Genomic DNA, 226711 nt, shown 5'->3' with positions numbered 1-226711 from the left:
TTTTTATTACCCTATATTGTTTATGAAATTCAGCAAAACATTTAGGTGTTTGCGAATATACAATCACTATTATAACTGAATTAGAGGAAATTATATAATTGTTAGGGCATCTGCATATGGTTCTTGTTACCTGACAACAAACTAATTGTTCTACATAAAAATAAATGCAATACTATTCATTGATGTGTTTCATTAGGAAACAGTAGTTGAATAAGGGATAGTTTTAATTTTTATAACGTATTACAATGAAAACAGTAAAATTTAATATTGATACATAAATTGTTATTCAACTCTCTGAAACACTTATTTTCCTAATGAATTCCCTGTAAGCAGTATTATGGGACATCATTATTGTCCTTCCAAAGGTTGTTTTAAAAGAGTGGTTGCAAACAGAACAGGCTTCCAAAGGAAGCATTGCTTGAAGACCTTTTGAAATGAAGCTGAAACATAGATTGTGCCAGTAAAAACACAGTTTGAATACTGAACACCTCTCTTTGGGAAAGAATTAATGCAAGTTGACATCACATGTGCCGTTCTGAATATCATTTCACGAAGCATCTGACAAAGCAGGTCAAACAAGAGCTAAAGAGATGACAGGATGGCCCTTAGCACCATGTACAGCAAGAAAAAAATCCATTTAGAAATAATTCCCTCATAAATTTTTTGAAATTAAATTCAGTGGACTGAACAAATCAACCTTTTTTTTTTGTAAAAGGTAACTTATCACTTAAAATTTGTTATACACACATTTGTTAAACATTTATTGAGCTTTTCCTGAGTATTAAAGTTGGATGTGAGATGTAAAATTCTGTAATTAGAACAGATTATAAAATAATTTCTTAACTTGTAAGTGTTGCAAAGATGCCAAGCATACATACGTTTAAAATGTTTCATTAAAGCAATCACATATTAGAATTCCGGCAGACCATTAATTTCCCTTCCATGTGTCTTTATTTTATATGAGAAAAGAGGGAAATTTTCTTGGTAACAAAATTTGATAATCTTGATAACTTCCTAATTATCAAGAATATTATCTTGGTGCAGTCACCATGGAAAACAGTATGGAGGTTCCTCAAGGAAGTAAAAATAGAACTACCGTACCATATAATTTCACTTCTATGCAGAATCTAAGAAACAAAATGAACAAACATTACAAAACTCAGATACAGAGAACAAATTGGTGGTTGCCACAGTGAAGAGGTGTTGGTGGGGGGCAAAATGGATGAAGGGGGTCAAGAGGTACAAACTTCTAGCTATAAATAAGCCTTGGGGATGTAATGGAGATCATGGTGAATAGTGTTAATATAGCATGGCATATCTTAAAGTGGCTCAGAGAGTACATCTTAAGAGTTCTTATTGCAAGAAAAAAATGTAACTTTGTGATGATGTGATGGATGGTAGCTCACCTGGTGGGGATATTTCACAGTGTATATAAATATCGAATCATTATTTGCACACCTGAAACTAACTGTATGAACCAATTATACCTCAATTTAAAAAAACCCTCCAGATCCACTCTCTCAGTTTGGATATTAGGTGTTGGCTAAACCCTTTACCTGGGAGATCCCACTTCTCATTCTCTGTCTGTAGCCCTGTAACCATTAAGGTACTTATTTTCCATCTCTGAATTTCTTCTCTGCAAAATAGACAATTCCAGGAGTTTTTTTTTATGCATTAATTAATGATGAAAGCACAACATTGAATTCATGTCCTATTAATATAGCACTAAAGCAGATCAATAAAAAGCATAGAAAATTTAGATGAATATTAAATGTTTAAAGAAATCTTGCCCAGGAGCACTTGGGTGGCTCAATCAGTTAAGCATCTGACTTTAGCGCAGGTCATGATCTCATGATTCATGGGTTTGAGCCCCACTTCGGGCTCTTTGCTGTGCTGTGCGTCTGAGCCTGGAGCTTGCTTTGGATTCTGTGTATCCCTCTCTCTCTGCCCATCCCATGCTCGTGCCCTGTCTCTCTCTCTCTCTCTCTCTCTCTCTCTCAAAAATAAATAAACATTGGGGCACCTGATGCTCTGTTGGTTAAGCGTCCGATTTTGGCTCAGGTCATGATCTCACAGTTTGTTGAGTTCGAACCCTGCATCAGGCTCTGTGCTGACAGCTCAGAGCCTGGATCCTGCTTTGTATTCTGTGTCTCCCTCTCTCTGTCCCTCCCCTGCTCATGCTCTGTCTCTCTTTCTCTCAAAAATTAATAAAAGCATAAAAAGAAAATAAAAAATAAACATTAAAAAAGAAAGGAAATCCTACTCATGGTATAAAAGAAATGTATTTCCTGATTTCCTTAGGAAGTTGTGCTCATTCTTTTGTGGTATGTTGGGTTCTGTTAAGTCACTCTGGCACTCCCACACCAACCCAGCCAGTGGGCCTGGCCTAGGTGCCAGGTTTGGCCTCAGCCAATGCACAGGCTGACCTGTGTTAATGACCGATTAACACAATGTGGCCATGAAAAGATGGACCAAATTAACCAGACTTCATCCCATGGGAGTTTCAAGTGTGAAACATCCAAATAAAATGATTAGGACTGAAATCTGAAGCTGAAAAGATGAAGAAAAGAAGATGAAAGAGAAGCTTTGGGGTAACCAGAGCTCCTGAGAAGAGGAGTGGCCCTGAGAGAAAGACCAGATTCTGAAGCTTTCAGTTCCCAATGGCCGGCCCATCAGCCAGTTGGTAGGTGAACACCTTGACTCAAAAGAGCCACACTAAAACCACCAGCTAGCTGCTGGAGACGGGACCATATACTGAGAGAGGCCTCAGAGGAATTGTTCCAGGATTGGTGTCAGCCATGAAGAGCAAACAACCAGCATGCTTCAAAGTACGCTACTGATGTGTAAAAGTCCGTTGTCTACAGCTTAGGAAAGAATGTTCAAGAATGTGATGGTGAATGATGGGCGCTTTCTTCCCTTGAGCCAGGAGAGCTTCTTAGAACTGCAAAAACACTCTTTAGTCAACACATTATCAAAACATTTACGGACGTTGTTATGTTGCTAATGTTCACATCTAACTAATCTATGTCTCACTCCTTTTCTATTGATGGGAAAGGTGACAGATAAACCCATTTTTAAGTATGCCATATGGCACGTTAAATAGCAAACAGATTTTGGAACATGACTAAGAGGACTTTATGCATGTTTGAATTGAACAAAAAGATTGACATTATTAGGAAACAAAGCACCTGCGAGAGGAAGAAAGTTTCATTTATACAAATAGCATCTTTTAGTCAAAGTCTCATAAAAACAACCCTAAATCAAACTCTTCTTCTGATGAACCGTCATGTAAAAATAAAAATTATCTTGCTTTTGCTTATCTGTCTGGCATTAACGAATCTCCAGAGTACTTCAGTAGTTTATAGAAGCTATTTTAGGAATTATAAAGGGGTAACACATTACTTAATTACATATTCTCTAGGTATAGATTTTACAAGTGTTAGCATGCCCTGGAGCATAGGAGTGGTTACTCCTGGGCACCTGAGTGGCTCAGTCAGTTAAGCGTCTGACTTCAGCTCAGGTCATGATCTCATGGTCTGCGAATTCAAGCCCCACATCAGGCTCTGTGCCCACAGCTGAGAGCCTGGAGACTGCTTCGGATTCTGTGTCTCCCTCTCTCTCTGCCCCTCCCCCACTTGCACTCTGTCTCCCTCTCTCTCAAAAATAAAATAAAAACATTTAAAAAATTAAAAAAAAAAAAAAAAAGGAGGGGTTACTCCTACACATGTTCATCAAGTACTTTCGACAGGCCAGGCACTGGGAAAGCAGTGAACAGACATGGTCCCTGCCTTCATGGAGTTTATAGATCAGAGAGGTCAAGCATTTAACTAACAAAACCAGGTGTATATTTACTTACATACTGAGGTGTCATGAAAGCCAAGTGAGAGAACATTTTGAGAAGGAGAGGAGGGCAAACAGTGTCCAAAGATACCAGATGTCACATAAAATTAAGGGCCAAAAAGTGCCCGTAAGGTTAAGCAACAGAACATGGTTGGTGCCATTGGCCTGAGCTATTTCAGGGGACTGGTGAGGGCAAATGGCTGACTGTATTGAAAAAGGACTAGGAAGGGAGCACCTGGTTGGCTCAGTTAGAAGAGCAAGTGACTCTTAATCTCAGGGTTGTGAGTTTGAGCCCCATGTTGGGTATAGAGATTACTGAAATAAACAAACAAACAAACAAACAAAAAACCGGGGCACCTGGGTGGTTCAGTCGATTGAGCATCTTGATTTCGGCTCAGGTCATGATCCCAGGGTCATGGTATTGAGCCCCGCATCAGGCTCCATGCTGAGTGTGGATCGTGCTTTAGATTCTCTCTCTCTCTACCCACCCCTCATCCCTCTCCCAAGTGCTCTCTCTCTCTCAAAAAAAAAAAAAAAAAAAAAAGAAAGAGAGAAAGAAAGAAGAAAGAAGTGAAAGAGAAAGAAAGAAAGAAATAGAAAAAGAAAGAAAGAAAAGAAAGAGAAAAAGAAAACCAAAAAGGACTAGGAAGTAAGGAGTTGAAGATATGGAACACAGACTCTTATTATCTAGGAGCAGTTTCCTACTCAGGTACAAAAGGTATCAGTTTGGAAGCTTTCAGCTGCAAGTATGAAAATAGCCCACGAACAGCAGTTTAAGCAATCAATTGTTTTAATAAATCGCATAGTGAGAAGTTTGTTTTTGCACAGTAAGAAGATGAGAGGCAGGCTCAATGACACCATTAGATATCTCAGTTCTCTTTATTTCATTATGTCAAATCCTCTTCCCCCTAAAAATGCTGTTTTAGGCTAAATCATTTGTTGTTGCAGTTATCGGTGTTTTGATCATCTATCTACTTCAAATTGGTGCAATTTTATTACTTATCTTTTTAAACATTGTGTTCCACATGGAAACTAATTTAGAGAAGCTCCAGTTACATACACTACTGGCCCTTACCACTAACAGATTTAGCTGTGTGTGCTCATTCCAAGAGTAAGTTCTTTACTGCTGGAATTGTTCAAGCTTACTTCACGCACAGGTTGGGTCTTCATTCCCTGTGGACCTGGTTATCCCACGCTGAAACAGTTGAATGCTTGTAAATACAAAGCAGCAGAAGTTGAGTTTTTTCAATTCTGTTATTCCATGTGATCACTGAGGGTTTCCATTGATGTTTATTATGAAACAGAGGGCAAATTGTGAGGCACAATATCGTGTTGAGTGAGTGCAGATTTTAGTTCACACATGAAATACTTTAGTGGTTTTGAATACTATCTTTAAAATTCAAATTTCTTCTTTTTAAACTGTTAATGGTTAAAGTTAAAGACAGAACTAACAAAATATAGGGGCGCCTGGGGGGCTCAGTCCATTACGCGTCCGACTTCAGCTCAGGTCATGATCTCGCAGTCTGTGAGTTTGAGCCCTGCATTGGACTTTGTGCTGACAGCTCAGAGCCTGGAGCCTGCTTCAGATTCTGTGTCTTCCTCTTTCTCTGCCCCTCTCCTGCTCCTGCTCCGTCTCTCTCTGTCAAAAATAAATAAACATTAAAAAACTAAAAAAAAAAAAGAAAATATAATCATCAGTGGCATAGTTTATTAGTTACCTATGTTGTGACTTCTCAGTAACTTATTAGTTACTGGACAAATTATTTACATAAAATATTATTGTGTCAGACTCTAATCAAAGCAGCAATACATAAAAGTTGTGGATAAGGTAATTAACCATACAGTAACAAAATCTCAGGAAATGGTCATTTATTCAGAATAAACAATCCAATTTCAAAGAACGTCAGGAGAAACAACAAAAGGTATTGGTCATACATTGCTGGAAGAAATCAGCCAAGCAGTATTTGAGTGCCTTGATCTTTTTCACCAATGATTGGGCTCTTGTTTTAAAGCTGCAGATCAAATAATGTCAAACTTTATTATCGTTCATCTGTTTGCTCTGATTTTAGCAGATGAAGAAAAACCATGTATAATACTTATATATATAATAGAATAGAAATATAATAATATATAATATATATAAAAGAAATGTGTGATGAATTTTCTGAAGATAGTTTAGTGGAAAATGTATAATATATATAATATATATAATAGAAATGTATGACGAATTTTCTGCTGAAAATATTTTAGTAGAAAATTTTCAATTGCAGGGATATTTGAAAACCAGTATAGTTGTCCCCAAAGAAACAGAGATAGTCCTGCCATTTCTGGAGTTTGCTGTGAAAGGGGATTTTTATGAATCTCTGTCAAACTTATTATGTTAAAGTCTTTTCCTAATTATTTGTACGTCTGTTGCTCATGTAAAACAAATGTTTGAAATTTAAAACCTTAAAATATGTCCTTCAATCAACTATGTGCAGAGTTAACTGGACAAATATGGTTATACTGTCGATTAAACATTAATATATGAAGAAGATTAATTTCAGTGAAGTCACTGCAAAGTGTAAGGCTTAAAAACAGAAAAGGTGACTTTATTATTCATAGATAGCAACCAGTTTATTATAACAGACCAATATGTTGGTGTAAATACTTTCTTTTTTCAGGGGCATCTGGGTGGCTCAGTCGTTTAGGCATTTGACCCTTGACTTCGGCTCATGTCGTGATCTCACAGTTCGGTTCTTGAGTTTGTTCCCCTCACCCGGCTCTGTGCTGACAGCGCGGAGCTTGCTTGGCATTCTGTCTCTCTCTCTCTCTGCCCCTCCCCTGCTGGCTCTCTATCTCTCTCTCAAAATAAATAAAACTAAACTTGAAAAAAATACTTCCCATGGGGGCACCTGGGTGGCTCAGTTGGTTGGGTATCCAACTTCGGTTCAGGCCATGATCTCATGGCTCGTGAGTTTGAGCTCCGTGTTGGATTCTGTGCTGACAGCTCAGAGCCTGGAGCCTACTTCACACTCTGTGTCTCTCTCTCTCTCTGCCCCTGCCCCGCTCGTTGCTCTTTTTCTGTCTCTCAAAAATAAATAAACATTAAAAAAGGAAGAAAAAAACAACTTTCCTTTTCCAAAAATACATTAATATAATTTAAAAATATTAACTCCTTGCTTTACTATAATATTTACTTAACTTCTATTTTTCCTATTACTTTTATTGGCATGATGCAAAGTTTAATAGAAAATTCTCACTCTGCGTTTCTTTTCTGGTTAGTTTTTGTCTTATTTCATGATTATTACTAAAAAATAATTGTGTCATATAAAAAGAGGCAGGGTTTTTAAATTATTATTATTATTATTTTAATTTTTTAATGTTTATTTTTGAGAGAGAGTACAAGCAGGAGAGGGTCAGAGAAAAAGACACAGAATTCAAAGCAGGGTCCAGGCTCTGGGGTGTCAGCACAGAGCCCGACGCGGGGCTCGAACTCACAAACTGTGTGAGATCATGACCTGAGCCAAAGTTGGACGCCTAACCGGTTGAGCCACCCAGTCGCCCCTTCTATTATTTTTTTAATGTTTATTTACTTTTGAGAGAGAGAGAGAGAGAGTGAGTAAGAGAGATGCCAGAGAGAGAGGGAGAGGGCTGCCAGTGCAGAGCCCCACACATGGCTTGAACTCATGAAACTGCACAGTCATGACCTGAACCCAAACTAAGAGTCGGACGCTCAACCAACTGAGCCACCCAGGTGCCCCAGAAAAACTTTTAATATTTAAATTGTATTTATGTATGTATAAACTATCTCTGGAAGGGTAACACTAATATTCCTGGAGAGGGATTGAAACCTACTTCTCACTATATGCCCTTTTAATTTAACGTATGAAAAATGATACGTGTTTCACTTAAAAAATTAATATAGGCCTATAAATTAGCTCCATTTTCTAATCTAGTAAGAGTAGGTTCTTGTTTTTTTGTTGCTGTTGTCACACAACATGACTTTTTAATTTTTGAAGTGTTCACATTGGTTTGAAGTATTTAAGCATGGTTAGAAAGTACTGGTTTAGAACTACTTAATAAATTGATATGCAGTGTTCAGTACAGAAAAAGTGAATGCAATTCACTTGTTGTATACAGTAAATATTGTGCAAACATTAAGTCCCAGGCTGTATGAAAGGTAGAGGGAAGGAAAGAAGAAATGAGATAAAATGCAATACCAACATCCTGTGTAGTGGTTACATGGGTGTTCACTTTGTGAGAATTCACTGACCTGTATACACTTTAGTGTGCTGTCTTGGTATTTTTTTTAAAGATTAAAAAAAAAATAATCTCTACACCCAACGTGGGGCTCCAACACACAACCCCAAAGTCAAAAGTTGCATGCTTTACTGACTGAACCAGCCAGGCACCCCTTAGTGTTATGCACAAAAAAATGCTATGCCAAAATCTTTTTTTAGGAGTGGCACTATTTTCCACTGTCTACTTTCATCTAGTTGGTTTTGAGGAGATAAGAAGTGATAAGCAATGGTAAAGATGAAGGAATCAAGAGAGTTTCAATGTGAGTTGGCTATAGCTGTTCTTATCTAGACTATCAATTTCAGAAATCTGGAGCCATATATATATATATATACATATATATATATAATTTATAAAATTTATAAAATATATAATTTTATATATATATATGTATATATATATATATAAAATTATACTAGACCTAAGAGAAATCTTTCTTCTTTTTAAAATCTGACCCTTTTTCTTTCAATACATGTACATATATTAACACACCAAACAAAACCAACAATGAACAGAGGAGGCTTCTTATATGTAATTAGCTTCCTACATGCTTGATGATTCTTATTACAGTGATAGTAGTTAGCACTGATAATAGTTAATATAACTTATAAATGTAAGTACTGGTGACTAGAAGAAGGGTGAAGACATATTAAAAACAGTCATCTGCTGGGTGCCTGGGTGGTTCAGTCGGTTGGGCATCTGACTTCGGCTCGGGTAATGATCTCCTGGTTCATGGGTTCGGCCCCGTGTCGGGCTCTGTGCTGACATCTTGGAGCCTGGAGCCTGCTTTGGATTCTGTGTCTCCCTCTCTCTCTGCCCCTAACCCACTTACACTCTGTCTCTCTCAAAAATAAATTAAAAATTAAAAAAACTTAAAAAAAAGAAAAAACAGTCATCTGTAAGTCTGGTATATGACCTTACAGGCCTTCAAGAAGACCATCTCCCCCTCAATTAGATATGGTAGAAACAAAGTCATTCTAGATCAGTTTCCAAAACTAAATGTATTGCGAACATTATTTTTTATTTGAGACAGAGAGAGAGAGAGAGAGCGCACATGAGTGGGGAAGAGGGACAGAGGGAGGGAGAGAGAGAGAGAGAGAAAGAGAGAATCCTAAGCAGGCTCCATGCCTATGACCCTGGGATCATGACCTGAGCCAAAAGCAAGAGTCAGACACTCAAATGACTGAGCCACCCAGGCACCCCAAAGAGCTGACATCTAAAATAACAAAGTTTGGATATTCTTTCTGTTGTTCAAGTCTATCTCCTTCTGGACTATGTGGGGTATGAGGAGGCATTGAGTAATACCAGCCACGGTTTACCACATTTAGTTAGTGAATTTCAGGTTTTCTATCTGAAGAAAGACTTCTTGGCATTCTTATCTCTACCTCAACCGTTACACATTTAGAGATAAAGTGTTTAGAAATGTTTAACCTTTGTATACAATGTTTATCATATTCAAAGATACTAAAATGAAACGGGTTGAAAGAAGGATCAAAACATAGGTATCCTGACTTCTCAGCATACCTTGTAGCCAGTTAGTACCATGCCAAGAAACTGGGGTCTGTAAACTGGAGAAATCAAGAGGCATGGCAAGAGCTTCTGTGTGACTTTCTTACTTCATGACCTTGGAGCTTTACAAACATGTTCATTGGGGAACATTTGTGCTTAGCACTCTGTTCTCAAAATGGATTTTACTTTTTGTTTAAATGTAAATTATGTTATTACCATTAATAATATTATTAGAAATAGATAATATATGTATAGAGTTAAAAATTTATAAGGCATAAAGGATATGTGGTGAAAAGTTAGTGTTTCTCCTTTTCTGCAACCTGTGTACCCAAGGACAATCAAAATTATTATTTCTTCTGTTTCCTTGAGATACTCTATCAATGCATAAGCATCTCTCTCTCAATATATGAAAATACATGAATTTAGATACATATGCGCATCTATACATATATTTTTAAATGAAGGTGTACAAAGCATAATGTTTTTTTGCCTTTTAAAAATTAATGATATATCTTAGAGATTATTCCATATCATCCTTTTGAATGACTGCTTGGTATCCCATAATCAATTTGACCAAGCCTTCTTATTTGCCTTTTTTTTTTTTTAAATTTTTTTAACGTTTTTTTATTTTTGAGACAGAGAGAGACAGAGCATAAACGGGGGAGGGTCAGAGAGAGGGAGACACAGAATCTGAAACAGGCTCCGGGCTCTGAGCTGTCAGCACAGAGCCAGAAGCGGGACTTGAACTCACGGACCAGGAGATCATGACCTGAGCCGAAGTCGGCCGCTTAACCGACTGAGCCACCCAGGCGCCCCCTTATTTGCCTTTTTCTAATAAAAGTAAAATTAAAATCACTATCTTCATGCATATGATATTTCTCACATTGGGTGTATCTGAAGGATAAATCCCTATAACTGGAATTGCTGAATTAAAGTGTATGTGCATTTTGAGAGATATGCAAGTAGATATTGTCCTCTTAGAGGTTATGCCAAATTTCACTTTTGTGATGAATGCATTAGAGGGTTTGTTTCTTTTTTTTTTTAATTTTTTTTTTAATGTTTATTTATTTTTGAGACAGAGAGAGACAGAGCATGAACGGGGGAGGAGCAGAGAGAGAGGGAGACACAGAATCGGAAGCAGGCTCCAGGCTCTGAGCCATCAGCCCAGAGCCCGAAGCGGGGCTCGAACTCACGGACCGCGAGATGGTGACCTGAGCTGAAGTCGGACGCTCAACCGACTGAGCCACCCACGCGCCCCAAGGGTTTGTTTCTTTATACCACACCCAAAGCAGTGAGTTACCACTAGTACCAGTGCCTTATTATTGAAGTTCCAATTTGTATTTTTCCTCTTGAGCGAGGTTGAACATCTATTCATTTATTTAATGACCGCTTTTATTTCCTTTTCTATAAGCTATTGTTATGTTTCTATATTTTGCCCATTTAAAAATTGATTGTTGGTCTTTTTCTTATTGACTTGAGGAGTTAAGAGATTTAACTATGGGTTAAATAGGTTTTGTGTGGGATGGAATGCAAACCAGGTATTATGTATACTATCTTTTCTATGTAAAAAACATAGCCCAAGTTCCAAGTTCTCCACCTACCCCCAAATTAACTTTTATACCCATTGCTGAGTTGGGAGCTGCCTTTATTTCAGTCCTAATTTTTGCTTCTTCTAACTGATTGGAATGGCTTTTATCAATATGATTATATACTGGAAACACTCTTAAAAATCAATAATTAAACTCACACAAACAGTAAAATAATTCAGTATTTGGCAGAATATAAATTACCTTGCAGTAACCTTCATGTCCACAAATAATAACCAGTTAAAGGAGATAATGGTACAGAAAGCACCATTTCAATAGCAACAGAGAAGATAAAATACTTAGGAATAAATTTAACAAGCAAAGCACAAAACTGGTATGTGGACAATTTTTAAGACTTCTACAAGACACAAAAATAGACTTAATAAATGGAAGATAACCTTTATTTTTAGATATGGCAACTTAATATTATAAATATTTCAGTTGTTCCTAATTTAACTTATAAATTTAATGCACTTCCAATAAAAATACCAACAAATTAAAAACATTTAAAAAAACTATTTATTTATTTTTGAGAGAGAGAGAGAGAGACAGAGTGCAAGTGGGGGAGGAGCAGAGAGAGAGGGAGACAAAGAATCTGAAGCAGGCCCCAGGCTCTGAGCTGTCAGCACAGAACCCAACACAGGGCTCAGACTCACGAATCACAAGATCATGATCTGAGCCGAAGTCAGATGCTCAACTGACTGAGCCACCCAGGCGCCCCCCAGCAAAATTTTTTTTAATGGAACTGGACATGTTGATGTTAAAGTTCATATGACAAAATAAGCATACAGGAATAACAAGGAAAACAGTAAAAATTAAGTTATGAGTCACTATTCCTATCATACATTAAAACATATTGAAAAGCCTCTGTAACTGAAACAGTGTGGTACTGTTATCTGGACAGGAAACCAAGAAATAGACTCAAGTATATGAGAAAATTAAGCTTATAATAAATGTGGCATCTCATAGCAGTGGGGCAAAGATGGACTGCCTTTTTAAAAATATTTTTTCAATGTTTATTTTGAGAGAGAGCAAGAGACAGATTGCAAGCAGGGGAGGAGCAGAAAGAGAGAGGGAGACACAGAATCTGAAGCAGTCTCCAGTCTCTGAGCTGTCAGCACAGAGACTGATGTGGGGCTCAAACCCATGGACTGGGAGATCATGACCTGACCCGAAGGCAGCTTAACCAACTGAGCCACCCAGCTGCCCCAAGATGGACTTCTTTATTTTCTTTATGAACGGTGCTAGGATAACTGGGTAAGCATTTGGAAAAAGATAAAATTAGATCCATATTTCACACCATACACAGAAATAAATCCTAATGGATGAGGGATCTAAATGTGAAAAGTGAAGCCATACAAAAACTAGAAGAAAACATGGGTGAATTTAACTTTGGTATAAGGAAAGTCTAACCATGACTCAAAATCCAGATGCAATACAAAAAGAATTGATAAATTTGACTACATTAAAAAAAATGACGTTGGCATATCAAAAAACACCATAACAAAATATTTGACAGTTGGCAAACTGGGAGAAAATATTTGTGATACATATCATAGTATCATACTCTCTCAAAATGCACATACACTTTAATTCAGCAATTCCAGTTATAGGGATTTATCCTTCAGATAGACCCAATGTGAGAAATATCATATGCATGAAGATAGTTAAAGAGGTAACATCTCTAATATATAAAGAACTCTTAAAATTGAGGGGAAAAGGGGTGCTTGGGTGGCTCAGTTGGTTAAGCATGTGACTTGATTTGGCTCAGGTCATGGTCTCATGGTTTGTGAGTTTGAGCCCTTTGTCAGGCTCTGTGCTCGCGGCACCGAACCTGCTTGGGATTCTCTCTCTCTCTGCCCCTCCCCCTCTCGAGTTCTCTCCCTCTCTCTCTCAAAAGAAACAAGTAAACTTAAATGAAAATTGAGAAAAAGACTGAACCTAGTCAAAAATGACACAATTCACAAAAATGATGTAAAAATGGCTCTTCAACATCTCAAAAGATGTTTAAACTTACTCATAAATATGAAACCAAAAACTATCCTAAGATACCATTTCTCATATCAGATGGCAAAAAATTTAAAGTATAGCACTTTAATGGCTGCTAACAATGAAAACTGGTACTACCCATATATATATATGTGTATATATATATATATATATATATATATACACACACACATATGGGGGAAAGCAGAATTGGAGGTATTGACTATAAACTCATGGTTTTATATCTGTACGTATGTGTCAATATGGTGTATATATACACTTATGTATGTGTGTGTGTGTGAATACATACATCTAGTTCCTATCTTTGTCTGATGAGAGATCCTAGAACTAATGACAGCCCAGAGGCAACCAGCATACCTATAACACAGACACTGGTTTCTAGATGTCATCCTCCACTAAAAGGAATCACAGTTCCTAGGAGAAATGTTAATTCCACAGTTAGGGAAGGAAAAATACAAGATGAATCTAGAATATCTCTTTGCACCAAAAAGTAAGAGAGTGCTCAGAGGTTAAAGAGGATATGCCAAAAGGACACAAGAGCTAGAATGAAGGGGCTCCCATTGGCTAAATCAGAGGAAATCGGAGGATTGAAATAATTATAGTAAAGTATTATAGCACAGTGATTAAAACAAGAAGCCATGATTTCGTAGTAATTTAAATAAGCAAATTAATGAGGGAGAAGGCAAACTTGGCAACTACTAAATATAGAAGGATGATGGAATTAGAAAATCACCGTTCAGCAACCATCCTAATAATAATAGATCAAAGCAAGAAGTATCACTGGGCACTAAAACTAATAAGCAAAACTTTTAGAAATAACAAAATATAAACATATTCTCAAAGTATCTCCCCATAAAATAATGATCAGTGAAATATTAACTTTACAGCAGAGAAATGGCTACCTTAACAAAGTGATCAGGGCGCCTGGGTGGCTCAGTCGGTTAAGCGGCCGACTTCGGCTCAGGTCATGATCTCGCGGTCCGTGAGTTCGAGCCCCGTGTCAGGCTCTGTGCTGACAGCACAGAGCCTGGAGCCTGTTTCAGATTCTGTGTCTCCCTCTCTCTGACCCTCCCCCGTTCATGTTTTGTCTCTCTCTGTCTCAAAAATAAATAAACGTTAAAAAAAAATTTTTTTTAAAAAAACAAAGTGATCAAATAAGACATCAACATCATGTCCTTCTTAATATGAAGGAACAAGAAGATATATCACTGTTAGGATATTTTTGCACAAACCCATCACCTGAGTCTAATCATCAGGAAACATCAGACAAACTCCAACTGAGAGACTTCATAATCACCAACCTTTACTGCATATTATGTGTTCAATACATAGACAGAAAATCGAATTAGCTCTTTTTGATTAACTCATTTGCACATTTCCAGAGCATGATTAGCATAGGTTTTTATTTGAAAATGCAGGCTATGAGAAATCTCAGTGCAAGTTTAGCTAGTTTCTGGAGCAGGTGGTCAATGGAGGGACTGTTTCTGCAGATTAGCAGCCATGTTTGGTCAATTTGATTTCTATCAGGAAGGGTAGAGAGAAACAGTTATGGGGAAGACATGCAAGGGTCATAGTGGAGAATTCTCAAGCCTTTAACATCTTGCAGGGTCTTTAAAGGATTTTCAAGTCTTCACATAAGAGTCAAACAGCAATTAAAAATATTCTTTTGAATTTAATGCTAAATTTAAATTTTTTCCTAAGTTTCATTGACTCCACTAGAGATGAAAGTGGATGTGACAAACTAATCCACTTCATGCAAAGTAAAATAATTACATGCAAGAGGAACACAATCCATGTGTTAAAGGATAATTTAAAAAAAATTTTTAATTAATTTTTTTAATGTTTATTTATTACAGAGAGAAGAGAGACACAGAGTGTGAGCAGGGGAGGGGTAGAGAGAGGGGGAGACACAGAATCTGAAGCAGGCTCCAGCCTGAGCTGTCAGTACAGAGCCCGAGGCTGGGCTCCAACTAATCAGCCTTGAGATCATGACCTGAGCGGAAGTCAGACGCTCAACCGACTGAGCCACCCAGGCACCCCTAAAGGATAATTTTTAAAAAAGATAAAATCATGACTCTTGTACAAATATAAAAAAGAATACATGTTGAAGATTTTATTTTATTTCGTTCACTAATGAGGAAACTGGTAAGGTGTTAAAACGAATTCAAAGGACAATCTCAAGGATCAGATCAGGAATATTACAATAAATGCGCAAGTGGAGGCTGAACTGCTTTCATCCATGGTGGTTGGTGAGGATTGCCACTCCGCTGGACAGAATTCATCTGCATATGTATAAAGAATTGGTTTCCATTGCTATCAGTTATCCACAACTTAAAAAGCTGTGAAATAATTCCCATGGAATCAGACTCAGATAACCTGAAGGGATACAGTGCATAATTTCCCCCATATAACTATAAATAGTTATAGTCTATCTCCAGACATGGAACAGGCAGAAAGTTTTGGATGGCAATGTACTAATCATAAGGCTAACTTCCCAATTCAATGAGCATGTGATTAAGGGTATTTTTTCCTTCCATCCACAGATGATTTCGGGCAAATAAGATACTTTACTTCTTTGGTTCACTAGTTGAGTGTCAGGAAGCCAGCCATGAAGGGGCTTCTACCTAGACAAACTAATGAGCTACTCAATGGTCACAGGACACTCCAAACAATCCTCAGGCAGCCTCAGTAAAACTGCACCTTCAAAAGGGCACCTTGCAATCGGAGTGTGTATTTGGCTCCTTTCTGGGTAGTGAGGAGGAAGTGGCTTCACAGGCGTATACTATTCAAAATGAATCTGAAACATCACCTAGAGCTCTACCTCTCCAACGACTTCTCACTTGCACAAGGCTGAGGTCTTTTGCCGGAAATAATTCCCCTACGACCTTTAAAACATCACACAGCTCAGGATCTGAGTTCGGGTTAGGCTCAACCAACTAAAAGCTTCTTTATTGGGGGGAGTGAGAGAAGAAAGGTGCGTTAACTAAATTTCCAGTTGCCGAGGTTGTTGCGAAATTTAACGAAAGACTTTGTAAACTGCGAAGAGTTACTAAAAAGAACAAATCTGCTCCTCTTTGAGGATGCTACGATGCAATCGTGGCTCCTATCAAGTGACTTTCCACGGAGCTGAGCTGCGGGAGCCCCGAGTGCTTCTCCGCTGGCTCCTCCCCCGTCACACCGGCCCGGGATCGGCGGGGGCTCGGGCGCCGGGTCTTTCCAGCCCGCAGTCGGCCGCGGGTGAAATCCCTTGCGGAGGCGGGGCAGGCCCCGGCCGCCCAGTTCCTGATTCTATAACCGGTGTCTGAGGCTGGCGGCGCCACAGGCTCGGGGACCGTGGGCCGCGAAGGATGGGCCGGCGCGGCGCTGCGAGCCTGCCCCGAGGCCCCAGCCCGCGGCGGCCGCTCCTCCCCGGCGTCCTCCCCTTGCTGCTGCGGCTGTTACTGCTGCCGTCCCGGCCGGGCGCAGGAGCCGGGGCCGACCGGCCGCCGCATCTCGTCTTCGTGTTGGCGGACGACCTGGGCTGGAACGACGTGAGCTTCCACGGCTCGAATATCCGCACGCCGCACCTGGACGAGCTGGCAGCCGGCGGGGTGCTCCTGGACAACTACTACACGCAACCGCTGTGCACGCCATCGCGGAGCCAGCTGCTCACCGGCCGCTACCAGGTACGCAGCGCCCCCGGCGGCCCGCCAACCCTGCGCCGGCGCGGGGCTCCGCCCCTCCGGGAGCTGCCGCTATGCCTTCCTGCCCCAGCGCGCCAGACGGCCCCCGCAGCCTCTTGGAAGTGGGCCGGGAGGCCGGGGTGGGCGCTGGCTAGCCGGGGTCAGCTCCCCGAGCAGCGTCCAAGCGAGGGGACTGCTCACCCTGGCGGCGCCTTCTCCGCTTCTCCCAGGCCCGCAGGCCGCCGCGGCCTCTGCGCATGCCCGCTCCAAGGCCACCCGCAGCCCCGGCACCCCACCTCCTCCGGGGCTTTTTCTGTCTTCCGTTTTCTAAAGGTCGAGGTGAAAGGGTGTCTGGCGTCTGGCGGAATGCTAGTTGCTGGGCCTGCGAGCCGGAAGCCGGTAGGCCGAAGGGTCAGAGTAGACTCTGCGGAGAGGTCCTGAAGAGGGCCGATGGAGAGGGAGCGGGCTGGGCTCCCCCGAGTGGAGCAGTGAGAGGAGGGGAGCGGGAAAGCAGTGGCTGGGTGATGGGTTAAAGGAAAAGTGCCTGCAGTGGATGCGATTCTGCTCCTTGTGAACGCTGCGGTCCTAGGTTAGGCCTGTCACCAGCGATTCATTTTTCCAAGTTCTCAGCACGATGAACCTACGCAGATTGATTTTTCTTGGGCTGCTGATAATTCCTTTCTAATTTAACTTGTGTTCAATGCCTCTGAGCATCTTTCTCTATTTATCATTAAAGTATAATTGACATATACTATCCTGTTAGTTTCAGGTGTACATGATAGTAATTCGATATTTTTATACATTATGAAATAATCCTCACAGTCTAGCTACCATTTGTCACCATACAAAATTAGGACAGTGTTATATTGGCTGTATTCCCAATGCTGTGCATTATATCTCCGTGACTTACTTATTTTATATCTAGAAGTTTGTACCTCTGAATCCTCTTCACCTTTTTTGCCTTCCTTCCAGCCCTTCTCCCTTTGGTAACCAACTGTTTCCTGTATCTATGAATCTGTTCCTGTTTCATTTTGTTTGTTCATTGTTTGGTTTTTTAGTATTCCACATATAAGTGAAATCGTATGGTATTTGTCTCTCTGTGACTTATTTCACTTAGCATTATACCTTCTAGGTCCATCCATGTGACAATGGTAAGATTTCATTCTTTTTTATGGCTGAGTAGTATTCCATTGTATATATACTACATCTAATTTATCATTTCATCCATGAATGGACACTTAAGTTGCTTCCGTATGTTGGCTATTGTGAAGAATTCTGCAAAGATCATAGGGGTGCACAGATCGCCTCAGATTGGCTTACCATTTTCCTTAAAAATTTTGAAGTTTATTTTTTTTGAGAGAGAGAGCAAGCAAGCAAGTGCACATGAGCACACAAGCAGGGGAGGGGCAGAGAGAGCATTCCAAGCAGGCTCTGTCCTGTTAGTGCAGAGCCTGAGGCAGGGCTTGAGCCCACAAACCATGAGATCATGACCTGAGCCAAAATCAAGAGTCTGATACTTAACTGACTGAGCCACCCAGGCACCCCTGGCTGGCCATTTTCTTTGGGTAACTACCCAGAAGTGGAATTTCTGGGTTGTGTGATACCTCTATTTTTAATTTTTTGAGGAGCTTTTGTACTATTTTCCATAGTGGCTGCATCAATGTACCTGATTACCAAAAGTGCAGGAGGGTTCCCTTTTCTCTGCATCCTTACCAACACTTGTTATTTCTTGTTCTCTTCATACTAGCCAGTCTGAAGGTGTAAAGTGATATCTGACATTATCTCTTTAAAAGCTTTTCTTTAAAAACTTCTATGTAGTTAACAGAGATATTATACTTATAGAGTGTGCACATATGTTAAATAACTAAGAATATCAAGAAGATTTGCCTGGTGCTTTACTGTTTTTAAAGTTAATTCTTGAAATAGCCCATGAGGTAGCTATAACTTCCAATCCCCCTTTACAGATGAGGAAGTAAACTTGTAGAAGTTTGATAGTGTGTTAAGAATCACACAGCTAGAGGGACTCCTGGATGGCTCAGTTGGTTAAGGTCTGACTTTGGCTCTGGTCATGATCTCATGATTCGGGAGTTCGAGCCCCACATTGCTGGGCCTGCTTGGGATTCTCTCTCTCCTCTCTCTCTGCCCTGCCCCACTCTTTCATTCTCTCTCTCTCTCTCTTTCTCCCTCTCAAAATAAATAACCTTAAAAAAAAAAAAGAAATACACAGCTAGAAAGTATTTAAATTGGGTCTGTGCCTCTCCTGTATCCATTAGTCCTCTCAGGCCTATAAAATTATATCCTATTTGCTTAATCTGAATAAGATTGATGATTTTATAAGATCCTGATGTGATTATGACTATATTAAATACAATAAATGGTTACCATTTGAGAACACCAGCATACCTCCTTATATACGGACTGTTTATTCAACAAGCATATTTTGAGTCCTTACCATGCAAGTCATGGGATATGCTTGAAACTTCCCCTCTTAAGTCTATGTGCATGTAGCCTTTCAGATCAACTCTAGCCTCATGTTGTCCTGAGATCAAGAGAAGGGAGGGTTTATTTGCAATAACGATTTCCACAGTGATCTGAAGACTTGTAGAAACAGAAAAGATATAGACTACAGGCCCGACAAGTAGCTGTAGCCAGGGTTTGCAATGGAGATAAAGGATGGTTGGGGCGCCTGGGTGGCGCAGTCGGTTGAGCGTCCGACTTCAGCCAGGTCACGATCTCGCGGTCCGTGAGTTCGAGCCCCGCGTCAGGCTCTGGGCTGATGGCTCAGAGCCTGGAGCCTGTTTCCGATTCTGTCTCCCTCTCTCTCTGCCCCTCCCCCGTTCATGCTCTGTCTCTCTCTGTCCCAAAATAAAAAAAAAAAAAAAAAAAAAAAAAACGTTAGGATGGTTGCCTTCACCATCAACCGTAAGTCCTTTCCATAGGTCTGGCTTGGGCTGCAAGGTATAATCAGGAAGCTCTGCTCTAAGGCAGATCTTATCCTAGACAGTTTGTAGTAAAGGAATGTTTGTGTAAAGAAGAAAGGAGAGAAGGCAAGGTCTGCCCAGAATAGTTCTGCATTTGCTGTGAAATAAGAGAACTGAACTCAAATTGCAGAAGAATGGGAGGGCCATTCATTTCTCTAACTTCCTCTCTTCCAACAGTCTTGAACAGGAAAGCAAATACCATACTTCAAAAAACTTGTTCATATAGGGGCACCTGGGTGGCTCAGTCGGCTAAGCGTCAGACTTTAGCTCAGGTCGTGTTCTCGTGGTCTGTGGGTTTGAGCCCCGAGTTGGGCTCTGTGCTGACAGCGTGGAGTCTGGAGCCCGCTTCTGATTCTGTGTCTCCTGCTCTCTCTGCCCCTCCTCTGCTCATGCTCTGCCTCTCTCACTCTCAAAAATGAATAAATGTTAAAAAATGAAAATAAAAACAAAACTTGTTCATATAATTGACTGCTTTTGTCCCCTAACATCCTCCTCCACCAGTCACCACTGTCTGTCTTGGAGGAAAAAAAGTGCATAGAGTACCCTGTGGTTACGATGTGAAGGAAGGGTAGAAGCTGTGTACTCCAAAATAGTTTAGAGCCCACTCAGTGTAGCAAGCTAGCTTCCCCAGTGGACTTTTTTGCTTGACTTTTCTCCCGTTTTATTCTGGGTTCAGGAGACCCAATGACAAATTACTTCAGATTAGCAAGCATCCTTTTTTAAAGGAGACAACATTGGGGCACCTGGGTGGCTCAGTCAGTTGGACTCTTGATTTTGGCGCAGGTCATGATCTCTCAGTGGGTGAGTTCAAGTCCCCATATTGGGTTCTGTGCTGACAGTGTGTAGCCCCTTGGGATTCTCTCTCTCTCTACCTCTCTTTCTGCACCTCTCCTGCTTGCACGCGCGTGCTCTCTCTCTCTCTTTCTCTGTTTCAAAATAAATAAATAAACTTAAAAAAATAAATAAAGGAGCCAACCTTTTGGGAACTAAGGAGCCTTATTGCTCTTAGACACAATATACTGATACCATTCTGAGCACTTTACATTAATTCATTTAATTGTCTCACAGTCCGATGAGGTGGCTACTACTTTTATCCCTATTTGATAACAAGGAAGACAAGGCTGTTTATTTATTTTTGAGAGAGAGAGAGAGAGAGAGAGAGAACAGAGCCGGAGCGGGGGAGGGGCAGAGAGAGAGGGAGACACAGAATCCAAAGCAGGCTCCAGGCTCTGAGCTGTCAGCACAGAGCCCGACATAGGACTCGAACCCACGAACTGTGAGATCATGACCTGAACTGAAGTCGGATGCTTAACCGACTCAGCCACCCAGGCGCCCCTTTAACTTCTTTCAATAATGTTTTATAGTTTTCAGCTTACAAGTGTTGGAGTTGTTTGGTTATACCTATTCCTAAGTTTTTATTCATTTTGATATCATTATAAATAGAGTTGTTTTCTTAATTTCATTTTCAACTGTTCATTTCTAGTGTTTGGAATGCAACTGATGTTTGGTCTGTAGCCTGCAACCTTGCTGAACTTAACTAGTTCTGAAAGCGTGCGTGTGTGATATTTAGGATTTTTATATACACGATGCTGTCATTTGCAAATAGAAATAGTTTTGCTTTTTCCTTTCCAATCTGAATGCTTTTCATTTCGTTTTCTTGCCTAATTGCCCCGACTAGAAACTCCAGTACAATGTTGACTAGAAGTGGCAAGAGTGGACATCCTTTTCTTATTTGCGATCTGAGAGGAAAGCTTTCAGTCTATCACCATTTAATATGATGCATTCGTTCATTCTTTCATCCAACAAATATCTGTTGAGCAGCTATTTATGCCAGGCATTGTGCTATACTCTGGGGATCTCCTGGTGCTTATAGTCTGTTGGAGGTGAGATGAGGAGATGAAATAAATATATAAACAAATGAGTAAGCGAGGTGAATTTATTTTATTTCTTTATTTTTAAAGTTTATTTTGAAAGAGGGAGTGCGAGCAGGGGAGGGGCAGAGACTGAGGGAGAGAGAGAAAATCCCAAGCAGGCTCCACACTGTCAGCGCAGAGTCCAATGCAGGGCTTGAATCACGAACCGGGAGATCATGACCTGAGCAGAGATCAGGAGTCAGGCGCTTAACTGACTGAGCCATCCAGGTGCCCCACTGGGTGACTTGAAATGGCCTGGTAATAAATGTAGAGAAGAAAATAAAGTAGGTCAAGTGTAAGTTGCTCAGGAAATTATCTCCACGCAGGTGTTGGGGACAGAGGCCAGAATGGAGAGGAATGAACCATTCAAAGATCCTGGGAAAGAGAATTTAACACAGTGGGAGGGACAGCCAGTTAAGGCTCAAGGCTGCAGTGAGTTCTTTTTAAGGGGACGAGGCCTTTGTGATCGGAACTCAGTGTAGGTGGGTATGAAAAGCACGGTAGGAGCTCACAGAGGGAGGCAGGGTCTCCCTGTGCTAATGCTGCCTGCTCAGGATAAAATATTAAATTTCAACTTACTCAGGTTTTCATAACGATGTTACATTGAAGGCTACTGTATATTAAAGCATATTTCTTTTTGTTTTAATTAAAAAATGTTTGTTTATTTTTGAGAGAGAGAGCACTCCAAAGTCAGGGGGCAGGCAGAGAGATAGGGGGACAAAGGATCCAAAGGGGATTCTGCACTGACAACAGTGAGCCTGACACGGGGCTCAAACTCATGAACCATGAAATCATGACCTGAGCTGAAGTCGGATGCTCAACTGACTGAGCCACTCAGGCGCCCCTATTAAAGCATATTTCTAATCTAACAGTGTTATAAGTAAATATATTTTAAGGAGCCACAATAAAGTGCTATGTGGCATTCTTTGTATACATGTTAGTCCAGTTAGAATTAAATTTTTTATCCTACTTCGCCTTTTTAAAGTAAGCTTATTTTTCATACAGAGAAAGACAGATACCATATGTTTTCACTCTTATGTGGATCCTGAGAAATTTAACAGAAACCCATGGGGGAGGGGAAGGAAAAAAAAAAAAGAGGTTAGAGTGGGAGAGAGCCAAAGCATAAGAGACTCTTAAAAACTGAGAACAAACTGAGGGTTGATGGGGGGTGGGAGGGAGGGGAGGGTGGGTGATGGGTATTGAGGAGGGCACCTTTTGGGATGAGCGCTGGGTGTTGTATGGAAACCAATTTGACAATAAACTTCATATATTGAAAAAAAAATAAAGTAAGCTTATTTTAAAAATTGTCTTTGGGAAATATATTCCAGGTTTCAAATATAAGACATTTAAATAGAGCTACGTGTAAAAAAAAAAAAACCAAAAAACAAAAAAAAACTTTCTGTCTTGTACTCTCAGCCTTCCTTTCTGTAGGGAGCCCCTATTTGTTATTTATTATTTATTAGTTTCTTAGTATCCTTCAGAGGCACGTTGTGCATAGAATGAAATAGATTTTATATTCATTTTCCCCTTGGTTGAAATCTCAAGACTGAAATATTAATTTAAAAATCCTAGGGCACCTGGATGGCTCAGTTGGTTAAGTGTCCAACTTCGGCTCAGGTCATGATCTCACAGTTCATGGGCTTGAACTGTCAGCACAGAGCCTGGAGCCTGCTTCAGATTCTGTGTCTCCTTCTCTCTCTGCCCCTACCCCCCTCAAAAATAAACATTAAAAATTTTTAAAAATATATTTAAAAATCCTTTAGAGGGTGGGAGGATAGGACATATTGTTTAAGGGTACAAACTTGCAACAAGAGGTAAATAAGACCTAGAAATCTAATTGTACAGTATCGTCAACCTAGTCAACAATACTGTATTAAAATAATCAAATTTGCAGGGCGCCTGGGTGGCTCAGTCGGTAAGTGTCTGACTTCAGCTCAGGTCATGATCTCACAGTTCTTGAGGTCAAGCCCCGCATCGGGCTCTGTGCTGACAGCTCAGAGGCTGGAGCCTGCTTCGGATTCTGTGTCTCCCTCTCTCTCTGCTCCTACCCCACTCACACTCTGTCTCTCTCTCAAAAATAAATAGTTAACAAAAATTAAAAAAATAATAAAAAAATAAAAATAAATAAAATCATCAAATTTGCTAAGAGACTAGAACTTCATGATTCCAACCACTAAAAAGAACATGGTAGACGTGTTAATTATTGCTACAATGGCAATGATATCACAGTGTATAAATGCGGCACACCTTAAAATTACAGAGTTATATGTCAGATATATTTCAATACAAATACGTAATCAAGGTATTTGTAAAAGTGACCAGATAAAAATGCATCAGCTTTTCTAATAGAATTTGTATAGTGCTTTTTAGTTCAAAAGAAGACTTGAAAATGCTGAGTTTCTGGGGCGCCTGGGTGGCTCAGTTGGTTGGGTGTCCGACTTCAGCTCAGGTCATGATCTCACAGTCCATGAGTTCGAGTCCCCCGTCTGGCTCTGTGCTGACAGCTCGGAGTCTGGATGGAGCCTGCTTCGGATCTGTGTCTTCCTCTGTCTCTCTGCCCCCCACCCCCACTCGCACTCTGTCTCTCTCTCTCAGAAATAAATAAACATTTAAAAAAAAATAAAAAAAAGAAAATGCTGAATTTCTTTATTCTTACACACTGACTCTATTCAATATGAAATATTCGTTTTACCTTTGCACTCTTAGTACACATTTTAAATGTGGTGGTTTGTTCTCTGTTGTGACTTCTCGGTAGGATTGTCCTGCTTGGTCCTGGCCTAGAGAAGCACTCAGTGTTGAATGTGAATGTGAAATGAACGAATGTGCTAAGAACTTAAACACCTGAGCATTTCCTGTGAGAGTGCACGATCTTCCCTGCTTCTGGTATGGTTGGTCTGCCATTTCTAGTGCCCCCGCTTCCTTTTTAAGAATCTAAAAAGATTAAAGGGTAACTAAAGTCGTAGGCCTTAGTAGGAGCACTTCCTTCTAGGAAAAAATAAATAAATAAGAAAAGTAACTTTGGTCCTCAATTGGGAACATACTTACCTTGGGAACTGAGGGGGCCACTCCATTAAATCTCTGTAACCTTGGCAGAGAATAGAAGCAATGAAAGATGACTTCAAGGTTTTACTCTTAAGGGACCCAAGTCACATTTTTCTTAATCATGCTGATAAACGGACAGGACATCTCAGGGCTTTTCACTCACCCCTGAAGCAGGGCCTTGGACAGGAAATGTAGGACGGAGGCTGTGCAGGAGCATTGTGGGTGATTGTTGACTTTTGCTTTGAGTTTGCTTTAAGTTGCTGAGACCCATGGCTGCAGGTAGAATAGGGCACTGCATACTGGCATGGGAAGAGGAAGGGGTTCTGCCTGAGGATGCCCTCTCCTCCCTGCCTCTTTTCCTGCCTACCCATTCTTTATCATCTTGCCTACCCAGCATCCTGCCTACCCATTCTTTATCATCCCCCACCTGCTTGCCTCTCAGTGGACTCTTGTCCCTGTTTGCCTCTCCCTGGGCTCTAAGACTAGAAGTAGGGCAAAGAGGAGTGAAGAGCTAGAAGTAGGTGGAGTGACTGGGGAAGGAAGGAGGTCACAACTTGGGAGGGTTAACAGGACCCTCTGGAAATGGCCTCCAAGGAGCGAGAGGTAAGAGGAGCATACGGTACGAGGGCCATAGGTGCCTCTGAAGAGAAAGCACTTATGAGCCTGTATTCTTGTGCTTCCTTAGGGGGAGAAACATAGGATGCTTTAGCTCCATAGTGACAAATAAGATGGCCCCCTACTAAAGCACATCATGGCTATAATGCAGGGAGCCACGGATGACCTGATCTCATGGATCTTTTGTTTTTGCTAAAGCCAGGTGTCTCTCCTAAGCCTAGCCAGAGCCAAGAGGCGTTTTCCCAGAAGGGTAGAGGCACCTGGAGGCCATATTCTGGACGTTTGAAGATGTTTTAAAGAAACAGTTCCGTATTTTACATGTTTTACTTCCCACGTAATTGGAAATGAGGCAATAAGGAAATAAGTTTGGGGCTCAGTGGAGTATGACCCATTGACTTACGGGATGTTTTTGCTGATTGATTTTTGAGGTTTGTTATTTCAAGAATCACCTTAAGTGTAAGTTATTACTGTCTGGTGATTCTCTTTGTTTTTGTTTCTTTAATCTTATCATTTTGCTAAAAATTTCTTTTCCTCCATATTTTCCTACCTTCTCATTGTGAGCTTTTGGTTGGCTTTATAATTTAAACAGAGGAAGGCACTGAAACAGTTTTTGCCTTGTTTATTTTTACAAACAACATCCCTTTGTGGGTTTAGTCAGAGATTTGCACTCTTTGCTAATCACCACCAAAATAAATAGACCCTTAAAACTGTCAGTGACACCAGCCAGTTCTGCAGCCCGAGTTCTGGAGGACCAGGCCAGATGGCAAAGTCAGGCCCCTAACACACATAATGTGTGTTCTGTAGCTCTTGGCTTCAACAGCATGGGCAGCTGACTGCATTTTAGAAAGCTTAAGGGGGGAGGGAGCCGATTCTCCAGGATCCATTTGTTCTGTGGGGCAGCTCCAGGAATAAACCCTAAGGCGGCATGAGTGGTACTTGACCGTGGTTAAAACCTGTGGTGTACTGACTCAGACACAGGCTGGAAATTCTGAACTCCTGGCTGGCCACCAGCATGTTCTGTGATTGTGTTCCTGTCAGGAAGCGTCCCTCTTAGCTCTCTGGTGCATAAAGGGGAGGGTGGAGTTGCTCGTTTTTCTGAATTTTCAAGTACTGTAGCAGTACTTGAAATTCTGTAGCAGAATTTTCAAGTACTGTGTACAAATACTTGGGTACAGTGAGAGTATGAGTTCATCTTGCACAGGTCAGATAGGACAGAATCTTCCTTCCATTCAACAGGATGTTATCTCAACACTAATTACGTTAGGGGAGAAACAGCATTCATTGCCATACTGGTAGCAGTGGTTCACATAGCCTCTGGGAGAGTTTATTATCAGTTTGGTGGAAATATTGTGCTCTGAGCTTCCAGATCAGAGATAATAGAGTTCCTGGACCTCTTAAAGGGAGGATAAGTGAGAGGTTCTGATGTGGGAGCCGCCCTCCTCCCTCCCCCTTTAAGTTCATGACATTCCACTGATAGTTCCTTCCATGTCTACACAGGACAGAATAACTCACTGGATCAAATACCTTTTTATATGCAACAAAATACACACACAAGGATTTTCATCACTTACCTCATGGAAGGAATCTAGAGACAAGCCAGGTCCTTTACTGATTATATAGACCCTTTGCCTTTGTGCAGGGAATCCTTGATGGTCCAGCAAAATCTTAGGAGAAGCTGTTTTTGGAAGAGGATTTGGTTTAATGAAGAATGGATAGCCACACATGGTAGGTGTAGAGTAACTCCTTTGGATTCTCATGTATTATCCATATAACCCTCTCCATCTGTAATGCTCTCTGAACACTGAAGATGGGTGCTAGGATGGAATTGTTTTACGTACTGTTGTGTTTACAAGGGGACACTTCTTTTTCTCTTGATTCCTATTGGTGCCCTGTTATCAGCCTGCCCCGTGATGCATGGTGTGGATCTGTAGTCCTGTGCTCTGTTGGAACCAGTTCCACATTGGCCTGTTTACTGCTTCTCTACACATTACAGCTTCCTTACTTCCAATAGTGTTTGAACAGACTAAAAACATGTTTTTGGCTGTCATCCAGAGTTTGGCTTCCACTTCCCCAGTAATGCCATAAAAATGCTCTGTCAAATAAATTCTCGGGAATTGAAGAGAACCAATTCTCTGCTCCATATGATTGTAGATAATAGAAACAGGCTTCAGCTGACCACCTGGCTTGATGCCCATGGGCTAGGAAAACCGAATCACACAGCATCCCTTGGCAGTGCTTTATAGCTATCAGAGTTAATTCTCTGCATGCGATGGATGAGCTTTCCACTTAAAGAAATCTGCACATAGCATTTATCTCCAATGAGTCTTTTGAATCCCATAAAATAATTACCTTTACTTTTCCTGCACCAGGGCCAATTCGTGTATATTATAAAATTTTTGAACCTAGGGTTTATTTTCTGTCGAGTAAATTTCAAGTGTTAACCATGGACAGTCTTTCTATGATTTGGGGTGTGTGTGTGTGTGTGTGTGTGTGTGTGTGTGTGTTTTGAGAGCAGTGTTTCTTGTTTCCTGCCTGGATATTGTAACATCCTTATTATTCAGGATCCCAGCTGGAAGGAGCTGGCATAGCCAAATTAGGATATTTAGGGAAGTTTACTTATAAGGGGACTGTTTTCAAGAGTGTGAATTGGGGGAAGGGGACCCCAAGTAAAAGTGTATAACCCAGTAGAAATGTTACTAGCCCTGGACCGGAGGGGAAGGAAGGAAAGAACCTAGAGACAGAGAGTGTCATGTAGAGAAGGCTGCCTTCAGGATGGCCTGCACAGAACTGGCCTGGTCTGGCAGTAAAGAACCACTTATCTCTTCTCTCCCTGTAATTTCGTGTCAGGGCTCCCCCTTGGCTGAACCCACTTAGAAGCCAGAAGGTGCAGAGTTCTTTGATTTGGTTCCCATAGGTCAGCTTCCCCAGGGCAGAGAGCAGGACAGAAGGCAGAATGTGGATTCAGAAAGCAAGTGGAAGGCATCTGGCACATATCCCAGTGGAGGTGTCCAGTGATTTCTAGGAAAGGCATAGAAATCTTAATAGAAAACTTAAACTCACTTTTATTTTTAAATAGTTTTAGCGATGTGTGATTGACATACAGTAAACCACATACTTAAAGTATAGAATTTGATTAAGTTTTGATATGTATCTACTTATCACCACAATCAAGAGAGTGAATGTATCCATCACCTTAAAAAGCAATCCGTTTTAATTTCACCTTAAAGATATTTTATATGGTTCTTTTAAAAGTGTATGGAAAGAGGGGCACCTGGGTGGCTTAGTCGGTTAAGCGTCTGACTTTGGCTCGGGTCACGATCTCACGGTCCGTGAGTTCGAGCCCCGCATTGGGTTCTGTGCTGACAGCTCAGAGCCTGGAGCCTGCTTCGGATTCTGTGTCTCCCTCTCCCTCTCTGCCCCTCCCTGGCTCGCACTGTCTCTCTCTCAAAAATAAATAAAACATTAAAAAAAACTTTAAAAGGGTATGGAAAGAGGAGTGCCTTGGTAGCTCAGTGTTAAGCGTCCGACTTCGGCTCAGGTCATGATCTTGCAGTCCATAGATTCGAACCCCGATGTCGGGCTTCGTGCTGACAGCTCAGAGTCTGGAGCCTGCTTCGGATTCTGTGTCTGTCTCTTGCTCCCCTCCCCTGCTCATGCTCTGTCTCCCTCTCAAAAACAGATAAAAATATTTTTAAAAAAGGGTATGGAAAGATAGCAGGAAATGAAGCAATGGCAGGTGCAACTCAAAAAACATCAGTTCTGGAAAGAGACCCAAAAATGAAATGCAAAACAGTGTCAAAGCTTGCGAGAAAGCTTTTTTCAATAGTAGCTTATAATAAATGAGAAAAAAAAGATTGTGAGTGTGAATTTTTTTTTTGGCTTCTACTTTGTATCCGTTTATTGCCATGTATTTAAAATAAGATAAAAATAATATGAGATAAAAATCTTTCTGGTCTGTGTAGTCAGTATTTGAATCTGAGAAAATCAGTGATTAATCAGTATTCAGTAGTGCCAATAAAACTGCGGATGTGAAGTTTCAGTGTACATTTTATCTGTTATTCACATGACCACAACATGCTTCTGGGGCAGGTCCAGGCTCAGGTGCGTATTCTCTATTATGCCACCCCATCTCTCAAGAAAGCGAATTGAAATGTAGTGGAGAAGGCATGAAATGTTATTGATAACAGGGGCACCTGTGTGGCTCAGTCGGTTAAGCATCTGACTTCGGCTCAGGTCATGATCTCACGGTTCATCAGTTCGAGCCCCACATCGGACTCTGTGCTGACAGCTCAGAGCCTGGAGCCTGCTTCAGATTCTGTGTCTTCTTCTCTCTGCTCCTCACCCATTTGTGCTCTTTCTCTCTCTGTCTCTCAAAAGTAAATAAAAGTTAAAAAAAAATTTTAAAAGAAATGTTATTGATAACAAAGCTTACGGTTATTACTGTCGCAGTTGAATGCTTAATATGCCCTTGGTGATAGAGCTGAGATGGGATTTAATTCCCTGAGCTTTATGCATTCTGCTTTAAATTATAAAAGCCAGTAAATCATTTGCAAACACATTTTTGCCATTTATTAATAGTTGCTTGCTACCCACCTGACAGCTGATGGAGCCCAGAGAGTTATGGCTTGGGTTGAGAACTGGCACTCTCAACCTTCTGTGCCCCCAGAGACCCATTTATGCTAGGGAAATCAGGAGTGGCTCACCTTTTCTAGGGAAAGCTTGTGTCCAGTGCAGAGTTGAATGGGAGACCCCAGCCCCATTTCATATAAAGGAAAGTACCTCCCTGGCTAAGCTAGGAGCAGGAGAAGGGGTGTGAGTTTTGGTGGAAGGGAGGAGCCGGGCAGGGCAGAGCCCCCAGGGACTCCAGTCATGCCCCAGCAGGGGGCGCAGTGGCACTTATCAGCATAGGAACTGTGACGGGCCACAATGCTTCCATGCTGGCCTTTGGATTCTTCTAGCAAGTTCAGGACTCAGGGTCTTTGCATTTTTTATCTCTTATGCCTAGATGATTCTTGCCTCAGCTTTTTCCAAGGCTCTGTCACTCTCGCCCTTGATTCAGATTACTGCTCAAATGTCTCCTTTTGAAGTTTCTTTTGCCACCCTCTCTAAAGAATCATCTCTGTCACCAGTGACCACTATTGGACATTATACATCACTTCTCAACCTTTTTGGTCTTAGGACCTCTGCATCTGCTTAAAAATTATTATGGAACCTAAAGAGCTTATGTTAGGTGGCTTACACCTTTCAAAATTCACCATATCAGAAATTAAAATGGAAGTTTAAAAATATTTTTGTTCACTGAAAAACAGCAATAATAATTCCATTATATGTTAACATAAATAACTTGTGTAAAGTACCTATATTATCCCAAACAAGATAATTGCAAGAAGAGTGATATTGTTATATATTTTTGTATGTGTCTTTTATTAATAGAAGATAGCTTATTACAATCTGTCATTGTTTTGGTAAAAGTTTATGAAGAAGATCTAGCCTTACAAAGGTGGTTGGAAAAGGAAGGGTAATTTTAATAGCCTTTTCATGTAATTGTGGATATTCTGTTTTAATATCACACCAAGACTCAATACGTGATCATTTCTTAACAGCTGATTATTGTGTGGTCCTTGAACCCTGGGCGTAATAGTGTGAGCTGCTCTTAACTTATAGGTCAGATGGCTGCTTTTTTTTTCCCTTTCTTTTTTACATTTTTTAAATGTTTATTCATTTTTTGAGAGAAAGGGAGAGACAGACAGGGAGAGATAAAGTGTGAGCAGGGGAGGGGCAGAGAGTGAGCAAGATACAGAATCTGAAGCAGGCTCCAGACTGCAAGCTGTCAGCACAGAGCCTGATGTGGGGCTCAAACTCATGAACTATGAGATGACCTGAGCCAAAGTTGGATGCTTAACCAACTGAGCCACCCAGGTGCCCTGGCTACTTTCTTTTTTTTTCTTAAGAAAAGGTTGGTCACTGACATTTGAAATTATCGTTTCCATAAAAGTAGAATAAGACATGCAAGTCATTATTTTCATTATATTTTCAAATAACCCTTAAAAAAGCAATCACCTAATCTCGAAAGATTACAGAAGCTCCTTCTAAACCAAACACCAATTTCTCATGTGCCCAAAAATTAGAACGCTTTTTCCTTGGTAGGTTCACACTTCATATTATGGTTACTTTTTTTGAGGTGGGAAGTGAAATGTTAGGTTAATGACTTCTAACATAATTCCTTGATAAATATTTATTGAAATATCTAATGTTTGTTATAGTGCTTTTATTCGTTTTTTCCAATCCTGTTTATATGTTCACTACCTTATTTGAATAAGTGAGTAAAGAACCATGCAGAAATATCCTTGAGCTGGTACAGGAATTGAGTTAAACATTCAGGTCTACAGATATGTGCAGTACGTTAGGCATCCACTTTATCTACTTGTTCAGAATGTTTCAACATCATCGATCTATAATTTCGTGTTTATCTCTTTAAGATCCACACAGGTTTACAACACCAAATAATCTGGCCCTGTCAGCCCAGCTGCGTCCCTCTGGATGAAAAACTCCTGCCCCAGCTTCTAAAAGAAGCAGGCTACACTACCCATATGGTCGGAAAATGGCACCTGGGAATGTACCGGAAAGAATGTCTTCCAACCCGCCGAGGATTTGATACTTACTTTGGTAATGGAAATGCACATGTTTCTTTTACAACCTAGACTAGCTGCAGCCATCTCATAAAACACACCCAAGTGTAATCACATAGCTGGAAACTTGAACACAGAATGAATCATTCAGCATTGCCGTGGGGCAACTTTCTAATGCCACCTCCAGAAACCTGGCTCTCTGCTCAGCTTGTGGTGGGCAGCAGTCCACAGGGAGGCACTTACCTTTGCCAGAGTATTAAATGCCATGTTGGGGCCTTGAAAGAGTTTGCTACGTCCACATCTGAGACCACTGTACTCTAGAGAACCTTATTACCAAAAGGGGATACACTTGCTTTTTAAAAAAATTCCAGGGGTGCTTGGGTGCCTCAGTTAAGCATCCGACTTCGGCTCTGCTTATGATCTCACGGTTTGTGAGTTCGAGCCCCACATCAGGCTCAGTGCTGACAGCTCAGAGCCTGGAGCCTGCTTCGGATTATATGTCTCCCTCTCTTTCTGCCCATCTCCCACTCACGCTCTGTTTCGCTCTCTCAAAAATAAATAAGCATTAAAAATAATTAAAAATAAAACAATTCCGGGCAAAACCCAACACAAGAATATTTCCTTTACAAAGTTTCACACTATCTTTTTCTCTCCATGGGCTGTCCCAAAGATTTTTTTTGTGGAGACTGTGGAGGAGACTTCATTGGCATCCTTCTACCCTTCTGTGAGGTCTGTTTTTGAAATCACTAGATTGGGGAAGACCAATCAAAAAAATAAATAACAAATGGTAATAGGAAGGTTAATAAGAAATCAGAAGTATTTTATGGACTGGATAGCTGTATAAAAATGTGAAACCCAAAGTTAGTTTTAAAACTCACCCTCTTTTAACCTGTTACAAGCTGTGTCTTAATTAACAGCCTATTAATCTTACCAGTGGCTATGTATCTTTCTGACGAGTTCTTTTCATCTCGTGCTGTCTGGCGGTTTAGCTACGTACTTCTCTCATTTGTCTCTTCGTTTATTTACAATCTATCACATCCAAAAAGGAACACACTGAACATAAAAAGTTTAAAAATAAATAGAATAGGGATGCTTGGGTGCCTCAGTAAGTTGAGTGTCTGACTCTTGATTTCGGCTCAGGTCATGATCTCACTGTCTTGGGATCGAGCCCCGTGTCAGGCTCCATGCTGAGTGTGAACTTGCTTGGGATTCTCCTTCTCTCCTTCTGCCCCTCTCCCCTGCTCATGTTCTCTCTCTCTCTCTTTCTAAAATAAGTTTAAAAATAAAATAAAATAAAATAAAATAAAATAAAATAAAATAAAATAAAATAAAATAAAATAAAAAAATAAAATAAAATAAAAATGAGGGTGAGTAGAAAAAGATGGAATCGCAGCATGTCACCAACTCACAAAAAACCTTCCTGGCTGTAGGTGAACTTCACACTGAACTCTGCAACTTTAGATTTCTTATGTCTAAAAAAAAAAGGAGATGGTTGTAAGAGTCGCATTATTTATAAGATAAATGGAAGCCAGATGTTCAGGAAGAGTAAAGCATTTTCTGGCTCTTAGACCTGAGAAATTTCTCCTTTGGGAAAAGGTGAGGTGGACAACATCTTCAAAAACAGCATTTTAGTAATATAGTGGTGGTTTTCTTGTACGTGTGTCTTGAAACATTCCTTTTTATTCAAGATAGGGCAAGAGTGCCAACCGTGCATTTCGATGATTATACAGAGCCCAAACAATGCAGTCGAAGCACACAGCTCTGTTGTGCCGTGTTGAATCTGGGGTTAAAGTTGCGATGCAGGGATATCAGGCATGAGGCCATATGCACCTTGCTCCCATACAGGTTCTCTAGACATTGCTAATTAATCATGGCATTCTTCCTTGATGAAGCTGGATATATCCTCAGCATCCTGAAATAACGGTTAAAGTCAGACTTGGGTGTCAGACCTCTGTCATTTTGGAAATTCTAGAGGAAGAAACAGCCTGTATATCCTTTGACAATTTTTACTCAGGCCTTTGCTGAAAGATGGGTTAATACCTATACTCTGGCAAGAGAAAGGACTACAGGTTTTTAATTTTTTTTTTACTAAAAGCCAAGTCATGTATTTAAAAATTCAATTGGACAGAAGAAAATCATATCCTTTTATGAGAATTGAGAAGCCTGAGGATTCAGATGAACAAATAGCCCACATTCATATGGATTTGTAGATAGGAGGGTTTAATGACTATACAGTTGTTATCAGTGTTATGACTTCGATGTTAAGTTAAAAAACTAGTGAGATAATTGTGGGGCTGGTTGCACAACTCTGAATACCTTAAAAACCATTGAATTGTAAACTTTAAATGCATGACTTAGATGATATATGAATCATATCTCAATAAAACTGTTAAATAAAAAAGTCAGAGGGTTAGTTGTTCAAAATATATTTTCTGGGGCATCTGGGTGGCTACATCAGTTAAGTGTCGGACTCTTGATTTTGGCTCAGGTCATGATTTCGTAGTTTGTAGGTTTGAGCCCCATATTGGGTTCTGCGCTGACAGCGTGGAGCCTGCTTGGGATTCTCTGTCTCCTTCTCTCTCTGCCCCTCCCTGCTCACATTCTCTCTTCTCTCTCAAAAATAAATAAATATAAAGAAAAGTATTTTCTGATTTTTCCCAAAAAAGCATAGGTTGCCATCTTCTTTAGGCTCAGCATGTAAGTTCAAATCTGTGAATCACTGTTGTGATAAAAGCTGTATGTGATTGTCACATGGTTGTTGGGTATCAGTCTGGCCAAGTATGTAAATAAATAGTTCTATTCCTGGAAACATCCTATTTGTAATATCTTTTTAATATTTATAGTTCATACATCTTTTAATCAAATATATGCTATGCTTATATTCTCCCAAGTAATAGAAAACATTTAACGTTTACACAGAAATAACCTGAAGTGATTTCCTCAAGCTCTAATACCCAGGAGTTATTAAAAATCTCAGCTAGAACCCCAGTTTCCTGACCTCTCTAATCATCCATATAAGGGCTAAAATTTCTTCTGTGGATACATTTCTTTCTCTACTATATATTAATTAACAAACGCATTGGATTTCCCTTTCTCTTACATACATCAGGAGAAAAGATTACTATTTAAAAGGTGTTCTTAACACCGAAGGTATTCATTGTATTCAGGACTTTGAATTTATTGAATCATGGAAAAGGAGGAAATTAATTAAAAATGAATTCATTTTTTAATGTAAACTGTGTAAGGCTTTTGATTGTGATTATAGAGAATGTTCAGGACTGGGGAAAGGGCTAGACCAATTTTATCAACCTCATTTTAAGGTTAATAAGCATTGTTTGTTAGGAGATGGCTCAGAGCTTATTTCTTTTTAATGGTTGTATTGAAGTGTATTTCACACACCATATAATTCACCCAACTAAAACGTGTGCAATTTATTGATTTTTAATAAATTCACAGGTGGTGCCACTGTCATTCAATCCAATTGCAGAATATTTTCATCACCCCAAACAGAAACCCCATCCCTATTAGCAGTCACTCCCCATTTTCCCCCACCAGCCCTAGGCAACTGCCGACACACTTTTTGCGTCTATAGATTTGCCTATTCTGGACATTTCATGTAAATGGAATCATACCATATGCATGATTTTAATATTTTAGGAAAATAGAGAACATTTTCAGAAACAGCGATTCATTGAGAAAACCCATTTCTTTTCATGTTTAAATCCAAATTGTGAGATAGGCAGTTGGTACCATTCAAGTTTGGGGCAAAACTGAGATTGCCGTAGGTAGAAAAATCTACTTTCTTGCACCACATTAATTTGATCTTTTGGCTCTGTTAAATTATGTCTAGAGCTTCTGTTTGGAAAGGTTTGTATCATTCACCAGTGGGTGTCAGCATCTGACTAAAGATGATTCTGCCTAGAGCTGCTTCTATAAATAACCTTGAAGCCAGTCTCCCAAGGTCAATATCAACATTATTTGAATCCTGTGTTCATTTATGTGATCACCTCAGAGTACAAATTTGTAAGAAATCACATTAACCGTATGCTATTTTTGCCGTTAGATGGCTTTAAAAGATTAAGATTTTGTCACCTTTACTGAATTTGAGAGTTACATGACAGAGCCTTATGTTCTGAAGACTTGCCTGAAGAATGGTTTTGATTTTTTTTTTTATAACATTTTAATGCCTCCTGCTAACACATATAGAGATGTTAAGAAGTGGTGCTCTGATTAACCTTGTCATTTGATTAGCCTTGTCATGGGTAATCAATTGCACTAGGCAATTAAAGGCTGAAACATTAGTTTGTTTAACAAGTTTTATGCTATGCTGACTACTTTCATCTCCCATTCTTGTTGTAGGATATCTCTTAGGTAGTGAAGATTACTATTCCCATGAGCGCTGTGCATTAATTGACAGTCTGAATGTCACACGATGTGCTCTTGATTTTCGAGATGGCGAAGAGGTTGCAACAGGATATAAAAATATGTATTCGACAAACATATTTACTGAAAGAGCTACAGCCCTCATAACTAGCCATCCACCCGAGAAGGTAAGTCTTGCTTCTTTGTTAATATCAAAATTGTGTTTAAGGTAGCATCTCTTCAGGTGAATATAGGAAAAGGCTGCTTGTTTAGGAAAAAAATCCGTTCTAGGGATTTTTCAAATTTTGGAGTATATTGGAATCAGCTCGGGAAAGCTTGATAAAAATAGAAATTCCTAGAGCCCATCTCTAAGAGACTCATTCTTTGGGTCTGGGGAAAATCTGTACATCAGCATTTAAAAAAAATTTTTTTTTTCAACGTTTATTTATTTTTGGGACAGAGAGAGACAGAGCATGAACAGGGGAGGGGCAGAGAGAGAGGGAGACACAGAATCGGAAACAGGCTCCAGGCTCTGAGCCATCAGCCCAGAGCCCGACGCGGGGCTCGAACTCACGGACCGCGAGATCGTGACCTGGCTGAAGTCGGACGCTTAACCGACTGCGCCACCCAGGCGCCCCTGTACATCAGCATTTTAAAGAAACTCATCAAGGGTAATTCTGATGCCAAATGGGTCCCCAGATCACACTTTGAGGAATACTGTGTCTACAGTGTTTTAGTAGAAATATAGTTTTATTATTTTGGTGTATTTTGTGCATGTGCTATAAGCAATTAGTACATTGACTTTTTTTTTAATTTTTTTTTAACGTTTATTTATTTTTGAGACAGAGAGAGACAGAGCATGAACAGGGGAGGGGCAGAGAGAGAGGGAGACACAGAATCTGAAACAGGCTCCAGGCTCTGAGCTGTCAGCACAGAGCCCGACGCGGGGCTCGAACTCACGGACCGTGAGATCATGACCTGAGTCGAAGTCGGACGCTTAACCGACCAAGCCACCCAGGCGCCCCGACATTGACTTTTTTTAAGTGATAGGCTTGTGTACAAAGATGAGGCTATATTATGGCAAATTTCCTGTTACGAGATCAACAGGCTTTAGGTTCAGGGCAAGTCCTCTTAACTTTGTATTTTAGGTATTTTAGATATTTTGCATTCCTATGTTAATTTTAGAATGAGCTGGTCAATTTCTACCAAAAAGTTCCTGCTTGGATTTGGATTTCATTGAATCTGTAGACCAACTTCACGAGAATGAGTATCTTAACAACATTAAATCTTTCATTCCCTAAACATGGTATACTGATGAGCCTGGTTTTTACATTTAATACACTGAAGTCACTGTGTATGTCACATAATAGAATCTTTTGATTTATTTAAAGGTAAAAATAGAAGAGAGTCAGAATTGCCTTAAAAACAATTTTTGTTGTTGTTGTTGTTGTTGTTAATCTAGAGTTAGCTTCAGAAGCTAAATTCTCTGAATATACCTTTAAAATTGGGTCACATGTTCGTGTTGTCAGATACTGGGCCCAAAATGTGGCTTCATTAAGAATTGCATTAGGACACTGATGAAATTAGTCCTTCAATAAGACCCTGACGTAGCAAATTCCAGAATGTGCAGTATTATCTGGTGCTTCCAATTTTCTCCAGTTTTCCTCTTTGGCAACTGAATGTCCTCAGGGTAGATCACAATTTGGATTTCATTTTATATACCTGTTCAGATGTGGTACTTGGTCACTGACTCCCTTTTTGACATAGTTTCTTCTTGGCTATACCTTTACCTATTCTAAGTGTTGGGGGTCTTACCTGGTATCTCTCCTCAGTTTTGCCCTGCTTGGGCTTTTTATCACTCTTACATGCTGACCAGCTTGGAGTGGCTGTGCTAGCTATGGAACATGTAGGATCAGAACATTTGCTCCAATATGTGGACATATGTGAGTCCTAAATCTAGATCTGAACCAATATTCAGAGATGTGGAAAGATAACTGCTAGGTAATTGGCTTAGGTTCTCAGTTTTCCTCTGTATGCTTGGTGTTTTATTTTTTTTATTTATTTATTAAAAAAAAATTTTTTAACATTTATTTATTATTGAGAGACAGAGACAGAGTATGAGCATGGAAAGGACAGAGGGAGAGGAGGAGACACAGAATCTGAAGCAGGCTCCAGGCTCCAAGCTGCCAGCACAGAGCCCGACTCGGGGCTCAAACTCACAGACCGCGAGATCATTACCTGAGCCGAAGTCTGACGCTTAACCGACTGAGCCACACAGGCGCCCCTGCTTGGTGTTTTATAGATAGTGCTAAAAACCCAAACAATAAGATAAAGTCTTAAGGGAATTATGGTTCTTACCTTGCCCTTTGAGGTAGGCACTGTTTTACAGATATAGGCAAACAAGTTAAGTTAACTTGTTCAAGGTCACAGAGCTACTGAGAGTCAGAATCAGAATTGAAACCCGCACTGACTCCAGAGCTAAATGCATTCAACAGTCTTCCCTAGTTCACAGCTAATATCCAAGATCAAAGAATATTAACTCAACTGTGTGATTCAGCTTGGTGATTCCAGTCTTGACAGTATATTGGGCTCATCTGGAAAGGTTGTAATAAACCCCAGTAACAAATATTGTGATTTATTGGCGGTGGGGGGGGGTGTACCACTGGCATTTAATTACCCCTCTGCTCCCACCTCCCACCAGTGATTCTGATGTGCAGTCACAATAATTGATTCCCTTCAAACACAGAGGGGCAAGCTCAAGCCAGCTGCCTTTTACAGGCTTACAATATAACACTGCCTTAAGAATGCAACCACTATAATATGCCTACAGCAAAAATTAGTTCCCATTAGGCAACAATGGAGTATTCTCTCACAGTGCCCCTAACATTAAGCGGATAAGAGGAAGCAGCTGGGTGAAATAGTTCCTTGTGGGTGGCCTGCCTTATCTGGTGTGGTGTGGAAAGCACAGGAACTGAGGGAAATGAGGCCCGAAGAGCTCACAAGCTATCCAAACTTGTGTTATTAATATAGTGCTGCTCAGAGGTAGCATTACGGAAATTACCAGATGAGAGAATGCTCATTTTCCTACAGTGTCTGAAATATTCTGAAGCAGTGTCCAGGATTCCCAACATCCTCAAGATGAAGTTTCAAGCATGGACATAAATGAATGAAATAGTCAATACTGAGTGACAGTCCCAGAATGTTTGAGACAGCTAATGTGGATGTTTACATTTTCAATTCTCAGTAAAATGATGAATCACATAGTTCCAGGAGCTGTGCTTTTCATCATTTTATCCCAATGGTGAATCTAATTCTGTGCCAGTTTCTTAGGTGTTATATATAGACTGCAACATAGGCCACTTGTCCTAAGGTGGAAATCATTAAAGAAATACACATGAAGTATCCACAAGCCATCTTAAAAATGTGCCTATTTTAAAGAGCACTTGAGGGGAAAAGAGCATATGGAGCTGCTTTGTCACAGAAACACAGTTGGTGCTGGTTTCAGGGAGAGACTGCTAATAACCACTGCACATGTGTTGGGAAGGAATGTCTTTTTTTCTACAGGGTCATTCCTTTAGTACTAACACTGCAGTGTAAAAGTAACATGTCTATAAACTATCTTTCAGTTAAAAATAGCCCCCCTCAACACTTTGCAGAATAAAAATAAAAGTTTTCTCATAAATCTAACCTACTAGAAGCTTCTTAAAGCAAATGTGAATTTCTAGTGGTAGACACTTTTCCATGACACAAGTTGGACAGAAGTGTCTTAATTTGAAAGTCAACAATAGAATAACAATTGAAAAAAATTTTTTAACCTTTATTTATTTTTGAGAGAGAGAGAAACAGAACCTGAGAACGGGAGGGCGGAGAGAGAGACACACACACAGGATCGGGAGCAGGCTCCAGGCTCCGAGCTGTCAGAACAGAGCCCGATGTGGGGCTCGAACTCATGAGCTGTAAGATCGTGACCTGAGCCAAAGTCTGATGCTCAACTGACTGAACCACCCAGGAGCCCCAATAGAATAACAATTTACAAGTGCATCATATTTTTTAAAATTTGTACTTTAGATTAGGAAAATCTAAAGAAATGAAAGTGAGGCTTTCTTCTTCACTGAAATCAGGTTTCTTAGCATGGTGAGGATATTTGGAGTATATATCTTAGGAGTCGTATGGCATAATAAGAAAGGGAAAAGAACCCTCAGCATCTTATCAACATGCTAATAACTTTAGGTAATAATGTCATACTTTTATGTAATACTTAAACATTTGGTCATGATTCACATCTAGGATTTCGTTTTATATTCTTTTTTTTTCATTAAAAAAAATTTTTTTTAACGTTTTATTTATTTTTGAGACAGAGAGAGACAGAGCATGAACGGGGAAGGGGCAGAGAGAGAGGGAGACACAGAATCAGAAGCAGGCTCCAGGCTCTGAGCCATCAGCCCAGAGCCTGACGCGGGGCTCAAACTCACGGACCGCGAGATCGTGACCTGAGCCGAAGTCGGACGCTTAACCGACTGAGCCACCCAGGCGCCCCTTGTTTTATATTCTTAAGAAGCCTGAAAGGGTTATAGTTAGGGTTGGTGTAAAGGTGACAGCTGTAACTGGCTTGGTCGGAGCAGAGATCAGGACCCAAGAAAGAGCAAGGGAGAGATCAAAACTCAGCTCCAGGACTACAGTGCTTTGAATCATGTCTTTAAGGTCAGAATGGGCCCATGGGTCTCCAAAGGCCCAGGCATGATGAGAACTCAAGTCAGTAGATGGCACAGTAAAACTGAGGCCATCCCCAGGATGGCAACTGCTTGCTTTAGGCTATCAGTGAGCTCAGCCCACATAGGCAGGTATGGGGAAATTGACTATGTCTGTTCACTGCCAGGGGTCTTCGAACAAGCGGCTGCAGGCAGGGTCCTGATTGTGATTGGACAGCCCTAGAGCCCTAGTTAATTATCTTTTCCACTAGGCTGTTGTGTAGTACAAAGAAGAGTACTCTATGAATTTTTTTTTTTCATTTAAAAATAGTATTGAAATGTTACGCACCTAGCCTTTTGGGGGAATGAATTGTTTCATGGATAAAGTTCACCTTGTGAGCACTGAAACTTTTTTTTTTGAATGTTTACAACATTGGCTGGAACTACGCTCAATTGTGTTGCATCTGGCCTCACCTTATTAAAGGAGTGGCCCTCTACACCATTTTGCCTCCTCCTGGTGAACCAGAGACATGTTGATGTGTGTGTATGTCTGCCCATACACTGTATGGCCCTAGATTACTGCTGGTGAAATGGGGGAAAAAAAAAGAGAACTTACTTTGTTCGAGGAACACTTTTATCTATACTTGTAAGTGATTAGGATGTGGTTGGCAGGTAGTGTGAGGTCTTTGCCTGGCCTGTGACAGTCACAGGCCTCATCCTCAGAGGAGGTTTTTTACTCCCTCTTCTTAGCTTATGCTCCTTCTGTTTGAACTAACAGAAGCCTGACCACTGGAAAAATGGGGGAATTGCTGCCGTTTCATGACTTTGAGCCCTCAACGGTGATGGTCATATCTTTAGCCCCCTAAGGAATAATTGTGGGAAAGATTTTCAGGTAATGTTTTGCTGTGAGTAGAATGTGAGTAGAATGATTTCCATACTGAATATTTATAAGACTAATGATGGTCCAAGAATCATTACTTCCGCCCCCTGATGTGTTCTTAAGAACTCTTCCCTACCACCCTCCCTGGCTGTCACTTCTAGAGGTCACTTGCTGGCTGGGGATAACCTGCCCCCTGTCCTTTTTCCTTCCCAATGTGGATGGGTTGCCATGTTGCTGGTAACGACCTGATCGAGAGCATGGTCTCCTTGAGCAGTGAGCCCCTTCTCTCATTTCTCCAGCCCTGCCCAGAGAATCTAGACCAGGGTCACAAACTCTGGTGTTTACAGGGGCCAGGCTGCTAATCTGAATAAGTGAAGCCACTCAGAACAGTGGGGAGGCTGTAGAAATTGGAGCGCACTTGGGAGTAGGGCCTCTATTTCACGCTCCAGCCATTTGTTACCAGATGGAGCGTGGGCATGGAGTTGTTGGAGTTCTGATTTTTCAAGGAAATTTTTTTAAAAACCACAGAGTTTTATGTGATATTTCCTGATTTTAAAAACTTTATGTGGGCTGCAAATTGTTGTAGTCTTCCAATTTTAATCCTGTTCTCATCCAGACCATGGCTGATGGCTGGGGTTGGTCTGATCTAATGCTAAAGACCCAGACAGCTTTTCCAACAGCAGACCCTCATACCACACTGTGAGGTCATCGATGTCCCTGCACATCTGTTCTCCTCCAGACGTCTCAGCCCAGGCTCCTTCCTCACCACCTGGGCAGGGCATGTCCCGGGGTTCCCTTCACTGTGGTCTGGGAGAACTCAGAAGTTTCGGTGTATGTGTGGCTGGAGTAGAAAGTGTGCGTATTGAGGGGGAGTGGAGGCAGAGCTCAAGCAGTGTCAAAGATTTGAACGTTGGCCTTTGGAGTTGCAATTTGGAATGTTTTTCCATAGAAGTAATGTACAAATGAAGCATAGGTTGCACATTATCATAGGCATCCTTTCACTACCTCACTTCCTTCGTTAAATAGGTCTTAATGTGATGATTTCAGTATTTAACAGCTGTTTTTAACATTTTGACTTCGGGGAAAAGGTGTTTCTAAGTTCCAAGTATCTGAACTAAAAAATTTGGGTGTCTTTTTGAGTTCCATATGTGTATATTTCTTAGGCTATCCAGTAAGTTGTATAATATAGAATTTTTTAAAATTTATCAACAGTAATGAAGAATGAAATATGAGCCCCCCTCCCAGTCTGCTTTGTAACTTTTCCCCATTCATTTATGAGATTGAAATGCCTCAAATACTTTAACAGAATTGTATTATTATTCTTGGGTTGAACAGTTGTTGTCTCTTTGAGTGTTTTCAACTCATCAAGGAATTCTGTAGGAGCACAAAGAAGAGAGTGCTTGCAGAAAGGTTTATTAAAAAAGGAGAGGCTGACCTAGAATACCGCTAATGTCAAATGCTATAAATTGGTGTAAAAGGTAAACTAGAATGAGTGTATCACACTCCTTAGTTTCCAGGAATTAAATTGGCTGTATGTTTGCTCTTAGATCAAAGACTAGCCAGGAATGGTGTTCACTTGTTTTCTCCTATGAAAAATCCTGAGCTCTCTCTTAAAAGGTGGGAACTTGTTTACTGGCTAAAGCAAAAAGCTAACGCATCTATTGATACATCTCTGCACCATAATAGTGGAGATTCCAATAGGAAATTGCTCTGCAATTAATATGAACATGGACAAATCATATAACCTTTCTGAGCCTCAAGTTAACGTATCTGTGAAATGGGTGTAACATAGGCTGGATTTGAGTATTACATGAGACAGAATATGTAAATCAGTATCATAATGTCTAGCACATATACAACATTTCATATATAGTTGTTATTATTGGTATTATTATTATTTGTTTAGATCAGAGTCTTCTAGGTCATTTTAGAACTCAAGCTTTTGTTTTGAATTTTTTGTCTTGTGTCTTTTGTTGCATTTTTAACATCTTTATTGATGTTAATATTTCACATACCATAAAATTCACCCAATTAAAGTATACACTTCAATAGTAAATTCACAGAGATGTGCAAACATCATGACAATCTGAAGTTAAAACATTTTCATCATTCCAAAAAGAAACCTCATACCTATTAGCAATCACTCCCCATTCCTCTCCCCCCACCCCCACTCCCTACAGCTCCTGGCATCTTTTGAGTATCTTTTCAGGTGCTTATTGGCCATTTGCATGTCTTCTTTGAAGAAATGTCCATTCATTTTTTTGCCCATCTTCTAATAGGTTAATTGTCTTTTATTATTGAGTTGTAAGAGTTTTCTGTATATTCGGGGTACAAATCCTTTATCAGATGTATGATTTACAAATATTTTCAAGCCATTCTGTGGGTTGTCTTAATATTACTTTTATTGACTGATAAATCTGGACTTCTGTCTCTGTATTTAATGTTTCCATGCCCTCTCAACTGATTTGCACAAACTTTCTTTCCAGCCTCTGTTTCTCTACCTTGCTCTTCAGTCTGTCCACGAACCCCTTCAGGTCCCTGAGGAGTACCTGAAACCCTACGACTTTATCCAAGATAAGAATAGGCATTACTATGCAGGAATGGTGTCTCTTATGGATGAAGCAGTGGGAAATGTCACAGCAGCCTTAAAAAGCCACGGGCTCTGGAACAACACGGTGTTCATCTTCTCCACAGGTAAGGCTGTCAATAGGAAAATCATCTCTTGGCAAAGCCGAGGACATGGTGTTCGATAAATGGAATGAAGACAAATTGGAGCATTTAGCGGTACCTTATTAAAATAAATGTTAACTGCAAGAACGGAGACATGATAATAATGGGTAGAAAAATGGGTCTAAGGAAAGAATTATGGGTCTTCCCCCTCTTCCTTCACATGTCAAAATATTCTGGGAGAATGCTTGAAAGCAAGCTCTCACCACCTGAGTAAGTATGAGCGGACATCACTCATATGCAGGGCAGCTGGGTACTGGATTCCTGGAGTGGCTTGTTCTCAGGCGGTCTCTCCAGCCTGGGCATCCTCTGTGAATAGAACTTCTGACAAGAGCAGTTCTGTATCAGTGTAGAGACAGATTGTGACATTAAGAAGACAGATTAGAAATGGAGCCATTTAAATCTAGGCTAGAGTTTCCAAGTATGGATTTTTTTTTTTGTATTAAGATTGTTTTCTGACAATAAAATTCATACATGTTGATTGCAGGAAAAAAAAAGGTTTTTGAAAATAGTTTTCATTATGGCAGTGCCTTTCTGATTCCTCATCTGTTATATATGTGATTTTTCCTCCCTTTTGTTAGACATGGTTTTCTAAAATTTCCCTACAATGTGCTATTGTAATAGAACTTGGTTTGTCCATCATGCTGAGTACTCAGAGAGCACTTTGTATCTGAAAGTGAAGGTGCTTTTTTTATGGGAAGTTTTCTTGTATTATTTATTTCAGAATTTTTTGGCCCTTCAGCCTACCTTTCTCCTATTCTTTCTTTATAAAACTCCTGTTATTTCGATATTGGATCAATACTCTAATTTTCTTAGTTTTTTTTTCTCTGCTATTTTCTTTATTTTTCTTCTACTTTTTGGGAAATTTCCTTATCATTATTTTGTAACCTTTTCTATTAAATGCGTTGCAACGACCACATTTTTTAAATCATTAAGAACTCTTTCTTATTTTCTGATAATTCCTGTTTTATAAAGTTCTGTTTTTACTTTATATGTAATAATTTCCTTCACCAAAGCCTATGCTTTTAACTATTCATTTTTTTAATTATTTTTTTTTAATATATGAAATTTATTGTCAGATTGGTTTCCATACAACACCCAGTGCTCATCCCAAAAGGTGCCCTCCTCAATACCCATCACCCACCCTCCCCTCCCTCCCACCCCCCATCAACCCTCAGTTTGTTCTCAGTTTTTAACAGTCTCTTATGTTTTGGCTCTCTCCCACTCTAACCTCTTTTTTTTTTTTTTTTCCTTCCTTTCCCCCATGGGTTTTATGTAGGTGTGAGTGTGTATGTAGATATGTGTATAAACCTACATATACTTGTATATGCATATATATGTGAACCCATACATATATTTTTAAGTTTGCTTGTACTCCCACCATTACATCTCTTCCTTCTAAGGTCATTTGTATCTTTTTTGGGCTGTCTTTCACGAAAGAGGCTTTCTCGAATCCCTGGTGATCCTTGGCTGAAACCTAAAAATTTGATTGGAAACTCCCAAGGGTGAGGACAGGACTTGTATTCTGGTGATTTTTTACTGTACAGTGACTATGTGAGGTGTGCAAAGTGACATGTTGAGGAATTAATCTGGGTATTCTATTCGCAGTTTGTTTTTTTTTTACAGTTTTTTTAAAGAGCAGTTTTGTATTGCTTTTTTTTTTTTAAAATCAGAGATTCCACCTTTTTTTTTTTTTACGTTTTTATTTATTTTTGAGACAGACAGAGCATGAACAGGGGAGGGTCAGAGAGAGAGGGAGACACAGAATCTGAAACAGGCTCCAGGCTCTGAGCTGTCAGCACAGAGCCCGATGCGGGGCTCGAACTCACGGACTGCGAGATCATGACCTGAGCCGAAGTCGGACGCCCAACCGACTGAGCCACCCACGTGCCCGAGTTTTGTATTGCTTTTAACTAGGCATTGGTATTGAATCTGGCATTTATTAAGGGCTTACTGTGTGTAGGACAGAGTTCAAAGTGCTTTATATGAGTTAGCTCAGTTAATCCTTACAATAGTTCTCTGGGGACTGTTATTATTCCATCATGCTGATGTGAGAACTGAAGCACAGAGAGGCCAAGTAACCTCCCCAAGGCCACACGGCCAGGCAGAGCCAGGCAGCAACCTTTTTGGCTCCAGTGCAGGCTCCTGCCTCTGAGATGATGCAGATGATGACCTGGATGTTCTTATTGGACCTCATGATATAGCAGATCTTTCCCCATGGTTTGTTGCAGTATTGATCCATTGAGGAAGCTGGGCATGGCCAGGAGTAGTGTTGTTCAGTTGCTTTAGTGCTATACAAATAGTACTCTCATTTTCTAAGTATGCCCTCCTGTGAAAAGGGTTGACCATAGGATAACATGTGTCGCCCCCTCAACCCCCCAAATTTACCCTTTTCAGAAAAAGGGGAGACATCTTATACTTGAGAGTGTTCTCAGTTTACTTTATTTTGAACAGCCTGGTAAAGCACTTTAATCAGCTCTGGAATTGAATGCTTATGGAGGTCACTAGAAAGAATCAATAAAAAAAGGAGGCCAAGGCATTTAATACCATTTAGTAATTATTCCCGGGAAATGACCTCACACTTGTAAGAACTGAAAGTTATAAGTTTATAAAACAAGCTTTTGTTGTAGAGATCTTAATTATACAATTTAAGGATAAATGATTTCTTGACATGAAAATATATATGGATTAATGTTATCATATGTAGAGAGAAAAGTGCTCAGACAGAAGTTTTCCTCTGGAAAACTTAAATATCTCACAGTGGCTCCTATGACAATGGATATTGCTGTCAAGTATTCATGGGAAGAGGTGTAATAATATTTTTTCATGATATGTGGCAGTTGGAAAAAGCAGTATTTGAAGATCTTTTATTATATGATTTCAAATGTGTTTACATAATTAAATTTTAAATAGTTGATCATTTCATAAACACCCACAACGTATTACTTATTCAAGTTGCCAAAAAAATTTTTTTGAAGCTTTGTGATGAAATAATGGGGATTACCTTATAATAAGGCTGCTTTATATTTTAACACTGTGGTATGTTAATGGATGAATTGATCTGGGGTCGTCTTTGCTTTTGGGGGCTAAATCCAATGTGATCATGTGTATATAAATTTTTATTAGACTGCTGAATTCAGTTTGCTAGGGTTTTATTTAGGACTTTTATATCAATTCAGAAGTGAAAGTGGGGTTGGTGGCTTCTTCTCTACCCTGTCAGTTTTGTTGTCTCAGTTGTGCTCACTTCACAAAATAATTTGGATGGTTTTTCATTTATTTTTTTTTTTTTTAAAGCTCTGGAACAGTTTACAGATTGTTTGAAAGATCTCTCTGGTTCAGCTGGTCCCTGGAACCTTTTTTGGAGGATTTTTTTTTTTTTAATTTTCTCCATAGTTTAAATTTTTTGCTGAATTACATGTAGGTGTAGGTCTTTAAAATATTTAAAAATTAATTTTGCTTGAAATATATGAGCCCTTTGATCTGCATGCTGGGATTATTTTTCACTCTGGAAGTTTTCCTTGTGCATATTTTAGCTTATTGCTTTTGTTCTGCTCGATTTATTTGTCAAAAAATAGCTTCAATTAATATGTTGAATCACTGATTCAGCTTTTTTGTCATTATTTTCAGTTTTCTGTCCCTTTTCTCAGTCTTCTGGATCTCTCCTGCAAACACCAGTTAGACATTGTTGCATCTCGGCTTCTGTTCTTTAGATTCCCCAATGTTGATTATTATTGGTTGTGTTTTTAGTTTCCTGTGGTCCTTTCTTTGCCTCAGTCAGTTCCCTTTTCTTCAAAGCTCATTAGTAATAATAATGACTACTGTTTGTTAAGTATTTACTGTATGCTCAGGCCCTGTTCTAGAGCCTTCCCTCTACTTTCTCATCGTTGGTCATGTTGTTAGCATTAAAGCTCAAAGCGACCTCGCAAAGTAGGTTTCTTTATCCCCATTTTGTAAGTGAAGAAACCAAAATTTAAAGTGGGTAAGTGATTTGTCCAAAGCTACTCTTATGGTCTGAATGTGTCTACCCAGAATTCACATGTGATGGTTAGAAGGTGGGCCTTTGGGAGGTGGTTGGGTTACAAGGAAGGGTAGAGACCTCATGAATGGGATTTGTACTTTTATAAAAGCCACCCCAGAGAGGTCCCTAGCCTCTTCCTCCATGTGGAGACACAGCAAGAGGAAACCAGCTGTGAACCAGCAAGAGGGCCTTCACTAGGTGACCACACTGGTGCCTTGATCTTGGTCTTTCCAGCCTCCAGAACTGTGAGAAGGATATTTCTGTTGTTTATAAGCCACCTGGTCTGTGGTATTTTGTTAGAGCAGCCTGAGTGGATTCAGAGGACCACACGTCTAACAAATGGAAGAGCCAGAATTTAAGCGCAGATCTACTTGACGTCAGCACCTATTGGCCGGAATTGATTAGGCTTTTGCGTCACATCTTCTTTTCCTTTTAGCTCATCCGATTGTCCCTTGTCTCTACATTTGGCTTTCTACATTTCTGTTCATAGAACCTATGCTTCTCCTGAATCTTCCTGGATAGACCTTGGCTAAACTCTTCATTTTCACTGTAAATCATTATCAGCTATATATTCTTCCTCTGAGTATAAGCAGTGAAGAATCTTTCCACACAGAGTACGTGGCCATCTCTTGGCCTCGGGTCACTGTTTCTTGGTTAATTCCTTCTCAAGCCTATAGTTTGAGGTCAGTGGCCTTTAGGCATTGAGTAAACCTGAATGATGTACTTGACATTTCCCTCTCTTTGGCCACCTGGTTCTTGGACAGCTAAAAGAACCCCAGCTTGCACAGCCGGGACTTTTTCTATCTCCACACCTTCAGGACTTTACTTCAGGGGCATTTCCCAGGGTACAGTGTGCCCCACTGTCAGACGCTTTTCTTCTCCTACTCATTGTTTTCTGGGACATGTGACCTGTAACTGCATATGAGAAAGGGAGGAAGTAATAATTCTCTGATCACATAAAAAATTAGTGCGGTCCCCTCCCAGGCTGCCTTCCTGCCTCTTTTCAGGTAGGTGGACTGGCTCTGTGTCATGAGGCAAACAGGGTTTGCCAGCCCTCGTGTCTTCAGCCCGGCTTCTTTGGCCTTACTGATTGTGGAAATGTCTCTGAGATTCTCTTGGGTACAACAGGTTGTCAGTCAGTCCTGGTTTCTCACATTGTGAGAAGTTTTCATCTTATTCTAACTCATCACAACATGCTATTACTCCTCGTATTCTGTGTCTGTTATTTTAGTAGGATATCATTTAAGAGAAGCCGTGCTAGTGGCTGATAGGAAGATACCATTTTAACCTGAGCTTCTATCACCATGCTGATCTTTATAGTTGCTAAACTCCAGGAATCTTCACCGAAGTCTGACCCGGAGTAAAATGAGCTAAAATTAGAGTCAACTCTGGAGGGACTAGATCATGAGTTAAAACTAGGGAAACTGATTCTAAAGCCTTGAAGAGAAAGCGGTGATGGATCTTAACATCTTCATGCAACTATTATATATTTATATTAACTCTTAACAGAATAACCAGTTTCACTTACATATTGATGAGAGTTTGACTATAAGGAGAAACCTTACTGCACTTCTTCCTCTGGAGACTTTTTCTGTGTTCACTGACAGTTTCATTGCCTGAAGTAAAATTTAATAATGTGCTATAATAATGTGATTAAAACCCAAGGAAACAGGGCCTGAGTCTGGCTGATTTTAGAGTGGTGATTCATTTCTTCCAGATTTCCCACTTGACTTTGCTTAGCACTGCCCTACTTTGTAGGCATCAAAATACTGGGTGCGTCCAAACAAATAAATGTTGAATCCGTTAGTATAAGAAATCCTGAAATAGGGGTGCCTGGGTGGTGCAGTTGGTTAAGCATCTGACTCGTGATCTTGGCTCAGGTCATGATCTCATGGTTTGTGAGTTCAAGCGCCACATTGGGCTCTGCGCTGACAGCTCAAAGCCTGGAGCCTGCTTCCGATTCTGTGTCTCCTTCTATCTCTGTCCCTCCCCCACTTGTGCTCTGTCTCTGTCTGTCTCTCAAAAATAAATAGATGTAAAAAAAATTTTTTTTTAAATAAAAAAAGAAAAATCTTAGAGCAGACTAGGTACAGGGCAGGTGTCAAGAAGGAGACAGATAGGGAGAGACCAAAACAGAGAGAGAGAGAGAGACAGAGAGAGAGTGAGAGAGAGAGCATTGATAAAAGGGAAGGGGTGTCTGGGTGGCTCAGTTGGTTAAGCGTCCAACTCTTTTTTTTTTTTTTTTTTTAACGTTTATTTATTTTTGGGACAGAGAGAGACAGAGCATGAACGGGGGAGGGGCAGAGAGAGAGGGAGACACAGAATCGGAAACAGGCTCCAGGCTCTGAGCCATCAGCCCCAGAGCCTGACGCGGGGCTCGAACTCACGGACCGCAAGATCGTGACCTGGCTGAAGTCGGACGCTTAACCGACTGCGCCACCCAGGCGCCCCAACGTCCAACTCTTGATCTTGGCTCAGGTCATGATCTCATGGTTGGTGAGTTCAAGCCCCACATTGGGCTCTGCTGATGGTGTAGAGCCTGTTTGGGATTCTGTCTTTCCTTCTCTCTGCCCCTCCCCTACTTGTGTGCTCTTGCTCTCTCTCTCTCTCTCAAAGTAAAGAAATAAACTTAAAAAAAAACCACTGACATAAACTAGCTTCATTTAGTGAAAGAGAGAGGCAAAGGCATATGTTTTTTAGGTTTAGATGTTTGGGAAAGCTAACTTTTTTTTCTTAAATCTCCTTTTATAATCTGAGGGTGATCCACAAGGCTTCTCATTCTTTATTATCGTTATCAGAACACTTGAGGTGGTTGTTCTTAGTTTGCCACCTGGGGACCACCTGAAGCAGTGGGGAGTTTGTTAAAAAATGCAATCTCTGAGGACATGGGTGCACGACATTGTGACTGTACTAAAATGTTGCTGAAATGGATACTTTATTTTAAGAAGAAAACATCTTAAAAAAAATTTTTTTAATGTTTATTTATTTTTGAGAGCCTGAGAGAGACAGAGACAGAGGTAGAGTGTGATCAGGGGAGGGGCAGGGAGAGAGGGAGACACAGAATCCGAAGCAGGCTCTAGGCTCCGAGCTGTCAGCACAGAGCTCGACGTGGAACTTGAACTCCCGAGCCGGGAGATCATGACCTTTGCTGAAGTCGGACGCTTAACTGACTAAGCCACGCAGGCACTCCTGGACACTTTATTTTATTTTTTTTCCTTACCTACACATATTTTTAAACAATTTTTCAAAGTTTATTTTGAGAGAGAGACAGAGAGAGCGAGAGGGAGGCACAGAGAGAGAGGGAGACAGAGAATCCCAAGCAGGCTCTGTGTTGTCAGCGCAGAGCCTGATTCAATGCTTGAACTCATGAAATGTGAGATCATGACCTGAGCTGAAACCAAGAGTTGGTCACTCAACCAACTGAGCCACCCAGGTGCACAATGGCCCCATGCCCTTACTACATATAATTACAACCTTGATAGATTAATGCCACTCTTTTTACAATGTGTGATTATTCTTGCTGTTAACAAAACTGCTTGTCTCATTACAAACATAATACTCTGTTATCTTTGTACAAAGATGACCCTTCGAATCCCTCTCTGATAGGATATGATCAGGTTTCCTGCCAGTTAGTTACGTAGACTGTAGCCTCAGTTACATTATCTAGTGAATGCAGGTTGGCTGATCATTCATTTATTCACTCCGTCTCTTATTGTAGATAGAAAGATAAACAGGATGTAATGCCAGGCCTTGAGAAGCTCAGTCTAGCAAGGCAGACAAGCAAATGTATCATCATGATGCAGTGGAAGTGTGTTTTGATGCAGCCACAGTATTGTGTGTACAATGTAGGAGTGCCGACCAGAGCCAGGGATCTGGGAAGGCTTTCTGAGATTTAAAGGTTGGGAATGAGTTGGCCTGATAAAGAGTGTGCAGGTGGGAAAGGGATTGGACAGCATACTCAGCTCTGAAAGAGAAACAGGAAGAAGGGCAGAGAGGAGAGAGCAGTTCTGTAGGAGGTTCAGTGGGGCTAGAGCCCAGAGTGCAGGATGGAGAATGGCCAGGGGTGAGGCTGGAAAGCATGGCAGGAGAGTCCGTGCATCTGCAGGAAGGAATCCCGAAGGTACGTTGAAAGCTGCAGGGAGGCATTGACAGGTTTGAGGCAGAGTCAGATTTTCGTTTTAAGATTGATGTGGAGCATAGTTGGAGGCAGGCATACCTTTTAGGAGGCTGTGACAGTGAAGGAGGTTGGAGGATTAGGAGGTGCTGAAGAAAGGCAGGGGAAATTGATGGTGATGAAAGGGCAGATTGAAGAAATACGCAGGAGAGTTTGGACCAGTTATCTTAAGAGTTCTTGTTACTGGGAGAGTCGATCGTTCTGTCATTCTGTGTTTTCAGACCTTTTGTCAGCGTCGGCAACAGCCTTGGATGGAGACATCCCTTCTGTTGGCAGTGGGATGCATTTGCAGAGAGCTGGGGGAGTGGCCAGAGAGCCCACGTGGTCCCCATAGCAGTAGGTCTGTGGGTCACTTGAGACTGGGCTGGGGCTCTGCAACAGTGGTTAGAAATGTGCAGAGACGGTTGTGGTTGTCACCATGACTTGAAGGTGAAGTCGTCTGAAGGACAGGCCCCTGCGGTGCCGAGGCCAGCCACGCATGGTGGAGAAGTGTCCTGACACAGGCGTCAGCAGTGCCACCATCGAGGAACACTGCCGGGAGCCCGTTCAACAGAATGTTTCTACTTGAACAGTGCAATGTATTACAGAGCCTCAACTTTTAACATTTATTACCTGAGCTTTCACAAAATTCTATGGAATTTAGTATCTTAAACAGAGCAGTAAAGAATCTTAACGAATTCCCGTAAATCTCATGTCATCCTCAAATATTGAATATTCTTAGAGACTGGTACTGGCAAATGGAGGACTCCTTCACAGTTCAAACGCGCTTATGCAGTTGGCACACTTATAAATATTATAGAAAGTCTGTGCCAGGAATAAAGCCATCTGACTGCTAGCATACCAATCTCACTAGGTTCTTTGAACACTTAAATCCATTTCTGACAAAGCGAAGGAAAACCTGCTGAGGGGATAAGTCATACAGTGTGTCCACTCTGTCTTTCTCTTTGTAATTCTTTTTTTTTTAATTTTTTTAATGTTTATTTATTTCTGAGACACAGACAGACCATGAGTGAGGAGGGGCAGAGAGAGGGAGACACAGAGCCTGACGCGGGGCTCGAACCCACAAACCGTGAGATCATGACCTGAGCCGAAATTGGTCGCTCAACTGACTGAGCCACCCAGGCGCCCCTTTCTCTTTGTAATTATACCTTTATTGAACACATCTCCCACGGAGGGAAATAAGAACACATGGTTCAAAACTATGAGACTAGCATGATCTTTTCCCCAGCCAGAAGTCATTAATCCATTATACCTCTTTAGACTTGATATGTTAATGTCCATGTTCAAAGCGTGTTGGATCACCTGAAAGTATTATTAACAACAGTAATAATCATATAGATTTGTTGATTATTTTATTGAGAGAAAAATGATAACCAATACGTTTTAAAATTTATTTTTTTAACGTTTATTTATTTTTGGGACAGAGAGAGACAGAGCATGAACGGGGGAGGGGCAGAGAGAGAGGGAGACACAGAATCCGAAGCAGGCTCCAGGCTCTGAGCCATCAGCCCAGAGCCTGATGTGGGGCTTGCACTCATGGACCGTGAGATGGTGACCTGAGCTGAAGTCGGACACTTAACCGACTGAGCCACCCAGGTGCCCCAACCAATACGTTTTAAAGTCCCCCAGAACGATCTTGTGTTTGTATTCTCTGTGACAAACCATTAAACCCATAAGCTCAGAGTCTAAGGCAAAGATGCTTTTTATTCCCTAAGTTTATTGGATAGATATTCAAAGTTTTATTATACTGCTTATTATATGCTATAATATAATACTGTATTATTGACATTTGAGCTTTTTAGCTTGAAAAACATGAAGTAATCTTTATTTTTATACTTACAAAATGTTTTTTAAGTTTATTTATTTATTTTGAGAGAGGGAGAGAGAGCCAGCAAGCGTGCACAAGTGGGGGAGGGGTAGAGAGAAGGAGAGACAGAATCCCAAGCAGGCTCCGCACATCACTGCAGGGCCTGATGTGGGGCTCAAACTCACAAACCGTGAGATCATGATCTGAGCCAAGATTAAGAGTTGGAAGGCTAACCAGTTGCACCACCCAGGTGCCCCTATTTTCGTACTTCTACGAGAAGCTTTCTTGCCCTGAGTTTATGAGTAATGGAAGATGCATAGTGAACTGAGCATATTTATTGACTAAACTGCAAGAAGCTTTCCAATTGGTTTGGATTTACTTTCTCCTTATTTTTTTCATTCCATTTTTGGAGGCCACGTTTAAGATGGATCCATTTCTTATATTATACTCCTCTCCAAACTCGTTGGAGGCAAAACTCCCCGGGAAGGGGAGAGGAGTGTTAAGTGGACAGGCAGCTCTGGAGGATAAAGCAAGGTGAAAGCAGGCTCTGTATGGAAACAGTCATGTGGGAACCACAGTCAGCAGGAGGAAGGGGCTGATATACAGTCAGGTCACCGCAAGCTGTGGAGACAAATGCACAGCAGGCAGCTGGAGGGTGAAAGAGGGGACGGAATGGTTTAGGAATGATTAGTTTATGAATCCCCAGAAAGTAGATTGTATTTCTTTTCTTTTTTTTTTTTTTAAGTTTTTTTTTTTTTAATGTTTATTTTTTGAGAGAGAGACAGAGCAGAAGTCGGGAGAGGGGCAGAGAGAGAGGGAGACACAGAATCTGAAGCAGGCTCTGGGATCTGAGCTGCCAGCACAGAGCCTGACACAGGGCTCGAACCCACAGACTATGAGATCACTACCTGAGTGGAAGTCAGACGCTTAACTGACCAAGCCACCCAGGCACCCCTAAAGTAGATTGCATTTCACATATTTTTGGTCTAGAATTTTTTTTTAACCGATGTCAGTAATAATAGATGGAAGATACAAATTTAGGTTTCAGAGGCGGGCCAATAATTTCAGTTGAAAAACAAAAGCTGTGTAAGTTTTATATTTCGCATCTTCCAGAATGTAAACGTGGGGGTTTACTCTGGAGGAGTTTAAGAAAACAACAACAACCAAAAGGAACGTGGCTAACTTTTCACTGCTAAAGAGCGCAGTCTGATTCTTCCCCATTTTACTCTGCACGTGTGGGGTCTTCCGGGAGGCGGTGGAAACTGCTATGCGTGCATGTGGACTGTATTTGAAAAGAGGCATTTACTCAAAATATGGGGAGCTCCGGGGCTTTTGCCTGTGCTCTGTCTCAGTTCCTCCCCACTCTGGCTTTATACAGTGACGGCTGTGCTTCTCTAACTTGGTCTGAGGGCCTTTCTTAGCTGAGGACAGTCTCTTGTCTTTCCTTCCCGGGGTTATGGAGACTTGCTTGTCTGCCAGGGCCTGGGAACCGGGGCCCAAGCTCTCTCTGTGTGGGAGATGGCCCCGCTGTGCTTGGCCTCAGACAGGCTGCATGGCCTCTGCTTTCAGAAGCATGAGATCCTCCTGCCAGGCCTAAAAACAATAATAAAAACATATTCGAACAAACCTCAATCGCCTCTCTTGCTGACTTTGGCAGTTAGGTACAAAGCACCAACAAAGCGTGGTATACAGAAATTCTGCCTTCCAGGTTTGTTCCCTTCTTACAGAACGACCCTTAACCTTGTGGGGCTCTTTTTTCATGTTTTCTTAATGAGAAAATATTTCAGAGATTATTGGCACCACAGGTTTATTTCTTTCTGGCAGTTTTCACTCTTAACCAACTGTAATCTCTGGGATCTCTTCTCTATTTTTCTCTCACAGTATGGGCCACATCTAATCAACCTCCTCTAAGATGACTGTTTCAAGTACAGTGATTTTTTTTTTTTTTATCATTTCCATCCCAGAGCACTTTCCTACTTGTGTGGATTTTTTAAAAAATAAAGATTGTCTCAAAAATTTGAACATGCCTTAAAAATGACATCCATGCCTATAGAGACTACCAAAAAAAAAAAAAAAAAGCTGGACCTCTGTCCTCAAACACTTTGTGATCTGGTAACATATTCTGACAGACAGACACACACACAAATCAGTCAAAAGTGTAACAGAAAAGGGGGTGAGGGGGAGAAGGGGGTACTGTGTTTGGACTGAGAATACCAGCTTTGTGGAGCCACTTTAAAATCCCACTTTGGTGTCGTATTTGATGTTAGAAAGTGCTTCTCAGATCTGCAGGTAATAGAACAGGCTGCATGGGGGGGCGGGGGGGGGGGCGGGGGGTTGGCATTGACAGTCCCATCTCCAGGAGTGCCCTATGTTCAGTACACAGAGTTCACCTTGGTGAACTCCCTGAAGGAGTGGCATGAGTCATGCGTGTGGCAGATTGTGGTCATCAGCAGGTCGACCAGGTGGAGAGATCAGGTTGCTCTTTCGTTACCAGAATTAGTCAATTAGAAAGCATGATGACTATTTTTCATTTGAGACAATGTACTGGTCCTGGAGATAATGTACTGGAGACCTGAAGGTAAGATATGGTCTCTCTCTCTCTCTATTTTGTTTGATGTGAGCACGAGCAGGGAAGGCACAAAGAGAGAGGGAGATGTAGAATCTGAAGCAGGCTTGGAGCTGTCAGCAGAGCTTGACGCGGGGCCCGAACCTGTGAACCTTGAGATGGTGACCTGAACCAAAGTTGGATGGTTAACTGACTGAGCCACCCAGATGCCCCAAGATATGGTCTCTCTTAAAGAACACCTACTGCGATGGGAATGGTCTTTAATTCAGATTGCCCAGGGATTGGGAATGGGGAGGGGGTCAGGCACCTATATGGTTTCAAAAAGCCCTTTCACACGTCCGCAGCTCTGACACATCTCCTAGAAGGACTTGTGTTTATTCTGCGGCCTCCAGGCTGAAAATCACTTCGTGTAGAAGAAATACGTAGCCTGTGAGTGGTCAGGAGGAGGACAACAAGTATGTGGAGCCACTAGTCCAGCTCAGTATCTAGCGTGGAACTCATGAAATGCTTGCAGGTGGAGACGTGTGCATACATTCTAGATATAACAGCACAGGCCATCTTTCTAGGTCATGTGGGTAGAACAGATAGATGAAGCTTGGAGGAGTAAGCCTCTGGATGGCAGGGGCGGGGTGTGTGTGTGTGTGTGTGTGTGTGTGTCAGGAGTGGCTTCATAGAAGAAATGGGATAAGAATTAAACTGTGCTTGAATGATCAGGGAGTTATCAGTAGGTGAATGGAAAGAGTGGGAAGGACATTCTGGGCACGGAGAGGCATGAGCAGACATGCAGGAAGAGGGGCGCCAAGATGTGTTGTAGGCTCGGTGACTAGGCCAGCCCAGGCTTACCATTGGTGTCCAAAGGGGTACGTAAAAACCATAGTGTAACAGGAAATATCTTCTTGAAATGTTAATTTTGCTTGTGTGTATGGAAGAAAAAATAAGCAACTTAATTGGTTAATAATTTAGAACACTTATTGAAACAAATAAGGGCAAATTTTGGAACAGAATACAATTTATGGATCTTTTAAAGTCCAAAATCTCAGGTTTCTACTCGTTTCTCCTGATCCTTTAATGGAAGAATTAAAAATTCTGTAAAGAACCAACTCCATTCATCCCCCCCCCCCCAATATTGCCCAGTAATCCTTACTTAGAGCTTGAAGCAGGAGCTGGGGTTCCTCTTGAGTCATGTGGGAGGTGGGGCCACCCGGCTGAGGGTTCTGCTTAGCTGTTGAGAATGCCAGCTGGAGGCCCGGGCTCTCTGACACTGCATATCCGATGTGATGGCAACTCTTGATGGTGGTTAGCGCTAAGGGGGAGGGGAACCCTATAGGATTTGCCTCTGTCCCACACAACAGACATGAAATATCTCTGTGCTTAGGTCAGGGCGTGGAGTCTGCACTCTTGCTGAGAACGCAGGGAGGCTTGGCTGCCTTGGTCTCCTAGGATAATAGATGGAATGAAAGGTCTTCAGAGGCACTTCCTGAGTCTTTGGTTTTCTTTTCTTCCTCACCTGCTGGTCCTAAGCCCTACCACATTCCAGTCTCTGCTTCTTTAGCCCCTCTGGCTCCCTGTGCTCCCCAGGCCTATGCCCCCATGCTAGTCCTTTGTTTTCAGTATGTTTGAGTTGTGAATCATTAGATAACTTAGATTGATCACGAGTTCTGCTTTTGCTAGGCAAAGGGCACCCCTCCCTTCCAAAGCTGTCTCTGGCTTTTCCCAGCTTTGAGAAAAGACCATATGTAGCCTGTCCAAGCTAGAATAGCGTCAGAGGCTAACCAGAGGCAGACTTGTTGGTGGATGAAAGAGCCTCTGGACCTGTGTTTACCATTTTTCTTTTAATTTCCATGTTTTCTGGCATCCATTGTTAGGAGATTTTCTTTAATACCAAACTCTGCCCAGGGTTATAAACATCTTTCTTGTATCATGGTCATCTACTCACAAGTTCAAGGGATTAAGAAAAGTCAAGAAGCCTTCAGTTAATCCAGCACTCAATAGTGCACTGGCTTTCATTATTCGGGAGTCTAGATCTGTGCTGTCCAGCTGGTGGTCACTAGCCACAGGTGGCTATTGTGCCTGTAAAGTGTGGCTAATTTGAATTGAGATGTGCTGTTAAGTGTAAAATACCAAATTTCAAAGACTTGGTAACAAAAGGTTGTAAAATAATGTATTTTGTATATTGATGACATGTTGAAATGATAATATTTTTGATATATTGAGTTGAATAAAATACTTACTAAAATTAATTTTAACTGTTTCTTTTTAAAATGTGGCCACTAGAAAATGTTTGCCTATGTGGCTCAGATTATATTTCCATTGGACAGTGCCACTCTAGACAGTAGCTTCGTAATTATAGCAACTCCTACCTCTTGGGAGTATCCCAGGGATTGTTTATTGAAGGTCTTCTCTCTTAATGATCCGGCAAAGATGGGAAAGCACAGAGTAGACTGTCAGGTTCTACAAAGCAGGAGCTGGGGTCATTGTGCTAAGAAGACTCATCAACTGACTTTGAAGGAAATTCAGTAACAGTTTTGAGCATTGACAGCATCACTGAAATAAGGGTATTGCCTCCCAGTGACGCCTCTGAAAGAGATAACTTGGTCGCATAATCTGGGGTTGGAATGTTAAAAAGAAAAAAAGAAAGAAGGTAGTTTCATTACTTGAAGTGTATACGTCGAGTGAGTTCAGCATGCAGAAGGGCACTGGGGCAAGAACATTGATCATATCTATTGTTATTTCATAAATGCAGAATGCAACATGACTGAGGTAGGAGGGAAAGAAAGGCTTTCCAACTATAGGGAAAACCCAAACTATCTTTGTTTGCTATGATATGATAGCACTTACTCCTCAGCGTCGGAAGAAGTATCGTTACAACACACAACAAACAGGATTGTGGGGATCCTGGATCAACATGTCCATATTGCATAAATATTTTCCCTGAAATTTTCATCATTTGTATTTATATAGATCAAAGATACTCTCAAGACTGCTGTATCCATTTCCAGCAATCTTTTTTGAGATGATAAAGTTTATTTTGGACAAGTTCCCTATTAGTAAAGTATTTCTCCATAAAATGGAAATAATCTTTTCCTGAAAAGAAGCCTTTTTAAAAAAAGATTTTGTCATATTTTTGTAGAGCATTTTAGGTCGGCAGCAAAATTGAGAGGGAGGTACAGAAATTTCCCATATACCGCCTACCCCTGTACTTGCGTAGCCTCCCCCATTACTAACGTCGTCCGTCAGGGTGCTGTTGTTTCTAAGGTCTTTAAAAATATCCTTTGTTGTAGAGCTGTGCTATCTTCTCTAACTCTCTGAGGTAGATTAGAAGTAATCATCACCTTTTTGTAAATAGAGACATAATCACAGAGAGGTCATTTGTTGAGAAGCACAAGTGACGAGTAACTAAAATGGTTTGAAAATGTAGATCTTTTGCTTTCCACTCCAGCTACTGTATTCACCGTATCACATGGCTCTGTGAGTACAAAAGCATCTTTTGTTCACGGTAGAGCATGCTGTTCTGAAAAGTTTGGAGGTGTGTCTCATTTTTAGGAGTACTCCTTTTTGTTAAATTCTACACTGTGCTTTGTTTAATATTACAGTTATTTATAAAATGTTCAGAGAGCTAAGAGAGGTAAGGAAGAATTGAGGTCTCGATGTTGGTATTATTCCCTTCCTCCCAATAGTGATAAAAAGGACTTAGGCATCCTTGCCAGCTTCTTGGAGGCAAAGTTGGTGGGAACCTTCATTATCACATTCTCTCTGCTTTGTCAGCTCATATTCTTAAGGAATTCAGTCAGACTTCTTGCAGTGTATGACTGAAAACCAATGGCATTTATTTCCTCTGCAGGAATTTATTTACTTTTTTTCCTTGGGTGTCTGTCTCTTTGTTGATAATATTTTCCCAAGTCTTGAAGCACTAATTGGTTTTGGAGCTTCAGCAAGATCACTTGTTACACTGAATGCAGACACCGTGTTCCTGTGGATTTGTGCACAGTCTGTGTAACCATCAACGAGGGATCCTGCTGGGAATTGTAAAGGAGAAAGAAATGATGGATTATGTTAAAAAAATGCTCCAACTCTAAGGGTTCAGAAAGGAGCAGACATAAACGGCCTCTTCCTGGGAGACCCCAGCCAGGCAGCCAGTGTTGGCTTTCTTAAGTAAGTCAGGACTTGAATACGTTAATGTGTACGTAGAACCGTGAAAGTATGTTTGCAAGGTCCGTAATAATGATCAGTGCATCCTTGTCCCTCTCATGTATGTACACAATATGTGAAGAGTAAGAAGTAAGAAACATATTTGGAAAAGAAGAGTCGGGGCGCCTGGGTGGCGCAGTCGGTTAGGCGTCCGACTTCAGCCAGGTCACGATCTCGCGGTCCGTGAGTTCGAGCCCCGCGTCGGGCTCTGGGCTGATGGCTCAGAGCCTGGAGCCTGTTTCCGATTCTGTGTCTCCCTCTCTCTCTGCCCCTCCCCCGTTCATGCTCTGTCTCTCTCTGTCCCAAAAATAAATAAACGTTGGAAAAGAAGAGTCATTTTAAATATTGGTATTATGGGACAATGCTTTGCTTTGTTTTTTAACTTTATTTTTTAAAATATTTATCTGGTTTTGAGAGAGCTAGAGACAGAGTGCAAGCAGGGAGGGGCAGGGAGAGGGAGACACCGAATCTGAAGCAGACTCCGAGCTGTCAGCACAGAGCTGACTCAGGGCTCAAACTCATGAACCGTGAGATCATGACCTGAGCCAAAGTTGGACGCTTAACCGACTGAGCCACCCAGGCGCCCCAATGGGACAATGCTTTGCTTTTAAAGTTACATGCTGTTATCTCAACTCCTATTCAGTCTGTTTTCTGAAGCACAATCTACTTCTTCCCCCTTGTTCTCTTTTACCATTCTTGGCATTGGGCGTCCATCTCTCACCATTGGAAGTTAGTAATGGCTCTTGATTTTCTCCTGACTCAAAGAACACACTAGAAATTGAGATTACATTTTAACTTCTGAAGGCTGCCCAAGTCACATGCCAGACAGAGTCCAGCTTCAGTCAATGCAGAATTCCCTGGAAAATTAATCTACTTGACATGCTGGGGACAAGGGGAGGATAGAAAACCAGTTCCGGGTAAGGCTAGGAATAGAGGGCTGAGCTGGATATAGGACCTGCTCCAGAAGGTTGATGGCAAGGCTGGTCTATAAAGGCCCAGAATACCTAGCAAGTTTGAGACCCATCTTGAAGAGACAGTAGTTAAGACGGAGCCAGGGCTCTGTAATCAGACAAACCTGAGCTCAGATTCTCATTCTACCACTTACTAACTGGGTGACTTTAGATAAATTTCTGAGCATCAGTTTGCTTATGTGCAAATGGGGATAAAGCTTACTCACAGGACTACTGTGAGAATTAAAATAAAATTCATGTAAAGTATCTGATATCAGGCCTCGTGTAGGTGGGAATTTAATAATTACAGCTGTTATTACTACCATCACTATTTGTACGTTCGCCGTTTCGCATCGTTGAGGACACCAAAGCAGTAATCTCCAGACAATATGTTGTGCTATAAATATTATATTGTATTCAGGTTTCAAAGGTCCAGATTGCAGCAGGACCCCATTAAGCTGTGCTGCATGAGCAGAACCCTGTACCTGCTGAAAGAGGAGGTTCCCAGGGCTGGGTAGGCTGTGGGATGGGACCTTGTTTTCAGGAAAGTGGAATGCACATTTGGAAACGAGGCAGAAGCCCACATATAACACTGCAGTTGGAGGTGATGTAAGGGCTAGAAGAGCTATATACACTCCGATATGAAGCTCTCAACAACCAGGACAGGCAAATGCTGATGGCCCAAGAGTCCATTTCTAAATATCACTGAAGTTCTTAAACCACTGAATGGCAGTACTCTGGTTTTAAGCCTTTCCCTGAATGCGAGGTAGGTATGTGATTCTCCACTTTTTAGATGAAGAGATGGGCCTAAGGGACCATGATCCATAGTTAAAAGCAAAGCAATTGCCTCCTATGGCTGTAGGCTTTTATTTAGAAACCACAATTATTCAGACAGTCTCTGTCATCCACACCTCAATGCATCATGGTGGCTCCTCATAGCCCCATGTCTTGCTCCAGCAGCTGCTCTGGTGACCAGTTCAGGGTAGGCTTTGGTGAGCTTCTCACAGGGCTACCACTGTGTCCTGCCCTGACCCCACATGTTGTCCAACACTGAGAGGCTTATGTGTACATACCCAGATGTGCTGAAGTTGATGCCCATGGGGCCATGCTTACTCATTGGGAGCCAGTGCATAAATGTCTTCCCTCTAACCCCCCTGCCCCCCAGAGTGACAGTTATGAGATGAATTGCATCAGGATTCTCACAGGGGACCAGTGAGATTGAGCATGAGTCACCTGTGGCAGTGGCCAGCTTGATAACACAACAGTGTGTGGCTTTCTCTCATTCCCTGTTCAACAACTCCTGTCTCTCACTCCTGCTCCCTGGGATCATTTCCAAAATAAACCTCTTGCACGCAAGTTGCTGGTTTTGGCTCAAGCACAGTGTCAGAAAGCATTTATTCATAGCCCCATGTTCATACTGGCTTCCACTGTCTTCACCCAGTCATAGCATGTTGAAGTTAGAAAGGCTAAGAGCCTCATGTTATACATCGAGAAACTGAGCCCCAAATAGGTTAAGTTACGTTCTGTGGTCACACAGCTGGATCGAGGCAGATGTGGGAGTAGGCCTCTGTTCGGATTTTTTTGGTTAATGATTTTTCTTTTGAGACTGTCACTCATTCTGTTTCTTCTGGTTATGTGCTAGTTCTCAAGTCATTTGGGCTTCTAATAGAAAGACAATTAGTGATGACAAAATTTGGCCAAGGAAACACTGATGCCACTTGGTTTTTGGATACTTGACAGGCCATGGAAAGTTGAATTTAATGAGGTTGAATTTAATGAAAGGAGAGAAGGGCAAAGTTGTATAATGAAGAGAATATGAGGTACATGGGGGATGGGTGGAATAGGCAAAGGGGATTAAGAGTACACTTATCTTGATGCACACTAAGAAATGTATAGAATTGTTGAATTATTAGTATTATATGGATCACCTGAAACTAATATAGCATTTTGTTAATTATACTTCAATTAAAAAATTTAAAACAAATGGGGTGCCTGGGTGGCTTAGGCAGTTGAGCTTCTGACTCTTGATTTCAGCTCAGGTCATTATCCCAGGGTCATGGGATTGAGCCCCTTGTCAGGCTCTGCATTGAATGTAGAGTCTGCTTGAGATTCTCCCTCCCTCTCTGTCTCTCAGCCCATCTTCCCCTGCTTGTGCACTCTCTCCCTCTAAAAAAAAATCAAAACAACAAAAGAGGAGAGATTATAATGATGGACCATGCAGTGTGAACTAGGTAAGGAGGGAAATTTAGGACTTGGTGGAGGGTTGTTAAGATGTGGTATAAAGGTGGTGTGATTGAAGGATTGTATATCCTGAGAGTGGCTGAAGAATTGTTGTAGTGATCAATGTCGTCCGATAGAAACATAATGCAAACCAGAAGTGTGAGTCACATCCGTATTTTAAATTGCTACATTTCAGGGGCGCCTGTGTAGCACAGTCAGTTAAGCGTCTGACTCTTGATCTCGGCTCAGGTTATGATCTCACGGTTTGTGAGTTTGAACTCCACATTAGGCTCTGTGCTGATGGTGCAGAGCCTGCTTGGGATTCTGTCTCTCTTCTTTCTGCCCCTCCCCAGCTTGTGCTCGCTCTTGCTCTCTCTCTCTCTCTCTCAAAATTAAATTGCTACATTCAAAAAACCTAAAAAGAAATAGGTAAATTTAATTTTAGTAGTATATTTTATCAACCTGATGATATAGCCAAAATATTATCACTTCAATATGTAATAAAAATAAAAAATTATCAGTGGGTTATTTTACAATCTTTTTCAAGAGTACAGTAAGTCTAGCGTGTATTTTATACTTGCAACATGTCTCAATTCACACTAGCCACATTTGAAGTGCTCAATAGCCACATGTGCCTAATGGCTACCATTTGTTTTTTCCCCAGCTTGTTTGAGATGTCATTATCATATAACATTGTGTAAATTTAAGGTGTACAACATGATGATTTGATACTTGTATATATTGCAGAATGGTTAATGGTAAGGTTAGTTAACACATCTGTTACCTTATGTAGTTACCTGTGTGTGTGTGTGTGTGTGTGTGTGTGTGGTAAGAACATAAAAGCTTTACTCTCTTAGCAATTTTCATGGATTCAATACTGTATTATTGATCACCATGCTACACATTAGGTCCTTAGAACTTATTCATCTTATACCCGGAAGTTTGTACCCTTTGATCACCTTCACTCATTGCCCCACCCCCAGCCCTGGCAGCCACCAGTCTACTTATTATGATTTCTTTGTTTATAGATTTCACATGCATGTGGGATCATACAGTATTTGTCTTTTTCTGACTTGTTTCACTTACATACTGCCCTCAAGTTTCAAACACGTTGTCACAGATGGCAGGATTTCCTTCTTTTTTATGGCCTTTTTTCTTTCTTTTTCATTATATGTGTGTATCTAGACATACATACATATGTACGTACACATACGTGTACATATATGTATATGTATACATGTGTACACACACATATATATACACATACGTATACATATATATATATTCTTTACTAGCACTACATTTTCTTTATCCATTTATCCATCAGTGGACACTTAGGTTGTTTCCATGTCTTGGCTTCTGTAAATAATTCTACAGTGAACATGGGGATGAAGATGACTTTCAAAATAGTAATTTCATTTCCTTTGGCTATATACCCAGAGGTGATATTACTGGATTACATGATAATTCTATTTTTAATTTTTGAGGATCCTCCATAGTGACTATATCAGTTTACATTCCCACCAAGAGTACATTAGGGCTCCCTTTTCTCCGCGTCCTTGCCAGCACTTACTTCTTGTCTTTTCGGTAATAGTCATTCTAATGGCTGTGAGGCGATAACTCAATGTGGTGTTATTTCTTTTTTTTTTTTTTAAGTTTTTTTTTAATGTTTATTTATTTTTGAGACAGAGGGAGACAGAGTGCAAGTGGGGGAGGGGCAGGGAGAGAGGGAGACACAGAATCTGAAACAGGCTGCAGGCTCTGAGCTGTCAGCCCAGAGCCTGATGCAGGGCTTGAACCCACAAACCGTGAGATCATGACCTGAGCCGAAGTCGGATGCTTAACCGACTGAGCCACCCAGGCGCCCCTGTGGTGTTTTTTCAAAAAAAAATTTTTTTTAAGTTTATTTATTTTTTGAGAGACATAGAGAGAGAGAGAGAGAGCACAAGTTGGGGAGGGGCAGAGAGAGAAGGAGACACAGAATCTGAAGCAGGCTCCAGGCTCCAAGCTGTCAACACAGAGCCCGATGTGGGGCTCGAACTCACAAACCATGAGATCATGACCTGAGCCGAAGTCGGACACTTAACCGACGGAGCCACCCAGGCGCCCTTCCATGTAGTTTTAATTCGCATTTCCCTGTTGATTAGTGATGTTGAGCACCTTTTTGTGTACCCATTGGTTATTTGTATATCTTCCTTGGAAAAATGTCTATTCACTCAAATCTTTTGCCCATTTTATTTTATTTTTGCCATCAGATATATAGAAATATTATATATTCAGAGAGATATATGTATCTGAGTTCATATATATATATCTGAATATATAATACTTATTTGAATTTTTTTGAATATATAATATTAACATCAGATATATGGTTTGCAAATATTTTCTTCTATTCTGTAGGCTGCCTTTGAATTTTACTGATTGTTTCTTTTGCTGTGCAGGAGCTTTTTAGTTTGTTGTAGTCTCACTTGTTTCTTTTTGTTTTTGTTGCTTGTGCTTTCAGTGTCGTATCCAAAACATTATTGCCAAGACCGATGCCAATGAGCTTTCCCCCCATGTTTTCTTCTAGGAGTTTCATGGTTTCAGGTCTTACATTTAAGTCTTTAGTCCATGTCGAGTTAATTTTTGTGAGTGCTGTAAGATAGGGGTCCAGTTTTATTCTTTTACATATGAATATCTAATTTTCCAGTGGTTACCGTTTTGAACAGCTCAGTTCTACAGCAAGTGAACTGAGAAGATGGTCGGTGGTCACTGGAGAGTGTGATGCTTGAAATTAAGATTGTGGAGGGTTTACAAATATTTGTAACTGCAAGGTCCAGAGTATGACTCTGGGAGTGAGTTGCTATAGCAGGGTAGAAGGGAAGATCATGGAAGGAGGGGAGATCAGGTCGCTGAGAGCCCAGGTTTTTGGAAAGATCATCTGTATTGATATTGAAATTGTCAGTGGTTTGCAGAAAGTGATAGGAATAGTACTGGAGAGAGTGATAGGATGCTAGGTGTCGTAATTTTCGAGGAACATGGCAGGCGTGATCCAGAAGTCTATAAATACCTGCAGTAAAACAATTTAGTCCGTGGAACAGTCTGAGTGCATGAGCTTCCATCTGGGGGGAAAGGCGTGGCGATTAGAGAGAAGGGTGGGAAAAAGTTAGGAAGGGCAGTGATTAATGAACCATGAGGCTGCAGAGGAAGCAGTGTCCTTAGGGGAGAGCCAGGGGCTCCAGGAAGAAGGACTTTTGTTGATAGTGCTCTGCAAGGCACAGAAGCAGAGGGGAAGGGTTCAGGAGCTGGAAAGAGTTGGGCTTTGCAGTCAGATCCCCAGATGTGCAGGACTCTTTGGAAATGAGAATCTAGGCGCTGAGGGATGATCCTCCCCCGGTGGTTTTGGAGGTATGGGACCCTGCTGCTCACTCAGCCTCCTCACCAACTCATGTACTTGCTCAGGTGCCCACTCAGGCACTGCCCATGGCCAGCAGGTACTGCCTCTGAGACCTAAGTTCACAATGTATCTTTGGACCCCTCACTTCCATATTGCCTTCTGTTTGAGACATGTTCTGATTACTGCACAGTGATCTTATTCCAGATAAATGGCTTTACCCAGAGTCTATTTTTTAAATAATAATTTATTTTATTTTCTGAACACATGATGCATTGAGTACAAAGTTTTCAAATGTCCAAAAGTTTTTAACTGAAAAGTAGGTCCACCTGCCCCCCACTATGCTCCAGCCTCTCGGTTTCTTTTCCCAGAGAATACCACTGTTAACCAGTTCTAGAATTCATTTGTACTAGGTGGCACCTCTGATCCTATTCCCTCCTTCTGCCTCCTGAGATGTGAAGGAGAACTTTCTCTGAAGATGTATTCAACATTCTCCAGGACACTGTCTTGCTAAGCAGGAGTCTGCGTGCTAAGAAGCGACTCTAGATCGGCCAGTTCTCCAAGTTGCCTTCTTGGAAAGCCCTTGCTTTCTGGACTCCAACAGCTACATATAACCCCAAATCTCTGTAATGCTTTTAGTGGTGAGAAAACTCCTTATTCCTTCATCTATCCAACAAATATTCTTTCAGTGATTCCTCAGTGCAAGGCTCCATGCTAAGCGCATAGAAGCGAAGCAAATTTGACCAAACTCCCCCAGGTATGTGGACCGTTCCCTAACCCTGCCTGAAGCCCAGGCCAAGGTAGCTCTTAGCAGTGGCAGTCTCTGCTTATACAGGAATGCAAACGTGCTGACATTTGTGACAAGTAGACATTGTATAGCCTAAGGGCTGTGTGGTCCCCGCAGTGTGCCCTGTCCTGACTACTCTCCACTCTGGGCTGTGATAGGCTCACTGGCACCTCAGGATGCACCCTAACTGCTGAAGTTGTAGCAGAAATTCCCAAGAGAGGGGCGCCTGGGTGGCGCAGTCGGTTAAGCGTCCGACTTCAGCCAGGTCATGATCTCGCGGTCCGTGAGTTCGAGCCCCGCGTCAGGCTCTGGGCTGATGGCTCAGAGCCTGGAGCCTGTTTCTGATTCTGTGTCTCCCTCTCTCTCTGCCCCTCCCCCGTTCATGTTCTGTCTCTCTCTGTCCCCAAAAAAATAAATAAACGTTGAAAAAAAAAATTAAAAAAAAAAAAATTCCCAAGAGAGCTGTCAGGTATCATTATCCCCACCCCACGTCGCTTTCCTTCTCCCAGACTGGAGAATGGGGTTCCTAGTTTCTTGTATTGAAATTGTGCCCATATAGACATTGCACTCTTAAGAAAAATCTCAAAGTTAACTTGACTGTTGTTTCTCTTCTGCTACTGAACTGCAGCACTTGATATTGGTGTCACGCAAAAGGTAAAGGGTTAATTTGGGTAACCAAATTAGGCTTCCTAGCCTAGCCAAGGAGTAAAACAAAACAAAAAAAAAAGTGCTTTAGCATTTCACGCTTCTATGAAAACCCAATTAGCACCCTTTTATGGTTGTAATTTCCAATTCCTTTTCTGAGCTGAGAAAAAAATGTTTTTGCTAATTAGATAATTATTTGGTAGTGACCTTTCGATTAAAAAAATGCTTTGGATCTAAAAATGCTTGGAGAAGAATTACTTTATTTAATAAATTATTATTCTAACATTTTTTTTTTTTTAAATTAGACATTAAGGGGGCGCCTGGGTGGCGCAGTCGGTTAAGCGTCCGACTTCAGCCAGGTCACGATCTCGCGGTCCGTGAGTTCGAGCCCCGCGTCGGGCTCTGGGCTGATGGCTCAGAGCCTGGAGCCTGTTTCCGATTCTGTGTCTCCCTCTCTCTCTGCCCCTCCCCCGTTCATGCTCTGTCTCTCTCTGTCGCAAAAATAAATAAACGTTGAAAAAAAAAAAAAAAAGAAATGTTTAAAAAAAAATTAGACATTAAGAAAAGGTTAAATTAAAGATTCAGGTTAAATTAAAGATTAAAATTTTCACACTAAACCACACAAGACATACTATATTGGATTGAAAGTTCTTCAACTGTGTGTGTATGTGTGTACATGAAATTGAGATTGGGTGTTTTGGACCCCAAAATGTATAAGCCTAATTAATGTAAGATGTTAAACATAGGAGAAACTGAGTGTGGAGTATACAGGAACCCTGTGTATTATATTTGCAACTTTCTGTACACTTAAAACTATTCTAGGGGCGCCTGGGTGGCTCAGTCAGTTAAGCGTCCGACTTCAGCTCAGGTCACGATCTCGCAGTCTGTGAGTTCAAGCCCCGCGTCGGGCTCTGTGCTGACAGCTCAGAGACTGGAGCCTGTTTCAGATTTTGTGTCCCCCTCTCTCTCTGACCCTCCCCTGTTCATGCTCTGTCTCTCTCTGTCTCAAAAATATATAAACGTTAAAAAAAATTTTTTAAATAAAAAAAAAAAAACTATTCTAAAATAAAATGTCTTAGGTATACATGAAAGACCCTTAAAAATCAAATTCGATGCATTCTACTTTAAACTAAATGGGAACATCCCTGAAAAGTGTCTGTATGTGTAATTCCACTTAAAAACAAAACAAAACAAAGCAAAAAACAAACTTCATTTTAAAAATTGACCATGTGTTGCCTCTGTAAGGCTTCTGGCTACAGCTAATGGAAGTATTAAGAATGGTAGTTTTAGTAACATTAAAGTACCATCAGAATTTCCTGATGTGCAAATATGTTAGCTATGGAATGGCATTTCATGTATTTAGTTGCTACATAGAGGAGACACTTTTCCTAAGAGAAACAATAAATTACTGTTTACTAATAAATCTACTCTATACCTGACTCAAAGTTACAGTTAAAAACTATGAATAATTGTCTTTAGGGCTATCTCATGATGTGAGTGAGATGGGCCAACATGAGGAAGTGTGCTAACAGTTGGGATTGTGCCTGTCTCTTGGTTTGCTGCATTATAAGTCTCTACAAAATTAACTGATTTTGGCCAAATTTGATTAAAGAGTTTTGTTCAGTTTTCCTCAATTCCCCTTGAACCTGTGGTTTGATTTACCACCTTGAAACATAACCGCATTCAAACACATGTGAACATGTATCCTATCATATAATAAATTTCAGTGAAATTAATTTAAGTAAATAAATGGATGGGGTACAGATAAGGGAAAAGTGATGATAATCACACAAGTTCCTTCGTGGTTTACTGCTAGATATCACTTAGCTTAGGTTTTCTTGACAACGGAAAATTATCAGGAATATAGTTGATAGAGTCTTTAATTTAAAAGAAGCTTTGACACAATGTACCCTATAATCCTAATATTCTATTAGAGAAGGCCTTTGAACTTGAGTTCCTTTGTTGAGCATTCTCTTCTCTTGCTCTTCGCAAGGCCGCTGATGCCTTGTTATTTTAAGTAACAGCTCACAAGTCAGCCCCTCATCTGATGTTGCCCCTCCCTGCCCCCCTCACTGTGTGTCACATCACAGTGTTTGGTTTTCTTCGTAGCACTTATCACAGTGAGAATTATCTCTCTGGTTGTTTTGGCTGTACTTGTTTGTCATCTGTCTTCCTCATCAGAATTAAGCTCCACGGGATCTGGGACCTTGTCGTCTTATTTGTCACAGTGTCCCCTGTGCTTGGAACACTGGCACACAGTAGGTTGATATTTTAATGTTTGATAGCGCAAAACATATGTATAGGCATAAATGCATTTATAGTTCCCCTCTTCCATGAATGAATAACTACCTCTAGTTACTAAGTTCTTTCCTAATTCCTTGCTCTGTTTCTGATTTCCTTGGACACTGACATTGCTTTTAGGGCATGATACATGATATAATTCAATAGGAAAATTATAAATCTCAAGGAGAAAACTTGGCATTAAGGTAACATTTCATCTGCAGAACAAATCAATGTTTTAGCTTCTTTCTTTTGGTTTTCATCAGTAAAAGAAGGATGACTTTGGGGATGGGAAGGAAACATAGGTAGTCTTGAGGGGAGGAGTCATTAGAGTCATTATCTCAGTGACCTCTTGTTCTACCTGAATATTCCTAGAAGACAGGCAAATTTAGTATTTGACCACATTAACCCAGAAATTGGGTCATGTCTGCTCTTAGCTTTAGATAAAGAAAGCTTGTCCATGTGCCCGGGTCTATGTTCTTTGCTCTGGAGTAGAACAGGCCAGGGAGGCCCTTTCTCTTTTTCTCAATAATCATGGCACCTTGACATACCTTGGCCTCCACCTGTCTTAGAACCTTCATGGGAAGCCCTCACAGACCTGCTGAGAGCCTTAAAAGAAAATGTAGGATAGTGTGATTATTGTTAACTGTTTACCCATGAGATGTTCATACATTTCTGGAATATTTTAAATTTTATGGAAGTCGTGCCTTACTTGCTGCACGTTAACTCATCTAAAACTTTAGTAATTTTACCATGAATCATTCATAATAGAGGATATTTGTAGTAATGCTAATCTCAAAGTGTAAATGAAGTTACAAAGGTTACATAAGGACTGTAGTACATAAGTAAACACCATTTAGATCTGACAGATGTCAGGCTTCATTTTACCTTCTATTTCACATCCTCTCCCTCCTTTTATTTTTTTCCCCCCAATTAATATAGTCTTTGGGTTGAATAGGAAGCTATTTAACCTTCCCTGTTTCTGCCTCTCGGGCATCTTTTCTCTTAGTGTGTAGTTAGCTCGCCTCAGACAGACTTGAGAGTTTTATTAATCACGATCCTCAGTGTAGAAATTCTTGAAATCACCAGTTTCCTTTTAGTTACAGTATCAGTACAGCTCAGAAAAGCCCTTTATGCCATGACTGATGGAGTTCAAAAAAGGAAGCCGAGGGCCTAGGTAGGCCACCCAGATAAATTGTTTCAGCTGAGGTGGTAGCAGTAGTTAGTTGGTCAAGTAATGAATGATCAGATAAAAGTATCCAGGAAACGAATGGGCAACCGAAACCAATATGTGGTTGCACATTAATAGGGAAGACCGGATCTTTGGACATAAGGGAATGTTTCTGCCAGAATTGAATTAGGCCTCTTCTAGTCAAAACTACACAAGTAAGGAATGAAAAGCAGCTCAGGAGCTGAAGAAAATAGTCTATTGGTTGGCAAATTACCTGGAAAATTAACAGGAACGTTTCATATCCATAAGAAGATATTCAGGGGAACTGGGTGGCTCAGTTGGTTGAGCATCTGACTCTCGATTTCTGCTCAGGTCACGATCCCAGGGTTTTGGAATTGAGTCCCGTGCTGGGCTCGTGCCAAGTGTGGCGCCTGCTTAAAATTCTCTGTCTCCCTCTGTTCCTCTCCCCTGCTTGTGTGCATGCTTTCTCTCTCTCAAATTAAAAAAACAAAGAAGAAGAAAATGTTCATGAAGTATAATGAATATAAAGTATCTTGGTGCCATGTGGCTTCAAGTATTTGTGGGTCACGCCATTGTGGTATATGGACCATCCTGTTCCAACAAAATGTGGTGGTAAAGGTTGCTGGAGACACTGAGGGCTTCTTTCATTTTATAGTTTTGAAATAATTTGGCTCTAAAATATTACTTTTCTCACTAAAAAAGTACTCCCTAGTTCATTTCTTTCTTTTTTATAAATTAACATTTAAAATAATATTTTCTAACCTTTGGATTACCAGAGCAGTTATTATACAATAAGCCACACTTATTTTGAATTTTAATATCAACTTTTGAAAGAAATCTGTAGTATCTTCATTAATTTTTAAAAAACACTTTAGTCATTCTTCTTTTTTAAATTAATCAATTAATTAATTAATTAATATTATTGCTTTTTAATTTAAATCCAATTAGTTAGCATATGGTATAATAATGATTTCAGGACTAGACTTTAGTGATTCATCGCTTACATACAGCACCCAGTGCTCATCACAGCTTAATGCCCATAACCCATTTCCCACTCCCCCCCATCCACTTCCCTCCAGCAACCCTCAGTTTGTTCTCTGTATTTAAGAGTCTCTTATGGTTTGCCTCCCTCTGTATTTTTATCTTATTTCTGCTTCCTTTCCTCTATGTTCATCTGTTTTGTATCTTAAATTACACATATGAGTGAAGTCATATGATATTTGTCTTTCCCTGGCTGACCTTAGTCATGCTTCTGATAAAAAAAATAATACATGATCATGATAGAAAACTAGAAAACTACTGAACGATATAAAGAGAAAAATCTAAATTATTCATTATATTCAAGGTAAATACTTAACTTTCTATGGTAAATATTTCTCTAACATTAAAAATACTTCAAAACCATAATTTTTAATAGTAGCAGTCATTTTCAGAAATCATGACCTGGGTGACTACAGCTAGAAAAGAGGTTTTTTGTCCTTTGGCTACCAATTTGGGTCCCTCTGATATTTCGGCATAAACACACAGTGGCGGGGAATAATTGTGGTGTATCTAACATGGCAAGTATGTAAACACACACGTGCAATGCTAAGTCTATGTTGAAGTGTGGATCAAGAGGCTCTAACTCACTGTTGTAAAATAAACTGATAAGAACCATGACATTTTTGTCTGATCATAGCGTGAGCAACTTGAGAATAAAATAAAATAGATTCCATCATACAATAGGATAGGAAAAATACTAACTCCACTCCAAACAGCTGCTTTTGCCATGACTCAGCTTACTCTATGATACCGAAAGTGAATTACAACTACATTTTAAAAGCCCAGCTCCCATCGTGTTAGTGGCTGGTAGGAAAAGGTCTGGTGAAGGAGGCACTGCCCTGGCTGACCGGGAAATATTCCTGGAGGATCCCATTGACTCACTGAGGCCTGTCCCCCATGCTCAGCATGTTTTTAATAAGCATGAAAAAAAAGCTTTCAAGTGATCAAAACGATAACTGATTCTTCTCTCTAATGCCTTGAATATTCATTCTTTCAGCAAAGCTTCTTTAAAAATAATTTCTGACTGTATGTTTGCTTTTTTATCAAGAAGTGGGAATGAATAGCGGTATTGCGGATTGGTCCCAAGAGAGACAAGTTCCAATAAAATGTAAGTGCCTTAGTCAGGTATTTGGAGCAACTCCTGTCTGACCTCTTTTCCCTATCACAAGTTCAAAATATACCTTCTTCTCTCTGGCCGTGTGATGTTGCATTGCCTGATTGAGTGAAATGTTGCTATTGCAATAATTTGGATCAGTGCAGTGCTTCCTGACACACCTGCTGTGTTGGTAAACCCGAAACCATCATGGCAAATATGTTTATTTGCTTTTCCCTGAAATGTGCTGTCCCTTTTCTACCTCCTGCAGATAAAAGCCGACAGGTCCTTTTCCTGCCAGCCAAAAACGGTGATGGGAACCAGTTGGAAGATACAGCCTTTAAAATGTATTTTTAATTCATTTTGAATCCCACAAAGTAGGCTGAGTCACAGACAAGCTGTGGGCCTCACCAAATCACTCTGTGACTTCACCTTCCCTCTGGCAAACCTCTCTAAGTGCCCTGTGGTGATATCGCTCTTGGAGTGTCCAGAGTGAGCTTGCTTGCGAGAAGTTCACCTGTGAGCTGTTAGGGCTTCCAGACAGCATCGCCACAGTCCATTTTACCTCTTTTTCCTTATTCTAAAAATTCATATGTCTCATGTACTACAAGAACGGTATTAGCCAACCTCACCGTGGCCATGTGGGTTATAGATGGTGAAGGCCTGGTCACATCACCCCTCGTAGGCTCAGAATTGCTGAAAGCTTGTGTTGACTCCTCAGTTTTTAAAACAGATACTTTGAATGAAGCCATTGAAATCTCCAAGATGACCATTGACCTTACTGTTGGGTACTGAGATCTCTATTTTAGATTCTCCCCAATCACCTCCTTTTTCTGTCTTTTAATACCATTGCATTCAAATAACATGATAGAGATGGAGATGGGCTTCAGGGTACGAAGTTTAATTGTGGCTTTGCTTCCAACTAGCTGTGTAGCTTCTCACATGTTATTTAATCTTTCTTAACCTTGTCATCTTCAAGTTGATTTCTAAGATACCATTTGAGATTCTGTAGTCCAATCATGGAAATTCAAATACCCTTTTCTTCTAGTCAGGTTCACAGTCTTCTCTGTATTTTCAAGTCACCTAGAAGGCCCCCTCCAAAGATTTGGATTCCCAAGTGGTTCTGCAGAGTAGTCAGGATGAAAAACACTGGCATTGTATAGACCAAGAGACTCATTATTATAAAACCTCCTTTGCCATATTTTTTTCATCCTTAAGAACAATCTTGCCTTTCAGAAAGTAACTGCCTTTATCATTTAATCCTCACAAAAGTTAAGGGTCAGCCATTTTCTCTTTGTGTGACTTTTTATGAATACTTGGCATTGATTCACGTACCCATTTGTATTCTTGCTTATTTTTCCACTCTCACTATTCAACCACACTTGACCAGTGATCCCAAAGAACACTAAAAGATACCGAGTAAAATTGGTTGACTTTAATGTGTCGGCCCTCACATCTCTCCCTGGAACAATGGTTCTCAAAGCATGGGCCTGGATCATTACCTGGGAACTTGTTAGAAATGCAGATTTTCAGGCCCCTGCTTGAACCAGAAGTTTTAGAGGTGGGACCCAGCAACAAACCTAGGAGATTCTGATACGTGCTATTGTTTAAGAGCTGTCTTAGAGAGATTTTAAATTTTCAGATCATTGGATTTTTAAATGTGGAGCTTGAACTCGAGACTGTGACATCATGATCTGAGCCGAAATAAGAGTCAGACGCTTAATTGACTGAGCCACCCAGGCGCCCCAAGTGTGCTCAGATATTTTTGAAGCAATCATTGTCCAAACTTAGAAAATAGAAAGAATAGTACATAAATAGAAACAGAAAGGATATTGCCTTTCTAAAGGGTATAGTTCCCTGCCTTCTCATCTTTTACCCTTTAGAAGTTTTTATATTCTTTTCTACTCTTACAAAACCTATCCAGGTGGTTGGGTATCTGACTCTTAATTTTGACTGAGGTCATGATTTCATGGCAGTGGGATTGAACCCCACATCAGGTATGGAGCCTGCTTAAGATTCTCCCTGTTTCTCTGCCTCTCTCTCATTCACTCTCTCTCTCTTTAAAAAAGGAAACCTATCCATGTCTCTCTGCCTTTTTGCATTCTGAAATTTTAGTCTTAAAACCTACTCTATTATGACGGAAATTTTGATAATCAATCTTTTGTGAAATATGATGGAGTAGTACATGGAACAGTGAATAATAAAATATTTAATTTCTACTTTTTCATTTGTATATTTTTTAATGGAAACTTCCAAATGGGATTCTTCTTCCTTTAGAACATAGACAAAGATTATTTAAATCCGCCTGGATGGCTCAGTTGGTTGAGCATTTGACTCTTGATTTCCACTCAGGTCATGATCTCATGGTTCGTGGGATTGAGCCCTGCATCAGTCAGGCTATGTGCTGGCAGTGTGGAACCTGCTTAGGATTCTCTCTCTCTCTCTCTCTCTCTCTCTGTCTCCCTCTCTCTCTGCCATTCCCCTGCACTCTCTTTCTCTCTCAAAATAAATAAATATTTAAAAAAAAATTTGATGGGGCGCCTGGGTGGCTCAGTCAGTTAAGCGTCCAACTTCGGCTCAGGTCATGATCTCATGGTTCATGAGTTCAAGCCCTGCATAGGCCTCTGTGCCGACAGCTCAGAGCCTGGAGCCTGCTTTGGATTCTGTGTCTCCCTCTCTCTCTGTTCCTCCCCCCACTCACACACTCTCTCTCTTTCTCTCAAAAATAAATAAACATTAAAAAAAACCTTTTTGATAAAGTTATCCCCAACCAAATAGAATTGTTCTATAATAGACCCAAAGGTTATTCTTATCAGAGGGACAGTTTTATGAAATTGAGCACTTGCGGAAAGGAAGGCGTGAGCTTGAACTAGCATTCCGAATTGAATGATGGAGGAGGATAAGGGTATTTCCCGAAGCAGAAGCAGACTTAGAGCCTAGGTTTCGGTGCTTCCAATTCAGCATTCTCTGCACAAAAATGGCACTGCCTCTAGGACTATACAGTTTACCTAATTGGTTGGATTTTTGTCAAGAGCTTGATCCAAGTGCGGTTTTTTGTTGTTGTTTTAATATATAAAGCATTTGCAAGTTCTTTCAAGGGCAGCACATAGCTTTATTTAACTCCCTCCAGCCCTCTCTCACCTCTGTCAAGTTGTACCAGGAAATTCAAGGTCTAGCCAGAGGCCCCCAAAGAGTTAAAAAGACAGCCAGCCTGCAGAGCAGAAGAAACTGATGTCAAAAACAGATGTTCCTGTGCAGGCTTTGCTGGATTCATAAGTCAGGATGAAGCCAGCGTGTACGCACGCACGTCAGAAAAAACTCTTGGCCGGTGTTGTGGAGAAATGAAGTGTTGTCCCCTCATCTGCAATTCCTCTTCAGCCCCCGCTGCCTGGGAGTTGTGCAAAGGGCTCCCGGGAGACTGGTGGCCCTGACACTTGAACCATCAACTCCGAACGCCCTCGAATCCCTTGTTTTCATTGTTGGTGTTCTGCCGAGCTGCCCGCACAGCCCCTGCCCGTTTTCATTGGCCTCGGGGATTGTTATTGGAGTGGCTGACAGCTGTCTGCCAGGCTGTCTGAAGCTGCCTTCCTGTGCTCCCCACCGCTGCCCAACTTCACAGCACTATTGTTCCTGTTGGGCCTTTTTCTTAAAATCTTTCCCAGCTGTATCCTGATATGGTAAACCACTTAAATTAGCTCCAGATTGCTCTGTTTATTTTGTGTTAGATAAGCGACAAAATACAGTCCCAGCAGCCTGCCCAGGAGGAGGGTGGAAGTGGGGGGATGGGGAGCAGGGGACACCAGCAAGGTCTTTTACAAAAGACAGAGTTCCCAGACAAAACCGGGAAACGGCGTGGATACGAAACAGTCGCTCGTCTTGCCGTTTGCACGTGACCATGACGGGCTGGCCAAGCAATAACTTTGGGTCTGAGCACACCTCATTCCAGAAAAGAAAATCAAGCCCCTGGCGTGAAGTCACACAAGAAGGAAGCTAATTTCCATTATTGGAAATGGATGCAGTATCTCTACTAACCACAGGTCTGGTTGCCCTGCCAGCTGTCCAGGTACTACGCCCGATGCCCTGATCGTGACAGGAATCCCTTCTTTTAAATTGCCCTTCTGTTTTGCAGTGCATGGTAGCCGACGGGCTCAAAACTAGCTGAAGTTTACCAGCTTCCCTATATGCTCAGCGTTGGCAAATGTTCTCTTGCCTGCTGTAATTTAAAGCGAGAAGTCCAAAGACGTTGAGTCACCAGCATAGGTATTTTCCACACAGCTGCAAGTGAAAATTCACAGTGAACTTGGCCCCCATTTGCTCCTGTGGGCCGTCTGTGCAGCTGCTCCCTCCATAGTCTCTCCTTCCCTGTGCTCGTCTGCTCACAGGGGCTCTCATGCAAAGCCTTTCTGAATACCTCTCAACAAATATTTTCGAATACAATAGATACTATCCTCGAATGAAGATACTGCCTTTGTGATTGTAGGAATAAGCCCAAATAAAATATGAAAAGGAAACTTCCGAATGCTTCAAATGCACTGAAGCACACAAACAATGCCAGCGACCCGCTGAGTTACAACAGTTATTGAAAATTTTGTCTGTGGGTAACTCAAGACTCCCCGGGAAAGATCCCATGACTCACTCCGACGTGACTGGGCCTTCATCCTCACCCTGAACCAGAGTTCTGGAAACCCTTTCTACCAAGTTGAGAGGAGGGGAGGGAAGAACAGGGTCAGGAGTAATAAAATGTCCTTAGAAACTGCCTTTTAGTTTCCTTTGGGGCACATAAACTCAGTGTGTAATAAAAAGGTACAAAACCAACTTTGGAAGAATAATTACCCTGTCAAGCCCCCTTTGCCTCTGGTGGAATGTGCCTTTTCTTCACCAAATTCTAGCATGGGATTGAAGGGCCTCCAGAGTCACCTGCTCTAATTACCCAGTTCTCCTCTCTCTCTCTTTCTTGGTGTCCTTTTTTTGTCCTAATTATGGACAGTTTTGTATTTTGCACATGGATGACCTATCCCTTGAGAGTAGGGACTGTGTATTGACCCTTTGTTGTCTTTTCTCACAATGCTGACAACAGTCATGGATACTTTGCAGGTGCTTAACTAAGGCCTTCAAAATAATTGTTTTCTTTATGCTTACCTAAGATGCGGTGACATTCATTCTGCTTCTGTATTACCCCAGGCAAACAATAAAACAGTAAAAACATCATCAACAACAACAACAACAACAACCACAAGGTCCCCATCACAAGTTTCATTGGCCCATTCACATTAAGGTGTTGCACATTCCCTTAGGGGCACCTCGGTGGCTCAGTTGGTTAAGTGTCCAACTTCGGCTCAGGTCATGATATCACAGTTCATGAGTTTGAGCCCCGCATCAGGCTCTGTACTGATAGCTCAGAGCCTGGAACTTGCTTCAGATTCTGTATTTTCGTCTCTCTCTGCCCCTCCACTGTTCATGCTCTGTCTCTCTCTCAAAGATAAATTTTAAAACATTAATTTTTTTTTTAATATTGCATATACCCTTCCAGTGATGGGCAGGATAGAGTAAGCCAACCAAAGCCTTACTTTCTCAGGGACAGCACCTGGAACTCTAGAAACTACAGAAAGTGACTCTCTGGGGCAATGAAAAACAAACAATAGCAAGGCAATGGTGAATGGGAATGAAGTCAAAGCTTTATCAATCCTTTGTGCTATGCGTGAGTTTTGTGGGGTTTGTTTTCTCTCCTCAGCCTTGCAGCTTTGACCCAAGGCCTGATGGAAGTCTAGAACAATGCAATAGGCACTGGCAGAAGAATCTTTAGGTGAAACCCTCTATTTCTAAACAGTGGTTTGGGAAAGGAGTCCTTTGCTGGAGAATATAGGGGAATTATTATTTTGTTCCTTTTTTTCCTCCTTTGACTCTACCCAAAGGCCAACCCAAGTTGAGGATCTGCATTTACTTTTGTGTTGGGGGGTTGGACACCTGAAATTCCCAAAAGAAAATTCTTTGTAACCAGAGGACCAGGGAAAAGGAGCCCCCTTTGTCCAAAAAGTGTGGGAGAATCTCATTGTTTTATCTCTCTTTTTTATTTTGCTGCTTTGCTCCCAAAGGCAGCCTGAGTTGTATGGAAGCACATGACAGAATAAGGGACTAAAACCTGGGAGAAACATGTCTTTCTGGCCAGAGGAACAAGAAAAAGGGGACCCCTGGAGGCTAGAAAGTGTGTGGGGAATCTCAGAGAGGATAGAGGTGGAGAAGCTGGGATCCCCCGGTTCTGTGTAAGCCCCAGGCTCACCTCTAAGTGGTGCATGTGCCACACAGACCCAAAGAAGCAAAGCAAAGTTTCAAGAACTTAACTGCAATGTAAACCACTACCCAAGTCCCACACTAACTCCTGAATGTGGTGCATATTGGGTAAACACAAACAGTACAGCAAAGCCTTTGAAAACTAAACCACTGTTCACAGAAGGTGAGACAAAACTTGCAATCTGAATCTAACTGGATTGGTTGTCTGCTAAAACAAAGAAACATCAACATCCTTGAGAAGATTTTAATAGGACCTAGAGTCTCACAACTTGGTATGCCCAGGGAACAATCCAGAATTACTCATCCTACAAAGAACCAGGAGAATGTGACCAATACTCAAGGGAAAAGACTGTCAAGAGATGCAGCTCTGGGATCACCCAGATGTTGAAGTTGTCAGATTAAAATTTTAATGTAGCAATTATAACCATTCTCCATGAGATGCAGTTGAACACTCTTAGAATGCATGGAAAGGTAAAGTTCTCAGCAGAAGAAAGCAAGCATGCAAGCAAGCAAGCCAAGATGGAATTTTAGAACTAAAAAATATAATATCTGAAATTAAAATTAGCACTGTGGGCCCAGTAGCAGAATAGTAGAGGCAAGGGTCAGTGGACTTCAAGACAGATTAATAGACATTATATAATCTAAAAGACAGAAAAAAGAAAAAAAATTGAACCAGCTGTAGGGACCTGTAGAACAATATTAAAAGAGCTAACATTTATGTCATTGGAGTCCCAAGGAGAGGAGAAATATTATTGCCGAGAAAAAACATATGAAGGAATAATGTCTGAAAACTTCACAAATTTAATGAGGTCTACATGTGTAGATTCAAGGAGCTCAGTAAAATCCAATCAGGATAAACCCAAAGAAAGCTACGCTCACATTGTAATCAAAATGCTGAAAACCAAAGATGAAGGAAAAAACATCTTGAAAGCAGCAATCTCAATGGTGGGGATTTAACCTAGAGAAATGAAAACATGGTTATACAAAAACCTGTACCCACATGTTTACAGCAGCCTTATGAATAACCACTAAAGAAAACCCAGAGAAAACCCAGATTTCCTTCAGCTGGTGAACAGATAAGCAAAACTGTGGCCTACCTCTGCAGTGGATGGCTGTGCCACGCGGCAGCATAATGAGCCACGGATACATGTGCTAATGTGCATGTATCTCAGATGCATTGTGCTGCATGAGAGAAGCCAGACTCCAGAAGTTTCACACTGTTTGATTCTTTTTATATGGCCTTCTGGAAAAAAGCAGAACTTTAAAGATGGAGAAGCCATCACCAGTTGCCAGGCCTTAAGGGTGGAGTGGAGGGTTTGATTACAAAGGAGCAGCACAAGGGAGTGATTCTGGGATGACAGGGTTGTTCCGTGATTATGGCGCTGGTTATATGACTCCATTTGTCAAAATTCATAAAACTCCGTACCAAAGCAAGTGACTTTTACTGTATGTAAATCAGAAAATAAAAAATAAAAGAAATCACTAGCATACCATTTCATATCTGCTAGGGTTAATGTATCTTCGTGACTGCATGAAGTATGGAAAAGATTCATGTAATCTCTTAAGTATTTTGAAGTCATTTTACACTTGATTCCACATTAAACTTGCAGGAAACTAAAAATGGAATAAACAATGAAGCAGTCTCTTTGGGTACATAGGAGGAGCTGTCCAAAAAAGAATTTGGTGCCTCACATGCCAGGCAGATGTTTTATAGGGTCAGTTTACCACAAAAGGCCCTGATGAACAACTGAGGTCTGTAAAAGAGACACCTTGATTCCGGAAGAGATCTACTGGTTTTAAAAGAAGCCAAGTCAGTCTGGACTGGAGAAAACAAGAGCAAAGCCTTTGACATATCTTGGAAGCTCTGGGTTTTGATAATTGGGGTGGTATTGAGAATGCCCTCTCTGGAAGCATCACATCTGTTGTACTGAGCTCTCCCTCACTTGTGGTTCTAAAATATACATGGAGTAGGCTGGTTTGGACTATTTCCATGAAGCAGATTGTATACATTCCTGTAACACCAGGAAGAGTTTTCCTGAATGTAGAATTTTTTCTTTAGCCTACCTCTCATCCAAAGGGCAAAACGTGCAGGATGGATGTTTAATAGGAATGAGATCCCACTAGCTGAGCAGAGTGTCACTTTCCCCCTCTGCTTATTCTGCCTTTGAATTTTTATCATCACTTTGCATCCTTTTGCACCATCATGGGTCTGATCACTTTTGATACACAAATGTACAGCTATTGGCTTTAAGAAACCTCTTCCCCAATTACAAAAAGATTCTCTTATGCCTTTCTATAATATTTTATGCCTTTAGCTTTTACATTTAGGTCTTTGATCTGTCTTTTTCCCCCTATACAAGTTTATTTTGTTAAGATATAAGACACATTATCATAAATTCACCCTTTTAAAATGTACAATTCAGTGGTTTTTAATATATTCACACAGTTGTGTGTGAATATTCACCATTAATTTCTTGTCACCCACTCCTCCGCAAAATCCTGTGTCCATTAGCGTCAACCCTTCCTTCCAGCCCACGGCAACCACTAATCTACTTTCTGTCTCCATAGATTTGGAATGTCTCTTCTGGACATTTCATGTAAGTGGAACCATACAATATGTGGCCTTTTGTATCTATCTAGCTTCTTTCATTAGCACACTGTTTTCCATATTGTAGCTTGTATCCGTATTTCATTCCTTTTTATTATTGAATAATACTCCTTTTTTTTGCTGTACATCCCTGAAAATATATCACATTCTCTTTACTCTTTCATCAATTAGTGGACATTGGGTGTTTCCACTTTTGGGGCCTATGATGAGTAATGCTGCTGTGAACATTCATACACAAGTTTTTGTGTGGACATATGTTTTCATTTCTCTTAAGTATACACCTAGGAATGGGATTTCTCAGTTATGTAGTAACCCTATGTTCAACTTTTTGAGGAACTGCCAAACCATCTCCAAATCAGCAAAACCATGTTATAGTCCCACCAGCAATGTTTGAGGGTTCCAATTTCTCTGCATCCTCTCCAACACTTGTCATTGTCTGTCTTTTTAATTACAACCATCCTAGTGAATGTGAAGTGGTATCTCCTTGTGGTTTTGATTTGTAGCTTTCTGATGACTAATGATACTGAACATTTTTTCCTGTGCTCATCTTATTTGGAGAAATATCTGTTCAAATCTTTTGCCTACATTTTAAATGTTTTGTTTTATTGCCTTTTTTTTTTTTACTATTGCATTGTAATATCCATTAGAAAAAAAATTTTTAGTACTTATTTCTTTTTGAGAGAGAGAGAGAGAGAGAGAGTGCAAGCGGTGGGGGGAGGGCGTAGGCAGAGAGAGAGAGAGAGAGAGAGAGAGAGAGAGAGAGAATCCAAAGCAAGCTTCAGGCTCTGAGCTGTCAGCACAGAGTCCAATGTGGGGCTCGAACCCACCAACTGAGAGATCATGACCTGAGCTGAAGTCACACGCCCACTGTCTGAGCCACCCAGGTGCCATTTTTACACCCAGGTGTAATATCCATTTTTATTTCTTATGTATGCTGTGAATTGGGATTTGTCAGGATTTGTTGTTGTTGTTGTTGTTTTTCTTATAGGTATACAGTTACTCTAAAAATCATTTGTTGGAAACACATTTTTCTCAATTGGCTTGTTTTGCTAAGTATCAAACAATCATTTTTTAAAAAAAATTTTTACTGTTTATTTATTTTTGAGAGAGAGAAAGAGCGTGCAAGTGGCGGAGGAGCAGAGAGAGAGGGAGACACAGAATCTGAAGCAGGCTCTAGGCTTCATCAGCATAGAGCCTGATGAGGGTCTCAAAATCAGGAGCTGAGCCATGAGCTCATGACCTGAGTCGAAGTCTGATGTTTAACCGACTGAGCCACCCAGGCATCCCTCAAATGATCATTTAAATGTGGTTCTTTTACCAGGCTCCTCTTCTTGTACCATGCTGTCTTGATTACTATAGCTTTACATAGTAAGTCTTGAAGTTGGCTAGTGTAATTCTTTCAACTTTGTTCTTCTATTTGAAACTTGCTTGCAGTCCTAGAATAAACATCACCTGATCATCATGATGGTGGTAGGTGAAGTAATGGTCCCCTTTCTTCCTCCGAAGATATACACATTGTAGAGCCGTGAACCAATGAATATGTTTTGGACAAAGGAGAATTAAGGTTGCAGACTGAATTAAGATTTCCAGTTAGCTGACCTTAAAATGGAGAGATTATCTTGTAGGACCTAATATGATCACTGAGATTTTTAAATGTAGAAGAGAGGGGCGCCTGGGTAGCTCAGTCAATTAAGCATTTGACTTTTGATTTCGGCTGAAGTCATGATCTCATGGTTCATGGGATCAAGCCCCACATCAGACTCTGCTGACAGTGCAGAGGCTGCATGGGATTTTTTCTCTCTCTCTCTCCCTTTGCCCCTCTCCCACCTCCTCTCTCCCTCGCTAAATAAATAAACATTTTTTGAAAATAAATAAATGTGGAAGAGAGAAACAAAGAGGAGGACAAAGTAATGCAATGAGAGAAAGACTCAACCAGCTATTACTGGATTTGAAGGTGGAGGAAGAAGGTCTTGAGCCCAGGAATTCCAGTGGCTTCCAGAAACTGGAAAAAAGCAAAGAAACAGGTTCTTCCCTAGAGCCTCCAAAATTGAATGCAAGCCTCCCAACACTTTGGTTTTTTCCCAATGAGACTTGCATCAGACTTTTAACCTATAGAACAAAAAGATGGTAAATCTGTGGTGTTTAAGCTCTTAAGTTTGTGGTAATTTTTCATAGCATTGATAGAAAACTAACACAATGATGTATTATAATTTTTGTGTATAGCTGGATTTGATTTACTAAAATTTTGTTAAGGATTTTTGCACCTCTGTCCACTGTAGTTTTCTTTCTTTTCTTCTTCTTTCTCTTCTTCTTCTTCTTCTCCTCCTCCTCCTCCTCCTCCTCCCCCTCCCCCTCCTCCTCCTCCTCCTCCTCATCCTCCTCCTCCTTCTTCTCCTTCTTCTCCTTCTTCTCCTTCTTCTCTTTCTTCTCTTTCTCCTTCTCCTTCTCCTTCTTTTTCATAATGTCTTTGGGTTTGGAATCAGAGTAATACTGCATTCAATGAGGGATGCGTTCTGGAAGAGTTTGTGTAGAACTAGTAATATTTCTCCCTAAGTGCTTGATAGAATTTACCAGTGAAGCCACTGAAGCCTAGAGTTTTCTTTATGGGAAGTTTTTTAACTACACATTTCAATTTCCTGAATAGATACAGAGCTACGTAGGCTATCTGTTTTTGAGTATACTTTAGATTTTTGAGAACTTAATTGCTAAAAAAAAAATGGTTGAAACTTGGTTGATTTCCTTTTTCAAAGAAAGAGGCCTTCTTTCACCAGCTTTTTGAATATTTATAGTGCAATTTAATATATTTTAGATCTAAAATATTTATTTTGAGGTTTTATTGTGAGATTGCATAAACATAAGTACAAATATACTGTGTATTGGCAGTGAGACATAGTAAGTCTGTGAGTCCTTCTTCACCAGGAAATCTGATTCCCATTTAGCTTCCCATGCACTTAAGCCACTCACCTGGGGCGCGAACATGCCAGCGTCTGTGATACGTAAGTTTATATTGTAAATCGGTTGACGTTCTGATGTATATATCATCTGTAATAGTTTTGCTCCTGAGAGGTGGAGCCTCTCTCCGTGAGCTGGCAGAATTATTTATGAGCTTGCAGGGCTTTAGGCCAGATCCCCAACCATGGTAAATTTACAAAGTAACGAATGTCATCTGACAAGCCTCTTGACAGAGAGGCCACAATTTATCCCTGGCTATATGTCCCAACTTGCCATTGTGTAGGGCAGTGGTTCCTCCTGGAAACATTTTGGAAATTTGGTGGGCTGCTGCTAGCACTCAGTGGGCAGAGGCCCAGACGCAATGCCCCTAATAACCCCGTGCAGTGAGGAGCTTCCCTGAGTCTTAGATGCTCACGGATATCCGACTGCTTTGTCATAAAGATTAAAGAACATGCTTCGGGTTTTCTGAGTTTAGAACCAAGTCTAGTTTTACATATAAGCACAAGGCACTTTTTGTGTGGTTTTAGATCCACTTAATATCCCAATTTTTATTTTAGCATTCATACCTACCCTCTTTGATTTTTCTGTGCCTCTAGTATAGAATGGTCTCCTTTAAGCCGAAAGTTATTAATATACAGCACATGGAATTATCTAATCACTTTGCTGTATCTTCTAGGACTGAGCCTGCACATTTTCAGGTGAAACACATGCTAATATATTATCAATTACCTATTCTCCTTTATATTACATTTAGAGTTGTTTTACAAAGTAGGTGGTTAAGTATAATATTGTGTTTGAATCCCATTACAGTACAGTATAGGAAGAACTATAAAATTTTAACTATAAAAAGGGGGTTTGGGGCTTGAAAGGCTTGAGAACCATGATATAGAAGCAAGCTTTCTTTTCTCCCCTATTTCAAAACTTCCCCAGTTATTATAGTTGCTATTCGATTAAAAGGTACAATCTGTGAGTGAGTCCACAGATGGGTCATGTGTTACCACATCCACAAGAAACACAAAACAAGTACAACAATAAAAATGGATTCACCTTCTCTTTCGCCTGCAGAATAACCTAATATGACTATTTTATCCACCAAACACAGTGCACCCAGCCGTAATGCTCACACGTGTGTGCAGCGATCACAGATCTGTCCACAAACTTTGCCATGCAAGAAGTGTAACTTGCTTCATCTTTCCCTGCAGAAGTGAACGTAACACTGCTCGCTGGGGTTGCAGTCCTGCTGGGTGGAGGAAACCTGGGGTCAGTCAGTTCAGATCATCAGTTCAAGGTCGTTTTGTCTCATCCCTGGCTGCCCTCCAGGGAACCAGTACATTGCAGCCGAGGAGATTGTCTGGTCCACGGTCACTTTCTACAGAAACCCCCTTCATACGGGGCCTTTTCATGTCGTCCATCCATCTAGATCGTGCTGCAACCCCCTGGCCTGCAGAGACTCAGACCATCTCTTGCCCCATCTGTGCTCTTCTCCACAGCAAATGAACAGCCGTCCATCACTGGGGCTGTAACCTCTTCTACATTGTGGTGTGAGGGCCTCGGAGCCTACGTTGTTCTCTGTTGCAGCCACACCACACTGGGCACAGGAAAATGCAAGGAGCCTTGCTGTCCCCTTCTTCTTACTTTAGTCTCAGAGTGGTCTCTGCAGAGACCATCTCCAGCAATTTGCACCTTTCTAATTTGCAGATTCTAGCCTGCTCTGAAATTAGGAAGCCAGACACCATTCATAAAATTAGAATCGTGTCTAAGACTAAACTGGCCCTGCATTAGGGTCTGATTGCAGGGACTTGTTGATGCCTATTATGGTGATTCAGGGGCATGTGTTCTGATTTATTTGTTTGATTTTGTTTTTTCATCCTGTGTTCATGGCTGTTGAGAAGACCTTGAGTGTCCCAGTTATTGGACCCCTTCTTTCCTTCCTCCCTCCCTCCCTCCCTCCCTTCCTCCCTCCCTCCCTCCTTCCCTTCCTCCCTTCCTCCCTCCTTCCCTCCCTCCCTCCCTCCCTTCCTCCCTCCTTCCCTCCCTCCCTCCCTCCCTCCCTCCCTCCCTTCCTCCCTTCCTTCCTTCCTGCTAATTTTTAAATTTGAGTGTAGTTGACATGCAGTGTTACATTAGTTTCAGGTGTACAACATAGTTATTCATCATCTCCATATGTTATGCTATACTCACCACTGGTGTAGGTCCCATTTGTCACAAAACATCACTATGACGGTACTGTTGACTATATTTCCTGCCTTTTATGCCCATGACTTTTTCATTCCATAACTGGAAGCCTATGTCTCCCACTCCCCTTGACCCATTGTACTCATCCTTCCATCCCAGCCTCGTGATAGCAACCAGTTTCCTCTCTGTATTTATGGGTCTGATGCCACTTTTTGTTTATTTGTTGTTTGTTTTTAGATTGTGCATATGAGTGAAATCACATCGTATTTGTCTTTCTCAGAACTCTCTCTTTCCACATCCCTTTGTCTCCTGGTGAAATGCCTTCATTTAACCTCTTGCTTCTCATTAAGCACAGGGACCTCACTGCTTCCCACACTTCCTCTTCTCCAGCCGGCTTCCCTTCTGAGCACCTGCTCGGAATGTCCAGTGTTATTTGATTTCTCCTCACTCTCACTGTGTACCCCGTCAGAAGGGGTTCTGCCACCTGTATGATCAGGAGGACTGATCAGTCTGAGGACTCACAGTTTGTTTTACTTTGGCTTTGGAACAAGTGTCATCTGCAAATCCAAGGGAATCTTGTTCTTGTATCTTTATTAAGTATGCATTCAATATTTGAATTATTTGTTAATTCTCGTAACAGACTTTGTAATATCTAGGTATATTAAGTTATTTTTGTTTCTGACATTAAATGTTTCACTCTTACCTTGTTCTTCAAAGAGAATTGTGTTGATCAGTGTCCTCATGAGTTGTTTGTCTCTCTTCCGTAAGTGGACACCCATACCTCAGTGAGTTGCTTTAGCACTGAACAAACCTCAGAAAAGAGCGTTGGGCAAACAGGATCACCGGGTCACTCAGTTTGTTTTATTGTGTTTTTTGGGTAACCCTAAAAGCCTATCTTACTATCTCTGAAGTAGACATCCAAGAAAATGTTGCTTCTGCATCAAAGGTAAATTCAGAACATTTAACTTGTATCATATATTTGGAAACATAAAGACAAAGTAAAGTAGTTGATGCTTGCCCAAAAAGAATATTTTAGCCTTCTCTGGCATAATTCTCTCTGAAAAATCATTGACCTCAATTCCCATCTTTTCATGTCATACGAGGAATTAATGTACTTATTATTTCACAATACTTCTACTTTTTTCTGTCTGCTGCTGTTATTTTCACTTCTCTCTTATTCTCAAACTTGCCAGACTCTGAAGCACTTCTGTGATGCTTTTTCATCTATTACTTCTGAATTAGCATTACTGATGGATAAACAGATACCTAGTTTAAAAAAAAAAAAATCTGCCTTAAAGGAGTTTCAGGTCTGGAAAGGGAGCTGAATAATTTATGAGTAAACCATGTTTCTCCCTCAAGCTGCCAAATAACTTTAGTTTGCCCTGATATTCATAACTTCATTAGTTAAAAGTATCAAGCATTCTTTCAAGATCAAACTGAAGGGAAAACAAGGAAGGCTTTAATTTAAAAAAGGGATAGAACAAACATGTACTTTTGCTGGTCCCCAAATACTGTAGACATTGGGCTCCTGTGCTACTTGATAGGGATCAGGAATATGGAGCCCAAATCCATGCCTCCCGAATGGGAGTAACAACATTCTGTACTTACTTTTAAGGACCACTAAGATCTGTGACTACCTACACTTTAAATTATAGAAAAAGTTCAGATGTTTGCCTACCATATATAATAAATTAGGACACTGTTTTCCAGTTTCCAGTTCCATTTCAGCATGTCTTTCTTTCTTTCTTTCTTTCTTTCTTTCTTTCTTTCTTTCTTTCTTTCTGGAGTGAGTGAGTGAGTGAATTGGCTCGAACTCACAACCCTGAGATCGAGAGTTGCATGCTCCACCGACTGATCCAGCCAGGTGCGCCCCCCCCCCGCCCCTCCCGCCATTATAACTTTTAGAGACCAAATGTTTCAACTCTTTCAACAGACTTTTGAGTCTTCTCATCCTTAAATTTTATTTTATTTTTTTTTTTTAATTTTTTTTCCACGTTTATTTATTTTTGGGACAGAGAGAGACAGAGCATGAACGGGGGAGGGGCAGAGAGAGAGGGAGACACAGAATCGGAAACAGGCTCCAGGCTCTGAGCCATCAGCCCAGAGCCTGACGCGGGGCTCGAACTCACGGACCGCGAGATCGTGACCTGGCCGAAGTCGGACGCTTAACCGACTGCGCCACCCAGGCGCCCCTCATCCTTAAATTTTAAAGGAGAGATAAAATCCCATTGGCGTCTCATCATTATAAGCAATGACATTAGCCCCATGGAAAGGAAGAAATCTTTTACTATCACCCTGGATCATCTTCCTTTTAATCCTCATTTATTCCTGATTTTGCCTTTCCCTGCATCTCTATCCCTTTGTCTTCAGCCCTTTTGGAGACTGCATCAGTTATTTGCGGTCTGGTTGCCAGGCCCATTCCAGCAGCATCTTCCCAATGCTAGTTCAGCAGGAGCGCTCCCGTTGCTGGTGCTTTCATCCAGATGTAAGTCAGACTGTGTCTGGCTGGGACTGAGCTCACAGAATTGATCTGCCCTGAGTGCTGCAAACCATTTGAAACCCCTACAAATATTCAAGTGAATGACTGAATAAAGCTTCAGTTTCTGACATTTTATTTGAATCACAGGCTATGGCCATTGTTCCTGTTTCCTTGATAATTGATATGCTTTATTTAGACTCCTAGAAACAGGAAGGTGTCAGCTGGCTCTGTCCCCAAAATAACAGAAAAATCCCTCAAATGCATTGTGTTTTTATGACTCTCAAGAAATTACCTACAGAGAAGAGAATGTAATTGAGAAGGGCTCTGTGCATAAAATCTTTCCTTGTTAATGAAAGCATGGGGTTTTAGAGTGCACTTGTAATACCTAAATCTAGTATGAGTGTAATAAATACCTAGATAGGAGGCTTTTCTGCTATTTGATGCTGCTGCTGGTTGTGATTACCATCAGTGAAGATGGTTAATATTTATTGAGCACTACTTTTGTGCCAGGCTCTATATTAAGATAGGCATTATTGTTATCCTCACTTGACGAATGAGGAAATTAGACGGCGAGCAATCTCTCCAAACTTACAGCACTTAACTCCAATTCTTTGAATCCATTTCAATGAACTAAGAAATGTGGCAGTGGGGATGATAGAGAAAAACGCTGACAGTCGGAAGCCAGCTAGACACGTTTTTGTTTATATCTAGTCATCATTCAGCTCAAGTTTTCCTTACGTTCTGGCAACAGAGTGTTCTTAAGAGTATAGTTAACTTAATCTGTAATTAAGGAGAAGCCTTGATGCAGAGCACACTACGATCCAATGTGTAACTGAGTAAGGCCCTGGAGCCTCCTTTTCTCAGTTGCTGGGCTCCCCCTCTCTGATGCTGCTCAGCCCTGTCCTGTCATTCTGGTTTCAGCTCCTCTGAGAGGCCCATGAATGAAGAGATCACATCTCTTTTTCTACTCACTCCATGAGATAGCAAGCCTTGTCTGTCTTCCTGGCTCCCATTTCCCCAAAGCTGGAATGGTCCTTGGTACATGGTGAGCACTCCCAAAAGATTTGTTAAGGGGGTAAGCGGGGACTCTCTTCCTGGCCAGGACCGCGCTCCCTCAAATGCTTTCAAACAATCCCCTTTGACTTCAGTGTGGCTGATCAGGGGCCACATCGGACAAACTATTCCAGTATTGTGAGTTTGATTTGCTTAAATTCTCAAGGGTACCAGGAGGCACCCCCCCCACCCCAAATATCCTATTAAATAAGCAGCATCTTTGTACACAACGGTTTCTTAAAAGTCAAGATCATGGAATGGCTAGATGACGGCTCAGAAAACACTATCCAATAAGCAAAGTAAACTTTTAGTGCCTTCAGTCTCAATATTTAGTGGCCCTTTCTCCATTTGTTTATTTGTTCCTTACTCTGCACCCCACCCCCATTCTTGAGCCCTTCTCTTCAGTGGGTCCTATGCTAGGTCCTGGGAATGCAAAGATGAATGAGACATTGTCCTTGTCCTTGGGAGGCAGAGTTCTGGAAGATGAACCCATGTACAACTAATTAACAATATATAGCGAACAACTAATTAACAAGATATAGAGATAAGTGTGATAGGAAAGGTGTATATAAAGTGCAGATGTACAGAGACACTGTCTAGGCAGGGGGGTGGTGGGGAGCAGTATATGAAAAGTTAACAGAAGATGTGACATTTATCCTGAGAATTAAAATTTAAGTCAGGCAGGAAAGAAGAGGGAGAGCATTTTAGGGAGAGGAACCAACATGTACAAAGGCAAAATGAGCACGAAAGGGCATGACATACCCTAACAACAGGGCAAAGTTAGTTCTCTGTGAATGAAGCACAGGGCACTTTTTCTTTTTTGTAAGATTTTATTATTTTTTTTTAAGTGTATTTATTTATTTTGCGAGAGAGTATGTGTGTGAGTGAGCAGGGGAGGTGCAGAGAGAGGAGAGAAAGAGAATCCCAAGCAGGCTCTGTACTGTAACTGCAGAGCCCATCGTGGGGCTTGAATCCATGAACCATGAGATCATGACCTGAGCCAAAGCCAAGAATCAGACGCTTAACTGACTGAGCCACCAAGGCTCCCTAAGATTTTATTTTTAAATAATTTCTATGCCCAGTATGGGACTTGAACCTATAGCCTGGCGATCAAGAACCGCATGCTCCACTGACTGAGCCAGCCACGTGCCCCAGCACAGGGCACTTTCTTTGGGAAGGGCAGGAGTTGATGCCCAATAAGTAGATTGGGGCCAGATGTAAAGGATTCTATATGTGGGCTGAAGTTTGAACTTTTTCCTGATTAGAAACCAATTAGAGGTCTTTAGACATGAACATGGCTTGATTGGGTTGGGGTTTCACAGTGATACCTCTGACAACAAAGTGAAACAATCTGTAAGTCACCCCCATTCCAGGTGGGAGGAGTGCCAGACCCGAGGCTCTGGGATAGATGGGGGTGAATGGTTTTGAAATCTATTTGAAAGATAGACTTGGCAGAAGGGAATGCACATTCAGTCAGAAATTGATGTACAGGGCTGCCTGGGTGGCTCAGTTGGTTGAGTGTCCAACTTATGCTCAGGTCATGATCTCGTGGTTGGTGAGTTTGAGCCCCACATGGGGCTTGCTGCTCTCTGCCTGTTAGCACAGAGCCTGCTTCAAATCCTCTGTCCCCCTCTCTCTCTGCCCCTCCTCCACTTACACTCTGGAAAACTAAATAAAAAACATGAAGAAAAAAAAAAAGAAATTGAATGTAGAACAAGAGGAACAGAGAAGAACATTAAATTGTAAATTCAGTGTCAGATAGGTATTTTCTCCAAGATCTTTTCATAGGAGAAAATTGAGTTTCCTTGATCCTCTAGATGACTTCAAAGACATATATTAACCCTCCAATTTGCATTTTAGTTAAAAAGTTTTGAAAAAAAATAGGCTAAAAAAAATCAACCATCAGCAAGCAGTCCTCTTTTTCAGAAAAGGAGGTGTGTTGGTATTTCTTGGTATTTGAAGTCATGTTGTCTACTCATTTGTCACAGTTACATTGCTGGCCCTGTTCAGAGGAAAGTCCAGGCCCTTTGAGGCTGTTGGAGCTTTTCTTGCTTTTTCTTTTAGGATCCCTGAGTCAGAGTGAGGAGGATGTCTTGGATAAGTCCAGGTTGGGGGCAGTGAGATGGAAATATACTGATATTCAGGGCAGCCTTCCACAGCCAAGCCACAGCATTATACTGTTTGGGAGTCGTCCTAAAAAGTAATGTTGTTGTCATGGTTCCATCTTAACTTTTATCAGCTGGGTAAGGATGAGACTTCATGGTCATATACTTAATGCTTTGGCTCAGATCTTTGGCTAATCAATGTTTTTCCATGACCTTTTGACAGTTATTTTTGTTCAGTAAGGAATAATAAAGTGAAATTTACCATCTGTATACGACGACATTTATTTTTGACATTTCTTTTCTAGACAGCAAAGTGTTTATAATTAGGTTTTCCCTCTGCCAAAAACATTGCGGAAAAACTATTTCCCTGAAAAAAAAAAATTCAGAGCTTCCTTTACTAGTTGGAATCATCTTATATTGATTTGGAAGATTTTTTGTAAGTCAGGAAATGAAACAAAATTTTCTCTTGAAAATTCTTAGCAAGAACAAAAGGTAATTTCTGCCCAAAAGAAAATTAGGACAGAAGGTGAAAAGAACCATGTTTGAAATGGTGATGGTGGGGCACCTGGGTGGCTCAGTTGGTTAAACATCCCATTTCGACTCAGGTCATGATCTCACGGCTTATGGGTTCGAGCCCCGCATTGGGCTCTGTGCTGACAGCTTAGAGCCTGGAACCTGCTTTGGATTCTGTGTCTCCCTCTCTCTCTGCCCTCCCCTGCTCACTCCCTCTCTCTCTCTCTTTCAAAAATAAAAAGAAAGGAAAAAGAAAATAAATGGTGATGGTTCCATTGTCTTTTTCAGTTTTAATTTGTCAGATTTAAGTGAGCAATATTGGAAACCTTATTTCAAATGAGCTTATCGTATTCTTTTCTTTTTAAGGCTCATTTTCCATTTATTTATTTTTTTAAAATATAATTTATTGTCAAACTGGTTTCCATACAACACCCAGTGCTCATCCCAACAAGTGCCCTCCTCAGTGCCCATCACCCACTTTCCCTGTCCCCCACCTCTGAGCTTATTGTATTCTTGCTGCAACTGTGATCAGTTTTTTTTTTAAGTTTATTCATTCATTTTGAGAGAGAGAGAGCACATGTGAGCAGGGGAGGGACAGAGAGAGAGGGAGAGAGAGAATCCCAAGCAGTGTCCACCCTCAGTGTGGAACCTGACGAGGGGCTTGATCTCATCACCACGAGATCATGGCCTGAGCTGATACCAAGAATCGAATGCTTAACTGACCGAGCCACCCAGGCGCCCCTGTGATCAGGTTTTATGTCCAACTTCTTGAAATACCCAGGAGACTGTGCTAGAACTGATGCACAACGCTATTTCTGAAGAGCCCAACTGTGGATTCTACCCCTTAGCTGATAAGTGGCAGCCTTCAGGCAGGTGTCACCTGCAGAGATGCAGACCCCTGGCAAAGCCCAATCGCCCTCTTTATGCTGCCACTTGTGCTGTTGGCTCGGTGATAGGGGAGTCCGAGAGACATTGCAGTATGCCAGTTGACAGTGCTTTCTCTCTAGAGTGCTCTTGAAAACATGACTGATAACAGATGATAGAATCCCTTACCGTTGCTGATGGGAAGAACGGCCCAGTGAGCAGTGGCAAAAACAGTCCTACTCACTGCATCAGCACCCTCCCCTGCTAAGATGTAGAAACCCCTTCCAGCTCCCACAGTAGCCACAGTGGCCAAATTCTCTTTTACAGCACAGAGTATTTTCCTTTTGGAGTCAGACCTGCTCCTAGCGTCAGATCGCAGCCCCAGCCCCCCTCCTCCTCATCTCCATGTGCATTTCCTCCACCATCATCATCCAGTATTTTTGTATTGAGCACTGACAAGTGTGTGGAACTGGAAGAGATTATATGATCTCTCAAAGGAGTGAATCTATTTAAAATACAGACAACAGGCATCTGCTCCAAGCCCTGAGCCAGTATCGTTTATGGCAGTCTAGACAACAGAGGGAAATAATAGTGCCAGCTCAGCCATTCTTGACCTCAGGGCACAGAGTGTAAACGTTTCTTTCCAGTGTATTTTTGTATAACACGAACAGTGCCTCCTTTTAAGTTTTGAAACGTTGGTTTTGGGTGACATACTCTGTGAGGTATAAGCAATACAGAGGAATTCCCTCTGTCAAAAGATGGCGACTTCTTGCTGGGAATATACAGGTTTGCTCACGGGAAATAGAAAGTGTATTGAATAAACTGGCTTGGGTGACTGTTTGGGCCTTGACTTTTTGTCAAGAAGAGATGTAAGGTTTTAGGAAAGGTTCTTTTAAGTCTGTGATAGCAAACGATAAGACTAATTGTCACCCACCCATGTGCTGCAGAATTGTTATCTTCATGTAGTCTAGCTCCAGACTCTTCTCCCTCCCTTCGCAAAGCACACAGAAGATCCGGGGACCTAGTGTGTTAAGGATGAGCAGAAGCATCCTTAGAGGCAGAACCTTGAATTTCTTACCAGCAACAAAGGTTCCTCTAAAGGGAACTATAACCGCCTTGAGATACCATCACCTTCTGCTATATCAAGAGGAAGAGTATACACTTTGCTGAGATTTACTCTGCTTGTGGTTCTCCTAGGGAAGTGAAGCTTTATGTGGCCCGTAGGCATAAAACTCACTCTAGCCCAGGGACGTCAGGAACATGACGCTCTGAGGGCAGAAGGTACCTGGGGAGTCACGCAGACCTTGTTTGAAGCCTAGCTTTGCCACTTTTTAGCTATTTGGACTTGTCAAACTCCTTTTTTTTTTTTTTAACAACAAAATGGTTAATACTAGACTGAGTTGTTATAAATTATATTAGCTACCATTTATTGAACACTTAGGTTGTGCCAGGTACTCAGCCAAGCAGTGATCATAAGTGGTGTCATTTAATTTTCATCATAGTACCCGAGGTAGGAATCATCAGTTCCACCTTACATATAAAGAAACCGAGGTAGGTGTTGCCCTGAGTCGCACAGCTACTGAGTGGTTAGCATGAGGCTTCGATTCCAGGCCGATCAGACTTTAGATTCTTTAAGAGACCATGTAAAATTAAAGTGGTGCCTGTTGCATAGTAGGTGCTTAACAAATGTTAGTTCTTTTTCCTTCCCTGTGTTTCCTGTGGCTTTGATCTTGATTTCTGCGTTAGATTTTTACATCACAGAGCGGGTCTGTCATACTGCCCTCATGTGGCTCCTTTGGATAACAGTGGTTTTCTAAAAAAAGATTTAATCGAAGTGTAATATGTATGCAAATAAGGGTTATTTCAAATGTGTCTCTAGAGTCACCTAAATGTATGGATACTTTTCGAGGTAGTGATGATTCTCCAAACTCACTGTAAAAGCAATATCTCTCTTTTTCCCTACGGTCCAACTTAATTTCTAACTGAGCTGCAACCAGCTGGTAAGATACTTAATTTCAGTCACTCTCATAACTTCTCCTCTGGCTTCAACTTCAGTTGTTTTGGAAGAATACCTTCTTCCCTGGACACAGTGCATGACGAAGCTTTGTCTTGCCATCCTGTCAAGAAAGGAGGAACTTTACTTGCAATTATTTTTTCCACCCAACTGCTCTGTTTAGAGACGTTGAGCCCACTGGAGAAATTTTCAACTTTCACACTTAAAAAAGAGTTCATATCACTAGGGAGTAGAAGTTTAATTCATTTACCAGTGTAAATGTTAGAAAGTTTTTCCAGGTGAGTAAAATGAAAAGGTCTTCTGTCCCCACTCGGTAGGACTAAGTGAAATTTCACTCAGAAGTTTCTTTTTTAAATTTTATTTTATTTTAGAGAGGGGGGGGGAGGTGGGCAGAGGGAGAAAGAATCTTAAGAAGGCTCCACACTCAGCAAGGAGCCCAATGAGGGACTCAGTCCCACAACCCTAGGGTCATGACCTGAGCTGAAATCCAGAGTCAGACACTAAATCAGCTGAGCCACACAGGTGCCCTAAGGTTTCTTTCCATGTACCGGAGGGAGCTCAGCTTACCTGGATTCATTCTCCTATGTGACACAAAATTGCCTGCATGCAATTGCAACCTCATCATTGATTATTAGTACAGGGCTCTGTCCCAAGCAGATATCTTCAGGGGGCTTCCTTGTTTTTCAGTGACCTTATCCAAGGGGATTTGAAGGTCTCATGTCAGAGTTGTGCCACACTGCCCTCTGGTTATGTCTGTGTAATGGAGGGAGTGTTGAGTGGAAAAAGGAGTGTTGAGTACCTCTTGGTACTGGAAGAGGTAAGGAGGAGGTATCTTTTTAGTTCTTAAGCACCATTTAAAAGCAACATAGAAGTCTTCTGTTCTTGAGGTGCCTGGGTGGCTCAGTCGGTTGGGTGTCTGACTTCAGCTCAGGTCGTGATCTCACGGTGCCCCGCATCGGGCTCTGTGCTGACAGCTCAGAGCCTGGAGCCTGCTTCGGATTCTGTGTCTCCCCCTCTCTCTGCCCCTCCCCCGCTTGCACTCTGTCTCTCTCTCAAAGATAAATAAACATGCCCTCTTATGTGGATCCTGAGAAACTTAACAGAAGACCGTGGGTGAGGGGAAGGAAAAAAAAAGTTAGAGAGGGAGGGAGCCAAAACATAAGAGACTCTTAAAATCTGAGAACAAACTGAGGGTTGATGGGGGGTGGGAGGGAGGGGCAGGTGGGTGATGGGTATTGAGGAGGGCACCTTTTGGGATGAGCACTGGGTGTTGTATGGAAACCAATTTGACAATAAATTTCATATTAAAAAAAAAGGAATTCTTCAGTTTTCATGAAAATAAATTAAAAAGAGAATGTGTATTGTCAATTTCAGTGCCTTAAAATTTCACATGGAGAAAAAACTCCAAAATTATGTATGTCTTCTTTCTCCATAATTTTTTTTATTTTGCATAAAATAATACCCACAAGAAAAAAGATAAACACTTTTTAAAATTTTTTTTTAAAAAAGAAGTTTTCTGTTCTTAAATGTGTCTAGCATTGTCCTCATGCAAAGACCTAACTGTATTTCAGATAATGGAGGACAGACATTGGCAGGGGGCAATAACTGGCCCCTTCGAGGAAGAAAATGGAGCCTGTGGGAAGGAGGCATTCGAGGAGTGGGCTTTGTGGCGAGCCCCTTGCTGAAGCAGAAGGGTGTGAAGAACCGGGAGCTCATCCACATTTCTGACTGGTTGCCGACTCTCGTGAAGCTGGCCAGGGGAAGCACAAAAGGCACCAAGCCTCTGGATGGCTTTGATGTGTGGAAAACCATCAGGTACTTGTACATCATCCTCTTTTCCCTCCTAGGGCAGAAACGGCAAGAACAGCCTGACAGGATTGAGTGAGCATGATAGCTTTTGTGTGAAAAACGATAGTTCAGCTTACAAATAAATGATTACAAAGAAGTAGAAATGTCTTTAGGAATGTTTTAATTATATATATCTTTTACGTTCTGGATTTGAGACTGTGGCCCTGTGTGCTACATAAAGCGGAAGATTGTCCTCAGCTGCACACCTTGTACAGGGGTGTTTTAATCAGAGAAGCGTCTCTAAGATGTAGGATAGGGTATTGTTTGCTCCCTCAGGGGACCTACCCTGTTGTTTGCTGGGAGAGTAGAGAACCAAGCAGCGGGTAGAGCTGGAATGTGAGCCAGGGAGCATCTGTGCATAAGTATCTAATGAGCACCCGTTATGAGCCAAGCCCTGTTTTAGGGGTGAAGGAATTAGGAATGAACAAGAGGCAAGATCTTGGCTCTCATGGAGCTTATATTCTAGTGGGGAAGGGCGGGGTGGTGGAGCAGGAAATAAACAAGTAAACACATAAATAAGCAAGGTGACTTCCAGCAGCAATAAACACTATGAAGGTAATAAAACAGTGCATTGTGATAGAGAGAACTGGAAGAATGTAAGGGGGGTACAATCTGGGGAGCACAACCGGGACTCCGCTTTGGAAGTGATGACAGGCCTTCTCCTATTTACCGCCACAGTGTAGAAAAATGGCATCCAAGGTGAGGACACGGTATACACCTTCGAGGGTGCTGAAAGAAAACTATCAACTTGTATTTGTATTTAATTTTATCTTATCCTTGTTTAAGAATAGGCCTTATAAGGTACATAATAGATGAGCACATATATCTAAATTATAATTATGTGTATATACATATCGGGGGTATTGTTGTTACTGATGGAATGGCATTTGTCTAGTGCAATAGTTTGCAACCTCTGTTGGTGTTACAGAAGGAGAAAATGTGGATGATTGGTCCCTAGTGACCAGAAAGAGACAACCTCCTCATACTCTCCTTCTTCATCCCACTTCAGAGGCCCCATCTCAAAAATAGTAGGGTTTCTATTCTTAGGAAATATACAATGAAGTAGGAGTAAAAGGTCATGATGACACGTTAACCTACCTTCAAATGGTTTAGAAAAAATTGTGTGTATTTCCATACATATTTCAAGGTACACGGAGAGATAAAGTGTACATATCTAGTAAAATATGAAAAATAGGATAATCTGGGTAAAGGGCATAGGTGTTCTTTTACCGTTTCTTATTTTTGCAACTCTCAAAACATCAGATCATGACCTGAGCTGGAATCAAGAGTCAGATGCTTAACCAACTGAGCCACCCAGGGGCCCCTATTATTTACCATTTAAACAGAACTCAGTCATATCCACATCATCTAACAGCTAAGCCAAGAAGTAAACAATAAAACTTCTTCTTTCATTAGTTGTTTTGAAAGTTTATACTCATTATTTGCTCATTCATATAAGATGACGTTTTTCTTTTTCTTAAAAATATTTCTGTCCCTTATCCATGATCTAAACTTGATATGTACACGTGTTCTGCAGTTACTCTATTTTTATTTAATTTTCCCGAGTGTAAGTAATATATAGTCATTGTAGATAATTTGCAAAGTATCACAAAAGTAATTTGTGATCAAAATAATCACCCAAATCTTACCTGGAAACAGCTACCATAAATATGTGTCATATTTCCTTAAAATGTTTCTTAGTATTTTTTACTACCTTTTTTCCTCACTTAATACATCATCAATTTTGATCATGTCATCCAAAAAACCCATTACAAACATTATTTCAATGGCTGAATATTCTTTTTTTTTTTTTTAGTTTATTTATTTTAAGAGAGAGCTTGCACAAGCAGGGCAGGGGCCGAGAGAGAGGGAGAGAGACTCCTAAGCAGGTTCCAAGCTGTCAGCACAGAGCCTGATGTGGGGCTCAGTCTCATGAACCATGAGATCATGACCTGAGCCAAAATCAAGAGTCAGACGCTGAACAGACTGAGCCACCCAGGGACCCTGAATGCATATTCTATCATATACCTTGATATGTCAACTTAACCATTCCCTTAATATAGATTAATTTTTATGTTTTTATTAATAACACTAGAGTAAACAATTTATTCATAAAATCTCTATATTTTGGATTTTTTCCCACTAAATAGAAATTATTTGAAATTAAATTCTTAAACTAGAGAATGACTATTTTATTTGTTTTTTAATGTCACTCAGTTTCATTGCACACACTAAAATTTTTTTTCTTGTATTGAACACAAACCTTGAAAAAGTTTGCCTGATTTTGGATAGTGAAGAAAATAGATATCGAGTTAAATCTGGAGGTTGGGGCACCTGGGTGGCTCAGTCGGTTGAGCGTCCGACTTTGGCTCGGGTCATGATCTCACGGTTCCTGAGTTCGAGCCCTGCGTCGGGCTTTGTGCTGACGGATCAGAGTCTGGAGCCTGCTTCAGATTCTGTGTTTCCCGCTCTTTTCCCCTCCCCCGCTCATGTTCTGTTTCTCTCTGTCTCTCAAAAGTAAATACATGGTAAACAAAATTTTGTTTAAAAATCTGGAGGTTAATTTTGTTAAAATGTCTTTATTTCATTATTCACCTGCAAGGCAAGAAGTAGCAATCAGAGATGTATAGTCAAGGAGCGCTGGGTGGTTAGGGTTCTATAGTCCAGTTGAATGGTGTCTGACACCTTTTTCTTCTCTGACTCACTTAGGACTGGTGAATTCATAAGGTAAGGAAAAATGATATAGTTTAATTTCATTTTTCCAGCTTTATTGAGATATAATTGATATAAAGCATTGTGTGAATTTAAGGTACACATCGTGATCATTTGATATACATATATACTAGGAAGTGATTACCTCAATAAGGTTAGTTAACACATTTATCACCTCCCATAATTACTATTTTTTTGTGTGTGGTGAGAACATTTAAGATCTACTCTTTTAATAAATTTTAAGTATACAATAGTATTTTTTTAAAAAAATGTTTGTTATTTCTGAAAGAGAGAGAACACGAGCGGGGGTGGGGGGTGCACAGAGAGAGGGGGACAGAAGATCTGAAGTGGACCTGGCACTGACAGCAGAGAGCCTGATGTGGGGCTTGAACTCATGAACCTGAGGTCATGACCTGGGCCGAAGTCAGACGCTTAACAGACTGAATCACCTAGGTGCCCTATAATACAGTATTGTTGACTATAGTCAGCATGCTGTACATTAGATCCACTGAACTTATTCATGTTATAGCTGGAGTTTGTACCCTTTCAGCAACATCTTCCTATTTCCCCTACCCTCCAGTTCCTGGCAACCACCATTCTATTCTAAGAGTTCAGCCACCCTCTTTTTTTTAGATTCCAGGTGTAAGAGATATCCTGCAGTATTTAGAGAATGAGCATTTTGAAAACATTTGATAGACATTATAACATTGCTTTCCAACAAAGTACCACAGTACTTTTATTCCACTGGTGTATGAGAATTCTCACGTACTTTCACAACTTTTCCTTATACAGCTTAAAAAAAAAAACAAACCTCTGTTAATATCATAGGCAAATTGTCTCATTTTAACTTGAATTTCTTTGACTATTAAAGAAATTAATTTTTAAATGTTTTATATTCCATTTGTATTTTCTCTTTTGGGAATGTTTGTGACTTTTTACATTTACGGAAGTTTGTGTTTTCTTGCTGAAATCAGTTTTTTGTTTGCTGTTTTGGTCAGAAGGCTCTTTTTCAGCCTGAAATGTGCTATATATTTTTCTCTAAGTGTAGTGCTTTGATTTTCTTCCATATAATTCCTGAACTGTTGTGAGATTCCTGTGTGTGTTATGTTATATCTAAATCAGAGGAGTAGGTTTTTTATCCAGGTTTTTGATTCATGGACCTCTTTGAGATTCTGAGAACTATGAATTTACATATGCACAAAAATTTGGGAAGAATTAATTTTTATAATATTAGACACTGATTACACATTCTTTTTTATGTGATTACACATAGAAACATATTTGAGAAACATTCTTTACCAACCTGTGTCGCTCTCATTAATTTTTTAATGTTTTATTTAGTTTTGAGAGAGAGAAAGAGAATGAGCAAGGGAGGGACAGAGAGGGGGGGACAGAGGATCCAAAGCGGGCTCTGCATTGACAGCAGTGAGCCCGAGGCAGGGCTTGAACTCACAAACCATGTGATCATGACCTGAGTTGGACACTCAACCAACTGAGCCACCCAGGCACCCTGATCTGTCATTAATTTTTAATGTAAAAATTAATACCTACTTTATGATGAAAAGGAAATAGAACAAAAATTTCTAAGCAGAGCAAAATTTCAACTTCAACTCAGCAGATCACTAATTTCAATGTGAAAACTGTTGTGGTTTGACTTATAGAAGTAGGAGAAAGTTTTGAGTGGTTTTTATATGACAATATATGGGTCATGCTTGATATCCAATCAGCTTTGATTTTTGTTTCGGTGGCAGAAGTGTTGTAAATCCTGGCTTGCAAAAGCACACCATAGCAAATGAGTTGAGACATAGTTGACTTCAGGGTGAATAATTTCCTCTGTCCCCAACTCACTGAGGCTATTATCTTTGGCAAAGTCAAAGAAAGACTTGGATGTTCATCCATATTGCCAGATTTTAGATTATTAAATCCACATTTCAATCTTAAGATTATATTGATTATGAATAACCTTTAAAAGTTTGGCATATGTTTGCTTCTGCCTGCCAAGAAGTTGAAAAAAGTTTGGGCACCCTTAACTCCGGATTGGGGAAAGTCTTTCTTTAGTGTTGGAAGGATACTGACCTCCTAATGACCCATCTCCCATAGAACAAGGGCGCTTCATTCTTCAGCAGCATACATAATATTGACTGCGGGGCTTTAGCCAAGAGATATGGCCAAAAATATTGTCCAAGTATGCTAAACTGTGATTGAGAGAGCTTTCCTGTCCTATTTGGAAAAAAAAAAAAAAACAGTAAAATTTCTTGCCCAAATTTAATCAAGCATTTCAAAACTTTCCTCTGGAAATCCAGCAAATTTCTATTCAGTAAATAAAGAACTACTTTCATTCTGCTCCTGTTCCTTGATGAAAGATCCTAACAAATGATTCAGCCCCTCTTGCCTTGAAGTTGATGCTTCTCATAGCATTAGGCAAGCCATCATTTGGGATCAGTGATGCTGCATTCGGCACCCATAACTGCTGGTAGAGAAAGTATCCAGTCACAGTGATATCTGGAGCTTCTTATCCAAAGCAGCAAAAACAAATGGACAGCCAAATGTCAGGGATACTTGGTCCGTGCCCAAGGTTCTGGAACTTTCTTCTAGTCAGATATTTACTTGGAATACCATTTTCAAGATAATGGTAGTTTTTGAAAATTTCAAGAGGGTCTTATGAACTAGGAATCCCAGTAAGAGAGGTGGCTGTGCTGAGAGCATCAGAGGCCTCACTAGCTAGCTGCAAAGTCCTCTTGGACCTCAGGTCCTCTTGGACCTGCTTCAAAATATTAAATTTTTAGAAGAGATGGCAATTATGGAGTGAGTGACATCATTTGCAATAGGAGCTCCTTCACCTGCTTCAGTTTTTCTTCGTTCCAAACCACAAAGCACGTTATCATTTCTAGGGGACATGGCTTCTCCAAGTTCTTTCCCCTTCTGTATAGTTTTTCTGCATTTCAACTTGGTAAACAGCCTATAGGTTTCAAAGACATTTCAAAGGATCAATATATCACAGTGTTTCTTCTTTTTTTTACTTATTTTCTATTTTATTACACTTAAATAAACAAAAGCAGAACCCCTAGTCATAATGGTAGGAATGTTTTTTTTCTTTCTCATCAATGGGAAACTCTTCTGGATGTTAGAACATGACAATAGTGACAATCAAGTATTATCTGATGATGTAAAATATTTTAAAAACTTAATAACTTTAAAACTTAAAACTTCTGCCCTATGGATTCAACTTCAAGAGGAAAGTTGAAGGGAAAACTCACTCTACACCCCACTTTCACAGATACCATGAAGGCCAATGGTCAATGAGCCAAAGATTAAGAACCTCTGATTTAAAATGATACTTTACTCCAAGTATTACCAAGACCACCCAGACTGATTATTGAATAATTATTATTGAATAATATTTATATTGTTATTATTATTAAATACTCTTTTCATTTTCACTTTATAGAACCACTTTAATTATTTTTTAAGTTCTTGTTACTACTGTGATCTGTCTTGGTGCATCTGTTTTAGTCTCACTTAGCTGCTCTCATGTTAGCATCTCACTGTTGTAATGTGTAATGTGTTGTAAATATACATTTTAGAGTATGTTTAAATACCTGGTAGAAATAGTTATCCACCTGTCCATTCTATTTCCTTTGCAAAGTTTTCTTCACTGTCCCACCGTTTAAATTTTTTTCTGAGCTCTAGAATTATTTTGTTAAATTAAAAAAAAAACTTTTTATAAATTACATTGAATGAGATTAAACCCTAATATTAATTTGGGAAGAATGAAAGTATCCAGTCTTCTTACTTGGATACTTAAAGTTGCCCTTAGCTTACTGATGCTTTTTCATTTTTTAAAAAATTACTTTTCTTCTTTATTTCATTTTGGATAGATTTTATTGCTATACCTGTAAGTTTATTATTTCTTTATCAGTGGCTAATCTTCCATTAATTCTATTCAGCATATTTTTCATCTCACCCTTTGTAGGTTTTCATTTTTATAAGTTCATTTGGGTCTTTTTTATGTCCTCCATGTGTCTAGTCAACTTCATGAACATAAAGAATACAGTTAAAGTAACTTTTAATGACTTCTGCTAATTTCAATATCTATGTCAGTTCTTGGTTGGTTGTGACTAAATGATTATTCCCTTTACAATGGGGCACGTTTCCATGACTTTTAATCTTTGATTTGATGCCAGATATTATGCATTTTGCCTCATTAGGTGCAAGATATTTATGTATTATTATAAATCTTCTTGCTTCATTCTGAGATGTAGTTACTTAGAAATAGTTTGATCCTTCTGGGTATTGCTCTATAATTTATTAGGCAGGTCCAGACCTGTGCTGAGCCTAGGGCTAATTATTCTCCACGACTGAGTCAGAACCTCCCCAGTAATCTACACGGTGCTCTGTGAATCTGGCTGGAGGGAGCAGGTGCTATTCCCAACTCTGTGTGAAATGCTGGGCACTGTTCCCTCTCATCCTTTCTGATGGTTCTTTCCCCAGTTTGGGGTAGTTCCCTCACATACATCTGATCAGTGCTCAGCTAAGTACTTTATGGGACCCTCTGCAAATCTCCTTCTGTGCAGCTTTCTCTTCTCTGGTGCTCTGTCCTATGTACTTTAGTTCCCTCAGTCTCCCTAGACCCTCAGTTCTACCTTCTCAACTCAGAGATTCTGTTGGGCTATTACCTTCCCTTCTCTGCACCAGGGCCTGGAAACTCTCTCAAGGTAGTAAGCTAGGTTAATGACCTGACTCACCTCCTTTGTTTCCTGCCTCTCAGGGATCACTGTCCTTTCCCTGGTATTCCGTGTTTTGAAAACTTTTGTTTCATTTATTCTTTCTGGTTTTCTTTAGGTTGTTTTAGGCAGGAGGGCAAGTCTATTCTGCCTGCTACTCCATCTTGGCTGCAAGCAGAAATACTCAAAGAAAATTTTATTGTGCCTTTACTTTTTTGATCAAGATTTTCCTGCTTATTTTCTGTTTTCAAGGGCTTGTTAATTCAATCTGGTATTGTAGACCCAGCTTTCTAAAACATAATATTATGAATCTTATAACTCTTCTTTTCAAAAAGCTTTTCTTCTGCATTCAACTTTGTAGCCACCTATAGAGAAATTATATATGTTGATCTGTACATTTAATTATCTTTAATGTTACCAACATTCCTTTTATTATATAGGTTCGCCATTCTTCAGTTCCTAATTTTAATTAATCTTTTGGTTGGTTGCTTAGTATTTTAAAGTAATTTTCAGCAGAGGTACATAAATGATGAGTTTTTTAAAAAATCTTTGCATATGAAAGAATATCAATTACCTTCAAGCATAGATAATAATTTCACAATTCTTGCCAAATCTCTTCTCCTCAAGATTCTATAGACATTGCTCTATTGTCTTCTGGTAAGTACCATTATAGCAAAGGTTTTCTTACAAACGAAAAAGAAGGCTGAGATTGCCATCCTGGTATCTGACAAGGCAGAATTTATGTCAAAATTTGTGGTAAATATAACAGTGGGGACAGTGCAAGTGATTTCTTCCTTGACCTAAGTCTCTAGAAGCATGTTGCTTAATTTACAAATGTGTTAGGTTTTCTCTAGTTATTGATTTTTAGCTTAATTCTCTTGTAGTCAGAGGACATACTTTTATTACTGAGTCCTTTTAAATTTGAGCTTGGCTCCACATATGATCTTTTGTGGTGTCTGTGCCATGGGAACTTGAAAAGAATGTGTATTCTGTAGTTGTTAGGTGCAGTGTTAGGTTTTTCTTGTTGATCCAATCAGAAAATATTTCATTTTAGGAGGTGAGTTTATATATATTGCTATGACTGGTATTTTTATTCCTAGCTTCGTTGTATTGTTTTATGTTATATTTACTCAGATCTTTGACCTTTGATTTTTTAGTTCTTTTAATATTTAGAATGAGTTACATTTTATTCTAGTGTTCACCATTATACTAATATCTTTACAGACAGTCCTTGGTTTATAATTTTTTGACTTCATGATGATGCAAAAATAGTACACATTCAGTAGAAACCACACTTTAAATCTTGACCTTTGATCTTTTCCCCCACTAGTAATATGCGGTACGATGCTGCTGGCAAGCTCGCAGCCAGTCAAAGCAATCTTGAGAGTATGAACAACTGATACGTGGACAACCATTTTGTTTTTCACTTGCAGTACAGTATTTATTAAATTACATGATGTATTTAACACTTTGTTGTAAAATAGGCTTGTGTTCAATGATTTGCCCTATTGTAAGCTAATGTGAGTGTTCTGAGCGCATTTAAGGCAGGCCAAGCTATGATGTTCCATAGGTTGGGTGTATTAAATGCATTTTCAGTTTATTCTGTTTTCAACTTCAAATGGGTTTATTGGGACATATACCCATTATAAGTCAAGGAGGATCTGTATATAATTTTCTTAGTCCTCCTCTTTTACTTAGGTTCTACTACCTGGCATCTTTGACTTCTGCTTATTACCTACAAGGAAACTAACTAGCGTATTGAACTTTCACCTCTCGTGTTTTACCCTTTCTTCAAGTTTTATTCTTAGTTTTATTATTTCTACCTAATCAGAGCATGTAATATACATGATACTGTTCTTCTAACCTTACTCACAATTTTATTTTAGAACAATATATTCCCTGCTAACCCCTTGTCCTTTTCTAAAATGTTCTCAACTATCTCTTAGTTGAAGGAATTAATTCTTAAATAGATTTCTCAGGATTCTTTGAATTCTTGCATATTTATTGAAGCATTTTCTATAACCTTGATAATTGAAAAACAGTTCAACTGATATTAAATCCTTGTTTCATACTTTCTTTGCTTGAGTTTCTTGAAAATGTTATCCCACTCTTTATTTGTTTTTTTATGCTGCTGTTGGTAAGCTTAATGTCAACCTGATTTCATTTCCTTTTCAAGTGATTTGGTCCTTTTGCCTGGAGGCTCAGAAGATTTTAATTATTACTATTATTATGATTTAAAGTCTAAGACATTTACTAGCTCTGTCTCAAAGTGACTGTGCTGGGTCAATTTTCTTAAATGTACAGTGAGTTCTTTCAGTCTGTACATTCAGGTCTTTCATTTCAGAGAGCTGTGAATTATAGTTTTAAATGTTTTACTGTTTTGTGTTTCTTCTTCAGTGACTCCCATTATAGATATTATTGAATCTTATTTATATATCTTTTGTTTGTGTTTCTCTCTGGCCCTTTTTCTTTATTATAATTATCTTCTCTCTTTTCATTTTTTATCCTTTACATGCCTTCACATAATTTCAGTTATGTATACTATCCCTTCATTTATGAGATTTTGTCTTTTCTTTTAGTTTCTTCCCTTAGTTCGTTGTCAGAGTTTTAAAATTTTTGATTCATGATATTTTTTTATATTGGCAGTTGCTGATTTAATTCTATTTAATTCATGTTGAAATATCATGTAACCATTTTTTTCTGCTCTGTGGGTTTCTTTTCTTTCTTTTTCTTTCTTTTGTTTTTGTTGTTGTTGTTTGTTGTTTGCTGTAGTGGGGAGAATGCTTTCATTTGCCCAAAAGTTTTAATTCTCATCTCCTATTTTTTAAACTCCCATATTAACTTGGTTTAGATGCTGGGTTCTTTTTGTTGTTCACATGTACATAGGTCAGCTTTTCCTGGACATGATGGGCAGGCAGTCTGTGCAGATGGGATTTGGATAGTTTCATTTATTTCTTAGTTCAAGAGTACCTTCTTTTACTGCAAAATAAAATATACTTTTTTAAAAAAAGTTTATTTATTTGGGGGAGGGACAGAGAGAGAGAGAGAGAGAGAGAGAATACCAAGCAGGCTCTGCACTTGTGAGTGTGGAGCCTGACGCTGGGTTTGAACTCACGAACCATGAGATCATGACCTGACCTGAAACCAAGAGTCAGATGTTTAACTGACTGAACCACCCAGGCACCCCAAGAAGTGCACTTTTAAAAATAAATGTTCCCATGGGGCGCCTGGATGGCTCAGTAGGTTGAGCGTCCAACTTTGGCTCAGGTCACGATCTCGCAGTTCGTGAGTTCAAGCCCCATGTCAGGCTCTGTGCTGACAGCTTCGGATTCTGTGTCTCCCTCTCTCCGCCCCTTCCCTGCTCATGCTGTGTCTCTCTTTGTCTCTCAAAAATGAATAAACGTTAAAATAAATAAATAAATAAATAAATAAACAAACAAACAAACAAACAAATAAATAAATGGTCCCTTGTCTTTCTGGTCCACCTTCTTGTGATTTCTATGATGCTCGGTTGTTTCAGTAGGACCCTGATCTTTTGCCCTTCCTTCTTTCCCTTTACTATCCACCTTCCAACTGCTCCTGTCAGAATTGGTGCCTGCCTGAGAGTGCCACTCTTGTCCTGCACACTGTCCAAGCCCTTCCTTTTGAACCCTCAGTAACCTGTTCTCTGATCCACTCGGTATCAGAACTGTATCTCAATCTTTTATCACTCCGGGTGGGGCCCTCTATTTCTGGGGTGTATATTTCCAAGCACAATGTGAGTCCTTCCCTCTTGTGCTCCCTGACCCTCTTTTGCATAATCCCAGCCTGACTCTACTCTAGTTGACACTGGTGCTGACTCTTCAGGCCTCAGATGATTATTTCCTCACAGCCATCCAGGGTTTAAACACGTTCTATCTCCCGCGTGTGTTGTAGGCTTTAGCCATGGAGTGATTTTACTTTCTTTCCTTTTCAAGATGGTTTCTAGGGAGAATGTGTGGAGAGATTAAAATTTACATGGCCACCGTTATTCTGCAGAAATCTTGAAACTCACATGTTCTTAGGCTCTTGCTCCAGTTTAAGAAAACAGCCCTAGAAACTCTAGAAGAAGCATGTAAGTGTGCAACCATATTATAAGTATGGTTGTAAGTATGGTCATGAAGATGGTAGGTACTTCTGTCCAGTAGCCCTGCATTCAAAGACTGCCAAGGGAATATATATGTGTTTGTAAGTTAAAGCAAAATGTTTAAGAAATGACGTATTATTCTTTGATTCTCTACCGATGTTTTTAGTAAATCTGCTTCTACCCTAAGCCCACAGTATGTAGCGCTCTGAGGTTTGGTTCAGATTTTTTTACCCCCTTTGGTCAGGTGGGTTCACATGCAAGGATGTTCCATATTATGTCTAGTTTCTTCTGTTTCCTCTCGTGGAGGCTAGTGTTTGCTGCCTTGGTGGACATGGGGCGGGGGGCGGGGGGGGATGTAACTGGGAGTGAGGGAAGAAAAACCGTGACGGGCTAGTTCTGAAGACAGCTAATGGGAGTTCATTGCCCTTTTTATCTGTAGTGTGATCTCTGAGTCCCATAGTTAGAGGTAGACAAAGCAAATCCATCTTTTTCTGTTTTCTTTGGGACCAGGTTTTGATTCTTATGGTAGAATTCAAGAATATGTTGTTCATGTCTTCAGCACTGGCATTAGTGAAAATCCCCTGGAGACTTTGGCATCTGGTCTTTAGTTTCCAGTGCGCTTGCCAGTTTTCATCTTTTTGTAATTCTTCATGGGTATTATCATGGAAATTGGAAGAAAGGCATATTAGGCCCTGCTGGTTTGCCCTGAGACTAACTCAGAAGTCCTACCAATTATTTTTCAGTAATGAATAGGAAAAGATGATATTTAGGGGACTGATGCAGTTATTCTTAGTAATATTACTTATTTCTTAAGTAGCCTACTTTAAAAATTTAATAAGATTTCTTAATAAAAATATACATGAAAACAATCTCTCCATATATAACTTTATATCAAGTGAATTTAAGTTACATATTTCCTCACCACATTTAGTCAAAATCTTGTAAGTCCCATGCCTAAATTCTTTATTCATGGTTATGTATGCATGTTAAAATGACTTTTTAAGGAACATGGGATTTATGCAAACCCAGTCACCTGGACCCACATAACAAGGAAAGGAAGTCCCTCCAGGAATTTCACTGGTACAGTTGACCCTTGAATGGCACAGGTTTGAACCACATGGGTCCACTTATACACAGAATTTTAAATATAAATACAGCGCAGTACAGCAAATGTATTTTGTTTTTTCTAGTTTACTTGGTTATAAGAACATAGTATATACCACATATAACATATAATACATGTGTTAATCAACCACTTATGTTATTGGCAAGGGTTCTGGTCAACAGTAGGCTATTAGTAATTAAGTTTTGAGGGAGTCAGAAGTTGTACATGGAGGTTTGGCTTCACAGGGGTCAGCACCCCTAATCCTCAAGTTGTTAAAGGGTCAACTGTATAACGGCTAAAAATGTGACCTTTGTGGTTAGATCTGATTTAGGTCTTATCTCTTCCATTTGTTATTTGTGTGACCTTGGGCAAGTTACTTACCATCTATAAGCGTCCGTTCCCTCATGTGTAAAATGTAACATTAGGAGTACCTACTTCACAGGCACTTACGTGAGCATTTAGTGAAAGACTATGTATAAAACACCTAGCTAGCGTAGTGCCTGGAATACGGTCACAGCTCAGTTGCTCAAGATGAAGGTGGTAACGATGATGATGATGCTCACAAGGAGGTAACAGGACGGATATTACCATGCGGGTGTTTCTTGAGTTTTTTAATCAGTAACTTTTTTTTTTTTTTTCAAAATCTCATCTGCAAAAATACCATCATGCCTATTTCTATTCTAAATATTTGATACTGCTTTTCAGGGTGTGGCTTTTTATGACAGATGGTCAGCAGCTAGTGGCAAAATGAGTATGGAATTTAATAGCATTTCATCTATTTATGGGGAATGTTTTACTGCCCCACCCTTCAACTAGTTGGAAAATGAAAGTCAAACACTGGAAACTCTATTTATAAATGGACAGTGCTGTGATCTCAGTGTCTGAAACTGTAGACTTTTAGAAAATATTTATAGCGTATTGGAAACTAGTCACTGATCAGTGTCCTGTTATTTTTAAAGCAAATCCGGAGAATATGAAATTTGAGATAAGTTAAAATTGAATACTAAAATGTCATCAAAGATAATTAACTGCATACCACATTATGTAAGTTTTTAAGAGAAGAGGGTGGAGGAAATGATTATCTCTTTTGTTAGTGGAGGCATTTGAAGTTAATAGAGATATTTGGTAATAGAGCCTTGAAAATAAGCTGAATGAATGGAAACGTAACACATTCAAGGCGATAGTGAGGCCACGCCCACATCTTACTAAGGAGACAGTTTAGCATAGTGGTGAGAAGTTGGGAATTCAGGAGTTAATTTGCCTGAGTCTCAAACCCAATTCTATCACCTGTTCAAACCACATGATCTTGCAAATCATTTAGTTTCTCCGTGCCAAGGTTGTATCTATGTCCTAGTGTCAAGGATTAAATACAATAATACATGTAAAGCATCTAAAGTGATATGTGGCACATAATAAATGCTCTATTAATACTAGCTACTGTTATTCAAAGTAGCCTGGACAAAACAAACTGCAATATAAAACTGCAACCAAACTCCAGTTTGGCTGTTACAGACATGGACGAAACATGCCCATTTCACTGGTTTAGAGGTAGGTCTCTGTCATTAAGCGGTCAATACGAACAACATGCTACGGTTCTTTTTCTTCACAGAGTTCTTTGCCTACTTACTGCCATAATCATTAATGTAAGCTGGGGTGGGTAGTGAGCATTGCACAGCAAAGATCTTTGAACAGTCCTTTAGGTGCCTATCTTAAGAAGCTAATTAGAGAGCTCTGCTTTGTCCCTATCAGTCTGGAGCCCAAACATTTGCCATAGTAAAAACTTCCATTACCTTGCCATAATAAAATGAGGTCATTTACATGAACTTGTGTGATTATTGAAAACTCATTTCCCACAAACATCATCAGTCATTATTCAGAGATTTAAATTTCACAAATGGAATCAACAACCTAATGAAGATAGTGTTGCTTGTATAGCAAACTACACCATGTCCTTTAATCTGAAAAATAGAGAAAATCCCTAGATAACAGATGACATTATATCTTTTTTATATGCAGTTCATGATAAGTAGACTGCGACTTAGCTATTTTTGACACTGATACTTTTCTTAAACAAGAGTCTCACATGGGAGAGAATATGTTACACGTCTTAGAAACTGAAGTTATAGCTACACCAGTATATTTCATAAGGGGAATTCTTACCAGCAAGAAGAATGGTTGGGAATATAAATGTTCCACTGTTCCATATTATTCTTATATGCGTGTCTCAGGTTATAGTCTTGTATGTGTGGTTATATTCTTTCCATGTCCACAGAGTCACGATCCCATTCTGCAATAAAGGTGTTCTTGTTTTTAAGCTACCAGCTTATTCAGCACATATTGTATCTCAAGCTTTATGTGTATGTGCTTTATGTAGGCTACCTCATTGAATTCTCAAAACAGTTCTCTAAGAAGGTACTTTTATCCACCCTCTGCTAGTGAGTGGGAAAAAAAGGCTCTGGATTTTAGAGCCTTGTGGACTTGAGATGAAGACCCTGAAAGGCTATGCCCTTACAGACTGTGCAGGACTGCATGTCAGAGAGTGAGGTCTTGAGAACTGGTCAGGAGGAGGACCACAAACTACTGAAGCAGTTCACAGTCTACTTTCTAGTGCTTTGGTTGTGTGGAAATAAAACTTCCAAACAGTATAAGGTACAAAATTATCATGAGGTACTACAATATTTGTCACATTACCTATAAATACATAGATACATAAAGAAGATAGAAGCTAACACATGTTGTAGTATAACAATAATCCATCCCCATAAGCATTTATGAGTTTGATGAAGCCACTATTTATGTATAAGATTGTGGTGATCACACATTTGATTTCACTGAAGACTGTGTCATGAACACACAAAACACTTTTTTTTCCATCTCACTTTGGTACACATATCTCTGGGGAAGAAACTGCATCATATGCAAAACAATTGTGTTCAAGGTACTTATATCCCTATACAGGGGTGTTTTAAAGGGACTGATGGTAGGGAGTTATCAATGAGTTTCCTAAGGTACTTTCTGAGGACCTAGGATGTATTTTCAAGGGGAAGCCATTGTCATTATACATGGGCTCATTACATAAGTGTCCTAGAAGCTAGTCACCCATCTTTTGCTCTATTGAAGAAAATCAGGAAGTTAGAACATATAATCACATGTGACTTCCTGTAACAAGTCTCAAGATTAGTGATTCTCACCCTGAGCTGTGTGTTAGAATCAGCTGCATTTGTGACAAGGGTGCCAAGATAGTTCACCTGGGAAAGAATAACCTTTTCAATAAATGGTACTGGGATAACTGGATATCCACATGTGAAAGGATGAAATTGGATCCCTACCTCACAGCATACACAAAAATTCACTTAAAATGGGTCAGAGACCTAAGTGTAAGAGCTAAAACTATAATGTTCTCAGAAGAAAATGTAGAAGTAAATCTCTGCGACCCTGGATTAAGCCCTGGTTTCATAGATAAAACACCAAAAGCAACAAAAGGAAAAATAGATAAGTTGGAACACATCAAAAATTTTGAACCTTTGTTCTGCAAATGGTACTATCAAGAAAGCAAAAAACAAAACAAAACAAAACAAAAACAAAAACAAAAAAACAAACAAAAAAAACCCCCAGAGACTTGGAGAGAACATTAACGAATCATGTATCTGATAAGGGACTTGCATCCAGAATATATCCAGAATATATACAACCCAGTTACAAATTATAAAAAGACAAATAATCCAATTTAAAAATGAGCAAAGTATCTGAATAGACATTTCTCCAAAGAAGCTATACAAATAGTCGATATCCACATGAAAAGGAAAATGTAAATCAAAACCACAGTGAGATACCACCTCATACTAAGATGGCTATAATCAAAAAGACAGACACTGGGGCGCCTGGGTGGCGCAGTCGGTTAAGCGTCCGACTTCAGCCAGGTCACGATCTCACGGTCCGTGAGTTCGAGCCCCGCGTCAGGCTCTGGGCTGATGGCTCAGAGCCTGGAGCCTGTTTCCGATTCTGTGTCTCCCTCTCTCTCTGCCCCTCCCCCGTTCATGCTGTGTCTCTCTCTGTCCCAAAAATAAATAAACGTTGAAAAAAAAAAAAAAAAAGACAGACATTAACAAGTGATACTGAGGATGTGGACAAATTGGAATGCTCATACCGGGCTGGTGAGAGTGTAAATGGCACAGCTGCTTTGGAAAACAGTTTGGCAGGTCTTTAAATGTTAAATATAGAATTACCATATGATCCAGCAAGTCAGTCCTAGGTATATATGCAAGAGAAATGACAACAAGGGTCCATACAAAAACTTGTACATGAGCAGCCATAACAGGATTATTCATAATAGCCAAAAAGTGGACCAAATGTCCATCAACTGATGGGTGGATAAAGAAAACATGTTATATCCGTACAATGAAATATTATTCAGCCATTTAAAGGAATGAAGTACCTGATAAATGTTACAACATGGATGAACCTTGAAAACATTACACTTAGTTAAAGAAGCTAGTCACATAAAACCACATATTCTATGATCCCATTTCTATAAAATGTCTGGAATAGGCACATCTGAAGGAATGCTACAGATTAGTGATTGCCTAGGGCTTCTGAGAGGGTACATAATTTTTATTTAGTAGGGGAAAAAAATAAAATTCGATTTTGTTTTATTAGATGTTATTTTATAATTCTGAATACTCTAAAAATATTTAACCATACACTTTATTTTTTTTATGTTTATTTATTTTGAGAGAGAGAGAGAGAGAGAGCATGGGGGAAGGACAGAGAGAGAGGAGAGAGAGAATGCCAAGCAGGCTCCGCCCTGTTAGCACAGAGCCTGTTGCAGGGCTCAAGCTCACAAACAGTGAGATCATGACCTGAGCTAAAATCAAGAGTGGGATGCTTAACCGACTGAGCCACCCAGGCACCCCCTAACTGAACACTTTAAATGGGTGAATTGTATGATTTGTAAATTATATTTTAATAAAGCTAATTTAAAACAAATTACTTTTATAAATCTGCATGCCCAGGCTGAAGCACATGTCAATGAGATCACGCTCTTTTGGTGGAACTCATGCATCAGTATGTTTTAAAGCTTCCCAGGTGATTGCATTGTGTAGCCAGGGTCAAGAACCATCGCTCTAGAATCAGGTCTAAACTAAATGAATTTCTAATTTAGGAAACGCTGAAGGAGTTCCAGTCCTGTGTAGCAGGGCTCCAAGGGACTTTCTCCAATCTCGCTACTCAAAGTGTGGTCCTCAGACCAGCAACAACCATACTACCCGGGAACCTGCTAGAAATGCAGATTCCTGGCCCCACCTGCTCAAATAAATCAGATCCACAGTTTAACAGGATCTCCTAGGGATCTGCATGTACATTAATGTTTGAATAGCTCTGTTCCAGAACAGTGGTCACAACCCAGTGCCTCTCGGTTGCACACTGGAATCAGCTAGGAGTTCAAAAAAGTACTGATGCCTGGGTTCTGCCCCACAGTGATCTTTCTGGTTACAAGATGTAGTCGGAGCATCTGGATGTGAAAGCTCCTCAGGTAATTCTTTATTTTTATTTATTTTTGACAGAGAGAGAGAGAGAGAGAGAGAGAGAGAGACACAGGTAGAGCATGAGTTGGAGAGGGGCAGAGAGAGGGAGACACAGAATGAGAAGCAGCCCCAGGCTCTCAGCTGTCAGCACAGAGCCTGACATGGGCCTCAAACCCACAAACCACGAGTTCATGACCTGAGCGAAAGTCTGGCACTTTTCTGACTGAGCCACCCAGGTGCCCCGCTCCTCGGGTAATTCTAATGTGAGATAAAGTGAGAATAACTTCAGTTACAATACTGTTCGGAGACATTTAATGGTGAAGAGAAGATATGATGGTTAAAGGTAAAATAAATATATAAATACGTGGAAAAACTGCATAAAAAAGTAGAGGTTATTGGTGACAAAAATTTCCAGAGGCGCACAGAAGAAAGGATGGCATTATGACGGCAGTGCAAGAGGTTTGCCCTAAAAATACACAGGAAGAGGAAAAGATAAAAAAAGAAAAGCCTAAGCATTTTTCTCTCCAGGTACAGGAGTGAGATCTTTTATATGATTATTAGAGACTACTCAACTTTAGATGATCAAGGATTTGTGAGCCTTTAAGAGTATTTTAAACTGCACTGAAAACAGGTGCCTGTTTATTGAATTTTCCTCTTTTAATCTAAAAAGAGAATGTCAGTTTATTAATCCAGTGGTAGAGATTTTTCTCCCAGTAACCAGAGCCCTGGAGTCCAGTTTCTTGGTTCTGGGGAAACCGAGTTCCTCCTGGGAGCTGAGCCGAGTCAGGGAGGTGTTTATTCTTCCTTCCAGGCATCGTCATTATTGGGCTACACCTCTATAGTGACCAGTAGTTCTCTGCCCTTTGCTGGTCACTTGAGAATCATGACTCTAAACTATTCCCTATGCAATACTATGGAGCTTGCAGGGCTGGTCTTTGAGATCCCCATTTATCACCCGACTCCCCAACAACCCTCACCTGCCGGGTTCTCCTGTGTTCTTATGTGTATATGTGTGTGCATAATCACTTTCGTGAAACTGTACCGGTAACTTAGTGCAGCATAGCTGTTAAAGGAAACCCACAGTCCCTCCCTCTCTCCCTACCCCCTTGTTTCCTTCTCCCTCTTCTTCCTCCTCCCCCCTCACCCCCCCACCCCCGCCTTTTCTTCCTCCATCTTCTCTCCCTCCCTCCCCATCGTCCCCTCTCCTCCCCTCCTTCTCAGGCATGAAGACCCTACACCCATTATTGAAACAAAGCCTTTAGTGTTGAGATTTGAGAACCCAGTGACTCTAAACCCATTACTGTGTTTTCTCCGTTTTGGTAAAAGCAATCCTGTTCTTAAATGTGCATGGGAATTCTCAGACTCCTGAGAGGGAATTACATGATCAATCGTTGTGATAACTACATTATAAGTAGGTAGAATACAATCACATTCCAGAAGTTAACATTTTTAAATATTACATGTATGTCCTAGTTTGGATAGTTTTTCCTGTCTTTAAAATCCTGTAAAATATCTGAGTTTTCCCCCTTGTTACGCTTTTAGATGTGTTTGTGGGGCCTTAGAAATTTTTAGAAATTATATACTACTTTTAAAAAATCTTAAAAATGTCCCAATTATCATAATACATACTAGTTATAAAAATTAAAAGTCCTCATAACCTCACTCCACCCATCCATCCCCCCCCCCCAGTTAACAGTTTGGTGTATATTTTTTTTTCATATTTCCATAATTACTTCCCATGTAGGTATGTATCTTTTTAAAAATCCACCTGGAGATATTTCTAAAATCCATCATTTCCCAAAAGGCTAGCCCCAAGGAATTAGTACATGAACTTGTCTGGGCTTTTAATTTATATTTTGAGGGGGAGTAACCCAAGATTTATGGTATTTTACTCAGTCCCTAAATGTACATTTGGTTTCTTTGGTTTATTTAATAAATTTCTTGGAGTGACTAAGGGTGTTTGATCACTGTTTTATTTACTGATCACATACTGTCTTCTTGCCTCATATCCGTAACCACATCCTTTTCAAAATATTCCAATGACTACATTTTAAAAAGTAGTATCATAACATGCTCAAGAGAATTGGTTGTTTTTTGTTTGGGTTTTGTTGTTGTTTTTGTTCCTATTTGCATCATGGTGATTCTGCCTGTGGAGATTTTTCCAGGACCTAATCCATCACCAGGATTACTCACAAACTCAGGTATTCCAAACGTCATCTCTTCTTTGTAGTTTCCTTATTTTGAAATATCTGTGACTCTTCTGAGTAATGAAAAAAATATGAATGAGTAACATACAGAGAAACTTTTTCTAAAAGTTATTAGAAAAATATCCTTTATTTAACTGTGCCTAATGCTTTGGGGTATTCCAGTGAACTTTGCTTTTTTTTTTTTTTTTTTTTTCAACGTTTATTTATTTTTGGGACAGAGAGAGACAGAGCATGAACGGGGGAGGGGCAGAGAGAGAAGGAGACACAGAATCGGAAACAGGCTCCAGGCTCTGAGCCATCAGCCCAGAGCCTGACGCGGGGCTCGAACTCACGGACCGCGAGATCGTGACTTGGCTGAAGTCGGACGCTTAACCGACTGCGCCACCCAGGCGCCCCGAACTTTGCTTTTAAAGACAAGTGGTTATGTACTAATATCTTGGCCCTGACGTTTTTGGATATTTTTTTGAATTGAATGAATTTTGTTTTGTTTTTAGGTAGTCCAGAAAAATTCTATCTTTTTTTTTTTTTTTCAACGTTTATTTATTTTTGGGACAGAGAGAGACAGAGCATGAACGGGGGAGGGGCAGAGAGAGAGGGAGACACAGAATGGGAAACAGGCTCCAGGCTCTGAGCCATCAGCCCAGAGCCCGACGCGGGGCTCGAACTCACGGACCGCAAGATCGTGACCTGGCTGAAGTCGGACGCTTAACCGACTGCGCCACCCAGGCGCCCCGAAAAATTCTATCTTTATTTTTAAGTCACCTTAAAATTTTAACATGCAGATTTTACTTAGCTAACTGTAAATCTCATCAATAGTATTAACTTTTTCTGAATGATAAGACTTTATAAAATGCATCCATTCTGATTTCCCCTCCTGACTTACTTGCTATTATTATCATCCAGATTTTAACTCTATTTACTTTGAACCCACAAATTAGACATCATCATTATCATCATCATCATCATCATCCTGTTTAGATTTTCTCATGTTTACCATTTTCTTTGCTGAAAAAAATATATTTTTTTTCAGAGTTTCTGGAATCAAACTCTAGTTCCTATCATTTTGGACTGGTTGACAGTCTCCAGGACAATCAGATAGTTAGTTGCCTCAGGAAGAAAATGAGAAAAGTCCTGGGAAATAGCCCCCTCTCCCCAGCAACCCTGCCTCTGGTGCCTGCAGGACTAGAGACATCCCTGTGTATTTCCCTCCCAGTCTCTAATTGGTGTGTTTTATGGAGTAGAGAACAAGGAAATCTTATAGAATACTAAAGTTAAAAGCACTCACTTTGAAGAGCTGTCATTTATTCTGAGATCATATTCTTCCTACCTTTTTGGCTGTTAAAATCGTCTTTATTTCATAAAGCTGATGGTAGTTGAAGCTTGGAGTTTTCTTAATTAATTAAATTTTGCTAAAAAATATTTTTTTTTTTACTTGGCAAATACACAATTCTATGGGCCTTGAAATCCTAAGCCATTGCTGCTGATAGCTACCTGTGATTTTGGGGTGTGGCTATTGGGCTGCCTGAAACCATGTCCTCTTGGTTACATCAGGGACCTTAATGATTATTCAGTTGTATACAAAGCCTACAGTGTTAACAAGTAGTACTTTGCAACCTTTTATTGGGTTCTCAAATAGTCCTCTCCCCACAGTTGAAATTGCATCTAACAACTTCGTACATAAGGCTGAGTACATACTAGCAAATGTCCTGGGTGCATCATGCACTCCCCACATACATCTGGTGGTGTTAATGCTCTCAATTTTTTGAGAACACCATTTTGAGAGTCACATGATCTACGATTTGACCAATAACTTTGTGCCTTCCTTACTTGTAACATAAGGGGTTGGTCTGTGATCCCCAAGTTTCTGTTCACCACTAATGTAGGTTGTGATAGTAGTATTGATGCTGCTATCCTGGCAGATGTTCTTTCCGCGTCTCCCTGTGAATGATCAGCGTGAAGCCTACACAGAACAACTTGGGTTCTCATTGCCCCTTTGTAAGGAACGACCGCGTATAAATACAGCCACATCGTTCATTGCAAAGGGTCACAGGAGTCTTTAATTTTTTTTATCTTTTATTTTATTTTTGAGAGAGAGAGAGAGAAAGCAGGGGAGGTGCAGAGAGAGAGAGAGAGGGAGACACAGAATCCAAAGCAGGCTCCAGGCTCCCAGCTGTCAGCACGGAGCCCGATGCGGGCCTCGAACTCACGAACCGTGAGATCATGACCTGGGCCGAAGTTGGACGTTTAACCGACTGAGCCACCCAGGTGCCCCAAGGATCACAGTACTCTTATTTTTTAATTGTCATAATACTTGACACTGAAAGTCTTATCAGATGTTCATCATTACTATCATGGAGACAAATGATGAATTGAAGACGCACCAACTGCAGATTTTAGAGATCTCTGAATGCATGACAAAGTTGTTAATTGGCAGGTTTGTTATTTCCTGTAGTGCAAGAAAGGGAAATATTAAAAATCATCATATTGATTTGAGAGAGGAAATTAATGTGTTCTAAAAAATTCTCTTCTAGTGAAGGAAGCCCATCCCCCAGAAAGGAGCTGCTGCATAATATCGACCCAAACTTTGTGGATATTTCACCGTGTGAGTACCTTGTTTATTGCTACTAAACTGAACCCCTTTGGCCCACGAACACAGTTTTACTGGTTGATGTGTCTCTAGCCTAATGTTCTCCTTTCCACTTGAGTTTGCTGACAGGGTAAACAGTTCTCCATAACACCTGCTGTACTGATTGCATCGTGGCTTCGGTGGCCCAGGGGGTAAATTCTGTTCTTGGCTCTGCCTATTCCTAGCTATGTGATCTTCCAGCCATTTCATCTCCCTGCCTCAGCTTTTCCAGAGGGTCCTAGAGGCTCCTGCTCACTGTGGGAGTCATGTTATTGTTGTTGCCTTCTTCTCACCTGAGAGTTCCAGAGCCTTCTTCCAGGAAACCCAAGGTTAAATAAGCTACCACATCATCCGATGGAGCTGGCCAGCTGCTCCCCAGCACCTGCTGCATCACACAGGTGTGACTCACCCAGCAATCCTGGAAGTGATTTAGCTTGATTCTGGCTACTGCCTAGATTAAGGCATAGGTAGCCCCATTGATTCTGCAGGGAAGGAAGCCATTTGTGCTCTCTGATCACTACAGTTTGTAACAGTGCTGTGTAAATGCCATGCTAGTGGCCCTGAGGACCTGAGCCTAGTGAGTTTGGGCCTGGAAAGCCTTAACTCTTAGGCCCTTTGTCTAGCCTCCATCATAAAGCCTGGTGTCTTCAGAAAATAATGCTCCTCCGTTTCTTTCATTCATTGTACATTCCCCTCCTTTCTAGGCATACTGCCACCCCCTTTATTCGTTCCTTCCTTCAGGCTCTCCTTACTTCTTTGTCCTCTCCAGTCTGTGTCACAGCCTGGCACAGGGTTTCCTTGCTTAGACAGCAACCCCACAGTAACTCTGTCCACGGGCGTCCGCAGCCCCACTCTCCCACCTGCCACTCCTTGCCCTGCTAGACGCTTGCCTTTTCTAAGGAGGCAGATCGTCCTATTTTTGTCTTGAAAATGCTTTTCTCTGTGGCTGAAACACCTTACCCTGCCCTCCCACAGGTTCTCCTCATTCCTTAAAACTCAAAAGAAACGTCCCATCTATGTGAACGCCCCTTGGAGCCCCAGAAAGTCCTTCCTCAGCATCCCTTTGTACGTATCTGTGTGTAAATCCTTCATCGAATTCTCTTATACTGTACCTTCATTTCCCACTAAACTGAGAGCTCCTGGAAGTCAAGCTCTGTGGCTGATTCATCTTTTCATCCTCATAAGTTAACATGAATACCCAGCACTGGGTAGGCCCTTGGTAATAATTACGTGATGACTAATGGAGGAGCGTTGGGATAGAATTAGGACCAGAGTAGAAGCATTAAACTTGGAAAGGAAAGGGCCTGAGGCGGTATGGAGAAATTGGAGTCACTTATGTCCCTGAGAGAGACAAGGGTACTTCTATGTCCACATGGTAACCACTAGCCATTTGTGGCCATTGAACTTTTGAAATGTGGCTAATTGTGGATTGAGATGTGCTAAAGTATAAAATACACATCAGATTCTGAGGATTTAGTATAAAAAAATTTGAAATATATCATAAAATATATTTACTAGTTGAAATGGCAATATTTTGGATATGTTGAGTTAAATACGTTGTTATTAATTCCACCTCTTTCCTTTTCCTGTGGTTAATAGAGAATGTAGAATTACATATGAATTTGCATTATATTTCTGTTAGTCTACAAGGATTGTTCTAGAAGGTGCTAGGAAGTGATTTGATCAGCAGTGTGAGAGGAGCAGAGACTCCCGTGACTAGTTACTAAGAACCCAACATCCATGGTTTTTAACCTTTTGTCTGCCCCAGCACAGCAAACAGCAAAGGGGTGTGACACGTTATAGTCCATAACTGGCTCACAAGAGCAGTGATTCTTTTTTATTTATTTTTTTTTAATTTTTTTTAACGTTTATTTATTTTTGAGACAGAGAGAGACAGAGAGAGACAGATCATGAATGGGGGAGGGTCAGAGAGAGGGAAACACAGAATCTGAAACAGGCTCCAGGCTCTGAGCTGTCAGCACAGAGCCCGACGCGGGGCTCGAACTCACGGACCGTGAGATCATGACCTGAGCCGAAGTCGGCCGCTCAACCGACTGAGCCACCCAGGCGCCCCACGAGAGCGGTGATTCTTGACCAGTGAGATCAGAATCTCTCGCAAGAATGGAAGAGAGGGGAGGCAGGAAGGGTTTTTAAGACTTGTAGGTAATTTAATGCACTGAGAAACCCAGTATGAAGACCAAGGATGTGCTGAGTATGCTTCACACATTGTAATAGTTGCCACTGTCCTTAACCAACTATGTTCCATCTACAGAAGAAAAGCCTTAAGCCCCCTCCACTCACCAAGCTGAATTTTTCTTAGCAGCAGAAATGGGGGCGTAGGTTGTATATTTCTGGGTAAGTCGGTTGTAATGCTGCCTGCTGCAGGTTCTCAGTACGTACAATCCGCTGTGGATCTGCTACCTCCCCTAAAGTGCCGCAGCTAAATCACAGCATGGCACAAGGTTTCTCCAGTGTAAAAGTTAAGAAGGCATGGAAATCAGAAGAGAGAATCATCTTAGTTTTGCCACCCATAGATTCTAGGGCCTTGAGCAAGTCCCTCCACTTTTCCTGGACTCAGTTTCCCACATATTAAGTGATGGACTTATGAAGACCCTTTACTGCTGTCACAAAGTCAGGGACATTTTCTGGCCTTCTGATGCTCCCCCCCCCCCCCCCGCTTAAAGCCCCCTCCAGGCCTCCCTGTTGACCTGCCCTGCCAACTAGGAACTCCTGCCTGTCATGAGGGACATTGTCCGGTGCTGGCATCAACGTGGAACCACATTCACCATTGGTCCACAGAAACGGAGTGCTCACTTCTGACTCTGCCTGCTGGTGGCCAAGTGCCACTGCTCGTACATGGACAACACCATGGGCTTTTCTCCCCAGTTTTTATATTCATTTCAATCTACCTTGCAGCAGACGTTGAAAAAAGGAGAGCTATCTTTGGGGTCCTGCTCCTTTATGGGAGGATGAAACAAGCTCATTGCCTTTTCTATGCAACTAATTGGGGGGATTAAATCCATCTATAAGAAAATATGTATTTATAGGACAACCAAGTCTTCAAATTTACACATTCTTTTTTTCCAAAGTTTATTTATTTATTTTTGAGAGAGAGACAGCATGAGTGGGGGAGAGGCAGAGAGAGAGAGAGAGAGAGAGAGAGAGAGAGAGAGAGAGAGAATCCCAAGCAGGATCCACACTGTCACCACAGAGCCCAGTGCGGGGCTCAAACTCACGAAACCGTGAGATCATGACCTGAGCCAAAACCAAGAGTTGGACGCTTAACCGAATGAGCCACCCAGGCGCCCCAAATCCTATTTATAGGGTATGTTTCATGAATATGTTCTAGAGGCTTTGTGGAATAAGATCATACAGCAGCCGATCTAGAATTTGTGTGAAAGGTTAACAATTGAGTCAATGTTATCACAGAACCATTTCTTTGGTTTCTAACCCCAGCACTTCCCAGATTGTTTGTCCTTCCTTATAGCACAAGAGGGTGGTGTTCTACTTCTCCTTCCCAAACGCCACTTAGTTCACCAGTCTCCTCACCTGTCAAGTGAACATTGAATTAAAATGTCTGAAGTTCCTTCCAGCTTCAACATTCTTCGGGTCTCTAAACAGGATCTCAAAGGAGCAAAGCCCCTGACTCAGCCTCTCTCCTTTTCCACCTTGTGCTCATTGATAAGCAGTAATGTAGCCAAAGGCATGGTTGTAAAAGAGATGAATACAAGTGAAAATGTTAGAAACATTAGAAGCGCTGAAGTAATTTGCCGGCACCTGAGTGGCTCAGTCGGTTGAGCATCCCGCTCTTGATTTTGGCTCCTCTGTCTTCCTCTGCCCCATCCCCCACTCATGCATGTGCTCTCTCGTTGTCTCTAAAATAAACAAGGAAAGATGAGAAACAAAATCAGCGCTAGAGAAATTTGAATTATAGGATTTTGTTATTCCCACATCCTGCCCACTTTTTTGATCCCTGTTGTAAAACATCACTGCATCAATTTACTTACTCATCTGCTCTCTCCCCTTTAGTGGGTCTTGTTGGGGGTTGTGGACCAATATCCCCTCCTATGATGAATCAGGGAAACAGGCGTTAGACATTTCCCAGGGGAGCCCTGCCTTCTATGTAGTACCAGATTCCCTGAGAAGCTGGCCTGTTGGGGTTTAGCAGCTATACTCCCTCCCTCTTATTCTAAGGTGCCCCCAAGGCCCTTCCTACTGGTGGAGTTGGGGCACTTTTCATGGACACATACCCTTGGTACTTTTTGGGTTAGGTGTTAATAACAAAGATATTCCCAAAAGGCTGGGACACAGACATAAACACATACTAGAGTTCATAGGATTTCTCATAGACCAGGAGATTCTGTGGTAAAGCATAAATAGTCTCAACGAACCACAGGTCACACTCATTAGGCTGGCTACTATCAAAAGAAAAAAAAAGGAAGGAAGAAAAACAACAAGTGTTGGTGAGGATGTGGAGAAATTCGAACACTTACGCACTACTGGTGGGAATGTTGGTGGGACTGTAAAATGCTGTTAAACACTTACGTACTGTTGGTGGGAATGTAAAATGGGAACGCACAGTTGGTGGCATGAAAGGGTGAACAAAATGCAGTACACACATAAGTGGAATATCACTCAGCCTTAAAAAGGACAGAAATTCTGGCACATGCTATGACACGGATGAACCTTAAGAACATTTGTAGAATGAGCCAGTCACCAAAAGACAAATACTGCATGCTTCCACTTATATGAGGTACCTACATTGTCAAAATTATAGAGACAGAAAGTGGAATGGTGGCTGCCAGGGGCTGGAGGAGGCGAGATGGGGCTTAGTGCCTAATGGGTGTAGTTTCAGTTTTGCAAGATGAAAAGAGTTGTGTGGTTGGGAGTGGGGTGATGGTGGCTCAACAACGTGAATGTCCTTAATGCCACTCAGCTGTCCATTTAAAAGTAGTTAAATGGTAAGTTTTATATATTTTTTAAAAATATAGTTTTTAGTGTTTTTATTTATTTTTGAGAGAGAGAGAGCACACACAAGAGTGGGTTAGGGGCAGAGACAGAGGGGGACAGATGATCCGAAGCGGGCTCTGCGCTGACAGCAGCAAGCTCAACGTGGGGTTCGAGCTCATGAACCATGAGATCGTGACCTGAGCCAAAGTCGGATGCCCCACTGACTGATCCCCCCAGGTGCCCCCAGAGTTTATATATATATATATATTTTTTTTTTAACCACAATTAAAAATAAATAGAATGTAAAACAAACAAACAAACAAAAGCATAGAAATTCATGAGGACAGGGTCTGTATCTTTTTCATTTACTGCCATATTCCCAGTGCATAGCATGGAATCTGCCATGATAGTGATTTCTCAATAAATACTTGTTAATGAGTGATCATAGATCAACAGGCTAAAGTCATTGTCTTACTGTCATTTAGCATTTCCTGAACCTAAAAGTACCTCCAGATGGCAATTCACACCCGCCTTTTCATGCCTGAACTTGCATCCTACATTTTGTTCCTAAATAAAAATAGTTTAATTACCGTTAAGAAGTGGCTTGTGACCATTAACATGATCATATACAGACGTCTGAAGCTACTTATCCAGTTTATAAATGTTCACCCTCACCCTTCCCCTGCATTGAAAATATCAGCCAGAAGAGAGATGATGTGGGATTTTCCCTGCCTTTCTTCAGTCCTTTCCCCAGACCTCCTTGCTAGACAAATACATATATTAATAAAGTCCCTGCCTCTGTGTGCAGCTCAGCCTGACTTCCCCTCTGAGTCCAGGGAGCTGCCTCTCCTGGCTGTTCTCTTTGTTGTTCCCTTTCTGGCAAGTTCCCTGTCATTGTTTCATTGACCACTGTCCTCTCAGTGCCCCAAATTTGGCTCTGCTTTTATCTCTACCTCGCCCCCCACCCCAGGGCCAGTATCGGACGTGTAGGCTGTATTCGCTTTCCTGTGTGCTTTGAGGAAACATTTTATTCATCTTTAGAGGCTTTGTTCTAAGGTAACTTTGGACAGACCTGTGTTGGTCTCTGTCCAGATAGTACCTTTTTATCCTCCCTCCTTCCTTTATAGGAATAGATCCTAAGGATTACTTATTTCCCATCTTTAAAATATTTCTTTCTAGCAGGCTGACCAAGACTCAGGGTCCTTCTTGAGCAGTCAGGGTAGTCAGTGGGGGAAACCTGTGTGAGCTCGAGGGACAGGGATGATGCTGTTTAAGCTGACTTACGGAAAGCCGGGAAACATCCACGGTGCTAGGGAGCAGCCATGATTCCAAGTCAGGGCCTGAGCTCCTGCAGGTGCGAGCCCAGCTCTATGTGCTTGTGAGGAGCTCCACACTCCCTTAGGTTCCAGCCATAGTGCCCCAGACCACGAGGGGAAATAATTCAAAGGCATTCATTTGCCTGAGAGAGAATATACACACCCATCCTACAGGCACTAGGCTTGACATGGGCTGTTCTGAAGTTAATGAGCCCACCCCGTCTGAGACCACCAGCTCACCTGGGAAGTCAGACGTGGCTTCCCGCGCATCCTTAGAATTCTCACCTACATCTGGTCGCGCAGTGTATACCTATATACCTGACAGACGTGCACACGCATAAAGCCCTCAGATTCTTCTGGTAGAAGCTTGATCGTAGATGAAGGGCACTGACAGATGTTAGCGTTTTCCACACCACCAAAGGCCAAGTCTTCAAAGTGATTCCATACAGCTTTATTACTATTTCGTTTAAAAGGCCTCCTTTCTTTAAAGGTTATAATGAGATGTTATTTCTGCTCTTGATTACAGAGTGCAAGAACAGTCTTTCCCTCCCTCCCTCTCACACACTCATTTTCTGTGGTAAAATTGGCAAATCTATACTTGAGTTCTAAGAGTTGTCCAGGTTTGCCTGCCTCGAGCTGCTCCCCATGTCCTCCTTGGAGCAACCTTCAGTCCCTTTCTGAGATTATTTATTTAGCAGGTGTGACGAGCTAGGTACTGATGTACACACTGAAGGTCAGTTAGACTTTAAGTTTTGTTAGAAGCTGGTCTGGGAGAGGCCGTGGACACAGCTTCCGACTTCCCTGCTTGACGGCTGTCGGTGGTCCCCCACTGCCCACAGCCACGCGCAGACTCCTCAGCCTGCGGGCTGCAACCTCCATCATTCAGCTGACGTGACCCCTCAGGACCGTTGCCCTGTCCGCCTTCAGCCACTGTCGTCTTCCTGTGTTTTTCTGATGCTCCTCTAGGGACTAGTTCACATCCCTTCTCCTCCATGAAACTCTGTCTGACCCCTCCACACCTGAGTCCCTCGAGCTTCTCTGGAGCACCCTAGGACACTGAGCTCTCGCTCCCTCATCCCAGTTATTTGTATTTGTGTCTTTTCCCCAACCAGGGCCGTAAGTTCCAAGGAGGACAAGATTTCACCTATAGCTCTCTCAGTCCGTTTTGTTGTGGAGATTTGTACACACTGAAACAATGCGTGCTAAGAAATTAACCAGTGAAGTTGATTATCACTCATTCATTTAAATAGAATAAATCTAGCAAGAGCAATAATATCATATGTTATTATCAAAGCACTTTCATTCTTCCTGGCGTATTTGAGAAGTGGCAATCCAGAAGCAACCTTCTGCCTTTCAGGCTGAAATGTGATACTGAGCAGAGGAAGAAAAGTTAGGTGGGCTGCATGAGGCCCACCACCTCTCCCTTAGGAGAGTGTTCATCATTGCATAGGATACCAGAAATTAGAAGGCATTCAGTTCGCCCACCCTCTTTATAACTAGGAAGGAGACGCTGAGTCATTGGTCACACAGAGCGGATAAGTAACAGACCTGAAATGCACAGTGTTCCAGGTTCAGGCCTCACACAACGGTCACGTCCTACTAATTTCAGGAGTCTCTTTGTTTTCTGTTTTGCACGGGATTTGGGGCAAAAAGATGCCCAGATCTGTGTTACAGTCATCTTACTCAAATAATAGCATGTCAGTGGAACATTACACACACAAGTGTGGCTAGAAAAATGGACACAACCGTGACACTAGTCTTGCACTTTCATGTACAACCAGCCTGTGTGCATGACACCAGCTTCTGTTTGTAAAGCTAGTTATGTAAGTGCTGCAGGGCCTTGTAGTAATTACACTGCAGGACGGTGGTGGGATGAGAGAGAGGGGTGTAGGGACAGGGCGTGTAGCCTACTGGAACACACAGAGGTCCGAGGTGTCCAGAAGTCTGGGTTAGAATTCCAGCTTTGACTTAGTTCCCATAAGCCTGTGGATAAGTTCGTTGAGTTTCCCATTTCATCGCCTCTAAATTGAGGACAATTAAATCTGTGTCCTATAAATATGTCTCGAAAACAGTTAATAGCAATTATATTCTGGCTGCTGGGATTGGGAGGGGGCATATGTGTACTTTTTTTAGATGTATTTCTCCAGTTTCAAATTCTAGTAATGAGCACATATAACTTCCATAATCAGGAATAAAGCCATAAAGATTTACTTTTCTAAACCAGTCAGGAGGGTTCTTGTGAGACTGTCCTATCTGGAAAGCTGCTGGGTCTTCAGTGAGTGGGAATTGGGGCCACACCAGTGTCCTTGACCCCCGTGCCCACCTGTAGCATGGCGGGGAAGCTGGTATGTGACCCTTCTCCACCACCGCCAGCCACGAGCCCCTGACTACCTCTGCTGGGATTCTTTCTGTCTGCTGAATATAGGAGCACATTTTGCAGCTTGACACAAAGTTGGCAAAATTTTGTGTCTTCTCTACATGCTACTATTTGTCTGTAGGGACTCATCAGATTTTCCTTGGTGTGGGTTGGTATATGCCCTCAGTCGCAGAGCCTAAACTCAGATGTCTTTGCTCCTTTTTAATTTTCAAAGACTTTTCTTCTGCCTCCTTCACTTTGGGGAGCATTAAAATGTGTTTGGATGCTGAAGGCAGTCCCGCAAGCCTTGTATCCCATCCACCCCACTTCACACAGTGCATCTCAAGTAACATACATCAAACCTTTGCTGTTAACACTTGGTGCTGGCGTCCTGGCTTTCATCCTGAGAAAATAAATAAACCACACCAAACCCACAGCCCTTTAAAAACACTAATTAATCCTCACCACAGGCCTGGGCTACACAGCAATGGCAAATCCCACTGCCCCAATTTTATGTTTGGAGAAATCAGAGTAAGCAACTTTTTTTAAGGGTTCCCAGGGCTGGATAACAGAAGCTGACTTGAAGGGTTAGGGCTGGCCCTGCCTCCTGGGGAAGGGCATGTGGCCAGGGCCAGCTGCCTCGCTGAATTCCCTCCTGCACAACACCATGTGGTTACTTGCCCAGAACTCTATTTACACATCAGCCTTTATTTTTTCCCCCGGGGTTACAATGATGCCAAATCCTCTCATTTCCAACTGACCACTTATTTATTTGCTTACTTTTCTTTAATTCTGGTAGCGCCTAGAAATTTTACTTACGGCTTCCAAGAGTAGCTGGATCAAAAGGGTTGATCAAAAGGGCTAGGCTGATCTTGACACCCCACACAAAATAGACGACCCTTCACATCGTCCTTTTCAGATACGGCAGCTCTGCCCCCCACCCTCCACACTGAAACCTACTCAGTACCCAGGTCTGTTCAAGATCTGAGGATGTCCGGGGGCACCTGGGTGGCTCCCTTTGTTAAGTATCCGGCTTCAGCTCAGGTCATGATCTCACGGTGCATGAGTTCGAGTCCTGTGTCGGGCTCTGTGCTGACAGCTCAAAGCCCGGAGCCTGCTTTGGATTCTGTCTCTCTCTGTCTCTCTCCCTCTCCCTCTCTCTCTTTCTGCCCCTCCCCCTCTGGCACTTTCTCTCACTCTCTCTCTGTCTCAAAAATGAATAAGTATAAAATAGTTTTTTTAAATAAACACTAAAAATATATACTTTTTAAAATTTGAGGACTCCCTCTTTTCTCTCCCAGTCTAGACCTGACATCTTCCTACCTCACTTCCCCAATCTTACAATCTGTAAGGTAAATGCATATGCCTTTCTTCAAACCATGAAAGTTTGGAAAACCAAAACCTCACTAAATTTTGTGAGACATATCCAATGGACTTAAAGTGTAGTAAGTCCCTTTTCTAAATATTTACTAATCTGGTCTCTTTTTCATCTTTTGGTTAATATTCTCCTGATACATCTTTGTCAACCTTTTTACTTTCAATCTCTCTGAATTTTAAGTGTTTTAAGTATGTTCTTTTCTAAGGAGCATGCACCTATTTTCTTTTCTTTAATCCAGTCTAACAAACTTCAGCCCTGTATGAGTATATGAGAGTTTCAGGGCCTTTAGGGTGCTTCTGTATAAGCCTGAAATAAAACTTTTAAAAACATTTCTGGGAAGAAAGCTGAGTACCTGGTCTACCTTAAGTAATCCATAATGTGAGATGTTGGTAATCAGGCATTTATAGACTGAGCCTGTTACCTCTGGCAGCAAATACCTAGGGAAAGAATACATGGCCCCTGCTTCTGCTTCTGAAGAGCCTTAGGATGAGAGGAAAAACTGTATGCCCAGGAAATGATATTAACACAGTAGTAAAACAAAGTAGCAACAAATGATAAGTGATGTAAATTGAATACATAAGCACTCAGGAGAAACAAAGAAATGATGAGAGGCATTTGGGGGTGATTAGGATAGATTTCCTCAAAAAGTATAGTTTAAGATTTCCCGTTATTTTAATAACTTTGGTTTTATCTTTCTTGATTTAAATGTGAATGAAGGAAAATAATATTTAACACTATATTAATTTTCTGTCGCTGCTGGAACAAGTTACCATAAACTCAGTGACTTAAGATCACACACATTCACGTTACAGTCCTGTAGTTTCAAAGTCTGACATGGATCTCACGGGACAAAAATCCAGGGTGTTGGCAGGGCCGCATTCCTTCCTGGGGGATTTAAGGGAGAATCCATGTCCTTGCCTTTTCCAGCCTGGAGTGGCTGCCCACATTATTTGGCCCATGCCTCCTTCCTCCATCTTCAAAGCCAGCAATGGAGGGCTGAGTCCTTCTCATAGCCTTGCTTCTGTTATCATGCCTCCTCTGACCTCTTCCACTTTTAATTTTTTAAATTTTTTTAAAGTTTATTTATTTATTTAGAGCAAGTGGAGAGTGTAGAGGAAGAGAGAGAAAGAGAGAGAGAGAGAGAGAGAGAGAGAGAGAGAGAGAATCCCAAGCAGGCTCCACACTGGCAGCACGGGGCTCCATGCGGGGCTCAAACCTACAAACCATGAGATCACGACCTGAGCCAAAATCAAGAGTTGGATGCTTAACTGACCGAGCCACCCAGGTGCCCCATAATAGTTCCATTTTTAATTTTTTGAGGACCCTTCATGCTACTTTCCATAGTGGCTATGCCAATTCACATTACCAACAGTGCACAAGGGTTCCCTTTTCTCCACAGTGTCACCAACACTCTTTTCTTTTTGATCCTCTGCCTATTTTTTCATTGGATTTTTTTCTCTTGAGTGGTATGTGTTCCTTTTGGGTATTAACTCCTTATCAGATATATGGTTTGCAAATATTTTCTCCCATTCTATAGGTCTGTTGATTTTGTTTTCTTTTGCTGTACATAAGCTTTTTAGTATGATGTAGTTTCACTAGACTATTTTTGCCTTTGTGGCTTGTGTTTTTGGTGTCATATCCAAAAAATCAATGCCAAGAAGTTTTTTGTCCATTTCGAGTTGGGTTTTGTGTATGGTATAAGATAAGGGTACAATTTCATCTTTTGCATGCGGGTATTCAGTTTTTCCAACACCATTTGTTGAAGAGACTGTCCTTTCCCCCATGTGTGTTCTTGGGTTTATTTCTGGGCTTTTTGTTCCGATGGCCATATGTCTGCTTTTACACTAGTAATTATTTACTTCCTTTGTTTTTTTTCCTACTCTTTTTCTAAGTTGAAATTCAAACTTTATGAACATTTTTCCAGAGCAAAGTGGTCTTTTTTTTTAACTTAGATATTTTTTAATATTATTTTTTTTTGAGAGAGAGAGAGAGAGAGAGAAAGAGACAGAGCATGAGCAGGGGAGGGGCAAAGAGAGAGGGAGACACAGAATCCGAAGCAGGCTCCAGGCTCTGAGCTGTCACCACAGAGCCTGACGTGGGGCTTGAACCCATGAACCGTGAGATCATGACTTGAGCCGAAGTCAGACACTCAACCGACTGAGCCACCCAGGAGCCCCATCACAGTAGTCTTTTTTTTAAAGTGTGTGGTGGTAGTTTTTAAAATTTGCCTGAAAGCCCATTTTATCTGATTTAAATCTAGGAATACCAGCTCTCTTTTTCATCTTTTGGTTAATATTCTCATGATACATCTTTGTCAACCTTTTTACTTTCAATCTCTCTGAATTTTAAGTGTTTTAAGTATGTTCTTTTCTAAGGAGCATGCACCTATTTTCTTTTCTTTAATCCAGTCTAACAAACTTCAGCCCTGTTTGAGTATATGAGAGTTTCAGTTACTCTACTTTCTTACCAACGCTTAACATTGGCAGTCTTTTTAATTTTAGCCATGCTATCAGGTATGCAGTGATATGTCATTGTGGTTTTATTTTGTATTTGTTAAATCCTTGAAAACCATTGCTGCTTATATTTTGTCCACTTTTCTAGGCGTTGATGATAGAAAGGTAAACCCAGCCCTTACCACTTGTTAAGTAGCATTCCTCACCTTGTAATTTTCAAAGTTAATTTCTTAACATATACCTAAGGCATTTGAAGAGTTTTTCTTTTAAAAATAAACTTATAGGGGTGCCTGGGTGGCTCAGTCGATTAAGTATCCAACTCTTGATCTCAGCTCAGGTCATGATCTCATGGTTGGTAATTTCAAGCCCTGCATTGGGCTCCATTCTGGCAGTATGGAGCCTGCTTGGGATTCTCTCTCTCCCTTTCTCTCTGCCCTTCATCCCTCCGCCCACCTCTCTCTCTCAAAATAAATAAATAAACATAAACAAACAAACTTATATAGTTTGTTTTGCTGTTTTTGGAAGGAAGGTCTGTTGAGATTTCTTGTTCACCATACTGCCAGAAATGAGTGTTAACTATGTGGTATAAGTTAGAGAACTAAATTTTTTTAATTTAGTTAATCCCTATTTTCACCATCATGTATTAAATTACTCATTCTTGCTCACTGTCTTAGTCTTAGTTCACAAAAAGTAAAGCATGAGACAAAGACTTGAATTTAGTTGGTTTACTTGGGAAATAATCCCAGGGTGCAGGAGTGAAGAACAGATTTAATTGTATATAAATTACATTTAGGCTTCAGTACTTTACTTCCTTTTACTATAACTAATTTCATCTTGAGATACTAATTTTTACTTTGATTCTTTTTTGTTTGTTTGTTTCATACATCTTTGAGTTATCTTCTTTTCATGGAAATTTCATGAGTAATATGCTTTCTGAAGCCTTGCATATTTGAGAATATGGCTTTCTGTTATTATTGCCCATAATGACAACTTTGTTGGGTAAATATTCGCGTGGTCATTTTTTTTTTCCTTCAAAATTCTGTAGACATTGCTCCTGGTCTCTGACATCTATTGTTGCAGAAAAGTAATCTCCCTATAGCCTGATACTTACTTTGGAGGTATCCAGTTTTTCTTTTCTTGACTAGATAATTATAGTGTTCTGTCTTTGGCATTGATAGTTAGAAAATAGATATAGATACAGATATCTAGATATCTATATGTCACCAGTATTTTGGATTTTATTTCACCAGTTTTTCTTGGTAGAGAGTGAGCACTGCACAATTCAAGATTTTTCATTCCAGGAAAGATTTAATCTGACAGATGTTGGGATTTTTATCTCTGTTGAATTTACTCCTGTCTTTTGGGCAGTAGCACCACTTACATGTATGTTAGATATCCTTTGTCCTTCATACGTTTCTTCTTAATCATTTTTATATCTTTGCCATCTTCCCCCCACATTTCAGGATGAGTTCCCCTTCACTGATCTTTATTTTTTTTTATTTATTTATTTTTTTTTACAGATCTCATTCTGTGTCCCTTTAATGCTTCCAGTGGCATTTCAAAAGTAATATGGCAAATATTTTCCTCACTGCCTTTCTATAGGCTTTCCAGCTCTTTTCATTAAAAAAAAAGTCAGTTTTATCATTGTATCTCTTGCCTCTTTCGTAGATTTAATTAATATTTCATTGATTGTATTAAGTACATGAAGCTGAGGTCGACAGTTGATTCTTTTTCTTCAGTAAATAGTTCTTAAGTATGCAGTCCCTATACCTCTACAGTGATATGTTCATCTCCTTTTACGTTGTGAAATATTTTCATATTTAGGTGTATTTTGTTATGTTCCATGTCCATAATATTTTATTACTGAGTGTAAATTAGGTGGGTTTTGCTAATAATTGCCTATATTAATTATCTTTGTGTTCCACCTTTCATGCCATCAGAATCATTTCAAATATAAAAGCAGGAGGACTCCTTTAGAAAAGATATATAGAACCAGTTCAGTGATCTAATGGCCAGTGGATAAGGAAGAGTGGTCCAATGCAGTTGGCCCTCCTCATAAGGGAATATAGTGTCTAGGTGGTTTCTTTGTATCCGACGGAGCCATTGATCGGGAGCCAATTTTATGGTCCTTTTGCAGTCAGCTGGATTCTGTTCCAGGTATGCAAGTGACTATGGACATTTCCTGTCCTGGTGCTTTTGTACCCTGTATTAGGATGGATCCTCCTGCGTGCAGCCTTTTTGTCTAGTGTGCTAGAGATGCCCTTGGACTTCCTGGCGTGGGTGACTCCTAATCTTTTATTTATTTATTTATTTATTTATTTATTTATTTATTTATTTATTTTAATACTAGAAGAGAAAGCACATGCATGAGGGGCAGAGGGAGAGAGAGAGAATCTTAAGCAGGCTCCATGCTCAATATGGGGCCCGATGCAGGACTGGATCCCACAGACCTGGGATCATGACCTGAGCCAAAATCAAGAGTCAGATGCTCAACTGACTGAGCCACCCAGGTGCCTGGGGTGACTCCTAATCCTCTTGACTCGAAGTAGTCAAAGAGGTTCTCACCCGAAGGCTTCCTTTCTGTTCTGTCCTGCCCTGATTTCCAAATTATGAATGTTTGTGAAAGTCTGTTAGCAGATCTCTTATTTATTTCTTGGCGCCCATACTATTTTCTCAGGAAAGGAGTTTTTAGTCAGCTCTAGCTTCTCCCTTTAAAATGTCAGGGGTGTTCCATACCTGTGCTTATTAGTTGCCCTCTCGCCTAAATAGGCAGTTTTAAAGAGGTTAAATACATGATACAGTAAAGGAGTTGAGAACAATCACATGGAGAGATATAGAGAAGAAACTAATGTTGACAATGCACTGTATTCTAGCCACTGTCTAAGCAAACTCCCACCACTGACACTTAGCCCCTGCCTGCATTACTTTCTTTAGAGCACATATCACCATCTGTCATAATTATATTCTAAATATTTGTTTATCATCTTCCACTCCCATTAAAATAGAAGCTCCACAAGGGCAGACACTTTTGTCTTTTGTATTCATTACTGTACCCAAGTATCTAGAACATGGCATGACAAAAAGCAGTTGTTGAGTGTATGTCCTGTTTTTTTTGTGGTTTTTTTTTTTTTTGGATGTTTATTTATTTTTGAGAGATTGAGCAGGAGAGGGGCTGAGAGAGGAGGGGACAGAGGATCTGAGGCAGGCTCTGTGCTGACAGCAGAGAGCCCAACACAGGACTTGAACTCACAAAACATGAGATCATAACCTGAGGTGAAGTCAGATCCTCAACCAACTGAGCCACCCAGGCACCCCAAATATATGTCCTTTATTTAAAGGAAAATGGGGGGCGCCTGGGTGGCTCAGTCGGTTGAGTGTCCGACTTTGGCTAAAGTCATGAGTTTGAACCCCACATCAGGCTCTGTGCTGACAGCTTGGAGCCTGGAGCCTGCTTCAGATTCTGTGTCTCCCTCTCTCTCTGCCTCTCCCCTGCTTCTCTCTCTGCCTCTCTCTCTCTCTCTCTCAAAAATAAACATTAAAAAAACTAAAAGAAAATGAAAAAAATGAAAGACTCGGGAAGGCCTTTACCAGATATTTTTTTAATATTTATTTATTTTGAGAGAGAGAGAGTGTGCATGCACATGTGGGAGGGGCAGAGAGAAGAGAGAGAGAATCCCAAGCAGGTTCTGCACTGTCAGCACAGAGCCCAACAAGGGGCTCAATCCCATAAGGTCATGACGTGAGTCAAGGCCAAGAGTCAGCCACTTAACAGACTGAGCCACCCAGGGGCCCTAACACATCTTTTCGAAAGAGATCAGACAGGTGTCAGAGGTACTTAATTTGTTTGTTTTCTCATTCTAGCACTTTATTGGAAATTGGCTGTGTACATAAATGAAATCAGACCAAAGTAAAAGCATTACTTGCACACAATATTCTGATGTCTGTGCTGTTACATAATTTAATAAGTCCCAAGATGTTTCTGATTTTGGTCAAAAGCTTGAGCAGTCCAGAAATCTTTCTCTATAAATATAGATCATAGCATCTAAACAACCATCATTGTTTTAAGTTAGTTCCAAAACCCCCTGGAACATCTCTTAAAATCTGTAGCTTAGATTGGCTGCAGTGCTGGTGGGAGGGAATGAAGGGCGTGCACTTTATACCACAGAGCTGATATAGTAGGTACTGGGGTGGGGGGACAGAGCTCCTCAAGTGTGGGGCACACAAGGGGGTGAGGGCTGGAGATCGTGAAAGCTGGCCAGGGAACTCAGCCACCATGTGTTTTCCCACATTGCTCAACTATCAAAGCGATGAGACTCCAATGCAGAAAGAAGCCCATCACCCCAGGTCCCTTGCGTGGCCAAGAAATGGCAGAGCCCTCCTCCTGATTGTAGACATTCTGGCACAGAGGTCCTGGGAAGTTCTACCCATCTCCCTCCCCTGCCATCCCTAATTCCCTCCAAATTACATAACGTGAGGGAGGGGCACCGCAAAGAAAATAACTCTGAGCCCAAGTGCTGCCGGCCCCTTGGAATGAGGATAGGGTGCCTTTGCTTGGTTTGACCGGAGGGGCGCTGGCAAAGGCTGCTCTGCCCCCAGTGTCTCCCTCACCACCTTGAAGTCCACCATCAGTAATTAGGTTGTTTGGCTCTTCAAAGCTTCTCAGCATTCAGCAGTAACACCTGTGTATCTGCGGTGGGTTTGCTGCTCACAGTCGCAAACAGCTTTAACCTCCACCAAACCATTGGTTCTTACAACCCCATGAGGCAGGAGGGGCAGAGATCATGATCCCCATTTAAAAGGAACCCGGAACCCACAGAATTAGGTCCCTTGACTGAACTCACACAGCTGGCCAGTGGCAAAATCCAAACAAGAGCTCAGATCTCCTCTCACGTGTCAAAGCTCCCGAGTCCACACGGCGAAGCCCGTCCATCGCTTTTCTGAGAAGGAAGAGGCTGGGGGAGGGGACACCACCCACATCCCTCACTGTCCCTCTTGGGAGATTCTCAGTCCCACTGAGGACAGAATAAGTTTGCATGTGACAGATAATGATCGCAGTGACCAGGCACAGCAATAAGGAGGTCATGATGACCATGATGGCCAGGATGATGAGGACAATGACCCAGATAGCCAGGATGTGCTTGGGGAGCACAGCCTCCATGGGGACCTGGCTGACGGCATCCATGCTACTTCACTCTGAAATGCGTCCTCCAGAATCCTTTCCTGCTGTAGTCTACACACGTGAAAGTCTAGCCGATGCGTTTGGGCTGAGGGGCCGGCACTCAGAGCTCTGCTTTGCGGTGTACGTAGTTTAAGATCCATAACAAGCGGCTTCACCAAGTGAGGGTAATAACACCTGTCCAGAGGTACTTGATTTGCAATCGCTAATGTTTGTTCGTAAAGTAAGATGTAAAAAACTTAGATTTGGTTTACTTGATGGCTAGTTTAAGAGACTCAAGGGTGCTCGAGTCCAACATGAGTATAAATTTACAGTGACTTATCAGGAAGTCATGATTATTTTGGCAACTTATAAAAATTCATTTCACAGCCTTTCTTTGATAGCATTTTGTAAAAATTTCTTCCATAATTTCTTCCAAAAAATTCGGTACTTACCTGATTTTTAATTCCTTTCTCAAAAGTGAAAATAAGAATAAAAGAGGAAAGAGAGAAACTCAACTCAGGTATCACTCTCGCTTATAATATTTTGCCCGAGATATAAGAGTTATTGGTTATATATTTCATTTAAAGAAAGCTGAGAGTTGGGTTTGGGTTATTTCTTGGACAAGCTAGAATATAGTACTTGATTTCTAACTATTAACAACTAACGTTTAAACATTTTAATGTTAGAAACTGAAAAAAAAAAAGAAAAATCCACACTGTTCCCTTATTCTAATTTTAACTATTTTCAAAGGCATATGAGGTTATTTTTTTCTTGATCTTTCCATGCATTATAAAGAGTAGCATTTATCCTGCATTGAGCTGAAATGATTACACAATTCCTTTAAAATGAAAATGTTGACGGTGGAAACCAAATTTAAAAAGAATGGAAAGAGATACATGTAAATCACCAGACACTTGGAAGAGCACAGACAAATCTAAGAACTACGTGCTTTTTATAATCTTACATTTCCCCCCCTAAAAATCACTTTCCAAACGGTTGACAGTTTGGCAGCTCCTAGGATGACATCAACTCTTCTGTTGTGCAGTAAACTGCTTTCTTTTAGATAACTTGATGGCACTTCATCAAGTTTGGTGATTGCGTTGAATTAAAAACCAACTGGGGTTGAGTTTCAATTCCCCTAACTGATAAACCAAACACATTCCTGACCTTAGGCCTGCTTTTGAGCACTCAGACTTACCTTGTCTGTAGGCTGCTTGACTTCTAGAAGAGAAGTAAGCAGGTGAGAGAAAACGCACGTTTTAAAGTCAATAATCAGTCAAAATAATCTGCCCAAATGCACTACATTATCAGTGCATTTCTCCAACCATTCAGATGCTTTCAGACCAATCATCCTCTTTATCTTAACTTGACCCCAAATCAAGAGGATAATGACCTTGGCACTGTTTTCCACTTCAGAAAATCAAGGATGGTTACTTGAGCTATAGTCTCTCTCAGCAGTCAGGGGCAGATTCTCACCACCAGGAAGGTGGTGAGGAAAAGAAAATTCTAGAAATTAGCCTGTTAATGGGGAAGAAAAAAAGCGGTCTGTGAACAGGGCTAACAGCTTTGCTGAATCTTCTAGGAACTTGCCTCTGATCACCAGGTGAAAATACTTGCATTGTAAAGTTCTGTCCCATCACCTCACTCTAAACCAGAGCTTCTAGACTTGACTAACTCTAGGGAACACCTAATTCAGCATTTCTGGCAAATTCCCAGGTGGTGCCAGTGCTGCTGGCTCTCTGACCACACTTCACTTGGAGCAGCCAGCCCCCTATCGAGAAAGCGCTTTTACCCAATTTGAAGTCCAAGATTTATAATTTAAAATATTTGTATGAAGATGTAATTTAATACTAAGTAAATATTTTGTGAGATATGCAGTTGAAGACAGAGATAGAAGATGTTAACTTTCAGAACTGTTTTATAATTGCTAATATATTAATTATATAATCAATTATGTAATTAATGTATTACTTGTCATTAAAACTTTGTCATTTCCCCTGGATCTCCTATTTAGACTAGCTGGATACCATTTTACATGATCTTTCTCATCATCTAAATACCAAATTGTTTTCTGATCCTAAAGTAATCTGGTGTTTGATGAAAAAAATTCACAATATGTTCAGTCCAGCAAGGCATGGAGATTTTAGAGCTCAGCTCAGTAGCTCAGTTCCTTTTTCCTTTTGTTCCTGATGTTCTCATTCTATCAACATTCAGGAAGAAAATCTGAACTTCCAAAAAATGGCAGTGAACTTAACATCTACCCCTCCCCTCACCTCCCACCCAGGAAGTGGTTACCAACTCAGTAATAAGGTACTATTTCTACCTAAAGATGAGGTAGACTCTGAGACTCCAAGTTGGATTGAGTTCTGACACCTTTCAAGTACTTCTCAGATCTTGCAGAATATTGGGAATGGGTGTAGACAAACTAATAAGCTCCCAGAGAGAATAAGCAGATGAGCAAGGTGACTAACGGTTCTACTTCTGTGAAGAAGAAGGAGTCTTCCCCACGCTCATGCCCATGTAAATGGCAGAGAGGTTACTCTGGCGTGGGTGTTGACATCCATGCATCCGTCTGGCTGGGCAAAGCAGTAGCTGTGACACCTGTTGGTCAGTCACTGTATCTGAGAGACACAGAGCACCCTCACCCAGCATCCTTATGTGAGCTCACCTGGCATCCTGATTCAACAAGCTTGTTTTCTCTCCTCACCTTTCAAACATAAAGGCGTAAACATGTCTATAATGTCAGAGAATCTGAAAACTGAATCGCATGCACGAAGACAATGGGACAATCTGATGTTCCTAAAGTACTTCAAAGAAGATCTATTCCTTCTTTTTCCTCATGAATTGGGACCTTTTTTTTAGAACATCCTCAAAGGACTCAGTGCGGTCTTTCATTAAAGCATTTAGAGATCACAAACAAAACATCATATGTAATAGAAAAAAACCAAAGAACATAAAATTTTATATTCAGTATCATCTCAATTATAAATTGTAGGCATATTAAACACAGGATTAGAATCATCCATTCTAATGGTCCATTACCTTTGGAGAATGAGATTATGGATGATTTCTTATTTTCTTTTTAGTTCTGTTCAGCATAGGCCAGATTTTCTATAAGCTTGAATTACTTTTGCAATTAAAAATAGAAGAAGGAGGAAAAGAAGAAAAGAAAAGGGAAATAAAGCAACAATATGATCAGGCTGGAAGTCTCTGAGCCTATACCCCTCCCACCAGTCTCTGTCCAGGGACTTAGGTCTGTAGTTAATTGTTTGATGTTTTTATGTGGTGTAGATCTGTCTACTGCCGCAGTGACAGAAATAAATTAGAGTGTCTCGGTAAAGACCAAACTCATCAATTTTTCCCAAATCTGTATTTGATTAATTCTGCAAAGGTCTAGGTCAAAGTTATTCCTCAAACCTTATTATTTCAATAAAGAAGCCCAAAGTTTCCAGGTTTGTCAGGAAATTCATTATCACCGTAAAATAGCAAAAGGTCACAAAATGTCTCCTTCCACAATCAAATAGCATATAAGAAAAATTTCTTTTTCTCAACAATTCATTACCCCAGCAGAACCAAGAGAAACTTCTGACATTTCAGATCCTTTTGCTTCAGGGGAAATAAATGTTCCATAGATCATGGAGAAAAATGACAAACAAATTAATGAAAAACAAATACACTCCTGCAGCATACTCAGCCATGCCAGACCAAACACAAGTCAAAGTGAGCTTTTATTCTCAGGTCTTTGCGACTCTGAAGAGTGACAGTTTCCATAATGGCATCAGCACTTCAGTTACAGAAAGCTGTACACACACCGAAGAAGAAGCACAAATTAAAGAAATATGCAGTGGAAAAACAGAAAGAGGAATTCTGTCATTTCATGCATATTTAACTGTAGTGGGAAAATCATTGCTGGCAAAGCAGTGTTGAAATTTTGAGCTAATACGTGGAAGCATTCTAGAAGTTATCCACCCCTCTCTTCATAATGCTTTATACAAAGTTGTAACTTGCCTGAATTTAGCTCAGTTTTCCCACATCCTAGAAATTCTTTCCTTTCATTCTGGCCACATTTCTCTTCCTCTCTAAACTTTGTCAGGGAGTAATTAACATGGACTTTCTCCGGATCTTCAGTTTCCATTCACTTACAGGCTAATTTTCACAGCGAGTACATTTCCATTTTCTTTAAAAAAACAACAACAACAACAACAACAACAACAACAAACAGACAAAACCACACAAACAGTACAAATAAAGCCAAAACTCACTCTGACTCCCAGCCCTAGTCTGCTCCTTAGAGATGGCTGCCACTAATAGTTTTGTCCTTCCGGACACTGTAGTTGTACTTTCTTATATAATATGGAGTGTGTGTGTGTGTGTGTGTGTGTGTGTGTGTGTGTGTGTGTGTGTCTGTGGGTGAATGCATGTGTAAAATACTTCTTCCATATAAATGACGGCTTATTAACAACTTTTTTGTGACCTAAGTTTTCCACTCAATGATCTGACTTGCAGATCTTTCCCAGTCAGTACATATAGAGCAGTGGTTCTCAGCTGGGGGCACTTTTGCCCCTCACGGGACATTTGATAATTTCTGGAGACATTTTTGGTGGTCGCGGCCTGGGTGGTGGTGATGCTGCTGGCATCTTGTAGGCAGAGGCCAGGGTCAAGGATGCTGTTGCACGTCTTTTAGTGCACAAGACAGCCACCACAAAGAACTGTCCACCCAAAATATCAGTAATGCTGAGGTCAAGGAACCCTCCTATGGAGCTACTTTATTCTGTATAGTATTCTGTGGTTTATTTCACTAGTCATGCAACAATGTACATTTTGATGAATTTTTAAAAACGTTTCTTTGTGTCCATCATTGGGTGTTTCTTCCATTTACTTTTCACCCAACTGCAAACTACCCTCTTCCCCAAACATCCCTGTAGGTTACTAGGGCCTCCTAATTTCCACATCCCTTGGCTCCTTTTCAGAATAAGCTGGCTTGGCCTTTCCATGACACTTGCCAGTGCTCTTTGTCCCCTTCTCCTGGAAGTATTTAGCCCCCTGGCCCCAAGCCTCTGCTCCTCTCTACATCTGCTGCCCCTTTTCAATCCCTGGTGCCCGCCGAGCACCATGGCCAGAGCTCTTACTGTCCTCCAGGCACTGTGCTAGGCATTGGGGCATGAGGATGAACTGGGTGTGGGTTGAGCTGTCGCAGGTCCCTGCCCTGGAGACCCTCTGGTTTAGAAGACAGGCACATCTGGGAGTTGTGCAAAGTGAGACATGCCCCAATCACGGTGTATGCAGAGCTTGCTGAGTGATTCAGTGAGCGAATAGCTAAAGTAGAAAAGATTTTAAAAGACTGTAGAAAAACTCTTTCCTTCACGGTTCAGAATGTACTGCATATTTCATCTTCTTGCCTACTTCTCTCATAACATACATTTATAAAAATAAATCAAGGAAAATGCTTTCTTCACACCCCGCCCCCCTCCCCCAACTCTTCCTCTGCTTGGAAACAGCAACAGCATTGTTTCATTCTTGCTCTTTAGGGAGTATGCTCTGCCTTGGCCAAGGCAGACAAAAGATCAAATTAGAGAAGCAAGTCTGCTTGCTGCTGGCTGAGGGGTGGGAAGCAAGGCAGGCACTGACTCCTCTCCATGTGGGGCTTCCTTCTCCTCCCCGTTCTTATCAACCTCCTGGGTTGGAGGATGCCAGGTCCCTGGAACAATGAATCTTAAGCCCCTGCCCCAAACCTGGCAGCAAAGGAAATCTCAACTCTAAGTCCAGCTCGGTGCTCAGAGTGAACTCCTCAAACAAGTAATGAACGTCCAATGCGCAGGCCTGGGGAGATACAAAGATACCTGGTGTGACCCCAGCCCCCCAGAACTGGAGGGAGTTGGGGTGGTGGGTGGGGGGTACATATAAACAGCTAGTCAGTGCAAAGCACAAAGAATAAAGTTAGCCCTTAAATGAAGATTGAGCAAAGCTGCTTAAGGAGAAAGGTGGGAGGAGGGTGCAGGGGCAGGAGCTAACCATGATAAGGGATCGAACAAAGCACTTGCAAATCATTTCCCGTCGCTCAGAAATAAGAGTGGTTTGGGGGTGCCTGGCTGGCTCAGTCATTGGAGCATGTGACTCTTGATCTTGGGGTTGAGTTCAAGCCCCACGTTGGGTGTAGAGAGGACTTAAAAATAAAATCTTTAAAAAAAGAAAAAGGAAAAAAAGCAGTTTTGCTTGATGGATTCATTCAATTTAAGCAAGGTAAGTAGGACTTCTGAAAGGAGGGATGCTCAAGTGGTGCAGCCGTGGTTGTGTGTCAAAGATCTTAATTTGACTCATTTCCGTTCAAGTCCATTTTGTGCGGGTCATGTTATCTAATTATTAAAGGAGCACCCGCTGATTGCTCCAGGGCTGTGTGTGTGTGCTTTGCACGGTCTGTATTTATAGTTCTCGTACTTATGTTAAAGCTGGGTGGGGTCCTGGAGTTTAAAGGGTTCAGTTCAAGCCCAGAGGGCAGAAGGGAAGGGTTGGCGATGTGCAGGACTGGGGAGGGCAGCACAAACAGGGAGGTACGGAGCCGTTGGTCAAATGGGTCTGCGAACAAGGACACCAGTAGTAACCATTGCTACTATTTATTTCTGGTCTACCAAGGCCCTCCTTTGTCTCTCCAAGTAGAGAACTGATGCCACTGAGAGGCAGGTAGAAGACTGCTGTGGACATTCCCCAAGGGCTGCTGTATTCATCTATTGCTGTGTAGCACATCACCACACACTTTACAACTTAATACAGCACCCCTCTATTATCTCACGGTTCTCAAGGTCAAAAGTCTGGGCAGGCTCTTGCGTAGGCTCTCACAAGGCGACCATCAAGCTGGCAGACAGGCTTGGCTCTCCCCTGGCAGCTCCAGGGCGGCTCCGCTGCCAGGCTCAGCCAGGTTGTTGGCAGGACGCAGTGGCTTGTGCTTATACAACTGAGATTCCTGTTACCTCTGCAGAGAGAGAGGCTGTTCGAGAGGCTGTTCTCAGGCCCTTGCTCAGCGATCCCCTCCATCTCAAAGACAGCAAGAACCTTCCTCTTGTTGAAATCCTTCTATAATCTCCCTGACTTTTGTGCTCTGAGCCAGAGAAAACTGTTTTTAAAAGGCTCAGGATTAGGGTAGGCAGCCCAGATAATCTCCCTATCTTGAGGTCACTATCAGTGACCTCCACAGAGCCCCTTTTGCTGTGTAAGTCACATAATCACGGGAGTAACACCAAGGGACAAAGGGCATGGGTTTAGAATTCAGCCAACCCCAGTTGCACAGTGTGGTCCCGTTTGACCTTGAAAAGACACCTGGAGATCCAGGGCCCAGAAAACTGTGCTCAAAGCAGGGGTAGAGTGGGGGTAGGCAGGAGGGAGCGTGGCACAAGGAAGGGAAATGTTCTCAGGTAGCCAAACAGCGACTTTTGGAGGCATAATCAGAGGACTGTGCTGAAGAATTAAGCTCCTTTATCAGTTTTGTCAAGCTTCTTTGCAAGGTCCCATAAGCATTAGAATAATGAAGGGCACAGGGTCCCTGCCCTTTACCAATTCACAGTCTAATGAGATTATAAGGCATCTCCTAGACTGGAAATGTTGTCCTGATAAAAATGTATACCCTGAGACATCCACATATCTCCAGGAATATAATTGTATATATTTTAGGGACTGGCCTGATTACCTAGCACCTTTAGTTTTATATGTGATTTGTTGTTGTTGTTGTTGTTTGGTTTGTTTGTTTTTATTGTAATCTTGGTTTGGCTTGCAGCTTTTTGTGTTCCTCTCTATATTCAACAAATACTTCCTGGGACTGATTATATTCACAGCACTCCCCTATTCTTGTATCTAGGGCTCCTCAGTCTTTATAGTGCCTAAGAATCACCTGGGCAGCATTTAAAAATGCAGCTTCCTGAGCCCTCCTTCCACACCCCTTGAGGATCTCTGAAGCTATCTTTCGATCAAACAATTTGGCAGTTCTAATGATACAGGGACCCTATTCTGAGGAAGGTTGCTATAGGGGCAGGAAGAGTATAACCCAGAGTTTCTTAGGTTTCTTCAAAGTTTCTTCAAAGAGCATATAAATGAATCAGGGAAATAAAATGTAGATCTATTTCACAAAAACTAATAATACACAACAGTGGATGCTGAAGAGCCACTGAGAACTAGAGAAAATAAAGAATAGGTGGGGCGCCTGGGTGGCGCAGTCGGTTAAGCGTCCGACTTCAGCCAGGTCACGATCTCGCGGTCCGTGAGTTCGAGCCCCGCGTCAGGCTCTGGGCTGATGGCTCAGAGCCTGGAGCCTGTTTCCGATTCTGTGTCTCCCTCTCTCTCTGCCCCTCCCCCATTCATGCTCTGTATCTCTCTGTCCCAAAAATAAATAAACGTTGAAAAAAAAAAAATTAAAAAAAAAAAATAAATAAAGAATAGGTGAGATATTACATAACGAGAGGACTATTCCTAAATAAAGTTCTCAGAAGATTTCAAAAGAGATTGGGTTTTAACTGGGCCTTGAAAGAGGGGCTAGGTCATTTCTGGTGGGGAGAATATTTGAGTCAGGCACGATGGCCTTATGCAGTGGCAGATAGCTCAACACCACTTAGGGGGACTGACTGGCTCGATATCTCTTCAGTGCTTCATCGAGGATCTGTCTTGAAGCACAACCTCATTCTTCTTCCTTATTAGGTTGCTTTTAAGAATATTTCATAAGAGGGGCGCCTGGGTGGCGCAGTCGGTTGAGCGTCCGACTTCAGCCAGGTCACGATCTCGCGGTCCGTGAGTTCGAGCCCCGCGTCAGGCTCTGGGCTGACGGCTGATGGCTCAGAGCCTGGAGCCTGTTTCCGATTCTGTGTCTCCCTCTCTCTCTGCCCCTCCCCCGTTCATGCTCTGTCTCTCTCTGTCCCCAAAAAATAAATAAACGTTGGAGATTGCTCCTTCCTTAAAAAAAAAAGAAAAAAAGAAAAAAAAAGAATATTTCATAAGAGATTGCACATGTACATAGAAAAAGAACTTAATCACAGTTGAAATATATGCACGGAGTTATGTATAATTTCAGCCTGATTTGTTTAAGTGTCGATCATGCTGAAAACCTATATAGACTCCAAATGGAGATGGCATCCGGTTATTAAACTCAGATGCCAGCCCCTTTCATTAACAATGAACATTTTTGCTCTGTATCTTTTCCTTCAGAGGTGGCGGGCCTACAGACATCTCAGACAATGCTGCCAATCAGTGAAAGAGAGGAAGTGGTCACGAAATTCAATGTGAGAACACTCTATCAACCTTTTGCAATGGGGAGCCTTTGTTTATTCATGTAACCCATATTGGGAGCTCTTTCTATTTAAAGGGATTACTATCTGAGTGATTTATTGGAGACCGTTTGATACTTGCATTTTATAATTCTTTTTCCTCACTCAAGCGGTTTTGAATAGATATCCCCTGCTTTCCAAAATTCCTGTTTCGCCGCTTCACTTTTACCAATGACGTACTTTGGTACCCGTTTTCAGTAGCCAGAAGAAGTCCGAAGAGGGTTTTCACTTTTACGAAGAAAGGTGAAAATCGAGAATAGCATTTGGCATTTGCTTTGCAGCGAGGTCTCCTACAGGCAGAACGCACCCTGGGCAGGGAGAGTGGGCCCACCAAGCTCCTTCCCCGGGAACCACACTCAGCACCTCAGCATCAGGTTGCTGCCTAGCTTTGAGCTGCGTCTGTGAGCATCTGTGCTTTATTGCGATTTATTCTGTGCATCATTAGCAAGATGTGTCCTAAGGTATCAGAAAAGCCTGAGACGTTATATTTTGAGCTTGGAACACTCAAAAAATTTTCCAGGTAAATGAGTGGTAATTACTTCTTTGATTTATGCTACTTCAGCTTGTGAAAGGTTTCATGGGATCGCTCTGCTTTTCAGTAGCAGGGGAAACCTGCATCAGAATGTGATGGCAGAAAATATATTCTACTTAGTGAAATCAGAAGAAGATAAACAGAACTCTCTCTTTTGCTGATACTCATAGTAAATACAAAATGAGAAACAGTAGAGATTCGTATGATACTGTATGATCCTATTATTGTAGAGTACAAATCACTGTTGTGGGGTTTTCTTAAGTGATAAATAAATGCCTGGGTGGCTTCAGGTAGAGGCTGTATCTAAAGGCTAATTTGCATAATTAAATAACACATAATTTTGTGTATTCCTGCAAGAGTAGAAAAAGTATTAGTGGAAATATGTTTACTTGTTTCTTCTAGGTACAGTCATAATTTATAAACTTATCACCATCATCAATTATTATTAAACTCATATGTGCCCTGGACAATCTTGAGCCCTCTAAGCTTCATCTAATGCTACATCTAATTGTGGGTGCTGGGCGTGTGCACCAGCATGTGTTTGAGCAGAATGTTCCTTTGACTTTGTGTCTGGAGAATGTGATAACCACTACACTAAGGAAACTGACTTTGACTTTGTTTCTGTAATACGACCATATCAAATATTTGGGGTTACTTTAATCATTTCTACCAAGTTGATCTTGACTGTTTTTTACCATTCCCTGTCTGTCTGTCTGTCTATCTATCTATCTATCTATCTATGTGTATGGTTTTTGTTGTTGTTGTTTTTAACATGTACATCAAGTTTGAAGTTTCCTTCAACTACTTTCCCAGCCTGGTTTCAGACCCGTTGCTCCATGAGGAGCTTGTCTACTCTCCTCTCCTCTCCACTGTGAATACTCTTCTCTTAACATTAGGGAGGCCTGCCCTGCAAGACACTGTGTTTCCCTCCTCAGCTCAGTGCCTGTTCTATTATCTTTGCTTCACTTGTGCACTTCCCAGGACCTAGCAGACAGCCAAGCACTTGCGTATCACTCTGTCAATACTGTAAATACCCCGCACCTTGAAGGGGGGACAGTCTTGGAGCACTTTCCTGTTTCCAAATTGATTTGCTTAGGGATTCCAATATGCAGCACATATGCCTATGACCCTGGGGTACTCTTTACTGCTTACAAGGATGTGGCACTTTTTCCAATCACTTAAACAGTCAAGTGGCTCTGCATTCATATCTTCCAGGCAACATTTGGCCAAAAATTCTGGATATGTAATCTCTGGTGCAGGATTAGTTCAGTTGGCAGATATCCTTCCAGCGTAAAAAAGAAAAGAGAAAAAGAAACCATGGATGAAATGTGAATATACTGGGGGTTTTTTTGTCTGCTTTAATAATTAGTGTTTTTCAAATATTCAGTGTCTGCTTTTGATATTGAGTTTTCAGAGACATTGTATGGTCAAGATTGCATATTCACCGCTTCACACAATATATAGTTTTTGAGATAACGATAGAATTCCAAATGCTGATACACCCAGAAGAGAGTGTGCTTTCTCACCTCACACATCTGTTTTGCTTTATGCAGGAGAAATTTCACATGCCAGAATGGCTTTCAGTGGATAGAGGCAATCTGCTTTATGTTGAGCCTCTGCAGTTCACAGATGCAAATGTTTAGAAAGCAGTGAGGTTAACATGGTTATTTCTTCATCTGAAATGTCCCCAGTCACTGCTTTTGTCCTTTTAAAAAAAAACAAAAAAACCTTTGTTATAAATCTATTGTGTGTAATCCTTATAGCCTTGCCTCATAATTCTGTTATCAGAACTAAATTAACTCTTCAGTGGCCTCCTAGGATGAATTTCAGGGTCCTCCCAGTTTATACTGCTAGTTTGATTGTGTCCTCTTGATAGAATTGATGTTCTCGGGGAGGAGATGAGGGAAGCATTTTCACTACCCAGAACAGAATCCCACTAACCAAAAGAATAGCCCCCACCCCAAAAAAAGTTCCAGGCTATCAATGCATGTCCTCAATTATTTAATCAGCAAATATTACTGAGCATTGTTGTTTCACTCTGCTAGGAAATGTGGGCAAGGCAAGGATAATATACAGACGCTCACCTCAAAAAAGGTACAGTCTGGTTGGACAGATACCATCTAAAATAATGTAGGTGGCAATGTGTAATACGTGTCAGATGGCACTTCCTTACTGTGCTCCTGCTGCTCCCACAAGGAGGTTTATCACCCTACAATTCCAGACATGTTTTTCAAGGTTGTTTTTTTCAACGATTATTTATTTTTGAGAGAGAGAGAAAGAGAGCACAAGCAGGGGAGGGACAGAGAAAGACAGAGGGAGACACAGAATCTGAAGCAGGCTCCAGGCTCCAGGCTGTCAGCACAGAGCCCAACGCGGGGCTCAAACCACAAACCATGAGATCATGACCCGAGCCGAAGTCGGACGCTTAACCGATAGAGCCACCCCAGCACCCCTCAAGTTTGTAATTGAACCCAACACTTGAGGACCTGAATCTTATGCAGAGATTTACCTCACTCTTCTTGTATTGCTAAGTTGTTACGCTGTGTGAAGCTGTCTGTGTGGGAAGAAGTTTATGCAAACAACACTATGTCAAAGGTTCAAGGCGTTTGAGAGCTTGGGAGAAGTCTAACCACAGTCATTTTCTGATACAACTGAACAGAGGAGTCGGCCACTGAAAGTTCCCAAAACTCCTGAAGCACAGGAAGGCCAAGCGCAGGTCCTGATTGAAGCGGTTTAACTAATATAGTCCCCGGTAGCACTCACTGCGGCAGGAAGGCCTTGTGTTTTTCTGAAAACGTGTCCTAAATAAACCCGCAAAGCTGTGTGCTAATTACAGTTTCGTGATTGACGGTGCAGTTCTGTTGGTGTCTAGAATTAGAACAGCGTAGAGTGTCACCCAGAAAATGAGCTCACGTGGCAAAAACAGACAAAACCCTGCTGTCAGCAGAAATCTGGTCTGCTTTTCTGCTATGGAATGTGGGCTTCCAGACTCTCTAGACCGTCTCTTTCCAAAGCAAATGAGAAACAAGTAACTCACAGGCACCGGCTTCATTTTTCCGTTCAAAGCACGGAGTTTTCACTGTGCTGCTTCAACCTGTGTTTGCACGACCGAGTTCTCCAGGAAGTACTTACACCAGTGGTACTAGAAGTTCATGAGATCAGAATGCCGGTTTGGGGTTTAAATGTAATCGCTTCCATTCCTATTTCCCCTCCTGTCCTGACTCCCTGCATGGCAGGCTCTGTCTGTGCTTGTCCCCAAAGGAGAAATGACAGTCCTACTCTGAGCACTTGAAGACAAGACAAATAAGCATTCGGCCTTGGCGGGAGATCTCAGGGGGTCAGTGAGGCATGAGGGTGACAGGGCGCTCGAGACGTGAATGGAGATTGTAAGAGCTAAGTTTGCTAAGGATAAGCTAGGGAGCAGCGCCTTTTCTTCTGGGACAGCAGATGGGCCACTCTTTGCCACATCAAAGGTCTGGTGGGGTGCTCACCATGCTGGGCCACCAGATCAAGGTTTGATGAGAAGGGTCCAAAGAAGGGCCCTTCTAATGCAGTCTATACCTTCTGCCAACATTCAGCTGCCTCTGATTCTTTTCTGAGACTGGGGCTCCTGGGGACAGCCAAAATCAGTGGGCTAGGCAGGCAGGCAGCTTTGAGAAATGTGTCAATGGGATGGAGGTTAGGGCCAGGCCTGTAGGCCTGCTGGGGGGAGAGCAAGGCAGACCCCAAGTCTAATGGCAGGTTGCTAGGGCACAATTATCTGAGCAGGAACGCAGGGGTAAAGGCAGATAGGCAGTGAGTGGCCAGATGGCCTGTACCAAACAGCTGCAGGGTCACTCCTGCCTGGTGTCAAGCCTGCTCCTGGGGCTCTGGCTGGCCTTAGCCTGACTGCAGCATGGATCTCTCAGCTCCAGCCAAAGGGCAAGATGTGCTTCTGATTGTGGGAGCTGAGCCAGACCTCACAGCCCCTACCCTCCTCCCTGAACATGCCCCAGAATTATCTGTCTCCCTGTTGTTCCTTACTCCTTCCAGCTCCTCCATGGGACTGGCCCTCAGTATAGACATACGAGAGAGTCACCCGTGATATATGTGAAAAATCTGGTACCAGATGCTTCCCCCTCTGGCTGGAGGTGGGCCTGAAATCTCCCCCAGTGGACTCATTTGCCTGCTTAGCGTCCCTCATTGAGCCTCCAGTGCCCCCTCCAGAACAGAGCCAGACTCAAGTCCGCAGTGTGGGGGCCCTGCCCAGGGCTGCACAGCCACATTGTCCCACCCCGTTTCCTGCCCCTGCCCTGTACTGGCTTTCATGCTCAGCCATGCTGTGTTCTTCCCGTCCCCCCCTGTGCCACAGGCTTTCCTGCCTCCGTGCTTTTCCTCATGCGGCTCCCCTTGCCTCGACCGCCCATTCTTGCCTTCCTCTGCCTGGGGAAATCTGGCTTATCCTTTGAAATCCAGTTCAAACATAACCTTCCCTAGTAAGGCCATTCCAGCCAGTGCCTGCACCATCTTTCCTGGCAGAATTAAATACTAATTGCTTCTCCATTGGTGCCCACTCAGCATTTTATTTGCCCCTCTTGCCCATTATGACAGGCTTATGCATGCACATTTTTGTTAGATTCCACACCTCTCAAAGACAGGCACCTGGCCATCCGTCCATTCAGCTTTGTATCCCTCCCAGCCTAGTGCCTGCAACATAGTTTGTAATTTACACATGTCTGTGTTGCAAATCCGTTGCCTAGGATGGGAGCCTTTAGCGCTCATCAACATTTTAACTCTGACTAGTTGTGAAGGTCAAAAGCAGGGCACGTGGAATTGCTAACATTTATTGGTGACTTTCTGTGTGCCCCACCTTATTCACCATCCAATGGAAATGTCAGCTGGGACACCGTTGGCCCAAGAGGAGAGGGCCACAGGGGCTATCCTGGTTGCCTCCAGTGACATTGCAAACAGAGCGGAGGCGTCAGCTGATGCTGAGTGCTGAGCGGTCCTGGAGGCTGAAGTGAGATTTGTCCCTTGTGGCCTTCAAAACTATTTGGCTTTCTGAAGTTGCCTGTGGCTCCGGAAATCGGGGAAATACTTTAATAGGAGTGCTTCTCTGTGCTGGGAGGTATAAACGCAACATGAAATGAATCTTACTCCACCCAGTACAGGATGTGCTCTGTGAGCATGCTGGGCTGCCCTGGGCCAGCTACGAGCACTAGGAGGGTGTCCTTCCAGCCACCCCGGAGCCAAATGCAGGCCTCATTACAAAAGTGTCTTAAAAACCATGCGACAGCAGACATTTGAACACTGACTGGATATCTTTGTCTCTTCAGGCTGCCGTAACAAAATACCACAGTCTAGGTAGCTCATAAACAACAGAGATTTATTTCTCACAGTTCTGGTGGCCAGGAAGTCCAAGTTCAAGGTACCAGCATGGTTACAGCCTACACTTCCTGATGCATAGCCATTATCTTCTTGCTGTGCCCTCACATGGTGGAAGGGGAAGGAATCTCTCTGGAACCTCTTTTAAAAAGCACTAACCCATCCATGAGGACTCCACTCTCATGACTTAAGTGCGCCACCCCTTTCTTTAGGGGTTAGGATTTAGACATATGAATTTGGAGGGGATATAAACATTCAGACCATAGCCCTGGATATGTGAAGCCATTAGGGAATTATTGTTAATATTCTAGGAAACATTGCTCATCTTTGCTCATTAAATCATTATTAATGTGATAATAGTATTGTGATTATGTTTTTTTTTTAAAGAATCCTTATCTTTTAGAGATATATATACTAAAATATTTACAGGTGAAATGTTATGATGGCTGGGATTTGCTTTGAAACGACGTGAGGAGGAGGGAAAGGCAGGGAAAGATAGAAGATTGGCCATAAGTGGATAATGGTTGGAGTTGGTGTTGGGTACCTTGGTATTACGCTATTATATTATGCTATTCAGTCTACTTTTTGGTGTGTGCTTGAGATGTTTTATAATTAAGGTGTTTTTTTTAAGTTTTAATTTTAATTCCAGTTAGTTAACATATAGTGTAATATTAGTTTCAGGAGTGCAATACAGTGACTCAACACATTCGTACAACACCTGGTGCTCATCACGACAAGTGCCCTCCATAATCCCCGTCACATCTTTAGCCCATCCTCCCTCCCACCTCCCCTCTGGTAACCCTCATTGTGTTTTCTATAATTAAGGGGCTGTTTCTTGGTTTTTCTCTCTCTCTTTTTTCCCCTTTGCTCGTTTGTTTTGTTTCTTAAATTCCACATATGAGTGAAATCATAGGGTATTTGTCTTTCTCTGACTTACTTCACTTAGCATTATATTCTCCAGCTCCACTTATGTCATTGTAAATGACAAGATTTCATTCTTTTTTAGGGGTGAATAATAATTAAGGGTTTTTTTTTAAGTATGTGGGAAAGAAAGTTATTTTGTTCTCATCCCTTCAGTTCTTCGATTCACTTTATTATGTCTCTTTGCCTCACTCAAGGTCACCTTGACCTTCGGGAAGAGGGTCCAAATTATTGGCATCCTCACCCCTTTAGCACTTTCACGTTCCTCAAATATATTTAAAGGACTCCTCCTCCTTCTAGAACCAGAAGGGTGGGGGTCAGCTGAAAGTCCTAGAACGGTCTACACTTCACAAACTCTGGGCTTAGGCTTCTTCTGGTTTGAAACACTTGCTTGTCCCCAATGAGAAGTCACTGCCTCCTTGATGATAAGTTATAGAAGAGAAACGTACCATTTTCACTGAGTCTGGACCCCAGGGAGCTGGCATGGGTTAGTTTTGTGGAAGGACACTTTCATGGGGCTGACTCTACTTGGAAGCCAACTGATGAAGATGTGTTATCTGAAAGAATCTAGGCACCACCAGCTGCTTAGGAACACAGTGTGGACAGCATGCTCAGCACTGAATTATTTAATCTCTCCAATATTTCTATTTTATCTCCCCCCACAGATTAGATGCTCTGAAGTCCATTAGCTTAATGCTTTCCAGAGCAGATTTTCTCTGGCCTCATTTCCACCACCCTCTTGTTCCCCACCGCACCCCCACCCCCACCACACCCCACCAGGAATGCTCTGTGCTCACTTTATTGTCCTCAACCACTGCCCGTCTTCATGGCCCTGCTTTCTGCCTGTGCACAGTTGCAAGAGACTCGAGGAAGAATAGCTGATTGGTAGTGACAGGGAGCGGGGGAGCAAGCATGGCAAGAGTGGGCCAGCTGGTGAAGTCTTACATGGAACAATTTAAGCCTTAAGAGTTGTCAGGGATGCCTACCCCTTTGAGTTAACATCTTGTCTAGCTTCCGATCCATGGCCCATTTTCTAGTGGTCTGACTTGGAGGAAGCTACCGAAGCCATACTTATCACATTCCAGATGCCACAAGAGCTCTGGGCGTTAGTGAATACGGCACATGATTAAGTCAGGATCCAGGAGAAGCTGACAGTCAAGAATAATGAGGCAAATCTAAGAGGCTGGAATGCAACAGCATAAAGGTAGAGGGCTATGCTGGCAGCCATCTGCAGAGAACAGCATGAGGAGGAGTGGCTGCCTGGCAGCTTTCTGTGATGTGGCCACAAGCACCTACAGACAAATTTTGAAAAATCCAGTTACATGCATAAAAGAAGTTGGAAGCGTCAATAGTATAATGAATGCAGAGGAGGGGGGCCAACCCGGAAACCACGCTTTGTTTCCTGTAAGCTTCTGGAGGGGGGGCGGGCATCTCAACAGATGTTAGCTGTTAGTAAGATATTATTATTTCCCTGGTGGTGCCTGATTCAGTTTGTTGTATGCAGAAGTTGATCTGTAAACATCTTGCCTATTAACAGCCTCTTGACATCCTTTGGATACAGAATTGCTGTGTATGTCGGGGGCACTGTGACTCTGTTACTGCTTTCTGCTCCCTCCGAGCACCGGTTAGCTTTTTTGTTGTCATCTCTTCTAAGTCCCTCAGTTACACAGTAGGGTCGTAGCGAGGAGGATAACTTCAGAGTAGATTTTACGATAAAAATAATAATGGTAACCGCAATGGCTACCATATTTTCCCTCTATTTTGTTCCAGGCTCTGGCGTGGCACTTTGTATTGGGCCATTTAGTCCTCGCAGAAACCCCAAGAAGGTCGATGGTAGCATTATTCCTATTTTACAGAGAAGTAAAGTGAGCTTTAGAAGAGTCATTTGCCCAAGGCTACACAGCTTGGAAGTGGCGAGCTGGGATTCCAGAGTCCAGGCTCTTCACACCTATCCAGAGCTGCCCGTTGCCCAGCAGCAAAGAGCTGTTCTCTTGAAGGGCTCCTTGTGGGTGCTGCCTACAGGTCCCACAGGCTTCATGTGTAGGGGTGAACGCGGACCCGAGCCCCCAGAGCCTGGTGGTACCACCAGTGATAGCCAAAACTTTATAATGTGCTTCAAATGGACTTTCCAGCTCACCTGGCCGCTTTCCTGATGAGAGGACACAGGCATGTTGACCCTATATATTTACCTGCACACACTGTCATTCTCCCTCTTTCCTACTTGGTTTGTCTGCGTATCGTTTTCCAGTGGTCTCTGGTCGGCAGGTGCAGGAACGTTGCAGAGAAAAATCAAGTCACTCAACCAATATGTATGGGGCTCTAAGTACTAAGTAATTTAAAAGGAACTTAAAGATACAGTCTCCACCCTCAAGGGGCCTTGATTTTATGGGAGATTTGACCTAGAGCTCTGAGGACACGTGGGACACTTGGCGGGTCTTCCCAGCTCAGAGAGAGACTGGGGATGGAGCCGGGAGTTGGGGAGGTGCGGGCAGGCAGCTCTAGTCAGCCCCACCGAATCTGCCATCTGAGGGACCTGTCCTCACCCAGCCATCAGCATGGGCGCAAGCAGAAACCACCCATCTTTGCCTCTTCTCCAGGATCCACTCTTTAAAAGCATTTGGGTAATTACAGCTTCCATTTCTGCTTTGGTTGTTGGTTTTAGTGTATTAATCACCTGCCATGTCAAGAGATTTCCCTGACCCTCCATGCTCTTGCCCTTTCCTCTCAGCAGTTAGGGTGGCTCCGTGGTTTCCATCTCTTCTGAGCCACATGAGAGTTAGGCACTTGCCAACCTCCCTGTCCTCAAATGTACCCTCTGCTTTCTTCCTCACGAGAAGCCTGTGTGACTGCAATGACCAAGTCCTCTACCCTCAACGGTAGGTGGGCATGGAGGGGCTGGCAAGGGAAGAAAGGAGGAATGAACTAGCTTTGATTTAAAAAATTCTCCCAGAGTTGGAGTGAAACACTCTTTTGCTTTTCATTCCACATTTTTGTCACATCTACTTGAGCGTTTATTAATCCTGAGAGATAATCTCTCCCCTGGTATTTCTGTTTCTTTTGCAAGATTCTGACTCTTCTTATATCTTGGGTGAGCTTCGTGAGACTAAAGGATGTTTCTCGGGGCACCTTGGTAGCTCAGTCGGTTCAGCGTCTGACTTCAGCTCAGGTCATGATCTCACAGTTCGTGGGTTCGAGCCCCATGTCAGGCTCTGTGCTAACAGTCTGGAGCCTGCTTGGGATTGTGTCTCTCTTCCTCTCTCTCTCTCTGCCTCTCCCCCACTTGAATTCTCTCTCTCTCTCTCTCTCTCTGTCACTCTCTCTCAAAATAAACAAACTTAAAAAAAAAAAGGGCATTTCTTTTTTATTCACCAAACATTAATGGGTAACAAGTCTTAGAGTCTTTCAGGCACCCTGCTTATACTCTTGACTCACCAGGAGTGCCAGGCGCCCTTTCTGGTTCTGCGCATTGCCCTCAGGTGGGAGAGTCAGGGCACTGAATCAATGAAGAGGCCCGTACTAGACCCAGTGCTCCTTTCCTGCACGGAGTGGCCCCACAGCAGTTTCCGGTACTTAGTAGGTGCTCAGTGAGCAGTCATTGAATGGAATGAAATCAGTTCCTGGTATGGCACCAGGTACAGAGCAGACACATATTTGTTGAAATAATGAATAAATTCCTCTATTCCATGGCAGAAGAATTCCAGTCTCCATAGAACTCACATCATTTGAACCTCTGGAAGGGATTTGGGCTGGATGAAGTAGGAAAGCAGCCATCAGCAGGGGAGCAGATGTCTGACCCAGGCCCTCCAGCCAAGAAGACCGGCACTGTGTCTGTGGGAACTTGGATGCTCTGACCTCGGGGAAGCTTGCAAGAGTGAAGGGGGCCGGGGGGAGTGCGAATCCAGCGGCTTTCTGGGCTCCTTCTGGCACTCTTACAGCAGCACATACTTTCTATGCCAGCCCCCAGCTCCAACAGCTTTAACAGCCTAGTAATTATCTCCTGATCAAGGGAGGCAAGGATGTGTGTGGAAATCACTTTTTAGTAGCAAATATGTCTTTTGGAAAAAGCCCCAGTAAGCTGCTGGCTTTCTCTCAAGTGTTCAAAGGATACCAGAGGACTGACAGGCTAATTTAATCACATTAATACAAGAAGTGTCCCCAGTGCAGAGGGAAATATATTGTGGTAAATTGTCAGTTTTGGAACTGGGCCTCCAGCTCCGATGTGTGAGTACAAATGCTCTCTGTGAGAGTAGAGGAGTCACGTCACACAGGGGAAGGGAAAATGCTTCTTTCCAGGTCCCCGGACGCCTGCTCCTTAACAGAGGAAGGCTCTTGGTCTCATCCAGATAAGTGTTTTAGAAGAACAAACACAGCTAAATGAGACCTGGATGTCCCATCCTCATGCTTGCAAACAGCTCGCCCCACCCAAGGTCTAATCAGAACCTTGGAGCTCCAGGCATTCACTCATGCAGCCCCATTTATCAGAGACCTGCACAGTGCAAGGTGCTGGGCATGCCATACAGTGGTGAACCAAACAGCTGTGATCCCTGCCTTTTGGGCATCTTATACTTCTCTAGAGAGACAATAGTAAAGAAAGAAAGAAAATGGTAATATGGGTTATGAAGGATTAACAGGGGTTGACCTAATTTCTTTTGGGAGAGGATAAAAGTCTGCTCTAAGGAAGTAGTATTTGATCTGAAACCCGAAGAAGAAGTTAGCCAGGCAACAAGCGTAGAAAGCGCCCCCCGTAGAGGGAGGAGCAAATGCAAAGACGTCTTTGCAGGGAAGGACCATACAGACCAACGGAGCTCAGTGTGTCCAAAGAACGGTATGTCCAGAACATAGGGAGGGAGGCTGGAGGAGGGACGGATTCGTTAAGATGATGCCAACTGCTGGAGCAAACCGAAACTGTGTGCCGAACCAAATCACATGGGCGTTTCTCATTCACGTAGAGCCACAGACAGCTCTTGTCCAAGCAGTATTTGGGGGAACCACAGCTTCTTCCTCCTCGCGGCCCTGCCATTTTTAGTGAGCTGCCAAGGCCGGAATGCTTGTTTGCATGGCGGGCTGTGCCCAGGAGACCTCTCAGGGCGCAGGCCCGTCTGGGAGTCTGCTGTCACGTTGTTCAGGTTCCTTTGGCACAAGGTGCCTGCAAGGTGAGACTGTGATGCGCAGGAGGGGATGCAGCAGGTGAGGCAGGCCCTGTAGGCCGAGCTCCAGAAGTTAGGGTTCATTCCAGCCGTGCTGCGAAGAGCGAGGTGAGAACACACCCGTGGCAAATCCAGTGCCACTTCTCAACCTACATGTTGGGTCGCGCATGTCACACGGCGTGTCTGAACCGAATTCACCACCCCCCCCCCCCCCAGAAGCATCGCCCTCAGTTTCTTGTTTCGGAGGCGCCATTCCAGACCTAACAGTCCTGCTCTGTTGGCCGCCCGGGCTTGCCGTCTACCTCCCAGGCCTGGGCAGTTTCCGTGCCTGCCCAGGGAAGCTCTCTGATTGGTTTCCTGCTGTCCCAATACAGCGTGCTGATTTCCACTGTGGCCTGTCCTCTCCCAGCGACAGTTATTCCTAGCTGGGATGTTTTCCCGGTATCGAATCATCTGAGAAACGTAATAATCGCATCACAGTGAGCATGGAGATGAAGCTTTCGAAAATGTGCCTTTTTGTTTCTGCTCAAAAAGATATGACTGGTTGCCAATTATCTGCTGAAGAAAGTTTGAACTTCTGTAGTTTGGGGAAACCGACTCAACCCAGCCTTCCCGAACCATTCTTAATGTGTCCCCCTCCAGTCAGACTGTGCTCCAGACACAGCACGGATTTGGGGGCTTCCTGCCCCAAGTTCTTCCCCTCTGCCTGGGACCACCTCTTCCTCTCTGTCCACCTCCCCAAATCCTACCAGTCCTTCAGTGCCAGCCCTCGTTCCCAAGTCTACCCTTTCCCAGGAAGCTTTCCCTTTCTCCACCAGCCATAAAAAAGCTTTCTGTCTCTGGCATTCTGTAACGCTCCGCAAAGCCCTTTGCACAATGGCTTGCAAATACTAGGTGCTCAGTTAATGCTTAAATTATTTAAATTATATACCAGACCTTTGGCATTTGTCATTGATTGCCTTTTAGTGACATCTATCCTTCCAATTAATTTATAAACTTCTTAAGATACTCAATATCTAAGATTGTGCCCAGCACATCCTCAGAAAAAAACCTAATTAATGAATGCTTTTCTATCATTTCTGTGACACCTTGCACAGCTCCTTCAACACAGCAGATGTTCAAAGCATTCTTGTTGTTTTAATACGTGATACCTTCATAAATGCAAAGCTTTAGTCAGTTCAGGAGGAATAGTTTGGCTGAGAATTCGAGCCCCGAAGACAGACCTTTGGGCAAAGTGCTGGGTGGGGAGTAGAGATTGCCAGTGACTGTCTAACCCTCTGTGGCCAGCTTCCTGTTTTGCTTCTTCTGCCCAGCTCTGGGTTTGTCATAGAGTGTTTAGTTACAAATACTCCCACTTTCCAATTTACAGTGCTCCTTCCCCCTCCCGTCCCCTCCCCACACACAAAAAGAGGTTGCAAGAGGGGGGGGTGATACCCTTGGTATCTTTTTAAAAATTTCCATGTTATCAAGATTCTTTATGTGACAAACCATACTAGAGCCAGGAGAGAGCATCAGAGCAAAAAACCATGTTTTCAGAATTTACTGTAGCTCTGTGGGGTTTTATTTGCCTAGAGTACAATCCTGCAGTAAAATGAGCCCCCCGCCATGATAGTGGGCCCCTCCATCCCATTTCCAAATCTACCTGCTTCTCAACATCTTTGAGTCAGATGGAAAATTCAGTTCTGTCTTCTTTTTCTCTGTATCTTAATTGGCTTTCCAGATACAAGTCCCAGAAGTGGGATTTAGCTCTGCACATCATCCCTTAATGTGAGCAGGCTCACAGCGGATGGGGGAAAGGGAAAGGGTAGCCATATTGAGTGTCAAGTCCCTCCTACCTGCTTTGGGCCTCACATAAAGAGCAAATGACTGGTCGGGAGAGAGTGTCTCTCCAGATTGGAATGGCCAGCTCAGGGTCAGATTCTGCCCTTTCTGTGAGTCACTTCCCGAATGTGTGGGGGGGGGCCTGACAGCCAGCACTCTTCAGGAAGCACTCCGGGATCATGGATGTGACTGCTAACACCGGGTTTTTAGGCAGAACCCTGGGGCTTCGGGAATCTCTGGAAGTCTGTCTGTTGGACTCCCTAATCAAACTGCCAGATACAAATCAGCATCTACAAATGCATGAGCGTCGAAGGGGGTTGCTCTCTGGAAGCGGATCTTCTCAAGTGGGTCTGAAGAAGTTGGTGGCAGGTCCCTAACACTTCATTCTCTCTCAGTCAGTTGCAGAGCAAAGACACCATCATTGCCCACCTCCTCACATGTGCTTCCAGTTTTCCTTGGAAACAGAGAGCGTGTTCTGGATCCTGGTTCGTGTGAGACCCTGGTAGTCCCCAAATTTAAAACATCCTTAGTTTCGAGCAGGCTGCTTCCAAGAACGAGGGTAGCTAGAGAGCGTCGTCTCAGATTTTCGCTTTTTTACCTTTGGCAAGCAGCACCTAGTGGTCCTCATTTCAGTGATTACAGGGTTCGTGTAACGGGCCGGGGTTTGGGCTGTGGGATAGCAGTTCTGTCCTTGGAAGAGTGCCGGCCAGCTTTAGCTTTCCGCACTGCAGTTGTTGGCACTGCTCACAGTGTGAGGCCTGGGGTCAGGAAGGACGGCATCACCAACCTGCCCGGGGAGGCCGGGCCCACCTGACAGCCATCGAGGGCTCATGCCACGGCCCCCTTTCCAGATTAAGTATCAGTTTACCTTTTTTTCTCATCCTTATCCAAAAATGTGCTCAGAGCCTAGACACGTCCTTCACACGCACTGGAATCAGAACTGTACAACACAGGAAAAGTGAGGCCTTCAGCAAGGCGTTTTGGACCATGAGGCTTTGTGGTTGGGATTTCACCAAATGCCATGTTGGGGGGCGGGGGAGTCTTCTTTCATCCCCAGCCTGGTTCATGCTCATCATCTTAATCACAGGCTAAAGATGAATATTTCTGGTTAGTTTCGCCTTTTTTATATATACACAGTGCCTATTTATAGCTATTTGCTGACGGACTCTACCAATTACTTTAAAAGCTTGTATTTAGAGAGAAACAAACTAAAAATGTGAATCCACTGGATACCCATAGTTCTGCATTGAGTTAGCTTGTTGTGGGGCAGGGTCAGAACAGAGACGGCAGTTGGCACGTGATGATGTCAGAACTGGAAATGATCGTCTGTTATGACTTTAATTGGAGGATGATTAGAGAAGAGACACACTCTTCTATCTGTCTTATCTTTGTTATTACAAGCTTACTGGATCCCTTGTGCATGTTTATTTGGGGTATTGTACGTTACAAGCCCAGTGAAATTGCTGTCTCCACAGTCATCACTGACATCCTATTTACGAAATCCACCGTTCTTCTTCCCTGCCTTCTCAGACTTTCCTTCTCTCTGGCAGTAACCATTTCCTCCGTGGAATATTTCCCCCAGCTTCAGAGGCATTCTTCCCGTCTAACTCCTCCTCCTCAGGCTTTTGGAGGCTCATTTCCTTCTGTATTGCCTTTCAAATGTTGTTTCTCTCCAGGGTTCCACACTCTACCCCTTTCTCTTCCCAGTGCAAATGTTTCTACCATGGTAACTACAAAAGGAAGATATGGAGACAGGGCACCCAGCTTGGGAGTCCCGGACTTGGCCGTGTGTAGGCTACATCAGAGAGGAGCTTCCTGTAGAAGCTTCTTATGGGGAGACATACAGGATTTCTCTGCCTGCCACCTCTACTCCTCACCCTGGGCACAGGCTGAAAAAAGGCCAAGTGGCTCATGGGGGCAGTGGAAAGGAGGTGGAGCCAGAGACAGTACATGTGCTATTGTCCGTGGAGGAGAGAGGAGGGACAAGCTAAAGCGGTTGAACCTGTTTTGATGGTTTAGGCTAGAATTGGAAGATGGATGTCCAATTCCCTATCTACAAATGCAGGATTGGAACGTGGCTGAGGTACAATGTGTGTATGACGCCAGAAGGCCTGGCTCTGGCCACGTGGTGCCTGACATCTAAGCCTGGGTTAGAGGCACTGGCAGTTGGACACAACAAAGAGTGATCTGGGTAGGAGATAAGATTTGGGGGCCTAGAATACCCAGGGGAATGTTGAGCACTGAATCTGGGGAATGAAAACATTTAAGAGACAAACAGACAAAGAAGAAAAAGCAAAGGAGACTAAAAAACAATCTCAAGCCGGGGCGCCTGGGTGGCTCAGTTGTTTGAACATCCGACTTCAGCTCAGGTCATGATCTCACAGTTCGAGAGTTCAAGCCCCACGTCGGGCTCTGTGCTGACAGCTGGAAGCCTGGAGCCTGCTTCGCATTGTGTGTGTCTCTCTTCTCTCTTCCCCTCTCCCCCTCCCACTCTGTCTCTCTTTCTCTCAAAAATAAACATTAAGAAGAAAAAACAAACAAAAAAACCTCAAGTAGAAATAATAACCACCCCTGATGGAGCATTTTCTCTGTGCCAGGCACTGTGATTAAGTGCTTTGCATGCATTTCCTCCTTTAGAGGCTGAAAAGGAGCAAGACATCACAGAGAGAAGAAAATTTCAAGAAGACAGACACTTCCCCTCCTTGGACCATTTTGGTCACACTTTCTTTATCTGCCACCTTCATCCTGTCCTTTAGAGCCCAGCTCAGTGAGCACCACTTTCCTGGATCCTCCCAGGCAGTTAGCTTCTCCTTTGGAATCATCTAGCACGTCACATGTCGCACATTTTATTCACTCAGCCAACAAATGATTGTTCCACTGGTTTAGAATTTATGGTGTTTTAATGCAATTATTATTATCTGCTGGGCCCTGGTTTACTCATTCTGAAGATTTAGACTCAAGCATGTAAGTGATCAACAAAATGAGGATTTGTTTAATAAGCAGATGAATGAGCAATATAAAATAGTACATTTAGTCAAGATTCAGTTTGAACCAAAGTATGAGAGGATCTCTGGACAGCCCATTTCAGATGTAAATTGCTAAACTTTCTAGGACAGTCATGAGTTGAGGATTCACTGAATGGTTGATTTCTGTTTTTTGGATTTTCAGTGCTCAATTGACACACCCCTGGTTAATGTCAGACATTAACCAAGTGTTGGAGTTCCCTGTGACACAGGCACACACATTCTCTGAATACTTATTATGCACAATTCAATAATGATTAACATTTGAACTCTGTCTAGGCTGAGCAAGCCACATCAAAGCTCTTTTTTCATTAGGACTTTTAAAATATCAAATATGGACTGAATGAGTAGGTGTTGGAGAAACTGACTTTGTAAACTAAAAATCATAAACCCAGATCTGTTTGAAATATGTCATGTGGAGTGCCTATATAAAAATTATGAGCGTTTTGATTTTTCCCTTGTAGGTAATAAATAACATCTGTAATATTCCTCCTCACCTTTTTCTGATTAGCTTTATGTCTGGTATATTTTCCCCAACACTCCTGTTTCGTGTAGCAAGGATTTCGCCAAGGAGAGACAGGATTCTAAGGCAGTGTGGGTGTAACAGAAAACCTGCAGCAATCAAGGTTAAGTCCAGAAATAAGGGGCAGTATGAGTTTGGTGGGGAATTTTTAATGCTAGTCAGGCCTCTCTGTTTTACCTTTCTCAGGGGTACACACCAGCAGAGCTCGTGGGCCCTAAGGGATGGGAGTACCCCTGAAGGGCAAAGGGCATGTGGCCCACAAACCAGCTCCACTGGACCCCGGTGCTGATATGGCTCTCCAGACCCCCTCACTTTGCACCTGAGCCCATGTGGGTGCATCCAGCAGAGTGCCCTGGGCCACTGGTGTTCACCCTGGGGTCCATGGGGCCCCGGAGTCCTCTGAGGATTGCTGGTGGTGAGCCCAGGTGGAGGTTGGACAACTCTTTTAGCTGTTATGTACGATGGGCAGCTGTGTGGCATTTGTCTGGAGGGAAGAGCTGTGTCAAGACCATTGCAAGCCTAGTAGATGCTGCTGCTGAAGATGCTGATTTCAGGTCATTAAAGGTGACAGAAAGCCAGGCAGGGGTGTTGGGCCAGGCTAGGCTGCCAAGAAGCCAGTTGCTGAGCTTTGCTGAGCTCAGGGCACCATAGTTAAGTCCTAAGGTGACTGCGGGGGTCAGGTGATCCTAATGCACAACCAGAATTGGGAATCCCTGATCTGTTTCACCCCGTTTTCCCAATTTTAACCATACCTCTGGGTTAGCATACATAATTTCGATGGTATTGCCTTGTTGTTGTTATTTTTCCACACAGTATTCTTTTTTCATTCATTTTAAAACCACTTTGTTCAGGTATGATTGACATGGAAAACGTTGTACATTTACAACTTAATATTTAAAAATATGTAAAAGCTTAATATTTACAACTTGATGACTTTTGAGATAAGTATACTTACATGAAACCATTGCCGCATTCTATGCCGTAAACATATCCATCACCTCCAGAAGTTTCTTCCCACCCTCTTATTATTATTTTCTTTATGTGTGTGTGTGTGTGTGTGTGTGTGATAAGAATGCTTAACATAAGATCTTCCCTCTTAGCAAGTTTTTAAGGACATAATATAGTATTAACTGTGGGTACTGTGCTGTATAGTAGATCTCTAGGTAGGACTCATTCATCTTGCATAACTGAGACTTTGTACCTTTTGACTTCCCCATTTCCCCCCGTCCTCTCTTCCCCACAATTTTCTTTTTTTTAAAGGTTATTTATCTACTTTGAGAGAGAACGTGACAGGGAGAGAGAGGATCCCAGGCAGGATCCCAAACCGTCAGCACAGAACCCAGTGCTGGGCTTGAGCTCATGAACCGCGAGATCATGGCCTGAGCTGAAGCCAAGAGTCAGATGCTTAACCACCTGAGCCACCTAGGCACCGCTGTTCCCCACAATTTTCTAATAATATGTTGTTCCATTGGCACCTGATTCAGATTTCACAGTTGTTATAGGTCTGGGCAGCTGACCACGCCTTGATTTTGATGGCTGTCAATCAAATGCCATAGGTTCAGCCTAAATTGAAGTGATTTCTTTCAGTTGGTCAATTAGTTTATCCATGTACCCTGCCCTATGGCAACTGCTGTGGAAATTCAAGAGACCTGTGACTGGGATTTTTATACTTACATTGCAAAGAACACTCACCACCCAAAGGATCTCATTCCGTCCTCACAATTATCCCATGAGGTAGGCATTATTTTTCTCCTCATTTTACATACAAGGAAATGGAAATTCAGAGTGGCTAAGTGACTTAATAGGTTATTCATTCTACAGGCTATGAAAATGTACAGTGGTTTTTCAGAATATTATGAGTGGTTTCTCAAAATAGCGAGTAAGGTATAGGGAATGCCACTGGTAAATCCCTAACCGTTCTGTAAATCCCAGCTTGCGAGCTGCCAGAGCCATACCTATGGCTAGTGGGGGCTTTTTCCATCCCTGAAAATTAAGCAGAAAGGGTCAATCAAGCATCAGCTCAGAGCGTGGGGTTCTAGCCCATGTTTTATTGGGAACTGTTTTTAGAGAAATACTTCTATTTTGAGGTCTAGAATGACTGTTGAGAAAACAAGAATCGAGGCAACCATGAACACATTCGCATCTGGGTACATCAGTCCTTACCACACAGCGAGATGAGAGGCAGCCAGGGCCTGGGCCTGCCGTTTCCCGGATGTGTCAAACCGTGAGCAGACTACAGATTTCATCCGCGTGTTCACTGAGAGCGCCCAGGCAGCTGTAGCCCAAATGCACCATGGAGGGCACACCGTCTGTGGGCAGTGGGGCTAGCTGGCAGACTAGCTGGTACAGCAAGGCCTTAGTGACTTGAACTTCACTTTGATTTGGCGATCCTTTGAACTTTTCTGGGACTGAGCCATGAAGAAGTTGGTCAGCCGGTCAAATGTTGAGTGTAAATAAAACTTTAGTGTTTTATTTAAGAGGCACATTTGACTCACATAATCAGCTGACAAATTTGCCCATTCCTTAAAAAACATACCTGACAGGACTCCATATTAAAAAATACCTTGATCACCAAAGATCTGGAAGAGCTGGGAGGTTTTCCCACTTAGGCCAAGTGAGCAAGTTTTGCTCTAAGTAAAACTACATATGCCTTGAAAGCATGAAGATGGCATCCCAGCAGAAGCAGGAAGAATAAAATGGGTGGCCAGAGGTAGAAGAAACTTTTAAGCTGGTCTTTGCAAATTGTAAAAGTGATCAAAATCAGAAAGAGCTCAGTAAAAAAGAAAAGGAACCAAACCCTGAAGTAGCAAATGAAAGCTTCACCATTAACGCTTTTCCCGCCATCCCTGTTCAAACTCTGGAACATGTGCTGGGGAGCAAATACAGGTCCTCTCCAGACCCAGACCAGAGAAGTGGTTTGTCTGGTTTGGGTTTTGGTTTTTCATTTTGGTTTTTTTTTTTCTGCTTTAATAATGAGTTCTGCCTAGGGGCGCCTGGGTGGCGCAGTCGGTTAAGCGTCCGACTTCAGCCAGGTCACGATCTCCCGGTCCCTGAGTTCGAGCCCCGAGTCAGGCTCTGGGCTGATGGCTCAGAGCCTGGAGCCTGTTTCCGATTCTGTGTCTCCCTCTCTCTCTGCCCCTCCCCCGTTCATGCTGTGTCTCTCTCTGTCCCAAAAATAAATAAACGTTGAAAAAAAAAATGTAATAATGAGTTCTGCCTACTTTTCTCCTCTTTGTAAGGTCTTCAGAACAGGAGGATATATAAGAAAAAAAAACTGTGTTATACTAATAGCTACCACTCAATGACAGTTTTTACCAGCGATTATTACCTACTTCATAGAGCTAGTGCAAGGATTAAATGAGCTAACATATATGGTACACTTAACACAACATTTTATGTTTATAAGCAAGTAGCAAGTGCTTTTAATATTAGCGTTATTGTCTTTAATGTTGACAATGTTAATAATAGCCTTACGATATACCAGATACTCTGTTAAGCACTCGATATGCCAGATACTCTGTTAAGCACTCGATACGCCTTATCTCGCTTGCTCTTATATTACTTTCATATAGTAAATTGAGGCACGGGGAGTCAGGAAAGTTGCCCAAGATTGCACAACTGGCATCAAAATCATTTATTATGCACTTACGATATTCTGGACATAGTACTAATGAACATTTTCTATGTATCATCATATTTAGCCACACAACAGTCCTGTGAAATAGATGCCATTATCCTCCTTTTACAGATGAGGAAATGTAGGTCCAGAGAGTTCAGCTAACACCGAAGCTGACTCAGCCAGTGAATGATGGAGCTGAAATTCAAACTCAAGCAATCTTGCTCCAAAAGGGCATGCTCTTTACTGCTGTGCACTGTGGCCTTCTGGGAGAGGGGACAGCAGGGACTTCAGTCACATGGCCCTCTCCTCATGCTGGTTACTATCCCTAGCAGTGCTTTCCTGCAGGGCCACAGCATTAACTCTTCCCAAGCCGCATTCTCCAGCCACACCCAATGCATTCTACATCCCAGAGAGGAAGAGACCCAGACCGTCCCCTTCAGCCCTGTGCTAATACTTGGGGCTCCTTATTACCCTGCCTGATTTTCTCTAGGCGTGAAAACTTTGTTTTCTATCAACTTTCCTCTTCTTATCTGCAAGTCAGCTAACATATTTATTTTACTTAAGCCTTGCATAGTTAAAAATCATCAGGGTTATACACCAAAATGTTTAACAGCAGCCAGTAAATTTAGCTAATTTTAATTTTCTTGTTCATGTGTTTTTGTGTTTTCAACTTACATACAATAAACATATAAATTACATAGAAAAAAATCAGAGACTGTATTAGACAGTGGTTTCCAAAGAGTCATGAGGATACATTGTCCAGTCAAAAGAATAAGGTTGCCTTTCACGAACACCAGGAGATCAGAAGCATCCCCTGGCACCTCTCAGTCCCTTCCCCATTTGGCGAATCCATTACCCATCACTAATTAGTGTCTTTCCAATTATAGTTTAGCTGCAGACCCCTTCTTCAAACAAAAAGGTAGAGAAGTATAATATATTTAGCAAATACTACAAGTTCTTCCTTAAGGTTTAACCAGCACTGCATGAAATGAAGACAGGGAACCTGAACCCTGCCCACTAACTCACCAACCCATTTAATGACAACTCCCAAGGTACTTCTGGAACCCCTGCTGGCTCTGGAGAACACATTCTCCCCTGAAACCATTGACCCGACCTCATTCTAGAAGCTTGGACTCCTTCAGATTTCCAGAGGTTGCCCAGATTAGGAGCTCTATAAATTTACTACATAATATGTAAGATAGTGATTTCCTTCAGTTGCCCTAAAATTTTTCACTAATGTCCAAAATCAGTACCCATGACTGGTCCATCTTATAACTGAGTATCTCTGTCTGTCCAGAGACCTTTATTTTGTCAGAGGTGGCCTTCACCTCAGAAGGAAAAGATAAAAGTTTATGCTTCTCTGTGGACCCCTAGTTCCTGCCCAGGGGTTAACAAATCCAATGTCCTTTTCTCCCCCGTCAGGCTGCTTGTACAACTCTGTGAATATGCTAAAAAACATTGAATTTTACCTCTAAAGGAATGAATTGTATCATATGTGAATTACATCATAATAAAGCTATTAGAAAAAAAGTTTAATTAAAAATAATATTTAAATTCCTCTTGTGTCCCCCTGTTGATGAGAAGAAAAGTGACAGTTCTGGCTTTTCACACTCCCCGAAGCTGTCTTACCCCGTCCACCCAACCATCCCACCGAAGCCTCCAACAGCACCTCCCTCCCTGTCCTCCAGAGACCCTCCATCACCGAGACTTCTGTTCTCATTCTTCAGGCTAAAAATCCCTTCTTCACCTTCTGTTTATCCAGTTTTCAGTTATCTATTGTTTCAGTGATGCTTCTCATTGATATGGCTGGCCGTGGGGTAAGACTTTGGGGTTATAGAACTAAATCAGATCCAGGCCATTCCCCATATTAAAAAAAATTTTTTTTTAATGTTTATTCATTTTTGACAGAGACAGAGCATGAGTGGAGGAGGGCAGAGAGAGAGGGAAACACAGAATCCAAAGCAGGCTCCAGGCCTGGAGCTGTCAGCACAGACCCCAGTGTGGGGCTCGAACCCATGAACTGTGAGATCATGACCTGAGCCGAAGTCAGACACTTAACCAAATGAGCCACCCAGGTGCCCCATATACCCTACATTTTTTTAAAAAAGGTTTATTTATTTATTTTGAGAGAGAAAAAGATCGCCCATGCATGAGCAGGGGAGGGGCAGACAGAGAGAGAGAGAATCCCAGGCAGTCTCCAGCTGTCAGCAGGGCTGACAGAGCCAGATGTGGGGCTTGATCCCATAAACTATGAGATCGTGTCCTGAGCCAAAATCAAGAGTCAGACCCTTAACCACCTGAGCCACCTAGGCACCCCACTACCCTATATATTTTTCACACAGGAAGAGGACAGAGTGGTAGATAACGAAGAGGTATATCTTTGAGGTCTTACTGAAAGTCCCACTTTCTTCATCCATCCTTCCTGTGCACTTTCACCTGTATCATCTTCTTCCTACCATGATCTTTTATAATCTTTACTGTTTGACCTTAATTATATTCTGCCTGATGTTGTTTATTTGACCATTTCATATGTAATATCTTTCTAATTGCTTTGTAAGATTACAAATACACAGCTTCCTCGTGTGTGGTGTTCTATTGCTGCTGTAATAAATTATCACAAGCTCAGTGGTTCAAAAGAACACAGGTGTCTTGTCTGACAGTTTTGTAGGTCAAAAGTGCGAGCAGGGCTAAGGTCAAGGTTTTAGCACTGCTGTACCCTTTCAGAGGGTCTAGTACAGAATCCATTTCCTTGCCTTTTCCAGCCTCTGATGGCTGCCCGCATTCCTTAGCTCGTGGCCCCTCCTCCATCTTCAAAGTCAGCAACACGGTATCTCAGACTCTTCTGCTGTGGCCACATCTCCCTCTGACCAAAATCAGGAAATTGTCCCTGCTTTTATGAACTCATAGATTGGGCCCACTCAGATAATCTGAGATAACCTCCACATCGCAAGGTCTTTATACTTAGACATATCTGCAAAGTCTCTTTTGTTATGTAAGGTAACATTTCCACAGGTTCCAGAGGGGTCAGGACATGGACACCTTTGGGAGCCACTATCCTGCCTATCACCCCATTTTATACTTCCTTGTATTGCATATGAGATGGATGGAAAGAAATAAAATATGCAAACACTAACAACGATGACAACTAATGCTAGGATATGTGTACATCAGATAAAGTAGACTAAAGGAAGAAGGCGCTGTTGGAGATGAAGAGAGGCTTTTCAAAATTATACAAAAAGCAATCAGCCAGAAAATTATAATGCTTACAAATGGGTACTTAATAATATAGTCTCAAAAAATGACAAAACTTGGAGGAGAAATAAGCAAATTTTCAGTCACAGTGAGAAATTTTCAACATCACTCTCTCAGTAACTATTTGAACAAACTATAGAATCAGTACAGATATAAAATATTTGAACAGCATAATTAACAAACTATAATATATATGGATCACGGCACCCAACAACTTGAGAATAGATTTTTTTTTCTTTTTTCAAGTGGGAATGAAACATACAGTTGACCACATACTGGGCCATAAAGCAAGTGGAAACACAGTGCTAAGGATTTAAATTATGTACTGTACATCTAACATGATTCTAAAGTTAGAAGTTTATTTCTAAAAAATCATAGTTATATTTTGTAATCATAACGGAATTAAACTGGAAATTCATAACGAAAGGATAATAGGAACTTCTCAAATGTTTGGGCATTAAGTGATACACTTTTGAACAATCCATGACTCAGAAAGGAAATCACAACGAAAAATAGAAAATATTTTGACCTGAATAACAAACGTGCATATTTAAAACTTGCAAGATAAAAATAAATTGGTGCTTTCCCATGTTTATAGCAGCACTATCAACAATAGTCAAAGTATGGAAAGAGCCCAAATGTCCATCAATGGATGAATGGATAAAGAAGATGTGGTGTGTGTATATATATATATATATATATATACATATATATATATATACACATATATATATATGTATGTATGTATATATACAAGGAGTATTATTCGGCAATCAAAAAGAATGAAATCTTGCCATTTGCAACTACGTGGATGGAACTGGAGGGTATTATGCTAAGTGAAATTAGTCAGTCAGAGAAAGACAAAAATCATATGACTTCACTCATATGAGGACTTTAAGAGACAAAACAGATGAACATAAGGGAAGAGAAACAAAAATAATATAAAAACAGGGAGGGGGACAAAACAAAAGAGACTCATAAATGTGGAGAACAAAGGGTTGCTGGAGGGGTTGTGGGAAGGGGGATGGGCTAAATGGGTAAGTGGCATTAAGGAATCTACTGAAATTATTGCTTCATTATATACTAACTAATTTGGATGTAAATTTTAAATAAAAAATAAAGTTAAATTAAAATATAAAAATAAAGTACACTCCATTCTTAAATAAATAAATAGGTGCTTGGATGAAAACTTATAGTGTTAAATGTATATATCAGAAATGAAAAAGTGCTGAAAATTAATTACGCAGGAAGCTATGAATAGAAGAGCAAAGTGAGCCAAAAGGAAATGGAAGGAAATAATAAAGAGAAGAGGCAAAATTATGAAATAGAAAGCTAATATACTACAGAGAGGGACTACTAGGTAAAAAGTTTGAAAAGAACAATAAATACAATTAACCTTTAACAAAATTTATCATGGGAAAAAAAAGTGAAAAAGCACACACTGCCAGCATCAGGAATGAAAAGATATTACTACAGATGCTACAGACATTAAAGGTAATACAGAAACGAAAATGTGTGTGACTAGACAAATTCCCAGTAAAATTCAGTTTACCAAAACTAAGAAAAAGAGAAATAGAAGATCCGAATAGTTCTATATCTATTAAAGAAATTAAATTAATAAATAACCTGCCCACAAAGAAAACTCGAGGCCCAGATACCTTTACAAATGAACTCTTCCAAGTATTTAGGAAATAACAACCATCTGACACAAACTCTTCAGGGAACACTTCCACTTCCTTTTATAGGACCAATATAACCTTGACTCAAAAAGATGACAAGAATATTTTAAGAAAAAAATTAATAGAGAAATTGAAGCATAGGTGCAAAAGCTCTGAACAAAATGTGAATCCAGCAATAAATAAAAAGGACAAACATCATGACTGAAGGGGGTTTATTCTGTAAATGCAAGGTTGATTTGGCATTTAAGAATTAATAGTAGAAGGGTGCCTGGGTGGGTCAGTCGGTTGGGCGTCTGATTTTGCCTCAGGTCATTATCTCACATGAGTTCGAGCCCCACGTCAGGCTCTGTGCTGACAGCTGGGAGCCTGAAGTCTGCTTCAGATTCTGTGTCTCCCTCTCTCTCTGCCCTTCCCCTGCTTGTGCATGCTCTCTCTCTCTGTCTCTCTCAAAAATAAATGAATAAACATTGAAAGAAAAGGAATCAATAAGTATAATTAATTGTGCTAAAAGATAAATGAATAATTATGTGATATTTTCAGATGCTGAAAAAGCATATGGCAAAATTTAACACCCATTTATGATAAAAATAAAAACTTAGTAAACTGGGAGTAGAATGGATCTTCTTTTATCTGATAAAGCATAGCTACAAAGATTTTTATATTGATATCACACTTAACAGTAAAATCGTAAAACCTTTTCCCCTGAAAACAGGAATGAGATACAAATTCTCACTATCACTACTTTTATTCAAATTTATACTAGAGATTTTGTACAATGTCATAAGGTAAGAAAAAGGAAACTGAAAGATCTATTATGGGGAGAAACCAATGTCAATATTTGCAGGTGACATTATAGCATGCATAGAAAATCCAAAGACTATAAACAAAGAATTAGAATTAATAAATGAATTTGGCAAAGCCACTAAAAACAAGGTCAATATGTAAAAGTGTCAATTGTGTTAATTCAGAGTATGAAATATGTATTTTAAAAATTTTTTTAAATGTTTATTTATTTTTGAGAGAGAGAGCAAGGGAGAGGTAGAGAGGGAGACATAGAATCCGAGGCAGGCTCCAGGCTCTGAGCTGTCAGCACAGAGCTCAACACAAGATCATGACCTGAGCCGAAGTCGGACGCTTAACCTACTGAGCCACCCAGGTGCTCCTGTTTTAAAATATTGTTTATAACGGTATTAAAACACATTAACCAACTGGGAGTAAACCTAAGAAAAGACATGTAAGACCTCTACACAGAAAATCATAGAATATGATGAAGAGAAATTATGGGGATCCACCACACGCATGAATTGTAAGTCTCAATATTTTAAGACAGCAATGCCCCACAATTGATCCCTGGAGTCAATACCATCATAATCAATATCCCAGTAGCCAGTAGCTAGTTTGTGAAATTTAACAAGCTACTCCTAGAATTTATATTGAAATTCAAAAGGCTGGGACCCGTGGGTGGCTCAGTCAGTTGATTGTGGACTCTTGATTTCAGCTCAGACCATGATCCCAGGGTCGAGGATCGAGCCCCGCATCTGGCTCCACACTGAGCATGGAGTCTGCTTAAGATTCTTTCTCCCCATCTGCCCCTCTCCCCTGCTAGCTTGCGCACTCTCTCTCTCTGTCCCTAAAATAAAATTAAAAAAAAATAAAGACGGGTGCCTGGGTGGTTCAATCGGTTAAGCATCCGACTTCAGCTCAGGTCATGATCTCACAGTTCATGGGTTTGAGCCCCACATTGGGCTCTGTGCTGACAGCTGCGAGCCTGGAGCCTGCTTCGGATTCTGTGTCTCCCTGTCTTTCTGCCCCTCCCCCACTCATATTCGCGCGCGCGCACACGCGAGCGCTCTCAAAAATAAATAAACATTAAAAAAAAAGAAAATGCAAAAGCCAATAATGGTGAAATCCATCTGGGAGAACAACAAATTTGGGGACTTAGATAGAAAAACATATGGTAAATCTACAGTAATTAAGATAGTGTAGTAATAGCATAAGGATAGACATATAGACCAGTGGGACAGAATAAAAACTCTAGAGCTGGCCTGTCCAATGCAGTAGCCATTAGTCACATATGGCAATTAAAGTTTAAATTAATTTCCTCAGTTGCAGTAGCTGCATTTCTTTTTTTTTTTTAATTTTTTTTTTTAACACTTATTTATCTTTGAGAGAGAGACAGAGACAGAGTGTGAGAGCAGTAGGGGCAGAGAGAAAGGGAGACACAGAATCTGAAGCAGGCTCCAGGCTCCGAGCCATCAGCACAGAGCCCAATGCGGGGCTTGAACTCACAAGCTGTGAGATCATGACCTGAGCCAAAGTCGGACGCTCAACCGACTGAGCCACCCAGGCGTCCCAACACTAGCTGTATTTCATATGCTCAATACCCTCAGCACCCGGCTAGTGGTTGCTGCAGTGGACAACAGACATAAAACACTCCAGAAAGTTCTATTTGGACCATGCTGCTCTAGAGACAGACTCACCACATATGGAAATAAGATGTTTGACAACGGTGTCACTGAAGATGAGTAGCAAAGAACAGTCTTTTCAACAGTCTTGGTCAGATAATAGCCATCTTTGAAAAATGAATCTTGAGTCCCACCTTACTTCGTGCACAGAAATCAGTTCCTGGTGGGTTCTATGCCTAAATGCAAGATGTTGTGGAATTTTCGTGGAACAGAATCACATCCAGCAGTCAAAATGAATGAAGTGCTGGGAACAGGCTGAACCTCAACACCAAGGGTGAGTCTCACAAACATTATGAAATCAGTTGGAGCCAGAAATAAAAGAGAACATGCTGTATGGTTTCCATTTGTACAAAGTTCAAAAGCAGGCAGAAAGAGTCTCTGCTGACGGATGGCAGTTACCTTGGAAGAGGAGGCTGGTAACTGGAGGCTGCTGACATGGGCTTCTGAAATCCTGGTAATATCCTGTTTCTTGAGTGGGCTGGTGTCCACAGGAGAGGGTCCAGTCTTCATCAGCACCATTAGTGCACTTTTCTCTATGGGTGTTATTTTAAAATGTTTTTTTTAAACAACCCTTGGATTGACACGGAAAAAGAAAGATAATTCTTGCTGATTGAGTGATAAAGGAAAGGTGAAGATTCTAAAAATTTTCAGATAGGCAACAACTTGAAGTCTGAAAGTATCAGGTATAGGATATGGAGAAGGGGAGACGTCACTGGCACAAGGGCCAATTAGTACGTGTTGTAAAGTTGGAAACGTGTGCCCCTTGCAAGTGGACAGTTTTGCTTCCAGACACAAACCTTAGAGAAATCCTTGTTCATGTGCACCAGGGGACGTGGGTAACAATGCTCGTTGCAGAATAGTGTACAATAGAAAAAAAAAAAAGAATAATTGAAGTAACCTGATGCCTAATAGGGAAATGGGTAAATAAAATGTGAGTTTTTATATAGTGAACTACTAAACAGTTAAAAGGAATATAATATACACAAGCATAATCACAGAGCTCTGAAAATACTGAAGTGGATTGAAAAAAAGCAAGTTGCAGAGTATGTATGGCATAACATATACGCGTACATTTTTAAAGTATAAAACAGGACTGTAGATTATTCTGTGGCACATGCATGTGTAACCGGACTGTTAAATCACCGCAGGATAGACTGTACCCTGATCCATGATAGCAGCAGCCTCAGGGGCAGGGGGTGAAGAGACGGAGATTAAGGATGGGGATAGACCGTCACATGGGAACTGTCACTTCATTTTCATTGTTCTGTTTCCTTTTTTTTTTAATGGCAAATATAACAAAATGTTAACATCTGTCCCTTCTAGGTGTTGGCTCACAGAGTGTGAGTTCTCTTATTTCTTGTAATGTTCCCTTTGTTTAACTTCTCAATGAGAAAAAAAATAGAGTTGCGATAATAGCATCTTTCATCGTTTAGTCTTAGGCTTGTTTATTGTTTAGGTATTTTACGTTCCTGTTTGTTTTAAGAAAAAATGTATATAAATATGAGTATAGCTGAGATAGCTCAATTTCCTCTCTTTGTTTATGTTAGCAAAGCATACTTGTTTTATTTAACATCCTTTGGTATTAAAATGTGGCCTTTACACAAACTTGTGAGGAGTAAATCATGAGGGCTCACAGTCCTAACACAGTCTGTGTTTTAAGAACACATTTCCTATAATAGACATCCTCTGCGCCTCGATCACAGCAAACATCCGCTTATATTGGAGCCGAAACATCCACAAGCAGGCGGAGCAAAAAAGTCAAAAAGATTTGCCATTTGGTGCTAACGATTTGTCGGTACATGATTGTTAAGACTAAGGTCTGAAACCACCAACATTTATTGGCTCTGTCTCCAGTATGCGTCTCTAGGGTCATTTCCACAAGACCGACCAGAAGAACGGGACCCTGCCTTTTCCACCACTGCCATTGCTCCTGCAGGAAGCCCCTGGCAGCACACAAGTCCCGCTCTAGCAGGAAGGAGGGCACTCCCAAAGTCCTTTATGACAGGATGGGGGACAGACGGGCCGGCCACCATGATGGAGAGTGCACTGTTACAGACAGAGCACACACAAGGCTATTTAGTCACTGGGCGGGCAGTCTGGCAGCCTTTGGAAATGCACCCTAGGTGATTGCTGTGACCGTGTTTGAAAAGTTGACACGTAAATGTGGACTTGAAACAGACTAGCTATTTTATGGTTAGGCCCTAAACTGCAGGCTTTTAAACATGCTCAGGTATGAGTGAGGTGGGGACCTGAATACCCTGCCCTCACAGATCCCTTACAGCAGAACTCAGGTCTCTCTTCTACACCTATTTCACTCCTCACAAGCAGGCCAAGGAGGGAATTACCCAAAAGAAGGAACTGAGCATGCTCATTTCAGACTCTCTGTCTGTCTCATTTGGGGGCTCGCCTGCCCCTAGAATATATATAAGCACTCTGGTCTGCTCTCAGCTCTGAGGGAGCCCAGTGGGTGTCCAGCAGGATCAGGGATGAGTGATTTAGTCTTTCTAAGTCAAGAGTCAATTATTAGCAAGGCCTCTCGGCCACAGATCTGAAGCTATGTTCTCTCTAATCAACTTTATCAGTAACAAGGGCAGTATCTTAGCTCTGACTGTCTGGCCTCTAACCTTTCAATTGGTCCCAAATTCAAGAAGGTGGGGGAGGTAATTGCTCCCCCTAAAACCTGATGATCAATTAGTATAAGACCCCAAGAAGATAATGTAATCCGTGTTAATAACCAATAATTTGTATACCAGTTTGTTCTTATACCCATAATTATCCTGTCTGAATAGTGAACGGAGCATTGCTCACTTTTATCTTTCATAACTGTGGTTAAAAAAATAAATATAGTGCTGTATGTCATGGCATGATTGAACTCTCATAGCTTGAGATAGACTCCATTAAAATGTACACTTTATACTCTATTATCTACGTATATCTATCTATAAGTATATATAGAAAATTTATTTATCTAATTCAGTCATTTAGCAGCAAAAAGAAAAACTGCACACACGAAAAACAGCCTCTCCTGCTATTACAGAACACTGTTCTGCACACGGCCAGATGTACGTTCACAGAACACAGCAATTTTAAGGATGAATTCATGTTCTAATCTCTTTAGGATTACCTTATATTCGTGGTGGTTTATGACTGATGTGTTTAAAGTAACTATAGCTTTCTGTTTATATTTAATAGAAGATTCGTGTCTGTGGTGGGATACACATTTACACTCATGAGATAAAAGCTACTGTTCTACAGGAAGGATATTAAATGTTGATTTAGAACGACACATTTCAATAACAGTGATCTAAGTCTCCCATACTGTTTCTTCGCAGGTCCTGGGAAAAGCCTGGCACCAGCAAAGGATGATTCTTCTCATCCAGCGTATTTAGCCTTCAACACATCTCTGCATGCTGCAATTAGACACGGGAACTGGAAACTCCTCACCGGCTACCCAGGTAGGGTGCTTGGCATTTCCCACCAGATCAAGGAGAACTTTACTAAACAACTGCCTTTTGCAGAACATACCTGTGGGGCCACTGAATGAGGAAGAATGGTGTGATCTACCGTCCTGACCACAAAAAAAAAAAAAAAAAAAAAAAAAAAAAAATTAAAATTAAAAAAATAAAAAGTTGAGAATTAACTGTAGGGGGCGGTGAAAGGAAGAAATGCCAACTGTAATGTTTCATGGAAAATCAGAGCACAGCACATGAGGCTAGGAGGGAGACTCTCTGAAAGCTATATCCTCAATCAAGTATGTAGCTGAGGGACGTGGTTGCTTCCTCTGAGCACATTCTCTAAAAGTGGTATCTTTTATTTATTTATTTATTTTATTTTTTAATTTTTTTGATGTTTATTTTTGAGAGAGAGAGAGACAGAGACAGAGCACAAGGTGGGGAGGGGCAGAAAGGGAGTCACAGAATCCAAAGCAGGCTCCAGGCTCTGAGCTGTCACAGATCCCGACACGGGGCTTGAACCCATGAACTCTGAGATCATAGCCTGAGATGAAGTCGGCTACTTAACCCACTGAGCCACCCAGGCGCCCCAAAAGTGACCTCTTTTAAATATTTTTAAAATATGTGGTGTGATGGTAAAGACTGACGCAATTAAGCAATGTTTATAATGATGACATTTTGGGCATTTGGGGTAAGACAACTCTTCTTTGTTTGGTACCGTTCCATGTATTGCAAGATGTCTTAGCTTCCCTGGCGCATGACCATTACATGTTGATAGCAGCTTCCCTAAGTCACTGTGACAACTAAAACTCCCCCCACCCACACCCACACACATGCACACGCATGCACACACATGCGTGCACATTCCTGGAGGCCCCTGGTTGTGAAGCAGTGAACCAGGAGTTAGAGTGAGAAAGATATAGATACAGCATCAAGGGCCACATCTTTTTTATGTGTCCACGTCCACAACCCCTGAAATTAGAACCTGTCTACCATGACTCTCCTGCAATAAACTATTGTATTTCTTTGCCAGGCTGTGGCTGTTGGTTTCCTCCGCCGTCTCCATACAACGATTCTGCGATACCCTCATCAGACCCACCGACCAAGACCCTCTGGCTCTTTGATATTGATCAGGACCCAGAAGAAAGACATGACCTGTCAAGAGACTATCCCCATATTGTCGAGCAGCTCCTTTCCCGCCTGCAGTTCTACCACAAACATTCAGTGCCTGTGCATTTCCCGGCACAGGACCCCCGCTGTGACCCCAAGGGCACTGGGGCCTGGGGCCCGTGGGTATAGGACTTCTGGCAGCCTGGGGGAGCCAGACCACCTTTTCTGTCACAAGTTAGACTTCAGGCCTTTACTCCTGTATCTCGTGTCTCTCCCAGCCTGGGTTCGCCTGGTCCTTCTCTTGTTTCTGAACCACACTGAGGAATCTCATTTCAAACCCCAGTGCATATAAGAAGCTGATAAAACCTGGAACAGTCCTGTTGTTGGCTGGGGTGTGTGTCTAGAGGAGAGGGGGGCTGAGTTCAACCCCTTTTTCCTGAGTGTGGGACAGCTGGGAACTTGACTTGAAATAGGAAGTTCTCGTTGAGTCCTAGAGGCTGGAGCAGCTGGCTCTTTTTGCCTCACAAGTCAGATGTTACATTTCCCCCTGCCAATAGCTGGGTTTTATTGGAGTGCCTCATGTTTCTTGTAACAAATGTGGGGAGCAGACAGTTTTTAATGGTCCTGTTGGCCAGGGGATCTCCCTGTCTGCGAGATATCATGTGCAGGCATTCCGTGTGAATAACCCCCCTGGCTCACCCCTCACTCCGTCACTCATCTCGTCATGGAGCATAAGGCCCATTTCATAGTTACGGTCAGCATGGCAATATGCCTGCTTCTTGGTTTGGGTTATTACAGTAAAGAAATGTGTTTTTATCCCCAGTTTTCTTTTTTTTTTTTTCCTAGCCACTACTCATTTCGTCTAGACTTCCTGCTACCCCCCTCTCCCCTGTGGTTCTTTTCCTAACCTCCCTTTGACTCAGGCATCCTGTGCCCGGGAAGGCTGCCTTGCCTCTCCACGCTGAGCACCATCGGTTTGGGGATCTCTGCTGGGGCCTGCCTTCCTCTTGCCTCCACTACCGGAGCTGGAGCCCTGCCCAGAGAAGGTGGTCACATCTGGCTCTGCATGCATGCTCGTGGTGGACACGAAGGGGCCGGGTGGGTGATGCGTGGCTCTGTGTCATCTGTTTGCTGAAGACTATTCTAAGTTGCATGGAATTAATTATGAATGTGGCTGTGTCTCATAATATATTAAGAGTTGCATGCTATTCCCTAGCTAGGAGGAGAAACCCCGGGAAACGGTCGTTTTGTCCCGGGGTGATGGAGGGGGGCAGTTTGAAAGGAAATGGCCAGCATCTGAGATCCTGGGCCTCAGTGAAGCAAAGGATGGCACGTCCACCTTTCCCTATTCTCAGTCTTACTGCTTGTGTTGAGGTTCTGGGGTTGGGGAAACAGGATGAGGTTTTACTTACCGGCCCTTTCTCAGTCTCGCGAAAGTCCTGCTAATGCGGATCAATACAGATGCGCTCTGAAGAATGTCAGACTCTGAAAAATATGTGCCAAAACTCTACTCTTTTTTCCATTAGCGGGACTCTTTGGTTCACTGGTGTCCCCACTGCCTGGACCAGTGCCTGTTACATAGAAGGCGGTCAATACTTTTTTTTTGTTTTTAATGAATGAATGGACAGTTGAACAAATGAGAGAGCGGCACACCGTTAAAAATCCAGTGAGCTAAATACAGGTTTAGAGTAAATATCCTCCAACTGTTGCTTTTCTGTTCCCAAGCTGCCCTCCTGGGGTAGGAGCATAGTCTGCAGATCTGGACAGAGGACGCTCCAAAGTGAAGCCATAATACCCCCTCCAGGAGGGAAACGGGGAAGCATGCCTACTGAAGATACCCTTTTGGCAATAACCCTCAGTTCTGTTCTTCATAGGACACTAGAAACTAAAACCAGCAAATAATATGCTATAGGTCCTTGTATAGCCACCCTTCAATTCAGTAGCAATATTTTCGGGTCACTACCAATTTGTATTGTATTAAAATAAGATGATTGGAAGGAAATGGTGCTAGAACTAAAAACACCTGTTACCAACATTTACCCCACGCCCGGGTTGGCAAACAGCTGGCCCAAATGCCATCACCTACCACTCCCTCACCTGTGGCAGATACTCTGCACTAACTGAGCCCACGTGTTCTTCTGGATCCTTCTAATCCCAGTGTCTATTAATACCATGAGATTAGAGGCCATCACTATATGACAGCCATTCACCCTCCACACCATGCTCCCAGGGCTGTCCCCAGTTCCAGTCCCTTGATTGCCAAGTACAACATGGTGTTCTGTACTCAGTGGATTTACAGGGAGTTGTCAAAACTAGTTGTTGTAAAACTTTTATTTGAGATTTTATTTTATCCATTATAGAATGCATCTCATTAGGTTTCTCTTTTCTGTATAAGAATGTGAACAGATTCACATTGAGGATGTTTCTTTCTGGGTTCATTTGTGTTTAAAGAAAAGTTTTATTAATTTAATTGTTCTTCTTTGCTACTACCTGAGTATTTCATATCTGGGGAACAAAAAAATTTTTTTACCCTTTAAAATTTGTCAGCCGTGAATAGGGAGTTTCCATTTGGGTGATGAAAAAGTTCTGAACCAGATAGTGGTGATGTTTGCACAACATACCTCTGAATTGTATGGCTTAAAATGGTTAAAATGATAACTTTTATGTGTCTCTTACAACTCATTTTTAATGTGTTGGCCAGTTTTGTGGTATGTAAATTACATCTCAATAAAGAAACATAGCAAAAATATCAGAACTGAAACAAAGGTGTCAGTCATTGCCCCAAGAGTACAAACTATAAAATAAGTCATTGGAGGGAGGTTGTGAGGGTAGGGGTGAATGTAAAGTGATAATAAGAGAGTGTATTTGTTCTCTGTTGCTGTATATCAAATTACCCCCGAATTTAGCAGCTTTAAACAATAAACATTTATTACTTAACACACTGTATGGGGGCCAGGACTCTGGGAGTGGCTTAGCTGGGTGGTTCTGGCTCAGGGCCTCCTGAGATGGTAGTCAAGCTGGCGAGGGCTGCAATCATCTGAAGGCTTGCCTGGGGCCAGAGGATACACTTCCAAGGTGAGTCACTCACCAGGCTCTTGGTTGGAGGCCTCAGTTCCTTGCCCTGTGGGCTTCTCCACAGAGTGCTTAAATATCCTCACACATGGCAGTCAACTTCCAGCAGAGCAAATAATCTGGAGAGAGCAAGAGGAAGCCACAGTACCTTAATTACCTGGTACAGTGTCACTTCGACCTTTTTTCACTTCCTTAAAAATAAGTCACTAAGTCCAGCGGTTACACAAGAGGAGGAGAATTAGGTCCTGTCTTTTGAAGGAAGTGTCAGATTTGTGGACATATCTGATACCAGCGTGGACAATAGGAGAATGGGGAAATGTTGTCTCCTGGGGAAGAGACTGTCTAATCCAGTCCACATGAATTTATCAAATTCAAATTCTGCTATTTGAAGACAGATGTTAGAAAAACATCCAATTTTGCTATATAGTGGTTAGAATGACCAGGGACTAATCATTTAGCCCTCTCTGTGCCTCCCTCTTTTTTTTTTTTTTTTTTTTTTTTACTGGTGATAGGTTGAACTGAGTAATCCCTAAAGTCTTAGACCCTTGTGTCCAGAACAATGCCTGACACATAGTCTATATTAAATAAATGGTCTTTGACTCTCAACTGCCTGAATCCCAGTGCAAGAGTGTAAAATAAAACTGTGCTAGAAATAGCCAGAGATTCTGCTCCATCTTGAAAAAGCATTCATTTCCTGAAAATATGATTTTAAAAACTAATTTTTTGAATGCTTACTATATTCCAAGCATTGTACAAGGTGCTTTAAAAGAATTATCTTGGGGAACCCGAGTGGCTCAGTTGGTTAAGTTTCCAACTTTTGATCTCAGCTCAGGTCTTGATCTCACCGTTGTGAAGTCAAGCCCCACAGTGAGCTCTGCACAGGGCATGAAGCCCACTTTAAAAAAAAAAAAAAAGGAATTATCTTGTTGCCTAAGGAAAATAAAAGCAATTTTCTTCTTAAAATTTTAATAAATAAATAAATAAATAAATAAATATCTTATTCAATATAATTTTAAACTAGCCAGAGGAATGGCAGAGAGACACACACACAGAATCTGTAGCAGGCTCCAGGCTCTGAGCTGTCAGCACAGAGCTCGACGTGGGTTTTGAACTCATAAACCATGAGATCATGACTTGAGCCAAAGTCAGGCGCTTAACCTGACTGAGCCACCTAGGCACCTGTAAAATCTGTTCAATCTTAATTATTAAAGGCATATTTGGTTTCACCCCTTACATTTTAAAAATATGTAACCTTTATCCAAACATATAGTTACTTAAATCAAGAAAATGAAAAGAATTATTTTGTCTTTTTAAAAAGTATACCAGAGGGATGCCTGGGTAGCTTAGCCAATTAAGCGCCCAACCTTGGCTCAGGTCACAGTCTCATAATGCATGGGTTCCAGCCCCACACCGGGCTGTGTGCTGACAGCTCAGAGCCTGGAGTCCGCTTCAGATTTTGTGTCTCCCGCTCTCTGCCCCTCTCCCACTCACACTCTGTCTTTTCTGTCTCAAAAAATATATGTGTTAAAAAAAATAGTAATAATAAAAAATAAAAATGAGTAAAAAGCACACCAGAGAAATAACCCAAGTGTTGATCAACAAACAAATGGATGAACAAAATGTGCTGTATCCACACAATGGAATATTATTCAGTCATAAAAAGGAATGGAGTTCTGATACATGCTACAACATGGATGAACCTTGAAAATATCATGCTAAGAAGCCAGACACAGAAGAGTAGGTCTTGTGCAATTCCACTTACATGAAATGTCAAGAATAGGCAAATTAACAGAGACAGAAAGTAGGTTAGAGGTTTCCAGAGGCTAGAGGAAGGAATAGTGGCAGCCATTGTTCAACGAATAGAGTTCCTTTTGGGGTGATGTAAAAGTTTTAGAAATAGTGGTGATGATTGCCCAACAATGTGAATGTAATTAACACCATTAAATTGTATGCTTAAAATTGTTTGAAATGGCAAATTGTATGAGATATATATGTATCGAGAGAGAGATGGGGTCTAGATCCTTCCACCTACTTTAGTAACTGCACTTTTAGTTCTCTTATAGATGAGTCTTCCATGTAAGACAAAAGTAATGGATGGTGGTAGAAGTCAACAAAATTCTTTCCTTGAGGGGAAGGAATATAGACTGGGAAGGGGCATGATGAAACCTTTTGGGGTTCAGAAAATGCTTTATATCCTGGTCTGTTAATGGGTGTATACATATGTAAAAATTCACTAAGAAGTGTATTCAAGTTTTGTACTTTGTATGTTACAGCTCTCTCTCTCTTTCCTCTCTCTCTCTCTCTCTCTAATTAAAAAACACCTGCCCTTCACTTGTACCCCAATGTTTGTAGCATCACTCTCAACAATAGCCAAATTATGGAAAGAGCCTAAATGTCCATCAACTGATGAATGGATAAAGAAATTGTGGTTTATATACACAATGGAGTACTACATGGCAATGAGAAAGAATGAAATATGGCCCTTTGTAGCAACGTGGATGGAACTGGAGAGTGTGATGCTAAGTGAAATAAGCCATACAGAGAAAGACAGATACCATATGGTTTCACTCTTATGTGGATCCTGAGAAACTTAACAGAAACCCATGGGGGAGGGGAAGGAAAAACAAAAAAAAAAGACGTTAGAGTGGGAGAGAGCCAAAGCATAAGAGACTCTTAAAAACTGAGAACAAACTGAGGGTTGATGGGGGGTGGGAGGGAGGGGAGGGTGGGTGATGGGTATTGAGGAGGGCACCTTTTGAGATGAGCACTGGGTGTTGTATGGAAACCAATTTGACAATAAATTTCATATATTGAAAAAAATAAAAATGAAAATAAAAATAAAAAAAATAAAAATAAAAAAATAAAATAAAAAACACCTGCCCTTAGAGTACATACTTATCTCATATGTTACCCAAATGGGCTTGGAAACATCAAACAATTATAAACAAAACATTTTAAATGCTGCAAAGATATGCACTATTTGAAGAAGCCTTTTTGTGATTCCTTTCATAAACACAAATTTAGGAGTTTATTTTTACAAAACCTGAATACATTGATTTGGGGTTCCTAAATTGAGATTTTGCTATGCTGGCCTTCCTGAAGGATTCACACCCACCCACGTGTTGGTGCTGGGGGAGAGGTGCAAAGACGAGGAAATGATTGGAATGAAACGGCAGGGGGGTCCTCTGCCCCAAGAGGCTTACCACCCAATTCTGTTGTACCAAGTTCTTTCCAACTAAACAGTTTTTAAGAACATTCCAGCCAATGCTAAACAGATTGAAGTAGTTACTATCCTTCCCAGTCACCACTTAAACTTTAAAATCTAATTTTTTGTCCAAGTGGAGAATAGCCACAACATATGCAGACTAATTCATTTTCAGGCTGTCCAAAGACCAGAATGCTCACCTGGACATCTTCTTTATCGATCGCCGAGAGCAGGTAGGTTTGAACGGCTGTAGGGGTGCCTACAACATCTCTTTCACCTTTGCCCCGTTGCCATGGGAGCCACCCACCGGAAGGCACGAAGCAGAGCGGGTGATTTATTCTGCCTGGGGCCTGACTTCAGGGCTTTGTGACTATCAGGAAACTGGAAGGGCAATTTAATTCTCAAACTAATTTGCCCAAGTAACAAATCATTGAGCTTAGGATATTTCATTTAATAACCTTTATTATTTTTCTGACAACAAAAGCATATATCACTGTAATCATTTTTGGAAAATACAGAAAACACATAAAGAAAATTAACCCATAAAGCAGCCACCAACATATAGCCACCATTAACCTTTTACACCCCTTTAAGAGAGTAATTAGGTGGCCCAACTCCCAGATGGGTTTGCAAATCCCACTGTGCCCAGCTGAGCCTTCACTGGAGATTCAAGATGGCAGATAAATGAAATATCACCTCTTTTGGAACTCTTCATTTTAATCCCACTAATGAGGTATAGATCTTCCCAGGTTTTCACTCCAAAGGAACATGATTTCACACACACACACACACACACACACACACACACACACACATTATCTCTCTTTCTCTGCACCCCATCTTCTCCACAGGCCTCAAGAGGTGTGGGCCTTCACACATGTGGGATGTTGACCAACCAATCAAACCAGCAAGCAGGCACCTGCTGTGTAATTTTTGCTTTGTATCTATATACCCATGAAAGCAGTGAGTTCTTTCTGAATAAGCTATTTTTATTTTTTTTACTTTTTTTTTTTCAACGTTTATTTTTTTGGGGGGGACAGAGAGAGACAGAGCATGAACGGGGGAGGGGCAGAGAGAGAGGGAGACACAGAATCGGAAACAGGCTCCAGGCTCTGAGCCATCAGCCCAGAGCCCGACGCGGGGCTCGAACTCACGGACCGCGAGATCGTGACCTGGCTGAAGTCGGACGCTTAACCGACTGCGCCACCCAGGCGCCCCTGAATAAGCTATTTTTAAAATGAAAGCCTTTGATTAGAGGATCCTCTGGATCTGTTAGAGAAATAGCTGGCTGATTTGAAAAATGTTACTTGTTTGGACTTCACAAGAGTATGCTGGGTTTTCTTGGTTCTTAAGCTAAAGCTTAAATGAAAGTGTTTGGGCTTAATACATACAGGGAGTGGAAAGATGTGGCTCCCACATCCAGGACTTCAGGACAAGGAGACGGGCCTGTCTCCCTGGGACCTGCATGTGTCCTGTCACTGAGGTCCACCTATTCCTTTCCCCCCAAAAGCGGCTTCAGCCAGGCCAGGAGGACACCCCAGGAAACCCCAAAGCTCCTCAAGGCCCCGCCCAAGACTCTGTAACTCACATAAGGCCTTCCACTGCTGGGAGTCGTAACATGGTGCTTCTTCTTAAATGTACACTCTTTACTAAAATAAGTAATGTAAAGTGATGCTGTTTTGTGACTATGGTAAAGAGAAAACTAGTGTCATTGGTAATCATACAAATACATACGATGAATACAAATTGTTCTTAAACCCGAGCTTAGAACTATTTCTGGCCTGGAGGGAAAGCACTGAATAACTGAAGAGTGAATAACTTCTTCACTACATGATGCGAGGTCATCAGTGCCAGGTCTGTGACTTGGCAACACTGGTGTGGAGACAGGGAAACTCCCTGAGGGCAGGCATGTGTGTGCCCAGGCCCAGTGGGGGTGCTGAGTGCCACTCCACGGTGACTGGTAACTTCCTGAATTGTTACTGTCCCCTCCATTTGCCCTTTCCTCCAAGAAGGATCTCAGCTGCACTTGGCTTCTAACAGTTTGTTTTGCTCGTGTGCCTGGAGACCCCGAAGCAAGGGAAGCATTCTAAATGAGTTAATGTATAAACACAAAATGAAACCAACATACACATCCTCTGCAATACAGTAGAAAAGTCACAGAGGATCCAGCAAAGGAAGAGGCCAAGAAAGTCAATAAACAAGTTGGTGGAGACGCGACATACAGAGATGAAATATTAGGAAGAAATAAACATTGAGAAGAGGGAAAAAAGAGACAACACAGACGTTTCTTGAGCTAAGAAGTTCCTTGAGCCTTCATTTCCAGGACTATAATCTCTGGCGTCTGGTCACAAAGCCTGGGAGGGAGACTCAGTGTCACAAATGCTTAGAAATGCCTGCTCTGCCCTACCAGCCACTTCACATCCCCTGGGTGCCCACGTGGCATCGTCTGGCCCAAATTCACACAGCCTGTTTGGATACTGTAATTTAGCCCATGAAGTATGCCATATTTTGCCAATTGTAGAGGCAAGGCAAGGAATTAACCTTTATTGAGGACATTCTATACAGCAGACACATTTGACTTTTGCAGTGGCTACCAAACCCCACGCAGTAATACCTAATCCTTAGGTAAAGGTTTTTCCAATTTAAAAATTACCTTGCGGGAAGTCATACAGCCAGTAGAATTGGGATCAGGAGCCCAGATTGCTCTTAAAAAGCCCCTGCTGACTACTACGCTCCCTAGTAACCTCCAGCCCTGCCTGCCTTCCCTTTCCTTTGTCTTGCACTTTAAGGACAGAGGAGCAATTGTAGGAAGTCCTGTTCTTACAGCTCAGGACTTGGGGAGCCTTCAGGCTGGCAGAGGGCCTGGGATGAGCAGAGGGCAGGGAAGCCGGTGAGGAGGCCAGTGCAACAGTTTAGCCAAGAATTAACCGCAGCTACAGAGGTATGAAAGTAGGGGGATAAAACACTAAACAGAGGCTTAGAAAATAAAACACATTTGAAAGGAGCTTGAATTATTCAGCCTGGAAAGGAAGTTTATGAATGTTTTGCATACATTTCATAGGAAAGCCGCATTTCCACACGGAGGTGACGGAGGCTGGTAACCATCGTCCCAGCGAACGCACAGAGGTTACCCCCAGCACAGTGCTGATGTGAGGAAGGGATGCGAGGTTGACAGGTTAGTTCTTAAAGATCGCTGCAGCTTCTGATGTATGGAAAATAGAATCTAATGTTCTATCTTGTTCTATGACCAGCCAGCATCAACCAGTCTTTCATCTTTAGTTACAATCAGTTCCCATCTTGCTGAATTCTGGAGGTGGTTTCTCCCAGCAACATGGACTACTGTCTTTTATATAAGGTCTTTTATATAAGGTCATTCTCCCTCTGTGTGTAAGGCTCTGGGATGAAGAGTAACAATTCAGATACACTGGTATTTCTTAAAGTTCCATTTGTAATGATTTCTCTCCGGGGATTGGGATGAAACAAAAAGATCGAGAGGCTATGAGGAATATTGCCTTGTGAGGGTGTCTCCTTGAAATGGGACAAATAATGACTGTGTTTAGATTCAAATACTGTACTATGTTTTGGTTTAAAATGTTATAAATTAGGGGCACCTGGGTGGCTCAGTTAGTTAAGCGTCCGACTTCGGCTCAGGTCATGATCTTGTGGTTCGTGAGTTCAAGCCCCACATTGACCTCTGTGCTGACAGCTCGGAGCCTGGAGCCTGTTTCAGATTCTCTGTCTCCCTCTCTCTCTCTCTGCTCCTCCCTTGCTTGTGCTCTGTGTTTCTGTCCCCAAAATAAATAAACATCAACAAAATTAAAAAAAAAAATTTAATGTTTATTTATTTTGAGGGAGAGAGAGACAGACAGAGTGTGGGCAGGGGAGGGGCAAAGAGAGGAGGAGACACAGAATCCAAAGAAGTTTCCAGGCTCTGAGCCGTCAGCACAGAACCCGACACAGGGCTCGAACCCATAAACCATGAGATTACCACCTGAGCCTAAGTCGGGTACTTAACCAACTGGGCCACCCAGGCGCCCCCATCAACAAAAGTTTTTAAAAAATAAATAAAATGTTATAAATTAGAGAGCTCTGTATTGGTGAACAGGACCCAGGCTTTTTCTTGGCTTCTCTTAGTTTAAGAAATGCTTTGATTTCTGTAGTTAGCTAAACATTGTTGCTTTAAGTAACAAGTTATGTGGCTGGGCCATAAGTAATTATGCCCACAACTCTTACCAGTTACTGGTTAGAAGGATAAATGTCAGCGAGAGAGAATGCCCTGCTTCTCACGCAGGTCTGGGGTGTCTGGTCTGGTGCTGCACATGGGCTGGGCCACTGAAGGGCATCTGCTGGCTTTCAGGATAAGCCACGGCAGTGATTTCCCTCTCCTGTCCCTGCTGCAAGCCCACCTAGTCACCAAGTGCAGCCATGCCAGGGGGTAGCTAATCCTTCCCCAGTAGGGGAGAAACGGCCTGTCTTTGCACAGGGATGGTGGAACGGAGAAGTGAGAAGGTGGTGCCATTAATCGCTCCCCTTTTTTACGTGTAACTTTCAATAACTAGAACTTGCCCTTACTTTCACTAGTCCTTATTATCATTCAATTGGCTTGACAGCCTTTAAAATGTTACATGATTTTGTGTTTCGTTCAGTACCAGGAGATTGGACTTTTCCATATTTTTATTGGCCCCTATGGCTTTTTTTTGAGCATCCTGATCACCGTCCTTCCTCCCCAGTTCTACTGGTTCGGCCCAGAGGGAGCAGGAGCGGGAGGGGTGGAACGGGAGCCCCAGCTAAAAGGGGGCGTTAGTTCCCACTGCAGCCACCATCTCAGCTAGAGCTGCTAATGCCTCCTGCAGGTGGTGCATTTGGAGTTGTCAGCAGTCTCTGCTTTATGCTCAGTCTTTGGGACGTTGTCGGCAGGCAGGGAAAAGGAAAGAAGAGGAGAAAGAACGGGCAATATCCTTCTCCTTTCTTATAGACAGAGTCAAACTGACACTTGTGAGAAACGCAAAAAAATGGTGGTCCTTCAAAGTGATGTTCTTTTAATATGGGAATGGGGGTACCGTGGTGGGGGGCAGGGTGGAGAAGGAAGGCCTCTGGCAGTTACCCCAGGACTCCCTTGTGATCCCAAACTCAGCAAGCCTGGTCCCAACCTGCACGCGCACTTGGCAACACGAAAGCCCTGCGGGTAACAGACTCACCCTGAGAGTCCGTGGAACAACAGCTTGCTTCTTCCTAAGCATTCCCCTGGGGTTGATCCTACCCCACCCCACAGAAGTTCTGAGGACCACCTGTCTCTCCCTGGTGACAGTGCTGCTGTACCTTCAGGCTCTTATACATGGGCTGACCCACCTGAGTGGGGTTCCTGAAGCTCCTTTCCACCCCCCCCCCCCGAGTGAGACTCAGTGGGGGAGGTCAGTGAGCGTCCTCTGTGTAAACAACTTATGATTGAAAACTTTCGTTCCACTTGTAGCCTTTTCTTTTTAGTGTGAATAATCCTGATGGTTTCATCTCACTTTCTGCCCTTCTGTCAAATCTTCCAATGCCAGCCCTCTGGTGATTCTGGGCCTTAACACAGGCTCGTCCCTTCACACAGTTCCTTTTGCACTTTTCTGGACTACCTAGCTCCTCCTCGGGTCTAAACATCAACGGTTCCTTCCCTCGGGAAGCTTTCCTTAGTGCAGCTGAACCGGAATGTTTTCCTATGAGAGTGGACATCACACTGAGCTGTTATTCGTGTAGAAACGTCTGTCTCCCCACCAGGCGGAAGTCTCATGTCTGATGTGTTTAATGGAATATTTTTGTCTCGTGGAGCCGTGCTTGACACATAGACAATAGGAGTTGAGTGAATGTTCCTTTCGTTGAATTCATAGGACTCAATCATCTTTTAGTTTTAGGACGCCATTCTCTTCCCTAACTTCAAATGCTGGTCCTTGTTCCTGACCTGCAGCCCTGGTTTCCACCCAACCTGCAGACCCTGTGTACCCAGCCTGATGGTAACCCCGCCCTGTGGCCTGCTCGGTGTCTGGAATGTTGGCTATCTTCAAAGGCTTTGTCTGTATCAGCTGGAAGGACTTCAGCGCCTTCCTCAAATCAGGGTGAACATTACACTATCCAGACTCCGCAGGCAGGTTTTGTTTATCCTGGGATCTCCTCCAAGATACCAGCTGATGGCTTCAAACACTTTTTATGGCCTCAGATTTGGACAGACTCAGATTTTCCTCCTTCATCTTCCAATCCTTCCCTAAGATTTTCCTCCTTTCATTTGTTCAAGCTGTATTACAAATGCTTTTCCATGTGTGGCTTTCCCTGCAGAAAACTGGCTTCATAGCTTACATTTGGTGCTGAGATTAGCCTTGCAAATGCCAAAGGCTAGCTGGAAAGGGCAGATGGCCTATTTCCTGATGCTCTTTTGTTATCGATCCATATTTACTCAGGCTTTCTTCCTTCCACAGGGTGGGAGTGGGTGGTTTTTTTGGTATAGAGACAGTGGAAATAAACCAGTGGTCTCCTTCAGGAAAGTGGAGTTGAACACATTTTTAAAGGCAGGGGTTGGGGACAGTAGAGGTGTAAGCTTGGTCCCCTAGGTGCAGATGAGGATAGCATGAATCTTGGTGAAAAGTGTAAGGCACAAACGTATTTAAGACCACATATATTCACATTTGTTAAGCATCTCCTATGTATGCCAACATCTGGCCCGGCAGGTAACTAACGTAAATAAGGCACGGTCTTTCCATTCAAGGAGCCCATAGTTAGTTAAGGTAGTAGCACCAAATAGAGCTGGGAGACCATGACAGGAAGAGCAGAGCCATTTGAGTTACACATATGTCCCTTGACCTGACTGTGGCAATGGAAGCTAGAGAGCCATTTCTTAAAAAATCAAACTCCTGGGGCGCCTGGGTGGCGCAGTCGGTTAAGCGTCCGACTTCAGCCAGGTCACGATCTCACGGTCTGTGAGTTCGAGCCCCGCGTCGGGCTCTGGGCTGATGGCTCAGAGTCTGGAGCCTGTTTCCGATTCTGTGTCTCCCTCTCTCTCTGCCCCTCCCCCGTTCATGTTCTGTCTCTCTCTGTCCCAAAAATAAATAAACGTTGAAAAAAAAAAATTAAAAAAAAATCAAACTCCTGGGGCCCAGGATCACAGGTGTCTTCCATGGTAATGAAGACTGTTTGGAGATTCTGATATTTTCCTCTCACCTGGACTCAGAATTCAGGGAAACAACCCCTACACAATCCCCCCTGCCCTGTGCATTGTTTATTGCTGTGTAACAAATTATCACAAAATTACATCTGGAGACAAAAAAATATAACCTCCTCCAACTCTACAAGCATCATAAAGGCAATAAATTCATATCTTTCAGTGCTCGCTCTAAACGTCAATGGACTCAATGCTCCAATCAAAAGACATCGGGTAACAGAATGGATAAGAAAAAAGATCCATCTATATGCTGTTTACAAGAGACCCACTTTAGACCGAAAGACACCTTCAGATTGAAAATAAGGGGATGGAGAACCATCTATCATGCTAACGGTCAACAAAAAATATAACCTCCTCCAGTTTCTAGGGATCAGGAATCTGAGTCCATCTTAGCTGGGTGGCTCTGACTAAAGGCTCTCGTGGGGTGGGCATCTCAGCTGAAGGCTTGATTTGGAGGAGGGTGAGTAGGATTCAAGAGAGAGCGTGAGTACCATGATGGAAGGCACAGCCATTCATAACTAATCTCTCAGAAATGACACCCATTATGTCTGCCATATTCTATGTGTTAGAAGCCAGGCACTAAATCCAGCCCACGTTAGGGGAGGAGGTTACTCAAGGCTGTAGATACCAGAGGCAGCAATCTCTGGGCACCATCTCAGATGCCCACTGTGTCCCTCCTCCCAGTCCCATTCTCCTTTCTGTCTCCCTGCTTCCTTCCTAGTTCAGGAAGTGCTTATGGAAAGGAGCGGTGATGGCTTCCCTCCTTCCTCTGTGCCACCAAGACTGGGTAATGGTCTTAAGTCAAAACAGGACATTAGGTTGAATATTCTGCTTTTACACATAGTGGACCCAGAAGGACTTCTGCTGGCAGAGCCTCAGCTATAGAGGCCAAGTACTGGGTGGGAGAAAGCAGATTTAGGAAAAAGCCATTTCTTAAAGTGTTTGGCTAGAGAGGGGAGCCATTTTGCAAATTATGACGTGAAGCTCCAGGCTTTCCCTTGGTGCTGCTAAGTAGTCTGCTATCTTATAAAGATGCTTATAGTCCTGTTGATGGCTCGGGACTGAAAAGCTGTCTTGCCAAACTGGATAGTTTCTGTGCCATCTCAGGGCTGAGCCTCACCCATTTGGTCACAGAAGCCAAAATGGTCTTGGAGCTCCCTTACCTTCTCTCAGACCCTTCCAATCCTTTCCTGGTTCTGCGGCTCAGCCTAGCCATCCTCAGCCCTGACCATCCGTGTCTCCTGTGAGCTCTCCACTGGCTCCAATCAGTCCCTGCCTCCTAATCTTAGCTAAGAAGCACTTAAGGTACGACTCCTTCCTGGGGGCTGGCAGAGACCCCTGGTTATCCCACAGTTCAGTATCTAAGCCCAAAGTCATAAGGTGGCAAGGGAAAGCAAAAGTTGTTACAACCCAGTGGTGGCTGGGGAATTTAGCACTCATAAAATGTGTCCATATGCAAGTACCTTGATCCTAATTAAAGCAGCCTCCTTCCTAGCCAGCTGCTTCATCCTCCTGGCCAGCCATCCTCCAGCTGTTTCCAATGTTGTGCATATGCAGAAATAAGATGCAAATCAAATGCACTTTCAGGAAGTGGGCAGTGAAGTTGGAGAATTACTCGCTCATGGGTAAACTTCACAAAGAAGGATCTGGCAGAGGAACTAGCTCAGTTAGCAGAGGAGAGAAAATTGACAAGGAAACTGACACATCAGGCTCTTCAAAGGAAGGTGATTTGAATATCAAAGGCCGAAGAGGGGCCCTCAGGAAACCGATGAAACTCTTGAATATTTTTTTGCAAAATTATTCCTCTTTATCTTCCTGTCCTTGAATGTAAAATGGAGGAAGACATACTGTGCTGTCTTATAATTTTATCAAACAGCTAATGCCAAAAAAAGAGAACTTTCTTTTTTCATTGTACGAATTAGTGTACAATCATACAACATCCATTTTTTAAAAGAGACAGAATATGTTTTTGTGATGTTTTTGTTTTGTTTGAAGATAGAGTTCCAGTAGAACCCTTTTTTTCTCACTATTTACTATGATATTTTAGATGAAGTTGATGGGGCAGTGATGTGAGGCTGAAGGCAGGTTCAAGGAAGGAGAAAGAATGTTTTAAGCAGAGGCAACAGCTGACAGGATGTGCGATGGCACTTTTCCTGTTGTCGCAGGTGTTGGCTACAGCTTTAAAGCTGAAGTCGGTGGTGACAAGGACCCCCACGTTCTGAAGATGCTAAAGAAATCCCACAGGACTTGCTAAGGAAAGACTAGAGGTTCAGGAGAGAAAGTGCTTTGAAGGGAATTCATAAGACATGCCAGCTTTGCTTTTTCCTCTGTTCCCCGCTGGAAAGGGGAATCCTTCACCCAAAGGAAGCAAAGAGTGGGGGCAAGAGAGCCTCAGGCTTGGGAGACAGGTCGTGCAAGAAGAGGAGACAAACTGGTCTCTTAGTCTGTGGACAGAAGCTTGTTGAGTGGCAAAAACATTTCAGACTATGGAGTGCTGTTACCACAGCGGAGAATGGAAGTGTCTTGGGAGAAGTTACCAAGTGTCTCTTGGAGTCTGGGGGCATGAGGCCTGGCACCTGGCTCTCAGGGAGCTGTGAGTGCAGCCAGCCAGCTGGAGCTGGGTGGTGGGGTAAGGTGAGAGAGGGCAGCAGGGATAGCAAGATGTGATTCTGCCATTTGGAAGGTTAAGAGTGAGGGTACCTGGGTGGCTCAGTCAGGCATCCAACTCTTGATTTTGGAAGGATAAGAGTGAATTGATTCCCATGGGCCAAGTGATAGCCAGAGAGCTGCCTTGCAAGGGTCTCAGCAGAGAGAGACCCAGATCAGCCAGATAGTGCATCACTTGTGGTGCACTGTGGGAAGACTCCGTGGTGGGAGTAGTGGAGGGCATCCCAAAAGTCCTAGCGTGCCCTATAAAAGAGTTGGGCTTGGAATGAAGAAGACTTCAGGCCCTCAGGCGATAGCTACAAACTGCACCTGTTGAACATAATGGCCTCATCAATTCCTCTCATTTTTCTCATCCCTAGTGGATCCTGAAGAAGACTGGGAGACTGGGAGGCTGGGCGGGCGGTGTGGGGGCAGTAAGTGAAAAAGGCAAATCTGGAAGAATGAAAGAACAGACATACCACCTTCCCCACTGGAGACTCTTAACAGTTATGTAAGAGCTAGGCTGAATAGTGGAAAGGAACTAAACCAGATATGAGACTCAAGTGTGGGTTTAGATTGGAGCTTTTAATATCCCCAGATAGGAATGTTCTAGTACCTGAATGAGACTGAAGTTTTGGACTCAGCCTGGAGAAATCACTAAAGAGTAATAAAGGAGACACAGAGTTCATTTGAAGGCAATGGTGGAAGAAAAACAATGTTACAAATTCAGCTAGCTCAATAAACTGATGGGTTGTGTTTGAGGAAGGCTAGTGTTTCAATCTGCAACAGGACAGTTTTTCCATTTTACCTGTGTACTTATTCTTGGACTTTCACATCCAAGATAGCATTCCTGCCCTGGAAGAATGCATTGTAGTAGGAACACTGGAAAGGGAACAAGTGGTTATAATGCAATTTCATATTGGGAAAGTGCAGGTCACTGTACGAACATAGTGGAAGGCCAACCCAATCTTAGGGGCCAGGGAAACCTTCCAGTGAAGTGATATCTTGGTTTGGCTCATTTTTATGAAGAAGTAGCATCTAACCATACAGAAAGGGAGGGGGGAGGCAGGTAAAGACAGAATGGGGAGAAGGAAATGAAGGGAGGCGTTTGGGGACTGCTAATGAATTAACTTTTAGATGTGTTGATCCTGTAATTAGATATGGGCCTGAAGGTCAGGAACCCTGTCTCTGTGTTTGAGATGGTGATTTGGCATCATCACCCACATGCAATATTTGGATCCCTGTGGGTAGGTCAGATCTCTCAGGACAAGTGTATATAGAGAAGAAAAAGGCTACGGCTACAAATCGTGAGATAAAGATGGACCTCAACCCCTAAATCCTGTTCTGGGACTCTGGGACAGATAAGTTTATAAAGAACCTACCTATGCAGGTTTGATGTTTGATGGCTTTAGCCCCTGCCTTCAGGGACTGGCCCCTGGCCCTGGTGTGCTGGGTCTAACTCATGAAGCCACAGATTCTCTGGCCTGCAGTGGACACATCTAAGATCCAACAGACTGAATGGCCACGTGTCTTCATAAACCCAGATGCAAGTCTCCACTCTGTCTTACCCTTTTTATAGAGCAGAAAGGTGAATCCTAGAAAAGGCATGATGAAAAAAAGGGTAAGGAAACAAAAAGGGGTTCATTTTGGTGTCTAGAGCATTGTTGGTGAAACTGTGCCTTTATAAGATGTGCTTTCCCAGCAGCAAGTGGCCACAGGCTGACTCACTAAACCAGATATCTGGAAGATAAGAGCCCCCAAAAGAGGGAGAAAGCACCAACTCCAGACCCTTTGGCTCAAGATAGGGCCTTGACTGTGAACTAACTGTTTGTCAATGAGCTTCCTCCTAAGAGCTGAAGAAATATCAGTGCCCTTAGAGGCCAAGAACGATACCCAATGTTTGAGGAATGAGTGGAGGAAGAAAGATGAAATGGAACAGTTGGGAAAATGGGAGAAACACTAGGAGATTGTGTTCCCATAGACACTGAGGAAGCGAGTCGAGAAAGTGGATTAATGGGGGGGGGATGTCCATTGGATTTGGTGGAGGTAGTCACTTGACAAAACCAATTTCAGTGAAGTGATGGATTCAGGAACCAGACTTGCTGTGAGCTCGAGTATGAATGGGATGTAAGCAATTGGAGGTGGTGAGTAGAGTGTTCCCTTTCCAGAAGGCTGACTATAAGCAAACAAACAAAAACCATGATAGTGTGAGAAACAAGAAGTACCTCTAAGCATGGAATGGCATGAGAGAGCTGTTTCTCCCTTTGTTAGGAGATCTTAGAGCATATTTGAATGATGATGGGGAAGAGGGAGAGAGAGATTGACGAGGTGAATGGGTGGGGCATAATGGGTGGAACAGGAACTCAGGAAGCAGGAAGGAATGGATTTAGAAGAGAACAGATGTTGCACGGGTTATTAGTCTGGGATGGATAAGAACAGGAACAGATATGGAAAGAGCAAAGAGCAAAGGAGATAGGGGTGAATGTGCCTAAGTGATAACTGGAAGGACGGAAAGGTTGAAGCTTGTTTGCTTTCATGGTGGGTAATAACATATCAACAAAAGCATTTTATGGTTTTAAAACAATCACATAAATGTTTAATAATCAAAACAAGCCAACCAGGTTTTCTGGCTAGTTCCAAATCTTGACACACCCCAGGTTCTTTATTACCCTTGGCTACCTGAGCTGGTGTTCTCTCCTATAGCTCCACACAACTAGAACTCTCACAAATTAATCTTCCCTAAATACTGGCCCAAGACAAGTCTCGTAAGTCTCTCTTAAAGCTGCTGCCATTGAGGGGATTCAAACAACAATTGATTCTTTTTTACCTTATCTCTGAGCCTCAAACTTCCCCAACATCCAGTGGCAACCAGCTCCAGCATGGCTGGTCAGTGCTCATGTTCTGGCTTGTTGCAGAAAAGGATTTTGACCAAATCAAGGTCTGCATTGGATGAATGGTGGTACCTCTTGGCTCTAACCAAGGAATATTCTCTGGCTTAATGGAGGTTCAACTTGATTTGAGTTGAGGACACTTTGGCCAGTTAACCACTTACATTTCTTCTTCTTTTTTTTTTTTTTTTAAAGTTTATTTATTTATTTATTTTGAAAGAGAGGACACAAGCAGGGGAGAGGCAGAGACAGAATCCCAAGCAGGCTCTGCACTGTCAGCACAGAGCCCGAAGTGGGCCTTGATCCCATGAAGCGTGAGATCACGACCTGAGCTGAAATCAAAAGTCGAACGCTTAACTGACTGAGCCCTCCAGGCACCCCCACTACATTTCTTACAGTGTTTATAGATTTGGGTCAGTGGCCATGCCCCTTGGTCTCTGAGATTACAGGCTGCAGTTGGCTGCTCTGTCTTTTTGCTGGACATTTCCATTCTCAGCACTATAAAAACACATCTGTTGGGATCTCTCAGTTATTAGTTCATGATGTGAAAGAGGGGAGATGGGCTGGGACAAAGTTGCAAAAAGTGTGAAAGACAGAAAATTGCATTGGCTCAAAGAAGCAAACCTGGGACCCTCAAGTCAGGTGACATCGTTTTGCTTTTATGCTAGTTGTTGTTGTTTTATGTGCTGATTTATCTGAAGGCTACTTTGAAAGAGAGATCCTGAATTTCTAGCAATAATGGCATCATTTGAGTAAAAAGATGGTTTCAAGAAAAACATTTATTTAGGTATATATAACATATTTGTGTTATACATTGTAATGTATTTGGGTTTTTTTATGGCCATTTAAAGATCATTTAAAAGGTTCATAATTTAATGGTCATAGTTTATCAGTCCTTCAGGCAGTGCTGTGACTATTAAAATAAAGCTCTTCTAGCTGAGATGAAAGGTTTTTTTTAAGTTTCAAGTTTATTTATTTCGAGAGAGCAAGCGAGCAAGAGAGGGGCAGATAGAGAAGAACAGAGAGAACCCCAGCAGGCTTTGCACTGTCAATGTGGAGCCCAATGTGGGGCTAGAACCCACAAACCATGACCCAAGCCAAAATCAAGAGTCAGAAGCTCAACCACTCAGCCACCCAGGTGCTCCGAGATATTTTTAAAATGTAGATCCAGTATCCAACTCTGTGCTAAGTATCTTTAACCTGTTCAGTGCAAAAGAAGAGCCTTTTGACATTGTGAATTAATAGCATGGTTAGAAGTCATAGGTTCAAAAAAAGTTGACACAGGTTAGCTTTGACTTGTACACACAAGGGGCAGATCTTTTTGCTCCCAAGTGAAGGAGAAACTGCTAGAGTTAATAAGTCAGCTCCAGAAGGCAAAATCATCTTGTTTTGAAGGCAGCTGTTTTATTTGGTGCCATACTTTCATGTAAACCAAATAGACTCACCATCCATGCACCAAGCAAGCAATTAAATACAAGCGTGGATGCTATTTCTGCTCAGGGAAACTGTCCTGATTACCCAGAACAATTCAGAAGATTGTCCTGGCCTCTCCCCATCATCTCCTATCCCTTCTTTTACTGTCCATCCATTTCTGCAGTCAACCCAGTGGGTTTTTTGTACTTGTTTTGGGCACCATGTTAAGTGCACCAAACACAGAACTGAGCTTCCCCAGGCTTCCCCTGATGCACCCCAGGCAGCTGGACATACTTGCTCTGGCCTTCTTGATCTCGGCTTTTGCAGGAACTCCCTCTCAGCACCTCCACCAGACAAGGCCCAGCCTCTCTGGAGAACAGTCACTGTAATAGTAGGTAACTCCTATGCTTATCATGGGACCATATATGACGTGTGGGTTTACAGCAGGAGTGAACAAGACATATTTATCCCAAAACCTTGAGATCCTAAGTTGCTCTTATTTTAAGATGTCTCCCCAGAGAAGCCCTTTTGAGTGCCATCATGCTGCTGGCATGATGTGCCTTTAAAAATCTGCATAGACTTATTTTACATTTACTAAGCTCCCAGTGGACATGAGTCATCACAAGTATATCAGAGGCTTCTACACCAATTCTCTGTGCTCTCTGAAAGTGCTCTCCATGTCCAGGGAAGAACCAGTGCCTCCCAGGCCCCATCTGGGTGGTGTCAACAGCTCTTGCCTCTTGTGAAATCTATACATGATCATGGGTTTGGTGGTGGGTAAGGGGGGGGGGTCCCTTAATTTTGGAAGAAAAGAAAAATGTACAGGGCAGGAACACAGTTATGTTGTTAGAGTGATTATTTGGCATCTGGCTAACTTTTGGTCTCATGAGAAGCAGAGAGGAGAAGGTTTGGTAAAAATTAGCTCCGTTCTCTTTTCTGCAAACACAACCGGAAAAAATGGAAACCAGCTGAGTCAACAGAGTTCTTACTTGCCCCAAATGGAGGCGTTTATGGAATTAAAGAAAGTTTATAGAGACATTTCAAGTTGGGTTTCCCATGAATGAATTGGGAAGAAAGTGAGTGGATAAGACCTGGATGGAACTGGACTATCTTCATTTACATGATCCACCAAAAACCAGGACCCTTTATGGGAAACAGGGAGATTTTGTTTGGAAGATGGGTCTGGGGGATTTGAAGAAACTTCACACCAGAAAACCCTTTGAATGTGCCCTGGACTGAAATATGGTTTCCCCAGCCCTGGCCTTGGGGTGGACATTTCAGAGAAGATTCGTGAACAGCAAGGTTTTCTTCTCCAAAATTATGATCCTAATAATCCAAAGTATACAGTCATGGCAGCTCAGGCAGCCCAACTTTGACAACAGAGTTAGTGGACCAGTGTTTTTATTTGTAGCTTCATTAATCAAGGATCTTCATTAAGGTGTTATATTCCAAGGCTGTTTCCTCTACACAATATAGACAGGGTGATGTACAAACTTTCTTGCTTATCATGTTCAAATATATTGAAAAGACTAAAGCTCATTAAGTTGTTGGCACCCAAAGATCAGTTACATTTATATCTGACACCTGTAATATTCTTATTTTTCTCTACGTCAATCACACCCATGCATTGAGCACCTTCTAGGAGGGCGGTGTTTCAGACTGGCATACGGAAGCCTTAGATGTGGTCCTTGCCCTCAGGAAACTTCATTAAGGAGACAGAAGATATGAAACATTAGTGAATAATTCAAGGCAGGATGTGATAAAGTGCCAAATGAGGAAGAATAGAAAAACCTAGAGAAATTGAGAGAAAATATACAGCAAATGAGAAATGAGGCTTCCTATTTTAACAGGGATCTTGAATCTGTGTTCTGAAGGAAGAATTTGGCAGTTATGGGAAGAAAAATTCCAGCCCATCAATAAAAAGAACTGAGTTGGGAAAGCCAACCTAGTGCGGATGCTGGAGGCATGCAAAGAGAGACTGAATATCATTTGTTAAGGATACTGCAAAAGGACTTTCCACACCACATAAATTAAATGACATCTTCAACTCTCTTGGATCTATGAAGTGGTGATGTGTACAGTTACTAGAACGTCAGCTCAGTCTGGATCTCCCAGAGGAGCAGGACCTTGCCGGACCTCAAAGGATGAATGGCCTCTAGATGGGCCCCTCCCCTCCTGTGTGTTCCCCTACCACCCCACCCCTACCTGGAAGAGGAGGACCTATGGCAGAGCAGTATCTATGACAACAGAGGCCAAGGACATAGAATTAAGTGTCCAAGATAGATGCATTCATGGTATACTTAAGGTTTGTATAATTCACCAAATGCAAATTTTACCTTTAAAAAAACTAGATAATGACATGCATTGTAAAAAGTACTGATGTCTGGGGCACCTGAGTGGCTCAGTTGGTTAAGCATCCAACTTCAGCTCAGGTCATGATTCCACAGTTGTGGGTTCAAGCCATGTGTTGGGTTCTGTGCTGACAGCTCGGATTTCAGCTCAGGTCATGATCTTGTGGTTCATGGGTTCCAGTCCTGCCTCAGGCTCTGTGCTGACAGCATGGAGCCTGCTTGGGATTCTCTTTCTCCCTCTCTTTCTCTGCTCCTCCCCTGCTCATGTTCCCTCTCTCTCTCCCTTTCCCTCACCCTCTCCCTCTCCCCCCACCGCCTCAAAATAAATAAATAAACTTTAAAAAATAAATAAGTACGGGCACCTGGGTCGTCAGTTGGTTAAGCATCCAACTTCAGCTCAGGTCATGATTCCATGGTTTGTGGGTTTGAGCCCTGTGTGTCTGGTTCTATGCTGACCGCTCAGAGCCTGGAGCCTGCTTCGGATTCTGTGTCTCCCTCTCTCTCCCCCTCTCCCAAGAGAGCTCTCTTATGCTCTCTCTCTCAAGAATAAATAAAAAAGTAAATATCTTAAAAAATAAATAAAATGTATTTTAAAAATGGATTGATGGGTGGATAAGAGATAACTATATAATAAAAGATATATAGCAAAGTGCTAATTATGGAATCTAGGTGGTAGGTATATGGATGTTCGCTATACAATTTTCAACTTTTCTGTGTGTTTGAAATTGTTTATAATAAAATGTTAAGGAGACAAATCCATGTTGAAGGGAACCAATGGTTTTCAGCATTCACTGACATGGAATATAGAATAGGATAATGTGGATTGTTGAATTCTTACTGCTCACTAACTGCTTTGTAGATACTATCTCATTTACTCTCACAACAGCCTATTGAGTAAATACCACCATCCTCCCTTGGTAGACGAGATAACTGAGGCACAGAGAGCACGAAATGTTTGTTCAAAGTCACACAGTTTGTTAAGTGTCAGGTTTAGGATTTGAACCTAGGTCTAACTCCAGAACCCAGACCCAAAGTTAAAGAACTTTTTAATAATTCAGCGAAAGCAGCAGGCAGTGAGCATCTGACTGCTGGAGGCCTGAAGCAGGGCCTGTATGAGAAAGTGTCCATTCTAACTCGGAGACGCCTCATGAGGAAGCAGAGAGATGATGTTAGGCCCAGGACCCGCCTACCCAACGTAGCAAGTTTGTACCCTCCTGGGCTGGAGTCCTGAAACAAAAGGCTTTTGAAGCATTTGGTGGGAGGGTGCTCACCGTTCAAACTGATGATGCACTGGAGGCAGTGCACAGAATGGTCGGACTGTGTACTCTCCAACGGTCGCAACCTGTCGTGAAGTCATTGTAGTCAGTTATGCCTTGCAGTTTTTAAAAACGGAAGTAAAATTGAATAGAATATATCAGAGTGCAACACCCAGGATAAAGATAGGTAGTAGATGTTTTTCAAGAAATATTTTTGGCTGGGGCACCTGGGTGGCTCAGTCGGTTGAGCGTCCGACTTCGGTTCAGGTCACTATCTCACAGTCCGTGAGTTCGAGCCCCGCGTCGGGCTCTGGGCTGATGGCTCAGAGCCTGGAGCCTGCTTCTGATTCTGTGTCTCCCTCTCTCTCTGCCCCTCCCTCGTTCATGCTCTGTCTCTCTCTGTCTCAAAAATAAATAAATGTTAAAAAAAATTAAAAAAAAATATTTTTGGCTACATTTTGTGTGCCTGTGTACAAAACCAATGTAAAAATTATGTTTTACTGTGGGTTTAACTTTTTTTTTTTTTTTTTTTTTTTTACTTAAAGTTTAGAAGCAAATGCAATGCCTGGAACAGAGGTGTCTGGAGTCTTCAAAGTGTGTCACAAGTTGTTAGGCCACATGCCAGAATAGAGACGAAGGGTCTCTACTGGGCTGGGCAGCTCTGACTGCTTGCTTTCTTGGCCCAGGACAACGTGAAGTTCAGGTCTGTGACCAGCAGTTGGGCCCATGGGGACACACACACACACTTTCAAAATTAAGGGATGCTGCTGCCAGTTCTACGGGAAATCCTTTCTATAATGCAGGGTATGCGTATGATGGATCTGTTCATCCAGTATCCCTTCCTGATTTTGACATCAGCATCCACAGTCTCCACTTCCTATGGATAATTGTTCCTGTCCTGCTACCCATTCCATATGGTTCTAGTGGGACAGGCCATCACAGTATCTTGCCCCATCCCCCTGGCTTCAACTCGGTCCATGGAGAAGGCAATCAGCCCAAGCCAGCCCTATCAGGGTCTATGTCTAGGACTTGGAAATATTAAAGCTGTAGGCAAGAACTGAGTTTTCTCAAGGGGTTGCTAATCTTGGACGCTTTGGCCACGTTTTCCTCTAGCCACGTGGAGGAACCCTACGGGCAGAGTGAGAGAACGAGAAGCGTGATGACAGCCACGCTACTCTGGCCAGTTCTACTTTGTGCCCCATCAGTGAAGCAAATGACAGGGTAGGGGTGTGTATGGTTGTGGTGATTAGAGGGGCTGTTTGGTTTTTGTTTAAACTAGTATGAGTTGGTTTTTGCAATTTATACCTGAAAGAGTTGCAAGTTGCTTCAGCATGCATGTAATGGATTGGGTACAGGATTTGGAGTGAAGACCTACATTCAAAGCCTAGATCCGGTTCCTATTAACCGTGTTCAAGACCTAGAATTTGTCCAAACCTCAGCTTCTTCATCCGTACAGAGTCCAAGGTATTTGTGAGGATTAAATGAGCTAAGTGTGTGAAAGTGCTTTGTATAATGATAAAATGTTATCTCAATGTGAATTACTAATCCAAGCATGTTTCTCCAAAAGAAAAGAAGAGAAAAGGAAAAGAAAAGAAAAGAAAAGAAAAGAAAAGAAAAGAAAAGAAAAGAAAAAAAAAGAAAAGGCAGGGTGGGGGGAATCTCCCTTGTGCACCCTTTCATTCAATGCCCTCTTCCGGAAGGAACTCTATTCTGACCTCTATCTTCGTAGATTGTCAGGAAACCTGGATTTGAATTCCAGTGCTGTTAATTATTAACCGTACGACTTCAGACAAATCACCTAACTTGTCAGAGCTGCGATTTTATCATTAATTAATGACGAGGTTAATTAAAAAAAAAATTTGACTTGGAGAGTTGTTGCAAAGTATGTTAGAGTGACATAAGCTTTTTAATAAAGATCCTTAAAATGTGATGACCTAAGAAACAGGCCATTTCTATCTCTGTCACGAAACCATCTATGACAGGTGCTCTGGGTTGTCGGGGGCTTAGGCAACAAGTCTGATAGCAACTCATGGATTTTAAAACCATTACATTTTTTGTCAACTCAACCAACAGGAAAGGGGAGAAGGCATGGAGGAGGCAGACTATTCCCTAAAGGCTCCAGCTTGAGTGTAGCATCCTCGCGCTCACCTTCCATTTGAGAAGGTATAGACACTCAACCTCACCTGGCCCCAAGCAGGCTGGGAAATGTAGTTCCAGGATGGACGGCCATGTTCCAGCTACAACTCTTGACAGAGAGGAAAAACAGAGTTTGCTGGAAAGCCACTGTAGGTGAGATAATGCATATAAAGTACTCAGAATATTTCCTGACAAAAGGTAGCCCTCAAATATTAGCTGTTTTAGTAGTAGTCTCTCATTCTTTAGGAATTAGGAAAGAAAGCTTTTCCTCAAATTAGGCCACAAAATGACTCTTTCTAGGAAACATGTACTGGTCTCACAGTCCTATTCTGCCAGCTTCCTTTGGCAACTCTGAGCACATCGCTCAGCCCCTTTTCTCTAAGTGCCGTTCCTCTGCCCCAGAGAGCATCTAAAACACTTGCTGGTGACAGTCCTGAAAGACAAGCCGCGGAGAAGGTCCAGCTCTATCTCTGGAATGCCTCATTCACTGTGGGATGAGCTCAGAATAGAAGCCAATTAAAGGATGATAAATGGGTGTTGGACTTGCTACATTTCCCGGCCTGGTTTTGGCCACAGAACAAATTTATGCAGACCAATGTGGAGACCCTGGGAGTCTTTTTCTTGTTAACTCTGGCATTGACTACCTTCTGTTCTGAGGACAGACTCATGGGGCAAGGTATACGGTGGGCACCTGGGTGTAAGAGGATAGCCAAGATTGATGGATGGATGGTGTGCCTTCCAATGCTATAAATAATACAGACCCAAGTCCCATTAACCATGGAAATTGGCAGTAGGAAACTAATGAAGTCTTTAATTATAAAAGTTCTAGCTATTTAGTCTTCCAAGAAGTCAAGGCTCCTAATAAACACTTTGGCAGAGGCCAGAAGCAGGGCTGTGCTGTGTAGCTGGTCAAGTGTGAGTGTGAGAGACCACCCCTTAGACCGGCATGGCAGGGAAGCCTGAGTGGAGCTCGTTCATGACCTCAGCACACGGGCTGCCAAAGATACAAAATTCCCCACTGCCCTTTCCCCTGCCTCTTACCCTACCCTCTGGACTGCCCAGACACGTGGGAGGAACTGGGCCTCAGCTAAGGACAGCCTACCTGCACTTAGCTGATCTGCAAACGTTACCTGGCTCTTTAACAACTTGCTTGGAGTATCTCTGTGAGTAATTAATTTGCTGGTTCCCCTACTAGCTGTGGCTGGAACCTGATTTCTTCCTTTGTGCTTGTTACAGTTTCCAGCTGTGACCAAGTACAAGCTTTGCTTGGAAAAGAAAAAGAAGTGTAAATGATTCTCTCCTCTATTTGTAATATAAGGATAAATGGAACCAAGAAGCCCTTCTGCACACCTATAAAAGTGTGTGGAGGTTTGAGATACCTCGATAGGGGCCAGGTGGGGAACTGAGGGGGGGGATGGGGTTGGACTGCCCAAGGCTGTGTCCACACATACAGTGTGAAGTGCAGGCAGTTCTCCTGATCATTTGGGCTAAAATTCTTTTACTGAAAATATCTGGAAAATTGAAGTTAGGTTGCTTTTTATTTTTTTGAAGTCTATTCATTTATTTTGAGAGAGAAGGTAAGAGCACGAGTGGCAGAGGAGGACAGAGAGAAAGGGAGAGAGAGGATCCTAAGCAGGCTCTACGATGTCGGCCCAGAGTCCAATGCGGGGCTTGATCCCACCATTGTGAGATCATGACCCAAGCCACAATCAAGAGTCAGACGCTTAACTGACTCCACCACTCAGGTGGCCCAATGCTAGGTTGCTATTATTTATTTATTTATTTCTCTCCCGACTATTTTAGAAAATTAATTCTGTTTTCTGCCTCACTTCATTTGTCCAGCCAACTTACAGGGAGCTCAGTTAACTGCCTTGCTCCTAACAAGGTTCGAATCCCAAATCCAAGAGGCTGCTTCTAGAGGCAGCTACATACAATGTTTTGGTCATCGCAGTGTCACCCCTGAGGGGAAGCGGTGCCACACGGAGGCAGGTGATCAAGAGAATGCCATGTCATCTCAAAAGCAAGAGCTAAGAGGGACCTACCATGGATTTCCAAGGGAAGGATCAAAAAACAGAGGAAGCCTGTGTTAGAAGCTTTCAGAGCCCTTTGGGATGGTATTCATGGAAACTGGAGGAAACAAAGGTAACAGGCAGCCTTACTTCAGGCTGTGGAGACAGCCCAGGGTGAGTCAGAGCTAATAAAAAGTGCTCTGTAATGTTCCCATACAAACTGTTGAGACCAAGCCTTGGAGCATTTTCACTTTGGCCCGGAGCCCCAGAGTCCATTCAGCTGGTGATTAATTGCAGGAAAGACCCTGGGAAATGGATCAGGAACAGAAAGTGGTTTATACCAGTGTGATCATTAAAATTTGATCAAAAGCTGGATGTGGCCAGTTACCTTTTGATGGTGTTTTCTGAGAGCCAGTTCTAAAAAGACATCCTTTCCCACCAGCAACTTTCCCACCAGCAACTCTCCTTTAATTCCCAAGTAATATTTTGAGGCAACAGTGCATAATGGGTCAGAAAGAAGTAGGGCAAAGCAGATGAGTGGATTGGGACCTTTTTAGGTGGTGATCTGGAAAGGAAAGCAACAGAAAGGGCTTCGGGCTTAAGACAATTGGGAGAAAAAGGTCTTAGTAACAATGAGTATGATTGACTTCTATGTCTGTTTTAGAAAGAAATAGCATGCAATTAATCTGAAATTTAAATGCCAAGCAGGTCTGATAAAGTAGTTAAGTCTGAAGTTTGGATTTATAACATTTTCACACAGTTACAGTGTCACAGATCTGTACGTTTCAGATGTGACCTTAGAAGTTTCTGGAAGCCTCTATCCATCCACCCAGGCTGCACTGGGGATGACCTCTCTCTGGATCTTTGTAATACCTAAATCCACCCAATTTTAGCCTTATTACACTGTTGTAGTTGCCTTCTTGTGTCTGTATTCCCTATTGAACTCTAAGTTCATTTTGAGAAACTCTCCAGCTTTAGCTCAGCCCTGGGTACTCAGTAGGTGTTCTGTAAATATCTGTTGAATTAATAATAATTAAAAAAAATAGTGGTGAAGTTTCCAGCGCTTCCATAGAAACCTATATATTTTGTGGGGCTCCTGGGTGGCTCAGTCGGTTAAGTGACTGGTGATATCAGCCCAGGTGGTGATATCAGGATCATTAGATCAAGCCCAATGATGGATTCTGTGTTGACAACATGGATCCTGCTTGGGATTCTCTCTCTCCTTCTCTCTCTGCCCCTCCCTCACATCTCTCTCTCTCAAAATAAAGAGAAACCTATATTTTTTAACAGTAAAAAAATACGACTCTAACTCTTATTTTTTATAGGTTATATCTGTGTTTTCTTCTCCCATCCTGATCCGAGACTATATCCCACATGTTCTATAGAATCCCACTGCTTCTGTTGGCAAATGCACATGGCTTCCAGCTGGAGCTCAGGACACTAAAACCTTGTTCATCTTGCTTCAGTTCCCTTCCTGAAGACAATTACTCTCTGCCTCCCCACCTGCTCTGGCTGTGAGAAGGGTTCTTTCCCTTTCTTTACTTTATTATTATTATTATTATTATTATTATATTTTAATGTTTGTTTTTAAGAGAGAGAGAGGGAGGGAAGGAGGGGCAGAGAGAGAGGGAAACAGAATATGAAGCAGGCTCCAGGCTCTGAGGGGTCAGCACAGAGCCTGACTTGGGGCTTGAACTCATGAACCATTGAGATCATGACCTGGGCCCAAGTCAGACACTCAACCAACTCAGCCACCCAGACACCGCTCCCTTTCTTTTCTTTATACACCATTCCCTGCACTTCATGCATAGAGAGGGTGTTTCCTGGGGTCACAGCAGAAGGAACACCACCTACTCACATTCATAAGCACATGTTTGTATCAGAGAGAACATTATTTAAGCAATGGATTTGTATCCTGGAAACTGCCCCTTTTTCTCCCTCTTTCTCTCTCTCCTCTTTTTATTAGTTTGCTTATTTTTAGGTATTGAAAAAAGGAAAATAACAAGACAGTTGGACCTTTTATTTTTCCCCTGTAATGAAATCATTCAGAATGCTTGACTCTTGCTCTGCGTTCTTACAGTAAGCCAAAATGAAAAAGCTACTCTCTTCCTCTCTGAGAGCATCTACTCTTTTTAAATTATTTTTAAATACTATTTCCTTTGTGCATTCCTTACCTTTGCTCTTGCCATTTGCAATATGCAAGCGCATCTCTTTCCATCTTAAGTTGCCAGTAGTTCAAGCGTTTGGAGATTTTGAGCTACTTCACTGATCCATGATGTCACTGGGCGCTGGAGTAAGGAGTTTTAGGGATGGCAAAGGGAAGTCACTAATGTAGATGAGAAGTAGAGAGTGGTCTGCCTGAAAGGCAACATCTACCCCATTTATATTTTGTGAAAAATATTACTCAGTGAAAATAATAAATAGTGAATATTAATTGAATCAAAGTGTGCTATAATTATGTGGGACGGTGTGAAGTGGGAAAGGAAGGATATATTTTTGTGGGGGGAGCATGAGAAGGTTTTGAAAAGTTAAATCTAGTTCTTCCATAGTAGGAAGTCAATAGACAATATCCAACAACTTAAAATCAGGAAATTGCCCCCATGTTTTAATGTATATCACTTATATTCATTTCATGCCATCCAAAATATTTTTTTCTCATTTTACGTATTTTTTACATTTAGATCCAAGTTAGTTAGCATATAGTGTAATAATTATTTCAGGGGTAGAATGTAGTGATTCATCGCTTCTATATAATACCCAGTGCTCATCCCAACAAGTGCCCTCCTTAAGGCCCATCACCCATTTAGCCCATCTCCCCGGCCACCTCCCCTCCAGCACCCCTCAGTTCTCTGTATTTAAGGGTCTCTTATGGTTTGTTTCCCTCTCTATTTTTATCTTATTTTTGCTTCCCTTCCCCTATGTTAACCTGTTTTGTATCTTACATTCCACATATACGTGAAATCATATGATATTTGTCTTTCTCTGACTTATTTCGCTTAGCATAATACACTCTAATTCCATCCACATTGTTGCAAATGACAAGATTTCATTCTTTTTGATCACCGACTGATATTCCATTGTGTGTGTGTGTGTATGTGTGTATGTGCGCACACACACACACATATACACCATATCTTCTTTATTCATCAGTTGATGGACATTTCAGCTCTTTCCATACTTTGGTTAATAGTGCTGTTATAAACATTGGGGTGCATGTGCACCTTTGAATAAGCATTCCTGTATCCTTCAGATAAGTACCTAGTAGTGAAATTGCTGGGTCGTAGGGTAGTTCTATTTTTAGTTTTTTGAGGAAACTCCATACTGTTTTCCAGAGTGGTTGTACCAGTTTGCATTCCCACCAGTAGTGCAAAAGGGTTCCTCTTGCTCCATATCCTTGCCAACATCTGTTATTGCCTGAGTTGTTAATGTTACCCATTCTGACAGGCGTGTGGTGGTATCTCATTGTGGTTTGGCTTGTATTTCCCTGATGATAAGTGATGTTGAGCATCTTGTCATGTGTCTGTTAGCCATCTGGATGTCTTCTTTGGAAAAGTGTGTATTCATGTATTTTGCCCATTTCTTCACTAGATTATTTGGTTTTTGGACATTGAGTTTGATAAGTTCTTTATAGATTTTGGATACTAACCCTTTGCTATGTTGTTTGCAAATATCTTCTATTTCATCAGTTGCCTTTAATTTTGCTGATTGTTTCCCTTGTTGCGCAGAAGCTTTTCATCTTGAGGAAGTCCCAATAATTCATTTTTGCTTTTGTTTCCTTTGCCTCCATAGACATAGTAAGTAAGAAGTTGCTGTGCCCAAGGTCAAAGAGGTTGTTGCCTGTTTTCTCCTATAGGATTTTGATGGCTTCCTGTCTTATGTTTAGGTCTTTCATTCATTTTGAGTTTATTTTTGTGTGTGGTATAAGAAAATGGTCCAGGTTCATTCTTTTGCATGTTGCTGTCCAGTTTTCCCAGCACCACTTGCTGAAGATACTGTCTTTTTTTCCATCGGGTATTCTTTCCTGCTTTGTGAAAGATGAGTTGGCCATACGTTTGTGGGTCCATTTCTGAGTTCTCTATTGTATTCCATTGATCTGAGTATCTATTTTTGTGTCAGTACCATACTATCTTGATGATCACAGCTTTGTAATACAGCATGAAGTCCAGAACTGTGATGCCTCCAGCTTTGGATTTCTTTTTCAACATTACTTTGGATTTTTGGGGTCTTTCTGGTTCCATACAAGTTTTATAATTGTTTGTTCTAGCTCTGTGAAGAATACTGGTGTTATTTTGATAGAGATTGCATTAAATATATAGATAGCTCATCCAAAATATTTTCAAATTTCCATTGTTATTTCTTATTTGAGCAAGGGATTATTTAGAAGCTTATTTCTTAATCTCCATATATATGAAGGTTTTCTACTATATTTTTATGACTGATTTCTTTTCAATTGCAATGTGGTCAGAGAGTAGATGCTGTATGACTTCAATCCTTGGAAATATGTTGAAATTTGCTTTGTGACACAATATATGATCAATTTTTCCATATATGCTTTAAAACAATATATGCTCTGAAGTTGTTGAATGCCCCATGTTCTCTCATGCTATTTCTTTTTTTTTTTTTTTAATGTTTATTTTGAGAGAGAGAGTGAGAGTGAGTGGGGGAGGGGCAGAGAGATGCAGAGACAGAATTTGAAGCAGGCTTCAGGTTCTGAGTTGTCAGCACAGAGCTCGACGTGGGGCTCAAAACCCACAAACTGTGAGATGATGATCTGAGCTGAAGTCAGATGCTTAACTGACTGAGCCACACAGGTGACCTTCTCATGTTATTTCTTGATCATTTTGCTGAAGTCCTCTGTGTTCTTATTGATTTTGTTTGTTCTATCAGTTACAAAGTATGTTAATAAAAACTCCCCCTAAAGTATTTTTGTCTATTTTCCCATATGTTTCTGTCAACTTCTGCTTTATATTATTTTGAAGCTAGATTTTTGAAATGGATATTAATTTATAATGGTCACATTATAAATTTCCTAATGCAAGTTTTATCATTCTGTCCTTCTTTACAGATATAGTTTACTGGATCTGATATTAACATAGCTATACTCACTTTCTTTTCATTGGTATTTATATTGTATTTCTTTATCCATCTCTTCCAACATTTTTGTATTCATATAGAGATATAGATAATTCTTAAAAATATAATTTTGTATGTCAGTTTGAAGATATTCGACTTTGTCTCATTGCAGTATATATGATTACTATGTTGGGGTTTATAATCTTATTGAATTAAGTAACTTATTGTTACCCTGGTCTACATTCATTTTTTTTTTTTGTCTCCTTTCTTTGTTTTTACTTTGAATTTTTTGAATTATTATTATTTTATTTTTTCCCCTCCTCTAGCTTAGAAGTTATATCCTGCTGGAGTGCCTGGGTGGCTCAGTCAGCTAAGCGTCTGACTTCAGCTCAGGTCATGATCTCACAGTTTGTGGGTTTGAGCCCTGCTTTGGGCTCTGTGCTGACAGCTCAGAGCCTGGAGCCTATTTCAGATTCTGTGTCTCCCTCTCTCTCTGCCCCTCCCCTGTTCATGCTCTGTCTCTGTCTAAAAAATAAATAAACATTAAAAAAAAAAAGAAGTTATATCCTCCTTTGCATGTAGATAATAAACGAACCCTTCATAAGTCTAATGTGATTGTTATTTTTATCTTCTTCCTAAACAATGTAAGGATCTTAGAGTATTTTAATTCCATTTATTCCCCCCACTTTTACCTGACATTGTGGTTGTATATTCTAATTTTTATTGTGTGATAAGGTCATTATTAAGTTAAATTAAACTCCTCCCACCCCTGACTTCTCCTGAATCTTCAAGCTTTCATCTGGAGTCTTTTTCCTTCTGCCTGAATAATGCCCTTTAGTTTAAGTCTGTTAGTGACAAATTCTATCAGATTTTATCTAAAGATGTGTTTCCCATTCATTCTAGTACATTTACAGTTATTTTTTCAGCTTTTAAAAGATAACACTCCATTGTCTTTTGTTTTATATTGCTTCTGTTAAAATCAGTTTTCTGTCTCATTTTTGCTCCTTTGAATGTTTGTATTATAATCAGCATCTGTTCACCATTATTCTTTGTCTTTAGTTTTGGAAGTTTTACTGTAATATGACTAGATATGGTTTCCTCTTTTCTTTTTTAAAGATTTGTTTGGAATTGGTTAAGATTTGTTGAATATATGGCTTAATATCTTGATCAGCTTTAGAAAATTCTTACCATAATTTCATCATGGTAAATGAATTTTACTTTATTCTCTCTTTCTCAAGTATGTGATATCTTCTTATTATATCCTCTTTTACTTATCCTAGATTAGATATTGTCCATTAATCTATCTCTACATGATTTATTTATGAATAAATGAATTATTTCCTCTGACCTATCTTCCATTTCACCACTTCTCTCTTCATCTGTGTTAAACTCATCCGCTAAGTTAATTTCAGTTATCTTCTTTCAGTTCTACAATTTTCATTTGTTTACTTGTATAGTTTCTAGTTCTTATCAAAATTACCCATCTTTTCATTTATCTCCTTGGGCATAGTGAACAGTTAAATAAGACTTTTACTGCTAATTTGTATATCTGAAGCTCTTATGGGTCTGTTTTGTGGTTGGTTGGTTTTTTTCTGGGTTTGTTTGATTGATTGATTTATGTTCATGTTGCCTTATCTCATCACTTACCTTGTTATTTTTTATTGGGTGCCTAATGTTGTATTTTCAACATTGTTTGTAAAATTAATTTTAGGCCTAGGATGACATTTCCCTCCAGAGAGGAACACCACCAGTTTGGATTATCTCAATTCAACTTTAGAGATGAGGTCATTTGAAGTAGAGATTTAATCTTTATAAAGCTTTATAAACCTAATCCACCCTTTTTCCTAGAGTGATCCCTCAGGGTCTCAATTTGTAGCTCACCAGAGATCCCCTTGCTGGGGTGCCTAGCCCAGTATGGCTGTCAAAAGCAACTTATAGCCTCTCAACCTCTTCTTTCAGAGTTGGCAAAAGTCCCCAGGAAAAAAATCATCTCCACATGTTGGGTCACCTCCCTGTACCTCTATCCTCCAGCCTGGGGATTCTTTACTATCTTGAGAGTTCTCAGATGTCTTCAGACAGACATTTCTAATATTCTGCTGAAAAATTCCTCTAATTTTCCTCAGTGGGTAGATTGGTTTAAATTGATAAGTCTATCATTACTAAAATCTAAGTTATTAAAAAAAATGAGTTACAGAATCTACTTAATGACATTACACCATTATATAACTAGGGCTAAAAATGTATATCTTGCTTCCAGGGTGATATATTCCATTTCTATACCAATATTAGAGTATAAAAATTACTTTCCCTACTTTAGCGTCTATGAGGGAAATTGCAAAATTATAATGACAATTTGGGAATTTTTAGGTTTTTTATTATGATATAAAGTAAGCTGTTAGGAGATCTGTCTCCATTTCCCGTCTTCAATTGTAATTTTTTATTTATTTTGGATATATGCTCACAGGGTAAAAATATATTAATGTAGAATTACATAAATTCTGGATTGGCCTCTGTTCTGCTAGGGGAAATCTGAAAATGTTTTGGCCTTTGAAAAAAAATTGGTCTTGAATTTTTTTCTATTCTGTATTTCTAAGATTTTTCCTCCTTTCCATAGAGTTTTTATCTCCTTCCCCTCTGATTGCTATCTTGTGCCAGAATCCTGAGAAATCATTGCTTTAAAGGAACCAGCATCATGGTCAGAAGATAGCAGGAAAAGTCCATTTTTTTTCTTTTTTATTAAACAAGCAACAGCATTTAAGGTCTGAGATGACCAGAGTGCAGTGACGTTGCTCTCAGATTATGTGCCCTGGAGCCTCAGGAATCTCTTGTGATTGAATAATTCCCAAGCTTGAGCTCAGCATTTTGTCAAAACAGATTAAAGAGTGTTTTTTGCTTGATATAATTTTCAATTAAATAATCCTATATGCTATGATTCCTCATGATTTTGCTATTGGATGAGAGCATATGGGATTTGCTTTTTTTAAAAATCAAGCACTTTATACATAGATCGGAGGATTTGGATGTGACAAGTTTGCCCAATATGTTCTTGATACTCCCTTTCCTGAGGCCTGCAGATTAGAAGATCCTTTCAAGTAGATAATGGCAATGGCTCGCTTCCGTCACAGGTGGGTGGGTGACTGATTATAGCTTTCCTGAATGAACTCTTGTTATCCGTGGGAGAAATGCCCGTAGGCCACAGACCTAGGTCAAGCATCCTCAGTTGAAGTTGCTTATTCATTTTTATTCATGAAATGGCATTGCATTTGTTGAGTATGTCCTAAGTATCAGCCCTGGGAATAGAGCAATTAAAAGTCAGACTTGGTCTTTGCCTCATGGGACTTCTGTTCTAGTGGAGAAAACATGATGAAAGTACATAATAAATAGGCAAGAGAATTGTAGGTTGTGCTGTGCATCCCAGGAAATAGCAGGATGATGAGAGAGAGAGTAATCAAGAAGGCCACTTCAGATAAGAGGGTAAAGGAGAGTCTAAAGCAATCACCTTGGCCTGAGGCATGTGAATAAGTCAGTCATGTAAAGATCTGGGGAGAAGGAAGTTCAGGCAGAGGGAATAACCAGTGAGAAAGGATTTGCTATCATCAAAGACTAGAAAGGAAGGCACCCTAGGATGGGCAGGAATCAGGTTTTTAGGAACCTAGAGGCCTTGGTAGATTTCATGTTGGTCCAATTGTAAGTGAATATTTTCTCAATATGCATGACTGAAGGGATCCAATTAACCTTCTTAGAAGGCCAAGGAAATTTGTCAGGACTGATCTCATAAACTGCATAGAGCTCTGTAGCCTATAGGAAAAGCACCAAACCAGTCACGGCTGTCCTTCCTTATCTCCTCGAGTGAGGTAGGTTTCAGGTAAAAAAGTTTGTACTGCCTTATCTCCTCATGTCAGGTAGGTTTCAGGTACAAAAGCAGTTTTTGGCAAATCTCATCTGTAAGCAAAATTCCTTCCATGATTAACATACCTACGTGCAGGGCTAATCAAAAGTTCCTTAAGCTATAGGTCACAGCAGCAGGGGAAATAGAAGCAATATGGAGTCAGACATGCCACATTTCTCCCTGTTACAAATAATGCATGTGAAAGCATTTGTCAACACAAAGAACTGTGTGAACACAAGATGTTATTCTTTTGATTTCTGGTACAATCTATGTCCTGTAATTATCTTTCAAAGAAATTTCAGAGGGGTTACAGACCATCTGGGCATAACATCCTGAGTAAAGCAGGGAAGACTATGCCCACTTATGTGGTTGTAGGAAGGGTTAAACGAGGTTGTAGGAAGGGTGATTGTGCCATACTGAATGCCTGTCCCAGAGGCCATAGCTGCCTCCTCCCAACAAACTTTGTTCAGTGCTTATGTTCTGGATCTTTTACTATGTCAGCTCTAGTCCCCACTTCAAAACTTACCTGTCCTGTGACCCATGTTATCATCATTCTTCCCTGTAAGATAAAGAAGGATGCCTTTATGATATTCCCACCAAGTTATACCACCCCAGAAAAATGAACTAGTGTCCAGAAGGCCTAAACAATAACTAGTTTGGGGGCTGTCAGTTACTGAAGAAGTCATTGGTCACATATGTGTATTTCTGGATTTTTTTGGACTCCCTGAATTACATCCAGTGAATAGCTGCTGATTTTGCATGCAGGTAGTTTGGATGTTAGACCAAAGCAACACAACAGACATTAATTATCTATACATTTTTTCCTCTCATTTAGGCCTTATCACTCAATTCTGGGCCAGATCTCCCTGATCTATCCACTGCTCTAACAGTCCCGATGTCCAACCCAACATTTTGAGCAGCATTCTCCTTCCTTCCTCTTCACCAGGAGCCCTGTAGCTATGGTGACCATATGTCCCGGATCGTTCTGGTGTCTGTTTCTCTAGCATAATTATTAATTCATGTACTTACCCCCACCCCCTTTCAAATGTATGCTAATTTGAAAAAGAAGTTATGTGGTAACTCTGCTTGCTGCTGAATGAATTTGAGCAAAGCTGGAAGGCACATCTAGGTTGAGAAAAAGAGACTGCAGAGCTATCAAAGCAAAGTTAAGAAGATGCCAGTGTCTCGGGGGCTCCTGGGTGGCTCACTCGGTTAAGCATCAAACTTTGGTTCAGGTCTTGATCTCACGGTTTGTGATTGGCTAAGGTCATGATCCTGTGTTTTTTGCATTCAAGCCCTACATCAGGCTGTCTGCTGTCAGCACAGAGCCCTCTTCGGAGCTTCGGATACTCGGTCCCTGTCTCTCTGCCCCTTCCCTGCTCGCATGTGTGTGCATACACGCGCACGCTCTAAATTAAAAAAATTATTCTTTAGTACATAGAGATTTTACATTGTTTCCTTTTTACATTAGGCTAATTTCATTATACATCCCCCAAAGAATTTCACTTCTGATGTCTATATGCTTGAAAATCTTTTTTTTTAATTATCCTATCATATTTCAACAAAAGTATGTGAACAAATTGAAATTAGAAAAAAATTCTTGTGACTGTAAAGCTCTAAGGGTAAAAAAAGAAAGAAAACTTAAGGTGGTCCTGTCACTATAATTGTTTTCACCAACTATAATCATTAACCATGAAAGTAAAATTTCACTGGAAATATATCACTTAGTAAGATGGATGGGGCTGCTTTGGTTTTTAAGCAAGTTCAGTTATTTTTGGCTGAGTATAATTTATTGTATCAATTGTATTACCTTTTTTATTTTTCAAACGTCAGTGCTGAGGAGCATTATTTATATAAATAAGCAATGAAAGGACTTTTCTTCTAGCAACGTCATTCATTTCTCTGAAGTCCAGAGTTATAGGTAAAAAATGAGCCAGTAATCCGTTCTCAAAATACATTTTTAAAATTTTTTTATTTTAGAGAGTAAGAGTGCGAGTGAGCAAGAGGGGTGGAGGGAGAGAGAGACAGAGAATCTTAAGCAGGCTCCACGCTCAGTGTGGAGCCCTACACAGGGCTTGGTCCCACCACCCTGGGATCACGACCTGAGCAGAAATCAAGAGTCAGATGCTCACCTGACTGAACCACCCAGGTGCCCCTCAAAAATAATTTATAATGTGCTATCAGCTGACAATAGGTTCACTTTCACCTTTTTGGAAAGTAAAAACTTGGAAACTAGCTTTTGCAAGAATTGGACTTACTAAACAATTTATTTCCCAATCTTTAAAGTTGTTCACTTTCTCAAAAGCAATGCCAGTGTTTTGAACTGTTCCCTAGTTTGGAATCCCTGGGGTCTTTCCTCTCTGGAGCAACATCCAGAATGCAGTACAGGACAGGTGGGAAGTATTCCTGCCTTTTGTCAAAAGTGAGAGAAAAAAGGCTAGAAGAGAGGAAGTGAGAAAAGTAGAACCAGCCAGGCAAGGGACTTTCCCAGGCAAATGAATTTCAGCCAAGAGCCCCTGTGCTCATAAATCTGGAAACTGATTCCCTTAGCCTCTAACCCACAAATATACACCCTGAAAGAAAATCTTCCTGATGCCCAGGGCTACATGTACCTCACTCTGAAGATCCAGCACCAATATCTAAAAACATCGACAGCGTTCAAGAACTGTCAGAAATTTCTTTTCTTTTTATTAAGTTAATTTTATTTACTTATGATTCGGTAATATGTTCACTGGAATAAAATTAAAAGACATTAAAGGGTATATAGTAAACCTTTGCCCTCCCACTCTTGTCTGTCAGCCATCAGTTCTTTTCTCCAGGGAATGGGTGTGACGGTTTCCTGTGAAATTCGCAAAGATAATCTGTGCATATTCATGCAATTATCAACAGATATACTTCTTCCTCTTTTGCAACTGCCACTTTACACGTTGCATTGCGCCTTACTATTTTGTTACTGTTTTGCTTAGAAATTACACTGGAGATTTTTTTTCATGCCATCATGTGAACAATCACGTTTGTTGGACTGAACAATATTTTATTGAATGTTTCATTTGGCTTAAACATGCCCAAATTGATAGCCTTTTAGGTTATTTCCAATCATTTCTATTAAGATAATACTGAGATAAATGTGTTGTTCATGTATGACTTTGCATCTGTGTGAATGGATTTGTTGGGAAACTTCTTTTTTTTTTTAATGTTTATTTATTTTTGAGAGAGACAGAGACAGAACGCGAGTGGGTTAGGGGCAGAGAGAGAGGGAGACACAGAATCCGAAGCAGCCTCCAGGCTCCGAGCTGTCAGCACAGAGCCTGACGCGGGGCTCGAACTCACCAGCGGTGAGATCATGACCAGAGCCGAAGTCTGACGCTCAACCGACTGAGCCACCCAGGCACGCCTGTTGGGAAACTTCTAAAAGTGGGATGTCTGGGCAAAAGTCCTGTGTATGTATTATTTTGATTAAACATTAGTAGAGTGCTCATCTCCAAAGAGGATGTACCAATTTAATGTACCACCAGCCAACACTAAGAATGCCTATGTTATCTATAAAATCTGTAACTATTACTGCGTAACAAATCACCCCAAAACTTAGTGGCTTCAAACAACAATAATAATTTCTTTCAGTTTCTGTGGGTCCAGCCGAGGAATGACTTGGCTGGGTTGTTCTGGTTTGGGATCCTTCAGAAGGTTATGTTCAGATGGCAGCAGGGCTGGCGTCATTTTGAAGACTTCCTCAGTCCTGTGTCTGGTGTAGGACTGGGTGGAGCCAAATCGTTGGGCAATGAAATTGCTGGGTCCACTGAAGTGTCTCTTTCTACCCTTTTGTGGTCTTTCCACATAGTTACTCTAGCCTGGTGGCATCAGGGTGGCCGGACTTCTTTGGAAACAAGAGGCAAGATAGGTGCCCAGGGCATAGAATTTAAGGAGGCATTCTTTTTTTAAGGCTGACCCTGCATTGGCACAACATTGAGAACGAGTGCTTTTTTTCTTTTTTTTTTTTTGAATGTTTATTTATTTTTGAAAGAGAGAGAGAGCATGAGTGGAGGAGGGGGAGGGGCAGAGAGAGGGAGACACAGAATCTGAAGCAGGCTCCAGGCTCAGGGCTGTTAGCACAGAGCCCAACCCGGGGCAGCACTCACGAACTGGGAGATCATGACCTGGACCGAAGTCAAATGCTTAACTGACTAAGCCACCCAGGTGCCCCGAGGATGAGTGCTTTTTTACATTTTGGGACCTGGCATATTTCTTGCCTCACCTTGGTCCTGGCCCTGCTTACACGTCACATGACATCCCTCCTACACACCATTCTTCTGAAGAATAACAAGCCCACCCAGAGGCAAGGGGAGGAGGTGCAGAGGAGAGAACTCCATCTTGATGGGAAGAGTGTCATTCACCTTGTACAAAGAATATATTGAATACACGTTCAAGCTCTGTACCTTGCCAGTCTGACGAGTAAAGCATGGCTTTCTATTTCAAAATAAACTTCTTTCTGAGTCGCCTGAGTGGCTCATTCACTTGAGTGTCTGACTTCAGCTCCGGTCATGATCTCAAAGTTCATGTGTTCAAGCTCCAGGTCTGGCTCTCTGCTGTCAGTGAGGAGCCTGCTTTGGAACCTCTGTCCCCCTCTCTGTCTGCCCTTCCACCCCTCCCCAAAATAAATAAACATTAAAATAAAATAAACTTCTTTCTGAATGTAGTGAGATTATACTTTTAACTTACATTCCTCTTATTATAAGTGAGGTGAATATATTTTGCGGTCTGCTTTTTCTTTGGCTAATTGTCTTTATAGCCTTTGCTCATTTTTCTGTTGGTTTTCTATTGGTTTTCACCCATTTTTCTATCAGTTAACTCAATGTGTGAAGGGTTAACCAATCTTTTGTCTGTGATGTGAATTGTGAACATTATCTCAGTTTATTGTTCACCATTTGACTTTGTTTATGATAGCTTTTTCATGAAAAAATGTATTTTTCTGTAGTGAAATTTGTCTTTTAGCCTTCTGTATTTTCTGTCATGCTTGGAAAGGCCTGTATCACTCTGAAATTATAAAAGTTTTTTCATGTTCTCTACTCCTGTGTATGTGTGTTTAGCTTGCTTTTTTTTTTAAATTTATTATTTATTTATTTTTAAATTTATATCCAAGTTAGTTAGCATATAATGCTATAATGATTTCAGGAGTAGATTCCAGTGATTCATCCCCTATGTATAACACCCAGCACTCATACCAACAAATGTCCTCCCTAGTGCCCACTAAAGGGTGGACCTTTAGTCCACCCCCCCATCCACAACCCCTCCAGTAACCCTCAGTTTGTTCTCTGTATTTAAGAGTCTCTTATGTTTTGTCCCCCTCCCTGTTTTTATATTATTTTTGCTTCCCTTCCCTTATGTTCATCTGTTTTCTATCTTAAATTCCTCATACAAGTGAAGTCATATGATACGTGTCTTTCTCTGACTAATTTCACTTAGCATAATACCCTCCAGTTCCATCTATGTAGTTGCAAATGGCAAGATTTCATCCTTTTTGCTCACCGAGTAATACTTCACTGTAGGTATGTGTGTATGTGTATGTGTGTGTATATATATATTATATACCACATCTTCTTTATCCATTCATCTGTCAGTGGACATTTGGGCTCTTTCAATACTTGGGCTATTGTTGATAGGGCTACTTAGCTTGCTTTGTTTTTTAACATGTTTCCCTTTGATGCATTTTTAGTATTAGATTAGTATTTTTACTTTAAGTTGTGAAGAAGGGATTCAAATGTCTTTTTTTCCAAAAGGTATCCAGTTGATTTAAAATGTTACCTATGTCATGTCACATTCATGAGATTTGTCTCATTTTTGTCTCGTTCTTCTGTCCCATTCATTCATGTGGGTGTTTACGTGATAGTTCCATGTGTCTTTGATGGGACCACAGATTTATTGGGGGCTCCACACATGCACTCACGATGTCACCCAACAACTGCATGGTTACTCAGTGCCCACGAGGTGGCTTCTGCCCGAGGCTGTGCCCAGAGGCAGTGGGGTGCAGTCTTCTCCCCGGTGGCCCAGGCCCAGCTGATGCCTTCCTCCTGGGCAGCTGAGGAGGGCACCAGGGTGGCCCCCACCTGGAAAGGGGGTGAGCAGGGAGCCAGTGGTCAGGGTGGAGGGGCTGGCTGCCCTCACCCCAGGGAGTGGAGCGTCTGCAGCTGTTTCACCATCTGCTGGCTGGTCTCTGGGATCTTGCCAGCCGGGAACACCTTGTCCACAACCGTGTAAACGTTGTAGAAGTTGAACACCAGGTCCAGTTCACAGACATTGTGGAAATACTCCTTTAAGACCTCCACGAAGTTGTGGATTGCCTAGCATTGGGAAGTGATCTAGAAATGCAGACCTCCACCAGGTTGGTGTGATTGATCTCGCACGGTGGTTACGCGTGCACCTCCTCATTCAACCCGTTCCTCATCGTCATCGAACTGCATGTACCATGTGGCCAGGTGCATCTTGCCCATGCGGTCCTGGTTGAGGACGTAGAGATCTGGGGACTCCTGTCTGGACCCCAGCTGCTCAGTCTGGTGGCTATTGGGCAGCTCCAGTTCTGGCAACAGTTCATTTTTTTCTCCCCACAGTTTTAGGAATCGTAGCCACGTGATGTATTTTAATACCTGGTAGTCTACTTCCCCTTATTTATCATTTTCATGATGTTCTGGGTTATTCCTTCTAGTTTACTTTTCCATGAAAACAATTCCTACACTTGATCTTAGCCAAAAGGCCGAGAAGTGATCCGTGAAAACAATTCCTTAAGTTAATTGCATGGTGATATTA

At 41.7% G+C, this 226711-nt stretch overlaps 2 protein-coding genes and 1 pseudogene across 4 annotated transcripts; 1 reads left to right on the top strand and 2 right to left on the bottom strand.

Moving 5' to 3' along the window:
* Positions 1–16105: 16105 nt before the first annotated feature.
* ARSB (arylsulfatase B) lies at positions 16106–185544 on the top strand. Of its 3 annotated transcripts, none has more exons than XM_047088414.1 (8): positions 16106–16891; positions 31919–32105; positions 36428–36618; positions 44485–44692; positions 99685–99928; positions 122868–122938; positions 181554–181676; positions 182707–185544. In XM_047088414.1, the coding sequence occupies exons 1-8, from the start codon at positions 16574–16576 to the stop codon at positions 182970–182972; spliced, it is 1608 nt and encodes a 535-aa protein (XP_046944370.1). In that variant the 5' UTR covers positions 16106–16573; the 3' UTR covers positions 182973–185544. The 3 variants fall into 3 exon arrangements, with proteins under 3 accessions (XP_046944370.1, XP_046944385.1, XP_046944377.1); XM_047088421.1 differs by lacking the exon at positions 16106–16891 and adding an exon at positions 24370–27164; XM_047088429.1 differs by lacking the exons at positions 181554–181676; positions 182707–185544 and adding an exon at positions 149757–152698.
* LOC124524005 (small integral membrane protein 3-like) lies at positions 140253–140618 on the bottom strand. Its single transcript, XM_047096387.1, has one exon. The coding sequence runs from the start codon at positions 140595–140597 to the stop codon at positions 140253–140255; it is 345 nt and encodes a 114-aa protein (XP_046952343.1). The 5' UTR covers positions 140598–140618.
* Positions 185545–226068: 40524 nt separating the features above from the next.
* Positions 226069–226711, bottom strand: part of LOC124509763 (AP-2 complex subunit sigma-like) — a 14194-nt pseudogene continuing 13551 nt past the window's right edge.

This window comes from Lynx rufus, unplaced genomic scaffold (genome assembly GCF_022079265.1).
Source record: "Lynx rufus isolate CCGP_SWC_20201006 ecotype Redwood Valley unplaced genomic scaffold, mLynRuf1.p SCAF_1, whole genome shotgun sequence".
Classification (NCBI taxonomy): Eukaryota; Metazoa; Chordata; class Mammalia; order Carnivora; family Felidae; genus Lynx; species Lynx rufus.
Note: the sequence above shows the minus strand (reverse complement) of the source record. Positions and strands in the feature narration are given on the sequence as shown.

Bases quoted from the DNA above. Each gene is read 5' to 3' on its own strand.
- ARSB (XM_047088414.1), top strand. From the start codon at position 16,574: ATGGGCCGGCGCGGCGCTGCGAGCCTGCCCCGAGGCCCCAGCCCGCGG. The intron at 32,106-36,427 runs GTAATGGAAATG...TTCTTGTTGTAG, and splicing joins AGGATTTGATACTTACTTTG to GATATCTCTTAGGTAGTGAA. The intron at 99,929-122,867 runs GTACTTGTACAT...ATTCTCTTCTAG, and splicing joins GATGTGTGGAAAACCATCAG to TGAAGGAAGCCCATCCCCCA.
- LOC124524005 (XM_047096387.1), bottom strand. From the start codon at position 140,597: ATGGATGCCGTCAGCCAGGTCCCCATGGAGGCTGTGCTCCCCAAGCAC.